The sequence below is a fragment of the Macaca nemestrina genome, chromosome 7 (genome assembly GCF_043159975.1).
Source record: "Macaca nemestrina isolate mMacNem1 chromosome 7, mMacNem.hap1, whole genome shotgun sequence".
NCBI lineage: Eukaryota > Metazoa > Chordata > Mammalia > Primates > Cercopithecidae > Macaca > Macaca nemestrina.
Window position 1 is genome coordinate 156,835,917 of NC_092131.1, and position 245,442 is coordinate 157,081,358.

At 48.1% G+C, this 245,442-nt stretch overlaps 7 protein-coding genes, 3 non-coding genes and 1 pseudogene across 16 annotated transcripts in view; 5 read left to right on the forward strand and 6 right to left on the reverse strand.

Moving 5' to 3' along the window:
• LOC105491044 (solute carrier family 28 member 2) overlaps positions 1–21,246 on the reverse strand; it is a 25,658-nt gene extending 4,412 nt beyond the window's left edge. Inside the window, 14 exon segments of the mRNA XM_071099256.1 lie at positions 331–442; positions 722–820; positions 2,832–2,913; positions 3,531–3,728; positions 3,937–4,105; positions 4,516–4,646; positions 4,729–4,854; positions 5,755–5,883; positions 6,204–6,317; positions 6,947–7,088; positions 7,717–7,900; positions 8,843–8,934; positions 20,010–20,098; positions 20,235–21,246. Of these exon segments, the coding sequence (XP_070955357.1) occupies positions 331–442; positions 722–820; positions 2,832–2,913; positions 3,531–3,728; positions 3,937–4,105; positions 4,516–4,646; positions 4,729–4,854; positions 5,755–5,883; positions 6,204–6,317; positions 6,947–7,088; positions 7,717–7,900; positions 8,843–8,934; positions 20,010–20,098; positions 20,235–20,315 (1,748 nt within the window). The 5' untranslated portion in view covers positions 20,316–21,246.
• Positions 21,247–73,877: 52,631 nt separating this feature from the next.
• Positions 73,878–73,949, reverse strand: TRNAH-GUG (transfer RNA histidin (anticodon GUG)). The gene has a single exon. It is a non-coding gene; the product is annotated as a tRNA-His (tRNA).
• A 667-nt stretch (positions 73,950–74,616) lies between these two features.
• Positions 74,617–74,688, forward strand: TRNAH-GUG (transfer RNA histidin (anticodon GUG)). Its single transcript has one exon. It is a non-coding gene; the product is annotated as a tRNA-His (tRNA).
• A 1,689-nt stretch (positions 74,689–76,377) lies between these two features.
• On the forward strand, positions 76,378–76,449 carry TRNAH-GUG (transfer RNA histidin (anticodon GUG)). The gene has a single exon. It is a non-coding gene; the product is annotated as a tRNA-His (tRNA).
• Positions 76,450–85,633: 9,184 nt separating this feature from the next.
• Positions 85,634–107,181, forward strand: LOC105491054 (Src homology 2 domain containing F). 4 transcript variants are annotated; one of them, XM_011757171.2, is made up of 7 exons: positions 85,634–86,146; positions 95,212–95,353; positions 98,086–98,292; positions 99,811–99,951; positions 101,193–101,364; positions 101,509–101,628; positions 105,372–107,181. In XM_011757171.2, exons 1-7 carry the CDS (start codon positions 85,649–85,651, stop codon positions 105,556–105,558), a joined length of 1,467 nt encoding a protein of 488 aa, XP_011755473.1. In that variant the 5' UTR covers positions 85,634–85,648; the 3' UTR covers positions 105,559–107,181. The 4 variants fall into 4 exon arrangements, with proteins under 4 accessions (XP_011755473.1, XP_011755481.1, XP_070923025.1 ...); XM_011757179.2 differs by lacking the exon at positions 99,811–99,951; XM_071066924.1 differs by lacking the exons at positions 99,811–99,951; positions 101,193–101,364 and having other exon boundaries at positions 105,372–105,541.
• A 711-nt stretch (positions 107,182–107,892) lies between these two features.
• On the reverse strand, positions 107,893–143,877 carry LOC105491060 (dual oxidase 1). 3 transcript variants are annotated; one of them, XM_071066921.1, is made up of 35 exons: positions 143,773–143,860; positions 142,209–142,385; positions 141,835–141,941; positions 139,910–139,993; positions 139,549–139,713; positions 138,564–138,751; positions 138,180–138,381; positions 137,907–138,073; positions 137,438–137,498; positions 137,219–137,315; positions 135,793–135,883; positions 134,653–134,755; positions 134,222–134,394; positions 132,919–133,094; positions 132,582–132,700; positions 131,878–132,015; positions 130,521–130,634; positions 129,612–129,811; positions 128,767–128,952; positions 126,170–126,395; positions 125,830–125,923; positions 125,377–125,552; positions 123,080–123,149; positions 122,529–122,654; positions 121,748–121,926; positions 121,241–121,471; positions 120,295–120,394; positions 119,793–119,842; positions 117,507–117,634; positions 112,455–112,608; positions 111,485–111,717; positions 111,077–111,235; positions 109,778–109,933; positions 109,547–109,675; positions 108,555–108,691 (listed from the first exon to the last, which is right to left on the reverse strand). In XM_071066921.1, the coding sequence occupies exons 3-35, from the start codon at positions 141,890–141,892 to the stop codon at positions 108,569–108,571; spliced, it is 4,656 nt and encodes a 1,551-aa protein (XP_070923022.1). In that variant the 5' UTR covers positions 141,893–141,941; positions 142,209–142,385; positions 143,773–143,860; the 3' UTR covers positions 108,555–108,568. The 3 variants fall into 3 exon arrangements, with proteins under 3 accessions (XP_011755511.2, XP_070923022.1, XP_070923023.1); XM_011757209.2 differs by lacking the exon at positions 142,209–142,385 and having other exon boundaries at positions 107,893–108,691; positions 143,773–143,877; XM_071066922.1 differs by lacking the exons at positions 137,438–137,498; positions 137,907–138,073; positions 138,180–138,381; ... (4 more) ...; positions 142,209–142,385; positions 143,773–143,860 and having other exon boundaries at positions 134,577–134,755; positions 135,760–135,883.
• A 490-nt stretch (positions 143,878–144,367) lies between these two features.
• LOC105491092 (dual oxidase maturation factor 1) lies at positions 144,368–155,456 on the forward strand. The gene is made up of 8 exons (XM_011757253.2): positions 144,368–144,406; positions 144,724–144,828; positions 150,914–151,089; positions 151,713–151,770; positions 152,731–152,865; positions 153,148–153,361; positions 153,633–153,850; positions 154,592–155,456. The coding sequence occupies exons 3-8, from the start codon at positions 150,943–150,945 to the stop codon at positions 154,849–154,851; spliced, it is 1,032 nt and encodes a 343-aa protein (XP_011755555.2). The 5' UTR covers positions 144,368–144,406; positions 144,724–144,828; positions 150,914–150,942; the 3' UTR covers positions 154,852–155,456.
• A 79-nt stretch (positions 155,457–155,535) lies between these two features.
• LOC105491085 (dual oxidase maturation factor 2) lies at positions 155,536–159,645 on the reverse strand. Its single transcript, XM_011757239.2, has 6 exons — positions 159,205–159,645; positions 158,102–158,159; positions 157,696–157,830; positions 157,224–157,437; positions 156,645–156,859; positions 155,536–156,223 (listed from the first exon to the last, which is right to left on the reverse strand). Exons 1-6 carry the CDS (start codon positions 159,349–159,351, stop codon positions 156,030–156,032), a joined length of 963 nt encoding a protein of 320 aa, XP_011755541.2. The 5' UTR covers positions 159,352–159,645; the 3' UTR covers positions 155,536–156,029.
• A 131-nt stretch (positions 159,646–159,776) lies between these two features.
• LOC105491076 (dual oxidase 2) lies at positions 159,777–180,954 on the forward strand. Its single transcript, XM_071066925.1, has 34 exons — positions 159,777–159,986; positions 160,542–160,629; positions 160,900–160,985; positions 161,254–161,418; positions 162,014–162,201; positions 162,401–162,602; positions 162,709–162,875; positions 163,277–163,337; positions 163,466–163,562; positions 164,010–164,100; positions 164,370–164,472; positions 165,039–165,202; positions 165,764–165,939; positions 166,544–166,662; positions 167,038–167,175; positions 167,367–167,480; positions 167,671–167,873; positions 168,165–168,350; positions 169,629–169,854; positions 169,941–170,034; positions 171,990–172,180; positions 172,698–172,767; positions 173,134–173,217; positions 173,746–173,924; positions 174,082–174,312; positions 174,490–174,589; positions 175,618–175,667; positions 175,935–176,062; positions 176,285–176,438; positions 177,618–177,850; positions 178,082–178,240; positions 178,582–178,737; positions 178,983–179,111; positions 179,402–180,954. The coding sequence occupies exons 2-34, from the start codon at positions 160,556–160,558 to the stop codon at positions 179,522–179,524; spliced, it is 4,641 nt and encodes a 1,546-aa protein (XP_070923026.1). The 5' UTR covers positions 159,777–159,986; positions 160,542–160,555; the 3' UTR covers positions 179,525–180,954.
• Positions 180,955–200,093: 19,139 nt separating this feature from the next.
• On the reverse strand, positions 200,094–243,468 carry LOC105491132 (sorbitol dehydrogenase). Of its 2 annotated transcripts, XM_011757298.2 has the most exons (10): positions 243,287–243,405; positions 227,527–227,560; positions 224,941–225,006; positions 224,469–224,633; positions 212,229–212,388; positions 208,074–208,192; positions 205,170–205,235; positions 204,367–204,542; positions 201,315–201,436; positions 200,094–200,392 (listed from the first exon to the last, which is right to left on the reverse strand). In XM_011757298.2, exons 3-10 carry the CDS (start codon positions 224,963–224,965, stop codon positions 200,227–200,229), a joined length of 999 nt encoding a protein of 332 aa, XP_011755600.2. In that variant the 5' UTR covers positions 224,966–225,006; positions 227,527–227,560; positions 243,287–243,405; the 3' UTR covers positions 200,094–200,226. The 2 variants fall into 2 exon arrangements, with proteins under 2 accessions (XP_011755600.2, XP_011755596.2); XM_011757294.3 differs by lacking the exon at positions 224,941–225,006 and having other exon boundaries at positions 243,287–243,468.
• On the reverse strand, positions 215,778–217,879 carry LOC105491128 (14-3-3 protein zeta/delta pseudogene; annotated as a pseudogene).
• Positions 243,469–245,442: the final 1,974 nt, after the last annotated feature.

The window sequence follows — 245,442 nt, forward strand, 5'->3', positions numbered from 1 at the left end:
TGTCTTGAACTCCTGGGCTCAAGTCATCCTCCCGCTTCAGCCTCCCAAAGTGTGGGACTGTGGGTGTGAGCCACCATGCCCAGCCAGTAGAGTAATTTCTTATCAGGGAAACCATTTTTCTTTACTACTTCCCTTGCTGCTCTACTTCTCAGTGGCCCACCGACACAGGTAGACCCTGTCGCTGGAGCATACTAAGCTAATAATGAAGATGCACTCAATAAGAGAAAAGAACACTGATCTAGGCCGTTACCAATACTCACGGCCCTTCTCATACACTCTATTCAACCTCAACAGCATTACCCTGGAGACCTGAGGGCCGTGCGTTCTCACCTCTGAAAGAGCCCTCTGCAGCACATGTAGGTTTCATAGGTTCTATTGGTGAAACTCGTGTTTAGGAAGGACACGCAGTCAGCTTCAGCTCCCCTGGGGACATAAAGGATTCCTGGATAAAGGAGACAGAGATACTGAGAGGAAGATCTGACACATGCTTCTCAAGGCTCTTTATTCTTTTGGTACGAATTGTGGACACTGTTGATTAGGTGCCTTTGCCATATATCTGTGGAATGGATGGGTAAATCAATATTCTGAAAGACATCCTGTCATGATCTAGGGAAGTGATCTCTGCTGCCCCTGTACTCAAGGACAATTCCACCTTCCTCATATTATTCCTCCAATCATCACCCTCATGCAGTGGTATCTCCATCAGAGCTGAGGCACCTACCTGCCATACAGGCACTGATAAGGGATACACAGGCCCCTGTGAAGAGGGCCCTGACCACAACCTTGGACAAGTCACTCTTCCGGTGAGGTGCTATTGATGCTGCAGACAATAAAATAAAATAGCTTCAGCTTTTCCCCATCAGGCTATCAGGTATATCCCCCCACTTAGAAGAACGCAGAGGAACAAAACACAGCCGATGAAGAGCATCCTTATTACCATCCACCTGAGACTGGCCAGTGTTGCCCTAAGAAGTGTGCGTGTACATTAGTCCTGAGGGATCACTAACTTAGACTTTCCTCAGATCAAGGATTGAGTGTCTGACCCTCACTTTAATGGTTCTCTGAACATACCCAAGACATATCTGGATTAAGCAAGGCTCTGGGTTGCTCCAGACAGGTACAAATGCCTGGCGTTCGCCGCTTGAGATATGCACTGTTAAGCCTGGACCAGAATTAGATGGACTATTTTGAGACAGAGGGCTAAGGAAAGCAACACTCACCTAAGACTTAGCCACACAGTGCATATCCCACTACTAGATGGCAATCTCATAATCAGACAGTAATCAGGCATCAAGACTAGAACAATAGAGACAGGTGTTTAACAGAAGCGGAAAAGATAAACTGAAAGGGAATTATTTCACCTTTCAATTAAATCAGCTACCAAATACATGAATTAAATGACTCTACCCCAGAATATAATTGCCTTTAAAAAGGGACACACTGAGCTATATTTCTTATTATAATCCCTTCCTTCCCTCCCTCCCGTCCGTCCTTCCTTCCTTCCTTCCTTCCTTCCTTCCTTCCTTCCTTCCTTCCTTCCTTCCTTCCTTCAGAACTCCCTGTGTCACCCACGCCGGGCTGCAGGGGTGCGATCACAGCTTACTGGAGCCTCGATCTCAGTTCAAGCAATCCTCCCACCTCAGCCTCCCGAGTAGCTAGGACTACAGGCATATGTGCCAATATGCCTGGCTAACTTTTAAATTCCGCGTAGAGACAGAATCTCACCATGTTGCCCCAGGCTGCTCTCAAATTCCTACAGCAAGCAATCCTCCTGCCTTGGCCTTCCAAAGTGTTGGGATTACAGGCATGAGCCACCACATCCAGCCTAAGATCCATTTCTAACTTGGATCTTCCAAACTTCAGATCTGCTAGTCATCCCTGTGCCCCTGCACTCAAGGACAATTCCACTGTCTTCATATTATTCCTCCAGCCATCACCCCCATGCAGCAGTATCTCCAACAGTCTAAATATATCTGCGTCTGCTTCAAAGACCCACTCTTTTAATGTTTGGTACTTGCAGATTTAAATCCAACACTTTACACCACTCTCCCTTACTATCTATCTGCCTTATGTGCCTGCTGCTTTTATTTGTTTTAATTCTTTGTGTTTCCATGAGGACTAGTGAGCAGCCTAATTTCAAAAAGTGTCTTCACTACTGAATAAAATACAAGACCAGGCGCGGTGGCTCACGCCTATTATCCCAACATTTTGGGAGGCCAAGGCAGCAGACCACTTGAGGCCAGGAGTTCAAGAACAGCTTGACCAACATGGTGAAACCCCATCTCTTCTAAAAATACAAAAAAAAAAAAAAAAAAAAAATTGTAGGCATTGTGGCACACACTTGTAATCCCATCTTGGGAGGCTGAGGCACGAGAATCGCTTGAACCCAGGAGGTGGAGGTTGAAATGAGCTGAGATCACACCACTGCACTCCAACTTGGGCAACAGAGTGAGACTCTGTCTCAAATAAATAAATAAATAAATAAATAAATAAATATCTTTATTTATATATGCACTACTCCAGTTTAATGGCAAAATTGAAATAATATCATTATATTTCCTTCCTCATAGAGAAAAGTAAAATAAAATTAGTTTTTGGGGCCTCCAATCCAAACAAAAAAAGTAACTGAAGTTGAGATTATAAAGGGCTCTATACATAGCCAGGTGGGCCTGACTGCCTTAGGTCCAAGTTGACTGCAGCCTAAGAAATGGGTCCATTTCACAATGGCTTCTCTGTCTGATCCCAACTTGTACTGAAGCACCAGGACTGCCCACTGCAGAAGCTGGGATCTGGCTGTCTTACTGGGGAGCTGGGAAAATGGATGAACTCACTCAAGCCTCCAAGCGTGATTCCTATGGAACTAAGATTGGCAAATCCACAGAGTGAAAATGTTGTAATGATTTCAGCTCTCACCTAGGGAAAACAAAAATAAATAAGCAAATAAATTCAGTCCCATGCGTGCGGTCTTATAACCACAAGAGAAGTTCCAACGTACTGACAGCCCCCAATCTTTTCCATGGTTTCCCAAGATTATTCAGAAAATATCTGTTCCCTGAGTTACTATAGGGATAATGACATGGAAACCACCATGGGCCTCATTGCCCAACGCTGTTCTTGTTGAAGGCTATGAATAAGGAGAAGGCCTGGGAATGAGGATTACAAAGGAAAAGGAAAGAGGCAAAGGGAAAGAAAAAGGATATTAATTTGGAGCAATTTAAACTTTTAAATGAAGAAGCGGACCTTAGGCCATCAGAAGATAGTGTCTGCCCTGGACTGCCCCAGCTATAAAGACCCAGCAATTACATTATAGAGAGAAGTTGGGTCAGAGTTGGGGCAGTGGTGGGGGCGGGCAGGGGAAAATAGCATGCAGACTGGTAATAGCTCAGGCGCTGCAAATGAGGCTGCTAGGTATGCTGTTCTGCTCGCTTTGTAGTTAGGTCTGCAACAAACCCGTGTGGCACTTTCTATCTACCCTCAGATAACCATGGTTGAGACCTCACGGTGTTTATGCTTTTTGGATTGTCACTTACAGAAATCCACTGTTTCTCTCCCTCAGTCCACTCCTCCACTCCAGAGAGACGTTTGTTCTTGTATTGAGACAGTTGCTAATAAGCCACAAACTCATTTATGAAGAACTTGATTCCCACCATCTCAGCCACCATTGGACAATCTGTCCACTCTACACCCATCATGAAAACCATGGGCCTTAGGAGATAGGAGCTGATGACCTGAGTGAAAGGGAGATATCCCAGTGAAAGAGGAAGGACTAATAGCAAAGGTCAGGTGCCAAGGACCTTCTCTAGAGCCTTGGCCCAATCTCCTCCACCCTTCTATGCATGATCTCTCTTGGCTTACTGTGAGTCAGAAGGACATGCATGGTTGAAGGGCTACCTAACTACATCCCAGAGGGACAGCCCAACAAATGTAATCCTTTACCTGGAAAGTGAGCCCCTGTATGTCCACCAGTTCTCCCAGCCAGGAGAGGGCAGCATTGATGAAAGCCAACACAGCCAAAAAGGCAACCAGGTTGGCTGCTACATTAGCAGCAAGGCCTATGGCATCTGTGGCTCCGTTGCTAGCAGCTTCCAGGACATTCCTCTCCTTCCTGTGAACATTGGGCAGAGGGCAAGAGTAGGGTGTCTACAGTAGTCTCAGCCCCTTAGAGAAGAGAAATCCCACTGTCCCTATCGTGCGAGAAGAGGGTGCAAGGCCAATGTACGAGGTGACGGGGTTCCTCAGAGACCCTATTAGTGGAAATTACTCTGAAGCAATATCAGATATAATTGTTATGTAATTGCACTGATGACAAGGACAGAGTACTGGCATGCAGAAGCTACTGCCAGGGCGGAGGGTTAAATTAAGAAAACCAGCATGATTAGCAAGCATCAGAGATAGGCAAGAAGGAATATGGAATCACATTATTCCCCCTCAGGGAGACCTGAAGTCTCTGCCACCACAGTGCCACTCTTAACTACAGCTCACTATCTCCCAAAGTATATGCCTCCTTGGACTCACCCACGGGGCAGCTTTACCCCCTCCTTGCTCTTGAACTTGGACTCCTCCACTTCCGGATATGCTAGCTTTGACAAGGCGAGAGCACAAGGGGCGGCCATCACAGAGGCAGAAATCAGGGATGATGCATCAACCTGTGAGGCCAGACTTAGGCATCAGTGTTTCTGTCAAATCCAACTCGAGCTCACCAGGAGTGATCAAGCAGACTATACCTACCCCGAAGGATATGAAGACTCCTAGCACAGTGCCGGAAATGGTGGCAAACCCTCCAGTCATCACCGCATGGATTTCAGAGAGTGTCATGTCCCCAAAGTATGGACGGATGAGCAGTGGTGCCTCTGTCTACAAACAAGGAGAAAACAGTCAGAATCCAAGAAGGAGCAACTCCCCACGCCAGAGTGCCCACCCCAGCCCCAGGGGCTGGACCCTCTAGACACACTTCCGTCCAGTGTGAGCACTGTTCAGTGAGCCACAGCTTCACTTAGTGAGCATGGAGCCCAGCTGTCAGGCCCATCCAGCATCTGCTTTACTTCCTCTGGCACCCAATCATGTCCTGGCTGGCATAGTTCTCACACGTTTCCATACATGCTTGTTTCATCTATTGACATGTTAAAATGTTATAGAAGAGAAATGGTATATTTTCTTTGTATATTCTCAATGTCTAAAACCACACACTTACTAAACTTATGGAATGCAGTGCACTTAATGAGAACATATTAGATGATTAAACAGTACTCATTAAATGAAATACAAATAGATGATCCAAACCCCCTGTTTATGAAATAATCAAAAGAAATAATGTTTGTGAAAATGTTATGAAATTATGAAGGGCCATCTATGTAAGCCATATTCAGCACTGACCTAAGATAATGATATCTATTATTTAACAAGTGCCAACTATGTGCCTAGCACTGTACTAGATGCTAAGGACATTAATATAAATAAGGCAAAGTCCTTACTCTTAGAAGCTTATAGTCTCACATAGGAAACTAGGCTGATTATGAATAATTTCAGCAAAATGTGGAGTGCTATGGTAAAGTATCCAGAAGTACTCTGAGAACATTTCAGAAGCAGCCTAGAGCCTTGGGAGAGAAAGACCTCAGTACTAACTCCCTGTGAATGTACAAGTCATTGTCCCCAACACTGAGCTGGTCAGTAGCACATATGGAGCCCTACTTCATACAGACGAATGTATCAAGCAAGTATTATGGGGAAGAGCCTTGGCATTAGCTATGAGCTTTATTCCTCCACCCCTCCATAGACCGTCATTCCTGCCCATAAAATAGGTATCACCTGAAAAGCAAAGACATCCTTGACCAGTGTATCCCCAAAGACAAAACTGGAGCCGGCCACAGTGTAGTTCAGGAAAATCTGAAGGGAAAAAAAGAAAAAGACAGAGAATAAGAATGAAACCCAAAAGGACACACAGGAAGATGAGACTAGCCCCATGCGTCCTGAGGACCTACTGTTGCTACTGAGGTTGGCCTCCCTTTGACAGCCCAGGGGCAGGCTATGGCCCCATGAGCTCTTTATTCATATTCTTAGCTGTATCCTAATACACTCTCTCCTTTCCCAACCAGATCTCCCACCACATCATTAACAAGATACAGCCTAATCTTCTCATGCTCCCCTCAAATCTCCTTTCTCTAGAGTTCTAAAAGGGAAAAGCCCTCACATTTAATTTCTCATACCTGGCCCTGCTCTCCCAGCCACTGAAATGCACTATATCCAAGATCAGTTCTCATGACCAAGATCCCAAAGACAAACTGAAGACCGAGGCCCCAAAACACTGTCCTCCAGGACACCTAGGATCAATAAGAAAATTATTCCAATGTGAGTTCTGCTTGTCCTTACAAGAGTTTTAAACATGTACTCTCAGTGGAACAAACCTAGAATGTTAACAGTAAGTCTAGGGTCTGATGGTGTAGGGAGCAGGGGCAATGGTGGGGAGAAACAAGGCAGTAATATATAAAAAGCCACATATGTTCATAAGGTTTTTAAAAAATGTTTCTAAAGGTTAGATGACACTTAGACATATATACATATATGCATGCATGCATACAAATAAAAGTTTTATAAATCAATATTTTAACAGTACTATCCACAATGCAAACTGATTTTCTACTGTATTCTATTTTCCTTTACGTCCTTATTTTTTTTTATTTTGTTCTTTAAACACTGACCTAGATTCACAAAATTGGTATCAAGATTCATTAATGGATTACAATCTACAGTTTGAAAATAAGTGGTCTAGGGCCTCTGATAATTTTTTAAACCTCTCTTGGAAACAAAATTATCAAAGAGGCAAATTCTAGGGGTTGTTACAAACTTAGTTCTATGCCCTTATAATTAATGCTTGATGCATGTGCTTTATGATTAGCACTTGGCCCTTGGTCATGTGTTGCTATACCCAACCCAAATACCCAAAACTCACTGCACTGTGGTGTTTGGAGCAGGCAAAGAGGATGAGGATGAACATGCAGATTCCTGCGAAGGAGATCAGCTGCTCTGGCCTTTGGGCTGTGTCTAAAGCCAACCACAGTGTAAGGCCAACCAAGGAGACTCCTGCAAACACCCTGAAGAAGGAATGCCAAGACCATGTCATCAACCCGGTGAATGAAAAACAAATAACTTATATAGAGAGTCTGAAAGTTATTCTCTCACTCCTGGCTGGTGATCAAAGGCCATGTGCATGCTGTGGCTGCTGTAGAATCCAGTTCAGAATATACATAACTGTAAGTTTTCTCTTTAAACTCTAAGGAATTGTAAAAGGCACCAGTGGGTGCAGGAAGTCTGGGAGACTAGAGAGAAAAAAAGCATAAAATGTATCAGGGAACTAAGGGAGACACTGATGAACACCAAATCAATTTGATTGCTTAATGCAGCTGCAAGGCTCTGTGTTCTGATTACTTCACTGAGGAGGAGTATGAGTTTTCTCATTTCTGACACAGGCCCTGATGACAATCAGACTAAAACTCTTTTCTGAGACTAAACTCCTCCTGCCCCCTAGCAAGGTTGAGACCCAAGGCTACAAGAATCTGGACTGAGATCCTGTGCTCAGAGGCCTGTTGCTATTTTTCTCTGCACTTTGGTTCTGAAAAGCATGTGTGTGGGTCTGAGAGACTGCTCAATAACTATCAAAAGAGAAAAAAGGAGGTGGACTGGGATAAGCTGTGAGGCCAGGTATTGAGATTCTTATCTTACCATTTCATCCAAAGCCTCAGGCGGGAGTTTTCAAAGGGCTTCAGACATCTTGTTAATTTTTTGCCCAGGAGCTTTTTCAGAAATGAGTAAACCGGGACAAAGATCACCAAGCAGGTGATGACAAACAAGGCCAGTGCCCTCTGGAAATTCAAGATGCAAGCTTCCAGGAAATAGGCAGCATAGGCTAAAAAGAGAAGACGCAGAGTAATGATCAGCAAGGCAGTGCTTCCAATGGGCAAATGGAACTACAATCATAAATGCCTGGGACTTAAAGCAAGAAAAATCCTCCAGAGACCTTGCCACCCAACCCTACTGTCAGACGGAGCTGCACTTCTTGAGGCCAGGATAGATGTCTAACTGTCCTCTTCTTCAGGATTCCCAAGGACAGTCTGACTTAGTGCGAAGACTGCATATTTTCACCGATCCCTAATGAAATCTCATTCCCTTCTATTTTATCTAATATCCTCTCTCTGTCCCTTGGAGTAGATTTGATCAGTGTTCACCATTAGACTCTTCAAAAGTCAGTCATCTCCCCTTGAAACTTTATTACCCCAGTCACTTTAACCTTGCCTCTGGAACAAACCATGTAAACAAGGCTACCACTAGGAAGTGCAGCCATGTGGACCTCATCCCATGGCTCTCTTACTCATCTCAAAATATAATTTTTGCTCTCACCATCCCAGCTGCCTCTTATTTTGACATCAAAGCCCCATACATGTTTTAAACAGAGCTTTGCTGTCTTTTAAGAATATTTTACATCATTGATCTTACTAGTAAGCCAGCAAATAAGTAAGGTATAATATAAGCTTCTGTCATAAAGGCTGTAAGAATCATGCACTCCACCAAATCAAGGCACTAAAAAAAGGATAAGCCCACATTCTCTGAAATATTTTAAATCTATCAAATAGTACACTTTTGAAAAACAGTTTATTCTCAGATTTTACTTGTTCCTATAAGTGCAATTCAATACATTATGGTTCACCTACAAGTAGTTAAGATCGATACATCAAATAGCTTTTTAGATCAGTTTTTAATCAAAATGCCTTCCACCTGGTAATCACCTTGACACAAGGCAAATTTCTAAAATAACTGTGTTTCTCACTCTCATGAATTCTCAGTGTCTCACCCAAACACAACAGGCCCAACAGGATCTTCTTGAACAAGCTGGCGTGTGTTTTACAGAAACTTCTTGCTTTGCTGAAAGGCCACTGTCTCCTCCTAATAAGAACCCAAAAGTTAAGATACAAGAATTACTCCATCCCATTTCTACTAATTCAGCTCTCAGAATTCAGATTACCTAACACAAGACAGAATTAGCTCTTAGTCAATGAAGAATATTCTTCAGCCAGGAGGAAATTAGGTAGTGTTCTGCAATGCCAAAAAGGGCAAATCAAACCTTGCTGGTGGGCAGCAGGTCAGAATACCCTACTCAGCCTGAACTAGCAATATCCTTGGTAGTCTCCTACCATAGAAGTGGGCACTGCTTATGTCAGGGGTCTATGACTTTCCCATTCTGAAAGGACAGGGCATTGCTAAGCTTCCATATTCATAAGAGGGCCTATTCTTCTTAGAGGCAATTTGGCCATCCCTCCCTAAAAACCAAACAAACTTATGGCCTTGAACATTCAGCCAGATGTGCATTGACAGACAGGAAGGAAAATGCCACCAACCTCAAGAATCGCTCTGGTTGGGCAGGCCCGAGAGAAGAGGCCCAGCAAGTAGGGATATTCAAGTTTGATTTAACAAACATGTATATGGTGCTTTCTCTATGCTGAGCTCTTTCTGAGAACTTAGCAAATACTAACTCATTGACTCCTCCTAAGACCCCGGAGCTGTTACTATTGCATTCCGATTTTACAGATGTGGAAACTGAAAAACAGAGAAGTTAAATAACTTTCCCAAAGTCACAGAGGCTGTAAGGAACAGACACAGAATATACACTCTGGCTTCAGCATCTAAGCTCTTAACCATCATTCTATGCCACGTCTTCCCTAGATGCCAGGCTTGCCTGTCTTTGCCACTCCTAAGTATGCTGAGCATGCTGCAGCCATCTGAGCCAAAAGTTCTAATTTCCAAAATCTTGGAAGCTCCAAAGGTGATCCTAGTAAGAAGGTCCCAGTCTGGCAGTCATGCTGAGGCAGGGCAGCTTAGCCAGGGTTAGGACCAGCCATTAACTCCTAATGCCCTGGGCCTTTGGCCCATAGAGTTCTATGGCTGCCCCTCCCATCTAACACACTCCCCGTTTCTAGTCTTCCTTTTCATTCCTGCCCTCATCACCTCCTGTCCCTGCTGCAGGGAGCCCAACCCTGTGTTAGCTGAGCAGAGTGTGTACTATGAGATACAGGTAAGCTGAGAAAGGAGAAAACAATGCTTATCACCATCTGACTGGATCAACTCAAGATGATTCTTTAGGATCTCCAGAACTCTGCTTTGCTTTGCTTTTCTTCTCTTTAAGAGACAAGGTCTCACTCTGTTGCTCAGGCTGGAGAGAAGTGGCATGGTGTGATCATGGCTCACTGCAACCTTGAACTCCCAGGCTCAGGTGATCCTCCTGCCTCAGCCTCTCGAGTAGCTGGGACTACAGGTGTGCACCACTACACCCAGCTAATTTTCTTTTTTTTAATTTTTGTAAAGATGAGGTCTTGCTGTGTTCCCCGGGCTGGTCTCAAATTGCTGGGCTCAAGTGATCCTCCCTCATTTTTCCATGCTTAATAGAGAAAGTAGTGAGTAAAAGGGGCAGCATACCTGAGGAGCATCATTATCTTTGGAACATCATTTGCAAAGTATATCAAGGAATGAATTTAATTTCAATCCTGGCCTTCCCATGTGTGCCAGATATCTTTGGTGTGCTCCTCCAGTGCCACTCTCCACCCCACTCTGTGCCCTGGGAATTGAACTCATGTAAACTACATCAGTGTACTCCCATGTCCTCTGGCTTATCAAGTTTCGTTCTGCTACTGGGACCTCCACAGAAGATCAGAGCGTATGAAAAGACTGAGGTCAGTGTGTTGAGGAGGCCTTTTTATCTGACTTTCCTGCCAGGTGCTCTTACATCTTATTCCTTCAGGCCTAGGAATAGACACTGCTCACTGCTTCAAGACTTTTGGTTCTTGCACTATCCTTTCTTATGGTGTCACCACACCTCATACATATCTTTGTAATGGTCTCTTTGTAAATAAATTCTCCTACAATTATCTTAAGTATGCCATCTGTTTCCTGTTGGGACCTAAACTGATGTACTAGATAAAGCTGGTTTAAAATTATATGCAGTCGAATGCCAGTTGAGCAAGCCTCCTGCAAAACAAGAGGCAGGCATGGACTAGTCCAAGAGTAGATATAAATCACATGCCTAGAAAAGATTTCTTCCATCACCTCCTGACCACAACTCACTATTTCCTGGGAACTAAAATTCAGGAGTACTGCAGGAAATCAATTAAGAACACTCATTTCTGCAAAACCCATTAACAACCTATTCCTAGAATATCAGGTTGGAACTGAGCCTCGGGTTTAAAAAATAAAAATAAAAAATTGATTGGGTGTGGTGGCTCATGCCTGTAATCCCAGCACTTTGGGAGGTCAAGGCAGGAGTGGGGGGATCACTTGAGGTCAGGAGTTCGAGACCAGCCTGGCCAACATGGCAAAACCTTGTCTCTACTAAAAATACAAGAATTAGCCAGGCGTAGTGGCGGGCACCTGTAATCCCAGCTACTAAGGAGGGTGAGGCAGGATAATCGTTTGAACCCAGGAGGTGGAGGTTTTCTCTACTAAAAATACAGAAAAATGAACTGGGTGTGGTGGCATGAACTTGCAATCCCAGCTACTCGGGAAGCTGAGGCAGAATTGCTTGAGCCCGGGAGACAGAGGTTGCAGTGAGCCAAGATCGCACCACTGCACTCTAGCCTGCCCGACAGAGCGAGACTGTCTCAAAAGAACAACAAAAAAAGAATAATGAAGGTCAGGCGTGGTGGCTCACACCTGTAATCCCAGCACTTTGGGAGGCCAAGGCGGGAAGATCACTTGAGGTCAGGAGTTTGAGACCAGCCTGGCCAACACTGTAAAACGTTGTCTCTACTAAAATCCAAAAATTAGCTGAGTGTGGTGGTGCATGCCTGTGGTCCCAGCTACTCGGAAGATTGAGGCAAGAGAATTGCTTGAACCTGGGAGGCGAAGGTTACAGTTAGTCGAGATTGCACCACTGCACTCCGGCCTGGGTGACAGAGCAAGACTCTGTCTCAAAAAATAAAAATAAAATAATAATGAAAAGAAAGCAGATAAAAATCAGTCTGCATTGAAGGATCAGATTAAAGATGTCCTGAGGAACCAAGAACGGGAGTAAGAGAGGATACAGACAGGCGTCTGAGTGTTTTTCCTGAGAATGGCTAGCCTATAATCAATCATTCACTCTTGCCCTTTCTTCTCCAAAAGTCTCTGGGATTTGACTTCTCTGATCTATCCCTATTCACCCTGCCTTAGCCTAGGCCCTCTTCATCTCTTGCTTGAACAATGGCAAGAGCCTTTTAACTAGCTTTTGCCACCACTCTCCCTACTGCAATCCCCTCATCACATTGCTGTCAGAATTGATTTCTAAGAAACAATATGGTTCCTTTTCCTCTCCTGCTTAAAAATCCCTTTGGCCGCTGGGCGCAGTGGCTCATGCCTATAGTTCCAGCACTTTGGGAGGCTGAGGCGGGCAGATTACCTGAGGTCAGGTGTTCAAGACCAGCTTGGTCAACATGGCAAAACCCCGTCTCTACTAAAAATACAAAAATTAGCCGGGCTTGGTGGCATGCGCCTGTAATCCCAGCTACCCAGGAGGCTGAGGCAGGAGAATCGCTGGAACCTGGGAGGCAGAGGCTACAGTGAGCTGAGATCACACCACTGCACTCCAGCCTGGGTGACAGAGCAAAATAAAAATTAAAAAAAAGAAAAAAATATCCCTTTGTCTCTTGAGTACAAAACCAGACCTGTTAGGACTTTATAGCATGTCCCCAACTAAAACTTCCTGTCTCACAGTCTTACTGCTTGCCTCTTTCCCACTATACAAGCCAGTGTTCTGCCAGTCTGAATATCCTACCCTTCAGGGGACACGTAAGAACCGTTCACACCCCATGCCTGGTATGCACTATTACCTTTCTCCATCTGACAAACTCCTATTCATCCTCCAAGATCCAACTAAATGTCAACTCCTAAGTAAAGCCTTCCTTGATTCCTTCCAGTCAGAATCAGTTGCTCACTTTCTTGTGGTCTTGTGGCATTTTACATCTTTGTTCTAGCACTTACCATATAACATGATATTGTCATTTTTCTGTTTACCTGTCTTTCTTAGGTTGTGAGCATATCAGGGAAAGGTGCATTTCTGTTTTTATCTTTGTATTCTTGGTGCCTAACTTAGTACCTAGAACATACTATTATTGCATTAGGTTGCTAACAAGTGCCCGGTCCATAATAGATGTTCAATAAGTGCTTGCTGGCCAGGCACAGTGGCTCATGCCTGTAATCCCAGCACTTTGGGAGGCCAAGGCAGGTGGATCACGAGGTCAGGAGATCAAGACCATACTGGATAACACGGTGAAACCCCGTCTCTACTAAAAATACAAAAAATAAGTTGGGTGTGGTGGCAGGCACCTGTAGTCCCAGCTACTTGGGAGGCCGAGGCAGGAGAATGGCGTGAGCCCAGGAGGCGGAGCTTGCAGTGAGTCGAGATTGTGCCACTGCACTCCAGCCTGGGTGACAGAGTGAGACTCTGTCTCAAAAAAAAAAAAAAAAAAAATTGGCTGAGTAAAGGAATAGGTAGGTAGATAGATAAATTCACAAAAATGATTTGTCTATATACTTGTGACAGATAGCTAGAAAGTATGAAAGAATATCATTTACAGTGGTAGCAATGTCATTCAGGGTATTAATTTTTTAATTCTTTTTAAAATTGACAAAAATTGGTTCAGTGCAGTGGCTCACACCTGTAATCCTAGCACTTTGGGAGGCCAAGGTGGGAGGATCACTTGAGCCCAGTAGTTTGAGACCAGCATGGGCAATATTGTGAGACCCCATCTCTAAAAAAAAAAAAGAAAATAAAATAAAATTGACAAAAATTGTATATGTTTATGGTATACAACATGGTGCCTTAAAATATGTATACATTGTGGAATGGCTACATCAAGCGAATGAACACATGCATTACCTTACATACCAATTTTTTTTTTTTTTTTTTTTTGAGACAGAGTCTCGCTCTGTCGCCCAGGCTGGAGTGCAGTGGCTGGATCTCAGCTCACTGCAAGCTCCGCCTCCCGAGTTTAGGCCATCTCCTGCTTCAGCCTCCCGAGTAGCTGGGACTACAGGCGCCCACCACCTCGCCCGGCTAGTTTTTTGTATTTTTTTAGTAGAGACGGGGTTTCACCGGGTTAGCCAGGATGGTCTCGATCTCCTGACCTCATGATCCGCCTGTCTCGGCCTCCCAAAGTGCTGGGATTACAGGCTTGAGCCACCGCGCCCGGCCACATACCAATTTTTTTTAATGGCAAGTACTTAAAATGTACTCTTGTTTGTATTTCATCATTTATAAAATGTACTCCTACTTTTATACACTAAGAAAGAAAAATGCTGCCAATTAAAGACTTGAACAGGCACTTCACAAAAGAGAATATTCAGTGGCCAGAAAAAGCTGAAAAGGTGCACAAGTTCCTTAGCCATTAGGGAAATACAAAGCAAAGCTACAATGTGATAATACTACACACACACAATGGAGATAATGAAAAAAGACACGCTCTCATAACACTGCCAGGGGAGTGAAATTTGGTACAAATATGTTTAGCATCTGTTAAAGCTACATAAACCTATACATACCCTATAGCATGGCAATTCCACTCCAAGGTATATACCCAATAGAAAGGTGTATTTTTCTTTACTAAAGACATGCACAAAAATATTCATAGCTGTACCATAATAGCAAAAACATAGAAACTACTAAAATTCTGACCCACAGTAAAATGAGCAGATAAACTGTGATAGATTCTTACAATGAAATACTATACAGCAATTAAAAATGTACAAAGTACAATATATGCAATAATGTGGAAGAATCTCCAAAACACAACGTGAAGCAAAAGAAGCCAAACACAAGAGTATATATATGGTATATTTTCATTTAAAATATAAATTAGACTTCCCATATAAAATCCAAACACATGCAAAATTAATCTATGATGCTAAAAGTCAGGATAATGATTACCCTTAGGGAGGCTGACTGAAAGGAAACATAAATGGTTCTTGGGTACTGATAATGTTTTGGTTCTTCATCTGGGCAATGGTCATATAGGTGTATTCGCTTTGTGAAAATTCATTAAGGCTTATGTTTATTTTTCTGTATGCATGCTATACCTTATTAAAAATTACACTAAAAAGGCAAAAAAACTGTACCAGTTAAACTATGGCATGCAATCAATCTCAAAAAAAATTAATAAAAATAATAAAATAAAATTTGACAAAAAACATGTATATCATATATATTTTTGAGATGGAGTCTCACTGTTGCCCAGGCTGGAGTGCAATGACATGATCTCGGCTCACTGCAACCTCCACCTCCCAGGTTCAGGAAACTCTCCTGCCTCAGCCTCCCGAGTAGCTGGGACAACAGGCGCCCACCACCATGCCCGCTTAATTTTTATATTTTTATATTTTTAGTAGAGACTGGATTTCACCATGTTGGCCAGGCAGGTCTCAAACTTCTGACCTCAAGTGATCCGCCTGCCTCGGTCTCCCGAAATGCTGGGATTACAGGCATAAGCCACCGTGCCCAGCCCCAAGGAATATTTTTTAAAGGTAAACTAAGGCAAATACGTGACCCGTGAAGTTTTAATGTACATTGTAAACAATGACACAGTTCTGAGTGTTAAGTACTCGGAACTATGTCAATGGAACAAAAGATTTAAAAACAGATACAAATTATCACATTAACTTAATGAAGTCAGAGTAACATCAGAATAGAGAAAGAACTCACAATTTAATAACTATTGCTGGAAAAGTGGGTATCAGTATGGAAAAGCATCAGCTTAGAGCTACATGTCAGATTACTCCCTACAAAGAATCCCAGATCATCAGAGTCAATCAAACAAAAGAATAAAAAGAAAAAGAAATAAATACTTAAAAATCAATACAGAAACAAAACAGAATTGAAAAATGTATACATGAAAAAATTACAAATAAAGTCTATTATCTAGATTATATACATAACTTACTAACATGTATTTATTGAATTTTGGATGTTATGGAATTTTAAGTATAAACTATGGGTGAAGCATTGTTCTCGGTGTTACAGGAGACAAAAGGATGAAATAGACATTTATCTTGCCCTCAATGTGTTTACAGGCCAGTATAGGGGATATAATGTACATGTAAGTCTATAACAAAATGTCAAAAGCTTAAAGTGTTATAAGAGAGGTTCAGATAGAATGTTAAAAGTTTGGAGGAAGAAGGGACCTCTTAGGACTGGGGCCAGTGAGACTGAGGTGAGGAGAGGCAGCATCAGGGAAAGTTTCATGGACATGATTGCTCTTTAGTTGAGCCTTAAAAGATGTGTTGTATTTGGGCTCAAAGACGTAAAAGGAAGACAGTATGCTAGGAAGCAACGATGAAATGACATGCATGACATGGAGGCAGGAAATTGAGGATTACATATAAGGAACGGTTGATAGTTGACTTTCACTAGAACATAGGGTGGCATTAGAAAGGGAATTGCAAGAGTTAATGTTGGAAAGTCAATTTGGATATAGATCCTGGTTGGGGGGCAGTGGTTGTGGGGAGAATTGAATACCAGGCTATGGAGTTTGGCTTTGTTCAGGAGCAACTGGGGGGCCACAGAGATTTGTGAATAAGGGAGTTCAGGCATACTTTAGGCAGTTTTGGTAGAAGCTATATAGGACAGGTTGGCAGGAGATGGGGAGAACTGGAAACAAGAAATCTATGTGGGTTCTATTTGAGTTGGTCGGGAGAAAGGAAATGAGGTTCAAAATCCAGAACTTACTTTAGTTGATAAAGAAAAGTAGGCCAGCCACGGTGGTTCATGGTTCATACCTGTTATCCCAGCACTTTGGGAGGCCAAGGTGGGCAGATCCCCTGAGGTCAGGAGTTCAAGACCAGCCTGGCCAACATGGTGAGACACCGTTTCTACTAAAAATACAAAAAAAAGTTAGCTGGGTATGGCAGAATGTACCTGTAATCCCAGCTATGTGGGAGGCTGAGACAGGAGAATCGCTTGAACCCAGGAGGTGGAGGTTGCAGTGATCACACCACTGCACTCCAGCCTATGTGGCAGAGTGAGACTATCTCCAAAAAAAAAAAAAAAGAAAAAGAAAAGAAAATCACACACAGAAATATGGAAAGTAAGGCAAATGGAGGAAAATGTGTAGCTTTACAGAAATTTAAAGAAATGCAAGTGAAGGTCAGGCACATGGCTCATACCTGTAGTCTCAGCACTTTGGGAGGCTGAGACCGGCAGATTGTTTGGGCCCAGGAATTCAAGACCAGCCTGGGTAACAAAGTAAGACCTCATTTCTCAAAAAATAAAAATAAATGCAAGTTAGGAACCTTAAGGCATGATTTTATATCTATGTAATTTTAGTTGACATTGTTTATATGAGAAAATATAAAGTCGATGAGAATTGAAGGGAACGGGACACGTTATATATCAGAGCAGTTTAAGGTGCCAATAACAGTCTGGCAAAAAAAAAACCCAAAAAACAAAGATCTTTTCAGCTAAGTGCTACTATTATTCTTGTTTTACAGGGTGAACACTGAGGCTTAGAGAGGGTAAATAACTTGCCCAAAATCTGGTAAATGGTAGAGTCTGTAGGGGAAGCTGGCCTGCACTGGCTTGAGAGAGGTGATTGCCTTATTTTCAGGAATTGTGCAAGCCATTACTAAAAATTAAAACTATATAAACGTGTAATTAAATTACATTAAAGACAAAGGTAATAAATACTAAAAACTCATAATTTTCTAATTATTTTACTACATTTTTCTGTTATGTGAGCTCAGGAAGTTATTCATGACTGCTGTATGTGTATGGTGGAAATTTTGTATAATGATGTGCTCTGATACATCTCTTCCCAACTCCTTGTTCAATGATATCCCTTTGGTTACTTGAAATCAGCCATGTTGAGAGTTTTTACCTTACAGGCAAATACTGTAAATGAAGTCTTAATTTATTATTTCATCTAGACTAAAGATTAGCAAGCTGTGGTCTGTGGGCCAAGTTTATCTCACCTTCTTTTTAAAAATTAAGTTTTATCAAAACACAGCCATGCTCATTTGTTTAGTATCACCTGTGGCTGCTTTCCTACGAAAATGGTAGAGTTTAGTAATTGCAACAGAGACCACATCAACCACGAAACCCATAATATTTACTACCTTGTCTTTTACAGGAAAAGTTTGCCAACCCCTGGTCTTACTCCTCATTAAGGTGAGCAAAAATATTAACCAACATTCATTGCAAAACTACACTCGGAGAGGCGGTTCTTTTCCTTTTTCTTTTTTTTCGAGACAGGGTCTCACTCTTTCCCCTAGGCTGGAGTACAGTGGCACAATCATGGCTCACTGCAGCCTTAACCTCCTGGGCTCAAGTGATCCTCCCATCTCAGCCTCCTGGAGTAGCTGGGACTACAGGCACACACCACCACGCCCTGCTAATTTTTAAAAATTTTTGTAGAGGTGGGTCTCACTATGTTGCTCAGGCTGGTCTTGAATTCCTGGGCTCAAGTGATCCTCTCACCTCAGCCTCCCAAAGTGCTGGGATTACAGGCATGAGCTACTAGCCCGGTGGAGAGTCAATTCTTAAACATTTACCAGCATACCACTGTTCAAATACAGACCCAAGCAGTGTGACTCACGTGATTAACGACCACACTGCTAAGCAAAATATGAAATATCATGTAAGCATGAAAAACTTACAAAGAGTTTACTGTTAATTCAGTATATATAAAACATAATACAAAAATTTTTAGAAAGAAGCAAATTGTGAAGAAAACAAAAATTGTAAGAAGTCACTGAGGTAGCTTTCAAAAATAAAGAGAAAAAAACAACAAAATAACCTTTTGTTTGGAAGCTGTTCTGAATCATCTCCATATATAGTCCTGTGTTACTTAACAACAGGGATACATTCTGATAAATGCACCATTAGGCAATTTCATAATTATGCGAACATCTTAGAGTGTACTTATGCAAACCTAGATGGTATAGCTTATGACACATCCAGGCTATATGGTGGATCCTATTACTCTTAGGCTGCAAATCTGTTCAGCATGTTTCTGTACTTAATACTGTAGGCAATTGTAGCACAATGGTAAGTATGTGTGTATCTAAACATATCTAAACATAGAAAAGGTACAGTAAAAATACAGTATTATAATTTTATGGGACCACCATTGTGTAATGATATACACCATTGATACACACCATTGTACACCGTTGTACAATGCAGTCCATCATTGACTGAAACATCGTTACGCGGCTCATGGCCGTATTCCCTTTAGAAGCTATCCAATATCCTCTTCTCAGCTTTTAGTGTACGACTTCTGCACTCTTTTATAAAGACCCACTCTTTTCCAGACCATGGAACATTGCTTCCTTCCATATTATCTATTTTACTCAGACAATTTTCTTTGACATTACTTCTGGGACCAGATCCATGAACAAATTCAAAGATTTTTCTCATTCCTCCTTCCTACGCCGCTGTTCACATAGCACTGTGAACACCCCTGTTCACATAGCACTGTGAACACCCCTGTTCACATACCTTCTTCATTCTTGAGACTCCTCTTTGGACTTCTAAGACATTGTCCTTTTTTACTTTCTTTATTATCCTTATAATAGGTCCTTCTGTGTTTTCTCCCCAGGTTTCCCTTCCCCTCCACCATTCCCAAATCTGAGTATTCCAGAAGAGTTACCTTTTTTTAATGATACAGTAAATTAATTTCTAAAGGGATTAAAATGAATATCTACATGTTGTTATGAAAATAAATGTATAACATAAAGCAATCTGCAAAATAGTAAGTATACACTCAAAATCTGTTAGCCATTATTATTACCATTGTTGTTATTTTTGTCTTCAGTCCAATCAACACTGATACTGCTGAACTCCTATTGTTTTTGGCACAGGATTAAGTAACAATTAATTACATAAGGTACATATATATATGTACACATGCTAAGGTGGAGCGGTTGTGATAAGACCACAAGCTGCTCGAAGGGGTAACCCTCCCTAGGCCCTTTCCTAACTGAACAAGATTCCAAAACACCAGTACCTCTGGTGAGTGGAAGGGCCCAGTCCATCCCCCAGGCTGTGACCTTGTGTGTCAGTCCTGTTGCTTCCCTCAGGCTCTACTTCTTTTTCCTACAAGCACAGGGAGTGTTGGAGTCAGTCACGGAGCCCTGCCAGGGATGATGGGGATTGAGAGCAGTCAGACACCCTACAGGAGGCCATGCAGCCGTCCACAGCTCTGCAGAGAGAAACTAAACTGGTGAATTACCATGAGCTCCAGCCCCGGGTTCTCTGTGCCAGTTTCCACTGTGGACAGGGCAATGGACTGTCTTCCACTTGCTTTCTCCATCTCTTGTTCTCCTCAACTGAAAAACAAATTCGGGGTCAAGCCTGAAAGATTGGTCATTCTGTCCTGTGGGGATGGGGAGAATTTTTAGGACCCGTTACCCATGGAAAATGCAAAACTAAAAGTCTTTGAAGGCTTAATTGATTTCTTTAAGAACTCAGAATTGAGAAGATTGGATGTGTCATTTTTATGTAATACATAATGAAAAATAAAATCCTATTTCCTCTTGTGAATAGCTAAAGAAGGGGCAATAAGATAGGAGAAGAGAAATGAAAGGCAGTGGAATTGAAATGAATCAGTGGACAGCCCAGGGCCCCAGGATCTGGGCTCTAAAGGTTCCTACTTGGACCCTCAAAGGAAGAGTCATAGGGTAACTACTCCTTTTAGCCCGGGGGAGGCCCCGCTAAGCTTGCTGAGTAAGAAGGAAACGGGGAGGAAGGCAGTTGGGAAGACTCAGACCCTAAAGTACTGCTGAACAGACAAAGATTAACAAGCCTTCAAATTCCTGACTATGATGCAGCATAAGAATTATGTTTTATGCCCCAGAGAGAACTCCTTATCAGTGAAATTAATGAAACTTACATTTAAAATAATTAGTATGAATGTTAATGATCCCAAGTAAAGTTTTTAAACAAAATAAGCAAACATTTGGGCCTCAGAATAAGCAAATTTAGTATATGGACATTCACAATTAGAATATAAGTTCATTCTGAGATATTTCTTTACTTTGCAGAAAGTTCCCTTCCCCATGGATTTGCTTTTAAAAACGTGATCTCTTCAAGCACGTGAAGTATGATTTCATTAAACACACATAACCAACTTATAGTGTGTAAATTAGGGCCTTCCTGACGAGGCACAGAACTACCTGCATTTAGTTTAAATATGATCTCTTTAAAAATCTGGAAACTAGGCACCTGCCCTCCCCCAACACCTTTGCTTACCCCAGCTTGTGGAATTGATTCCCTCTGGCTCCGCAGTGAACGACTGAAAGAAAAGCTCGGCTGCCAGGAACGAGGGGCAGCTTGGGTGGGGCATGGGGGCTTTGCTGCCATTGGTTAGTTTTATTTCTTAGGCCCTCCTTCGCTGAGCCTGCCCGCACTGTAGAGGAGGACTGCACCTCTCAAGTTAAATATTATATCTTTTTCAGACTGTTTTGCAGGCCTAAGACTTCTGCAGAGGTGGCGCCCGCCCCTAATCCCAGCACTTCAGGAGGCCAAGACTGGCGGATCGCTTGAGCCCGGGAGTTTGAGACCAGCCAGGGCAACATGGCAAAACCCCATCTCTACAACAAATACAAAAATTAACTGGGCATGGTGGCACACGCCTGTGATCCCAGTTACTCGGGAGGTGGAGGTGGAAGGATCCCTTGAGCCTCTGGAGATGGAGTTTGCAGTGAGCTGTGATTGCGCCACTGCACTCCAGCCTGGGTGACAGAGTGAGACGCTGTCTGAAAACAACACAAAACAAAAGAATTCTGCAAGAACTTATAACAGGTGCATCCCTGGGAGCATTATCCACCATGGGACTAGGCACTGGGTAGCCTGTAAAATAAAGTAAGAGCCGTCTCTGTACCCAGAAAATTTACCATCATTTTGTATTGGAAAGACATGCCCTAGAAAACAATAGAAAGCACGACTGTACGTGATTCGATGCCAAATGACTGCTAGGAATTCTTTTATTAATCCATTCAACAAATATTTATTGAGTAACCACTATTAGCCAGCCACCGTTTTCCATGCTGAGGACACAAAAATGAGTGAGACAGGGTCTCTGCCATCAAAAAACGAACAGACCAGTAAGGAAAGACAGATATGTCAAGAAAGGCTTTGCAGGCCGAGCGCGGTGTCTCACGCCTGTAATCCCAGCACACTGGAAGGCCAAGGCGGGCGGATCATTTGAGGTCAGGAGTTTGAGACCAGCCTGGCCAATACGGCGAAACTCCAGTTCTACTAAAAATACAAAAATGATCTGGGCATGGTGGTGCAGGCTTGTAATCTTAGCTACTCAGGAGGCTGAGGCAGGAGAATCATTTGAGCCCAGGAGGCAGAGGTTGCAGTGAGCCATGATCATCCCACTGCACTCCAGCCTGGATGAGCGAGACTCCATCTCAGTCTAAAATAAAAAGAGGAGGAGGAGTAGAGGGTAGAGGGAGAGAAAGAGAGAAAGGCTTTGCAGAGCTGGTAACACTTATTCTGGCCTGGAAAGAAAGGAAGAAAGAAAGAAAGCTTTCTATGACTCCCTCTAGATAAAACTTAGGACCCCTCCCTGCACTCTGATTGTACCATGTTGTTGCTGAACCCTATAGAGCACATACCATCTCCTGCTAGACCGTGATCTCCTCAAGCACAAGCTCTCTGTCTTTTTTTTTTTTCCTTAGACAAGGTCTTGCTCTGTCACCCAGACTAGAATGCAACGGCACTATCATGGCTTATTGCAGCCTCTAACTTCTAGGCTCAGGTGATCCTCCCATCTCAGCCTCTGGAGTAGCTGGGACCACAGGCATGTACCACCGCACCTGGCTAAGTCTTTTTTTAATTTCTGTGGGGATGGGCGTCTCAATATGTTGCCCAGTCTGGTCTCAAACTCCTGGGCTCAAGCCATCCTCCTGCTTCCCAAGTACTGGGATTACTGGTGTGAGCCACTGCTCCTGGCCAGGTTCTCTATCTTGTTCTTCACTGTATCCCCAGGCTCAAGGCCCACCACAGTATTATTAGGCAATCAATAAATATTTGTCAAATATGTGAAAACAACATCACCACCACAGATTCTGGCTTAGATTATTTGGTATGTAGATGCGGATTCCAATCACCAAAATAAGGACACATTTCTATTTCCCCTGTTCTGCGTGTGTATGTGGGTGCACACGTACACACAGTCCCTCACAGAGTAGATGTGTGTTGTATTCTGGGTCTAGAGCAACTCACTTTACCTCTCTGGGCCTCTTCAGTCTTTCCCACCCTGCCTAATCCTATTGAGGAAAGAGAGAGACCCTCTCATATTGTTTTCTATTGTTTTATACTCAGTACCTGTTTTAAGAAAAAACAATGAAATAAAGCCAAAGACAGGCAGCCCAGCGCCAGGCCCGGAACCAGGCCTGGGTCTGCCTGGCCTAAACCCGGTAGTTAAAAATCAACTCATGACTTAGAAACCAACGTTCCTGACATTGTATAGAAGAACATTGTGAAACTCCCTGCCCTGTTCTGTTTCTCTCTGACCACCGGTGCATGCAGCCCCTGTCACATACCCCCTGCTTGCTCAAATCAATCACAGCCCTTTCATATGAAATTGTCAGTGTTGTGAGCCCTTAAAAGGGACAAAAATTGTGCACTCGGGGAGCTTGGATTTTAAGGCAGTAGCTCGCCGATGCTCCCAGCTGAATAAAGCCCTTCCTTCTACAACTCGGTGTCTGAGAGGTTTTGTCTGCGGCTCGTCCTGCTACACTATCTCATAAGATTATCATGAAAATTAAGTAATTTAATACAGAAGAAGGAACTTGGAAAAATATTACATGACTTCGCAATTGTGGAGCACTGTTGTAAGATCTTATATTAATTCAGGAAAATAAGGCACCAGTGTTGAAAGTAAACCTGCTTACAGATATTTTCAAGCTATTGTTCTATATGTCAATATGACTGTGAAGTGTCTCTTGCTCATTCTGTCTTATACATATATCTTATATCTTTTTGTATATTTTTACATACATATATACATGTAAATCTTATATATATGATATACATATAAGATAGTATGTATGCAAAAATATATAAGATTACAAAAGGATATATATCTTATATCTTTTTTTCATTTTTGCCTTATCTGTGTACATACGTATGTATTTATTTTAGAGACAGGATCTCGCTTTGTCATCCAGGCTGGAGTTCAGTGGTGAGATCACAGCTTACTGCAGCCTGAAACTCCTGGGCTCAAGTGGTCCTCCCGCCTCAGCCTCCTGAGAAGCTGGGACTATAGGTGTGTGCCACCATGTCCAGCTAATTTTTAAATTTTTATTTGGTAGACCCAGGATTCTCACTATGTTGCCCAGGGTGGTTTTGAACCCCTGGCCTCAAGTAATCTTCCCACCTTGGCCTCCCAAAGTGTTGGGATACAGGCTCCAGCCACCACGCCCCAACAGTTTTTACCTGAAATAATTGCCACTTCTGGGGCTAAGTCCAAGCATAATGATAGGCACAGATCCTAGTATTCCATTTAGGTGAAACGATGCCGGCGATCACATCTCTGTCTTCTCTCACCCTCTCTCTTCCCTTTTTCTTTCCTTGTAGAAGATGTAAAAACCCATGTCTTCATCTTCTAAGTGCAGGCCGTGGCACTCCTGTCACTTTCCCAAGGGATCCAGATTTCTTTTAAACGCAAATATTGACATAACGCAATTGCCAAGAGGAAGAGATTTAACCTAGCAGGTACCTCCCCTCAATTAACTGAGTTGGGCCCCATTGTTTGTTTTTTGCCTTATCACATATAGTTTGATGGATACACTTTTTTAATTTTTTTTTTTTTTTTTTTTTTTTAGCAGAGATGGAGTCTCACTATGTTTGTTGCCCAGGCTAAAGTTCTTTCTACATGAAAGCATAATTTTTTTTACTTGGATAGGTATTAACCATTAAAACCATCACATTCATAGGAGTGTGTTGCCTAAAATTTGTGTTATAAATACAATTGAAATGTTTTCAAATCTTTATAAGTAATAAAGTTTGCTACTGACTTGGGTCAGAGGCAATGGAAGTTGGAAAAAAAAAAAAAAGAAAGATCATGGCAAAATAGGTTCCCCTCATGGTGCAGGCCTGGGAAAGCTGAGCAGCTATCACTGCAGGAAAGACACAGAGCTCTACCTGGATTGTTCTCATCTATCTCCCCTGCCAAACTGCCTTAGATCACTGGGAGAGGGGAAAAAACTTGCCACCCTCAGGCCACAGGTGAAGATTCATTGCTGAGAGAAGTGAACAGAAAAAAAATTTTCTACCTCTGAAAGAGAGGCAGAAAACTGCCCTGGACAAAGGCCATTAGAGATTTCATATTGCTGACGGAGGGAAGATTGCTGATGATAATGCCCCACCTTCAAGACCCAGGGACACAAGATAATGCCCCACCTTCAAGACCCAGGGACACAATACCTGTGTAAGATTGAGGAGGAGCCTGTAAAACAGAAAGCACTCTCCTCCACACCAGGGTAGCAAGAGTTGAGTAGAAAGTAACAGGCATTTACTTCTGTAAAACGGGCGGGGGAATGCGTGGAGAGGGCCTTCTCTAAGGCATAGGTGCAAAGAAAAGACTTAAAGCTGAAGCTCAAGCAGTTATTGAGAAAAATCTTCATACAAGCCACCAACTCAATTCAACAAATCCAGCTCAACTCCTCACTAGATTGACTCAACCCCAAACACTAAGGATTTAGCTAAAGAAAGCACATGCCTAGCTGATCATGGTAGCTCAAACCTGTAATCGTAGTGCTTTGGGAAACTGAGGCAGGAGTATCACTCGAGGGCAGGAGTTTGAGACCAACCTGGGCAACATAGTGAGACCCTGTTTCTACAAAAAAAAAAAAAAGGGGGTTAACATTCGCCAGGCATGGTGCCACATGCCTGTAGTACTCGCTACTTAGGAGGTTGAAGCAGGAAGATCCTTTGAGCCCAGGAAGTCCAGGCTGCAGTGAGCCAGGATTGCACTACTGAACTCCAGACTGGGTGATAGAGCAAGACCCTGTCTCAAAACAAAACAAAACAAAACAAAACAAAAACACTGATATGATTTGGATCTGTGTCCCCACCCAAATCTCATGTTAAATGTAATCCCCAGGCCAGGCTCAGTGGCTCACACCTGTAATCCCAACACTTTGGGAGGCTGAGGTGGGAGGATCACTTGAGGTCAGAGTTTGAGACCAGTCTGGCCAACATAGCAAAACCCTGTCGCTACTAAAACTACAAAAATTAGCTGGGCATGGTGGCTGAGGCAGGAGAATTGCTTGAACCCAGGAGACGGAGGTTGCAGTGAGCCAAGATCAAGCCACTGAACCCCAGCCTGGGTGACAGAGTGGAACTCTTTCTCAAAAATATATACATAATCCTCAAAGCTAGAGGTGGGGCCTGGGAGGGCGGTGATTGGCTCATGAGGACAGAGTTCTCATGAATGGTTTAGCACCATCTTCCCCTTGTACTGTACGTGAGTGAATTCTCATGAGATCTGGTGTGCGGCACCTCCCACTCTCTCTCTTTCTCCTGGTCTGGCCATGTAGGATGAGCCTGCTTCCCCTTTGCATTCTGCCATGATTGTAAGTTTCCTGAGGCCTCCTTAGAGGCTGAACAGATGGCTAACATGATGCTTCCTGTACAAGCTTCGGAACCATGAGCCAATTAAACCTCTTTTCTTTATAAATTACCCACTCTCAGGTATTTATCCATAGCAACACAAGAACAGACTAACACAAAAGCATATGTCCATTTTCAGGAGTAAAAACCATTCATCCCAGTCTCTACTGTTCCACAGAAGATGTCTGGCCTACAACCAAAATACTTATGACAGAAAAAGAAAAACAAGCAAACAAACAAAAAACCACACTATCAAGAGATAATGCAACGACCAACCAGAGATGGATATAATCCATATGTTACATGGGAAGATTTATTTATTTTTAACTGAAAAAGTAGGTGTTTTTTATTTTTATAAACCGTTAAAGCAACTTCATTTATTTATTTTTATTTATTTATTTTGAGATGGCATCTTGCTCTGTCATCCAGGCTGGAATGCAGTGGCACAGTCTTGGCTCACTGCAACCTCTGCCTCCCAGGTTCAAGCGATTCTCCTGCCTCAGCCTCCTGAGTAGCTGGGATTATAGGCACCCACCACCACACCCAGCTAATTTTTGTATTTTTAGTAGAGATGGGGTTTCACCATGTTGGCCAGGCTAGTCTTGAACTCCTGACCTCAAGGCTGGTCTCGAATACCTGAACACCCACCTTGGCCTCCCAAAGTGCTGGGATTGCAGGTGTGAGCCACCTTGCCCTGCCTGTTAAAGCAACTTTAAAACAAAGCAGATAGTTTTCCTTATCATTTTTAAGTTTAAAGACTCACAAATGCAGTTAATTATACAAAATTAACTACATGATTTTACTAAAAGTATACACTAAAGCCATCATCATAGCTTCCAAATACAGTTGACCCTTGAACAGCACAGTTTTGAATTGTATGGGTCTGCTTACATGCAGATTGTCTTCTGCCTCTGCTGCTCCTCAGATAGCAAGACCAACCCCTCCCCTTCCTTCTCCTCCTCAGCCTGTTCAATGTGAAGACAGTGAGGATGAAGACCTTTAAAATAATCCATTTATTATATGGAGAATTTAAAATAATTAATATTAATATGTTAAAGGCTCTAGTGGAAAAGGAGGAAAATGTGCATAAAGAGATGAGGACTGACAGGGTGCCATGGCTCATGCCTGTAATCCCAATACTTTAGGAGGCCAAGGCAGGCAGATCACTAGAGGTCAAGAGTTTGAGATCAGCCTGGCAACATGGTGAAAGCTTGCCTCTACTAAAAATACACAAAAATTAGCCAGGCATGGTGCCACGTACCTATAGCCAGAGCTACTCAAGAGGCTGAGGCAAGAGAATCACTTGAACCTGGGAGGTGGAGGTTGCAGTGAGCCGGGATTGCACCACTGCACTCCAGCCTGGGCAACAAAGTGAGACTCCATCTCAAAAAAAAAAAAAAAAAAAAGACTGTCAGGAGAGAAGAAAACTATAATAAAGGACCAAATGAAAGTGCTAAAAATAAAAAACATGGTAACAGAGATGAAGAATGGCTCTGACAGTTCATTGGTAGACTCAGTTTAACTAAGAGAATCAGTGAACTTAAAAACAACTGAAGGGGTGGCCTGCCCCTCCACACCTGTGGGTGTTTCTCGTTAGGTGGAACGAGAGACTTGAGAAAAGAAATAAGACACAGAGACAAAGCATAGAGAAAGAAAAGCAGGGGCCCAGGGGACCGGCGCTCAGCTTACAAAGGACCCACGCCGGCACCGGCCTCTGAGTTCCCTTAGTATTTATAGATAATTATCTTTACCATCTTAAAGATAAGGGAGTGGCAGGACAATAGGATCATTTTTAGGGAGGAAATTAGCAGTAAGACATAAGAACAAGGATCTCTGTGACATGAATAAGTTTAAAGGAAAATCCCGTGCCTTGAGATAAACCTTTTAGCAACGTTGTTTCATCCTATCACATGGGGATAAACCTTGGACAATACCTAGCTTTTCTAGGAACAAAGACGCACCCTGCACGCCCAAAATCCATTAAACCTTGAGTTACCACAGCACATGTCTCTTGCAAGGACAAGGTTGGAGGTAGGGTCACAGATTAACAGCATCTCAAATACAGAACAAAATGGAGTCTCTTATGTCTACTTCTTTCTATATAGACACAGTAACAGGCTGATCTCTTTCTTTTCCCCACAACAACTCAAATCCCAGTGTCATGGTGTACATCTATATTCTCAGCTACTTGGGAGGCTGAGGTGGGAGGATTGCTTGAATCTAGGAGTTCTATCTTCCCCTTTTATCTTCTTTCTGGGACTAAAATTAAATGTACACCAGGCCACTTAATGATACTCCATGAATCTCTAATATGGTGTTCTCTCTCTTTTTTTTTTTCAGTCTTTTTTTCTCTGTATCTTTCATTTTGATAGTTTCTATTGCTATGTCTTCAAGTTCACTAATCTTTTCTTCTACAATGTCTAAGCTGCTGTTAATCCTACCCATGTACTTTTCATTTCAGATGTTGTATTTTTCATATCCAGAGGTTCTATTTCTTTCTTTCTTTTTTTTTTTTGTTTTTTGTTTTTTTGTTTTTTTGTTTTTTTGTGATGGAGTCTCACTCTGTCACCCTGGCTAGAATGTAATTGCATGATCTTGGCTTACTGTGACCACTGCCCCCAGATTCAAGTGATGCTGTTGTCTCAGCCTCCCAAGTAGCTGGGATTACAGGTGCACACAACCACACCCAGCTAATTTTTTGTATTTTAGTAGAGACGGGGTTTCACTATGTTGCCCAGGCTGGACTTGAACTCCTGAGCTGAGACAATCCACCCACCTCAGCCTCCCAAAGTGCTAGAATTATAGGCATGAGCCACCATGCCCGGCCCAGAGTTCTATTTCAAATCTCTTTTTATGTCTTTCATTTATCTCTCCATCAAGCTCATTACTTCCTCTACCTTCTTTAACATAATTTAATATGTAAGGGATGTATTAAAATACCTGTTTTAGTCAGGTGTGGTAGCTCATGCCTGTAATCCCAACACTTTGGGAGGCCAAGGAAGGTGGATCATCTGCAGTCAAGAGTTCGAGACCTGTGGGAAAGAGAGTTTCTGGGGTGCCAGTTGAGTTGGTCTTCCCTGTGTGAGATACCCATGGGAAGCCATGGGCAGCCTCTGAGGAGAAAAGTCTCCTTATTGCCTTCATGTCTTTATGCCTCAAAGGCATAACTGCTCAGCAGCATTCCACAGGTTGCTCAGGGAGGTAACACTTCCTTGAAGCAGTGGAGTATAATCAAACATCTTGACTCCTCCTGAAACCCACTCCAACTCGTTTCAGTCCCAATAAATTAAAGATCTTAAGTAGTTTAGACACATGCCTTTGTTCAGGGAAATTCACAGAAACCGCCACTGCTATACATCTTATTGAATGACTCACGAGTTCTCCTTCAGTAATTAATCCTTTTCCTCATCCCTTCCTTCCCCTCCCAGCTGCCCTAAGAACAAAGAGCTTGTAAACCAATAAATTGGGCAGAGCCTGAGAGCTCTGGGCCATGAGCAAGCCTCCGATGCTCCGGTCCCCTGGACCTGCCTTTTAAATGCTTATTCTGTCTCTTTCTAACTCCTTTGTTTCCGCTGGACTCAGGGTACCCCCTGGGTGGTGTGGGGCTGGTTTCCCCAACATCTGGCACCCAACATGGGGCTCCCCATGATCTCTACAAATAATCTGGTGAAGAAACACCAAAGTGTGGAAAGTGGGGGACGACTGATGAAGGATACCTGAGTACGTTTTTACTTCAGGCTCTACGGGTAAGTAGGGCACTCGGAGAATTCCAGGGTAACCTCAGGAAAATATGGGTCATCCTGAAAGTAAGTTTGATCTTTGTTCCATCTTGTAGAAAAGTGTTCTCCTTGGTTCCTGGAATATGGAACCATGAATGTAAAATATTGGGACGAGGTCAGATCAGACTTAAAACGAGCACAACAAGAGGGCCACGATATTCCCTTCTCCGCTTGGTCTGTGTGGTCAGCAATTAAAACAGGACTGGAGCACTTCCACACTGAGGAGGAGGAGGAGGAGGAGGAGGAGGAGGAGTTTCAGGATGACATAGAAAAGTTTAATAATCAAGAGTCTGATGATCAGCAAAGTGAACCATCACAGTCTAGTTTAAAAAGGAGGGAGAAACGGGAAGCTATATATGCTAACCTCCAAAAACTTATGAAGGAAACAGTTCCACCTACTGCAGAAACAGTGCCACCTACTCCACCTTTAGGGGAAGGTCTGGAACAGCCACCCCTGCCTCAGCCTTATGAATTTTTGGAACAGGAGCCTGAGACGCGGCTTGCCACTTCCCATTGTTGCATGCCCCACCATTAACTATGGCAAAGGGAAGCTTCAGGCTTGCCCAACAGCCAATTACAGTGAGGGAATGATCCGACCACCTGTTAATTACAGTAGAGGAATGCTGCAAGCCAGCCCAAATACAAATTATGTCACACGGACAATCCAGGCATCCATTTGCCAGGCACAAGAAATTGGGGATTTGGATGCTTGGCAGTTTCCAGTAATTAGTTTGCCAGCTGAGGAGCCCAGAGAACAATGGCTCAGGCATGCTAGGAGCCATTTCCTTTTAAAATATTAAAAGACTTAAAGCAAACTATAGGACAATATGGGCCAAATTCTCCTTATGTTCATTCCTTGTTACAATCTGTGGCTTATAACTGGTGTTTAATACCTATAGATTGGGAGTCATTAGCCTGATCCACCCTGTCCCCCTCTCAATTTCTCCAATTTAAAACTTGGTGGATGGATGAAGCAACAAATCAGGGACACAGAAATGCTCAAGCTCAACCTCCCGTTAATATCACATCTGATCAATTGCTTGGAATCAGACAGGCATGGGGTACTATAGATCAACAGATGGTAATGGGTGATGAGGCTGTTGATCAGCTCAGAAGTATATGCCTAAGAGCCTGGGGAAAAAATCACGACTCTGGTACTACTTACCCTTCTTTTAACTCAGCTCGACAGGGTCCAAGGGAGCCTTATCCAGATTTTATCACCCGTTTGCAAGACATAGCTCAAAAGGCTATTTCAAGGCCAGGCATGGTGGCTCACGCCTTTAATCCCAGCACTTTGGGAGGCCGAGGCAAGTGGATCACGAGGTCAGGAGATTGAGACCATCCTGGCTAACATGGTGAAACCCATTCTCTACTAAAAATACAAAAAAATTAGCTGGGCATGGTGGTGGACACCTGTAGTCCCAGCTACTCGGGAGGCTGAGGCAGGAGAATGGCATAAACCCAGGAGGCGGAAGTTGCAGTGAGCCAAGATCGTGCCACTGCACTCCAGCCTGCGTGACTGATCAAGACTCTGTCGCAAACAAACAAACAAAAAAAAACAATGGTTATTTCGGATTCTCATGCTAGGAAAGTTCAACTGCTTGCTTTTGAAAATGCTAATACAGGGCCGGGCACGGTGGCTCACGCCTGTAATCCCAGCACTTTGGGAGGCCGAGGCGGGCGGATCACAAGGTCAGGAGATCGAGACCACGGTGAAACCCCGTCTCTACTAAAAATACAAAAAATTAGCCGGGCGCGGTTGTGGGTGCCTGTAGTCCCAGCTACTCGGGAGGCTGAGGCAGGAGAATGGCGTGAACCCGGGAGGCGGAGCTTGCAGTGAGCCGAGATCGCGCCACTGCACTCCAGCCTGGGCTGGGCGACAGAGCGAGACTCCGTCTCAAAAAAAAAAAAGAAAATGCTAATACAGAATGTCAGGCAGCAATTAGACCTATTAAGGGAAAGGCAGATCTAAATGAGGAAAAAACTTTAAGTGAATATATTAAAGCCTGCGATGGCATTAGGGAGCACTTATATAAGGCCATCCTCCTTGCTCAGGCAATGACTGGACTAAGGGTAACAAAAAACACACGAGTGTTCCCTGGATCTTGCTATAATTGTGGACAGATAGGACATACAAAAAGAGAATGTACAAAGAGCCAAAAAAGGCAAAATTCAGTAGGAAAAAGCAGGGAACCAGGTATCTGTCCTAGACGTAAAAAAGGAAAACACTGGGCTAATCAATGTCATTCAAAGTTTGATAACAGCGGACAGCCCTCACTGGGAAACAGACAGAGGGGCCAGCCCCAGGCTCCAATTCAAAATGGGGCATTCCCAATTCAGGATGGGACATCCCTGACTCCAAATGGAGTGTTCCCAGCCAGTCTATTCCTGTACAAATGTACAGCAATTGTCCCCCTCCACAGCTAAAAGCAGGGAAATAGATTTATGCTGTACTGAAGCCTTATCCCTCCTTCCAGTGGAGCCTCCTAGGAAGGTTCCAACGGGAGTTTATGGCCCATTGCCAAATGGCACGGTAGGACGTATACTGGGAAGGTTCAGCTTAAATTTAAAGGGAATTCAAGTACATACTGGAGTAGTGGACTCTGATTGCCAGAGAGAAATTCAAATTGTTATCTCCTCCACTGTTCCCTGGCGTGCTAATCCAGGTGACAGAATAGCTCTACTATTGCTTTTACCACATGTTAAGTTAGGAGAAAGCTCAGAAAAAAGAACAGGAGGATTTGGAAGCACAAATTCAGCAGGCAAGGCTGCCTATTGGGTAAATCAAGTCTCTGACAATAGTCCTATTTGTACAGTCACTATTCAAGGAAAACAATTTGAGGGTCTGGTCAACACAGAAGCAGATGTGTCGATCATAGCTCTTTATCAATGGCCAAAAAACTGGCCTAAACAAAAGGCCCCAGTGGATCTTGTTGGGGTCAGAACTGCTTCAGAAGTTTTCCAGAGTACTTTTATCTTACCTTGTCTTGGTCCAGAAGAACAGAAAGGCACAATACAATCTCTAATTGCATACATTCCTGTTAACTTATGGGGGAGAGATCTGCTTCAGCAATGGGGCACAGAAATTTCAATCCCTTCTCCCTGGTATGGTCAAACTAGTCAAAAAACAATGTCAAACATGGGCTATGTTCCCAGAAAATGTCTAGGAAAACAGGAGATGGGCATCATTGAACCCATACAGGTTACTGTAAAAAATGAGTGCAGTTAAGGATTAGGTTACCATTTTTAGGGGCGGTCACTGATGAGCCTCCAAATTCTATTCCCTCAAAATGGAAGACCCAAAATCCTGCTTGGGTGGAGCAGTGGCTGCTTTCTCAGGAAAAAATGGGGGCCTTACAGGAATTACTCAAAGAGCAATTAAACAAAGGAAACATTGAGCCCACATTTTCTCCATGGAATTCATACCAGTGTTTGTAATAAAGAAAAGAATCCGGTAGATGCCGCATGCTAACCAACTTACGAGCAGTCAATGCAGTCATCCAACCAATGGGGGCCCTGCAGTCAAGGCTTCCATCCTTCACCATGATTCCTAGAGACTGGCCATTAATAATTATAGATTTGAAGGATTGCTTTTTAAATATTCCTCTAGCAGAGTCTGATTTTGAGAAATTTGCTTTTACTATTCCTGCTATGAACAAACAACAAGGAACCAGCAGCCAGATATCATTGGAAAGTTCTGCTGCAGGGTATGTTGAATAGTCCTATTATTTGTCAGACTTTTGTGGGGAAGGCTATTCAACCTGTGAGAGATCAGTTTCCAATTCATATATCATTCATTATATGGATGACATATTGTATGAAGTTGAAAATCAAGACTGACTTATCCAGTGTTATTCATATTTACAGGAGATGGTAGCCAATGCTGGATTGCTCATAGCACCAGAAAAAATTCAAAGGGCCACTCCTTTCCAATATTTGGGAATGCAGGATCAGGAAAGGGAAATTAAACCCCAAAAGGTTCAAATTCGAAAAGACTCTGAAAACTTTAAATGATTTTCAAAAATTATTAGGGGATATCAATTGGATTCGACCTACTTTGGGAATCCCTACCTATGCTATGTCTAATCTGTTCTCTATTTTAAGAGGAGACCCTGCTCTCAATAGTAAACAAGAACTGACTCCTGAGGCTGCCAAAGAATTACAAATGATTAAAGAAAAAATACAACAGGCCCAGCTTAATAGGATAGACTCAAGTTTACCATTACAGTTCATTGTGTTCCCTACTCTCCAATCTGCTACAGGGGTTATAGTTCAGAGTGAGGACTTAGTTGAATGGTCTTTTCTGCCTCATAATACTGTTAGAACACTCACAGTATACTTGGACCAGATTGCAATCTTGATTGGGCAAGCTCGCCTTAGAGTTGTTAAACTTTGTGGCTCAGATCCAGATAAGATTATAGTTCCAATGAATAAAAATCAGATTCGGCAAGCCTTTGTTAATTCAGTCAATTGACAAATAAATTTAGCTGGCTTCATTGAAGTTCTTGACAATCGTTATCCAAAAAACAAAATTTTTCAGGTTTGAAGCTAACAACATGGGTCCTTCCAAAAATTACCCATAGTGCTCCATTGGAAGGAGCAGTGACTGTGTTTACAGATGGCTCTAGCAATGGAAAAGCAGCTTATGTAGGACCTAAAAACAGAATTGCTCAAACTGACTTTCAATCGGCACAGAGGACTGAATTACAGGCAGTTACAGCTGTGTTAGAAGACTTTAAGCAACCTGTAAATATTGTCTCTGATTCAGCTTATGTTGTTCAAGCCACTCAATACATAGAAACTGCACTCATTAAATATGTTGTGGATGAACAACTCTATCAGCTGTTTTCTTCTTTACAAAAGGCAATGTGTGATTGCTGTTTTCCTTTCTATATTGTGCACATTCAAGGACACACTAATCTTCCTGGGCCACTGGTAAGAGCTAACTATCAAGCTGATTTACTAGTTTCCACTGTACTTACTAATGCCCAAGATTTTAACTCCCTAACACATGTTAATGCAGCAGGACTTAAACAAAAATATCAGATTACTTGGAGACAGGCAAAGGACATTGTGCAACATTGCCCTCAGTGCCAGGTACTACAACTGCCACATGAAAGGACTGGTGTTAACTCCATGGGGATTAACCCCCAATATGTTGTGGCCAATGGACATAACCCATGTACCTTCATTCAGGAAACTTTCATAAGTCCATGTTACTATAGATACCTTTTCTCATTTTGTATGGGCAATTTGCGAAACAGGTGAGGCAGCTGCTCATATTAAAAGACATTTACTTTCTTGTTTCACTGCCATGGGCATCCCACAAAAGATTAAAACAGACAATGGCCCAGGCTACTGTAGTAAATCTTTATAAGCTTTCTTCAACAATGGCACATTCAGCACCGTTCTGGAACACCCAATAATTCTCAAGGCCAAGCCATTGTTGAATGGGCTAATCGAACCTTAAAATCTCAATTACAAAAACAAAAGACAGAGAGGGGAACCAGAGAATACTCTACTCCCCATATGCAGCTATGATTGGCTATTACCACTTTAAATTTTTTGATTTTGGCTAGAGATCAGGGTACAACGGCAGCAGAGCAGCATTTGACAGGGCAAAAAAATCCTCATGAAGGAAAACATGTGTAGTGGAAGGACGTCAGAACCAAAACCTGGGAAAAGGGCAAAATCATTACATGGGGTCGAGGGTTTGCTTGTATCTCGCCAGGAGAGAATCAGCTTCCTGTCTGGGCACCCACAAGACATCTCAAGCTGTGCCATGAGCCAGAATCCAAGGAAGAGGAAAAGACCTCGGAACGTCCCTGCACCCCCAGTTCATCAGATGGCTCAGATGAGCATCTCTGTTGAGCAGATGGAAACCAGTAAAACTCGCCAAGCAACTCCACTGACCTGGGGGCAGAGGAAGAGAATAGCTCACATTGCAGAAGAGAACCTGAGGTCTCAGAACAAGCTGCTGACCACCAGTAATCTAATGGTAGCTATGGTGGCAGTAATCTCCTTGGCGGTGAGTCTCTCCATAACTGAGGCAGATCAAAATTATACTTATTGGGCCAACATCCCATTCCCCCACTGATTAGGCCTGTTACATGGTTAGACCCCTCCCCCCCATGGAGGTTTATATTAATGATAGTGTCTGGATGCCTGGACCAACAGATAACCAAGGTCCTACTCATCCAGAGGAGGCAGGAATATTAATGAATGTTTCCATTGGTTATCTCTTTCCTCCCATCTGCCTGGGGCCGGCAACATGATGTTTAAATTATGACAAACAAATTTGGATGGTTTATGTCCCTGCACATAATGCATCAAAAGCCTCTATTCATGCAATCAGTGGGAGAACATTTCAATCTTTGGACACTATTAAATATCTTGAGCACAGCTATGTTATGACACATTGCCAGATTAATAAATTTAAACCTAATAAGAAGCCCTGCCCTAGGCAGGCCACTAAATGGTCTGGAAAGCTAGAGGTGCTAACCTGGGAAGATTGTATTGCAAACAGCACTGCTGTACGGCAAAATAATTCCTATGGAATTGTCATTGATTGTGCCTCTAGGGGACGCTTTGCAGTAAATTGTACTGGACAGTGCGATGATTGTAGAGAGACTCCTTTTGCAAACGACTACCCAGATAATGCACCAAAATTATATAGAAGAATTGAAACAAATTACCCTATTAAGTGGGAGGAGAACAACCCTCCCACTTTTTTGATTGGAACAATCAAAAATGATTGATCCAATTATAAGTCCAGAACATCCAGAATTGTAGAAATTAATGATGACTCAAACCCCAATTTGGATTTGGAAAGGAGAATATAAAACAGAGACCCACAGTAAAAAACTTCAATTTGTTGTAGTCATGACCTCTAATCGGTCAATCCCATTGCAGAGTTGTGTTAAACCTCCTTTTATGTTGGCAGTGGGAAAAATTAATATCCTACCTGACTCTCAAACTGTATCATAACTCAACTGTCATCTTTTTACCTGCATTAATTCTACCTTTAATAAAGATAATAGCGTTTTACTGGTTAGGGCCCTAGAAGGAGTTTGGATACCTGTTTCCCTCAATAGATCTTGGGAGGCCTCTCCCTCCGTAAGTATTATCACTGAAGTACTAAAAGGAATACTTAATAGATCAAAGAGATTCATACTTACTTTAGTAGCTGTGATCATGGGCCTTATAGCTGTCACAGCTGTTGCTGCTGCTGCTGCTGGTGTTGCTTTGCAGTCTTCTATTCAAACTGCGGGCTTTGTGGATAGTTGGCAGAAAAATTCTTCTAAGCTTTGGAATTCCCAAAGCCAAATAGATCAAAAATTGGCAAATCAAATTAATGATCTCCGTCAAACAGTAATTTGGATGGGAGATCAGATTATGAGCTTGGAGCATAGAATTCAAATGCAATGTGATTGGAATACTTCTGATTTTTGTATTACTCATAGCTCTTATAATGCCACTGAACACCATTGGGAGATGATTAGATGTCACCTACAAGTAAAAGAAGATAATTTAACATTAGATATTGCTAAACTGAAAAAACAAGTTTTTGAGGCATCTCAGGCTCATGTCACCATGTTACTGGAGCTGCTGATGGCCTTTCTAATACCAATCCTTTAACGTGGATTACAACCATAGGTGGATCAACAATTGCAAATTTTATTTTGGTTTGTGTCTGTTTGTGCTGTTTGTTTTTAGTCTACAGATGTGGGCAGCACCTTGGGAGAGAAGCCAGACACTGTGAATGAGCCATGATAGCAATGGCGGTTATTAATAAAAAAAAAAAAAAATTAATAAAGACAAAAAAGGGGGACATGTGGGAAAGAGAGTTTCTGGGGTGCCAGTTGAGTTGGTCTCCCCTGTGTGAGACACCCATGGGAAGCCATGGGTGACCTCTGAGGAGAAGTCTCTTTATTGCCTTCATGTCTTTATGCCCCAAGAGTATAACCGCTCAGTGGCATGCCACAGGTTGCTCAGGAAGACAACACTCCCTTGAAGCAGTGGAGTATAATCAAACATCTGGGCTCCTCCTGAAACCCGCCCCCACCTGTTTCAGTCTGGATAAGTTAAAGATCTTAAGTAGTTTAGACACATGCCTTTGTTCAAGGAAATTCACAGAAACCACCACTGCTGCACATCTTACCAAATGACTCATGAGTTCTCCTTCACTGATTAATCCTTTTCCTCATTCCTTCCTCCCCCTCCCATCTGCCCTAAGAACAAAGAGCTTGTAAACTAATAAATTGGGCAGAGCCCGAGAACTCTGGGTTGTGAGCAAGCCTCCGATGCTCTGGTCCCCTGGACCCACATTTTAATTGCTTATTCTGTCTCTTTCTAACTCCTTTGTCTCTGCTGGACTCAGGGTACCTGCTGGGTGGTGTGGGACTGGTTTCCCCAACAGAAACCAGCCTGACCAATATGGTGAAACCCCTGCCTCTACTAAAAATACAAAAATTAGCCGGGCATGGTGGCGGGTGCTTGTAATTCCAGCTACTTGGGAGGCTGAGGCAGGAGGATCGCTTGAACCTGGGAGGCGGAGGTTGCAGCGAGCCGAGATCACACTGCTGCACTCCAGCCTGGGTGACAGAGCAAGACTCCATCTCAAAAAACAAACAAACGAACAACAACAACAACAAAGTGAGACTTCATGTCTAAAAAAAAAGTTTATAAAAACAACAAACCAACCAACTAAAAAGCTAATCACCAACAGCTCAAGTGTACAGTGCTTTCTAGGCCACTTCAAAGCAGGCATAGCAGGTATTAATAAATACTTGTTGGATAATAAATAATAAAACAGAAGGAATAATGCTGTAACCTAAGGATAAGACCTAGGTAGATAGCTTTGAACATCAGGACCTTCCTAGAACTCCTGAGATTGTCCCACATGGGTGACCCCTTCTTTATCTCCAAGTTTAGGTCAGCCCATGTGAATGCAGTGCTACAATGTCATTTAGTGACCTTTGGAGAAAATCCAGAAAATGTATTTAAAATGGAGGAATTACATTTAGAGGAAAGGGAGAGAACCAGTGAGTTGAAAATTCCAACTTTCTTTTCACTGAGCTAATGTTAAGACGATAAATTATCGTGTTATCAGCTAAGGAAGAGAACAGACTTGGAAACTGTCCTGCTTCCAAGAGGATGGTTGAAGAAATCAAAGAATGAAGGAGTTACTTGGACGTCCACCTGCCCCTTCCTTGTTTAGTTCCAACTGGCCTTGGAGTCAGCCAGGGTAAAAAATAGCTGTTATCTAGGGGTATGGAACAGGTTGCCTCTTCAAATCATTTAGATTCTTAGAGTACAATGGACCTTAAGATCTCCCCACTAACCCCAACTGCATTGACTGTGGTAATGCAGGTCATGAAGCTGCAGGAGCTGCCTGGTGGGCATGTCATAATAGGGACCCTCTGCTCTGCTTGTCATGCACTCAGGCTTCAGTGACGATGACAGCCCATCACACACTTCCCACTTCATGGAGACAACACCCAGTCCCTCTCTCCAATCCTAACCTCTCACCCACATTCCTCTCTGCAAAAACCTGAAGGTTATTTCTGCCTGGAGGATCCACTGATATCTCAGAGTCAATTTGTCCTAAACTCAAACCGCTATTATCTTCTCAGAGGCCATCTCAGAGGTCACCTCTGCCCAAATCCCCTTCCTTCTCCTCCAGGCAGAGTAAAGCATTCCTTACACTTCTGTTTCCTACTAACCCTTTCCTTCTCTGGTCTTGTGCTAGAGCTAAGTATTGAGCCTTTGTGCCCTCTCACCAGAGGGGAGGTTCCTTCAGGGGAGGAGCTTGTAAAGGAAAAAAAGCAGCATGGAGTAGAGTGTGACGGGAAGCATTTTCAGACACGTTTCTGCCCGCTGCAGTGGGTCATACCTGTAATCCTTCTAGCACTTTGGGAGGCCAAGGCAGGAGGATCACTTGAGTCCAGGAGTTCAAGACTCAACTGTGTAAGCTGTGCAACGTAGTGAGACCCTGTCTCTACAAAAAATGAAAAATCAGCTGGACATAGTGGCACACACCTGTGGTCCCAGCTTCTACAGAGGCTGAGGTGGAAGGATTGTTTGAGCCTGGGAGGTCGAGGCTGCAGTGAGCTCTGATCATGCCAATAGGCTTCAATCTGGGCAACAGAGTGAGACCCTGTCAAAAAAAAAAAAAAAAAAGACACATTTCTTCAACTTCACAATTTTGGATAGGGGTGGCCTTGAATACCAGGTCATCTGAATTACTGGGGGCAGTTAAAACAGTAGATTTAAAGGGATGGTGGTAACAAGTGTTTTCCAAGGGACCGTTAATTTTATATTAAATATTTATATATAAATAAGGGACCCTTATTTTATATTAATGTCTTATATATCCAAGTATAGTTTATTTTTTTGAAAAGTTTTTCATTTCTCATGGAATTCTGTGCTTTTTGACATTTGCCTGTGAAAAGTAAGATATTTTTCTCTCTAGCTTTGTCTCCCATAGCAGGCTCCTTTCCAAGAGATGACACTGAAGGAAAGGTCTGGAAACAGAGGAGGGAAGTTATAAATAGCCCGCAGCACTGCAGCACTGGTCTTGGCCAATTCCACCATCAGGTGCTGGAGAGCCTGCTTTTTCAGTAAAGCATTTCTAGACACCTCACCGAAAGATCAACTAAATATTATTTATCTAGCCACAGAAAGCAAAGTGAGAGACAATATGGCAAATCCTAAGGAGCTACACGTGCTCTCTCCTGGTATTGGGGATTCTATTTTCTTTCCTGCCCTCTCTTTACTTTTTTGCTGTTATTTATTTCTTTATTAGAGATAGGATCTTGTTCTGTTGCTCAGGCTGGAGTGCAGTGGTGGAACCATAGCTCACTGCAGCCTCAAACTCCCAGGCTCAAGCCATCCTACGTATCCTCCCACCTCAGCCTCCTGATTCACTGGGATTATAGGGACATGCTACCACATCAGCCCTGTCCTTTGCTTTTGTATCATGTTTCTAATTTCTTTCTCTTTCTGATTCTCCTTTTCTCCACCTCCTTCCTTCCCTCTCTCCTCTCTGTCTCTCCCTCACACTACTTCATCTTTTTTTTTTTTTTTCTTTTAGACTGAGTTTTGCTCTTGTTGCCCAGGCTGGAGTGCAATGGTGCCATCGCGACTCACTGCAACCTCTGCCTCCCGGGTTCATGTGATTCTCCTGCCTTAGCCTCCCAAGTAGCTGGGATTACAGGCGCCTGCCACCATGCCCAGCTAATTTTTGTATTTTTAGTAAAGATGAGGTTTCACCATGTTGGCCAGGCTGGTCTCAAACTCCTGACCTCAGGTGATCCACCTGCCTCGGCCTCCCAAAGTTCTGGGATTACAGGCCTGAGCCACCGCACCTGGCTTTCCTTCATCTCTTTTCTACTTACCATCTCTCCTTCTTATACCTTGCAGGGCCCTCCCTGACAAGCTGTGCCACAGGGATCTCTGAGGGAAAGACCGCCTCCAGAAAACCTGTGTGTCCACCTCAGTCCTCTCTGAGCTGAACTGGTGACCCAGACAGCACTAAGGGCAGAGAGCACTGGTCATGTGCTAAGTTCCAGAGCTTCAGTATCAACAACGACCTCCTACAATTATAGCCTTATCAGTCTGTGGAGCTGAATCTTCATTCTCTATTTGCTGAACTTCCTGGGAGCCTTTTGGGTTGGGTTCTGATTAGAAAAGTCTGACGTCCAGTATTCTTTACTGATTTATAGTTGGCTAATTATTTTCCATGGCTAAATGTGAAGTGGATGAAGTCTAAGAAAGCTGATGTTGGTCTCCCACTCCTGATCCTCCCCCTAGACCCTCTCATTCTATCCCATTGGTGAAAGTCTACCCTTGTTTGGAAAAAAAGTTATAAGGAAGGAACCTGCCACCAAACTACTTATTATTAAGCATTTCAGGGTTTAATCCGTCTTGGAGTTTTTGTTTTGTTTTACTTTTACAGAAGGAATGGAAAAACCTGGAGTCAGAGGTTCTGTGGGCAAAGGGACCTAGACACTTTGGGGAAAGTATTTAGCTCCCTTGAGCCTTGATTTTCACTTCTGCAGAAGGAGTTATCATCTCCCTTTTTCAGAAGTCTCCCAGGAAGTTCAGCAAATAGAGAATGAAGATTCAGCTCCACAGACTGGTAAGGCTATAACTGTAGGAGGTTGTGGTAGACACTGAAGCGCTAGAACTGAACACGTGACCAGTGCTCTCTGCCCATAGTGTTGTCTGGGTCACCAGTTCAGCTCAGCAAGGACTGAGGTGGCCTCACAGGTGTTCTGGAGGCGATCTTTCCTCCGAGAGCTCCCTATGGCACAGCTTGTCGGGGAGGGCCCTGCGAGGTATAAGAAGGAGAGACGGTAAGTAGAAAAGATAAAGAATTCTCAGAGGGGCCGGGCACAGTGGCTTAGGCCTGTAATCCTAGCACTTTGGGAGGCTGAGGCAGGTGGATCACTTGAGGTCAGGGGTTCAAGACCAGCCTGGCCAACATGGTGAAACCCCATCTCTATTAAAAGTACAAAAATTAGCAGGATGTGGTGGCAGGTGCCTGTAATCCCAGGTACTCAGGAGGTTGAGGCAGGAAAATCACTTGAACCCGGGAGGCAGAGGTTGCAGTGAGCTGAGATCGCACCATTGCACCCCAGCCTGGGCAACAAGAGCGGCAACTCCGTCTCAAAAAAAAAAAAGAATTCTCGGAAATATTGGGGGTGACAGTGATTTTTCTCATTACACGGAAGATGTGCATTCAAAATGATTTAATGATTTTATTTATGATCATCGTATCTGCCTACAAGATTGGTGGAAACATTAAACTAGAACAAAAATACAGGGAAAAAGCCGCTTGTATCAGGTGATCCAAAAGTATTATTTTAATAATTAGCTAATGGCTGGGCACAGTGGCTCATGCCTGTAATCCCAGCACCTTGGGAGGCTGAGGCAGGCGGATCACTTGAGCTCAGGAGTTCGAGACCAGCCTAAGCAACATGGTGAGACCCTGTCTTTACTGAAAATACAAAAAAATAGCTGGGCATGGTGGCGCATGTCTGTAGTCCCAGCTACTCAGGAGGCTGAGGTAGGAGGATCACTTAAGCCCAGGGGGCAGAGGTTGCAGTAAGCTGAGATCCTGCTACTGCTCTCCAGCTTGGGTGACAGAGCGAGACCCTGTCTCAAAGAAATATATATATATCAAAAAATATGTATGTGTATATTACTAATTAGTTAAAGTGTAAAGACCCTAACATAGATCTTTCACTTCTTATTTTCCCTTAAGCAAGATTGTTCTCTTCTATTTCAGGCACTTTTACATGCATTTTCTCATTTAACTCTGACCACAAACTTTTAAGGAAGGTACCATTACTGTTTTCCAGATAAGGAAACTCAGGCTTAGAGAAATGAAGTAATTTGCTAAAGTCACCAAGTGAGCAGGTGACAGAGCTGGATTTGTGTCCAAAGTCCTTGCTGTTAATCATGACTCTTTAGTACTCCTCCCCTAGCCTCCTGTGCCTTCCCCCTCTTCCTGTTTCTGTACCACCCATCCTTTAAAATTCAACTCAGGACCTTCCTTTTCCTGAAAGCCTCTGGACTCTAGTTCAAACCCCCCGCCCCGCCGCCATGAGCTCACTGTCCTCTTATATTGCCTGAGCTATTCATGTGTCAGTGATATGGCATCTTCTGTATTCCTCTCTAATATTACTGTTTGTCATATTGTTGTCTTTTAATGTAGCCTGGAGGGGGAAAAAAAGTGTGTACAAAGGTGACAGTAGAGGACCAGGCGCAGTGGCTCATGCCTGTAATCCCAGCACTTTGGGAGGCTGAGGCGGGTGGATACCCTGAGGTCAGGAGTTCAAGACCAGCCTGGCCAATATGGTGAAACGTGGTCTCTACTAAAAATACAAAATTAGCTGGGTGTGGCAGCGCACACCTGTAATCCCAGCTACTTGGGAGGCTGAGGCAGGAGAATCACTCGAACCTGGAAGGCGGAAGTTGCAGTGAGTCAAGATGGCGCCATTGCACTCCAGCCTGGGCAACAAGCGCCAAACTCCGTCTCAAAAAAAAAAAAAAAAGTGACAGTAGAATTCCTCATCAAGAATTGTGTTTAGCAAATTATCTTGATTGGTTCTTTGGCTATGAAGCTCCATGATGGCAGAGACCCTAGGATCTAGCACACCAAAAGTGTGTAAAGGTTATTTATTGAAAAGATAAAGAATTATCAGAAATACTGGGAGTGATGGTGATTTTTCTCATACAGAATATGTGAGTTCCAAATGATTTTATTTAAATATTGAAGGATGAGGTATCCCCAGAAGGCAAGGGTACTTTGGTCACATCCAGGTGGATATAAACTCAGTCACATATGTATTCTTATTACTTGATTTATGTTATGTTCCCCAAGCTGTATGGTAACCTCCCTGGAACGGAAACTATGACCAGCTGTTGAAGTGAATCTGTATGGGTTTTTTGCCTCCCATGCATTTCATTCCTTTACATTGACACACCAGATCTTCACACTAGCCTTCTGAAGTAGTGTGGCAAATATTTATGTATTCCTCCATTTTCTTGTCTTTTTCTTTCTTTTTTTTTTTTTTGTTGTTGTTTGTTTTTTTTTGTTTTTGAGACAAAGTCTCGCTCTGTCGCCAGGCTAGAGTGCAGTGGCACAATCTTCGCTTACTGCAACCTCTGCCTCCCGGGTTCAAGTGATTCTCCTGCCTCAGCCTCCCAAGTAGCTGGGACTACAGGCACCTGCCACCGCGCCCAGCTAATTTTTGTATTTTTAGTAGAGACAGGATTTCACCATGTTGGCCAGGATGGTCTTGATCTCTTGACCTCGTGATCCTCCCACCTCGGCCTCCCAAAGTGCTAGTATTACAGGCATCAGCCACCACGCCCAGCTTTCTTTTCTTTTCTTTTTTTTGATACAAGGTCTCATTCCATCGCCCAGGCTGGAATGCAGTGGCACAATCTCAGCTCACTGCAACCTCAACCTCTCTGGATCAAGGGATTCTCCCATCTCAGCCTCTGTGTAGCTGGGAGTACAGGCCTGTGCCACCACACTTGACTAACTTTGTAATGCTTTTGTAGAGGTAGGATCCCACTATGCTGCCCAGGCTGGTCTCAAACTCCTGGGCTCAAGCAATCCTCCTGCCTCAGCCTCCAAAAGTGCTGGGATTACAGACATGAGCCACCATGCCCAGCAATTCTCTCATTTTCAAGATATAGAAATGCAGCCTCAGAGTGGTGAGGTCCTGTTCTCCAGGCTGCAGAGCTAACAATGACCAAGGCAGCCTGGGGCAGTGGAAAGAACCTGGATACACAAGTTCTTCATCATCAAGGTGAAATCTAGCTTTTTCTTGCCCACATCCTCTGTAGCCCCACAGAGGTGTTTGTTTTACCCCAGGGAATCTCACATTTACCACCTAGGGCAAAACCTTTGGACAAACTATCTAACTTTTTTTTTTTTTTTTGAGACAGTCTTGCTCTGCTGCCCAGACTGGAGTGCGGTGGTGCAATCTCGGCTCCCTGCAAGCTCTGCCTCCCGGGTTCACACCATTCTCCTGCCTTAGCCTCCCGAGTAGCTGGGGCTACAGGTGCCCGCCACCACGCCCAGCTAATTTTTTATATTCTTTAGTAGAGACGGGGTTTCACTGTGTTAGCCAAGATGGTCTCGATCTCCTGACCTCGTAATCTGCCCGTCTCGGCTTCCCAAAGTGCTGGGAGCCACCGCACCCGGCCACTATTTGACATTTAAAAGGAAAATGACAATGGCATCTTCACGGAGCTGTGGAACTAAATGAAATTAGGTCATTCATTAAATGAAAGAATCAAATGAAAGCCTTTGACACATTGCCTGTTGCATGTTTAATAAAAGTTCTTTCTGGCAAGGCGAGGTGGCTCAAGCCTGTAATCCCAGCACTTTGGGAGGCCGACGTGGGTGGATCACAAGGTCACAAGTTTGAGACCAGCCTGGCCAACATGGTGAAACCCCGTCTCTACTAAAAATACAAAAATTATCCAGGTGTTGTGGCAGGTGCCTGTAATCCCCCCTACTTGGGAGGCTGAGGCAGGAGAATCACTTGAACCTGGGAGGCAGAGGTTGCAGTGAGCCGAGATCATACCACAGCACTCCAGCCTGGGTGTCCGTCTCAGAAAAATAAATAAATAAATAAATAAATAAATAAATAAATAAATACATGTTCTTTCTCTCTTGTCTCTCCTCCTTCCTGTGGCTCTCCCCTCTTTTTCTTTTCCTAAATTTAGATTCAATGTTTATCCTACCACGCCGTGTTCCTTGTTTCTTTGTACCTTCTAGGCTCCAGATGCAATATCATCTTCTGATCCTTTACCTGGAGGCCAGAGGTAAGCTCAACAGGGTGGGACCAGGGGCTGGCTGGGGTTGGGTTTGGGCTGAGGGAATCAGACAGGAACCCCTAGGCAAAACTTATCCAACCTGTGTCCACAGGCCACCTGCAGCCCAGGACACTTTGAATGCAGCCCAACACAAACTCCTAAATTTTCTTAAAACATTAAGAGATTTTTTTGTGATTTTTTTTTAAGCTCATCAACTGTCGTTAGTGTTAATGTGTTTTATACATGGCCTAAGACAATTCTTCTTGTAATGTGGCCCAGGAAAGCCAAAAGATTAGATACCCCTGCCTGAGGCCATATTTAAGGCATGAGAACAGAGGTCGAAACTGGTGAAGTCAAATCTGTTCTCAGGTCCAAGAGGCCAGAAACAAATGGGCAGCCAGGTCATAGAGTTTCAACACAAATACTAATTGCATATGAAAACATCCACCAACAAAAGGGAATCATGGTTTGGAAAGTTTATTGGTATATTAGCTGCCATAACAAAAGACCATAGACTGAGTGGTTTAAACAACAGAACATTTTTTCTCACAGTTCTGGAGGCTGGAAATCCAAGATCAGGCCGCCACCATGGTTAGGTTCTGGTAAGGGCTTTTAGACAGCGCCTCTTCTCTGTGTCCTCATGTGATGGAGAGGAAGAGTAAGCTCTCTGGTATCTCCTCTTCTTTTTTCATTTTTTAAATAGAAATGGAGTCTTATTATGCTGGCCAGGCTGGTCTCAAACTCCTGGCCTCAAGTGATCCTCTTGCCTCAGCCTCCCAAAGTACCAGGATTACTGGCATGAGCCATGGTGCCCAGCCATGTTGTAAGGTCACAGAATCCCATCATTAACACCTCACCCTGGTGACCTCATCTAAACCTAATTACCCCCCAAAGACCCCCATCTCCAAATACCATCACACTGGGGGTTAGGGCTCCAAAATATGTATTTTGGCAGGATGCAAATATTCAGTACTTAATTCGCAACTACAACACAGCTTTTATTTTACTTTAATCTGTGCAAATTTGACCATCAAGAAAAGATCTTTTTACCATCTTATCCCATTCAGAATGGCTATTATTAAAAGGTCAAAAAATAGCAGAAGCTGGTGAGGTTGTGGAGAAGAAGGAATGCTTATACACTGTTGGTGGGAGTGTAAATTAGTGCAAACATTGTGGAAGACAGTGTGGCGATTCCTCCAAGATCTGAAGACAGAAATACCATTTGGCCCAGCAATCCCATTACTGGGTGTGTAACCAAAGGAATATAAATCATTCTATTATAGACACATGCACGAGGGCGCGGTGGCTCATGCCTGTAATCACAGCACTTTGGGAGGCTGAGGCAGGCGGATCACTTGAAGTCAGGAGATCAAGATCGGCCTGGCCAACATACAAAACTCTGTCTCTACTAAAAATACAAAAATTAACAGGGCATGATGGTGCACACCTGTAAATCCCAGCTACTAGGGAGGCTGAGGCAGGATAATTGCTAGAACCCAGGGGACGGAGGTTGCAGTGAGCCAAGACCGCACCACTGCACTCCAGCCTGGGCGACAGAGTAAAAAACTCTGTCTCACACACATACACAAAAAAGACACCTCATGCCTGTAATCCCAGCACTTTGGGAGGCCGAGGCAGGCGGATCATGAGGTCAGGAGAGATCAAGACCATCCTGGCTAACAGGGTGAAACTCCGTGTCTACTAAAAATACAAAACTAAAATTAGCTGGGCACGGTGGCAGGCACCTGTAGTCCCAGCTACTCGGGAGGCTGAGGCAGGAGAATGGCATGAACCCAGGAGGCAGACCTTGTGGTGAGCCAAGATCATGCCACTGCACTCCAGCCTGGGCAACAGAGCAAGACTCCATCTCAGAAAAAAAAAAAAGACATGTGCACATGTATGTTCATTACAGCACTATTCACAATAGCAAAGACATGGAATCAACCTAAATGCCCATCAATGACACATTAGATAAAGATCAGGTGGTACATATACACCATGTAATACTATGCAGCCGTAAATAAAAGAATAAGATTATGTCCTTTTCAGGGACATGGATGGAGCTGGAGACTGTTCATTATCCTTAACAAACTAAGGCAGAAACAGAAAACTAAATACCACATGCTCTCAATTATAAATGGGAGCTAACTGATGAAAATACATGGATACACAGAGGAGAACAACACACAGTGGGGCCTGTAGGAAGGTGGGAGGAGGGAGAGGATCACGAAAAATAACTAATGTAACAAACCTGCACATGTACTCCTGACCTTAAAATAAAAGTTAAAAAAAGGAAAGCTGGGCAGGTGGCTCAGCCCTATAACCCCAGCATTTTGGGAGGCCTAGGCGGGTGTATTATTTGAGGTCAGGAGTTCAAGACCAGCCTGGCCAACATGATGAAACCCCATCTCTACTAAAAATAAAAATAAAAATAAAATGAACCAGGCATAGTGGTGCACACCTGTAATCCCGGTTACTCAGGAGACTGAGGTACAAGAGTCGCTTGAACCCAGGAGACGGAGGTTGCAGTGAGCTGAGATCACGTCGCTGCACTCCAGCCTGGGTGACAGAGCGAGACCCTGTCTAAAAAAAAGTAAAATAAAAGTTAAAAAAAGGAAAGATTTTTTAGAAACGCAACTTTGTTTCTAAGCAAGTGAAATATATGTATATGTCACACAAAACACAAAATTCACTTGAGACATCAGGCGCAAGGATACTTGACTCATCAGTTTATAGATCCCTGTGTATCCTCCTATGTATTTGATTTAGAAATCGAAACAGAGGCCGGGCGCGGTGGCTCAAGCCTGTAATCCCAGCACTTTGGGAGGCCGAGACGGGCGGATCACGAGGTCAGGAGATCGAGACCATTCTGGCTAACACAGTGAAACCCCGTCTCTACTAAAAATACAAAAACTTAGCCGGGCGAGGTGGCAGGCGCCTGTAGTCCCAGCTACTCGGGAGGCTGAGGCAGGAGAATGGCGTAAACCCGGGAGGCGGAGCTTGCAGTGAGCTGAGATCCGGCCACTGCACTCCAGCCTGGGTGACAGAGCGAGACTCCGTCTCAAAAAAAAAAAAAAAAAAAAAAGAAATCGAAACAGAATATTTAGTCTGGTTTTTAACAAATTTGCAGCAGCAGGTTCTTTGCTGATACCATATTTCTTCGTGTCAAGAGCTGTTTTTTCCTCAAGGGAAATGAACATTATGTCTGTGACAATGATTGTCTTATAAAGAGAAATTAGAAGGAGACCCTTTTCCCAAATGACAAGTCCCAAGTTTGAATTTTTCGTCAAAAGAAGGAGATCTCTTTGTGATTAACAAAACTCACAGGATGATATGGCCCATTTTCCAAGGAAAATTGCTCTTCAGGTCTGTTGCATATAATACGTTATATGTATATCACTTACAATAAGTTATATATTACACAGTAAGTTAATAGGGGTCATTGGAGGCAAATTTGTTGATTATAAGTAGGAAAGCAAGCCTTTTTGCCAAATAACTCTAAAGTTCAAACCAAAAAATTATTAATGTATTCATTAATAATTATATAGTCAAATTAAATGCTAAATACATTTTCTCCATTTAAGGTATTATCTTTTTAAAATTCATCTTCTAACTATCTCTTACTTCTATTTAATTAATTAATTAACATATTTATTTTATAGACGGAGTCTCACTCTGTTGCCCAGACTGGAGTACAGGGGCATGATCGTAGTTTACTGTAGGCTGGAACTCCTGGGCTCAGCTGATTCTCCCACCTCAGCCTCCTGAATAGCTGGGACTCAGGCACGCACTGCCACACTTTGCTAATGTTTTTAATTTTTTGTAGAGATGGGAGGCTCACTATGTTACCCAGGCTGGTTTCAAACTCCCAGCCTCAAGCAATCTTCTTACTTCCGCCTCCCTAAGTGCTGGGATTATAGATGTGAGCCACCACGCCCTACCTCAGTATCCCTTATCTTCAAAAAGGTCTGTAGCACACAGTAGCTCTTAATAAGTGTTAGATATTATTACTACTATTATTATTATTGTCATCTTTTAGGAACACTGTTGGAGATAAGAAAGAAATATTAGATAAAGAATAGCACTCTGGAGGGGAGGGTTGAAGGAGAAAGAGGGTTGAAAAATTACCTATTAGGTACTATGTTCACTATTTGGGCAATAGGTATGCTAGAAGCCCAGTCACCACTAGTGTACAATAAACCCATGTAACAAACATGCACAGGTACCCCCTGAATCTAAAATAAAACTAAATTAATAAAAACTAATAGTACTCTGAGGAGTCATATTTTTGTAAATATGCGCATGGCCAGCTGGATGCTACCTGCCTGAGAGGCCAGCACAGGAACACGGCACCATGGAGCCCAGCCAAGAATGTTGATGTATCAGTGAGATGGCGTCAAGCTCTGTGTCAGAGCACTGAATAGGGTCAGTGGAATTTGACAGAGGTTTACAGGGGAGAGAGAAAATATTCACAGAAACTATGCTCTAACATGATCACCAGAAAACTCAACTATTATTATTATTATTATTATTATTTGAGACAAGGTCTTGCTCTGTCACCCAGGCTGGAGTGCAGTGGTGCAATCATAGCTCACTGCAGCCTCAAACTCCTGGGCTCAAGTGATCCTCCCACCTCAGCCTCCTGAGTAGCTGGGAATACAGGTGCATACCACTATACCCAGGTAATTTTTTTTTTTTTTTTAATAGAGATAGGGTCAGCTGGGAGCGGTGGCTCACACCTGTAATCCCCACACTTTGGGTGGCTGAGGCAGGAGGAAAGCTCAGGAGTTTGGGACCAGCCTGGCCAACATAGCGAAACCCCACCCCTACTAAAAATACAAAAATTAGCCACTGTGGTGGGCACTTGTAGTTCCAGCTACTCAAGAGACTGAAGCAGGAAAACTGTTTGAACCCAGGAGGCAGAGGTTGTAGTGAGCTGAGATCGTGCCACTGCACTCCAGCCTAGGTGACAGAGTGAGATCCCATCTCAAAAAAAAAAAAAAAAAAAAAATTAAATAAATAAACAAATAGAAACAGGGTCTCACTATATTGACCAGGCTGGTCTCGAACTCCTGGCCTCAAGTGGTCCTCCTTGCCTCTATGTCCGAAAGTGCTAGGATTACAGGCATGAGCTACCATGCCTGGCCTCAATTTTTATTAATAATGTCAGTTAACCTTTATTGAGAGTTTACTAGGTGCCAATCTCTGAGCCAAGGGCCTTCCATGCATTATCTCACTGAATCCTCTCAAACCTCTATGAAGTAGTTACTGCTTTTTAAAAACCCTATTTACAAAAATGGGGTCTTAGAGGGGTAAAGCGACCTGCCCAACTGCTGTTGAGTAGAAATCTTCGATGTGAATCCAGACAGTTAGGTATTTTCTCAATTAGGGTCACAACAAAGTAGGTAACTTCTAGACTTGCCCCAGGCACTCCTAAAACCCCAGAGGACACTGATAGAGGCATTGCAACTGCGGGACTGAGTCAATCCCGAGTCACATCTCAAGAGGCTGTTCCAGTTCCGGAAAATGTCTTCCACTAACAGTGCTGCAATGAAGATAAGTGTATTATAAATCGAAGTTCTCCTGAAATAAGTTAAGATAACTCTAATAGCAGGGAAGGGCCGCCAGGCTGGCGCCAGCTTTGAAGTTACCAAATCCGCCCATGATTCAGTCCACAGGCTGAGTTCTCAAGAACCTTTCCAAGTGGCGGGTCTGCTGACTGTGGCATTAAAAACTGGAAGGCGGCCTGTGAGAAGATAGAATGCAATGGTGCAGTCACCTCCTTGCTTCACTCTTTTCCCCTCCACCTCAGCAAGCAGTTCCAACCCAATCCTTTCCACGAGAAATCACTGTCCGGAGTGCACGAGGGAATGGGGCCCAACCTGGTGAAATGGGGGTATGGGGAGGCGGGGCCGTGATAGAGGCAGGCTCGGTCCTGAGGGAGAACAGCACAGATACAGTACAGATGAATAGGAAGCCAGCAGAGAGCGTCTTCAGAGCCAAAGCCCCACCTCTTTTCCCTTGGCTCTCTCCTCCAGTTTTCCTCTCTCCAGCCTGATCAAAACCTATCCTTAAGAAATCTAATTCAAGGCTGGACGCGGTGGCTCACGCCTGTAATCCCAGCACTTTGGGAGGCAGAGACGGGCAAATCACGAGGTCAGGACATCGAGACCATCCTGGCTAACACGATGAAACCCTGTCTCTACTAAAAATACGAAAAATTAGCCGGGCGTGGTGGTGGGCGCCTGTAGTCCCAGCTACTTGGGAGGCTGAGGCAGAAGAATGGCATGAGCCCAGTAGGCGGAGCTTGCAGTGAGCCCAGATCGTACCACTGCACTCCAGCCTGGGCAACAGAGCGAGACTCCATTCCCCTCCTCAAAAAAAAAAAAAAAAGAAAAAAAAGAAATCTAATTCAAGCCTCACCTGGAGCACTAAAAAATTAAAAAATTAGAATTGAATCGGCTGCCTCACTGTAAACTAAAGTCAGAAAGTAGCCCACCTGGGGACCAGAGGTGGTGGCTCAGGCCTGTAATCCCAGTACTTTGGGAGGCCAAAGCAGGCAGATCACCTGAGGTCAGGAGTTCGAGACCAGCCTGGCCAACATGGTGAAATCCCGTCTCTAAAGTTAGCAGGGCATAGTGGTGCACACCTGTAGTCCCAGCTACTCAGGAGGCTGAGACAGGAGAACTGCTTGAACCTGGGAGGCGGAGGTTGCAGCGAGCAGAGATTGTGCCACTGTACTCCAGACTGGGCAACAGAGCAAGACTCCTCCATTTCAAAAAAAAAAACAAACCAGAAAGTAGCCCATGTGGGTCCTGTACTCTGTTAAAAACAACAGTCCCCAACCTTTTTGGCACCAGGGATCAGTTTTGTGGAAGATAATTTTTTCCATGGTTTTGCAATGATTCAAGCACATTGTATTTATTGTGCACTTTATTTCTATTACCACATTGTCATATATAATGAAATAATTATGCAATTCACCATAATGTAGAATCACTGGGAGCCCTGAGCTTGTTTTCCTGCAACTAAACAATCCCATCTGGTGGTGATGGGAGACACTGACAGATCATCAGGCATTAGATTCTCATAAGGAGTGCGCAATCTAGATCCCTCTCATGTGCAGTTCACAGTAGGGTTCATGTTCCTGTGAAAATCTAATGCGGCCGCTAAGCTGACCAGAGGCTCTGCTCAGGTGGTAAAGCAAGCAAAAAGGAGCGACTGTAAATACAGATGTAGCTTCACTCACTCGCCTGCCACTCACCACCTGTTGTGTGTCCAGTTCCTAACCAGTACTGGTCTGTGGCCTGGGGCTTGGGGACCCCTGTGTTAAAGAACTTTTAAGAATCAGTGAGCAAGTGAAGGGAAATAGAGCATCTTGTTCAGGATTGTTTCCTGACTCCTTAAAATGTGTAAAATAAAAAAATTTTGGAGGCCAGCAAGTCATCCCCAGGACTGTAAAAATTGCACCCCCTGTTGGCCCAGGCTGTGGGGTGGTCCATGCCTATAATCCCAGCACTTTGGGAGGCCAAGGCAGGAGGATTGCTTGACCCCAGGAGTTCAAGACCAGCTTGTGCAACATAGGGAGACGCTGCCTCTACCAAAAATTTTAAAAACCGGGCATGGTGGTGCACATCTGTGGTCCCAGCTATGTGGAAGCTGAGGTGAGAGGATCACTTGAGCCTGGGAGTTTGAGGTTGCAGTGATCTGTGATTGTGCCACTGCACTCCAACCTGGGCAACACAGTGAGACCCTGTCTCAAAAAAAAAAAAAAAAATCAGGCCTGTGAGGACTAAGCTCTGATTTTTTATCTTGCCCAAATTCCTACCTAAGGGATCTAGGGAGTCATACCCTACAAACCATAAAATATCATCAGATGGGTTTTATTTGACTTTTCAATCTGACTCTGGCATAACATTATGAAACAAGGAAAAGATATTTAACCCCAAAATATATTTCCTTGCCATACCTTGAAATTGCCCCACAAAGTCTCTTGGGGGAAGAGTCCACATCCTATAGAGAATCCCTTTTCCCCTTTGTTTTCCTTCCTTTCTTTCCAGAGCCAGGAGACAATCAGCTAAGAGCCAGGTGCCCTTTTAGGTCTGACAAGAAACATTTTACAAGGTACTCTCTCTCTCTCTGAAGTCTGCTATCTAACATATTCTTCTGCACAATAAAACTTGGTCTCCACAATTCTTTATCTTAACCTCAACATTCCTTTCCATTGATCCCAGGTCTTCAGATAAACTCAATGAATTATCAACCAGAAAATGTTTAAATTTACCTATTGCCTGGAAGCCACCCCCTTGAGTTGTCAGGCCTTTCTGAACCAAACCACCGTATTCTGAAATGTATCTGACTGATGTCTCATGCCTCCCTAAAATATATAAAACCAACCTGTACCGACCACCTTGGGCACATGTTCTTAGGACCTCCTGAGGGCTGTGTAATGGGCCATGGTCATTCATATTGACTCTTTTCATCAACACCTGCATGGGCCCTAAGCTACAGAATGTGTGATGCTAACACTAAACACTATACCATCTATACCATGTTCCCAGGGGCTCCCTCTCTGCTCCTACCAGTGATTTTTTTATTTTTTTGGAAATGGAGTCTTGCTCTGTCGCCCAGGCTGGAGTGCAGTGGCGCAATCTCGGCTCACTGCAACTTCCACCTTCCAGGTTCAAGCGATTCTCCTGCCTCAGCCTCCTGAGTAGCTGGGATTACAGGCACACACCACCACACCCGGCTAATTTTTGTATTTTTAGTAGAGACAGGGTTTCAACATGTTGGTCAGGATGGTCTCAAACTCCTGACCTCATGATCAGCCCGCCTCAGCCTCCCAAAGTGCTGAGATTACAGGCGTGAGCCACCGTGCCCGGCCCCTAGCAGTGACTTATAAGCCTCACTTATAAACCTCCAACCCAGGTCCCAGAACAGTAGATTAATGGCTCCGCCAGTTGGAACGTATGACGCACCCTTCTGGGCCACAGAGCAAGAGGTCTAGATTAAGCCTTCCCTGCTGCTATGGACTGATATGTGTCCCTTTCCCCCCAAAAATTTATATGTTGAAGTCCTACCCCCATGTGACTTTATTTGGACTAAGAAAGTAATTAATGTTACATGAGGTCATAGGTAGAACCCTACTCAGATAGGATTAGTCTCCTTATAAGAAGAAACACCAGAGAGCTTGCTCACTCTAGCGCCCTCTGCCCTTTGAGGACACTGGGAGAAGGTGACAGAGTCTGCAAGCCAAGACAAGAGCCGTCACCAGAAGGTGAATTGGCTGGCCCCTTTCTCTTGGACTTCCAGCCTCCGAAACTGTGAGAAGACACATGTCTGTTATTTAACTCACCCAGTCAGTAGTAGCTTGCTACGGCAGCCCAAGTGGACTAAGTCGTCTGCCTACTCTCTAATGCCTCAACATTTATATTTGGAGGGTTCAACTGAACGGACACACCGTCTAGGCCCACTCCTACTCACACCAGATTTCTTTCTGTCGTATGTCTTTTATTCTGCACAAATGGACACAACACTGCTTTCTCCCGTATGCCATTGCTCCTTTGCCATGATTTGGATATTATATCACAAATGAGATAGATTCTGTGGCAAGAATACTTGGAAGATCCAGATACACCTTGGGGCCTTGGAAGTAGCAGAGAATCTTCTTTTGTGACCTGTCTTGGCCTCAGGGTCTCATCATAAAGGAGGTTAGCTTGAGGGAGCTCCATTAAAATGATCATGTTATTTTGGGGTGGAAGGATATTTTTTAACAGCCTTCTACAAATTAGCAGGTTAGCTGGCTCCCTCTGAGGAGATTTAGATAAAGAGATTATATTTAATGAGGGGAAAGAAGATTCACAAACCCTGGGTAGGAAAGTTTAGGGACCAGAGTTGACCTCTACCCATAGACTGTGAAGCTGAGATCAACAAACCAGAATGACTGACTTGACAGTTTTTCCTTTTTGTATCTTCCAGAAGATAGAAAACAACAATAAAGTACTTGATGCTGGTACAGCACAAGTCTTGGCAAAGGTTAATAAATGATTGTAAAGCAGTTAAGATAAAACCTTAAATTATTAACGGGTTATCTTGGAATTTAAGGAGCAAGGCCCCAGGAGTATGACACCTGATTAGTGCTGTATGTGTGAGCTGCGGCCAGGGTGGGAGAGTTGCAGAAAGAAGTGGTCACAGGAGGATGCCCTATTAGAAATGGTTGGGCAGAAGAGGATGGGGATGGGGGGGAGTGAGCAGACAAAAGAGGCTGGAGAACTCTGTTCATCAACAACTATGCTTATATCAGTGTCGTGCCTTTGGGTAGCCACAGTGCTGGACATTAATCACAAAGATTACTACCCTTTCCAACTAGTATATAACCAACTGCTTAGGAGAGGGCGCTAGAAAGAGACCACTGGAAACAAAAGGGTCTTTCTTGGAAATTGTTATGAAGTGTTATCGGATTTGTGTTTGGGGTATTGTCCAATCTTAACCTACTGCCTCATTAAAATGTTGAGCCTTTGGAAATGTTTTAGGGTCACCATCTGTTCTGTAGAATTACAAGATGGCTCTGTTGTCTAGTGGCTCCACCTTTATCACCTTGGTGATTTCTAGGAAGGCAGGCCTCCAAATCACACAGCGTAGTCTCAATGGCTTTTTCTTTAGAGCCCACTGAAATTTGCTGGGGTTCCCTTTGCCAAAAATAGCTATTCATATATATCTGAATAATTTATGACTGTGGTTTATATTTAAATAAAGCACTTCAATACATGTTTTTCTTTTCTAAGAGTCATGAAATCTGCCCTGTGGCTTTCTGAGCCACAGGGCAGCAAGCTAAAGGTAATAGAAGATGACACTGGCAATATGTGCAAGGACAGAGATTGCAGAAGCCTCTGTTAAGGAATCAGAAATCCCTACTTCTTTTTGGGCATGTGGGTGTGAGCTGTTGAAGCAGAGATGAGACGCTTGATAGTTAGAGCCAATTTCACCTTCTTGAGCATGGAGCCAAGGCTGGGGCCAGGTTTACAAACACAACACTAAAGTAGGACCTCTTGCCTACGTTGTGGTGCTATGCCATGAAGAATTTTTCGGTGGTCAATTGTTTGTTGTCTCCTGTAACCACACTGTTTAGGGTAACATTACTTATATAACCTTGATTACATGAAATAAAGATTAAGAGAACTATAACATGTTTAGGGATTCATCCAATCCAACCCCTTTATTTTACATATGGGGAAACTGAGGCCCAGAGAAGGATGTGATTTGATGTGCCTGTAGTGGGTTGAATAATGACCCCCTAAAAGAAATGTCCAAGTTCTAATCCCTGGAACCTTAAACATCATCTTATTTGGAAAAAGGGTCTTAGCAGATATGATTAAGCTGAAGGTCTCATGATAGGATTATCCTGGACTTAGGGCAAACTCTACATCCAATGGCAGGTGTCCTTGTAAGAGAAAGGCAGAGGGATATTGAACACAGAGACACAGAAGAGAAAAAAGTGGTGTGAAGATGGAAGTAGAGATGGAATTAGGTAAGCCACAAGGCAAGGAATGCCTGGAGCCACCAGAAGCTGAAAGAGGCAAAAAGGAGGGAACCTTTGGAGGGTGTGAGATTCTCCCAGCACCTTGATATCAGACTTCTAGCTTCCAGAATGATGAGAGAACAAATTTCTTTTGTTTTAAGCTACATGTTTATGGTAATTTGTTACAGCCACCCCAGGAAACTAACACAATGCACAAAAGGTAGAACCAGGCTAGAGCCCAAATCTCTGGACTCCCTCAGTCTTGTGTTTCCCGGCCTCCATTTCACATGCTCTGAGTCCTGACCTTGTCGAAGATGTAAAAGGCATTCACACTCCTTGCTGTTAAGAACACAACTTCTGAAATGAAGGCAATGAAGAACATTGCAGATGCTGCTGTTTCCATGAGTTGATGCTTAGCCCATCCAACAACTACGCTTCCTGAGCTTGGAAGTAATAGATTTGACTGTGGTATTAAGCTTTAGGGAATCAAGCTGAGATCTGGAAGAGAGAAACTGATAAAAGAGAGCCAGAAAGGTTAGGCAGCTGACTGCAACAAAATACACAGAAAGCAGATAACAAAACCTACTTCACAAGGTGTTTATGCAATAAACAAGCATTTATTGAGCAGACACTGTGTGCCAGACATTCATCTAGGCTCCTTGATCTCAGTGGGAATAATGGGATCTCACAGTGGCACAGGCTCATGGCAGTGTATAAATGCCAGACAGTGTGGTTACGGTTATGGAAATGGGACACAAGGCCTGTGTGGTAGTTAGTGGTTTGAGCTGCAGGCATCCTTATCATTGGCTAATTGCTTATGGTCTCCCCAGAATTGAAACAATGAGCATCTACAAAGTCTTAATGGAATAAACAGTCTAGTAAGCAGAAATCTTACTTGAGGCACCACAACAGAGAGTACACTGTGTAACTTTTGTTTCTTTCTCCAGATCCCTTCTCCCTTCTTCTCCATCTTGCTCTGACCTGTGTGGACTGTGTCACTAGGCTGTCTTGCCCTCTGGCTTCTGATTGGGTTTAGCCAATGGGAAGCACTGGCAGGAAGTTAAATGCCTTTCAGTCTATTTCCCCAGCTACCCCAGGGCTTGCTCAACGGACTCATGAATAACGTGGCCATGGTAGCAGGGTTAGAAGTTATGCATGGGCTCTGCCATAGGGATTTCTCACCAAGGCTAATCTGGCTACTCCCACTGGTGATTGCTGAATCTACCAATAGCAAAGCTCAACGATGAGTCCCCAGTATGGCAGCATTTCTCAGCAGCACCAGACAGTCACCTGATGGCAGGTTGATTACATTGCCCCCTAATGGAGGAAGGAGGCAGCAATTCCTCAGTGGACTTAACACTCATCCTAGATATGATGCCTCTTAACACTTCAATGTCCCACATCAAAAAGTAAAGGAAGACTATAGCAACACAGTTCAATCAGAACCATTAATAGTTCACAAAGTTAACAGTGAAGGTGTAAGTCATGCTATAAGGTAAAGAGCTATGAGTAGTTGAAGGGCTGACTGAGGGAATAGGGAATGTGAAATGGATAGGGGAAGAAGGAAATTATCAACACCAACTACTGCCTCATCACCAATTAAGAAATGAGATTTTGGCCAGTCACAGTGGCTCATACCTGTAATTGCAGCACTTTAGGAGGCCAAGGTGGGCGGATCACGAGGTCAGGAGTTCGAGACCACCCTGGCCAACATGGCAAACCCCGTCTCTACTAAAAATACAAAAATCAGCCAGGTGTAGTGGTGGGCACCTGTAATCCCAGCTACTTGGGAGGCTGAGGCAGGAGAATTGCTTGAACCCGGGAGGCAGAGGTTGCAGTGAGCTGAGCTGAGATTGTGCCATTGCATTTCAGTCTGGGTGACAAGAGTAGGAGTCCATCTCAAAAAAATAAAAAATAAAAAGTGAGAGATTTTAATAGCTAAACATATTTTTCCCTGGTTTGTTTTATAGATGTACAACTAATATACAGACTTTCTTCTCCTCTGTCCTCTACTCTTTCATTCAGGGTGAGTTGATGGTAGCTAACCTCATAACTTAGTTTTTAGGTTACAGGATACCAACGGAAGATTGTGACTGAAAAGGAAAAAGAAGGACCATCATAAAGAGAAGACAAATGACTGATAAGACTTTGGGTATCTCCTTCCAAGGAAGATAGTGAGGGCATCTTCATTTGCAAGAGAGATAGTCACAGAACTGAGGTGAAAGCATTATGTTGTCATTCTCATTCTTTGAAAATTAATGTGGGTAAAAGGCTACGTATGGATGCTGAGCACCTGAAGCAGTGAACTGCACCAGACTATCCACTAGCAACGCAGGATCTCTCTTCTGTGATCCCCCAAGAGTTCGGAAGTCTGGAGCATTTCTTAGAATCTTTTGCTACCATTTTCCACGCTAGATGCCATAAATGAGAGGTACTCCTGTGGGATTTGGAGAATGGAAGAGAGGCAGAGTATTATTATTTTCCCCCCGGTAGCAGTGGACAGATATATACACTTCAGCAGATATGGACGAAACTAGGGGCACAGCTATAAATAAGAGAGAGATTTAAAAGTTAATAAGATAATTCTATCAACAGCATTTAAAAACTTGAAGAAAAAGACCAATTTCTAGGAAAATATCTTACTACATCTGGCTCAAGAAGAAATTAGAAGTCCCCAAATCCTGTTACTGTTAATCAAATTGAAGAAGTCATGAAAAAATCTGTCAACAGACTTATGTTTTCACCTGTGAAAAATTGACTGTTATAATAATTCTTTTTATGGAGAATTAGAAAACTGGATAAAATATATGAAACAATGGCTTTCAGACATTGGACAACAGGCAACATGTAACTATGATCTCTGAGAGAAAGAGAACAAATGAGGTGAGCCCTGGGATTGCCCAGTTTACAAAGACAGAGAACACCAGAAATCTGCAGAGGAATCTTTTTGAGTCTTTGGCTGAGAAGTAACCTATGTATGCATCCAGTGAAACATGAGGAAGCCAGGTAAAGGACCACTAGAATGTAGTAAAGTAAACAATTTCTGGAGCTCACACAGGGCTGTGAGTAGTTTGTGTTACTACTGGCGAGAGGATCATGCTTTAGTTAGTAGCCCTGAAAGTTTGAAACTAACCCCAAGTAAATTTTTTTTTTTTTTTTTTTTTGAGCCGGAGTCTCACTCTGTTGCCCAGGTTGGAGTGCAGTGGCATGATCTTGGCTCACTGCAACCTCTGCCTCTGGGTTCAAGCGAGTCTCCTGCCTCAACCTCCCCGGTATCTGGGATTACAGGTGTGCACAACCATGCCAGGCTAATTTTTGTATTTTCAGTAGAGACAGGGTTTCACCATGTTGGCCAGGCTGGTCTCGAACTCCTGACCTAGTGATCCACCTGCCTCAGCCTCCCAAAGTGCTCGGATTACAGGTGTGAGCCACCATGCCCGGCAACCCCAAGCAATTTGAACCACATACCACAATAATGTCAACATTCTAAAGAAATACCACAGTATCAACACCTAATGATGTAAAATTCATGGAGTCTGGCAAACAAGAAAATAATTACCAGATATGTAAAGAGGTAGAAAAATATAACCAATAACCAAAAGGAAAATCAATCAGTATAAATATATCTAAAAACTATAGGAAGATGGAATTAGCAGACAAGAACCTTAAGACCGCTAACATAAATATTATAAATATTCTTAAGAATGTAAAAGGCGGCCAGAGATTACATGCCTGTAATCTCAGCACTTTAGGAGGTCAAGGTGGGAGGATTGCTTGAGCCCAGGAGTTTGAGACCAGTCTGGGCAACATAATGAGACTCCATTTCTACCAAAAAATTTTAAATTAGCTGGGTACAGTGACATGTGCCTGCAGTCCCAGCTACTTGGGAGACTGAGTGGGGAGGATCACTTGAGCCCAGGAGGTTGAGGCTGTAGTGAGCCCTGAACACACCACTACACCCCAGCCTGGGTGACAGAGTGAGCCCTTGTGTCAAAAAGAAAATATATATATATAAAAAAATATATTTTTTTATGTATATAAAATTTTTATGTATATAAATATACATTTTATATATATAGAAGAAAACATAAACATAATAAGGAGAGAAACACAATACAAAAAGATATAAATGGAACTTCTAGAGATTAAAAATATAATATCTGATACAAAAAAATAGACTGGGTGGGATTAACTGTGAACTTGAAGATACAGCAATATAAACTATCCAAAATGCAGCACAGAGAGGAAAAGGAAAATGAATCAAACCTCAACAACTGGCCAGGCACAGCGGCTCATGCCTATAATCCCAGCAATTTGGGAGGCCAAGGTGGGCGGATCGCTTGAACCCAGGAATTTGAGACCAGCCTGGACAATATAGGAGAACTTGTCTCTTATTTTTTTAAAAGAAAAAAAAATTTAAACATAAAAAATAAAACAATAAAAATAAAAACAAATCTTAACAACCTGCAGGACAATAGCAAGCAGTCCAACATACATGTCCATAAGATGGACAGGAAAAATACTTTAACAGGCCCAGTGTGGTGGCTCATACCTGTAATCCCAGCACTATGGGAGGCAGAGGCAGGTGGATCACCTGAGGTCAGGAGTTCAAGACCAGCCTGACCAACACGGAGAAACCCCTTCTCTGCTAAAAATACAAAACTAGCTAGGTGTGGTGGCACATGCCTGTAATTCCAGCTACTTGGGAGGCTGAAGCAGGAGAATCGCTTGAATCTGGGAGGCGGAGGTTGCAGTCAGCCAAGATCATGCCATTGCATTCTGGCCTAAGCAACAAGAGTGAAACTCCGTAACCAAAAAAAAAAAAAAAAAAAAAAGTCATAGGCTTAAATGAAAGTTATCAAACTCAGATGTTTGTTGCCAAGAAGCCTCCACTCCCTGCACAGGGCTGCTCGGGTGTCCTCACATCGTGGCAACTGGCTTTAGTGACCCAACAGAGACAGCAAGAAGAAAGGTGCAATGCCTTGTATGACCTCACTTGGAAAGTGACACACTGTCACATCTGCCATATTCTATTTGTTAGAAAGGTCACTAAATCCAAATTTCTCTGTAATGGGGAGAAATTAAGCTCTATATCTTGAAGAAGATACTTGGAAGAGTATCAAGGAATTTGTGGATATATTTTTAAACCACCATCTGGCCACAAATTATTTGTAATTTTCTACACAATATATATTCACTCCTTTCCTAAGGGTCCCAAAAGTCTCTTCTTATTTCAGTATCCGTTCAAAATCCAGTCACAGCATATAAACCAGGTCCAGAGGCAGACAACGCTTTTCAGGTGTATTTCCTTAAAGACAGCTTCTCTCAATCTGAACGCCTGTGAACTGGAGCTAAATTATCTTCCCCAACATACACAGACACCCACACACACCACACAATGGTGGGATGTGCATACGATAAACACTATAAACACTCCTGTGCAAAAAGGGGAAATATAGGACTGGTCCGTAGTGGTTCTGAGACCCAGCTAGGCAAAGTTTGGAGACTCTTTTATTAGGATTCATTCCTACTCATCCCCATGACTCTTGGTCCCTACCTTGGAGCTCTTGTTTCTGCTAAGCCATCCTTCCTTTTCCATGAGAGATAACTCATGTTTTTCAGCTGTGGAGTTTTCTGTCTGATTACAGCAGGTGGAATTTTGGGAATTCAAAAGTCTCTTCATTCATGTAGTCTTTGTCCCTTTCATTCCAAGCTGTTTCTGCCAATATGGTTCTAAAATGTTGTGGGTCTTCTGTGAATCTTTCTGTGGTTCATTCCATAAGTCTAAGATAGCAGCCAGAAACCTCTCTGCAATAAGGCCTTCTCAATATTGGGCTTCGGCTGAGGTGCAGTGCTCTTCAGCTTTTGAAAAGTGCCACTGTTTAACGGAGAGTATCTAGAAAGCATACCCTTAACATCTTTAGAGGGCCTTTTGTCTTACTGAATGGTACTCTGAGGCTCTACCTTGGATCATTGTGACACAGCATTTTACTTTGTCTTTAGACCATGTTTTCCCAGTAGTGCCCTAGATTTGATCTTTGCTCAGAATTCACTTCTTGGCCAGGCACGGTGGCTCATGCCTATAACCCCAGAGCTTCAGGAGGCCAAGGCAAGAGGATTGCTTCAGTCCAGGAGTTTGAGGCTACAGTGAGTTATGGTCATTCCACTGCACTCCAGCCTGGACCTCAGAGCGACGCCCTGTCTCTAAAAAAACAAAAACAAAAACAAAACCCCAAAAACCGAATCTATCTCTTACATTTAGCCAGTTAGAGAGGCTGAAAATTTTCAAATCCCTCATATTCTGGTTCCTTCATGTCCTTCATGTTGAATAGTTCTTGACTTATCTCTCTCCTCTTGCATTTTACTATGAACGATAAGAAGAAACCAGGAGACGCTTTCAACAGGTTGCCTGGAAATCTTTTCGCTAGATCATGCGGTTCATTTGGTACATTTTTACTTTCTACGTTACCCCAGGTGGCAGTGTTGCTACACTTTTTGCTGCTCTATCGTAATGACCCCTTTCCTCCAATTGACAGCAAGAGTTTCCTCACTTTCCTCCTTTGTGCTCTCACTTACAATCTCCTCAAGGGCCCTGAGGCTTCTTCAAGGTGTTCAGACTTTTCACTAACACTTTCCTCCAAGGCTCCCCAATTCCAAAGCCACTTTCACATTTTAGGTTTTTGTTATGGCAGTGCCCCCACTTCTAGGTAACAAAATCTGTATTAGTTATTTATCACAGTGTAACAAATTACCTGAAAACTTAGCAGCTTTAAAAGACAGACATTGATTATCTCACTCTTTTTTTTTTTTTTTTTTTTTTAGACAAAGTTTTGCTTTGTCACCCAGGCTGGAGTGCAGTGGTGTGATCCCGGCTCACCGCAACCTCTGCCTCCTGGGTTCAAATTATTCTCCTGCCTCAGCCTCCTGAGTAGCTGGGATTACAGGCATGCGCCATGATGCCTTGCTCATTTTTTTTTGTATTTTTAGTAGAAACAGGGTTACACCATGTTGGTCAGGCTTGTCTCGAACTCCTGATCTCAAGTGATCTACCCACCTGGGCCTCCCAAAGTGCTGGGATTACAGGTGTGAGCCACCACGCACGGCCTCTACTTCTTTACAAAAATTTTTTTTTAGAGATGGGGTCTAGCTATGTTGTCCAGGTTGGAGTGCAGTGGCTATTCACAGGCATGATCATAGTGCCCTGTAGCTTCAAACTCCTGGGCTCAGGTGATCCTCCCACTTCAACCTCCCAAGTGGCTGGACTATAGGCTTGTGCCATCAAGCCTGGCTAAGCTCTACTTCTTGAAGGGAGGAGTATCAGAGAATTTGTGAACATATGAACTTGTGAATTACTGTGAGTTTTCTTGGAGCATTTGACCAAAGAGAATTAAAGGAAAAAGAAGTTATTTGCAGCTTTGATTATATGATTAAAAATAATTTATCTAGACTCAGGACAAGGCCAGTCAACCAGAGTAGTCATGACACAGAAACAGTTTGACTTTTTGAATTTATTTATTTTTATTTTTATTTTTATTTTTGAGACGGAGTCTCTCTCTGTTGGCCAGGCTGGAGTGCAATGGTGCAATCTCGGCTCACTGCAACCTCTACCCCCTGGGTTCAAGCGAGTCTCCTGCCTCAGTTTCCTGAGTAGCTGGGATTACAGGTGCTCACCACCACGCCTGGCTAATTTTTGTATTTGTAGTAGAGACAGGGTTTCACCATGTTGGCCAGGCTGGTCTTGAATTCCAGACCTCAAGTGATCCGCCTACCTCGGCCTCCTAAAGTGCTGGGATTACAGGCATGAGACACCGTGGCTAGCCTGACTGAAATTTAGAAGAAAGTTTGGAAATAAAACAAATTCAAGTCAGATTGTTGCAATTTTTGTATGTATCTCTCCCTTTTAACTTAAAATTACATTTGAAATTTGCACATTGTACCATCATGTCAAATGCTCAAAACTAAGAATGATATCAGTATAACATGGATATGTCTCTTTTCATGCTGTTTCGGCTACGCTGACTCTAGAAAACATTATATACTTGATATTAGATCTTCCTCTTTTGATCTGAGAGACCAAAATAGATGCCCCTTTATCAAGTAAGATAGACCCAAAGGTTAAGGGAAGTAACTTATTTATGGGTCCAAGGTTCAAGCTGGCATAGCAAATTGCTAAATTCCTATGGCTAAGGTCCCTAACAATAGGAGCTATGAACTCTGATTTAAAACCCAGATAACAGTCTGATTAGACAGAGGACCAGCCTTACAAATACTCTTTTCTCAGAAGCTATTGCAGACCTTAAGCCAGTTTCAGACAGCTTATAGAGGCTGTGCACAAATTGCCTTTGTGTCCTATAGTTCACCTTTTGATGTGCAGCCAATTCCACCTCATTTTAATGCCAAAACCTTACCCCAAAGTAAACATGGTATGTATGTTACATACATGTTTACTCATTGCACATACACTCAGTTCCCCTCATAAATATGTATAGCTTTCCCCCAAATCTGCTGAATATGTATGACACAAACTCTGTGAAGCATAAAACCCAACCTGTCCTTCCCCTCCTTGAAGAAAGAGCAGGCCGGGTGAGGTGGCTCACACCTGTAATCCCAGCCCTTTGGGAGGCTGAGGTGGGTGGATCGCTGGAGCACAGGAGTTCAAGACCAGACTGGGTAACATGGTGAAATCCTGTCTCTACAAAAAATACAAAAATTAGCTAAGTGTGGTGGTATGTGCCTGTGGTCCCAGCTACTTGGGAGGCTGTGATGGGAGGATGGCTTGAGCCCAGGAATTCAAGGCTGCAGTTAGCTGTGATCACACCACTGCACTCCAGCCTGAGCAACAGAATAAAATACTGTCTCAAAAAAAAAAAAAAAAAAAAAAAAAAAAAGAAGAAGAAGAAGAAGAAAGAGCTCCATTGGCCCAGGTTGGAGACTTTCTCTTCCCAGCTGCAAACTGATATCACCAATATAGCTCTCCTTTCTATTATCTAGCCATCCTAGTGATCTTCTGGATGACACACTCAAGCCTCATATCCATTTTTTTTTTCATCCAACATGTTCATCCCCTGTACCTCCACGCTAAAGATAAAACATCTATGGGTGTGATTTGAGGGAAGAGTCCCTCGTCCATCCCCAGATGAGTATTAAGTCCCTACACTCCAACATCAACTACTAGCCCAAGGAGCAGAAATTCTCTTCTGTCTCTCCTGAATAAAGACTTTTATCAGGATATAATTATCCATTTACACCTAACATTTCTAAAACACAGATATGACTATGTCTCTCTTCTGCTTAAAAATGGGAACTTAAATGCCCCTCTCACCGCAATGCCTGACACAAAGCCTATGGACAGCCTTCAGGAAATTTGTGAATTCCTGATATTTTATCATAGGTGTATTAGTTTGGAGAACAAGGCTATGGCTGTCAATGGATCCCCAAAGCAATGTTATCAGCCTCCAGGAAAGAGGCCTGACTCAATAAGGATAAGAGATTCATCACAATTTGGCTCCACCCTCTCATCCTCCACTCTCTCCTTCATATCTTTGTCGTTTCTTTGTTGATTTGTTTAAGGGGAGATTACAGGCATGTGCCATTGCTCCCAGCTAATTTTTGTATTTTCAGTAGAGATGGGGTTTCGCCATATTGGCCAGGCTAGTCTTGAACTCCTGGCCTCATGTGATCTGCCCTCCCTGACCTCCCTCCCTTCCATATCTAATGTTGTAGCTACAACTTGTCTTTTCCTATGCTATCTGTACATTCATACTTCCTTGCTTTTACTTCTGCCTTTCTCTTTGCCTAGAATACCCTTCCCCTCTCCGCTTTTTTTTTTTTTTTGAGACAGAGTCTCATTCTCTCACCCAGGCTGAAGCACAGTGGAGCTATTTCAGCTCACTACAACCTCTGCCTCCCATCCTCAAGTGATTCTCCTGCCTCAGCCTCCCGAGTAGCTGTAGAATATCCTTTCTCTTTCCCTTTCCAGGAAAAGTACTATGCATGCCTTGGAACTCAGATCACATGTTGTATCCTGGTAGAATCAATGATCTAAGCTCCAATACACTTTATATATACATCTGGCATAGTTCTAATTAGTTCTTCACTCATCTGATTAACCCCGAACTAAAATGATCTCAGAGTAAGAATGGATCTTATTTAATTCATATCTCGAAGGCCTAGCACAGATTGTACTAGGCACTACTGGTTGTTGGGCGGGAGGATAGGTGTCAGCATGGACCATTGCCCAACAGAACAGGAACACATCTCCCTCTGAGCATGCCTCCTCAGACCCTCTACTCACCCAGGACCATTTCTGCTCAGCCTGATTCTTCTGCTCTCTGGGCTCTGTAGTGAGCTTTGTATTTGCAGATTTTACTGGCCAGTAACTCAAAACTAATTCTGGAGACCAACATTGCCAATTTAAAATGTTTCCAAGAAAAGATGTTTTTTAAAACCTATCACTGGCTGGGCGCAGCGCTCACGCCTGTAATCCCAACACTTTGGGAGGCTGAGGCAGGTGGATCACCTGAGGTCAGGAGTTCGAGACTAGCCTGGCCAACAAGGCGAAACCCCATCCCTACTCAAAATACAAAAATGAGCTGGGTGTGGTGGCACATGCCTGTAATCCCAGCTACTCGGGAGGCTGAGGCAGGAGAATTGTTTGAACCTGGGAGGCAGAGGTTGCAGTGAGCCAAGAGCAAGACTCCATCTAAAAAACAAACAAACAATCACCTACTTTCTCCATAGTTTTATAAAAGTCACTTTAATACCTCAAAAATAAGAAGGGCATTGTCTCAACCTAGAGGACAGTCCTTTGAAATAAATGTATTTAGCATTTCAAAAGCTTACCACATTGACCTCATTTTTTCATTCAATGGTGAAAAGTTTGTCCTAGTTTATCAGTTCTAAAATGTTTGGAAGCCATTGATTTAGACTTTTGCTTCTGCAAGGCAGCTCCTGCATTCTTCCTGACTCAGGAATTAGTTTCAGGTCTCTTGACAGCAATGAAGTCCTGCACGATGTCTCCCCACAGTTTCTTTTTGTGGATATGGAGAGAAGTACCTAAAAACAAGAGACCAACTAATGCATATTGAACAGTCTGTGCTAGTCACTTGACTTTGGATGAGGGGCAAATCTCAGTTGACAAACTCAGCTCAAAAATAAACTACTCTGGATAAGAAGTATCTTATACAGCTTTGCAGCTCCCCATGACTTAAGAACTAAAAGATGCTAGTTTATGGGAAGAATGAATGAATGAATGAATGAATGAATGATGAATAAGTGGGTGGATGGATGGATGGATAGATGGATAAGTAGACGGATGAAATTTGAGTCCTAAATATCCAGAGAATCCCTGTGGAACAGGCTGAGTTAAGTTAGAAGTGGTATGTTGCAAATTAAATGAGTCTTTTCCAGCCTCAGCTTTTCACAACTACTTCCTGGGGCATAGCGCCTTCTAGTGGAAATCCAGATGTGCTGCCTCCTCCCTAGACGGCCCTAAACATGGGCCCTTTGATGACCCCCTCCCAGATCACCATCTCCTTACTGTGAAAACCTCAATGACACCCCCATTGATGAGGCTCAGTAGATTTAGGCAGGTCCCTTCTAGTAACCCAAGTACTCACAAGATGAACAATGAAGGATTCCATTAGAGCTTTAGGCTGGAGCAGCACTTCTCAAACTTTCTTATGCAGATGAATCACTTGGAGAGGACTCTGTTAAAAATGAAGACTTTCACTGGGTAATTCTGAGTTGTGGATCAAGATTCTGAATTTTGAACAAGACTTCCAGGACCAGAGCCTGCTGGTCCAGGGGCATATGGCTGCTACTGCAGCTGCTCAACACTGTGCCCCTGTAGGGGCTGGCAGCTCCCAGATATACAAGGTATAACCAGGAAGTATAACCAGGAAGCCATGGGGTTGATGGTTTAAGCAGACAATCTGAAGCTTGTAAATTACTGTTGTCCCTTGTAGGTTTGCCCTTTGAAGTCTACACACTCCTACCAAAAAAAAAATTTGTTTTTCTTTTGCTGGAATGTTACTTATAAAACATTTCTGGCATTGTCATTGACATTTTTGCATCTTAAAAGACTCAGTGGTGACATTTTTCTCTTTGAAGGTGGCTTTAAAAGCAGCCAAAAGTTATTTCAAAATAGAATGTGATTATAAATATTGAGGTGGATGTACTCATATGGCTTATAAATTAGCCCTGAAAATAATCTTCAAATAAGAATTCCAAAAATATTTTGGGCAGCTGTTTGGAGAAAGTGGAATGCCTGATTTGAAACACAATACTCATTTGGATGTTTATGTTCCAGGGTGCTCATTTTTAAGGAGTTGATTTCATTATGTTATATTCCCATCTACTGTATTATTTAAGTAAAACTTCAGTAAGCCTTAGTAAGTGCCAGGCACTATTGCTTTACAAATATTCATTCATTTAATCTTCATAACAATCCTTTTACAAATGAGAAATCATTTTACAATCATTTTACAAATGAGGAAACTGAGGCATGGAGACATGTTGATCCCCCAGGGTCACCCAGTTAGTAAGTGGATGAGTTGGGATTCAAATCTTAAGCAGCCTACTTTCGGGGGCTAGAGGCTTCATTTCTAAGCTATGCTAGCTCCCCCAACAGAGACGAAGTCTCACTATACTGTCTAGTCTGGTCTTGAACTCCTGCGCTCAAGCAATCCTTCCACCTCACCCTCCCAAAGTGCTGGGATGACAGGCGTGAGCCACCGTGCCCAATTTATGCTACCCCTTAATTAGAGTTAGGACTAGTCTAGTACTGTCAACTACTGTACCTCAGGGTCTCTCAGATGGAAGGGAAAAAAAGTCAAAGTGACTTAGAGGTTGGAAACCTGCAGAAATTCACAAATCCAACCAAGATGGGAACAACTGGAGCTGGAACGTGTGAACAGGGTGCTCTTATACTGCCTACCTCTTTCCTGGCACTAAGACCTAGAGAAGAGTTCCAACCTCAAGCTGGAAGTGACAAGAGGAAAGATTACATTCCCAGAATCAGAAATCATAAAACAATTTTAAAAGCAAGAGACCAACAGGAAGGGGGTGCTGACTGATTGCTCAGAGAGAGTGTCCCAGGGCAGCAGGGTCTTGATGAGGTCATTCCAGGCCAGGGCCTCCAGCTCTTGGCTTTGCCAGCCCAGACACTCCATTTTGTCGGTGTACCTAGAGATAAGTGGGCATAAGGGAAATTAATTATGCTAACCAGACTCTTAAGAGTCTAAACCAAAACACCCACAGTTAGGAGAACAGTGCCAATAAGCTTGTTCAAAGCAATGCTTTTTCCTGTAGGGAAGTCATTATCAAAGTCTGTTTTGTAAGGAAAATTGACTGACCTCAAAAGACGATGTTATGAAATGTTGAGAGCCAGATGCGCCCATCTCCTGGACTACTGTGTAGCTGCCAAAAAGGCCATTAGTCCGAAGTGCAGGAGCGCACCCTCCCCTCGTGTCACTCTTCCTGCAACTAGGTCACAATACAACATTTTCAGTTCAGCTTTCTTCAGCATTCCTGACCTCAGATATGGATGGCTAGCAGGTTATCTCAGATGGTGAATTTTTGTGATTTTTGTTTTATTAGTTGACTCTTTTTTTTTTTTTTTTTTGAGACAGGTTCTTATTCTGTTGCCCAGGCTGGAGTTCAGTGGCATGATCATGGCTCACTGCAATCTCCACCTCCCAGGCTCAAGCAATCCTCCCACCTCAGCCTTCTGAGTAGCTGGGACTACAGGTACACACTGCCACACCTGGCTAATTTTTGAATTTTTTGTAGAGACAGGGTCTCACCATGTTGTCAAGGCTGCTCTCAAACTCCAGAGCTCAAGCAATCCTCCCACCTCGGCCTCCCAAATTGCTGGGATTACAGGCATGAACCACCATGCCTAGCCTCTTGGTTGACACTTTTTCCTTGTAGTACTCTTAGAGAGTGGCTACTCCTGACTTTCTCCTCAGTATGTGGGAGCAGCTCATTGCCTACTGAAGCACCTACAGCAGGGCAGTGGGGGCAAGTCTTCAGGGGAAAAGCCTTTCCTGGCATCCCACCTTGACACCTTATTCCAGTTCACAGATTGAAATCTGTCAAGGCAGTTATTTGGTGAGGGGCTGGAGGAATATAAGCCACCACCTTCCTGTTGGCCAGTTCTTTTTTTGTTGTTGACGATGTTGATTTTCTAGACATATAACTCTTGAATCAGTCATCCAAAGCTTGGCAAGTTCTCAGGCTCACCTTTCCCCATTCTGTTTTGCACAGAACACTCTCGTGGTCTGAGCCGTCCTGTTGTGCGTCATTAAACCCACCAAATGTAGGGAACTGGGAGACTGGAGACCTGAGAAGATTACAGCCCCCCAGTAGTGCCTTGCCTTTTTATTATTATTATTATTATTATTATTATTATTATTATTATTGAGACAGGGTCTTGTTCTGTTGCCTAGGCTGGAATGCAGTGGTGTGATCTCAGCTCACTGCAACCTCTGCCTCTTGGGTTCAAGCAAGCCTCCCACCTCAGCCTCCCAGGTAGCTGGGACTACAGGCACGCGCCACCATGCCCTAATTTTTGTATTTTGGGTAGAGACAGGATTTCGCCATGTTGCCCAGGCTGGTCTCGAACTCCTGAGCTCAAGAGATCCACCTGCCTCGGCCTCCCAAAGTGCTAGGATTACAGGCGTGAGGCCAGTGCCTTGCTTTTAAGTGCTGTTCAGTCATTCTTTACTGATTGACTGTGGGTAGAGGGGACGCAACCCCACTGCAATGTCTATCTCTCCCAAGAATGATCTCGGATTTGCCTTGCCACCCTCAGGATAGCTGAGAGGAGCTGGAGAGGCTCGTTCCTCAGTCCCCTCTCATTCCCTCCTTGACAGTGACATAGCTGCCACCAGCTGCCTGAAAGTCAAATCCAAAACTCAGTTCCATTTTGCCTAATGCCAAATGACAGACCTGAATTTGTTGAGTTTGGGTTTTTTAGGTCCACATAAAACAAGCAAAGAAAATGTGCTTAAACTTGAGGTAGATTAGGGGAAAACCCTCCAGGAGAAAACCCCCTTTCACCTAGGAGACTGTGGAGATGGAGGCCACAAACCTCTCATTAGCACCCCTCACAGTGGCTACAGGAACCAGCACCTCTAGTGCAGTCATATTTTTCACTTGTCATGGGATCTGAAGCAAGCATGGTTCAGCGTATGGTCTAATCTGCATTCTTCTAACCCTTAATTAATGCTTGCACATTGTTCCTGTCACCCGTTTGTCCCCAAAGTATTGAGGTTTTAGCTAGTGTGAGGTTTTTTTAGAGGACCCAACATATGATTTGATCATTCACAAGGGTAAAATAAAGAGTACCACACAGAAGCTACACAAAAAGAAAATAATCACATATTGGGGAAGGTGGGGGATGACTGATTCACTAGCAGATGAAAAATTAAAAACAGAAAGGAAAGCCCCAGAGTATCCACGGAACTTTTTGTTCACACTTAATTGTCCATTATAATTTCAGCTCTGGCCTTATGACAAGTGGCAGCTTTTAGAGTTAGCTTCCCAGAAGAACGTGGCTTTCCCAGTCTAAAAAGACGCCCTTGCCGTGCCATTGTTTCCACAATGCCGTGACTCGGATTCGAACCGAGGTTGCTGCGGCCACAACGCAGAGTACTAACCACTATACGATCACGGCGAGCTACCGGGACGCCACGACAAGCAGGTGACCCAGTGTTGCCCTTCTCGTCTAGATGGCGGCCATTCCAGCTCTCCTAAGCTTCCATTATCTACCAGGTTCCTCTGGCACCCACGTTCACCCGCAACAGCAGCCGGGAGCGCTGTGGACTCCCTAGCCCGAAGTCTCCTCTTGGCTGTACACACGGACCGCAGAAGAAGGGACATGAAAGCGCTTTGCAACCAAAGGATTCCTATGAGTCCGGGCCTGCAATGGTGTGAAGCCCCTGGGGAACGCCGGAATGCTGACCCGAAGTCTCTCTGATGCTGACCATGCCCTGGCTATCATGCTAACTGAACGACTTTAGCTGGGACTGGAGCTGTCTCTTAAATTTCACAACAAGGAAAATCAGTTCTGACCCACCACCACAAAACTTCCTTGAGGTGCGGGATAAGAGGAACCCCGAGAGCAGCCTCCACGGTGGAGAAACCGGGGTGTCTGGTCCGCAGGCAAGTGTGGACCAGAATCGGGCGAGCAGAGATTAATGCGCCTGCGTGCCCTCAGATGGCTGCGAGGGTGGAGATAGGCGAGAACAAACAGTGACAAATCAATGACATTGCAAGGGGGCGGGGCTTTCAACAGAGAAGAGTTCAGGCGACAAGTCGAGGCCCCGTGTCCCCAGTAGCTCGCCGTGATCGTATAGTGGTTAGTACTCTGCGTTGTGGCCGCAGCAACCTCGGTTCGAATCCGAGTCACGGCATTGTGAGGACAATGGCACGGCAAGGGGGCTACGTTTTATTGTACCAATCCGTTTTTTAATCCTGAGTTCACAACATTGTGGAAAATGGACCCCGATCTCCTTGTGACATTTGAGAGCTACGTTTACGCTGGCTCTGGCTAAATTGGACTTTGGAAAGATACAGGCTTCTGGGTCCTTTGAGCCTGGGCGCGTTCTTGAAGACAAAGCACAGAGCACTCGCCAGTCTAAAGAGTGTTATAGACCTATGTATAAATTTCCACGGAAGCCCTGGTAGCAGATTCCTAATGATAGGAAAAGGAGGCTTAGCAAAGGAAGTGAGGATCAAAGTAGCTCTTAAAGGCACAATGAGAATTTGTCAGGCAGCCAGGATAAAGGGAGTCTTGAAAAGGAAAAATCTTTTTCTTTCTTTTCTTTTCTTTTTTCTTTTTGGAGATGGAACCTTGCTCTGTCACCCAGGCTGGAGTGCAGTGGCTCGATCTTGGCTCACTGCAACCTCCGCCTCCTGGGTTCAAGCGATTCTCCTGCTTCAGCTTCCCGAGTAGCTGGGACTACAGGCATCCGCCACCATGCCCGGCTAATTTTTTTGTATTTTTAGTAAAGACGGGGTTTCACCAAAAAGGAAAGGTCTTAATTCCTCTTTATAAGTCTTCTGTCTTCTTTGTAAGTCCCCACCCCAACAACGCCCAAAGGCTCTAGCCTGACAGGTAGTAGGCGCTTCTCAAGGACGTGTAGAGTGAATGAGTGCAATTGAGGAATGGGGAACGACCCTGAAGGAGGGCCAAGAGATGAGCTGGAAAAGGCAGACAAAGTTTCTGCCGTCCAGGGGTGAGGGTGAGGAGGGCCGGAGTGAAAATATTTAAATCGTGTTTAGCAAGATCCCTCCAGCGGCTCTGCACAGGGAAGATTGATGGGAGCGGGTGACACTGGAGAGGCAGATGGTCTCTCTGGAATTCGCTTGTTAAATACCAATGGTACGTTCTGAGTTTAGCAAATAGCCAGTGCCTGCTGTGTACTCGGCAGGTTCTAGGCGCCGTGGGGTCGAGAGCACTGGTGGACAATAATTAAAATAGGACTTAGTCCCTGCTGCCGCCCCGGGACACAGCCTAGGTGGGCACCTGGCATAGCGGGGGCATTGAGGAAGGAGGAGTCAGGGCGGTCAGGGAAGTATGAGAGGCTGGAAGGAAGTGGGTGTTGGGAAGATGGCGAGATGCGTTTGTTGATTTTTTTTCTACGTGGAACCCGGTTCTAGGACGTCCACAATCTCCACAGAGGCGGCATTGGGTCACCGCTGGAGGATGCAGGAGGGAGGACCCTTGAGGAGCGCCCCCTGCAGGCCCGGAACCCTCCACGGGTCGCGGCAAGAGTCTCCGGGGCATACGAAATGGGCATTCCCCAAGGCGAGTCTGAGTTCCGCCCAGCCCCATTCCTGGATGCTCACGCGGTCTCCCCTAAACTTCCACTGCGCTCACAGGGAGCCCAGGTCATCATCACCACCGCCCGTGGCTAATGGGCCAAAACAGAGGAAGAAAAGCAACTGGCGGAGTACAACGCGCCTGCGCGTTATCAGACTCAGCGACAGGCTGGAACCCCGCCCCAGAAGTAGGACATTTGATGACGCGCAAACTGGGAAGGCCTACGACTGTTGAAGATGGTAATCAGAAGTGGAATCCTACGGGTCCCCGGTAGCTCGCCGTGATCGTATAGTGGTTAGTACTCTGCGTTGTGGCCGCAGCAACCTCGGTTCGAATCCGAGTCACGGCATTGTGGGAACAATGGCACGGCAAGGGGCTCGGCGTTTTTTCCCACTTGTTTGTAACATTTTATATAAATGATAATTCACTTTCTTGAAACAATGTTTCTCTCGCCTTTGAAAATTGAGCCACTCCGAGGATCGCCACCTACAGAAACTCTCATGTAATCCTCTCATGCAGCTTCAGACCAAGCAGTTACAATCCATTTCTTACCAAATATCGTTCTCGGAATCATTCCACACCAGCAAAACAGCTCCCCCATGACCTTGTGATTTTTTTCTTTTCATGTACCTTTTTTATTGAGTCATTGATTTTTATTTTTATTTATTTATATATTTATTTTTGAGACAGAATCTCTTCTGTTGCCCAGGCTGGAGTGCAGTGGCGCGATCTTGGTTCACTGCAGCCTCCGCCTCCCGGGTTCAAGCGATTATCCTGCCTCAGCCTCCCAAGTAGCTGGGACTACAGGCGTGCACCACCACTCCCGGATAATTTTTGGTTTCTTTGGTTTTTTAATTAAAAAAAAAAAATTGTTTTTGAGACGGAGTCTCTGGGCATTTATTTTTAAATAGGGAATACATGCACAAAAGTCTACTAAAAAGTACAGCTCTTCTTCATTTTTCACCCTATCCACCCATTATTTTCAGTTTCCACTATATCTTTCCACAACAGTCCTTGTATGAACACATATTTATATATGCATATACGTATGTGAATGTATTCCTCCTTGCTTTGTGCATAAAAACAATGTGCTCTCGCTTGCCTGCTCTTTTTTTTTTTTTTTTTTTTTCCCCTGAGGTGATGGAATGTGAACAGAACATGAGGTTTGTATTGGTAGGCAATCTCCCTTTGCTGGGAAGAGTTCACATACCCTGAGGGGTGTGAATCTCTACCTATTTCTGATCCTGTTCCTCTTTTTCCCCGGCCCTGACTCCAGGCTGGGGAGATGGGGAAACAGTTTGTGTTGGTAAGATAGGGGAAAGGTACTCTTTGCTATAACCAATATAAACCTTTGGATGGGAGCCTGGGCTCTGTTAGGAAGCAGCCCTATTTTGATTTCAGGTGGGAAGGGCAGGGAAGCATCTTGAATTTGGAGTAAGATAGAGGAACTTGACTTGGCAGGCCATTTGGAGACTCTCCACTCCCATGTCCCCCTTCTGTTATTATCAGGATCCAACTTTAAGTCACAAACCACTACGGTTAGAAAACTCAAAATTCAAGCTCATTGAAGGACTGGATCTTAACATATGTTTGTGTTCCAAGCACACAGTCTCTCCATAAATATTTGAACAGTGGTTTCTTATGGAGTCCATAATGAGTGAAATGGCCAGGTTTGCTTTTTTTTTTAGAGACAAGGTCTTGCTCTGTCACCCAGGCTGGTGTGCAGTGGAGCAATCTTGGCTTACTGCAGCCTCGAACTGGCCTCAAGCAATTCTTCTACCTCGACCTCCCAAAGAGCTAGGATTATAGGTGAGAGTTGCTGCATTTTAAATTGTGTCCTTTCAACGCAGAATCATGTTATTTTCATATCAAATAGAAATAGTCTGTATTTCCACTAAAAAGAAAAGTGTGTGCTCCTATTTTTCTAGTAATTTGTAGCCCTTTTAGGTCTTTCTTTCTTTTTTTCTTTTACTATCCTTGATAGGGACATAACTGGGAGAAATAGTGCACTTTCCTCTTAACTCTATAGTAAGGAGGGAAGAAAAAAAGAAAGTTGGTAAAAGTAACTGACTTGGGGCTTCAGTGAAATCCTAGGAAGGACGTAGGACAGCCTTTGGAGATGTGGCCTCATCTGAAACCAGTCAGGCTAAGGATTTAGCCTTGAAATATGCACAACTTTAGGAGGTTGAGAGGGGAAACAAGAATGTGGCCTGAGGCTGCTCTGGGCACACTGCCTATGGGGTAGCCCTGTTCTTTAAAGGAGCAGTATATCTGCTGCTGTATTAAATTTATTTAAATTATTTATATTAAATAACCATTTTAGAATTACAGGCCAGGCACGGTGGCTCATGCCTATAATTTTGGTACTTTGGGAGGCCCAGGCAGGAGGATCATTTGAACTCAAGAGTTTGAGAGCAGCCTGGGCAACAGAGTGACACCTCATCTCTGCAAAAAAATCAAAATATTAGCTGGGCATGGTGGTGCATGCCTGTAAGTCCCAGCTACCGGGGCAGCTGAGGTGGGAGGCGTGCTTGAACCCAGGAAGTTGAGGCTGCAGTAAGCCGTGATCACACCACTGCACTCAGCCTGGAAGACAAAGTGACAGCCTGTCTCAAAAATAAAATAAAATTACAAAGTAAAAAGTCAATTTTAAAATACCATTCCCAACTAAAAGGAGTAAGATTTCTTTCAAGAAATGACTGATTGTAAGTCTGCAGCAGGGGAAGTGCAAAGTGATTCTGGAACATCTTGAGTGAGAAAGCACGGAAAAGCTTAAACATTAATGGGACCAAGTAAAACGACACAGGAGGCCGGGTGCTGTGGCTCACGCTTGTAATCCCAGCACTTTGGGAGGCTGAGGAGGGCGAATCACCTGAGGTCGGGAGTTTGAGACCACCCTAGCCAATATGGTGAAACCCCATCTCTACGAAAAATACAAAAATCAGCTGGGTGTGGTGGCAGGCGCCTGTAATCCCAGCTGGTAAGGAGGCTGAGGCAGGAGAATTGCTTGAATTCGGGATGTGTAGGTTGCAGTGAGCCGAGATTGTGCCACTGCACTCCGGCGACAGAGCAAGACTCCCTCTCAAAAAAACAAAACAAAACAGAAGAAGGACACAGGAGCTTCTTGAAAAGGCTCCCAATAGCCAAATTTTGGGTAATTTGGGCATCAAAAAGAATAATAATGTGATAGTAATGGATTATATCATGTTGAATTTAAAAAAATTCACTCCATGGAGATGGAGGTTGGCGGAGAGGTAAGAAAGCTCTCCTTTACAGAAGAACACCAGCTAGGAACAGTCAAGCTGGGAACTGTGTCAGGCAATCCTGCCTATCTTTTTTTTTTTTTTTTTTTTTTTTTTTGAGACAAAGTCTCACTATGCTGCCCAGGCTGGAGTGCAGTGGCACGATCTCGGCTCACTGCAACCTCCACCTCCCAGGCTCAAGCAATCCTCCCACCTCAGCCTCCTGAGTAGCCGTGACTACAGGCTCATACCACCACACCTGGCTAATTTTTTTTTGTTAGAGATGGGGTTTCACCATGTTGCCTAGACTGGTCTCTAATTCCTGAGCTCAAGCTCTTGAACTCCTGATCTCTTGGCTTGCAAATGACCTTTCGCTCCTTTGCTTCTTCTGTCCAAATCCTACCAGCTCAGGGCTACCTCCTGTCCTGCATGAAGCCTGCATAAGGCCGCTCGCCTTGGCCTCCCAAAGTGCTGGGATTATAAGCGTGAGTCACTGCACCTGGCCCCATTTTATTCCTAAATAAGATAGCTACGAAGATTCTAAAAACCAACATACTTTCCTCCAGTTTGCCCACGAGGAATTTCCTTGTGGAACTCAACCATCCCTCTGAGGCTTATTATTGAATATTATATGCATTTGAGACAAATGCATATCTGATTGTTTCCTCTGCCCTATTGTTTCACTAAACCAGACTAAGGCATAGGTGACTATTCCTCTCCTCTCCTCTCACATGTATATTGTGTATTCAGTGAAAGGCTAACCAGAGGCTTAAAAGAACACAACCATTTGTCTCTCATCTACCTGTGAACTGGAAGCCCCCTCCCTGGCTTCCAGTTGTCCCACCTTTCCAGACCAGACCAATGTACATTTTATACACATTGATTGGGCTGTGACCATCTTGGGCACATGTCCTCAGGACCTCCTGAGGCTGTGTCATGGGTGCATCCTTAACCTTGGCAAAATAAACTTTCTAAATTAGTTGAGACCTGTCTCAGATATTTTGAATTCATAGAAGTATAGAATTAGAGAGTCACTATTTTGCAATCCCCAGTGTAATAGCAAATGTAAGTACAGATCATCAATGTTGGGGACAAAACCATGGGATAAAATGTTGCTTGAAGAAAACAGCTAAAAGATCTCAGAATATCATTCCACAGCTTTCTTTAAATTGTAAAGTGGAGAGATCTGGTGGACTCCAGCTTAATCAAGTGATCAAGCCTAGAATCACCAATAAAAGGACAAATGGGCATTATGGGTCTTCTGGTGTAACACACTAAAAAGTCAACAACATCCCCTACGTAGTGCTCCTTTCAGAAATGTGTAACCTGAATCTAACCATGAAGAAACTATGGAAAAGTCTAGAATGTGGGACATCCTACATGACAATTGGCCCAGATATTTCAAAAGGATAAATGTGATGAAAAACAAAACTAGCAACAAAAGAGTAAGGGACCGTTCAAAATTAAAATAGACTGAAGGAACTTAGCAAACAAATGAAATGTGGAACCTTAATTAAACTGGAATCAGGGCTGGACACAGTGGCTCACACCTGTAATTCTAGCACTGTGGGAGGCCGAGGCAGGCAGATCACCAGATCAGAAGTTCAAGACCATCCTGGCTAACACGGTGAAACCCTGTCTCTACTAAAAATACAAAACTAAAATTAGCCGGGCATGGTGGCGGGCGCCTGTAGTCCCAGCTACTCGGGAGGCTGAGGCAGGAGAATGGCGTGAACCCGGGAGGTGGAGCTTGCAGTGAGTCCAGATTGTGCCATTGCACTCCAGCCTGAATGACAGAGCGAGATTATCTCAAAATAATAATAAATAAATAAACAAACAAACAAACATCTGGAATCAGGAAAAAAAAAAACTGTAGAGAGTTTCTCTGAGCCTACTCTGGCTCAGGAGGCTGCCTGAAGGAAAATTTTAAAATGTTTTAAAAACAAACAAACAAACCAAAAACTATAAAAGACACTTTCAGGAAAAATCAAAAAATTTAATAAGATTTGTACGATAAACAATAGTATTACAGAAATATTAAATTTCCTAAATGTGATAATCATCTTGTAGCCTGATAGAATTCCTTATTTTTAGGCAATGCCTGCCGAAGTATGTAAAACCGAAGTGTCATGATATTTGCAACTTGTACCAAGTGGGTAAGAAAATGAAAGAAAAAGGAGAGGAATACGGCAAATATGCCAAAATTTAAAAAGAGATGAATCTAGCTGAAGGGTAAATAGGTTTACACTACACTTACTTTTTTTTTTTTTTTTTTTTTTAATAGAGACAGGATTTCCACCATGTTGCCTAGTCTGGTCTTGAACACCTGAGCTCAAGTGATCCGCCTACCTTGGCCACCCAAAGTGCTGGGATTACAGGCTTCTGCCACTGTGCCCACCCTCCACTATATTTTCTTTGGGTTTTTCTGTAGGGTTTATAGTTTCCCCAAAAATTTTGGAAGAAAACAAGCCTACATGACAAAAATGGGAAAATTATGATATAATGTTAAGTTAAAAAAGATATAAAATTATGTGTATACCACAATTATAGCTATATAAAACTAAGAATAAGAAAGAGAAATTGTCTTTATCCATTTCAACATTGTTAAACCGATGCCATGTGATAGCTCTGCACTTGGTGATGGGAGCACCCATGCTTCCTTACAGAATCCTGATACTATGGCTAACTGCTTAACACGCAAGAATTTGAATTAAAGCTGGGTGCAGTGGCTCACACCTGTAATCCCAGCACTGTCGGAGGCCCAAGCGGCAGGAGTTTGAGACCAGTCAAAGCAACATAGCAAAACCTTTGTTTCTATGGGCATTATGGGTCTTCTGGTGTAACACACTAAAAAGTCAACAACATCCCCTACGTAGTGCTCCTTTCAGAAATGTGTAACCTGAATCTAACCATGAATAAACTATGGAAAATAAAATACAATAAATTAGCCAGGTGTGGTGGTGTGCACCTGTACTTCCAGTGCTTTGGGAGGCCGAGGTGGGAGGATTGCTTGAGGCCAGGAGTTCAAGACCAGTCTGAGCAACGTACTGAGGTCCCATCTTTACAAAAAATTAAAAATTAGTTGGGCGAGGCGGATCACACTCGGGAGGTTGAGGTGGGAGAATCGCTTGAGCCCAGAAGTTCAAGGCTACAGTGAGCTATGATTGTGCCACCGCACTCCAGCCTGGGTAAGAGAGTGAGACCTCATCTCTAAAGGAAAGAAAAGGTAAACAGAATTTGAATCTAGAAAATTCCCCCCAATACTCAGAGGAGCCTTGCTGTGATGGCCTCACCTCTGTATCCTTGGTTCCTTTCAAGCTGCCTGGCCCCATGAGGTGCTAAAACTGCCTGCTTTTAGGAGCTCACACTCTGGTAATGGAGGAAAGTACATTAGCAGATCTTTTAAAACAAGAGTAAGTGTATGGTTTACACAAGTTATTATAATTTTGAAATTATTGTTTAAACCCTACCTTTATGACTCTTTCCTCCTTCCCATCTAATTTTATTCCTACTCTTCCCACCATGAATACTCCCCTTCTTTATGGTGTGCGGGTTCCCACATCTCTGCCTTTGTCCAGCTAATGCTGATCTCCTGTCTTGGAATGACCTTTCACTCCTTTGCTTCATCTGTCCAAATCCTATCCAGCTCAGGTCTACCTCCTGCCTGCATGAAGCCTGCAGACTTGATCGATTTCATTCCTCTGAGCTGTCAAGCAGTTTAACTCATGTCACACCTTCCACTGTGAGCATTTTACAGTTTTCAAACCTTTTTCATATTCATCATCTCCCTTAATCCTCACTCAATGATTATCATGCCCTTTCCAGAGATAATGAAAGCAAGGATCAGTAGCATTGAGTACCTTCCCCAAATACTTGGCTACGGCCCACAACTATTGGATTTCTTATTAGTTACCTATCCATGCCCTCACACCTGGTGACCATGGAAACTCTCTGATATACATTAACTGGACCATTCTTCTATATTTATCATCTCTATGTCCAGCTTTGTTTTGCATCATTAGTCAATTTAACTGCACATTTTAAAAATACGCACGGTATTTTCTCTATTATACTTCATAAAACCAAGTACAACATCAGATTCTCCAGTATCGGCTACAGTCCAGCTACTCAACATGTAGTCTGGGGCCAGCACCATCTGTATCACCTGGGACCGCACCCCAGCTAGACCTAGAGAGTCAGAATCTGTAACTCAACAAGATCCCCAGGAGATTAGTGTCCACTTTAAAGCTTGAGAAGCACTGTCCTAAATACAAGCAGCACTGTCTGACCAGTGGCACAATCATAGCTTATTGCAGCCTTGAACTTCTGGGTTCAAGCAATTCTCCCACCTCAATCTCCCGGGTACCTGGGACTATAAGTGTGAGCCACCTTGCCCAACTAGAATTTGCACAAAACAGGAATTCAGCAAATATTTTGAGACTTGATGCCCTGGGAATCCCAGGACATTCACAGTTTTGCCATTACATCCTTCTTTACACCCCCTGCTTTGAACTACTTTCCTTTGGGGCCTCTTGGCTTTTTGCGCCCTCAAAAGGCAGACATGGCCAGGTGCCCTTAGCTCACACCTGTAATCCCAGCACTTTGGAAGGCCGAGGCGGGTGAATCACTTGTGGCCAGGAGTTCGAGACCAGCCCGGCCAACATGGTGAAACTCCGTCTCTACTAAAAATACAAAAAATTAACCAGGTATGGTGACACACGCTTGTAATCCCAGCTACTAGGGAGGCTGAGGTGGGAGGACTTGAACCCGGGAGGTGGAGGTTGCTGTAAGCTGAGATCGCGCCACTGTACTCCAGCCATGGAGTGAGACTCTGTCTCAAAAAAAAAAAAAAAAAAAAAAAAGAGGCAGACATGAGCCTAGGAGTGCGGAGACACTGAGGCAGTGGGGGAAAAAGAGTGGGGTAAGGTGAGGTGAGGCAGCTACTTTCCCAGCAGAGCCAAAAGCAAATGTTGGTGTTGGCTTCAGGGCTACATTTATGGTGAGGAACTGGCTTTATTTCTTTTATTTCTTTCTTTCTTTTTTCTTTTTCTTTTTTTTTTTTTTTTGAGACGGGAGTCTTACTCTGTCGCCCAGGCTGGAGTGCAGTGGCACGATCTCAGCTCATTGCAACCTCTGCCTCCTAGGTTTGAGCGATTATCCTGCCTCAGCCTCCCGAGTAGCTGGGACTATAGGTGCCCGCCACCACGCCCGGCTAATTTTTTTGTATTTTTAGTAGAGACGGGGTTTCACCGTGTTAGCCAGGATGGTCTCCATCTCCTGATCTCGTGATCCGCCCGCCTCGGCCTCCCAAAGTGTTGGGATTACAGGCGTAAACCACCGCGCCCAGTCGGAAGTGGTTTTATTTCTAAGACAAAAATGCCTAGCACTTGAGCATCCAAGCCTCGAGAGGATAAGGAGTTGGTGATAGACAACACTGGGACTGTTTCTAGACTTGATTTATTGACTTGTCTGTTTCCATTCTGTTACTAATCTGATTGACAATGAAGCCCGGGATGTGGCTGGAAGGGATTTCTGCGTGCGTGCGCATGCTACCGTCAGGGCTGGGTGGGCCCGCTCTGGGCAGGTGCTCCCGTGGGTGGGGGGTGTTTGAGCGAGGGCTGTTTGCGTGTGAGAAGGGCGTGTGTGGAAACGACACGGGAGAAGTGGGCGTCTCTAGGGAGTTGTTTGTATGTGATGTGAGATGTGTTTGCCTGGATTGGGAAGTAACATAGGTTCGGGTATGTGCAGTGCGTAGGGTTGGATGGGAGGAGGTTGTGGGGCTCCCAAGGTAGCACGGGAGGAGGAGGCTTACAGACACATCTTACAGAACAGCCCCTTTTCTTGCCCGCCTAGGTTTTCCTCCTAGATTATAGTTTCCCAGTTGCGAGATCCTGGGAGAGGGAAGAGGAGAGGCGGAAGGCGCCCTAGAGTCAGGAGTCTGGGGGCTCCCCTCTCTGCGTCTCGCACGACATGGGAGCTGGGGAAAAGAACAGATGGGGATGGATGCGCGCCCCACAGGGGATCGCGTAGCGACACGTGAAGGATTCAACCTCAGTTCAGTAGTCGCATCCTCTGCCCCAGGGCTGCCCACTTCACTTCTTGTGTGCCCACACTGGCTGGAAGCCCGCGTCCGCTGTTCTCAGCTACGAGAGGAGGAAGACCCCGTTAGGGAGCGGAGTCCCGCCTCTCCCTTGTTACTGACGCGCCCCGCCCCCTCCCCGCCCGGCGGAGCCCCGCCCCCCTCCCCACCCCCGCCCCCGCCCCCCACCAGCCGCTGCGCTCCCCTCGCTCAGTCTGGCGGGCCCCATGTTACTGAGCGGAGCTCCTCCGGCGGGCTCCCGGCCGGGGCCGCGGGCCCAGGGGAGCGCTGGGGGCGGCCCAGGGGGGTCCCGCCGGGGCGCCGGGGGTGCGGGAGCCGGCCCAGGAGGGGGCGGCAGCGGCGGAGTAGCCAAGTGGCTCCGGGAGCACCTGGGCTTCCGCGGGGGGGGCGGCGGCGGAGGGGGCAGCAAGCCGGCGCCCCCTGAGCCGGATTACCGCCCCCCTGCGCCCTCTCCGGCCGCGCCCCCCGCGCCGCCTCCGGACATCCTGGCCGCCTACAGGCTGCAGCGGGAGCGCGACTTCGAAGACCCCTACTCCGGGGGGTCGTCCGGCTCCGCCGCCCTCGCCACCCCTGCTGCCCCCGGCCCCACGCCGCCCCCGCGCCACGGCTCTCCCCCACACCGCCTTATTCGGGTCGAGACCCCGGGGCCCCCGGCGCCCCCTGCTGATGAGCGGATCTCCGGACCCCCCGCCAGCAGCGACAGGGTGAGTGCCGCGCCGGGCCGGGATGGCGGGGAGGGGAGGCGGTCAGGGGTCTGGAGGTCGCGAGAGGGACAAAGGTGGCCTGACTCGGGCCCCTCGGTGTCTCAGCGACTGGCAGACGCGAGCCCCTGACCCCGGGGCTCCGAGCCTTCACCCACCTTTGTTCAGGTTCTCAGCCGACTCATCTGAGACGGAAGCCCCAAACTCTGCCCCTCTGCCCCATTCCCTGTAATGGCCCCAGGACTGGTGACCCTCCCCCTCCCAGGCTGGCTCTGCACTTCGCAGCCCCCTCCAGCCTGATCCGTGAGCCTTTTTCTAGCGGGAATTGAGGCGCACCTCCCAACCCCCACTGGTTGATGGCCTTTCTGCCCCTCTGGAAGCAGCAGCTCACTGCCCTTTGATCTCTGACCCTTCCCCCAGGGCATAGCCAGCACAAAGCTCTTCCCTCCTGTTGCCTCTTTGCTTCCTCCTCCTCTTCCTCCTCCTATTTCTCCAGCCTAAGCATCCTTGCAGGTGCCGAAGCCCCAGAAAGGAGGTGAAGACGGGTTTCTCCTTGCGGACACAGCACGAACTGGCCTTTGCCCTTTGGGCTGTTGTTCTCAGGAGGCCAAGACAGGCAGCTTACAGTTCTTGCCAAGGGGGGCTTCCTGGGGTCCAGGCCCACTCCTTCCTCCTTCCCTTGTCCTATCAGGTATGAGGATAGTCAGTGCTCAGGACCTGTTGCCCACATGGGGCTAAGCAGCTGAGCCCATTCCTCCTCTCCTCCTGGCCTCCCTCTCCCCCGGGTCCATTCTGAGGGAGGCTGGAGCTTTTCCTGGGTCTGCAGGCACCAGGATAGGGAGGAGAACAGGACATCCACCATGCCTCAGGGCCCTGCCCTGACTCGGGTCGGCCTTATTCCTCCCTGGCAGAGTGAGAGCTGAAAGCCATTCCAGGCCCCTCAATTCTGTGATGATGACTCTGTGGGCTGCCTTGGCTCTGTTGTCCTTCTTCACTCGCCCCGGGAGCTCAGTTCTGGGGCCTACCCGCCGCTCCTCAGCAGAGAACATTTGTATTTGATTGGAGTGCAGAGTTGCTTTCCGAATCTGTTGGCTCCAGGATTGAGGCTTTTTAGCTGAGAGAGCGCCGTTCCGCCACATTTCCTGGATGAGAGGGATCTGTCAGGGCCAGAGCAGAAGCCTCAGGAATGCAAATTCTTTTTCCCCTAGTTTTTGCTATGGGGCATGGCTGCCCATCCCGGGCCAGGATACTTGTTCTGCAGAGGAAGGTTCAAGGGCACTTCTCCCAGGCTGTGCTTGTCTGCTTCTTGTCCCCCGCTATTGTGTGATGTGATGGAGGTGGTGACAGTGAGGCAGAGAGAGGGGTAGGCCCTGTTCTTCCCACTGACCAGTCAGTCTCCTTCTCTCTAACCACTGCCTGTTTGGCACAGGCAACATGGGCCTGAGCTGTCTTTGGCCCTTCTCCTCTCTACAGTGGCTTGGATGACCTAACAGGCTGCCCACCAAGCCATGGGCTCCTCCAGGACACGGACCATGTCTTCTTGTGTCTCCCAAGTGCCTGACACAATGCTTGACATAAAGAAGGATGCATAAATATGTCCTGAATGGTGACTGTCCATTATCAGGGTGGCCTGAGGGTCAGGGACTCCCCTAGCCGCAGCTTCCCTTGCACATTTTCCCAGACACCCCCAAGGAAGGGGCTGCACCCACACAGTTCCATGCAGCAACTCACAGCCTCTTCTTGCCAAGGGCCTCCATGCCTCAGCTTGGGTCAGCCCTGTGATCTGTGTGCTTTTCAGACTTAGGGGCCAAGAGATGTCTGACTCCTTTGTCAGCTACAGGGACAGGAATGAAATCCAGCAGGCTCTCCCAGGAGCTATACAATCTGTGGTTTCTTTAATGGGTGTGATGAGAAAGACCCAGGATGCCATCTGAGTTGGCCCGGGGCAGGGATGCTATATCTCTATGGGCCCTGACCTGGGGCCTCCCACCATTTAGAGAGAGCAGCTCCCCACCCATTTAGGAGCAGAGTTTGGGGTCTGAGTCTTCCCCTAGGAAAAGCTCAGACTGAGTCCCTTACCCTAAACCTAAGAGATGCTGCTCCTGGATGTGAGCTGGCGCATGCCCCTGTGGCCCAGTGGAGCTGGTGTTTATGTACTATGTGGCCACTTTCTCACTGTTTTCTGTTCCTCATTCTCTCAGGCCTCCTGGCTTGCTTTGAGGTCTCCTCCTGACATGAGATGAGGCCTGGGAACAGGGATGTGCTTTGTGCTGGCCTATTCTCTCCTCTGGAACCCAGTGGCTGGGGCTGGGGGAGTCAGAACCCTCTGAGAAGGGATGGGTCATGAGATTTGATGGAATGGGTGGAGGTGTTTCTATGACAAGCCAGAGGGATTGAGCAGAAACCCAGTTAGTATGGGGGCAGGAGAGAACCAGGTCCTGGACAGTAACCTGAGAGGCCCAGGGGGGCTCAGGACCATTAGCCTTCTCTCCACGCGGGGTTCTGGCTGCCAGCCCATCCTGGGACCCACTGCTATAGTTGGCAGGGGTGCAGGGGTGGCCATCTGGGCAGGCCTAGCAGGGCAGGTGTGGGAGCAGCAGGAGCCGCGCCCTGCAACGGGCAGGCAGGGCCTTGCCATCTGGCCAGAGGAAGAGCTTCTTCATGATGCTGGGCCCTTGTCTGGCCCCCAGGCCATGCTCTGGCAGGGGGGCTAGAGAGCTGGGCCTTCCCTTGCTTTGCTCCCTTTTCTCAGACCTTCAGCAGGAAAAACCTGGTGTAATTAGGGAAGGGGATGGATATGGGAACAGGGCTCTGATTGGACGAAGCTCTGAGCTGTCTGTGACCATCTGTGCGGTGTGTCCTTTGCCTCCCTCATGCCAAGATACATGTTTGGGGCTGGGTGGGGAGGTAACATGGACAATAAGACAGTCAGGCACCCTGGATTAAAACCAGGGCTCTTCTTAGCTCATGGAGAGGTTCCTGGGCTTCATGAACCTCCAGAAATTGTGTGCAGATATTTCCTATTTTTCTGGGGAAAGGTATAGCTCTTAGATTCTCATAGGGGTTCACAAGCCCCAAAATGTTAAGAACTTAAAAAAATAGTTGTATCTCACAGATGATATCCACAGGACTTGGATCCTCCAGGCACAGATTTGGAAAGGAGGAAACAGACAGAGGTAGGAAGAGTTAAGTGAGGGATACAGTGAGGGCATCTGAAGTTGAACAAGACATTCCTGCCCTGAGGTTAGGAGGATTGATCGGGGCTGCCAGTCAATGTAGGACCATCCCTTAGCCAGTGTTCATTAAGTGTATGTCATTAGGTGCTGAAAGGGACACAGCACCTGGAAGACCTGGTGCTTGCCTTTTTGGAGTTTGTTTGCTTGTTTGTTTTACTGTTCCTTCTTAGGACTTCCACAGAGTCTGTAGGTCCAATCTGCTTATCTTGCAGATGGAGATAGAGGGAGGAGGAGAGTCTGGGGAAGGAAGGGAGGAGAAGGGAGGAGTCCAGGTGAAGGAACTTTTGTAGACTAGTTAAATCTCTTAAACCTCACAGGCTGGCCATCTGTGCTGCCATTGCTGCTTTGAGGATGGCTGAGGCCTGCAGCTACTGGGGGACTGGATGGCGGGCCTGACCACTCCACCCAGTGCCGTCACCCCACACTGCGGCACCAACTCTGTCTGGAAGACATCTGTGCTTCTTACCTTGGCTAGTGAATGACTCAGTGACAACTCAGCTCTGGCGCTTTGCCTGTTGGGAGCTGGGAACCTGAGGACCATGGATGGGAGCTGCTGGCTAGGCTGAGCAAGCCCTGGCTGGGGCCCAGGGCTTGAAGGGGTACCTGCTGCCCACTCCATTAGCCCTCACCACAGAATCAACATATTATGTGAGAGCAAAAGTGGGGCCCAAACCCTGCATGTGGTGGGCCTGTGGGTGCCCCCAGAGCCTGGTGCCCAGCCTTAGGGCTTCACAACTTGGAGCTTATTTTGTGTCTATCACTGTGGGCCTCCTCCAGAAGGACTCAGAAATTTGGTCTTTTTGTCTTTAATAATATGGTGGCTGACATTTACTAAGCAGTTCCCTTGTGCCTGGTACCATTTTGAAGCAGCTGACATGTGTTAGACCAGTTGATCCTGAAAACAATCCTGTGAGGAAGATTCTACTACTATCCCCAGGTTACAAATGGGGAAACCAGAGCACAGGATGCTGAGTCACACTTGCACAGTTTCTCAGCCAGCAGGTAGTAGAGTGAGCCCAATGCCTGGACCCTCAGCACCTACCACCAAGTGCCTGGCAGAGAGGAGGTATTCACTAAAGAATTGCTAATGAACAAGAGGAAGCAGACTCTTAGGGAAGGAATGAGGGGTGTGTTTTGTACTGAGTTTACCACTTCCTGAATGCTGGGGACCACCACTTGCTCCCCAGTCCTAAGGTGGCACCAGACATACCCAAGGGTCTTATGAGGGTTGGTAGGATCGACTGCATGTCTGTAATGTGTGACTGTTTTATAAACAAGGCATTGTTCTTGTAATTAGAAAAGGGAAAGACATTTGTTTTATGTCAAGGGATTTCTCAGATAAAATAGGAGAAGGACATTGCAATAAGCAGGAACCATGGGTATAAAAAGTTTGATCTCGAGGAAGGTAAGTAATGTACCATTACTTCCCAAACTGTAACGGGTTAATAGATTTTCAGTGACAAAGGGCTTCCATGGTTAAATATTTTTGAGAAATTACAGGATTAAACAAAATTAGACTGATTTCTTTGCTGCAGGACTCCTTAGATTTAAAGTGTATTTTAAATCTACAAATAGAGGAGAGAAGATGCTGCATTTCCCAAATGTTTGGAAAATCTGTAGTAAGACACTACAAGTCAGGAAGTCGGGGTCCCTGTCTTGTCTCTGCTGCTGACAAGCTGCATACCCTGGACAAGCACCTAAACTCTGAGGCCTTAATACCTGAATGTAAAAGATTATCCTCAGAGCTAACATTTGTTCAGCACTGACTCCATGCCAGCCTCTGGGCTAAGAACTTTTACAAATTAATTTTCCTCTTCCCAACCCTATGATATGGGTACTATTACCATCCTTTTTCTACAGATAAAAAGACAGAGGTCTACAGATAAAAAGAGGTTTCCAGACACTCAGTGTAAGCTAAAGAAATAGAGGAGGGGGCAGTGGTAGACTTTGGGGACCTTGCAGAGCAAGGCGCGCATTGTAACGCGTGCCCCTCTTGCTCCTCCTAGATCCACACCCCCCTGGAGCCCCGTGGTGGGGGTCAAGAATGTGTTGCTTGGCCCAGTTGCAGAGTGGAAGAGGAACCAGATGGCGGGCCTGCTAGCTACCACAGGAGAGGCTTGAGCAGGAAGGAGATTCAAAGTATGACAGCTGCTCTGGGAGGGGCACTGCCCAGTTGGAACAGACACAATAGCAGAGTCCTGGAGGCACCCTGCCGGGTGGCAGGAAGGAGAGGGATGGGATCCTCTGGGTAGTAGATACTTTACCTACTAGTTTGGAAATCTTTCAGCATTTCAGCAGCATTCTGGCTATATCAGAGAGTGTGCCTAAATACCAGCCGTGGTTTTAGGTGTCTTCCCCAAAGGTCCTTTGCGGACAATTCCTCCCTTTGGCCTTTGCGCCACAGTCTTTGATTTCTATTCAGATGTAGATCTGCTAAGAGCCTGATCCTGCAGCCATTAGAGGTCAAGGTGAATAGGGATCTGAAAGGTGATGTCACTCCAGAGGATGGAGTCTGGAGAGGACACCTGTTGAGCGTCCCTTAGTATACATTGAGTATCTACTGTGTGCTAGCCCTGAGATTGATGCAGGATACAGTAGTGAGCACGTCAGAGTGGGGCAAAGGGACCATAAACAAAACAACAAATTAGGGTAGGTCAAAGGGGTCGGAAGCCTATAGGGGCAGCTTCCTCCACTGAGCAGTTTATCCTGGGGACCTAGAAGCCACAGGAAAGCAGGCCTGGGTTCTGTCCGGGATCTTCTGTGCCCAGGGTGGGTGCCTGTCCTGCCATCCTTCCCAACTGGCATCTCTGCTGCTGCTCCTGACTCCCAGCCCTGTGGGCGGCTCCTTTGGGCATCCCAGCCCAGGGTGTGGGGCCGGGGCTTCCTGGAGCTGGGTGTGGAGCCAGGAATGGAACAGAGGAGCCATTGAGCTGCCCACAGAGTTGCCACCGGGGCGCCCACGGGCACTGCAGGCTAGAGCTGAGGAGGCCCACGCCAGCCTGGGAGGGGTCGCAGCACTGGGCATGGGCCCAGGACTTGGGTAAGAAGGGTGCTGCCTGCAGGCTTGGTGAGGGAGAGGCTGGAGGGGCTCTATGGAGTGGAGGAGCAGGGGTGGGGGGAATATCGGGGGCTTGGACCAGCTACTTCTGCCGAGCAGTTTCTGATGACACAGCTTCGCTTGGAAAGACTGTCCCCTCATATGACCCCACCCAATCCAGATTTATGCTTCCTCTGCTGAGTGAACAAGGAAAAGTACTTCCTTTGTCCATTCTTCCTGTTTTATGTGAATGGAGTTAACACATATTTATGGAGAGCTTTCAGGAATTTGACAGTAAACATGGTTCCTGCCCTCAGGAAGCTCACAGTCTGCAGGAAGACATGGAACAAAACAAATATTTACCATGCAGTGTGATAATAGCCCAGCACAGAGACACCTAACAGGCCTGGGGGAGTATCGAAAGGCTTGCTAAAGAAATAATCTATAAGAGTTAGCTCTTGAGGAGGAAGGAGAAAGCGATCCAGGCAGAGGGAAAGCCTTTGAAGTAGAAAGAACATGCAGCTTTCTGGTAACAAAGTGATCCAAGGTGAGTAGAGAGAAACTAAAGAGGAAAGTGGAAGCTTTCAAATCTCTTTAACTACAGACTTTTTCCTGAAGCACTGGAGAGACGTCGCAGGGTTTAAGGATAATGTGTTGGTTGATTCAGACACTGTTGAGCGGCTGCCACAAGAGTGTGATGCTGGCTGCCGACCGACAGAATCACTGAAGGTGGGCTGACCACAGAGCCCCCTTGGTCAAAGGGTGGGGCTGTGGGTGCCAGTTGGCCTGGGAGGAAGCAGCTTGGGTGGGTAGGGGTGAGTGGATTTATTTTCTCTACTTCCTGGCGGAAGCAGGACTAGGGGTGAAGGCCTCCAAGGGGAGATAGGTGATAATCAAGGAGAAACATTTGTCTAGTGCCTACTGTATGTCAGGTGCTTACTGGAGTTGGAAAGACAAAAATGACAGAGTTCCAGGTATGGATAGCCCGGTGGTGGTAATGGGATGATCTGAGATGGTGGTTATCCCACAAGCAGGCAGAGATGCAAGGGAGGTGGTAAAGTAGCTGAGGGCATGAATAGAACAAGGTGGGAGCTGAAGAGCCCAGATGAGATGGTAGGAGCCGTTGGGAGGTGCCTCCGAGGGAATAGCGGGGTCGAAGGAACGTGCAGAAGGGGTCTCCGAGGCGGAGAGTCTCCTTTCTTCATCTCTGCCTTGCTAGCGGTCACCATTCCCAGTTCCTCTAACCCAGAGCAGGCCAGTCACCCCACGGCCTCCCAGCCCAGCTGGCTCCTACAGCCCTGATCTGGCTCAGAATCAAAGCCTAGACTGAGATTTAAGCAAAGGCAAGAGTGGCCTCTCCCCATGCCGCAGGCCCTGGAGCCACCTCCTGTCATCGCCTGTCAATCCACTGGTGCAGTGCTCTCGGGGTGCTGGCAGCCTTGGGTGAACTGGGCTCAGTCTCTGCCTCAGCCAGCGCCCCATCAGGAGAAGCCCAAGCCCAGTTTGGAGAAAGGTTCTATTGTCCTCAGCTGCGCCCCGCCCCAAGCACCTTGAGCGCCTCTTCGGAGTGTGTGGTTTGCAGTTCACTCTGCGTTGAATGACAGCAGGCATAGAGGAGTGTCTGTGAGCCACTTGTGTGGGAGAAAGGGGCAGTGTGGGAAGTGAAGGGCCAAAGGGAAGCCTTTCCTGTCCCTGCCCTCCAGGACCCACAGGGACTTCAGCACAACTTCAGGGCTGCCCCAAAGCTGACTCCATCCAGCATTCTCTCTCCCAGGACAGCCAAGATGCCCCCTGGTGGCAGGTTGGCAGCCTTTTGCACAAAGGGCATGGGTTCCAATTCAACTTATGTAGAATGGTCCTGGACATGTTCCCTAACTTCCCTGAGCCTCTGACTCCTTAAAATGGGGACAGTAATACCCACATGACAGGGGTTGTGAGGATCCATCAGCAGAACTGAAAAAGTGAGTACTCAACCTTCCCTTCCTTGATGATGAGCAGCTGTTTATTCGTTCACCACCTGGAAGTGCCCTCGTAAGCATGGACCATGCTAATCTCTGAGTTGTCTGCCTGTTCTTTGCTTGCTCTTTGAACTCTTCCAACACCTTTGTAACTGTTTCTCTGAAGTAATTCCCTTCGTTGAACCACCTGGTGTAGGCTCTGGTCCTGCTTGGACCCTGACTTGAGGCAGGACCTGAGGCCCATTAGCCTCCTTCTGGCCATTTAGCCTAGGAGATGGCCTAGAGGCACAAAATTAGTGGAAAAGATGTAACACTTGGGGCCGGGCATGGTGGCTCATGCCTGTAATCCCAGCACTTTGGGAGGCCGAGGCGGGCGGATCACGAGGTCAAGAGATCGAGACCATCCTGGCCAACATGGTGAAACCCCATCTCTACTAAAAATACAAAAATTAGCTGGGCTCAGTGGCACGCACCTGTAGTCACAGCTACTCGGGAGGCTGAGGCAGAAGAATGGCGTGAACCCAGGAGGTGGAGGTTGCAGTGAGCCGAGATCACGCCACTGCACTCCAGCCTGGCAACAGAGCGAGACTCCGTCTCAAAAAAAAAAAAAAAAAAAAAAAAGATGTACCACTTGGTTGGCAGCCTAGTTGGGAAGGCCTGCAAAGGAAGAGCCAGAGCTTGTCCCCATCCAAGCTCAGAGCCTGTCCTTGAGTACCTGGGGGTCTGGATTGAAGGCAGCCTACTTGGGACTCTTGCTCCCATGGACAGAGTAGCTTGGGAGAAGCAGAGTTGCCTCTCCTCTCCCTGAAGCCCAGTGTCTTCACTCTCCTCCCACAGCTAGCAATCCTAGAAGACTATGCGGACCCGTTTGATGTTCAGGAGACTGGTGAAGGTTCAGCAGGAGCTTCAGGAGCCCCAGAGAAGGTCCCTGAAAATGATGGCTACATGGAGCCCTATGAGGCTCAAAAGATGATGGCCGGTGAGTGACAGGGGCAGGGGAGGTGCTCCCTGAGCCCTGGGCTCTGCAGAACAGGCTTTGTGACTCACAAGTCTAAGGACTGATTCTTTGGTCCCTGGAAAATATGGAGAAAGTCTTTTCCAGGTCCTTGGGGAGGATGGTCACTGCCTTTCAGAGTCATTTTGGAGAAGCAGCTGTGACCTATGAGACCTGAAGTGGTACAGGAGGCCACGCAACTGAAGTGCAGATAGAAGCATTCAAGATAGGAAGGAAAAGATAGTGGCGAGGGCTGGGAGGATCAGTGATCCCAAAAAGAGAACCACTAGCCTTGGGAGGGGGGATGAGTTTGAAACGAAACATCTTCATGGCAGTTGGAGAAAGATGACTGGAAATGTGGTTACAGTGGGTGTCATGAGCCTGGGCAAGTAGTCCAGAGTGAGGCTAGGGAGAAATGAGTAGACGTGTCTTGGGAACAGAGGCTGAGAGAGAGTCCAGGGGAAAGAGATCAAATAGGGGTGATCAGAGAGGACGGGGTGGGTCTGTCCAAGCCACAGCCTTGAGGCAGGGTGAGAGGAAGTTTGTTCAGGGGCAGATGATGTTAGCGCTGGGTGTGCATGGGAACCTAGATGAGAGAGTCCGAGACGGGCAGGGCAGTGCTTCGTAGGCTGGAATGAGGAATCTGGACTTGCTTCAAAACGGGGAGTGGAGCCATAATGAATTCTTGAGCAAGAGAGGAACAGGACGAAAATGTCAGCTTTATTACTGATAAAGTTGATTAGAGAACATTACTTATGTTCACCACAATGGGCTTATGTGTCACCACAATGGGCTTCTTAATACTTCACCACAGAATTAAACTTGCCCACTCAGACTTGGGCAACTCAGTAGGCCTAGTGGGGGAACCCTGCAAAGGAAGAGCCAGAGCTTGTCCCCATCCAAGCTCAGAGCCTGCTCTTCGGTACCTGGGGCTCGGGGTCAAAGACACACAGGAGCAGGCCACTGACTGCATGAACCAGAATGTTCTTTCTCTTCAAGAGCAGGAGAACGTGCATTCACTGACCAATACAATAAACTGCTCTTCCTACTTGGGAGAGGTGGTAAGGGAGGCAGAGAATGGTCAAGAATATCCCCGGAATATTATTCCATGGAGCCCTTGGAAACATGAGCCTGGAGAATGCAGGTTCACCCTAGCAGTAACCTACACACGGAAAGATGAGGGTGAAGGTCACTGGGTATTGGCAAAGAACAGATGGGATTTGAAGAATGAAGGAGGGCCAGGTCCAAGGAGAACAGTGTAGTAGACGGAAATGGAGAAAGTGAGAAGCTTACTACTCCATTTAGGTCAGAGGGTGTGGACCCCAGGAAGCCCCCACGAAGCCCCCATGAATGCCCTGAAATTATATGTGAAAATATAGGAGCACATTTTTCTGGGGAGTAGCTCCATAGCTTTTATCATATTTTCACTGGGGTTAGTGATCCCAGTAAGAGAACTACTAGCTTTGGAGAAGGTGGTCAGTTTGAAACGATGGTATGTCAAAGCAAAAGATCTTTATGGCAATGGACACAAATGACTGGAAATACAGATGCAGCAAGTGCCATGAGGCTGGGCGTATATTTCAAGGAATTAGGATAGGGAGAGATACATAAGACCTGGTCTTGGGGAACAGAGGCCAAGAGAGGATCTAGGGAGAGGCCAGCTGGGGGTGATCAGAAAGAAAGTATTTGCCAGGTCCTTGGTGAGGATGGTCACTGCCTTTCCAATAGTAACTTTGGAGAAGCAGATGTGACTTGTGTGACCTGAAGTGGTACAGGAGGCCACACAACTGAAGGTCAGATATTAGCATTCAAGATAGTCAGGAAGGACAAAATAATGGTGGGGCTGGGTCAGTGATCCCAAAAAGAGAACCAGTTAGCTTTGGAGAAGGTGATGTGTTTGAAACCATGGAATGTCTAAGCGAGAGGTCTTTATGACGATGAATGTAACTTGTCGAAGGGAAAGTTTCAAGGCGGGGGTGGTCCACAGTGTCTGGGCAGCAAAGAATAATTCTGTGATTGTGAAATGATATCATTTGCGGGCCGGGCGCAGTGGCTCATGCCTGTAATCCCAGCACTTTGGGAGGCCAAGGCAGGCAGATCACCTGAGGTCAGGAGTTCAAGACCAGCCTGGCCAACATGGTGAAACCCCCGTCTCTACAAAAATTAGCCAGGCATGATGGTAGGTGCCTGTAATCCCAGCTACTCGGGAGGCTGAGATGGGAGAATCACTTGAACCTGGGAGGCGGAGGTTGTAGTGAGCCGAGATCGTGCCATGGCACTCCAGCCTCGGTGACAGAGCAAGATTCTGTCTCAAAAAAAAAAAAAAAAAGAAAAAGATAAAAAGGAATGATATCATTTGAGACAGAAGGAAACAAATGGAACTTGGCATCAGGGAGGAAGTAGACAACGGGAGGATTGTGCCTCAGTTTCCTAAACTCATAAATTTTACCCAGCCCTCACTGACTGTCGCAGGATCCTTTTCCTGTCTTTTACTCTGGTGCCCACTCGCCCTTGCCTTCATTGGCTCCCTTGCTTTTAGTGACCCGAAGTGTTTTGAGTTTGAGGAACCCAGGATGTGTAGTTGCTGAGCTCCCCTCAGAGCCAGGGCATCTCCTCTGAAGGAGGCCTGGCTTGTTGCTGAGAAGCATTGTAGGAGGAGGGGAGCCAGAAAGCCAAGGCTGAGCCCTCACCTCTCCCTTCCTGCCCTGCCCTGGCAGAGATCCGGGGCTCCAAGGAGACAGCAACTCAGCCCTTGCCTCTGTATGACACACCCTATGAGCCAGAGGAGGATGGGGCCACCCCGGAAGGTGAGGGGGCCCCCTGGCCCCGGGAGTCCCGCCTGCCAGAGGATGATGAGAGGCCCCCCGAGGAGTATGACCAGCCCTGGGAGTGGAAGAAGGAGCGGATTTCCAAAGCCTTTGCAGGTGAGTCCTGTTGGAGAGGGCAGGTCAGCCGGGGCCTCTGAGCAGCTTTCCAGGCTCAAGAGAATGGAAGGAGTGGACCCTAGGAGCCCAGGGAGGCCCAGGATCAGGACTCTAGGGAAATGTAGTTGAGTTCTGTACTGCAGGGGGTGGGGTTGGCAGTGTGGACACAGCGCTGTGTTTAGGGTGAAGGAATGGGTACAGGAGAAGGATGAAGGTATTGCCCTGCATCACCACCTCTTGGAAGCTAAGAGGCTTAGACTACTTCTATCTTTTGGGGACTGGGTATATTTAAAAATAAATTCCAAAACAAACTTATGAAACTCGTGACATGTGTTAAAATACTTACATTTAACAAAAGAAGGCACTTACTTCAAACAATGAAGACAGCTATGGGTGTAACCTGGATTCTAGGGCTCTGCCTCCCAGTGGTAGGCCCTGGCAGACCAGGGGTGTCTGGCCCCAAGGAGATTTCTGAGGAGCAGAGTGAGGCTATGAGAAATCCCTTGATTGCCAGATGAAGATCAGGTTTCTTCTGTTGCAGCCACACCACTGTCCATCCCAAGTCCAAGCCCACCATGGAAAAGTTCATGTTAGCGGTCTGAGGTGGGTGGAGCAAGAGCCCGGAGCAGGGAGAGGGCTTTTGCTCCTGGGTCCTTGATTCAGGGAGAACATAAAGGGCTCAAATGTCATTCGACTTCACTCCTGCCCGCATATGCCCCTCTGCCCTGCTTGGGCAAGGGGCTCATCCTGGAGCTGGACCCAGCCCTCCTCTGCCCTCCCCACCCTGACAGCCAGACTGGAAAACCACAGGATTCTAATATTCTTCCTGTAAAGCACACACCATTGAGGACGGGCCGTTTATCTCCAGAAGTCTCCTTGGAGAATCAATACTGTTTGGATTGCTTAATGGGAAAATCTATGCTCGTCATTAGGAAACCTCGTTAGCAGTCCAGCAGCCAGAGTGGCATCACTCTTCTCAAGATGGGGGGTGGGCATTAAATTTCAATAAAACATCTGCCCCCAAGTCTGAGTAATCCTGACAACCTGAGACGAGGCTGGCTCTTTCTCGCTGCCTGCGAGTTCCCAGGCTGTGGGGAAAAGGAGAAAGGGAGGCAAGGCTGTGGGTGCCAGGAGGCTATGGGAACCCGGAGGTGGTGCTGGGAGGGGCTGGTCACTCCTAGTTCTGCATTTCCTTTGTTCCTGGTATCTGTGGGCCCTGGAGGCTTGTAAGAGGTCAAATGAAGGGGACCCACGAGCTGGCAGAGCAAGACCCTGCATCCTGCTGCTTGCCACCTGCGCTTCCCACCGTCTGACCAGGCCAGCCTGGTGTGGTCAGCGTTGGCTCCGCCCAGTCCTTGAGTCCCTCCCCAAAAGCTGACCTGCCTCTGCCTCTGCCCCTCCCCCTCCTCCTTTCTAGGCTGTCCTGTGTCCTGGCTCTGGGTTTTGGTGTCTCAACCTTTACCTCTTTCTGTCTCTGTCACTGTCTGTCTCTCTTCTCACTTCTGCTGCTGGCTCCAGTTGACATTAAGGTCATCAAAGACCTACCTTGGCCTCCACCTGTGGGACAGCTGGACAGCAGCCCCTCCCTGCCTGATGGGGACAGGGACATCTCCGGTCCAGCCTCACCCCTCCCTGAGCCCAGCCTGGAGGACAGCAGCGGTGGGTCCTGGGGGGCTTCTGGCCAGGGTGACATGTCCTCACCCCTCCAGGCCCTGCGGGTTGGGTTGGAGGAGTTGAGAGGTGGGGCAGGGTTTGGAGACCCCAGGAAGAATCTCATTTGGGAATAAGAAGAAAGAGACAAAATACACATTCCTCCCTTCCCCATAGCTGTGGGATGGTGTCTCCTACAGGGAGGCCCCTTTCTAATGTGTTCCTTACCACGCTACAAAAATCCACCATTTAAAATTCACTTTGACCTTCAGCAATGCAAATACTCCTGAGGTGGGGGTGGGACAGGCACAGGAAGTGTGGAACTCCTTGGCACAAAGGAGCAGATCTGACCCTTGCATCTGGTGGCTGAAAGACAATAAGGGCTTCAAAGGGCTACAGGGAGAGAAGAGCCCAAATGAGGAGAAAGAATGCACTTAATTCTTCCTCTATGTTCAGTTCTGTCCAGAGTGGGCACCCAAGGGTGTGTGTGCAGAGGTATGAGCATCTGGTTGTACATTTGTGCCTGAATATTGTATTTTAAAATATGGGATGAAGGAGGGTGTCTATCCATACGTGCATGTGTGCATGTGTGCCTGTGTGCCTGTGGCCAGGGGACCCATGGGGGCTCAGCCTTTCCTTATGTAGGCTCAGCTATCAGGCTGCCCTGGTCTGGGAGGGCAGAGGTGCTGCCTCTGGGCCTCTGTGGGTTGAGGAAGGGAGCCAGTGGGCAGCAACGTTGGGGGTGGGGGAGGGGCGAGCCGGCTGGTGGCTTTGGGCAGGATTAGCCTGTCAGGATGGCACCAAGGGGAGTCAGATAATTGTTCTCAGATCGATAAGTCATTTCTACAGAATGGCTTGGCAGGGTGATTTGGAGAACGGTAATGAACTCTGAGGAGGAGAAAGAAACAATATTATCAGCGCTGAAGCCACCCTGAGAGGATGGACTGGGGGAAGGCAGTCAGCTGCTCTGGAGGGAGAAGTGTGCATAGTTTCTCGGGTTGCTTCTCTGCCCTCTCCTCCCACAGTGTGGGGACTGCGAGGCCCTGTGGCACAGAAGGCCCACCCCCACCTGGGGATGGATCCAAGATTATGTCCCCAGAGCCAGTCAGGCCCTTGAGCATGGGCTGCCCTCCCAGAACATTCCTTTGATCCTTTCGGGGAAGGAGTAGGGATTGGGCACTGGCTATTTAGTAGGGACCTCTGAGGACCTCTAGGGTCCTTAGAGTCCATGACTGATATGTTCCCCACAGCCCAGTTTGAAGGATCGGAGAAGAGCTGCCTGTCACCTGGCCGGGAGGAGAAGGGGCGGCTACCTCCCCGACTCTCTGCAGGGAACCCCAAGTCAGCCAAGCCCCTAAGCGTGGAGCCCAGCAGCCCCCTGGGGGAGTGGACAGATCCAGCACTGCCTCTGGAAAACCAGGTGTGAGTGTCTGTGTCCAGCTGGGGACTCCCTCTCTGCTCCTCCCCTCCTGGCACTGGCTTCCCTACAGGGGACACCCACAATGGGTGGGCCTGGACGGCGAGGGACCCAGCAGAGATGCCCCCCTTCCTCTCTCTCATCCTTAGCTGGTATCATGGGGCCATCAGCCGAACCGACGCCGAGAACCTGCTCCGGCTGTGCAAAGAGGCCAGCTACCTGGTACGCAACAGTGAGACCAGCAAGAATGACTTCTCCCTGTCTCTCAAGTGAGTGGGGACGGTTGTGGGTGCAGGGACAGCTAGCAGGGTGGAAGGGGACTCCAGTATTCCCCTTATGCCCGCCAAGCTGGGGAGGTCCCCATCCCCCATGAATGATCCCCAGGCACTGGGGGTCCTGAGATGTCTGAGACTCAGCCCCTGCTCTCAGGGAGCTCAGAGTCCATTGGGAGAAATAGTTGATCCTCAGCATGCAGCTCAGAAGGGTTCTGTTCTAGCTGTGTGGCCTGGGCCCCCTTAACCTCTCTAGGCCTCAGTTTCCTTACTAATGAAATGGATGGGGGATGATATAGGGAAGGATTAGGTGAAATAATGTATGAGAAGTGCTTAGCATAGTGCTAAGGGCTCAATAAATCATCACTGTCATTATTAATGGAAGCCCAAGATGTTCTAGAAGCATAGGCAAGGAGATAGGGAGTCTATAGACTCCTGAGGGAGTCTATAGGGTATAGGGTGGCGAGGGGGCGGGAGGGGGGCTGGGTGCTGGAAGGAGGGCAGGGTAGTGGACACAAAGTTATTCCTGTTTACTCTGAGGAAGAGTGTGTGTGTCTGTGTGTGTGTATTTGAGGACGGGGGGTGTCTGAGCTTTTGGATCCTGGAAGAGGTAGGGGAGGCAAGGCCCTCCCTTCCCATCAGGCTTTCCTCCCAGGAGCAGTAGATCAGCCTCCCAGACTCCCTGGTAGCATGGCCAGCCCTGCCCTGGGCAACCAGGAGTTCTGCCTGGTAGACCCTGTACCCCATGTTAGGAAGCCAGTGGGGTGGTATGTTCATTTGCCTCCCACCATCACTAGTAGGACACCTGCACCACTTTCTACCACATTCTGTGGGACCATCAAACAAATCCAATCTATGGAAACTTGGGGCTACTAAACCAGACATATCTGGGGGATAATTATTCAACTTCACTAAAAGATAATAGAAAAAGTGGTGGGCGTGTTGGCTCACACCTGTAATCCCAGCACTTTGGAAGGCCGAGGCTGGTGGATCACCTGAGGTCAGGAGTTTGAGACCAACCTGACCAACATGGTGAAACTCGGTCTCTACTAAAAATACAAAAATTAGCTGGGTGTGGTGGTGCGCACCTGTAATCCCAGCTACTCAGGAGGCTGAGGCAGGAGAATTGCTTGAACCCAGGAGGCAGAGGTTGCAGTGAGCCAATATCGTGCCATTGCACTCCAGCCCAGGCCAACAACAGCAAGAATCTGTCTCAAAAAAAAAAAAAAAAAAAAAAAAAAAAGATAATAGAAAAAGTGCCGGACTATAGTCAGGTAACCTGAGTTCTATTCTTGGATTTGATAAACTAGCTATGTGATCCTAGAGAAATCACTTAATATCGCCAAGCCTCGGTTTCTACCTTTGCCAAAGGTAGAATTGATAGATATCGCTTTTTTTTCCCCAGCTGTCATACTCTAGGAGTCTTTGAATTATAAAATCAAAGAAGCATTTCCCAGAAGAGTTTTTGTCAAAAATTTGATGTATATAACCTCAGAAATGTGTATTGCCTTAAAAATTATAGTTAAAGTTCATGGAGCACACCAAGCAACCTATATGCCATTTCTAAAGCAACTACTCCCCTGCAAGATAGATCTCTTTTTTATAGACAGAAAATAAATTCAAAGAGGCTTGTTACTTGCCCAAGGCCACCAGGTAATAAAGTCCCAAAACCAGGATTTGAACCCAGCTCTGTCTGACTCCACAAACCATGGTATTCCAGGGCTCCACCAGTGCCATATTATTGTTTGGTACAGGCTAAGGTAAGGGGAGATGCCAGGGGTCTGGCTCCCAGAGTGGAGCCCTGCCAGCCTGCCTTAGCCTGGGAAGTAAAATGGCAAGGCAGGCCTGGAGACCTGCTCCCGCCCTGGCTGACCTGGCTCCACATCTGTCTGCCAGAGCCTCGTTTACATATAAATGGCTTCTCTGAAATATGATTATGGTTTCTCTTCTCTCCCTAATGGAAGGGCTTTCACTGGTAATTAAACAACTTCCTCAAAAAGGCTCTACAGCCTGGTCCTGCAGTCCAGCTGGTCCTAACCCCAGTACCCTGAGGGTCTGGCAGGGGCTTTGCTGTGTCCTAATGGACCCTTGGGACTTTGTCCCAGGAGGCGGGAAAGCACAGCCATCCCCTCTGCAGGAGGTTGGTTATCCAGATGGCTGCTGAGCTCTCTGGCCACTTGTCCTTCTTAGGCAGATCTCTTTCGAGAAGATAACAATGTGCAGCTTTTAGGAGAGACAATTCCCCAGGGGGACTAAGGGGGAAGTGGTCAGCCCCAAACTGAGAAGAGGTGAAGGAAAGCAGGGCCCATGCTGCTGCCCACAGCCTTGGGCCTGACAGGGGACACTGCCTCCCCTCTCCACCACCCACAGGGGCCGTTTGCCTCAGGCCCCTGGCTCCTTTTCCCAAGGGCCTGAGCTGTCAGCCTCAGTTATCTCAGACCTACAGATGGCCCCCGCCACCCTGCACCCTGACACGCCCAGCCCTGGGGCCCCAGGCCTTTTCCCAGAAGTCTGCTAGGCTCCTGAGGACTCCATGCCTGGGGAGACAGAGGGATGGAGTTTGGGGCCTCCTTTTCTCCTCCCATCTGTCACCTCCCTTCAGCCTCCCCACTCTGATTTCTCACTTGTGGGCCTGGTGAAATGGGTCTTTGTACCCAGACAGGGGAGGCGAGTGATGAGGATTGCCAGCCTCACCTCTCTGGGGGGTGGACCTCAGGATGGAGGCAGCCCCCTCACTGGTTCTGCTTTCCACACTAATCTCTAAGCCCTGTCCTTGTCCCCAAGTAGGCTGTGGCCAGCAGTATATAACACTTAGGCTTCAGGGCTCCCCAAAACATTCCTTACTCCTTGCCTGTGCTTGCGTTTCAGACCTGAGGCCTCACAGAGCAAGCCTGTGGTGGTTTAGACAAATGTACTTGGGTACTCCCGTGCCCTCTCATGGGCCGAGGGTCCCTGGACATTCAGGAGCTAGCCAGAGCTCTGAGCAGTGGGGTCCTTGTCTTGAGGGCAGAGCCAGGCACTGATGCTGATTTCCTGGTTGTGGCAGGGAGATGGGAGAGGCAGGAGCATGTCCCTGAGCAAGGGAATGAAGTCATTGTAGGCTGAAGGGCCAGATAAATGAGCTAGGGGCTTGGTCGAAGACCCAGAGAGCAAGAGAGTGAAGGGATATCCCCAGGAGGAGGCAGCTGAGCATTCCCAGATTTTGGGGGGTCTTCCAGATCAGCTTCTCCCTTCCCCCTAGTCTTTAGAAGGGAGAGCCCCAACCAAGACTAGCTTAGTTGTCACATCTGTCCACCCTCCTGCCAAGGGTTTATGTGGTTCCACATGAGCCACCAGGAGCCCCTCACAGGTGTCCTACCATACAGCTCACGAAAGGTGAGGTTAAACGCCCTGGCCACAGAGGCTGGAGGGCCAGGGTGCCTGGACCCCAGGGTTGGCCAGCAGGGGTCGGGGGTGGTGTTGGTCACTCAGTTTCCACCTGCACACACCCTGTATACTCCCTGTACACACATTCTTGGCACACCCAGTGGCCTCACCACAAAGCCAATGCCCAGTGCTACCTACTTACACCACCACCACCCCTGCTTTCTGGACTGACCTCCACCTCCCCTAATCACCTCACATTCTCAGCTGGCTTTGGAACCACCACATTTGCTGTAGGGTTGGGGAGGGTTACTGAATGGCTGGATGGGGGGCTGAGGAGAGCCCCCACTCATCAAAGTCTCCTCTCCTCTTCCCAGGAGCAGCCAGGGATTCATGCACATGAAGCTGTCCCGGACCAAGGAACACAAGTATGTGCTGGGCCAGAATAGCCCGCCCTTCAGCAGCGTCCCAGAAATTGTGCACCACTATGCCAGCCGCAAGCTACCCATTAAGGGGGCCGAACACATGTCCCTGCTCTACCCTGTGGCCATCCGGACTCTTTAGATGTGAAGCCAGGGCACTGTGATAGACCTGTACCCAGCCCTGTGCCCATCACCTGGCTGAGGGCTGTGGCGCTTGCCAGGGACATGATCTTTCAAACCTTTCTTCTCCGGGTATTGAGCAGAAGCTGGAGATTCCTTAACTTATTCTAAAGGGAAAGGGCTCCTGGGGCCTTGGAGTAAGGGGTTGGCTGGAGCTGGGGATAGAGGAAACCCTGGAGAGAAAGGATAACCCCTGGAGGAAGGGAGTTCTAGAGCTGCTGGGGTCGTAGGGAGTTTCAGATTGGCAGCTCCGGCTCCTTTCCGACCTTAGGGCAGAGGTGGCGACCTCCACCACCACCATCTTCTCCCCACTGGGTCCCTGCGAGGTGGAGCAGAATTCGGCCCCATGGGGCGCCTGACCATCTCTCTGCCTCCGTCCCCGACTTCCACCCCAGACCGTCGGAAGGCTCCTCCCAGAGTCTGTTGGGGTTTGGGGAAGGCAGGCCCCTGGGAAGCAGCCGGCTTTGGGGGGTGGGGAGATAAGGGGAGGGGCTCGGGCAGAGGGAACTGTGCAGTCCCCAGGCCGCCCCGGCTCCGGGCCAGAGGCAATAAATAAACCCGATCCTGCCGGGCACAGCCGCGCCCGCGCCTCCGGCGCCGTCCCCGGGCTGACGGGGGAGGGAGCGGAGAAGAGAGCGTGGATTCTGCTTATAAATCAGCTCTGGAGCAGACACAGCCCGGCTGTGAAAAGCACTTTCGAAGCATCAAGTTCCTTTCTTTGACGAGATGTCAAAACATCGCCGCCGCCGCCGCCCCCGCCCTGGCTGGGGGCACCCAAGGCCCGCTGGCCGCGCGGCGCCCCCTCCCCGCGGCGCGCGGCTTCCCCGGAGCGCGTCCAACTTCCTGCCAACAGCCATTTGTCTGGGAGGAGGGGAGGCGCGGAGAGACAAAGAGGCAGCGCGCCAGGCCGGGGAGCGGAGCGTCCTGCCACGCTGAAGCCGCGCGCCGGCGGAGGCGGGAAAGCTGGCGGGGCGGGCCGCGGAGGCCGCGCTTGTCTCCATGGCCAAGGAACTGAGGGCCTGCCGCGCCTCCCTCGCCCCCCTGACGGAAGGGTTTGTCCCGGACAGACCCGCGGGCGGGGCCGGCCTGCGAGCCCCTAACCACCGGCCCGCGGCCTAGACCGCACCCCGGCCGGCGCCCACCGCTGGAACCCGCCCAGGCCTGTGGGCCGGCCGGGGAAGGCCCACTGGGCCGCCAGGCGGAGCGGCTCTCAGGCCCGCCCCATCCCGCGGGCAGGCTGGTCAGGACCCCCGGACGTGCTGGGCAGGCACCTTCCGGGGACCACTGCGCCAAAGGGCCGTCCGAGGGCCTCTTCCAGAACCTAAACATGCAACCTCCAAAGTGTGCTGTGAATCACAGTACTTGAGAGTTTCTAAACCAGTGGGTATTTTCTCGAAATTGAGGATATGTGGTATGTAGGCGTTTAAATTGGGCACTCCCTTGCCGGGCGCGGTGGCTCACGCCTGTAATCCCAGCACTTTGGGAGTCCGAGGTTGGTGGTGGATCACCTTAGGTCGGGAGTTCGAGGCCAGCCTGACCAACATGGAGAAACCCAGTCTCTACTAAAAATACAAAATTATCCGGACCTGGTGGTGCATGCTTGTAATCCCAGCTACTCGGGAGGCTGAGGCAGGAGAAATCGCTTGAACTCGGGAGGCAGAGGTTGCGGTGAGCCGAGATCGTGCCGTTGCTCTTGGGCAACAAGAGCAAAACTCTTGTCTCCCAAAAAAAAAAAAAAAAAAAAAAAAAATCCCTCAGAGGGTTGTCCTGTCTTTAAGACGACTAGGAGAGCATCCAGCCATTTTGCAGATGGGAAAACAGGCCAGAGAGGTTGGGTGATGTGTTCATTTGTCTCCTTGCCCTCATCTCACTGCCTGGAAGAGCCATGTAGGCACGGGTGCCCAACTCTCCCTTTGCTCAGAGAAGGGCTGGGAGTCACTGAGGTCCTGGAAAAAGCCAGATTGCTCTGGCTCCCTATAGGCTCCAGCTGAGTCTGCCCCTCCCGCGTTCTCTTCCCCAGCCCACCTCCTCCAGAAGCTTCCACACCCTCTCTGCCCCTCCTGAGCAGGCTCACCAGGCCTCACACCAGTGGCTGACAGACCCTCTGTCAAGAAGGGCACCCCTGGGCTGGGGAAGGGATCTCTAGCTGGGGCGCTTTACCTTGGGCCAGCTCCTTTACTCAGGACACTGGCCAGCTTGAGAGATGTCTGGGTCAGCCTGGTGAGCTGGCTGGGTGAGTGGCTTCCTCTCCCCATGCCCCATCCGGTTCTAGGGCAGAATAAAAAAACCCTGAACACAGAAAAGTGAATTATTTGTAAGGGAGACTACTGGAGCAGGGAGAAGAGGGCTGAGGAGCATTGCATACATAGGTATTGGGCCAGGGTCTGATGAAAGAACGTGCTTAAAACCCTGGGTGAAATCAGTCGTGGTGTTAAACTGTGGTGCTGAGTGAGTTTCCGTAAATGGCTTGCCATGGGTCCAGCCTCTACCTCCTGCAAGGCAATTGCCAGCCCTTCTGACAGTGGGGACCCCAGAAGAGGAGGAGGTCTGGGAGTAGGGAGGGTTCTAAGATGCCAGCATCCATGCTCCCAGTGCATCCTTACACTCACCACCCCAACACACATACAGACCTGCACACACACGGTACTTGTCGGGTCAGTTTGTCTTTTGAGATTTGTTTCTGAAGTTTGGAAACAGAGGTTTTACTTTGCCCCAAACCAGTAGCTCCCCTACTTCTCACTCTAGACCCTAGACATGTCCCCCCTCCCCCACCATTTCTCCAGGCTGAGACACATCCTAGGCCTGGAAGTCCCTGAGCCCATACCTGGTGACTGACCATGGCCACCTGGAACAAGGTTGGGAGGTGAGAAATGAGAGAAGGCTGAGGCAGCCAGAAATAGGAAGAACAGAGGTGAGCTGTGGGCCCAAACCTCTGCTCAACTGGGCAGTGGGCAGAACCCCTGGGCAGGGGCCTAGAAGTTCTCATAATGGTGGGAGAAGTGAGTCCGGTCCTGCCTGTTGATGAGCTGACAAGCCTTTTCCACATTCTTGGTCATGCCAGGGGGGCCACAGCTAAACACCCCGATCTTCCGGACCTGTTGCAGGAGGAATAAGTGAAGGCTAGCTCATTGCTCAGAGGCAGAGGTAGCTCAGTGTTCAGAGGCAGGAATAACTCAATGTTCACAGGAAGGGGTAACTCCCCAGTTCAAGACCAACCTGGGCAACATATCAAGATCCGTCTCTAATTTTTTTTTTTTTTTTTTAATTAGCCGGGCATAGTGGTACACTCCTGTAGTCCCAGCTACTTGGGAGGCTGAGGCAGGAGGATTGCTTGCACCAAGGAATTGGAGGTTACAATGAACTGGTACTGCACCACTGCATTCCAGCCTGGGCAACAGAGCAATACCCATTCTTAAAAAAAAAAAAAAAAAAAAGGAAGCGCTCCTGATGGTTTGCATGGTGAGGGCTGGCTCAGTGTTTATAAGTCTAGTGGAATTTTGCTAGGTGCTAGATCAACATTGCTAATAGGGGTTGGGTTAATCAGTGTTAAAGCTGAAGAACAGCTCAGCGTCTCATGGAGGGCTAGCCCAGTATTTGTGAGTAGTGACTAGCCCAGTGCTCACGGTAAAGGTTCTGTCAGTGTCCAGGGTGAGGACTGACTCAGTATTGGTGAGGGTAGCCCTGAGTTTATGACGAGGACTAGCTCAATGATTGAGCTCTTCCTTCTGGACAATACATCATGGCTTCAGAGATGGCAAGTCCCTATTGCCTGCCTCCTTCCTTAGCACCTAAGAGTGACCCCCACCTATCCTTTCCATTCCGTTACCCCACCAATCTCCCAGGGGATGGGTTCTCATCAGCAGTTTCTTCCTTGATGGGGCAGGTTTGGGAGCTTTGCTCAGACCCCAAATGATAAAGAGGAAGTGAACCTGGATATGGATTGGACTGACCTGGGGGTGGACCTCCTGCAGGGAGTTGAAGAAGGACTCAAAAGGGGGGCGGCCAAAGTGGGTGATGGAACGCAGTCCCGTGAATAGACTCCGGTTCAGAACCTTCTGGAAGTGCCGTTCACAGATGTACTATGGTAGGGAAGGGTGGAACAAAGTTCAGCCACGCACGGCTAGGATCAACTCCTACCTCAGACAGTGGCCCACATACCCTCCTGGTGGGCCCTGACATACCAGCATGGTGGTCCTGAGGTCGAACTTCTCAGCCAGCTGGGTGATGTAGATGTGCACAGACACCAGGTCCTGGTGGTCGTTCTCCTCCACCTCTCGGATGATATCAGCCAGCCACTCAAACTGACGCTGGGTCCGCGTCACCCAGATGAAGTAGATCTGGGGACACATGGCTGGAGCTCAGGACCCAGCTCAGCTCAGCCTCCCTACATCCCAGGGGTGTCCATACCAACAGAACTCTTCTGACCTCAGCCAGCTTGTGCCCTTCCCTAGACAGCCGGGGGAGAGGGAGTGTATGGGCCACAGGGCCAGGCTCTAAGGCCAGAGATGGAGTTGGCCCAGGGCCCAGAGAGGTGGAAGTGAGAGACCCCAGGGCCATGGGAAAGGTCCCTTGGTGATGGGGAGGTGAAGGTCTTTGGGGTGGGAAGCAGCTCTCATGCTCAGCCTGTCCTACAGCTCCCTCCAGTGGTTCCTGCTCAGGCTGCCAGGCACCTAGTGGCTAAAGGGCATTTCACAGAGCAGCTTCAGGGAGACCCAGCAGCTGCCTGGGCAGATGGGAATGGGCTCAAAGAGAGACCAGCGGGTGGAAGCTGCCCTGCAGGGAGCCCTCTGCAGCTTCTGAGAGGGGTAAAGTGGGGTGTGTAGTTAAGAAGCAGAGGGCAGAGGAGAGCAGGGGAGCTGTCACCCTCTGAATGCTGACAGCACATGGGCTGGGCTTCTGCCCTGCGCATTCCAGCGCCCCTGACTCACCTGCCAGGCCCAGAGAAACGAGCAGGGACCTGCCACCAGGTCCAGGCTGGTGTGAAAGGACCCGTGTGAGGACCTGAGGGTTTGTTGCTGGGGCCAACCTGGCCCACCAGCCCTGCCTTGCCACCACTCCTCCTCTTCCTCTTGAGAGCTGAGCCAGTTCCACTTGTGCCCCACCCAACATGCCCTTCCCTCTCCCAGCCCAATAAGGCTGCAAGTGCTGGGATCCTCTGTAAGAAGGAATGGGTTTTTTTACCCCCTCCAACCTTGCCTGGAGGAACTCCCAGAAGCAAATCCTATGTGGAGCACCCCTAACTGAGGGAAGGAGTCTTTGTAAACCAGGCAGGATCCTGGAGGCATCTACAAACCAGTTCTGTCCTTCAGGGTCTAGGGATATTTTGATACCACCCCACCCACCACCAACCCCAGGTTTCAAACCAACTTGTACCTGCCCAGTTCAGGGAAGCCAAGAACAAAGGCAGAGGAGAAAGGCACAGATGGGTACCATGACAAGGAAGAAGGGGCCATGGGTTGGTGGGAAGAGGGGGCACTCACCTTCTTACAGCACACTTGGCAGCTGACAGATGACTTGAAGACCAGGTCTTTGAGGATGGAGGCAAAAGGGGTGACCCCAATGCCCCCTCCCACTAGCACTGACACCTCAAACTTATGCCACTCCTGGTGGCCCTCTCCAAATGGTCCATCAAGGTACAGCTGTAGGGAGGGGCGTGGGTTTGAGTTAAGCTTGGCCACCACCGGAGATTGGAAGCCAGAAATGAGAGAAAGGGAAAGGCAGATACGTATGTGGAGTGAGGGGAAGAGGAGGGTTTGTGGTATTATCTGGAACAACCAGTCTCTAGATGCACAGAGGGGAGGAACAGAGCGGGGAGTCTAGTGCTGGCGGACCAAGGCCTTCAAAGGGGATATGGAAGCATGTGGCACATCTGGCCCTGGGTCTGGTACCTTTGGGTATCTGGCACATCTGTCACCCGTCGGGGCTGAGTAGATCTCCCTGAGGCGAGTGGTCCAGGGCCCTGCCGCCCGGATGTGCAGGCTGAGCGTGTCCTCATGGGGTGCAGAGGTCAGTGTGAAGGGGTGGTACTCGGTGGTCCCCAGAGCCAGGCAAGCGATCCGCACCCACTGCCCTGACTTGTACTCAAAGCCCTGGGGCCGCTGGAACTGCAGGTGGGTCACTCCTGGGGAGGGACGGTGGGTGAGAGGCTGCTGCCCTGAACCCAGCAACAATGTGGCCTCCAGAGAGCTCCCCACCCCAGCCTCAGCTCTGCTTCTGGAATATGACAAGGGAGGCCTCCCCCATCAGAAGCTCACCCTGTGGAGGGCCAGGCAGCACTGGGGCTGAGGGTCAGCTGGGCAAGGGGCAGCCTGGCCTGAGCTTCTCTGCTCTCTGTGATGAGAGAGGCTCAGGTCCTCTGGCAAACAGCTCTTCCTTCTTTCCTTCCTTCCTTCCTTCCTCCCTCCCTCCTTCCCTCCCTTCCTTCCTTCTCTTTTTTTTTTTTCTGGAGTCTTGCATCTTGCTCTGTCGCCAGGCTGGAGTGCAGCAGTGCGATCTCAGCCTCTCGGGTTCAACTGATTCTCCTGCCTCAGCCTCCCAAGTAGCTGGGACTACAGGTGTGCACCACCACACCCAGCTAATTTTTGTATTTTTTTTTTTTTTTTTGTAGTAGAGACAGGGTTTCACTATGTGGGCCAGGATGGTCTCAATCTCTTGACCTCGTGATCCACCTGCCTTGGCCTCCCAAAGTGCTGGGATGACAGGCGTGAGCCACTGCGCCTGGCCCCTACCAGCTCCTTTGTCCCTGCCACCCAAGGCCCCTGCCAGCTCCACTGGGCCCGAACAGAAGACTGTGTGGTCTAGACTCTGCCTCATCAGTTCCCTCAGTGCCACCAAACTGATCTCCTGCCAGGCTAGTACCTGAGGGCAGCAGCTCCGCCTTCACCACGCTGATCTCCACCTTCTTCCGGCTCAGGCTCACCAGCTTGTCACCCCCATAGATGACTGCCGGGACCAGGAAGAAGATGTGGAAACGGGGCAGCTGGATCAGAGCAAAGCTACCATGGATGATGAGCTGGATGGAGGAAAGAGCTCTGCTGAGACCTAGCGACACCCACAGCAGAGTATGGGGCCAGCTCAGGCCTCAGACCCTGCATCCTTCCCCGCTGGCATATCCAGCCCCCACCTCACCATGTACCATGCTCCTTCTAGGTTGCAAAACCTCACCATTCCCAACTCCATCCTCCGTAGCATTCCATGAGGAATGAGAGTGTTTTCTAGCTCCCTGACACCACCTTAGACCAAGTGATGTCACCTGTCACCTGGACTCACGCAGGAGCCTTCCAGTGGAAGGAGGTTTTCCACTGGTCTTGCCTCACTATAATTCCTGTCTCTTCAAGGCAGACAGTGTGACTTTTAAAAGTTCATTTTATCCTGTTCATCCCCAGCTTTAAAAGCTTTGGTGGCCTTCCCATTGCACTACAAGGCCTCGCAAGTACTCTGACTTCTGCCTGCCAGCCATTCTCCCCTCCCTGTTCCTCAAACATGGCAAGTCCTTTCTGCTTCAGGACCTTTGCATCTCCTACCTGGAATGCCCTTCTCCTGGTTCTTCCCATGGCTTGCTCCATCTCATTTTTCAGGTCTCAGTAGAAACATCACCTCCTCAGGCCTCCCCTCAGTCCTCTCTACCACATCTGCCTGTTAACTCTCTTAGTGCATGCATTGTCATCCACAGTACTTTCGTTTTTGTGGAGTCGGGGGGACAGAGTCTCGTTCTGTCACCCAGGCTGGAGTGCAATGGCATGATCTTGGCTCACTGCAACCTCCACCTCCCAGGCTCAAGAGATTCTCCTGCCTCAGCCTCCCGAGTAACTGGGATTATAGGCACCCGCCACCATACCCGGATAATTTTTGTATTTTTAGTAGAGATGGGGTTTCACCATGTTGGCCAGGCTGGTCTCGAACTCCTGACCTCAAATGATCCGTCCACCTCAGCCTCCCAAAGTGCTGGGATTACAGGCGTGAGCCACCGCACCCGGCCAACAGTACTTTTGCTTGCTTATTCATTTACATGTTTACTGTCGTTTTCCCCACTGGACTGAAGGGGTAGGGACTGTTGCCATTATAAGCTCCTAGCAGTTTCTGCCTGGCATATGATAGGCACTCAATAACTGTTGGGGAAAGGCGCTTCCCCAGTTATCCTCTCCTTTTTCAGGATAAGAATACCTAAGTTGTCTCCCTTTTCCATGTAATAGCTGACCAGTATCATCCAGCTCTGGTCCTTTCCCTAATAAGTTTGTCTAACATGGTCAGACACTACTTGGCCACATTGTTCCCACTTGCTTGCTCCTGAGTCTGGCTCAGTCTGACTTCTGCCTCCACCTCTCCTTAGGACCTTCCCACTGAGGGCCCAGCAGCCCCACAAATGGCTAAACTTCAAGGTATCCTTTCAGGCCATGTTGGCTCCTACTCTTGGAAGCCTGAGGCACTAGTGACCACCTCCTTCTCGCCGCTTCTGCGACAATGCTCTACTGGTTCTCCCACTTTGGGCCACTCGCTTTCCATCTCCTCCACTGGCTTCATTCCTTCTGCCACCCCCAGTCATGGGTGTTGCCCAAGCCTGGTTTTGTCACCCTCTGCTCATTTCTATGCTCTGCCATGTGGTGTGGCCTCTCAGCTGAGCCACAGCCCCTCGGTTTCAACTGCCACCACCGCATGATCACCAGCAGCATGTCCTGCCACCATCTAATGCCCTATGGCCATCCACAGCCAGGCCTGTCCCCTCTGTCTCCTGAATATCCTATCACCATTTCCACTTCTGCCTGTGTTCATGCCCTTCCTTTTACCTGGATTGCTCTTCATTTTCCACTCTGCCCTGTCAAAGCTTAGCTTATCTCTCCCAGACTCTTGGCCCAAGTCCAATCTTCTCCTCAAAGTCTTCCCTAGCCAATTTAGCCCAAGTGAAACTCCCTTCAATGAACTCCTATAACTTACTGTTTGGAACACTCCACTCAGCAATTAATCCTTTATCAAGTGTTCATTTTGATCACTTCATGCATATGCCACTTTTTGTCACAGCGAATCCTAAGTTGCTAAGGAAGGGATTAGAGTCTCCCTTCTGTTGCTGGGCCCTACAGAGAGCTAGGACCTACTAGACCCTCAACAGATAGTTTCTTTTTTGTTTTTTAGTTTTTTTTCTCTTTTTTTTTTTTTTTTGAGATGGAGTCTCACTGTCACCCAGGCTGGAGTGCAGTGGTGTGATCTTGGCTCACTGCAATATCCATCTCCCTGGTTCAAGCACCTCCCCTGCCTCAGCCTCCCTAGTAGCTGGGATTACAGGCGCATGCCACCATGCCAGGCTAATTTTTCTATAGAGGGGGTTTCACCATTTTGGCCAAACTGGTCTCCAACTCCTGATCTCAGGCAATCCACCCTCCTCGGCCTCCCAAAGTGCTGGGATTACAGGCATGAGCCATAGCACCCGGCCAACAGATAGCTTTTAAACTGAACTCTGGTTTGCATTCAGGAGTTCCCTTCCCCCAGCTAAGTCTTCCTGGATTCTTGAACCTTTCCCTACAAGACTAACTTAAACCTCTCTGAGCTCTTCTTTGAACTGGCTCTTCCTTCCCCAAGTTCACTGTTTCATTATGGAGCCCACACCCACCCTCAAGGCTTTCTGAGCATCCAAACAGGCTGAGCACAATGGTAGGGTGACGTCATGCTGCACACCCTATTTTGTGCTGGCTTTCCTTTTAAACCACAAAGCTGCTGCAGATTCCTTGTTGGCTGGTGGGATGGGGTGGCGGCTCAGCCAGCTCAGCCTCTGATGTGCTAGCCCTGCCCTCTCCTGCCTGGATCAGAAGCCTGGCCATCCTTCCCCAGGGTCTAGTCTATCCTGGGGTCCTTTACTTGTAATTTCTCTTTCTGCTTGAAGTCAAGTGGTCACACCTGGGACAAGTGGGCACAAAGAGGGTGCTTTTGCCCTGATCTCCCTGAGATGAGATTGTCCCAAACTGCTGGCGAGGACAGCCTAGCATAGAGGCCTCCACCTTTCTTTTTTCCTTTTTTCTTTTTTCCTTTTTTTAAACGGGGTCTCCATCTGTCGCCCAGGCTAGAGTGTAATGGCAAGATCTCGGCTCACTGCAACCTTCGCCTCCTGGGTTCAAGCGATTCATGCCTCAGCCTCCTGAGTAGCTGCGACTATAGGCATGTGCCACCACACTCAGCTACTTTTTGTATTTTTAGTAGAGATGAGGTTTCGCCATGTTGGCCAGGCTGGTCTTGAGTTCCTGGCCTCAGGTGATCCACCCGCCTTGGCATCCCAAAGTGCTGGGATTACAGATGTGAGCCACCACGCCCGGCCACACCCTTCAAGCCCCTGACTTTCCTGCTGGCAGGAAGAGTGGCTTGGAATCCTAGTGATGCCTATACCCCAGGACAAATCAGAAAGGGCTCTGGGTCTTAGGGAGCCCTCCTGGCCACTCTTCTGGATCTCTCATCTGGTTCAAAGTAGCTGCTTTATCACCAGGAACAAGAACATCATTTCCACCCCCAACAGAAGCAGTAGCCGAGAATGCTAGGGCTCCACTCATTAGGAAGTGGAGGAGAGAGGGTAAATTAGTCACAGCTTCCCAAGAAAGAGATGTTTCTTAGGAAATACACATCATCAGTTCTAGGAAGCGTCCTAAGCCAAGGCTAAATAGTCATCTTCAGAACTGTGAAATGCTGAGCCACAGGCAAGATGAAACAGACCCTCCTATCTGTCAGTGAAGACAGAACTGCACCTGAGAGAAGGCAGGTCAGACAGCAGGAGCCAACCTGACCGAGGCCATGGTGCAGTGTCTCTTTGTCTTGGCACAAAGGAGAGCCCTGTGTGCAGTTCTGCTGCAGGGAAGAGCTGGAGCCTTGGGACTTGGTTTAGCTTCTAAGTGAGGCCCTCAGAATACCCTTTGGGGAAATGCCTCTGTTCATGAGGAAGGCAGACAAGCAGAGCCACAACACAGGGACACAGAATCAGCCCGAGAACTAACCAGCTAAGCAGCCAATGAGAAACCCAGGGGAGGGTGAAGGGAACATGAGAAGGGAGACAACAAGGAGAGAGAGAGAGGCAGGAGCCAAGGTTAAGGAGAAGGAAAGGGGATAGGTAGAGTCTTAAAAATCCATTTGATCGGCCTGGTGCGGTGGCTCACACCTGTAATCCCAGAGCTTTGGGAGGCTGAGGCGGGCGGATCACAAGGTCAGGAGGTCAAGACCAGCCTGGCCAACATGGTGAAACCCCGTCTCTATTAGATACAAAAATTAGTTGGGCGTGGTGGTGTGTGCCTGTAGTCCCAGCTACTCGGGAAGCTGAGGCAGGAGAATTGCTTGAACCCGGAAGGCGGAGGTTGCAGTGAGCCGAGATCATGCCATTGCACTCCAGCCTGAGTGACAGGGCGAGACTCTGTCTCAAAAAAAAAAAAAAAATTTTTTTTTTCATTTGATCAACAATCCAACTGAAGTCATTTTGAACAAGCTTATATACTGTACAGGTGTCACTTAGCGGGTGTGACTAATACCCCAAAAAACAGGATCAGAACAAAAGTGGCAGAACCCATTTAAGATAAGTTTCTTCAAAAAGGATGATGCTCTCTTGGGTGCAGGTAGTCCACCCAGGAGCCAAAACCAGCCACCCAAAGTGGGGAAAGACTAGCTGGGCAGAAGTGATGTGGAAGTGTCTACGAGGAATGGAGATGAGTCTGGCAGGGCTGCTACTGCAAAACCTGTCCCAGGGAGCCGACCTTCCAAGTGCTGCATATTGGGGTCATCCTACTGGAGAGCCCTGTACTATCATCTCCACCTTCAAAGAGAGATGTTGAGAAGTGAAGAAGATGCTTCAAATAACTTGAAATAGAACGAATGTCCCAGCCCTCCTTGCTTCCCTGGAAATGTCCTGCCCATACCCTCCTGGCCTGGCTCACAGCCAAAAGCCCTCACCAGGACGTAGAGCAGGATGTAGAGGTGGTGGGTCAGCCAGAAGCCCCGGAAACTGCGGCGGCGGAAGTGGTGGGAGGCGAAGACATACATGATGGCCAGGACCAGGAGCAGCACAACCCCTGTGAGGCCTGCAACGTGAACACAGGATGGAAGGTGGAGGATCAGTGCCTTGAAAGGGGACTGTTCTGGGGCTTCCAAGGTCCCCTTTCCACTCCACTGCCCAAGTTGGGGTAAGAATGTCCCAGCATTCTCCTCTGGTTCTCTCCCCTACACCACTGATCACAGGTACCTTTCATTTCAGCAGACATTATTCACTTTTCATAGCCTTTGTCACCATGATTTTTTTTTTTTTTTTTTTTTGAGATGGAGTCTCACTCTGTCACCCAGGCTGGAGTGCATTGGTGCAATGTTGGCTCACTGCAACCTCTGCCTCCTAGGTTCAAATGATTCTTCTGCCTCAGCCTCCTGAGTAGCTGGGACTACAGGTGTGCACCACCATGCCCAGCTAATTTTTTTTTATTTTTAGTAGAGACAGGGTTTTGCCATGTTGGCCAGGTTCGTCTTGAACTCCTGGCCTCAGGTGATCCACCCACCTTGGCCTCCCAAAGTGCTTGGATTACAGGTGTGAGCCACCACACCCAGCCAATCTTTCACCCATGTCATTATTTGTTTTTTGTCTGTCACTTTCCTGACTCTCAGGTTCTCAAGAACAAGGAACAGGCTAAGCTAGTTTGCCACTGAATCCTAGTGCCTAGTGCAGGGGCCTGGCACACCGTGGGCCCTATATAAAATTGTGCTGGGCCGGGCACGGTGGCTCTAGCCTGTAATCCCAGCACTTTGGGAGGCCGAGACGGGTGGATCACGAGGTCAGGAGATCGAGACCATCCTGGCTAACACGGTGAAACCCTGTCTCTACTAAAAAATACAAAAAAAAAAAAAAAAAACTAGCCGGGCACCCGCCACCTCACCAGTAGTCCCAGCTACTCGGGAGGCTGAGTCAGGAGAATGGCGTAAACCTGGGAGGCGGAGCTTGCCGTGAGCTGAGATCAGGCCACTGCACTCCAGCCCGGGCGACAGAGTGAGACTCCGTCTCAAAAAAAAAATAAAAATAAAAATAAATAAATAAATAAATAAATAAATAAATAAATAAATAAAATTGTGCTGAATGAATGGATGCACAGCGTGTCCACTGTGGGCCCTCTGGGCCAAACAATGGAAATAGCAGGCCCTGCCCTCATCGAGTCGAGGTTTGGTCCTTGTCCCCTGCACCACTCTTCATTGGCTGCCACAGCACACAACATGAGCACTGGCACTGTTAGTGACTGGGCAGGACCACACTGTCCCTGCTCATCACCAGGGTCCCCAAATACAACCCAGAGTTGGTGGGAGGCCCCTCCTCTCCCAGGGGATCCAGGCCATGGGTATACAGGGGGATAATACTGGAGCCAGGGCAAGATAGAGAGGACAGAGAATGGTCCCTCAAGTGATCAAGGAGGAGAGAGGCAGAAGTTAAGAAGATTAGAGCCCTGAAGTATAAAAAAGTAAAGGTTAAGAAGGGATCTAACCAAAGCCTGTAAAGTCCTAAAAGGAGAGGAGAGCATAAACACAGCCTTATCCACTAAATCTCAGTGTGCAGGAATTAGCAAGCACCCTCTGAAGTTCAAAGCAGATCATTTTAGGATTAAAAAAAAAACACCCATGCCGTGTTTCACAGAGAGAAGCCAGTATAGAAATTGTGTTACTTCAAGGAAGGAACAGAGTGAAAACATAAATAGGTTCAGGAGAGTTTGAATAGATTCACAGCTAATAGCTCTAAGATGGGTGATTATAGGGAGTTAGGAATATCCCCCAAGCGCTCTTTTCAAGGCATACTGGGTAGGCACCTCTGTTTGACTTGACAAAGAGCCCGCTCCCTCCCCCATGCAGCTGGGGCACAGTACTCCTCAAAGCTACTGTTATGGTATGTGTGTGTATTGGGGGAAGAGGTAGCCACTCGTATTCCACTGGAACTAGTCCAGAGTAGGAGATATTTCTCCCACTAACCCTACTAGAGGAGGAAATAGCCCAAAGTAGGAGCAGGAATCCAGCCGAGCTCCTGGGAGGAGGACTGGAATGCAAAGTAGCCTAAGTCTCTTGCCACCAAGTAGTGTCGTCAGGCCAGAGGGCAGAGCCTGGGTCACCAGAAGAGCTGAGTGAGTGAACCTGGGCTGCTCTGGGGTGCAGAGAACCCAGAGCCTTGAGCTCACAGTCAGGTCCAGAAATTCATGGATCAAGGAGAGTTCTCACCTGGTACGGTCTGGAAGAACCACCAGTAATACTTCTGGGGGAACTCAGACCTGTGTGGAAGGGACAGCAAAGAGAGACCTTGAGAGGAGATCTCTTTTTTTGTTTTTTGTTTTTTTTTTTTTTTTTGAGGCAGAGTCTTGCTCTGTCACCCAGGTTGGAGTGCAGTGGCATGATTTCGGCTCACTGCAACCTCCACCTCCTGGGTTCAAGCCATTCTCCTACCTCAGCCTCCCCAGTAGCTGGGTTACAGGCACACACCACCACGCCTAGCTAATAAAAGGAGATCTCTGGGTCTTCCAGATGGGACCCTTCAGGGGAGGCACCCCAACTCAGACACCAGTCTCTCCTGCTGACTTAGCATTAGGGGCTCAAGCTGGTCACTCTCTGTCCTGTAACCCAGAAGGTGACACTCTGCTCTGGAGCCAGAGAATTTGTTTCTTTCCACCCAAAAGGAATCCTCCCCATTACACACACACACACACACGCACACACTCACACTTACCCATCATCATGGAAGAGGCCAGGAAAGAGGCAGGAGAGGACGCTGAGGGGGCTGATGGAGAACAGGTACACATTCACCACATGGCCCACACTGTGTAAGACTAAGGAAGAGCAGACCGTGTGGTGAGCTTGGGGCAGCCCAGGGTGGGTGCTCACTCATTCAGCCCAAGGTGGAGGACGCTGGCCAGAGTGGGGGGCCTGAAGAAGCACCTAGGAGTCTCGACCTCTGACCTTTTTTTTTTTTTTAGATGGAGTCTCGCTCTGTCACCCAGGCTGGAGTGCAATGGTGTAATCTCAGCTCACTGCAACCTCTGCCTCCCAGGTTCAAGCGATTCTCCCGCCTCAGCCTCCTGAGTAGCTGGGATTACCGGCATGCGCCACCACACCCAGCTAATTTTTGTATTTTTAGTAGAGATGGGGTTTCACCATGCTGGCCAGGCTGGTCTCGAACTCCTGACCTCAAATGATTTGCCTGCCTCGGCTTCCCAAAGTGCTGGGGTTACAGGCATGAGCCACCATGCTGGCCCGGACTTCTGACCTCTAAACAATCTCCTGGCCCTCCCCAACACGCCAGAGACACACCATGCACACAACCATGTGAGTCTGGAATTCTAGCATTAGAAGTTCCCTCCTTTGCTGTCTCTCATAGAGTCATGCTTTAAAACATAAAAATTGGGAGAAATGACACATTATGCACACTCATTCCGGGGTGTTAGGAACTTGTCAGCTGAGGCTGCTGAGGTGCCCTGGAAAGTGTGGGAAGAGGCACTTGGCAGTGACCAGTGACAGGCTCCCGGGCTTACTTCACACCCTGGCCCAGGCCAACTCCATCCTGATGGAGAAGGACGTTAAAGGTGAGTGCCAGCAGAGAGGGGGTCTCTCAGAGGAGGGGAAGCCAGCGGGGACTGGAGGCCCTGGAGAGCCTCCCCAGGACACCCAGGCCTTGCCTGTGAGGACGATGGCGGTGGAGGCAATGAGGCGATGAAAGTCCACAGCGGCGTCGAAGGGCACGTAGCGGTTGAGGAAGGTTTCTCGCAGGAAGGTGATGAGGTTGCGGCACATGGTGAGCAGGATGTAGGAGAACATGAAGGAGATGCTGGCTGCCGTGCCCCGCGACAGGATGATTCCCACGCGGGTGGTGTCCGTGATGCCCGTGTGGTGTGCGGCAAAGGCGTAGTCTGTGGAGGGGGCCCAGGCAGGCAAGCGAGGGGCAGTGCAGAGGAGAGAGAGCTGGTTAGGGAGGTTATCAGCGGTAGGCCCTGGCCGGCTGCCACTCACAACAGGCCTCCCCTTCACAGTCTTCACTCAAACAGGCTCCACTTACCCCACCCAGGGCTGGCACTTACCGCAGGCCTCGCCCCGGGGCTGTCGGTCACTCACAGTAGGCCCCACCCCCAGGGCGATCACTCATTGCAAGCCTAGGGAAAGGGCTTGTGGTAAGTGAAGTCACTCACAGTAGGCCCTCTCCAGGAAAAGCCCCCCAGCGATGGCGTAGAACACGGCCACGCAGCCGATGTGGCGCCGGTAGTTCTCAATGAAGCGCTTGAACTGTTGCACCGTCTGGTGGAGACGGCTGCGTTGGAACTTCTCTCGGTGCGCCTCAGTGAACAGCAAGGGCTGGAATGACGTTACCCTGGGAGACAGGAAGCCTTAGCCCTTGGCACCTACCATCGGACCCAACGCTAGTGGGGCCCCGCTTCATGGAGGGGAGCCGCCCAGAAGGGAGGGAAGCCGAGTGAGCCTTGTGGAAGTAGGATTTAGACCTCACCGTATCAGGCTATATCACACTGCATAAGCAAGCTGGCAGTGGAGGGATGGCCCGGAGTGGTCATATCTTCCCAGGGGATGCACTCCATCTACCCATGTTCGTTCACACTCAGTCTCTCTCCTTCCAGTCTGTCGCTCCCACCTCCCACCCAGCACCCATATTCAGCCTTTACTAGAGACTCAAAGGACACCTCTTCCATGAAGGCATCTCTGACCTCCCTGGCAGAGGTGAGTGCTTCCTTAAGTTCCAAAGGCCCTCGCTCTTCCCACTATTCGAACAGTCATCAGTGGGACATTGAAATGATCAGTGTAGCAGACTATCTCCTTAGATTGTGATGTTCTTGGGCAAGGACTATTCACCCTGCCTCTACCCACGATGTTTAGCACAGTGCCTGGTACCAAGGAAAGGATGTTTGTAAGCTGAAGGAATGGATGCACTGCCTGGCTTAAGGGGAAGAGCAGACGTACTTCTTGCCAAACCTCCGCCGAATCTCCTGGGGAGGGTCTGTGTCCGTGGGGCACTGCAGTCTCTGAGGTGTCAACTCCGTCTCTATGTCACCGTGGGAACAGTGGGCACTCATTCTGGGAGAGGGACTACGACAAGAATGGTAAGAGATAGGATGCTGGCCATCTCAACCACTCATTCCTCTGCTGTCCTGGTCTGCCGCCAAACCCATTCTGCTGAGGAAGGATCAGAGCTGTCAGCAAGGGGATAGCAGGATTTCCACAGACACCTACAGACAGAATGAGTCAGATCTTGGGGGTCCTCACTAAGGCTGTTGCATATGCCTTTACCCTTCACAAGGGCATCTGGGCCAGGCCGTAACTGAGAGCGGAAATCCAGCAGGCTTTCTGCTTGCTCCGGCACGGGGCTGTGTCTGCCTAGAGAAAGGGGTGCCTTTTTCTAATTTGTTTGAAGGTGCTGCATGGGCTAGCAGTGGCCCTAATCCCAACCATTCAGGGGAGAGAAATGGCAACTCCCCAACTCCCCGCTCCGACATTCCCAGATGGGGGCTCACCAGATCATCTCCTGGCTGATGTAGGAGGCTCGCCGGCAGAGGTCCTTGATGACTTCAGGCACCTCCACCCCTGCAAAGCAGAGCCGGGCTAGGGAGCAGCTCAGGGTCCAGAGCCCAGGAGGGCCTGGCTCAAATGGACAGCACTCCTACCATCCCATGTTCAGACACAGGAGACAGTCCCAGACCGATGGAGGCCCTGCCTTTGGGTGCCCCAACCTCAGCCCTTGTCCCCAGTGGGAGCTGGACCCAGCCATAGGTGGGCAGGGAGAAGGCCTGAAAGAAAGTTGGTCAGGCAGCCTTCCCTAAAGAGTGTCTCTCATCAGTCCCACTTCTGGGACTATGGGGTAGAGTTCAGGAACTGTATATAACCTGCCCTCTGAGCCTGCTCTGCTATCAATATTCGGCTTCAGATCCTCCAGCTTAAAACCTCCAAGAGTTACATGTAGAATCTAGGTGGTAGGTATACGGGAGATCATACTGCAGTTGTTTTACTTTTCTGCGTTTGAAAATGTTCATCATAAACTATGCAGGAGAAAAGCTCTCCCAGGAGTCACCCCATTGTTCCTGTCTAGGCTGAGCACTGAAGGCAGGGCAGGACTAAGCTGCAAAGCCAAGTTCTTACAGGAGGCCTGGGAATCTCTGGGTTTCTTCCAAGTGCTGAACCAAGCCTGAGGATGACCCTGGTCTATAGCTGAGGTCAAAAGAAAGTAAGCTGAACTATATTAAAATTAAATCAGAATGTTTTAAACAAAGTGTTAATGCCTGTACTCTCAAATGTTCCACAAACAGCAAATGTGGTGAAATGGTAACAAATGTGGTGAAATGGTAACAAATGTGGTGAAATGGTAACAAATAGGTGAAAAGTGAAGGAACATCTCTTTTTTTGAGACAGAATCTCTGTTGCCCAGGTTGGAGTGCAGTGGCACAATCTTTGCTCACTGCAACCTCTGCCTCCTGGTTCAAGCGATTCTTGTGCCTCAGCCTCTGAAGTACTTAAGACTACAGGTGTGTGCCACCACACCTGGGTAATTTTTGTATTTTTTTTTTTTTTTATAGAGATGGGGTTTCATCATGTTGGCCAGGCTGGTCTTGAACTCCTGACCTCAAGTGATCCTCCCGCTTTGGCCTCCCAAAGTGCTGGGATTACAGGCGTGAGCTATTGCACCTGGCCCTTTTTTCCTTTTCTTTAGTTTTAAAATCTTTCAAAAAAAAAAAAAAAATCTGGACTCAACAACAATTAAAATAAAACAATACTCAGTGCTAATCTTCCTCAATCCCCAAGCCTGGTCTTACCCTCAATCCCAGGTGTTGGATGTCCCTGGGACTCTGTGGTGTGGGCTCCCTTCCATGTACCTTCCTTGTCCCTGCCCTCAGGCTCAGGTGCCTGCTGCCCTGGCTGCCTGGGAAAGGTAAAAAGCTGCAGAATCAGGAGTGCTGGCTTCCCTCTCTTCCAGCTCTCCTTACTCCCAGGGGGAAGCCCTGACCAGAGGCTCATCTGTGTCTTGTCTAACTTGCCCCTCTTCCCTGTGGAGGCTGCTCAGCCTACCCCTTCTCATAATTCTGGGAGGGGCTTGCTTTGGTCTCAACATGCCCCAGTGAGAGTTCTAAGATGAGAAGATACCATAACAGCTCAGAGCAGGCCACAGACAGACCCTCCTGCCTGCTGCTTGCCCCTTCCTCACTCTAACTCTAGCCCCCACCCACTTGAATCAGACATAGGTGGGGCAGGAAGTAGGGGGAAGGACAACAGAACCGGGTCTTCATGTACTCAGCAAACATTTACTAAGCACTCAGCCAGAAGATATAGCGGCAAAAAAAACCCCAAGAGATACCACCCCACCCCCACAACCAGACACCCCAGCTGAAGGGAGTATGGCCTGGGTAGGGCTGTCACAGGGAGACAGTCTCCCCCTACCCTGGGCACCAGGCACAGGGGGCTTTGGCAGGGAGCCAGGGGAAGCAGAGTTCCAACCACCATTCCCTACCCTATCCTGACCCTGCCCGCCCCACCAGCAGAGCTGCATTATGACTTTCACTGGCCCTAGGCACTTTCACCTTTGTGGGCCCTTTCCTCCATAATAAAAAATAAAAATACTTTCAAATTATATTGTATAATTATGTTGATATAAAGAAAACTACAATCCAGATTGGATCCATTATTATATATCACTACATTCATTTTTTCCCTTCCGATTTTAATGGAAGTTAAAACATTTCTGTGGACTCCTAAAAGTATGTGGGCATTGTGCCTACTATGCCTAACCAATGAGTCAGTGCTGCCTACCAGGCTGCCCCACCTTTGACACAGAGCTGCGTGAAGCGGAGCTCGCTGTTGTGGTCCCGCAGCATGAAGTGAAAATCCTCCCACGTCAGTTCCTCCTTGTCCTGGAATCCCGACTCCCGGAACATGGACTCCACCACCTCAGCCAGCTGGGCCTTGGACAGGCAGTTGTTGGAGATCTCGATGAAGGATCTGGGGTTGGGGGAGAGGAACCATCAGGCTCTGACTGGGGCCTGTGATCCAGACACAGGACATAATGACTCCATCGCACCAAACTGTCTGTGCCCACATGGAGGGGCCCCGACTGGCCACATCCCAAACCCCCTGCTAGTTGGAACAGCCTCTGGTTACATGGGTAAGGAGGAGGCCTCTGCCTTCCTTGGCCCTTCTGCTCTCTCCTTCAGGTCCCACCTCTTTGCCGTGGCGTCCCTGCCCTGGCCCATTCTCCTGGCTGTCCCAGAGAACCAACCTCAGCATCCTGATGAACTCATCCTTGGAAATGAGGCCATTCCCATCAAAGTCGTACATGCGGAACATAAGGCGAGACTTTTCCTCAGGAGAGCCTGGGAGAGGGAGGACTCCATAAGGAGAGCCCCCACCTGCCTGCCTGAACCCCCAGGCTGGCCAGAAGGGGTCTCACACCAGTGTGATGACCCACTGCTGGACACAGTAAGGGTCGCTCTGCTTCCTGACCTCTGCCTGGGCACTCCTGGGCATCTGCCATGGCTGGAGACCTGGTCCCAGGGCTTCTCCACCTCCAACAGATCCAGTCCCTGTCCAGCCTCTCCCATCGTTCCCTCCTCCCTCACCTTTCATGAAGACCACCAGGATATCCAGGAACTCTCGGAAGGACAGGTAGCCATTGCCATCCTTGTCAGCCAGAGAGAACATCGACTCCACAAACATGTCCTGGGGCTTGAGGCCCAGGGACTCGGCAAACTCGGCCCTGCTCAGCTCACAGGTCAGGGCCTCCTGCACCTTCTGGGAGGAGTCCAGGGGTAGGGTCCCTGCGTCGGCCTGGTTGATGTCCAGCACCTGCACTTGGGCAGTAGCAGAGGGAGGGAGAGGAGACAAGGCTTCCTTGACTTGAAGTTCAGCTGAGCCCTGTAGGAGCCACCTTTTGAGGTGTCTGCCCAGGACCCCCTCTGCTAGGCGGCACTATGATGGTGCCTGAAGCCATGTTTGTTCTACAGAACCCTGACTCTCTGCCTTAGCTGACTGGACAGGGAGCTCACTTGGAATTAAGAAGTGTGAGGTCTGTCTTGACCTGAGCACAAGAAAGCTCAGGAAGTGTGGACCACTCTCTTCCTCCAAGTGCTCAGCCACTTAGAGACCAAGTAAGGCAGAGGCAGCCTAGGAGAGCCGTGGCCTCATTGGCTGACAGCTTTCCTTTTCTAGGTCCTCCCTTTGGAATTCCTGAGACATCTCTGTATTCTCAGAGTCAACTGACCCTTTGTCAATGCTAGCTTATTGGGGTTTCTCTTATTTATACATAAAATAGTTTTAACTAAGACAAGGCGTCTGCTGGGTTGAGGAAAAGCTGGGCTTGGAAAAGGGGAATTCTCATTGTGGCCATCCCCAGCCCACCCAGGGGCTGTCCCAGCATGAGAGAACAGACAGTGAGGAAGCAGGCAGGCCACGGGCCACAGTACCTGTCTTTCCTGCCTGTCAAGTGAGGTGCCTACTCCAAGTCTGGTGATGGTTTCATGAGGTAAACCTTATAGCTTCAAACAAGGTGCTGTAGTGGAAAGAGCCTAGGGCTGAAGGCAAGAGACCCGGGTTCATGTCCCTGTCTCTGTCACCTGCTTGGTGCATGACCTCAGGCAAGTCTCTTCGGTTGCCTGGGATTCATTTCCTCATCTGCTCTACTTATCTCACAGGTTTACTGTGAGAATCAACGAAAGTGGTTGTGTTGAAAATGTTCTGAAAGCTGAAATCACTGTGCAGATATGAGACACTGACAGCTACCCGCAGCATATATCAGCACCCTTCATGTCTCGGCACAGGGAGTTCCCATAACCCCAGTGGATCCTCAATGAGTGAAGACGCCCAGTCCTGCCTGGGCTCTGGTAAGAAGTCACCCAGCTGAGGGTCCCTCTGTTCTTGTACATATTCAAGTTCAACTTGTTTGTCCTCAAATGACTTTAAATCATGTTCCCGGTACAGAGTAAATGTCTGTTCAATGGATGCTTCCTTCATGAATCCTCTCCCCAGCCACATGACCCTGCTCTTTCTCCTCAAACATTAATTTTTTTGCTCTTCCATGGAGACCTCTGTTCAGTCCCTCCTGTTCCTTTCCTCTGAGCCAAAACTTCTCCAACTTTAAGTCCTTGCCAAATATAACCTCCATCATGACCTCGCAGCATGCCGAAGGCTCACTGTCTTCTCTGAGCTCCTGGATCGCTGATTTTCTGAATCACTTTTGTAACCTTCATTCTTTGCCAGTTATCTTCCTTTCTGTGCACGTTCTGTCTTCCCAGTGGGATGATAAGCTTCTTCAGTGGGAGAACCATGCTCTGTGTGTGTGTGTGTGTGTGTGTATATATATGTATATATATATTTCTTTTAATTGAGATGGAGTCTCACTCTGTTGCCCAGGCTGGAGTGCGGTAGCGTGATCTCGGCTCACTGCAACCTCTGCCTCCCAGGTTTAAGTGATTCTCCTGCCTCAGCCTTCCTAGTAGCTGGGATTACAGGCACCCACCACCACACCTGGCTAATTTTTGTATTTTTAGTAGAGATGGGGTTTTGCCATGTTGGCCAGGCTGGTCTCAGACCCCGACCTCAAGTGATCCACCTGCCTCGCCTCCCAAAGTGCCAGGATTACAGGTGTGAGCTACCACACCTGACCATATTTATCTTTATCTACCGTAACGTTTCTCCACTCCACTACCCTGCTCCCAGGCTGCCTTTATTTTTGTGCCAGCTGTGGACTCAAGTCTCTGAATTTTTGTCTTGTTTCTCTATATCCTCCCAATCTCTCTCAGAAGCCTGCAAGGTGGACATCAATGCCCCATGGAGGGCTCTGGCAGCTGCACTCCCCCAAGGAGGGGTGAACAATATCCCTCATGGTGCCCACACTGCCCTGGGTCTCTGCAGCCTTTGGGGCAGGCTGAGATGAGCGAGGATGGAAAGTCTGGGCAGCCCTGAGGAGAGCGATAAGCAACAAATGCAGAGAAGCCCATTCCTGGGCATCCCCCCACTGAAGCCTCGTAGCTGGAGGTGGGGTTCAGATGGGGGCGGGGCAACTCCTTATGATAAAGTCTGGTGATTCATCCAAAATTGCAATAAACTTGATTATTAGCTGAGAACTCTGGGCTCTGACTTCCCCTGGACTCACCTCATGGCCTCACACAGGTAAGGATGCCACCACAGCATAAGGATTGATCTGATCCCATGTACACACCTGGGAGAAAAGGTGCCTGAAAAAGGTCTCCAGGAGGTGGCTCCGCTGCTCCCGCGTCACAGCTCCTCTCATCAGCTCCTGCTCCCGCAGCTCCCACTCCTGGGTGCTCAACCCGCTCTCCTTCAGAGCTGCCCGGAGGTTTTCCACCAGCGCCTGCCGCTCTTCCTCCGAGTTAAACAGCAGCACCTAAGGGGGCAGCCCGAGCAAAAGCAACCATTTGCCAAGGCCTCTTGAGGTTAGGCACTTTATGTGGATTATGTCAGAGGGGCCACTGGAGTGACCTTGCAAAAGAGATATTGTATCTCCTTTTACAGAAGAGGAAAGGGGCTCAGTAGGGTTAAGTGACTTGCTCATAGGTGCAGAGTTTGCATTTAAAGGCATGTGTACAAGGACATTCTTCCCTCTGTTCCATACTGGAGAAGGGAGAAGAGGGCAGGGAGGCCAGAGGATGGAGGGGATCATGGGCCAGGCCTCTGATTTAGCTCTCCTCCAAAATCTCTAAAAATTCACTACATCCTGAGATAAGAGGACAGGGAAGAGGGCTTTGCTTCTTCCAAGGACACCCAGCTGGGACCTGACAGGTTGTCCTCAGAAAAGGAGGAGGCAGACTGTGGTTGCAAGAGTTAGGTGGAAACCATGGAGATTATGTCATCCAGCAGGCCCGGAGCAGGATAAATGTGTCCAAGTTTACCTCTCTATCAGGTACTCCACCGGGGAACAAGAAGCCGGACTCCTGCACAGTAACTACCATTTCCTGCCTCCTGGCCCCGTGCTCCTTCCCCTCCCCCTGGCTGCCTCCCTGGCGTTGGCTGTGGACAAGGAGCCAGGTGCCAGCTGAGCAGTACCAGGTCATACTCCTTGGGGATCTTGAGCAGCAGAGTGCGGCGTCCACGATTGCTGGACAGGACAAGGTTGACCTGCTGTGGAGGCTGCAGCTGGATGGTGCGGAGCATGGTGAGCCTGCCGTCTACCACACGGATCTGCCCAGGCTGCAGGTGCACGAGCACGGGCCGGCAGGGCTCCTTGCGGCCTTGCCATTCCAAAGCTGGGGGGAGAGAGACAGGGCTTTGGCAGTTGGGATCCGCCAGAGGTACATTGGGAGGAAGAGGGCCAGCTCAGGGCTGAAATTAGATTGAGGCCTCCACAGTTCATTGTCCCCTTCTGGGGTACTGAGGGTCATTCCCTCCCTGAAAGCCTGGCTGTGCCTGTAGCCACATGAAAAGAATAGTAACTATCATTTCCTGAATGTTTTCTAAGTGCTCAATACTATACCAAGTGCTTTGCATGAACTATTTCATTTCATTATAAACCTGTGAGGTAGGTGCTATTATTATTCCTATCTTATGGATAAGAAAAAAAAAAAAAGGTTTAGAGAGATTCAAAAATCTGCCTAAGGCCCTATAGCCCATAGTGGTGGTGGAACCAAGATTCCAATTCCAGTATGACTCTGGACCTTCATTAATCACTTCTCTGTTGCCTGGACTTCCAGCATGAGATGCTACAAATCAGCAGTTCCCAGGGAATCGTCAGTCATAGTAACCCTGTAAGATCTAGGCAGGGTTCAAAGACTCCTGCACGTGAGGAACTCCGGAGGCTGCAGGACTCCAGGTCCAACTTCTGCTTAATGCCACTGTGGCCTTGCCTACAGTCCTAGAAAAGGGAGGCCTTTTCCTGAGGCTGCTGGGGTGGAGGTGGGTAGCTGTAGTGCTGAGCCATGTCCTCCCTACCACCACCCTGGCCAGCCCTAGGCCTACCTTCCATGCCTCCCACGAGTTTCTCAGACACGATGCTCTGGCGGTCCTGGCCCTGGAGCCTCTTGAAATTTCTCATCCGGAGCCGGGCAACAATCCAGGCACTGAGCAGGCTCACTGGGAGGGCAGAGGCAGTAGGACGCTCAGGGAGAGGTGTGGCTCGGGGGGTTGGAAGCGGCTCCTTTCTCAGCTCCTTTCCTGGCAGTACCACCTATTGTCCCTACCCCCTAGGTCAGCTTGCTCAATTGTTTCAAATTGTGAAGGTCCCTGGGGGAAGCTGCTCTGTATCCCATGAGGAGCTTTGGGTAGCATCTAAGATGCCCACGTTGCCTCCTCATATTCTACCACTCATGTCCCTTACTAGCCAGAGACTAAGTCCAGAGTCTTTGTGTCAGAGCCTAGACTCACCCCACCAGGCTGCTAGTTGACCCACACACAGCCTTGCCAAAGACTAAGCCCCAAGCCTCACTCCAGTGACTAGATCTGCCCCAGCCTTCCCTTCCTCCCTTCCTCCCTTCCTCCCTCCCTTCCTTCCTACCTTCCTTCCTCCCTCCCTCCCTCCCTCCCTTCCTTCTTCCTTTCCTCCCTCCCTCCCTCCCTTCTTCCCTCCCTCCCTCCGTTCCTCCCTCCCTTCCTCTCTCTCTTTCTTTCCCTTCCTTCCTTCTTTCCCTCCCTCCTTTCCTCCTTTCCTCCTTTTCTTTTCTTTTTTTTCTGTTCTTTTCTTTTCTTCACAGAGTTTCCCTCTTGTTGCCCAGGCTGGACTGCAATGGTGCAATCTCAGCTCATTGCAACTGCAATGGTGTGATCTCAGCTCACTGCAACTTCTGCCTCCCGGATTCACTTGATTCTCCTACCTCAGCCTCCCGAGTAGCTGGGATTACAGGCATGCGCCACCATGCCCAGCTAATTTTGTATTTTTAGTAGAGACAGGGTTTCTCCATGTTGATCATGGCTGGTCTCGAACTCCCGACCTCAGGCGATCCGCCTGCCTTGGCCTCTGAAAGTGCTGGGATTACAGGCGTGAGCCACCGCGCCGGGCCTTAGCCCTTTTTCTTAAACAGGGATTTGCCTCTGACAGTCCTCTAGGCCCAGGCCTGCAAAAAGCTGTGGATTACAGATTCCCCCTGGCTCCTGACCAATGCTGGGCCCTGCGGGGAGTCCCAGGAAAACAGGGAGGCAATCCTCCCTGGAGCTGACTTCTCTGTAGGTCACACTTCTCTTGTCCCTTCCTCCTCTAGTGTTTCATTCTCCTACCCAGAGGGACCATGCTCTGCATGGTTTGTTGTCATTAGTGGAACCACCCAAACTGCATCCCCTAGCTTGTATCCCTCACCCCACTCCACTCTGTCCATCATTTTACCCAAAGGGAAGCAGCAGAGGGTCCCGATGGTGACCCCGAAGCCAAATCCACTGCCCTCAAAATAGTCACGAACAATGGAGGGAGCACAGGCTGGCAGGCCTTCAGTGCTGAGCTGTCTTGGCTGCGGACAGGGGTCTCCTGGGGAGGCAGAGGAAGCCAGAGTCCTGGGTGCTGGGCCACAGGTGCTGGCACAGGATCACTGAGGAGGTTAGGGTGGCAGAAAGGGGGTGGGGGCACTCTGGGTAGCTGAGGGGAAGGGGCTTCCTTGGGTAACAAGTGGGGTAAAAAATGAATCCCAACCTCCATCTCTCCCTCACACACACAAGTGTATGTACAAACACACACACACACACACACACAAACTCTTCCCTCACTGCTGTAGAGTTGGGATATCCTCACCGCACAGAGCCCTCCTAATATTATACCCAGCCCCAGCTCCATCTCAGCCGAATGTGAACCTCCTCACCAGCTCTCTCTGAGTCTTGGTTCTGCCCTCACTCAGTACTTTCTGGAGTTGTGCAGAGGGGACCCTACACAGCTGCAGGTGGCGGCCCTGGCACCTGGAGTTCCCAAGGGCAGAACCACAGCTTACTCCCCTCTTGGAGCACAGAGGTTGACGTTCAGCCACACTGAGCCAAGCCCAGAGCTGAAGAGGGACGAGGCTCCAGACCCACCACTCCTCCAGTCACCCCTTGGCCACTCACCTTTATGCCAGACAAAGACACTGGGCTGCAGAGCACCGGGGTCAACGTTGATAACAGCGACCAGCACGTCCCGCAGGGTGGTATTTCGGATTTCTTCAATTTCCTTCTTGGAGAACAGCCTAAGTTGGAGAAAATAGAAGTCACTGGGATGGGAAGGGAATGCAGGCCTCCAGCAACCCCAGACCCAAGGAGCCAGGTGAGAAAAGAGACCCAGAGGTGTTGGGAAGGGGGCGGTGGGCTGGCTTGGAATCAAGGGCGCAGGGGGGCTGTCTAAGGCCAGGGAGAGGGTCTGCGGCCCAGGCTGAGGTAGAGCTTACCTTACCCTAGCAGGCCTTACCCATTCCTGGTGTTCTCAAACCAGTAGCGGTCACCATCCCGCAGCCGCACAAATTGGTCAAGAACGATGGTGCTGAACAGGGGTCCAGGGTCCCGGTGGCTCTCCAGGAGTCCCCCAGGGAGCAGCTCCAGCCAGGACAAGTCCTGCTTGTACAGGTCAGCTGTGGCCTCCAGTACCTGGAACCAAGAAGGGGCAGGAGTAACAGCAAGGACACGGCACCCACCCTCAGGCAAAGAGGTGGTTCGCAGGGATTAGCCCCAGGGATGATAATAATAAATGTCAGTAACAGCAACTCACTCCTCTATAGTGCTTATTATGCCCCAGGCACTGCTCTGAGTGCTTTACATAAGTGAACTCCATTATGGGAACCCTCTCATACATTCAGCTGCCTATTCTAGAAAGTAATAAAACAGCCAGCCAATCCCCATTCATAACTTGTTCTTGAAAAGGTATGAAAGTTGAAGGGACAAAACCAGAAGCGCAAAAGTTGAATGGCAGAATGATGTGTTATAAAAGGTTTCTATTCTTTAGAACTAAATTTTTTTTTAATCAAATGCCTGATTATATATTGCCTTTTAGAGACAGTTTTCAAAAACATATCACCAGCATTACCTGACCTTTACTTTAGTTTTTTTCCCCACAGTGTAAATAGCACTTGACCAGCTTAATTCCACTGAGGCCCATTTGAAGCTAAAGATTTTCTACTCTTGGTATGCCTGGTGATTCCTATCTATATATTGATTTTATAAAGTTTACGAGCCCCCATGCTCATATCACTTCTTTATTGGCCTTTCAAACCTCCACTTTCCAATAATTTTATAAAATGGTAAGGGCAAAATGCAATAGAGTAGGCACACAATTGTAGAAACACTGCTGTGTCAAGATGGTAAGGTGCCCCAGTCTGGTCTCTTGGCTAGCAGGCATGCCACCAGTAACAGCTGACTCCTGAAAGGCAGCTTAAACATCAGTGCAAGAAAGCACAGATTGTTCCTAAGGACCTTCTATACCCACTCAGGAGGGTGGAGAGAACAGTAAATGAGATAGTGCCTATTAAGTGCCTGGCAAACAATAGATGCTCAATACATGCTTGCTGGATCTGAACAATCAGAGTGCAAAGCCAAATCTTGCTGGTCTGGTAATCTTCATCCTGATATGTACTATTGGGAAAAGTGACCTGGGTAAGCCCTGCCCCTCCCACTAGGTGCTTGTCTCTGTGCTCAAGTTTCACTACCTATCTCCCATGACTCAGTCCCACGTGCCTTGTCCCTCCCACCCTACCCTCGGGGTCCTGACCCCTCCTCACAGTGTCATTGCTCCGGAAGAGCACAGGGTTGATGTCCTGCCAGCGGGTAATAGGAGACAAGCCCAGCGCTGCCCTGGCCTTGTTGTAAGAGGGCAGGCCCAGATCCCGGCCCCGCTGCAGGCAGCTGGCCAGGTGGTCTGTGCGGGAAAACTTCAGTGGCCCAGGCCAGAAATCTGGAGACGAGATACCAGACAGTCTGAGGGAGCTCAGGGCCACCACAGCAGTCTCCAGTCCAGGCCCCAGGCTCCAACCAGCCCCAGAAGACTTGAGCCAGAAGGAGCCATGATCAGCATGCCAGAAGCTCTCTCATCAGTGAGTGCAGTGCAGGCTCCCAGCCCCAGGTACCCCCTCATACCTGGCTCTGGAAGTCCAGCTGAGCCTCTTCCCAGAGGCCAGGAGTTCACAACCTGCAGGGACAGCCTCAGACTCACCCCGCACATCTTCAACCACCACGTGGTCCTCTCGCTCTGCGATCTGGGAGGCCATGCCCAGCAGCAGTGCGTCCACATCTTCAGCACTTTGTAGGCTTGGGTGCTTTATAGATTGTGGGTGGGGAGGAGAGGGGTGTGGTTAATGGAGTCAGAGGTTAGATAGCCAGGCTCCCTCCACACCATCATCCTTATCCCTGAGCCCACCCAGTCCTACTGTTTGCTCCCAAACTGGTGGGACATTCCTGCTCTGCAGGTTGATTCCCCACTCAGGGTGAGGGGTGTCCCCATCCAAAGTCAATACTGCCTGACAGAGGTCTATACAAGCACAAGGGATCTTAAAATTTTACTTTGACCTTGGGAGACTTGACAATGTGGTTGGCAAATTCACTAGAAGATCTAGGTCTTAGTCCTGTTACTAACCAGCTGTATGACTTCGGGCAAGTCACAGGCCCTCTCTGAACACAGTTTCCTTCCCTTAATAAAAAGGGACTTTGATGAGGGGGACACTGAGGCCTCTTTCAACTCAGCTCCAGGCTCTGATTCTATGGCTTCTTTTCTCTTCCTCCCTACTCCCTTCCTCTTAGTAAACACTTTATACAAAGTATCTTGCTTTGCTTTAAATTCATGATCAATGCTCTTCATCCATGCTGGCCTGATTTGGACGGATGGGCAATCCCCAATAATCTCTAAGAACCCCTGCTTCCTCCCCACCACCCTCACACATACGCATTCACACACCGCCCGGGATGTGTGTCTAATGGGAAGTTTCCTTGGGGCAAGTGAGACTAGCTGGGGTACTCCAAGGCCTACAGGACAACCAGAGCTGTCGAAGGAGAGGGAAAACATGGGAGGCAGCAACAAAGGCAGAACCATACTTGCACAGGCCCCACTGGCTCTCCCACAGCCCTGAGGTTGGGGTGGTGGCTTGACTTTTGGCCATGTCCAGCTACCTGGTCACCTCAGACTTTGTAGGGGAGATGCCTGAGGTCCTCCAGGCTGCCTCCTTCACCCCAGCCTATCCCAGCTGTCCGCTTCAGCCTTACTGCCTGCTTTCACCATGCACTCACACACACACACACACACACACACACACGCATGCACACACACATATCCACCACTTCTGTGGCCCCCAGCTCAGACCTCACGGCTCCAGTAGCTATTGCAGACCCGGAGAGCTCTGGAGACACTTGAGTTCCGATTGATGACCACCTGGAAGTGGCAGCTGGCATTTCTGAAATGCAAAGAGCAGGGAGATGGTGATTGAGGTAATGGGGTTATACTGTCAGGCATCAGTTCTGGTCTCTGAGGCGGTAGCCAGGGACCCCAGGCCTTTCTGAGGTGGTGTGTGGTTCGGACCTTGGTACGTTCTGGGGGATCTGACTTTTGGAAGGTCCTATCCACAACATCAGACCAAATATCTAAAATGTACTCCCTCATTAACAACATCAGACCAAATATCTAAATGTACTCATAGCTCGCTCACTCTCTCTCTGACTCTCTCTCAATATATGTATATACACACACATGTAAAATACATATATACATACACAATTGTATGTACAACATATGTGTACATATATACCTTTTCAAAGGATTCAAAAATTGTTCTTTTGAAACTACTTGTCTGTGAATAACTCAATTGTCTATGTCTCGTACATCATCAGGCATACCCCAGAGATTATTCCAGAGTAAATCTAATCTATGAATTGTTTTAAATTATAAAGCAACTATAAAAAAATAAATGGACATGCTTTGTTTCATATACACTTATTTAAATATGTATCTTTTTTTTTTGAGACAGAGTTTCACTCTTGTTGTCCAGGTCAGAGTGCAATGGCACGATCTTGGCTCACCACAACCTCCGCCTCCCGAGTTCAAGTGATTTTTCTGCCTCAGCCTCCCGAGTAGCTGGGATTACAGGCATGCACCACCATGCCCAGCTAATGTTGTGTGTGTGTGTGTGTGTGTGTGTGTATATACTTTTTTTTTTTTTTTTTTTTTTTTTTAGTAGAGACGAGGTTTCTGCATGTTGGTCAGGCTGGTCTCTAACTCTCAACCTCAGGTGAACCACCCGCCTCAGCCTCCCAAAGTGCTGGGATTACAGTGTGAGCCACCGCACCCAGCCTGTGTCTTTTTCAAGTTCCCTTTTCATTATTTTGAAGCCAATATTTTCCTTCAGATTGCACACATTTTAGAACCCTCTGCCCCCAAAAGGTTGCAGGCCCTGGGCCCTGTGATTATAGCTAAAAATGTCCCCAGTGTAGTGTCAAGACATGAGGTTTAGACCAGTGGGCTTTGTGACACCCTCTGAACCTTTATTACTCTATATTTAATGGGTGGGGGGAGGGTAATATCTACACCAGCAGCAGGAGAAGGGAAGTAAAAATGCTTAAAAACCACAGTGATGTATCTTTTAAAACAATTGCTTTTCTTCCCCTCTCTATTCATCGTTCCCTTGGGGACACTTCAGACTGATAATCCTGTAGAGAGAGCTCCTGAGGGCGGATTTTCTTCAGTTGACAGCCCCATCCCTCCCAGCACGCAAACCTTTGAGCCCCTCCCTCACCTCATGTAGACGCCAGGGGGCACCATGGTGGAGAGGAACTGCTCAGAGGCCGCCACGAACTCCGAGGAGATGCTGGGGTCCAGAAATGGCCGGTATCCTGGGGAAACAGGAGAAGAGAGGACAGAAGAATTTAGCCCTAAAATCCCCAACGTACTCCCCACCCCACCCCACAAAACACACTCACGAAAGCCCTCCCATCCTCCTTCCCCACTCCCTCACCTGTATACTCCGGGGGTGTTTTCTGCAGGAAGCTGGGCAGCCACTCATACACAGCGATGTTCTGAGGGGCAGAGAGAGGCGAGGGGAGGCTCCAGTTGGATGGGGCGGGGCCTGGAAGGGTCTGAGCCCAAGGACGGCTTCCAGGTGGAGATGAGGACCAGGCAGGGTCAGTCATGGGAGAAGCAACTCAAACAGGAGCGGTGTGAGGCCTCCCTCCTCAAGGAACCAGGGCATTTGGGGGAGCGGGGAAGGGGGATTGGGAGGTGATAAATAATAATCACCAGCCAGATTTCTCCTCTAAACAGCGCTGTGCCTCCCTATCATTTACTGGGGCTTCCCTAGACCTCGGCTGTCTGGGGAGGGGTTTCTGGGTGGAGGTTGTCCACAGATGGGGAGCTCCGTGGGGCAGCGGAGTCTCCCGTGGACTTGCTCGCGGGAGGGGAGACGTCGCGGGGCGCGGACAGCTGACCTGGTAGGTGGCGATGACCCTCTTGCGCGCGTGCTGGAACAGCTCCTCGTCCCCCCAGTCTGGGTGCTGGCGGGCCAGCCTCTGCGCGCACAGGTTGTGATAGCGGAACCAGAGCAGACCCAGCGCCTGCAGGAAGGGCTCCCGGTTCCCTCGCTCCGCCCCGAAGGCTGCATCCGACGTGGGGGCGCAGGGGAAGAGATGAGCGGTAGCGTGATCTGGGGAGCCCACACTCGCAGACCCCCAGCCGGTCCCGTCCCGCCCCGGCGGCCTCACCGTACAGCCCCCTGGGCCCGCTGTGCCCGGTGGCGGGGTCGGGCGCCGCCCACATTAACAGGTGCTTCTGCGAGTCTTGGGGGAAGGCGGGGTCAGGCCCCGACGCCAACTGTCCCCCGGAGAAGCTCCGCAGCGCGTCACTCCAGGAGTGCGAGGAGCCATAGATGGCGCTGCCGTCTAGCCAGCCCGTCACCTGGTTGGTCTGCGGGGCACGAGGCGGGTGAGATGGGGTCGAGGGGCGGCGGCGGGCCAGGAAAGGCCGGGTCCCAGCGGTTGTCCGCGGCTGGGGAGTGGGCGCCCCTCCCCGTCAGGCCCTGCCAGGCCCGCAGCCCTGGCCCCACCTGGCAGGGGTGCGGCCCCTTCCCGCCGCCTTCCCCGCCTCACCAGGTCTCGGGGATTGCTGGGGCTCCGTCCGGTCTCGGGGTCCCAGCGGCTCCTCTGGAAGGGCAGCACCACATCCCCACGCTGGTCTGGGTCGAACACGGGGTCTCCGGGCGGGATGTGGATGTTGAGGAACTCGGCAGGGCAGCCGGGCGTTTCCACGCTCACCAGGTCCGAGAGCAGGTGATAGCCTGTGGGCAATGCAGGAGGGGGTGCTAGGGCCAGCGGAGGGCCACTTTGCCTCCCACCCTAGGCATCCAGCCTCCTTCCCTCCCCTGAAGCTTCAAAAGACTCAGCAGCCCTTATGGGCAAGTCCAAGCCTTGACCTCAGGCACTCCCTCCCAGTCCTTTGTCTCTTCTGCCCCTCTGTGCCTACACCTGCTCCAAGCTGTTGTCCTTGACAGTTTGGCTTTCTCCTTGGTAACTGGGAGGTGCCCTGTGAGTGTGCCTAGGCAAAGGGGCTGGCAGCACCAGCTCCAACATGCTGCAGGAACTAGGCATTCCTGATGGGCCAGCCACCAACCCTCAGTCACTGGGGTCAAGCCACCCTAGCACCCCCACTTTGACTTCTCCTCAGTCCACTCTGCCAGAATCAGAACCCTGCCCTGAGCCTGTCCTAGAAGCCATGGGGCAATGCCTAAGAACAGGGTCCCATGGAGAGTCCCTCCCAGATTATTTTCATGTTTCTATCTCTGCCACCCTCTTACCCCTACCAACAACCCAACATGGAGGGATGTCCCCTTTCCCTAACCCCACCCATCATCTTTCTGCCTGGGGCAGATTTCTGCCTCCCCAACCAGAGTTCACTTCAGCATGGATCCTCCCTCCACCTGCTTCTACCTCTACCATACCCCACTGCCTCCTCCACCTCTCACCCTCATCCCTCAGGCTCTCCGTCACTTCTCTCTCATCCTCTGACCCCTCTTCACATGCAGAGGTGTCCACCCAACCCCACTGGCTTCCTTCCCCCAGAGGTTGAAGTTCTCACCAAAGAAGACGGCCAACACTGTGCGGTTTCGCAGGGAGGCCAGCCCTGCAGGGCCCCTCGAGATGGTGTTGCTAAGGTCTCGGGGATTGGGCAGGTGGGGTTCTCCCAAGGCCTGGTACACACCATCTGCATAGCTGGCTGGGACCAGGCGCTGCAGCCGGGAGCCTGGGGCAGGAGTGGTAAGGATAAGGATGAATCTTCAGGGGGCATTCTAGACCCCCTCTGTCCCAGGCTTCCCTCCATGTCATGGATCCTAAAACCTTGGAAATGGATGGCCTTTGCTGGTACTTGCCAGCTCTTGCCTCGCAGCAGCAGTACCCCCCTGGCCCTGGGGTTCTGTCCCCACTTGGCTCTCACTCACCTTTGCTGCCCCATCTGTGCTCCATGAGGTTGTTGTACCACCCATCAAATCGCTGCACCTCCCACGAAATGGGGTTCTGAGCTCCTGTGTGAGAATGGAGGGAAGGGGCAGCTAGGCAAGTCAGTGCATGAGAGGACAGGCAGGCCTGCTGGATATGGGTGCTGTGAGCCTGGCACTTGGAGCAGCAGAAAGTGGATACTTGGAGTGGATGTGAGAGGTAGGGTACAGAGGGAAAAACCAGGGCAAAGCGTGTCCAAACTCAAGCCAGATCTTTAAGCCGCTCAGTGGGGGAGACATGGCAGGGAGCCAAAAAGTAGTGGCGCAGGGAGCAGTGTGTGCTGACAGATGGCCTCAGAGAGGGAGAGGGGGCTGGAGGAGAGCAGTGGCGGTGGGCAGTAGGATGCAGAGGACTTTACTCCCCTCAAACTTCAGTTCCCTGAGGGGACACAACAGGACAGAATCCATCCCCAGTCCTAAGACACCACACAGAGCAAGAGCTAGCCACACTCCACACCCGAGAAGGACATGCCATTCTGTGACCCATCCCTGGGCAGGGTCAGTGTGGTGAGGGGACTAGTCCTCTCTGGCTGAGCAGAGCCCAGGGCAGGGGTGTGGTGTTGCTACTGCTTTTTTCCCCAGTTTCTTGGGTAGGACCAGGGACTGGACTGGTGATATGGATGACTTTGCCCCTTCTCTGGGGCATCTTGTTCCCCACACAATTCCTCCTCTTGATCCTGTTGTACTCTCCAAAATGAGGGTCCAGGAGGGAGCACTCAGCTGCTGGGCAAAGAACTAAGGAATGAGGGATAGAGGGAAGATCCAGAATGGATCATGGAATCGGGGATGGAGCAGGGATCTTTCTGATCAGTAGATCAGATGGCCGGCCTGTTTCTTTCCCCCAAACTAGGAGTCTATAGGCCTGGGGCTTCCTCTCTGCTCACCTCAGAGAACAGACACACACATTTGCACACTCACTCAGCAGAGAGTTAGGGGGGAACATGACTTAGGGCCTTATGCTCGAGCAAAGAACCCAGCTAAGGGTCCAAGACTTTGGGCAGGGCCACACATGTGATCTCTAAAATAAAATGAGCCTGTGGCACATAAAGGAGCGAGCCTTTGCAGGACAGTACAGGGAAAGTGCCTCTTGGGGATAAGAGGTGAGAGCTGAGGGAGAAAAGTAAAATCCAAAGCCAAGGAAAGAAGAGGGCTGGAAGGAATGTGGAGGTGAGCAGCTCTGGCAAGGGAGAAGTTGTAGGGAAGGTGTCACCATCCTGTTACCTCCAGCCAAGACAGATCCTTCTACAAGTTTTCTCTGCTTTCTGTTTTTGCATCTCCCATCCCCAGTGATCAGAGACTTGATCTTTTAAATTTAACTTGTGGCACTGTAAGCCCACTTCCCTCCACAGAGATCCGGACTACAGAGAGCAGCCTCAGATTCCAGAGAGAAACTGTCCGCTGAAGGCAGCAACATGAAACTCTTGTGGAAGACATTGCTTTTGTCTTTGATCATAATGTTTAAAAATATTGATGACTCCCTTTCAGCTTTGGGTCCAATCTGATCCCAAGATCCTTTATTGTCTTGTGTGTCTAATCAATCTTTTCCTATTTTGAGTCAGAGGCCCTCACTTTATGGAAAACAAGAGAAGACAGAGGAGAGAGAAAGGGCCCCCAAACTGTAAGAATAAAATAGGAAGTGCTGACAGCAGCTGAAGGCTCCCTAACTCTGTGTATTTGGGGATAATTTTCATTCCATTATCCATCCATTTCTTCAACAGCTAGAAATGGGCAACTCTCACTTGTAGGGCACTGTGTCAGCTAGAGACTAAGGATACAGAAGAATATCACACAGATCTTGTCCTTGGGGAGCCCAGAGGATGCTGGGTTCCTCTGCTCCTAACCATGCTTCTCCTCCAATCTGTACTCACCCATAGGGGTCCATGCCCCAACCAGAAGTGTCCATGCTAGAGCCAGGCAGAAGACCATGATGAAAATAATAGGGGCTCAGGGATTAGAATGTCCCAAAATGGAGACCCTAGAAAAAGGACAGAGAATGAGCCCGAGCTACTCAGAAGAATCAGGTCAAGGACTCTGTAGGCCTCTGTGAATCAAGGCCTGGGGCTGGGCCAAGGTCACAGTAGGTAGCAAAGTTCAAGAGACTCACTCTTTCCCAAAATTCTTTAATTCATTCAGCAAATACTTCATGAGCACCACTACAAACCAGCCACTGACATAGACACTGGAGATTAAATGATGAACAAAACAAACAGAAATCCCTGGTACATATCTTCATGGACTTTACCTTCTAAGATTAGTTGGAAAACCCTGCTTTGACCCAGCACTCCACAGAGTGTATTCCTTGTACAGAGCCCTGGTTGGGGATCAGGAGACTAGGCTGAGGTCTCAGTGCTGCTCCCAGTCCACTGTGGGATCTTAGATAAATCACTTCTCCAATCTGATCCTTGGTTTCCTCTTCCAGCTATGGGAGCAAATATGCCTGAACTGTTTACTTCTCAGCGTGGTTACCAGAATCAGATGTGAGAATGAGGTTGAATTCAAAGCACGAAAAGTGACAGGTGTTGTGCAAATGTGATATAGAGAGGGTAGGCGGGAACTTGGCTCCTCTGGTTGGATCCAGAAGGGATGCACTACTAGGTGCTCATGTATTTAGTGCAAGCTTCCTGCTCTCTCTCTCCACCCAGAGTCAACAGGGAAACAGAAGCAGCAGAGGACTCAGGCTGGGACTCCTGAGTGGAGCAAGGAGTACCTAAAGCCAGTGAAGACCTCCTAAAGGCAACCTGGAGATTGGGGATAGGATAGAGGAAGAAAGGAGCTCAGGGAAAGCCTCATCCCCAGCCAAACATCAGGGTTCCTGGATGGATTGTCTAGAGGAGAGAACCCAGGGAATGACCTCATCCCTACTCCATCTCCTGTTAAATGAAAAAACCTAGGCCCTGCCATAACCGGAAAGCTCAGTATCACCTGCTGCATTTCACAGAATCTGTCCAGGTGCTGGCCTTTTAATAGTGAGTGAAGAGCTGGGCTCTGGATGGTTGAAACTGTAAAGCTGGATATACTGAAGTAGCCACAGCGGTCCTTCCCTGATCCCAAGATATCCTTACCCCCCTACCCCGGGGCCCCGCCACCATGTCTTCAGGATCCTGGGCCCCAACGCTAATGTACCACTCAGCCCTTAAGGGCATGAAATGGGCTTTCAGACCAGGCTGTGTGGGGATGAGCTGAAGAAGAAGGTGGACATGCTTAATCACCACTCCTTGTGGGTGGGTTGCCCTTAATGATTTACAAAACGATGGGGCAGTAACTTCTCAACAACCTTGACAGGAAGGCACAACCCCAGGACAGGGCAGTGAAGCCCCAGGCAGAGCCAGCGGCAGAACCAGAGGGAGAACACAGGCCTGCCTGTTCTTGCCCCACATGGCCGCTTTTCCAGCCTGAAGCCCTAGAGTGGTGACCCTGGTGGCCCTGAGGTGGGAGGAAGATGGTTCAAGGCCATCTTGGTCCCAAGGGAGGGCTGAGGGGGAAAGTTTGGATCCTAAAGCCCAAAGCTCCCTCCCTGGTATGTTGTGCTGGTGCCAGGAGAAGAACCCGTAGGCCCAGGCAAACTAGGCCACCCAACATTCCCAGGTCCCAAAGAACCCAGTCTCTCGAAACCTTGATTGGGCAGAGGACAGGCCCTAACAGGGCCCGTTTTAACCTTAAGATAAGATCGGAGGCGCAAGGGGCTAGCATTCCCCTTCCTTCCATAACGTGGAGGAGCGGCGGCTCCCCCACCGACCCTGCCCTTGGAGCTCCCTGCCCTGGAGCGCCCAGGCCCGCGGGCCGGGAAAACCCCAGCCCGATCTGACCTGCGGCCACGGCGTCACCGGAGCCCGGGACTGCAACTTGGCTCCGGTCTGGCTCCCAGCTGGGCCCGCGGAGCCCTCTCTCGTCCGGTGCCTCTCCAACTCTGCGCCGGGACGGGCGGGGCTGGGGGTGAGGAAGCGACGGCGCGGCCCAGCTCAGCCATGGGGCGGGGCTCAGTGAGGCGGGATGGAGGCTGGCGCCGGGGAACCCGCGGAGGTGCTTCCAGGGGACCGCAGCGCGCGAGGTGAGACGGCGAGGGCTTGCGGGGCGCAGGTAGAGACGTTCCGTCGGTGCTGAAGGCCCGGCTAGTGCGGTTGTGTGGGCGGCGAAAAAAGCAAGTCCGCCTTCACAAGTCCCACGCGGCTGGGGAGAGGGTGGGAGGCGGAGAGGGTATGGGGAGGGGAGACGCTCCTCAAATCCTCTCGACACCGTCGGGTCTGGGCTCCAAGTCCGAGACCATCGATCACCTGCCGCCCATAGACCAGGCCAGGCGTCAAAGCAAGTCACCCATCCGACCCAAACCCCTCTAAGAGCCTGGGGTCACGTGTCCCTCCGGGGATCCTCGTGAGATCTCGGGGGTCCCACCGCCCTGCGAGCCGCGCCGGCGCCCCGCCAGACCCGGAACTGCATCTCTAGGTTTGCGCTGGAGCTGCTGGGATTGCTGGGTATGGGTGGGGGGCGCAGAGGAGGTGGGGGATTGGAGGGACTGCTGCGGAGCTGGCAGACCCCGGCACTACGGTCCTGGCGCACCCAGCCCGTTCTGTACTAGGCCGGGAGAGGGAGGCGGCGCCGCAGAGCCTCGGTGCAGTTTGAGAAGTTTGGGAGTGACTTGAAGAGTGACTGGAAGCACCCCAGACCCGGTTTGTCCAGTCACAGCCGGGTCCTTACGTGAGTTAGGAGAGGAGTGGGGGTCGGACAGGAGCCCCCACTGAGAGTAAGGTGTTTGTTCACAGAACGTCGGGACCTGGTTCCCTCTTTACATCCCTGGGGGCGCTTCGTGTGAGGTTCCACGGGAGAAGGCGGGCGAGAGGCGCAGGCGGCCACACACAGAGGCGAAGGTAGGGAACAGTGGTCCGGATGTGGGTGGTGGGGGATGCGGCTGCTTAGCTCTCTGCGGTCCAGGTGATTTTGGAGGGGGTCTTGAAGTGCTTGCTCCCACCCTGGCACCTAGGGCTACACTTCCTGCTTTCATCCAGACAAAGTTCAGATCAAGTGGGAGTTCTTCAAAGAGAGAGTTTGGTAAGAAACTGGGGAGGCAAGGAAAACCTCTTAAGGCCATAAGTGCCGCAAAGATATACATCGAATCATCATCCCAGTTTAACTCGAGTCTGGATAGTTTGGCTTGCATAATTCTGCACCCTTGAATTCCTTAGCCACATTCAATCCACTTTTCAGATCTTGTTCCATTTTTCCACTTAACTCCTACTTTTGTGCAACAACACACATATACATTCATACACAGATACACACATACACACAGACCCTTTCCTTGAAGAGGAAAGTCTAGGACATCAGTTCCTGACAGGGTCCCCATGGCTAACCACAGCTGTAAACGTTTAATGGGGTCTACCCCACTCAGAGAAAAAAGCATCACATTGCAGTAGCAGTGCATTACCAGTCAGAGGTCTTGGCAACTCCAGCCATGTCACCCACTCCCTGCTTGTGGAGAATTAGTGGCCCTTACTCTATGGGTTCCAGCAGATGGGGGAGGTGGGCAGGGGGGAAACTTCAAGAAGAAAGTCCTGTCAGGCTACAAGAGAGGCCACAGGACACTAGCACATAACTTTGAATGATGAAGGCTGGAGGTTGTTCTAGGCTGAGTTTTCTTAAAGATTGTAACTTTATGTTTTACTCACCCCTTATACACACATAGGAACTCCACTTCAACCTGTGGTAGGTAAGGATTGGGTAACTGTGTCTATAATAAGATTGAGCATAATGAAGTCTTCAGTACATAAAGGGAGCCCAGAAAGGGAGGATAGTTCCTCCTCCTCCCTAGGCCAGGTGAGATAGGAGGACCCTAAAGTATGGAAAGCTCCCCCCACCCCATGAGAAAGCATCCCAATTTTGTCACACGGGTCTCTGATGAAGTACACAGCTGTCTATATTACTGAGAATGACAGAGTCTGGGTGGTTTTTGTGTCTGTGTCTCTGTTTATCTAAATTTGTAGGTGTATGTTTGACTATCTTGTGTCTGTTTATTTATAATTTATATCAATGTACACAGTGCATACATCCTAGTCATGGTGGTGAGGTAGGGGAGGAGTGGGTCAAATTAATATTGATATGAGATTTTCTCACATTAAAACTAATTCTACTGTCAGACGTTACTTGACAAGCCAGGAAGAAAGATGTTCCCCAGGGAAACAAGCTTTGTAGGAAAAGCAGGACTGCTGGGTGTGGGGTCTTCTCATTTCACTCCCACCTCTTCATGCATAAGCCCTGTTAGCTTAATAATGAAAACCAAATTAGGGTCGGGGTCATGAAAAATTAACTTTAAATTAGGCAATGCAAATAAAGGAGGACCTAAATTATGAAACTGAACAAGAAGAAATTCAGAAAGGCAAATTTCATTTACCAATGGTCTTTTCGCTTCTGTCATCTTTAATAAATATGACATTTTGTATTTTTTAAAAATAGAGATGGGGTTTCACTGTGGTCTCAATCTCCTGACCTCATGATCCACCCGCCTCAGCCTCCCGAAGTGTTGGGATTACAAGCATGAGCCACCGCTCCCGGCCTAAATATGACATTTTGGAGAACTGGAAATAAGTTAACGTTGTTCTTCTATATTTAAAATACAAAAAGCCTTTTGTTAGTGTTTATTTTAAGCATATGTTAATAGAGATGAAACGTTCTTCTAAATTTTTTTATAACCTCCCTTTAAAATAAATGCAGGAATAATATTTAAACCTGACCAAAATACATTATATTATCTCTTATTCACATATATTAAAAATACTCCTTTTTGAATTCCAGCATATAACACGTGTTCTTGCTGTTAGCCTCACTTTATCTTCCTATCTTATTAGCCAACATATTTTACATTTTATAGGCCTTCCTCCTATGGACTTTTATTTAAAAATATAGTAGCTTCAGTCTAAATGTCATAAATAAAGAATTCTTAGGTCAGTGAACATCTGCTTTAAAATAAATATCACTATCACATATTTTATAAAAGAATTTAATTCATGAATTCTTAGTTACTCATTTCAGCTAAGATTGAGATGTATGTTTCGATTCAATTAAACACGAAAATTTGTGTCTGGGTCTTTATTAGTCTTGGAGACTCTAACTATTGGAAGAGGCTTTCTGAGAATTTTAAGAAATTACTAAAAGTTGACAGAATTAGTCACATCCTTTTGTGCCCAGTCCTTAGCTCTGTATTGGTGATACTCAGTTAATATTGACTTATAAGTATAGGGCAGGGTGATAAGGGAGCATAGCTCCCCCTTGTGTGCAAAATCAGAAGAAGTCACCTATGGGGAGAGGAACTCATATTTATTCATTTGATCCAGAGACTGATTAGTATACTCTACATGCAGGGGATGCAAAGATGGAAAGATTAAATCTCTGCCCTCAAGGAGATTACAGCCTAATTGGGAGACAGATGTTCAGACAATTAGAGTACAATGTAATCATTGTTATCATGAAGGCATGTTCAAAATGCAATCAGAATGTTCCAAGTGGGAACCTCTACGTTGGCCCAGTGGCATCAGAGGAAACTTCACAGAGGAGGTCACACAAGCTGAGACTTGAAGGGTGAAAAGGCATTTGCCAAGAGAGTGAGTGCATTCCAGGCAGAGGAAATAGCATATCCAAAGGTACTGAAGACTTGAAAGAGCATGTCAGATTCAGGGAGAGGCCAGTCATTCATACGGCTATAAATTAGGCTGGGCAAACGATGGAGAGAGTATAGGTGGGACCAGGTTATAAAGCACTTTCTATGGGATAGGAAGAAGATGAGATTTTAGCCAGAGCAGAGAAGTGAAATGATTATATTTGCTTATTAGAAAAAAATGATTCTGGAACCAGGTAAGAGAGGATGAGCCTGGGTTAGGGCAGAGGCAGTACAGAAGGAAATGCATGGATAGTTTCAAGAAATATTTAGGAGGTAAGATGGTTCAGGTGTCTGGCTTATTTGATTGACCAGTGGTGATGTTGCCAAACATACAAAGACAATAGAATAAAAAGCAGGGCAGAGACAATGAATTCCATTTGAGGGGCTGTTAAATTTGAGGCATCAAGGGAACATCCAAGTGAAAATGTCCACAGGGTGATTGGCCCTTTTGAGTTTGGAGCTCAGGTAGGAGGGCTACCTGAAGACATTTGAGAACCATCAGCCATGGGAATGGATGAGATTGCCCAGGGAATCGGGAATACTGCTAAAAGAAGAGAGCCACCACAGATTCCTGGGGAGCATCAACATTTAACAGGGGGGAAAAGGAACTAGTAGAGGAGCCACAAAGAGATGGCCAAAAGCAGGAGGCCCTGGAGAACATGGTGTGATGGAAGTGCAAGGAGGTAAAGTTTGAGGAAAGGGGACATGGTCTGTAGTGTCAAATACCACAGAGAGGTCAAGAAGCATGAAAAGTGAAAACTGCCCCTTGGATTTAACACTTAGTGACCTGATGGAGAAGACAGGGAAGAGGAAAAGTCAAGACTGTGATAGGTTGAAGAGATAAGGCAGTGGAAATGCCAATATACACTGTTTTTTTCAAAAGCCTGGCTGTGACAGGAATAGAGTAAAGTAGGATGGTAGCTGGAGGGGACCAAGAAGATCAAGGGAGAAGGTTCTTTCTCTGTGTGTTCTTAAGGTGGGAAAAATGCCAGTATACCCTTGAGAGAAGGAGCCAGCAGAGAAAAAGAAGCGGGACGCTATGAAGGGAGGGGGGACAACAGATGATAAAGGTGATGGAGAAGGCAGGCATGAATGGCTAGAGCCCAGGAGGATGGATTCGCAGAATAGGAAAGAAGAGAGACGCCTATTCCTCAGGGATGGGAGAGTTGAATAGTTAAGAAAAAGCCAAAAAATTCATGTTAAAACTGACACTCAGGGGTTAAGTTACTTGCCCAAAAGACAGGATTAGAAGTTAAAACTGTCTTTCTGTCTCTTTGACTGACACCATGCTCCTCCCACAGACAGCACAAGAAGGTGGCCAGCTTAGAAGGAGAGAGGAAGGCTGGGAGCTAGAGCATATTAGGAGAATCCCAGCATTAGAACTAAAAGGGACCGGAGATTATGAAATCCATTTACAGATGAAGAAACCAGGGACTCAAGAGGTTGTTGCTTACCTGTCCGATATCACAATATTAGTAAAGAACTGAAACTAGTCCCAGAATGGATTCCAGCAGAGGGTTCTCTTCAAAAAAGATTGGAGAGGCCGGGCACGGTGGTTTATGCCTGTAATCCCAGCACTTTGGGAGGCCGAGGAGGGTGGATTGCTTGAGGTCAGGAGTTCAAGACCAGCCTGACCAACATGGCAAAACCCGTCTCTGCTAAAAAAAAAAACTTAAAAATTAGCTGGGTGTGATGGTGCGCACCTGTAATCCCAGCTACTCAGCTGACTGAGGCATGAAAATTGCTTGATTCTGGGAGGCAGAGGTTGCAGTGAACCAAGATCGTGCCACTGCACTCCAGCCTGGGTGACAGAGCAAGACTCTGTCTCAAACCAACAAACAAAAAACACTATGAAGCTTAAGAACTTAATAAAAAATTTAAATGTACTCCGTTTTTTATTTACTTAAAATAAAAAGAAAGATTGGAGAAAGAGATACATGGAGTAATGAAATGCCCCCTCTTTCCCCACTTGGGAGCTTATTTGTTTCCAGTACCATTCTTAGCACTTGATATACACAATCTCATTTCATGCTCACAATGATGCTTATCAGATAGACATTATTATCTCAAATTTTTAATAAAACTGGGTGTCTGTAGAGGTCAAGTGACTTGCAAGAGGCAGAGGCAGAATTCAAACCTTTTGGAGCTACTTGACTCCCAAGCTCATTCTTTCATTATAACATTTAATAAGACAATGTGTGGTCAGACTACATTATGGAGCCTTCTGGGCAAACTGAAACCCCAGTACAGATCACACTGCAGAAGAAACGAGGAAAACTGGGATCATTGACTCTAAGATGCATTTTTTTTTTCCACATTTTGACATCTCTGAAATTAGGTATATCTCACCAGCAATGGTGGCCATGGTTTAATGGGCAAGACTTTTTTTCCCCTTTATTTGTGCTAAAATAGTAGTGTGTCATGCAATGCATTCTGTCTGAGATTTAACTAAACACATTAAGTTCAGGTACCATTTTCCCAATATCCTGCAGAGGAACAAATAAGAGTCAAACAAGTTCTCAGATCAGGGGACAGGCAGAGAAGACCACAGCTAGGGTTTGAGCTGAAACTTGGCCTGGGAATTTGAATCAAAGAGAAGGGCCAATATTGATGTGTGGAATAGAAGGACATCTGGCCCCAGCACTGCCTGATAGAGGATAGGTGCCCCTTCAGTGCTTATTTAGGTGAACTCAGTGAAGCTCAACTGTTCTGCAGTTACCAGAACAAGAGCCAGGGTGCTTGAGAAAGCTGGACAGACCTCTGTGGGCAGTGCCTGGTCTGGAACTCAGTGATGTGGCTGGATTATATACTCAGCATAGAGCTGCCTGGCCTTTGTTCCTTTGGGGACTGAGGAAGAAAGCCAATCTTTTTGTAATCTGTACTATCTTTCACCTTATGCCTTCACCTGATAGTAAATATAGCTCCTTTTATGTTCTGTGATCTATCTGTGCTAGGGGCCTGAAGGAGAGAGAAGAGAATTTTATTTCTTGAGACAGACCCAGAAGAAACAGAGAAGCCTCAAGGGTGGTGGTAGCACTGATTTATGGAACCTGGGGGTTAGGAGAGGAGAATGGGGCAACAGAGACTGATGGCAAAGACCCTCATTCTGTCACCTAAAAGATGGGGAGATGGATGGCTGAGCGGCAGTGGAACGGCAGTAATAGCAGAGTCTGATGATGCACAAAATGTGAGCTCCAGAGAAGAGAAACCCAGTGTGGCTCATTCTGTGCTGTATCTCCGGCACTAAAAACAGTGTCAGGTGCATTGAGGGCATGCAATAAATATCTGTTGTTGTTGTACAGCATTGCCTCCCCTGCACAACCTCACCAAGATGGCTGCTTTGGGACACACATTCCCCTTCTATGCTGGCCCCAAGCCAACCTTCCCAATGGACACCACTTCAGCCACCATCATCATGATCTTTCTGACTGCACTGGTTACTTTCATCGTCATTCTGCCTGGCATTCGGGGAAAGACGGTGAGAAACCCAGTCCTGGAGACCCCAGCCCAGAGAGACCTCAGCCTCAGGCTGAGGAGTCCAGAGTCTCTGACTACAACCAGACTAAGGAAGGAGACCCCAGTGTGGAGAAAGCATCACCACCATCCCAGGCAGAGAGCCCCCCATTCATTGATTCAACAGTTTTTATTGAGCGCTGGTGCTGCATGGTGGCTCATGCCTGTAATCCCAGCACTTTGGGAGGCTGAGGTGGGAGGATTGCTTGAGCCTAGGAGTTCGAGGCCAGCCTGGGTTTATAGTATAGACCTCATCTCTTAAAAAATAAAAAAATTAGCTGGGCATCGTGGTATGTATCTGTAGTCCCACATACTTGGGAGGCTGAGGTGGGAGGATCACTTGAGTGACTGCAGTGATTTGAGATCGCATCACTGCACTCCAGCCTGGGCAACAGAGTGAGATCCTGTCTCTAATAAATAAATAAATAAATAAATAAATAAGCACTTATTACGTGCCAGACACCCTGATTTCAACTGACCAAGTGATCTCAGCTTTAGAATTCCCACCCCTCCCCCAAGTCTGGAAACAGGAAGGGTAGATGTGGAAGGAGGGCACTCCTTACTTAACCCACCCACCTTGTGACTCAGAGGCTGTTCTGGCTGTTGCGGGTGGTGACCGGCTTATTCATCGGGGCTGCGATCCTGGGTGAGTGCGAAGCGCAACTGACTTGGGCAGCTGCCTCCATCCCTTCAACTCCCTCAGCAGCCTGCCTCTCCTCTCCTTGTTTCCCCACAGCGGTGGGCCCTTGCTTCAAGGTGGCTTCCAGACCCTGCCCATACGCCTCTGTCCCCATGGCCTTATCTCCTCACTCTTACCCTTGCCTGGAGAGGTGTCACCCTGGGAAACAAACTGGATGCATCTCCTCAACCTTCCTAACACTTTTATTCAGGGGGGAAAGGAGGTCAAAATGAATGTCTGTGGGGAGAGGGCCCCAGAGAGGAAGGGAGGAAATGGGAAAGGGTGGTTTGCTTTGGTTTGGTGATTAGGCAAATAGAAGAGATGAAAGTCTCCGTGAGGCCAGGCATGGTGGCTCATGCCTGGAATCCCAGCACTTTGGGAGGCTGAGGCGGGTAGACCACCTGAAGTCAGGAGTTCAAGATCAGCCTGCCAACATGGTGAAACCCCATCTCTACTAAAAATGCAAAAATTAGCTGGGCATGATGGCAGGCACCTGTAATCCCAGCTACTCGGGAGGCTGAGGCAGGAGAATTGCTTGAACCCGGGAGGCAGAGGTTGCAGTGAGCTGAGATCATGCCATTGCACTCCAGCCTGGGAGACAGAGCAAGACTCCGTCTCAAAGAAAGTCTGTGTTGAAGCTATCTGCTTTTGTCTTGCCTGGCATGGTTTAGGTTCATGCTTCCTTCCCAGCTCCCTGAGTGACTCTCCCTAGAGCAGGGAGAAAGGGAGGGAAGAGGTAAACAGAATGTGGCCAAGGGAAATCCCACATATGGTTGGCAGACTTACCATGAGCCAGACCCTGGCTAGTTAACAGGTATCCAATTATGACCAAAACAGACATGGACCCCTTGTAGTTCTCCTTCGGACTCTAACCTAGTAATGCCCAGACCTCTCTGAGTTCCCATATGTCCAACTCCCCAACCACAGCTGTGAATTTCAGTTCTGAGTGGTCTGTAGGCCAGGTCAGCACCAACACATCATACAAGGCCTTCAGTTCTGCGTGGATCAGCGCTGATATTGGGCTGCAGGTCGGGCTGCGTGGAGTCAACATCACACTCACAGGTGAGGGAGGGCTCTTACCTGTGAGGGAGGGGAAGGCTCTGCTGTCTTTGGGATCTATGTTTGGTGTGGTCCAAAGAGCTATAGGTTGCCTGGCACTGGGGCTGGGAGGATGTGTGAGGTGGGAGGTCAGAGGCATGGTAGGAAGGGAAGTTCAGGGCCTTGGAAGCTGCTTTCTCTCAGTTGAGACCACTTCCTGTCCCTCTGCCCAGTGTGAGTGAGTCCCTACCTAGGCCCCACTCTGGCCCTTGGGTTCCTGCTGAGCACAGCTGCCTTGTGCCCCAGGGACCCCCATGCAGCAGCTGAATGAGACCATCAATTACAACGAGGAGTTCACCTGGCGCCTGGGCGAGAACTATGCTGAGGAGTATACAAAGGCTATGGAGAAGGGGCTGCCAGACCCTGTGCTGTACCTAGCGGAGAAGTTCACTCCAAGAAGCCCATGTGGCTTGTACCGCCAGTACCACCTAGCGGGGCACTACGCCTCGGCCATGCTGTGGTGAGGATGGGAAGGGGACGGGGTGGAGGCCCTGGTAGCCTAGATTCAGGAACAGGGTTTCTCCCCATCTCTCCTCCGCTCCCGTGCGTATCTCAGGTGGGGCGGCCTGGCACCAGTCACCACAGTGCTGCCTTGGGAAGTCCGTGGGAAGGAATCCCCACCTCATATCTTTGGGTCACTCTTGGGTCCCTGAGCCTCCACCTGGGCCCGACCAGGTTCACCAGCAGGTAGAAGTACCCGGGCCAGTCCTCACTGGGTCCTGGCTCTCCAGGGTGGCATTCCTCTGCTGGCTGCTGGCCAATGTGATGCTCTCCATGCCTGTGCTGGTATACGGTGGCTACATGCTATTGGCCACGGGCATCTTCCAGCTGTTGGCTCTGCTCTTCTTCTCCATGGCCACATCACTCACCCCGCCATGTCCCCTGCACCTGGGCGCTTCTGTGCTGCATACTCACCATGGGCCTGCCTTCTGGATCACATTGACCACAGGTAAGACCCAGCCCTAAAGACAAGCACTGGAAGGCTCAAGCCCAGGGAGGGAGGGCCTGGGGGCATCATGTTGGTGGAGTTGAGGGTCTGCTCCTGGGGGCCAGGATGGCTTTGCCCTCGTTAAAGCCCTGCCCTCTTGTATCTCTTATCTCCTGCTTTTCTCTCCCCAGTGCCACTTCCCCTCCCTCCTCAGAGATGCCCACTCCCTTATATCTTCTCTGTCTCTGACATCCCCTAACTCTCTTCACTCAGCAGCTTCTAAAATCTTCCAACCCCCTGTCCCCTCTTGCTTCCTCCAAATACCCTTCTCTGGGTCCCCATTCTTATACCCTTTTCTGACCTGCCTTACACAGCCCTAAATCGTCCTGCAGTCTTATCCTCCTCTCCTATCTCACTGTCTCCTCCCTCATGGGCCTCCTCAAGCCTCCTCCTCTGTGCCCTGCCCTTCCCCAGGGTTTTTTTCTCTTCTTTCCCTATATTCAGAGTTCTCTCTCTCCCCCTTTCTCTCTCTCTCTCTCTCCCGGGATATAACAGAAGGAGCACTGGGCTTGGAGTCTGGAAACTCAGGACAACAGAGCTACACCAGCCACATGCCCCTCAGCCAGTCTCCTCTCTGAGCCCAAGTTGTACTGAAGCAGGGGCTGCAGGCTTCCCTTAGAGTTGTTCTGACACTCCCAGGGGAAGATGTCCTCGGGTGCTGTTACTAGCACTAAAGTGGACAACTGTTGCCCTCGTCTCCAGGATTGCTGTGTGTGCTGCTGGGCCTGGCTATGGTGGTGGCCCACAGGATGCAGCCTCACAGGCTGAAGGCTTTCTTCAACCAGAGTGTTGATGAAGACCCCATGCTGGAGTGGAGTCCTGAGGAAGGTGGACTCCTGAGCCCCCGCTATCGGTCCGTGGCCGACAGTCCTGAGCCCCAGGACATTCCCCTATCAGAGGCTTCCTCCACCAAGGCATACTGTAAGGAGGCACACCCCGAAGATCCTGACTGTGCTCTATAACGTTCTTCCCCGTGGAGGCCACCTGGACTTCCAGTCTTGCTCCAAACCTCATTGGAGCCCCATAAAACCAAAAGAACTGCCCTCAGCGTGGCTGGTACCAGACCCCCAGCACCAATCTACAGACGGAATAGAAAAAGAAGGCTCTACATACTGATGTTAAAAAACAAAACGAAAAAGCCCTAAGGGGCTGAAGAGATGCTGGGCCTGTCCATAAAGCCTGTTGCCATGATAAGGCCAAGCAGGGGCTATCTCGTCTCTGCACAGCAGCCCAGCCTTTCCGTGATGCCTTGCCTCTTCAAGATGCTATTCACTGAAACCTAACTTCACCCCCATAACACCGGCAGTGTGGGGGTTACATATGATTCTCCTATGGTTTCCTCTCATCCCTTGGCACCTCTTGTTTTCCTTTTTCCTGGGTTCCTTTTGTTCTTCCTTTACTTCCTCAGCTTGTGTGGCCTCTTGGTACAATGAAAGACAGCACTGGAAAGGAGAGGACACCAAACTTCTCATCCTAGGTCTAACATTAACCAACTATGCCACATTCTCTTTGAGCTTTAGTTCCCAAATTTGCTAAATAAGATTGCAGGACTTGCCAAGAATCTCGGGATTTATATTTCTACGCCTTACTGACACCTGCCTCGGCCCTCAGACACCACCTCATAAGAAGTCAGGTGGGAAGTTAGTGAATCAACTCCAAAACGCTATTCCTTCCCACCCCATTCAGCTGGGCTAGCTGAGTGGCGTCCAGGACGGGGAGTGGGTGACCTGCCTCATCACTGCCACCTAACGTCCACCTGGGGTGGCTCGGAAAGATGCTGTCTCTGGTAGGGTCCCACTGGCCTCACTAGAGGGCACCCCTATTACTCTGGAGTCTCTAGACGCAGAGAATCCGGTTTCACAGCACAGCAGAGAGTGTACTAGGCTGTCTCCAGCCCAGGGAAGCTCCTGAGGGCGTGGGACCCCGGAGCAGAGAAGTCATGAAAATTAGTGGGGAAAAAAAAGTTTTTAAAAAACAAAAGAAAAAAGTTTATTTACAGCTCTCCCCAGGAGACTTTCCCTGGTGCCTGCGGATGTCGGAGGCCTAGCGCCAGCTGAGCGCAGTGCCCTTCCCGGAGCTTTCCTGCTTCCCGGCCTGCCAGGTCCCAGGTCCTGGGGAAGGAGTCCAGATTGGGTCCCCCTCACAGGTTAGTGGTGATGAATTTTAAGTCCGGGAGCGCGGCCTGCTTGTGCAGTGGGTTGCCGAGGATAAAAGGTGAGCCCCCTTTCACCTGGCTGCAGTCCTCCGCGCTTTGGTCCAGAAGGGTGCGAAGAGCGCTGGGCCGTACATAGTGGAGACTCACCACCGCCCCTCCGAGGAAGAGGCACAGGATGCCTGTGGCGGCGGGGACGGAAAGAAAGGAAGGCATGTGGAGTCAGGGCTATGTTGCCTAGGCTGGTCTCGAACTCCTGGCCTCAAGCGACCTTCCTGCCTTGACCTCCCAAAGTGCTGGCATTACAGGCTTGAGCCACCATGCCCGGGCCCTCTTCAATCTTTTGGAGCCTACCCCTTGTATTACCTCCCCGGGCCCTACACACACCTCTAATCTGGATTACATGAAACACGGCAAGACACCCACCCCTTCTAAGACCCCCTCCTTTCATCTGTAAAATGGTCATAACAGTGCCTGTTTCTGTGAACTATTGAGAGGGGCAATTCAGATAATGTGAATTCATTCTGTAAACTGGAAAGTGCACACCGGGTATGAATCCTGTCCCCACCCTTAGCCCCCAGGGCCCATTCCCTCGGTCCTCACCGGTTGCCAGCGTGACCCAGAAGGCGGCTCCGTACTGAGCGGTGAGCACGGCGGAGCCTAGGCGGAGCGGGCAGAGCGGCACGCTGGAGATGGAGGCGAAGGCGAAGATCCCGAAGAGCGCGAAGGCTCCAGTGGTCAGCAGTGCCAGGCCTCCGTAGAGCGGGGCCGGCGTGGAGAGCAGCACGTTGGAGAGGAGCCAGAAGCAGAATGCCACCCTGCCGGGGAGTGGGGGAACCGACCGTGAGCCGGCTTCTCCCAGCCCCTGGAGTTCCCAGAGCCTCGCGCCCCTTTGTCCCTACCCCAGCGCCAAAGCCACGGGCTGGGATGGCAGCGGCGCAGGGGAATTCCCCGGGGGAGAAGCGTGCTCCCGAGGTCCAGGCGGTGGCTGGAGTCTCTCCGGATTCCGATGGTCTGTGCAGACCTCGTGGATCTTCTAACCCCCGAGGCTGTCATGCCCACCCCGAGCGCGTGGGGTCTGGCTGCAGCTGCTCAGTGCCTCCGAGGTCTGCATCCTCCCGCTCACACGGCCCAGCTCCCGGCACACACACACATGCACACAGCCTTCCCTCCAGCGCTCACCACAGCGTGGCCGAGGCGTAGTGTCCCGCCAGGCGGTACTGGTGGTACAGGCCGCAAGGGCTACTCGGTGTGAACTTCTCTGCCAGGTAGAGCACAGGGTTCGGCAGCCCCTTCTCCAGCGCGTTCGCGTACTCCGCGGCGTAATTCTCTCTCAGACGCCAGGTGAACTGCTCGTTGTAGTCAATGGTCTCGTTCAGCTGATGCACTGGGGTCCCTGTGGGGTGTGGCGGGCTCATGGGGCTGCGCGCGGTCGGAGACCTCGCAACTAAGCGGATTCAGACAGGAAAGTGGGAGTGTGGCGCTCTCGGCGGGAGAAATGGGTTCGGTAGTGGTTGGAGAAAACGCAAATCCACGAGGACCACAAGCTATTTGAGCTTGTGGGATGTGACAGGCCCTCCAGCTATCCCTGACACACTCTCCTAACCAGGGGATCTCCCAGCCCCAGGAGTTTATTTAGCCCCAGCCCCCTCACCTGTGAGTGTAATATTAATGCCTTCCAGGCCCACGAGCAGACCCACACGGGCTGTAACGCGCGCTGCGCTGAAGGCTTTGTAGGATGTGTTGGTGTTCACTCTACCCACGAACCATTCTGCACTGAAGTGCACAGCTGTAGGGAAGGGCACACGGTGGGGTGGGGGAAAGAGGGTGGGAAAATGGAATTAGGGGGTGGTGGTGGGAGGTGGGGCATTGTAGAGAAATGGGGACTTAGAGGTCCAATGTAGTTGCATGGTAAGGGCCAAAAAGTGGGCCCTAGAAGGAGCTGGAGAGTGGGAAGAAGGAGCAGAAAACCAACCCCAGTTCCCTATTGTCCCAGGTGCCCTCTGCCCACCTCCTTTGTCACCCTGGTCCTCTCCCCTTGGGCTGCACCACACACTCACCCACGATTTCTGCGCCTATGAACAGACTGAGCAGAACTCTCACCAACCAAAACCAGCGCTGCAGGAATAGGCACCGGGTCAGGCCTGAGCCCTGCCCAACCACAGTCCCCAAGACCACCCTTGACCCCACTTCACCTGGATCTTTAGTTATATTCAGACCTTTGAGACTAATGTTAGGCGAGCTTTTCCTGCAAGTCCTTCTGGGCTACTGGCATTTCTAATGTTTTGTGACCATGCACTTTCACCTCCCTAGCTCCATTTCCCATCTACCCTAACAGTGCCTCCCCCTACTCCCACTTCCTGGCACTCTTCCACCACCTTCACTCCCCCAGCTGTCTGGCGCCTGGTCCTGGTTCTGTCTCCTGGTCCAGTCACTGCTTGGTGAGGCTCAGTGAGTCCAGAAGTGCTAGGCATGCAGGGGTCACCTCCCTCAGAAGAGGGAGGCCACAGGGCCTGGTCTCCAAGTGGAGGAGGTGGGAATGCAGACACTCCTAGGTGCACCAGTCCAGGGAAACCCACACAGATTAAGATGCGGAAAAGCTGGGTCCTACCAGAACTGAAAAATGCACAACCTAGGTTCTGGGAGAGGGGGAAAGTCTAAGACAATGCACCCAGTTGGCTCTAACTTCTAATCCAAGGTGGGAGTCTCAGTCCTTAGGATAGGGCACCCGTACACATGCGTCTCAACCCAGTGCAAAGGGGAACACCACAGTCTGAGCTGCTGGCATCTGTCCTTTTGGCCTGAAGGTCATCACCCACGGGATGAGATGAGAGTGCAGCTTTAGTCCTGGGAGAGGTGGGAGACCCTCCAGTACATGAAGCCTAGCCTCTGCCTCAGAATGACTGGACTGAGCGCCCATTCTCTGCAGCAGTCTTCCCAGTGACCCAGCTGGGGTCCTTCTCCAGGATGTCCTGGATGGGGAGCTGTGCCTGTCCTTGGAAAGGGGTGCTTGCTGCACCAGACTCCTGATTTCGTTCCACCTGAGCCTCAGTTCGACTATTCATGGAGGCTTTTGTACAGTCTTACCTGTTCTGGGTCCCTCAGGAGACAATCTGCCCATGAACCTTCCCCCACTCTACCTGAGCTAGGAGGACACCCTTACCGAGTGGCCACGGATCCCCGGCAGGATGAGCAGGAAGCTTGCTGCTAAAGCCAAAAACACTAGAATAACGATGAGCAGTGGAACGCTGAAGCCTGCGGCATGCCGGGGCTGGGGGTAAAAAGGCAGTACCCCGTTCCACAGGGTCATGCTGCACGCTGGCCGTGAGCTGCACGCAGAGGGGCAGGCAAGCCAGCCAGGTGGGGCTACCTGGACGCGGGAGAGCGCGTCCTTGGCGTCTCTTCGCGTACAAGGCCGGGATCCAGTGGGCTGGTGAAGTCAGTTCTGCGCCTCTCCGCTAAGGAAGCGTGGAGGTGGGCTGCTCTCAACGCTCTGGGGTTGGTACCGAGAGAGTTGTTCTAGTCGGCGAACGAAACTACTTCTCACTGTCTGTAGCCGTTACTTTCCTGGTTCTGCGGGTTCGCCCTGAGTTTGGAAGTCGCGCGGGACCCCTTTTATAGTAGCGTGGGCGGCGTGCCGCAGGGGTGTCCCAGCCCAGCGGCTTGTCAGAGCGGGAAGAGGTTATGCAAATAAGGGCCCCACCTCCACAGCAGGAGGGTGAGCCCTGGGTCCAGATGCTCACACTCGGCGCAGGTCTGTCCTGAGCAGACACCCACACAGTGGCGAGACCAAGGACCCAGAGAGAAAAGCCACAGTGCAGCCGCGGTGGCTGAGGATCGGCGGAGCTGGATGAGTGAGGTTCGTGAAGGCAAGAAGCAGAGCACAGAAGCAAAGATTTTAAGTGGAAAGAAGACATCTGAAGGCAACATCACCCTAAACCACAGGTTAGATCAGCGTTTAGGACCTGACGTTAGCCCTCGCCCATCATGCACGGGCGTTCATTGCAGAAGGGGAGTTTACTGGGGAAGGGGGGATTCATTGTGGAAGGGTGCTGCAGGTCCCTAGCTCCCAACTCAGTAACCTCTTTCCCTTGCCGGACTCCTGGAGGAGAAGCGGAGCCTGAGGGATTGGGGGCGGGGGTCCGGGTGGTGGAGGTGAGACATTAGAGACATTGAGCGCACCCTGGGAGGCTGGACCAGTCCTGCCCTGGACTGACATGCCCCAGAAGACTCCTGCCCACTGGGTTTCTATGGTCGAGGGTTAACTCTGATGGGGTGGCGGATGGGGAAGTGTCAATGCCTCCAGAGCTGCCGATTGTCCTGTAAAGAGTGGCGTTTGGATGCAGGCCCTCGGTGATGCTTCTAACAGCTACTTTTCAGAAGTGGAAACAGCTGGCGCTCCTCCTCCAGTGCTGGCTGTAGGAACAAGAGGGGAGGGATAGAGGACGCCCTAACAGTGGCCTTCCCATACCACCTACCACCCCCACCCTCACCCCGCAGGCTGCAGGGTTGGCATGCTCCGTGCAAGACCAGAGACACTGATGCTCCTAGGAGCTCTTCTGACTGGACCCCTGGATCCAGCGGGCAAGTATCAGGCTCCTCTAGCGGCGGGGTGTTCCCCAGGATCCCCTGGGAGGTGGGGAGGAGAGAGGTGCGGCAAGCGGCTCCCTGAGTGAGACTGGAAGGTCATTTCGCCGCGCAGCTCAGCGGGATGGGAAACTTCTCAGTGCGGCCGGACACTTGGGTCCCGTTAGGGGCGCTCCGTGAGCTGGGGAAGGACTGGCCAAGGCCTTTGTTGCCAGGGAGGGGTAGCTGGGAGCGTAGTGCTGAGGCGGCCCTTCTCTGTGCCCACAGGCAGTCAGGACGCACTCTCACTGCCCTGGGAAGTGCAGCGCTATGACGGCTGGTTTAACAACCTGAGGCATCACGAGCGTGGCGCTGTTGGTGCGTTCTGCGGGCTCGGGTGTGCTGGGGCCGTGGCTCGCGAAGGTCAGGGGCGCGGGAGGCCCTGAGAGGAGAATATGCGGGGAACACGCGCCCAGCAGCTCCGCTGCCGACACAGCGCACTCTTACGCGCTCCTGGGCCCAAGAGACCCTTGCGAGAAGGTTCTGTCAGTGAAGGGGGATGGGGGTTGAGGGAGGCTTAGGGCGAGGTTTGGGTGATCCTTGGGGATGGAGTGCTTAGACAGAGCCCCACTCCCTGCCTCCGCAGGCTGCCGGTTGCAGCGCCGAGTACCAGCCAATTACGCCGACGGTGTGTATCAGGCTCTGCAGGAGCCGCAGCTGCCCAACCCGCGCCGGCTCAGCGATGCAGCCACGAACGGCACAGCTGGGCTGCCGTCGCTCCGCAACCGCACCGTACTGGGGGTCTTCTTTGGTGAGGGCAAAGGGGGAGACCAGTGGGGTTGATCTGGCGCTCTGCTCAGCCTTGGGGAGGGGCCAGATCCCCTCTGCGAGTCCACAGGAGACCCATCCGAGACTCCCAACCACTTCCTCTCTCTCTAAGCAGCACTTCAAGACTGCCTTCATCTCGGAGAGATTTGGGATGTTGTTACAGAGATATTCACTCCCCTTTCTCTTACGCCTTACTCCAAACTAGGGGTGTCACTGGACCCCCATTATGGCTCTTGGGAACTGAGCTCCCCAGCCACCGCTCTCCTCACCATGTGTTTGTAACCATCTTACCTCTCCCTAGCCCAGAGGGAGGAGGACTGACTTGGGGTACTCCTACATAAATTATATCATTTTGATTCTCACAACAGCTTTATGAATTGGATAGGAAGGGAACTCACTATAGTCTCACTTTGCAGATTAGAAAATTGAGGCTCCCTGGGGCTAACCTGCAGAGCTGGTGGTGGAGCTGGCACTGGGACCTCTGTCTTTTGGCACCTGAGGACCCTTGGAGGCCGCCCAGGCCGTGGGGAGAGCGCGATTCGGACGGTTTGTCACCTATTTGCACCCCATGCCCGCAGGCTACCATGTTCTTTCCGACGTGGTGAGCGTGGAAACGCCCGGCTGCCCCGCCGAGTTCCTCAACATCCGCATCCCGCCCGGAGACCTCGTGTTCGACCCCGACCAGCGCGGGGACGTGGTGCTGCCCTTTCAGAGGAGCCGCTGGGACCCCAAGACCGGACGGAGCCCCAGCAACCCCCGAGACCTGGTGAGGAGGGGAAGGCGGCAGGAAGGGGCCGCACCCCAGTCGGTTGGGACCCAGGCTGCGGGCCTGGCAGGGCCTGGCGGGGAGGGGCGCCCACTTCCCAGCCGCGGACAACCGCCAGGCCCCGGCCTTCCCTGGCCTGCCGCCGCCCACCCCCTCCTCGCCCCCTTACACCCCATCTCACCCGCCGCGTGCCCCGCAGACCAACCAGGTGACGGGCTGGCTGGACGGCAGCGCCATCTATGGCTCATCGCACTCCTGGAGCGACGCGCTGCGGAGCTTCTCCGGGGGACAGCTGGCGTCAGGGCCCGACCCCGCCTTCCCCCGAGACTCACAGAAGCCCCTGCCAATGTGGGCGGCGCCCGACCCCGCCACCGGACAGAGCGGGCCCAGGGGGCTGTACGGTGAGGCCGCCAGGGCGGGACGGGACCGGCTGGGGGTCTGCAAGTGTGGGCTCCCCCGATCACGCTACCGCTCATCTCTTCCCCTGCGCCCCCACGTCGGATGCAGCCTTCGGGGCGGAGCGAGGGAACCGGGAGCCCTTCCTGCAGGCGCTGGGTCTGCTCTGGTTCCGCTATCACAACCTGTGCGCGCAGAGGCTGGCCCGCCAGCACCCAGACTGGGGGGACGAGGAGCTGTTCCAGCACGCGCGCAAGAGGGTCATCGCCACCTACCAGGTCAGCCGTCTGCGCCCCGCGACGTCTCCCCTCCCGCGAGCAAGTCCACGGGAGACTCCGCTGCCCCACGGAGCTCCCCATCTGTGGACAACCTCCACCCAGAAACCCCTCCCCAGACAGCCGAGGTCTAGGGAAGCCCCAGTAAATGATAGGGAGGCACGCGCTGTTTAGAGGAGAAATCTGGCTGGTGATTATTATTTATCACCTCCCAACCCCCTGCTCCCCCAAATCTCCTGGTTCCTTGAGGAGGCAGGCCTCACACCGCTCCTGTTTGAGTTGCTTCTCCCATGACTGACCCTGCCTGGTCCTCATCTCCACCTGGAAGCCGTCCTTGGGCTCAGACCCTTCCAGGCCCCGCCCCATCCAACTGGAGCCTCCCCTCGCCTCTCTCTGCCCCTCAGAACATCGCTGTATATGAGTGGCTGCCCAGCTTCCTGCAGAAAACACCCCCGGAGTATACAGGTGAGGGAGTGGGGGGTGGGAGGGGACCTGTGTTGAGAATCCTGAGGGGACAGGAGACAGGTGGGTGTGATGGGAGGATGTGGAGGCAAGGAGCCTATTTCCCTATCATCTCCATCTCCTTCCTGCAGGATACCGTCCTTTCCTAGACCCCAGCATCTCCCCGGAATTTGTGGTGGCCTCTGAGCAGTTCTTCTCTACCATGGTGCCCCCTGGCGTCTACATGAGGTGAGGGAGGGGCTGGCAGAGAGGGGGCATCACACCAAGAAAGGTGCAGAATGAACTGCCTTGGAGGCTGGGGCCTTTCACACTCCTTTGCAGTTTCACTGGAGAATGGGAAGCAAAAATTTGGGGCCCTGAAACAGAACCCTGGGGTAAGATGTGTGGGCTTAGTAGGGAAATCTCCCCAGCTCTCCTAAGGGCTGAAATTTGGTTGCTGGGTGTAGGATTTGTCCAGCAGCTGAGTCATTCCCTTCCCTCCTCTCTCCACCCTACCTGGACTAGGAGCGCACACTATCTTCAGTAAACACACATTGCCAAATGTCTGCCATGTTCAAGGAAGTTCCTGGGCCGCTGCTCAATCCTATGAACCCCCACTGAGTCCCTCAGCCCACTCAATCCCATCCTTGACTCTTCTCTGAATTCCCTCATCACATCCTTTGTTCTCCATTTCAGAAATGCCAGCTGTCATTTCCGGAAGGTCCTGAACAAGGGTTTTCAAAGCTCCCAAGCTCTCAGGGTCTGCAACAACTACTGGATTCGGGAGGTCAGACTGGGGTCAGGGTCACGGGAAGATGGGTCAAGGTCAGTCTTCACACAGGCTGGGAAAAGCAACAATCCCAGTTCTTGGGTGTTGCTACCCCAGGTTCATGGGAGATGAAGGATAGAGGAAATTATCCGGGGACAACAGCTCAAGAGAGGCTGGAACTGGCCAAGGGCTCTTTGTCCTGGGGTACTAAAGTGGCCCAGGCTGAGAGAGACTGAGTTTTGGGTAGGGGCCCTAGAGCCTATCTTGAGTGCATTGTTTACTTCCAGAACCCCAATCTGAACAGTACCCAGGAGGTGAATGAGCTGCTGCTGGGAATGGCCTCCCAGATTTCGGAGCTGGAGGACAGTATAGTGGTTGAAGATCTGAGGGGTGAGCTCAGAGCCAGAAGGGGTGGATGGTAAGGGGCCAGGAAGCCTGAGGATCCTTCTGGGTTCATCAACAGCAGAACTAGGGCACCCACGATGCAGGAACACAGATACAAACAGAGATTTCAAGGAGTCATAAGAAGAAAATGAACTTTGAACTTTTTTTTTTTTTGCTTAATTTACAGTTTTGTGTTGCTTTTATTTTAAATTAACTGTGAGTATTGATGGGGGGGTGGTACCACAATCTCTTTGGTGCTTAGTTAGGTCTCTAAATTTTTTCATTCAGCCCTGTCTTGAAATTAGGGAGGCATAGGACAGGGTATTTACTGCTTGGTGACTAGAACAGTCTTGAGTCTTAGAGGAGGGGTTTTACTGGAAAAACTGGCCCTGATCACATATGGTGACACTGTGTGGTCACCACACAATGGTCAGCATGGGCACAGATCTCATGTGGATCGCTGGGGGTAGCCAGGAAGGAAGAACCATAGTGCTAATAGTTGGATACAAGGCTGCAGGGCAAAAAAGGGTGGAGAGGACAAAGCCCAAAGTCTGGTCTTCTCTCCTCTTCAGATTACTGGCCTGGCCCTGGCAAATTCTCCCGTACAGACTATGTGGCCAGCAGCATCCAGCGTGGCCGAGATATGGGGCTGCCCAGCTATAGCCAGGCCCTGCTGGCCTTTGGGCTGGACATCCCAAGGAACTGGAGTGATCTCAACCCTAATGTGGACCCCCAGGTCAGGAATACTAATGATAATAATGGCAGCTCAAGCTTTCCTATGGCAATACTGTTCCAAACCTTTACATATGTTGACTCATTTAGTCTACATAATAATATCATAAGGTACATATAATCATTTTCCCCATTTTACTGATGACATAGTTGGTAAATGGTAGAGGCAGGACTTAAATTCAGCCATATGATTCCAGAATCTATTCCTAACCACTGCATTTTACCATTCCTGCAGGGTGGCTTCTGGGTTGGGTGCCATTGTCCTGTTGCTGCAGGGTCCCACTCCAAGGGCTGGGTGCCCCTGAAGCTGCTAATCATTGAGGTCAGGCAGGCTGGTGATAGTCACAGGATACAATCCTCGGGCACCTGACCATGGTCTTACCATGGGTAGGGACACACTGATCCTTCCACCAGACTTGTCCTGCCTGAGGGGGCTTGCCTAGGAAGAGGAAATCAGGTCTGAGCAACAAGCCAGGCAGTTGCTGGGGTCCTACGTCCCAGGGATGGGGCAACAGTGGCTGCCCTCCTCAGCAAACATACACTCACCCCTTCTGTGGTGCCCCAGGTGCTGAAGGCCACAGCTGCCCTGTACAACCAGGACCTATCCCAGCTAGAGCTGCTCCCTGGGGGGCTCCTGGAGAGCCATGGGGACCCTGGACCCCTGTTCAGCGCCATTGTCCTCGACCAGTTTGTACGGCTGCGGGATGGTGACCGCTACTGGTTTGAGAACACCAGGAATGGGTAAGGCTTGCCTGGGTCCCCACCTCAGATTCCTCCTCAGCCTGGGCCCTAGACCTTCTGTCTGGCCTTAGACAGCCCTTATGAGCCCTTGATTCCTAGTCAGTCCACCACACCCTTCCTAACCCCTCTGGATCCCTTTTTCTTTTCTTTTCTCTTTCTTTCTTTTTCTTTTTCTTTCTTTCTTTCTTTTTTTTTTTTTTTTTTTTTTTTTTGAGACAGAGTCTAGCTTTGTCACCCAGGCTGGAGTGCAGTTGCGTGATCTTGGCTCAATGCAACATCCACCTCCCAGGTTCAAGTGATTCTCCTGCCTCAGCCTCCCGAGTAGCTGGAATTACAGGCATGCACCAACATGCCCAGCTCCTTTTTTTTTTTTTTTTTTTCAGTAGAGACGGGGTTTCACCATGCTGGTCAGGCTGGTCTCGAACTCCTGACCTCAAGTGATCCACTCCACTCACCTTGGCCTCCCAAAGTGTTGGGATTACAGGCATGAGCCACTGCACCTGGCCCCTCAGGGTCTCTTTTCTCACCTGGCTCCTTGGGTCTGGGGTTGCTGGAGGCCTGCATTCCCTTCCCATCCCAGTGACTTCTACTTCCTCCAACTTAGGCTGTTCTCCAAGAAGGAGATTGAAGAAATCCGAAATACCACCCTGCGGGACGTGCTGGTCGCTGTTATCAATGTTGACCCCAGTGCTCTGCAGCCCAATGTTTTTGTCTGGCATAAAGGTGAGTGCCCTGGGAGAACACAAGTGAGTGACAGTGGCCAGAGAAGGATCAAGATTGAGGGTGCGGTGGAATCACTTGGTGCTGTCCAGGGAGCCAGGCACCTTCTGTGTTGGGCTAGGAGGCCTGCATTTGGCTGGCTCCCACACCAGGGACCTCAACGAGCACACAAGTTGCACCCTACAGTCAACAAGGGGTGGATGGGGTAGATGCCAAGAAACAGGATGTGGATGGGGACTTTGTGAGGGAGACAGTTTCAGGGAGGTGGGCCTGGGGAAGACAGATGATACCTTGATCCTTTATAGGTTAGAGGGGAAAGAGGTCTGGCCATGCAGTGGGATCCTCAGACTTTGAGATCTTCCATGCCCTCTCCCTCAGGTGCACCCTGCCCTCAGCCTAATCAGCTCACAACCAGCGACCTGCCCCAGTGTGCACCCCTGACTGTGCTTGACTTCTTTGAGGGCAGCAGCCCTGGTTTTGCCATCACCATCATTGCTCTCTGCTGCCTTCCCTTAGGTGAGCTCTTAGGCAGCCTCTCTGCAGACTGGCCCTGCCCCTTGTTTCCCGCTGGCCTGAGGGGCTGGCTATTTGGTACCGTTTCAGACCAGGCTCAAGGAACCTCTGGAAGGGAGGGGCCATAGCCGAAGCCACAGTGAAGCTCTAGGCGAGGAGCTCCCTCCTCACTGGCTCCTTCTGATCCCCTTCAGTGAGTCTGCTTCTCTCTGGAGTGGTGGCCTATTTCCGGGGCCGAGAACGCAAGAAACTACAAAAGAAAGGCAAAGAGAGCGTGAAGAAGGAAGCAGCCAAAGATGGAGTGCCAGGTGAGAAGGGGCTGGGCAGAGGAGGGAGAAGGGAGCGGGGAGGGGAGAGACAGGAGTCTGGGAAAAAGAACCAAGTTACAGAGTGAGAGGAAAGCCAGGGCGCCTTTAGGGTCTTCACAGTGGAATTGACCTGAAGGCAGGGACCTGGGGACATCTACTGAACTACTCAGCCCAATCCTCCCTTCCCCAGCGATGGAGTGGCCAGGCCCCAAGGAGAGCAGCAGTCCCATCATCATCCAGCTGCTGCCAGACAGGTGTCTGCAGGTCCTGAACAGGCGTCTCACTGTGCTCCGCGTGGTCCAGCTGCAGCCTCTGCAGCAGGTCAACCTCATCCTGTCCAGCAACCGAGGATGCCGCACCCTGCTGCTCAAGATCCCCAAGGAGTATGACCTGGTATGGCTCGTCCTGCCTCCCCGGCCTGGGCTGCCCTCACACGACTCCATTATCACAAGCGAGGCCACCTCAGCTACAGACCTCACCTATGACAGCTGCTGCTGGGGAGAGGGGCTCCTTTCAGAGGCCCCCAGACTCAACCCGGCCCCCTTCGGTCACACACCCGGCCCCAGCCTGGATGGATGGGAAGGAGCTTTTCTCCCCTCCCCTCAACCCAAGATCCGTTGAGGGGAGGCTGAAGCAGAAGGTCCAGCAAGCTCCCTGCGTCGGTGCCGCCTTCCTCCCACCCAGGTGCTGCTGTTTAGCTCTGAAGAGGAACGGGGCGACTTTGTGCAGCAACTACGGGGCTTCTGTGTGCGCTGGGCTCTGGGCCTCCATGTGGCTGAGATGAGTGAGAAGGAGCTATTGAGGAAGGCTGTGACAAAGCAGCAGCGGGAACGCATCCTGGAGATCTTCTTCAGACACCTTTTTGCTCAGGTGCCAGGATCTGTGCCTTTTGGAGATGGGCCCAGCCCCAGAAATGGAGGAAACTTGGGCTGGATAGAACACCCTGTGGGTGAACTAAGCTTCCACTCTGGCCTGGAGAGAAATAGTCTTGCGTGAATCCTGGCATTGCCACTTTACTTAGCTCTGTGACCTTAGGCAAGTCACATTATCACTGTTCTGTATCTCTGTTTCCTCATCTATAAAACAGTGATGAAAACTGTATCCATCCCACTGCATTGTTGTGAGGATTCGGTGAGATCATCTACATGCGTGGTCCACAGAGGTTGGGCCCTGGACCCAAGGGCATCAGCCTCACCTGGGAACATGTTAGAAAAGCACCTACCCAGTCAGACTGAACCAGGAACTCTGTGGGTGGGGCCTGGCAATCTGTGTTTTAACAAGCTCTCCAGATGATTCGGATACACTCTTATGTTTGAAAAACATTGTTTTATGTACAGTGCTTATTGGCCCAAGTGCTGGGTCAGTTGTAGGCATTTAACAAATGGTTGTGGCCAGGTGCAATGGCTCATGCCTGTAATCCCAGCACTTTGGGAGGCCGACGTGGGCAGATCACCTAAGGTCAGGAGTTTGAGACTAGCCTGGCCAACATGGTCAAACCCCATCTCTACTAAAAATACAAAAATTAGCTGGGCATGGTGGTGGGCACCTGTAATCCCAGCTACTTGGGAGGCTGAGGCAGGAGAATCGCTTGAACCCCGGTGGCAGAGGTTGCAGTGAGCCGAGATCCTGCCGCTGCACTCCAGACTAGGTGACAGAGCAAGACTACATCTCAAACAAACAAACAAACAAAAAACAATAAATGGTTGTCACATGTGACTTTTAAACATTTTGCACAATGGACAAATCATAGGCACATGGCAGCCTTATCTGAATTGGCAAGAGAGCACAGCCCCAGCCCCTTCCTGCCTGTCTACCATCATGTCTCTACACCTTCTGTCCCCAGTGTAGGCTTTCTCACTTTTCATTCCCCTCAACTTTGCACTTCCCCTTCCATACCCCAGCACCATGCTCACTGTATGAAGTTTCCGGTTCTTGGGCCCAGGGAGAAATGGGCAGGCTGCTAGAGATTTGATTCCCCCATCTCTAGGACAACAGAGGCCCCAGTCAGTATATCTAAGGATCAGGAGAACCTTCAGGGTTCAGCCTTTCTGATTTGGACTTTGGGGAGATGTAAAGGGTCACTGAACTGCTTCCAGCATAGGCTTCACCTCCTTCTCTTTCCCTCCCTCTGCTGCTGCCCAAGTGCAGGTGCTGGACATCAACCAGGCCGACGCAGGGACCCTACCCCTGGACTCCTCCCAGAAGGTGCGGGAGGCCCTGACCTGTGAGCTGAGCAGGGCCGAGTTTGCCGAGTCCCTGGGCCTCAAACCCCAGGACATGTTTGTGGAGTCGATGTTCTCTCTGGCTGACAAGGATGGCAATGGCTACCTGTCCTTCCGAGAGTTCCTAGATATCCTGGTGGTCTTCATGAAAGGTAGGGGGCTGGGAGGTGCCAGGCTATCCAAGAATCTAGGGATCTTTCAGCAAGGAGATGACCTGCATCCCTTTTTCTCTTCCCAGGCTCCCCAGAGGATAAGTCCCGTCTAATGTTTACCATGTATGACCTGGATGAGAATGGCTTCCTCTCCAAGGACGAATTCTTCACCATGATGCGGTATGGGGTGTGCCTTTCTAATCCTGAGACTTCCTGGTGTGTTTCAAACAGGAAAACAGGTTGAGTCAGAGGAGGGCTGGCAAAGAAGCTATGTGGTCATCTGTGTTGAGAGGTGGCCTAGACACTACATCCTAAACTCTCAGAGCATCCACCTTTAAATGTTTACGTGACTGGCTTCTGCCTCTAGGAGAGTCTCTGTCTGGACTGTCAACACCAGCCAGAAAAGTCTCCCTGGTTAAAAAACAAAAACGAAAACCCAACACCAATATGGCCAACAACAAAAATCCACGAATCCCTTTTGGGTGCCCTTGGATCTTTGTGAACTCTTTTACAGCATGCCCAACACTGTGCTTTACCCAATGAAACAGTGAATGGATGACCTTGGTCGCTGCTCCAATATTTATCACTATGATAGTCAGGAACAGAAACGTGGAAGGCTTCTCCATATTCCAACCATTCTTTCTTCCTGCATCTTAAGCCATTTCTGGTTTTGTTGTGCTGGTAAAAAAACAGCTTTGTGCTTCTCATTCCTGAAGACAATGAATGCGTCAGTAACACAGCTCGCCTCCATGCCATAAGGGCAGGGCTTGTTCCCTGTTGAATCCAGCTTCTCCACACTGTGATTGGCACAGTGCAGGCATTTCATACATAACTGAGTAAGACAAAATGAAATAAGTGAGCAAATGAATACAAAGTATAGATGTAACAGCCCACATTATTGTAATTTTTCTATCCTGTTAAGCCTTAACATTGCGTTAAGCATTCACCTTAACTGCTACATTCCTCATATAGTCCAGATACCCTGACCGGACAAGGGCTTCTAAAAGGGCAAAGCTATTGCGGTCTGTAGCTCGCTGGGTATGTCATTGCAGGCCCAGCCCCAGGTGAGGCTCAAGGGAATCTAGGAGAGGGTCCCTGCCTCCAAGGGCTGAGTTCCCACCTTCTTTGTTTGTTTGTTTGTTTTGAGACGGAGTCACTCTGTCACCCAGGCTAGAGTGCAGTGCCATGATCTCAGCTCACTGCAACCTCTGCCACCCAGGTTCAAGTGATTCTCCTGCCTCAGCCTCCCAAGTAGCTGGGATTACAGGTGTGAGCCACCAAGTCCAGCCAGTTTTTGTATTTTTAGTACAGATGGGGTTTCACCGTGTTGGCCAGGCTAGTCTCGAACTCCTGACCTCAGGTGATCAGCCCGCCTCAGCCTCCCAAAGTGCTGGGATTACAGGTGTGGGCTGCCGCACCTGGCGAATTCCCACCTTCTTGTCCTGTAACTCAGTGTGTATCTTGCTTACTGTCGGAGGGACGATGTTTTTAATGTGATGGCTGTGCTTGCTGTGTTGTACCGGCCCAGCATGGCACAGCATTGCTGCCGGACCTACACAAACTTGCATAGTGTGTCTGTTTCCGTCCCGAGGCACAAGCTGTGAATAGAGCTTGGCTATTGCAGGTGCCACTGTGGGTGCTATCAGGTTGGGCATGGAGATGTTCCCACCTGTGCCCAGGGTGTTGGCACAAGGAAGCAGTGGCATTGCAGCTAGGTCCCTCCCTGGCACCCTACTGCCTGGTGCCCCCACTGGACTATGAAAGGGGGAGCCCAGGGGTGATGTGGGAGGCATCAACGAAAGAGAGTGGACAGAGAGCCTGCCACGAGAGAGGGCCATGCACACCCTGGACACAACCCTGCACTCAGTGGACTATCTTCCCAGTTGTAGGTGCCCCCTGTTTGAGGGCTGCTTTCTCTAATTGGTCAAGGTCACTTTCAATTCTGTTCTGCCTTTTGAGTCCATGGCCACCCCACCCAGCTTAGTGTCAGCTGCAGGCTGGATGAGTGCCTTCTCAGTGCCATTTTCCGGGTCACTGGTAACCACATTAGATAATCCAGGGCCTGCCCCACCCTGAACCTACCCAAGCCTGACCTTGCTGGGTGACAGGCTGCTGTGTCTCTGGTCCTCCTCCAGGTCTTTCATCGAGATCTCCAACAACTGCCTGTCCAAGGCCCAGCTGGCCGAGGTGGTGGAGTCCATGTTCCGGGAGTCAGGATTCCAGGACAAGGAGGAGCTGACATGGGAGGATTTTCACTTCATGCTGCGGGACCATGACAGCGAGCTCCGCTTCACGCAGCTCTGTGTCAAAGGTGGAGGTGGAGGTGGTGAGTGTGTGAGGAATGGTTGGTGTCAGGGAGGGGGGCATGTCCTCAAAATGAGAGTTCCCGGTGGGCAGGGCCCAGGGCTTATTCTTTTCTGAGTCCTTGGTACCTAGTACAGAACCAAGCACATGTAATTGGGGTGGCACATGTAGGTGTGCAAGTTGTCTACTGCACAAGGATGCCCACTGAGATCAAGGAGCAGGTTGAAATCTATCCTACACACTGCTCAAAGCCACGGGCATTGGTCTAGGATGTATCTGGCCAGAGGAAGAGGCATTGTTTCTTTTACACAAAGGACCTGCAGGGTTGGATCCACCTAAGAGGACATTCCCTTTCTTGCGCAAAGTTGTTACATTGTCTGCCCTGTGCACAGTGAGTGCTTAGTGTGGGGAAGGAGGGAAACAGGACTGGAGTCAGAGATCTGGACATGACTTTCCCAGAAGGGAGGAGGGTACAGTCTCCTATCCTACCCCACTGCCCTTGTGAGGAAGCCAGTCCTGCCTCTTGTTCTCTTCTCTAGGTATTAGAGATATCTTTAAACAAAACATCAGCTGTCGAGTCTCATTCATTACTCGGACACCTGGGGAGCGGTGAGCAGGAATGGGGCTCTGGCAGGCTGGCCTGGCTGAGCCCCCTGCAGAGAAATGAAGGGAGTAGGACTGGCTGATCAGCCTCGGGTAAAATCAGGCATTTGCCCTTTGAAAGTAGCTCTTGGTAGCACAAAAATTCCAGCTGCCTCTCTCACCCTATGCTGCTCGGATGCTTGGCTCTCTCCCTGCCACTCCAGGCCAGAATCATTCTACAAAACAAATCATGAGATCCTATTAATTCATTTTGCACCTTGCCCCCTGCCTGGTCCCAGGAGCCACTCCCTACCTCTACCCCATGCTCTGACCTGGAAGTTCTTCTCCTGGCTGCAAAGACAAGGGGAGAACAGCCCCATTTCTTTTTCTCAGCTCCCACCCCCAGGGACTGGGGCCACCTGCCTCAGGAGCCCCAGAGCTGGGAGGCCCTGGACTGAAGAAGAGGTTTGGCAAAAAGTGAGTGTTTCCCAAATCCCTGGGCCCAAAGAGACATGGAGAGAAGTCTCAGGGTCCCTAGGCCCCATCTACATATCCTTGACATATAAGGGACCATCCTGAGTCTCATTCCATTTTTGTTCCTGACCTGACTGGGGGGTTATAGCGTTGAGTGACTGTTCATCCTCTTCCAACCTCTGCACCCCGTTCTTCAGGCAAGGGTCCTGGCTCAACAGGATGATAGTAAGGGGTCTCTTGGCTTCTGCCTGCTTTGGGCACAGCCTTGAGGCCTGTGCTGGGATCAGGAAGAAAGAAGGATAGAACAGACAGGAGGAGGGGGAGTAGCAGGGAGACAGCGAGTGGGTGGATGGAGCAAAGGTGGAAGTCAAGGGTTGGAGGAGTAAGAAGTCCGCAGATTGCTTTTTTCCCTTCATCTGTTGTGGCCCGTCCTGATGCCTGCCCGATCCCCAGGTCACCTTTCATGGGGTGGCATTAAGGGAAGGCCAGAGGGCCCTTACCACACTGCTGCCCTGCCTCCCCTTGCTATAGGGCAGCGGTGCCCATTCCCCGGCTGTACACGGAGGCGCTGCAAGAGAAGACGCAGCGAGGCCTCCTAGCCCAAAAGCTGCAGCAGTACAAGCGCTTCGTGGAGAACTACCGGAGGCACATCGTGTGTGTCGCAATCTTCTCAGCCATCAGTGTTGGCGTGTTTGCAGATCGTGCTTACTGTAAGAGTTCCAGGCTGTGGGCAGTGGGCAGGGAGCAGGCCCCGACCCTTGGAGAGGAGTGAAAAGCCCTCTGATCCTAAGAGTCTGCATAGGAGAGCCCAGGGCTCAGGACCCTGGCCTCTTGTGCCAAGCTGATCTAACCTCACTCTGGCTCCAGACTATGGCTTTGTCTCGCCACCCTCGGGCATTGCACAGACCACCCTCGTGGGCATCATCCTGTCGCGGGGCACGGCGGCCAGCGTCTCCTTCATGTTCTCCTATATCCTGCTCACCATGTGCCGCAACCTCATCACCTTCCTGCGAGAGACTTTCCTCAACCGCTATGTGCCCTTTGACGCCGCGGTGGACTTCCACCGCTGGATCGCCATGGCTGCTGTTGTCCTGGCTAGTACGTGACTCCCAGGCTTTTTCCTCTTTGCTGCAGCACCCTGGGTTTAGTTGGGGGAAACAGTGGGGAGATGGAACTCCTTATACCTCCATCTCTCCTCCCCATGCCTCCTCTCCCTCGGGATCGGAGGCAGAGTCTGTCCTGGTTGGCATCTCTAACAGGGTCTGTCTCTTTCAGTTTTGCACAGTGCTGGCCACGCAGTCAATGTCTACATCTTCTCAGTCAGCCCCCTCAGCCTGCTGGCCTGCATATTCCCCAACGTCTTTGTGAATGATGGGTCAGTTCTGGGGAAGGTTTCTCCTGGGACTCACAGGGCGGGCCTAAGGGTATAATAGAAAAAGAAATCGGCAGAGCACAGTGGCTCACACTTGTAAGCCCAACAGTTTGGAAGGCTGAGGCAGGAGGATCGCTTGAGGCCAGGAGTTCCAGAGAAGCCTGAACAATAAAGTGAGACTCCATTTGTAGAAAAAGTAAAAAGATTAGTGGGGCATTGTGGTGCACATCTGTAGTCCTGGCTACTTAGGAGGCTGAGGCAGGAGGATTGCTTGAGCCCAGGAGTTTGATGTTGCAGTGAGCCATGATCAGTACCACTGCATTCCAGCCTGGGCAACAGAGCAAGACCCTGTCTTTAAAAAAAAAAAAAGAAAAAGAAAAAGAAAAAAAGAAATCGACAGTCACAGACACTCAGCAAGAAGCTCAGTGCTAAGCTAGTCCCCTGGGGGAAGCTGAAAGGTAAACTTCTTGCCCTCAGGAAGGAAGCTGGCTGTGATTGGCCAGGAAAGGTGTTTGGGAAATGAAGTCAGAGACCCTTTCTCATATATGCCTGACACACAGCTTGCCATCTCTGCCTTCTATCCATTCACTGGGCAGACATTTATGGAGTGTGTCCCATGTGTCCACCCAGATGCCAGAATAGGGGTGTCAAGATACGTGCAGTCATTCAACAACTACTTACCGAGATTTGCTGTGTGCCTTGTGTTGTTCTAAGCCTAGGGATAGAGCAGTGAATGAAACAAAAATCTCTGCCCTATGGAGCTTACAGAATAATGAACCAGGGACTCAGGGAAGCAGGGGTCAACCACAGTAAGAGAGTTCAGGATAACGCAGAAGGAAAAATTGCTGAGTGCAGAGGGTGGAACCGTGGACGGCTGGGTGCCAAGTTCCTTGGAGGGATCCCTGACCATCTGGGTGGAGGCCCCATACCCTCAGCAGTCAGGGCCAGCAGGAAAGGAGTCATGCTGTGGTGTGACAGTGCTGGAGCCCCTCCTGCCCCAGCCAGAGGCTCAAGGTGCCTTTGCCCCCCAGGTCCAAGCTTCCCCAGAAGTTCTATTGGTGGTTCTTCCAGACCGTCCCAGGTAGGAAATGTGGGATCTGGGGGTTCTGTCTGAGGACTTCTGCTTTTGTCTCCATCTCTCTGTGAATACCCACTTGTCTATAGTGGCCATGGGGTCTGTTTCTAGCCTTCAGGACAAGCCCCAGCTCCATTCCCTCCAGGCAGTCTTTTCTGGGGGCCCTGGAGGGATGAGAGAGGAAGGAGGGCAGGATAGGGGAATGTGCCATTGTCTTTTCAGCCCAAGCTGAAGTCCTGAGACTACTCACTGGCCCTGTCCTCCTGCCCCCAGGTATGACAGGGGTGCTTCTGCTCCTGGTCCTGGCCATCATGTATGTCTTTGCCTCCCACCACTTCCGCCGCCGCAGCTTCCGGGGCTTCTGGCTGACCCACCACCTTTACATCCTGCTCTATGCCCTGGTGAGGGACTTCCCTGGGCCAGCCCATGGAGCAGGGAGCTCAGGATGGGACAGGAAGGTGAAGGAGGGAGACTTGGATCCAAGATCTCAGAATGAGACCTTGAGATTTAAGACCCCAGACCTTAGCCCTATCTCCCCGGCACAGGCCTACTGCCTGGGCAAGAGGGGGTGCCGGGAAGGGGCCTGGCTGGGCCTGAGCTGTACTAACTGGCCATGTCTCCAGCTCATCATCCACGGCAGCTATGCTCTGATCCAGCTGCCCACTTTCCACATCTACTTCCTGGTCCCGGCAATCATCTATGGGGGTGACAAGCTGGTGAGCCTGAGCCGGAAGAAGGTGGAGATCAGCGTGGTGAAGGCGGAGCTGCTGCCCTCAGGTACTAGGCCCTGCCTGACATGGGTTGGGAGTAACGGAGGTCAAATCTTCAGACGTGGGGAGACAGCTCACCAGGCCTCCTGACCCCATTACTGCCTCTGACTCTGTGTCCAAAAACAAACAAAAAAAAACCACTCTCGGAGATTCCTGAAGGTTTCCTGATAGAAGTAGACCAGGAAGGGCTGTGCTTAGCTCCCTGGAGACTTGCAGATGGTGAGAAGTGACCCTGAGAAGAGGCGGCTGATGGTGCATACAGAGGGGTTTGAGGATGGGAAAGGCCCCCACACATGTGACCTGGGTACAGGGAAGCGCAGGGCAGGAAGCCACATATGCCTGTCCCGTTCCTTCTCTCAGAGACAGACAGATGCCCAGATTGCCAGCCTGTTGTTGAGAGTCAGCGTTGGCCAAAGTCGGGATTGGTATCATCATAGAGGGTGGCAAAAGATGATTTTCTGTATCCCAGGACTGTCTAACCTTCAGGACTCACATTGTAAAAAAATTAATGTCACTGCAATATTATTTCAATTGAGATTACTTAGGGACAAAGTCTCAGCGTGGAGTTAGTATGCCTTTCTACTCTCCAGCACTTGCTAATCTCCTTTTTTTAACAGAGAGATCAGGCCTGAGACTCAGCTATGGTCAGATAACAAACAGTATCCAGCTAAAATTTGGTAACAAAATATGTTGTTTTCTACATGGAACACATGATACTGGTTTTCCACTTACCTTAGCAATAAAGTTCCCTGCCAAGACAAATTGAATCGGAAAAGGTAGTTGATTTAAAGAAAAGCATTAGATAGATGATAGTACAGGAGGTGTGTAGAAAGGTAACCCTCAAATGGAGGTTTGATAGCCACTGAGATGGTCCTTGGTGAGCCTGAGTCCTTTTACCCAGCAGGCTGGTATTCAAGGCAGTGCTGTGAGGACTGGGCCTTCCATGGGAAGAGGGAGTAGAGAGGAGGAGAGGGGCTGGAAGAGGGGAGCGGAGAAACCCAGCCCTTGCATTACCTGGAAAACAGAGAAGGGGACCCTCCTACTCCCAGCCCCAGGAGCCCCACCTGTTTAGACCATGTGACTACTCCCCAGGCCTCAGGCGTGTGGAGAGGACAGGCGCCTGTCAGTCCTCAGGTACCAGGAGCAGGCCTTCTGATCTGTGCTTTTCCCTGTCTATGACCTCCAGGAGTGACCTACCTGCAATTCCAGAGGCCTCAGGGCTTTGAGTACAAGTCAGGGCAGTGGGTGCGGATCGCTTGCCTGGCTCTGGGGACCACCGAGTACCACCCCTTCACACTGACCTCTGCGCCCCATGAGGACACACTCAGCCTGCACATCCGGGCAGTGGGGCCCTGGACCACTCGCCTCAGGGAGATCTACTCAGGCCCGAGGGGCAATGGCCGTGCTGGATACCCGAAGGTGCCTGTCACCGGGAACCCTGCTTTTGGGCCTCTGGCACTGGCAGAGGATCTCTACCCTTCCCCATCCTGAGACTAGAAGCTCCAGCCATCCCAAAGCCAGCCTGGGAGAGGGCTGGGGTGCCTCAGAAAAGACTAGGATGTTCTGTATCCTCCCTTTGCCTGTGTCTCCGTTTCTGGCCTCAGAGCTGGGGCAGGGCCAGGCTCATTTCATCTCCCCCTCTCTTGGCAGCTGTACCTTGATGGACCATTTGGAGAGGGCCATCAGGAGTGGCATAAATTTGAGGTGTCAGTGTTGGTGGGAGGGGGCATTGGGGTCACCCCCTTTGCCTCCATCCTCAAAGACCTTGTCTTCAAGTCATCCTTGGGCAGCCAAATGCTGTGTAAGAAGGTGAGCATCCCTCCCTCATTCATCAAATGGGGCATAGGTGGCCGAATTGTGTCCCCACATCACAGTGGTGGAGCATGAGAGAAAGTTCCTGGCTCCAGGACTGAGTCTGAAGGGGTCATTCTTACCCAGTGGTTGAGATGCCAAACTTGGAAGGACGGTGGTGGTGTAGCCAGATGGGCCTCTGCTAGGACCTGTCAGTTGGAAGCCTGGGATCAGGCTGGTGGGTCCTGCCACAGCTTCGGTGTCTGCAGGTGGTCTGGGGCTTTCCAGCCTCTCAGGTGAAGGCACCTGGGATGTAGGGAGGCTGAGCTGAGTCCTGAGCTGCAACCATGTGTCCCCAGATCTACTTCATCTGGGTGACACGGACCCAGCGTCAGTTTGAGTGGCTGGCTGACATCATCCGAGAGGTGGAGGAGAACGACCACCAGGACCTGGTGTCTGTGCACATCTACATCACCCAGCTGGCTGAGAAGTTCGACCTCAGGACCACCATGCTGGTATGTCAGGGCCCACCAGGCAGGGCAACTTGGTGGGCAGATGGATTGGCAGCATAAGGCAGGATGGCCTGGGCAGGTGGGTGGATGGCCAGGCTGAGCTGGCAGGAGGCACAGAGCTGGTGGCCCTGATCCTCAGCCTCCAGCTCCCTCCCCTCCCCAGTCTCTGTCTCCTGGGCTATGTGGGCTGGCTCGGGCTGAGTGCTGGCCCTAATTGTCTTTGGTCTGACCTGCCCCTGTGCCCCCAGTACATCTGCGAGCGGCACTTCCAGAAGGTGCTGAACCGGAGTCTGTTCACGGGCCTGCGCTCCATCACCCACTTTGGCCGTCCCCCCTTCGAGCCCTTCTTCAACTCCCTGCAGGAGGTCCACCCACAGGTCAGTCCCACTCCCTCCCACCCTGGGACTCTGGCCTTCCCCTGCCAGGACATCCTGGCCCGGAAGCACCCTGCCGCTCTGTTCTGAGCAGAGAACTCCACCCGCTTGCCTGGCCCTAGGATGGGGTCAGGTCTTAAAGGGGGACTTCCACCCCCTCCACCTTAAGCCTCCTCCTCAAGGCCTGGATTTGAAGCCCTGGTCATTCCAGCCAGGCTCAGGAAGCAGCTTTTTCCAAGGAGAGTGAGCACCTCCAGGCTGCAGGCCCCCCTCTCTCTCCAATCTCCTGACAGGTGCGCAAGATTGGGGTGTTCAGCTGTGGCCCTCCGGGAATGACCAAGAATGTAGAGAAGGCCTGTCAGCTCGTCAACAGGCAGGACCAAGCCCACTTCGTGCACCACTATGAGAATTTCTGAGCCCGTCCTCCCTGGCTGCTGCTGCCAGTACCCTGCCTTCCCTTCTGTGCACCTAACTTGCCCAACCCTATTGGCAATCTCTCCATCAGAATCCACTTTGGGCCTCAGTGGAGGACTGCAGAGCCCCTCCCAATATTGGGAGCAATATTGGCCCAGACAATTATACAGATGAGAAAAGGCAGGAGACTATGTTCTACAGTTGCAGTGCATGATGACCATAAGTCCACCTAGTTATCAACAGCGTTCCTGCAGCCCTCCAGCCTTCCTGCCCTTACCAAGTGCACAATCAGCCAGGATCTCCTAAAGAAGATAAAGACCACTCCCCACCCCAGCTCAAGCCATGGCGGGTGTGGCAAGCAAAGTGGGGAGGGGACAGTCCCTGCTTGTGACAAGTGTGGAGGTGAAGAGGTACAACAGTGCTTGTCTCCAATGGCCCCCACATCTCCACAGAATCGATGCATTGCTTTGCTATTTGCTTGGCCCGACATTTGAGGGAGGAAGAGGCCAGGATACTCTGGCTGAGAATCTCCTCAGAGCCCAGTGCAGAAACCGTGATGCTTAGAACCTGGACAGCTCGACTGCCTCAACTCTGTCTCCAGGTCTTTTCCCTCTGGGTCCAAAAGGAGCAGCCCTACTTCTACCCCTTCCCACCCCCAAAGTGTCAGCAACCTTGAGGAGGGCACCAGGAAACAAAGATGCCTCCCCAACCCTGATATTCCTGATGTCACCAGTGACACCCACTGCCCTGACCCCTGGGCAGGCCCCTCTCTGCATCTACTGAAGTGGTCCCTGGGCTCTGGGGCTGAAGGATTCCAGCCTCTCTGCCAGATATTCAGAACTCGCTCTCAATTCCCCTCTTCCACATGAGTTGGGTGACCAGCTGTCCTAGTTTGCCCAGGACTCTCCCTGTTTTAGCACTGAAAGTCTCTTGCCCCAGGAAACCCCATCAGTCCCAGGCAGATTGGGACAGCTGGTCACCTTATGCAAGAGCCAGTCTGAAACATCCCCTCCATACTCAACTCTTTAACTTTTCTTTTCGTTTTCCATCTGGCTCTTTCCTAAAAAGCTGAGCTGTAAAATATTTTACATCGACATATAATAAGTAATCATGTACATATTTTACCACGACCCAGGTCAAGACATAGAACATTTCAACATTTCCATCACCCCAGAAAGTTCCCTTGTACCCGCTTCCACTTAGTCTCCCCTAGCTTCTAGAAGCAATCACTGACGTGATTTCTACCAAATCCGGTTTTGGTCATACTAAATGTACTCTTTTGAGATTGGCCTCTTTCACTCACCATAATGCTTTTGTAATTCATCCACGCTTTTGTGTGTATCAGCACTTTGTTCCTATTCCATTGTAGAGATGTACTCCAGCTTGTTTATTCTTCTGTTGATGGACATTTGGGTTGTTTCTAATGTTGAATGATTATGAATAAAAATGCTGTCAGTTTTCTTGTACCTATGTTTTGGTGGCCATCATGCACTCATTTTTCTTGAGTATGTATCTATGAGTGGAATTGCCGGGTCATACAGTTCTCCATCCAGTAGGACCTGTGGAGGGAGAGTTTCAGACCAGGTTTGTCTTCTCATTGGCCCCACTCTACCTCTTCAGCCAGGCCAAATGCCTCTGGTTCCCAACCTCCTATGTTGAAGGTATCTCTCTGACAAGGCTGGAAGAGCACCAATCAGAAGTCAAGAGACCTGGATTCTAGCACCCAATTTATCTGTAAATAGCTATGGAGGGAAATCCCTTAACTCCTCTGGGCCTCTTCCTCATTTATTCAAATGTCTGTGAGATTATTGGGGAGTCAACAATATTGACCCAGACAATTATGCAGATGACAAAAGGCAGGAGACTATGTTCTACAGTTGCAGTGCATGATGATTATGAGTCCACCTGTTTATCAACAGAATCATTCCTGCAGCCCTCCAGCCTTCCTGCCCTTACTAGGTGCACAACCAGTCAGTAATCCTGAACTCCAGCCTCTTCAGTCTCAGCCTTAGCTTTACTCCCAAATCTGACCCTGCAGTTCCTCCCTATGTCTTTCTAAAAACTGTGCAAAATATTCATTCTATCTTCATTCACCCATCCTTGCTAGACTTGAGAATGGCATTAACATGGCTATCACGATTATCCATAACACTCTGCTTAGCCTGACTTCCCTGCCATGCTGAGGATCTCCCAAAGACTTTGTCATCACCAAAGATGTATCCCCAGCCAACTCTTGCCCAAACCCCAGGCAATGCCAAGTGTATGTCCAGCTGGATAGAGGGACATACTGCCATTATCTTGAGTCAGTTCAGATGGCACTCAGCCTGTCTAGCCTCAGTCCTGACTCCACACACCAGTCAGGTTGTAGATGTCAGCCCTAAGCATGTATTCATGTGATCTGACTGCTCTAACCCTGCACACATTCCCAGAAAGCCACCAAATGAGAGGGATAAAAGTCAAGGACTTGCAGAGACATTACAAGTGTCTTCAGTCTCAGCACATGCCTGGATGCTAACCTGGTCCTACCCTTCCTGAGGCTTTGTGACCAACTCTTTGAGAAGTGGGCTAGAAGGCAGGATCAGGCAGCTATTGGGTGATCCCTTGGGTTGAGAAAGCGAGGTCATTGCATAAGTATGTGTCAGGGAGGGATTAGACTGAAAAATGTGCAAACAAGGGAGGCTACAAAAATGTCCCAGAGAAAGATGGAAGATGAGTCAGAGGGAATTCATGGAAATGATCATATAAATAGTGCAAAGGAAAGCAAATCTTCCCTGCTCTGGGTTACAGAGATGTTGGTCTCAGGCTTTGGGACAAAGCCCAATCCAAACCCTGCCTCCCAGGAATAGGGATGAAGATGAGAATGAAACAGGATGGACAAGGAATCGGGTGGGATTGGATGGTGATGGGATTGTGGGTGGAGAAGAGGAGGACAAGCAAGAGATTGGATGGAAGGGCTTTGGGGCCTGGGGGAAAAGGAGTGGATGAGGACAGAAGGGGCTAAAGCTGAGTTCTGTAGGAGAAGAATGAAGGTTGGATCTTTGCCTCTTTTTCCAACTTCCCAGCCCCAACTTCTGCCTCAACTGAAAGAGAAGAACATTGCTAAGGTGTGGCATAATTCCTGTCTACTGATTAAGAATTTTTGTTTTGTTTACACATGTACACACACATGCTGTATTTCAGTACATGTTATGACTGAATCATAGTTCATGTACTGTCCTGACGTTAACTTTTTTGCTTAGAAATAGGTCTAAATATATATATGTATATATTTTTGAAGGGGAGAGTATCCATCACCTCAAACATTCATCCTTTGTGTTACAAACAATCCAATTATACTTTTTCAGTTATCTTTAAATGCACAATTAAATTATTTTGTATTATAGTCCCTCTGCTGTGTTAGTAAATACTATGTCTTATTCATTCTTTCTATTTTTGTACCCATTAACCACCCCCACTTCCCCCGACACCCTCGACGCTGGTAACCATTGTTCTATTCTCTATCTCCATGAGTCCAATTGTTTTGATTTTTAGATCCCACAAAGAAGTAAGAACATGCAATATTTGGCTTTCTGTGCTTGGCTTATTTCACTTAACATAACGCTCTTCAGGTCCATCCATATTGTTGTAAATGACAGGATCTCATTCTTTTTTTATGACTGAATAGCTCTCCATTTTTTCTTTATCCACTCATCTGTTTATGGACATTTAGCTTGCTTCCAAATCTTGGCTATTGTGAACAGTGCTGCAATAAACCTGGGAGTGCAGATATGTCTTCATTTATGAAGAAATTTTGAGTAAGAGGAGCCAATCCAGCATAGTACTTAAGAGTGAGGGCTCTTAAGTCAAACTGGGTTTGAGTCCTAGCTGGGTGACCTTGAGAAAACAAAGAAAACTCTCAGGGCCTCAATTTGCTCCTTCATAAAATGGGGATAACGTGAGTACCTGCCTCACAGGGTTTGGGAAGATCTAATGACAGAATTCAATTCAACAAATATGTGTTGAGCATCTGTTATGTCCCAGGCACAGGCACAGCTTCTAGGTAACTGAAATGTTAGTGGAAGGAAACAGACAATGAATAAGATAGAAGGAAGAGGAAGAGGAAGGGAAGAAGGAGGTCACAGGTCACAAGTGCTTTGAAGATAATAAAACTATGACATGACAGTGACACTAAGGGGACCCCTTTAGATAATTAGAGAAGCCCTCTAAGACGATGACAACAAAACGATGACAATTAATGCATACAGAGCTTGCTGTGTGCCCAGTGCTGTCATAAGTACTTGAAATGCATTAACTCACTTAATCCTTAGAATAACCACAATCCCCATTTTACAGATAAGGGATACTGAAGCACGAAGAGCCTTAAACAACTTGCTCAAAGTTATCTAGAATGTAAGCGAGAAGACAGACTAGGTTTTTCTTTTTTTGGAGACAGGGTCTCGCTCTGCCACTTAGGCTGGAGTGCAGTGGTATGATCATAGCTCACTGTAACCTTGAACTCCTGAGCTCAAGCGATCCTCCTGCCTCAGTCTCCCCAGTAGTTGAGACTACAGGCATGCGCTACCATACCTAGTTAATTTTAAAGTTTTTTGTAGAGATGGGCTACTCACTATACTGCCCAGACTAGTCTCGAACTGCTGAGCTCAAGCAGATCTTCCCACTTTGGGAGGAGACTAGATTTGAACCCAGAAAGTTCAACCAGAGATTATGCCCTTAACTACCACTTTATCCTGCCACTTAAAAGCAGGCTGCAAGCGTTCAGGTGAAGTTAATGTATGGAAAGCCCTTAATTGTGCCTGGCACCTAGTAATATTGTTAGGAGTATCACCTATCAGTAAGAGAAGCTGAAGCTCTGAAGGCAGAGCTCCATAGTCTGAGGAGTTTGCGGTTTGTGGGGCTTGAGTAATGGTAAGTGACTTGTTTCTAGTCCAGATTTATCCCCTATCTGATCATCCCTCCTTCTCATTTCCCCAGCTTCCCGCTCACTTTCTTGTGTCCCACTAGGTTCTGGCTCTGTGAAGCCAGGAGGAGGCCTGCTCTAACCCCCAGGGACACACTCCCCAGCCACCCCGATCATGTGGAAGTCAATCCACCCTGACCTTGCATGGCGTGGAAAATTACCAAGTGACCACCTCCCTGTCTTGACCCCAGGGAGCTATAAATTTCCTGGGAAGTGTCTCCCTGATTTCACAGGAATTCTTATCCTCTCTGGACAGTAACCTCAGATGAAATGTAACGTGAAGGCCCCACCTTTTCTAAGAGTGAGAGGCTGGCAGTGATAATTTAGGAAAGGCTGCCCAAAATGCACTGGATGCTGGAATCAGGGGACCTGAGTTTTGTTTCCAGCATTACTGCTCAAATCACCAAGTAATCTGAGGAAAGTCACCTGAGTTTTATGGGCCTCTATTTGTCTTACCAAGAAAATAAAAGAATTAGGCTGACCAGGCACAGTGGCTCACGTCTGTAATCCCAGCACTTTGGGAGGCCAAGGCAGGTGGATTACTTGAGGCCAGGAGTTCGAGATCAGCCTGGTCAACATGGGGAAACCCTGTCTCTACTAAAAATACAAAAATTAGCCAGGTGTGGTGGCAGGTGCCTGTGATCCCAGCTACTCAGGTGGTAGAGGCACAAGAATCTCTTGAACCTGGGAGGTAGAGGTTGCAGTGAGCTGAGATTGCACCACTGCACTCCAGCCTGAGTGACAGAGTGAGACCCTGTCTCAAAAAAAACAAAAACAAAAAACAAACAAAAAAAAGGATTAGGCTAAGACCCCTTCTAGACCTGAAACTTCACTCTTCCCTTCTGCACTCGGTGTCTCAAACGGATAGAAGAAAACAGTTTCCTTGGCCTCTCAACCAAGGTTAAATTGTCTGGGGTAGGAACTAATATTTACAGGTTTACTTTGAGTTGGGTCCCGTAACACATTTACATACATTGCCTCACTTAATCCTCACAATAACTCTCTGGAGAAGGTATTACTGCCTCCATTATATAGATGAGGCATGTGGGACTCAGAGTCCATCACCCACAGGCATTAAGCTAGTAACAGGCAAAATAAGGGTTTGAATCCTATGATATCTCAGCATCTCCGCTCTTTGTATCCTGATGCCTCTAAAGGTATAAGCAACCAAGCATTTTCATAATATATTTTCCATTGTTAATTGTTCTGATGGTATTTATTGAACAACTGCTGTGCACACAGATCATACTAGATCCCACAGGGTCCAGAAGAAAAGCAAAACATACTTCCTGCCCTCCAGGAGCCAAAAACCAATCCAACTCTGGGGAGAAAGTACAGTAACTCATCACACCGGCAAGCACAATGCTTGCTCAATGTTCCTCTTTCCTTCTATCCTGTAAGCCCCGTAGAGGGCAGGACTTCTGCCTATAGTTCACTGTCATTTTTCCCCTGCCTGGTAAAGTGCCAGACAGAGAGCACATTCTCATGGGATAGTTCAGGAATACATTACACTATGTGATAAGCAACTGATTAAATGCTAAGATGAATGGATTCAGAAAGGGAATTCAGAAAAGGTCCTTGCAAGAGGAGGATTTTGAGCTTAACCGTGAAGGATAAAGAAGGTCCAGGTACACATTCATTACTGGGCTGGAGCACTCATCCTGCTGATTGAACTACATTCCTCTTCCACAGCCAGACCCTACAGATGGCATCTTTTGAAGGAAAGGGCATCTTTGGATTCCTCTTACCTTTGGATCTGCCAACACCCAGTGTGACATGGAAACAACACCCACTGTTGTTCTGGAAAACAAGAGCCTCACCTCGTCAGGATTCAGAAGAGGCTGACATCTTCGGAAGGCATAAGCTTTGGGGAATGTGCTGGAGTGGTCCCAGATGGGGAAGGGAGGCATTTAGGGCTGAGTTCTCTGGGGGACAGGAAGTCCATTACCTGGAGTGATTGAAGCAGGGGGTAGGCAAAGGAATAGTAATGAAGATTTCCTCTGTGTCAGACCCAAGCTCTGGTTTCCTAATAGCTCTCTCTTGTAATTCTCTTGGCAACCCGAGGAAGCCATAATTGTCTGGATGTCCAACAATCAGAGAATGATTAAGTAAACTACACAATGAAATGGAATATTATATAACCATGTGCGATGAAAATTATTAGATGAGCAATCTTGTATTCAGGAAGTTTGGCAAAATGTCTCAAGAGTCTTAAAAGGTTTGTTCTACTAATTCCTTTTGTAGGAACCTGTCCTAGGAAAATAACCAGGAATCCAGACAAATATTTACTTTTATAGATGAAAACTCACCAAAATGGTAAGAGTGGGTATTTCTAGGTGATGATATATTTGATTTTATTTTTCTTTTTATACTTTTGTACATTGTTCAAAAATACAAAATATTCATAATAAGAAATAAAAAATACACATGAAAAGTTTGTTTTAAGAGCTGGGTATGGTGACTCACACCTGTAATCCCAGCACTTTGGGAGGCCGATGTGGGAGGACTACTTGGGAAGAGGAGCTTGAGACTAGCCTTGGCAACACAGCGAGACTCTCTCTTTACAAAAAAAATAAAATAATTAGTTAGGTGTGATGGCGTGCACCTGTGGTCCCAGCTACTCAGGAGGCTGAGGTTGGAGGATAGCTTGAAACCAGGAACTTGAGGCTGCAGTGACCTATGATGATGCCAATGCACTGCAGCCTGAGTGAAAAAGTGAGACCTTGTCTTAAAGATTCCAATCCAAACAAAAGTCTTTTTGGAAAAACTATAATTACAAATATTTTAAAAGCACATAAGAATGGATAAGGGTGTCCCAGTGCAGTGGCTCACACCTGTAATCCCAGCACCTTGAAAGGCCAAGGTGGGTGGATCACTTGAGGTCAGGAGTTCAAGACCATCTTGGGCAACATGTTGAAACCCTGTCTCTACTAAAAATACAAAAATTAGCTCGGTGTGGTGGCATGCACCTGCAGTCCCAGCTAGTTGGGATGCTGAGGGGGGAGAATGGCTTGAGCCCAGGAGACGGAGGTTGCAGTGAGCCAAGATCAGGCCAACTGCACTCCAGCCCGGGCGACAGAGTCACACCATGTCTCAAGAAAAAAAAAAAGAAGAAGAAGAAAAAGAAGATTTATCGTTAAGTAGAAATAGTATTTCTATTTCTACTGTATACAGATAAAAGTTATATCTGTATTTTGATTGTGACTATGAAAATGTTTACTTATATGTCATTAAGTAGAAATTGTCCTATTTCTACTGTATACAGATACAAATTGTATCTGTATTTTGATTGTGACTGAAAATATTTACTTATAAATTGTTAACAGTATGTCTAGGGGTGGAGTAGAACTAAGAGTGACTTTTATTTTCCGTGTTACACATCTCTGAGATTTTAAAATAACAAGTATTACTTCTTTCATAATCATGGATTAACAGTAGAGATTTTTAAGATTATGATTACACACGCACGAAGACTGGAGGCAATCGAGAAAAATCCAAAGTTGATGTGTTACAGTGATGGCTGTTGTCACAATCAAACTTTTGTTGCTTTTTAATTATGATGATTGTGTCAAAACAAATTTAAAAGATCAGCGTTTTGCCATCAAAAGGAAAAGAGAAGCCAATGAAGGAAAAAACAATGGGACAAATACTGAAGAACAAATCTCCAACTCAGTATCATTTATTCTGAAAGAAAAAGGGAAAAATATTTTTGCCTACCCCCAAGGAAGCATAGGAGTGATGCTTGATAATTGTGTTAATATCCTTCAGCATAATGGTCCCACTTCTAAGAATCCTATAGAAAAATTTGCACTTATATGGAAAGATTTATGTACAAGGAAATTCATTGATTTATAATAGCAAAATATTGGAAGAAACCTAAACACCCAATAACAGGAGAATGATGAATGATGCATGATGATACATGGTGCATCCATACAACAGATGCTATGTTATGTGCAATGGCTGTTATGTTATATACATCCACTCAATAGGTTGGCATGAAAAGGAATAAATATGGTTTACATTTACTGACATGGAAATATATACGGTAATTCCTTGGTATCCATGGGGGATTGGTTCCAGGACCCCCTAAGGATACCAAAATCTGTAGATACCCTTATATAAAATGGTGTAGTATTTGCATACAACCTACATACATTCTTCCATATATTTTAATCATCTCTAGATTACTTGCAACACCTCATATGACACCAACACATCACTTCATTTGTGTGGATTCAACATAATACTCAGTGCGCAGCAAATCCAAGTTTTTCTTTTTGGAACTTGGTGGAATTTTTTTCTGAATATTTTCAATTCTCAATTGGTTAAACCCATGGTTGCAGAACCCATAGATATGAAGGGCCTACTGTATAACCAAGATATAATCCCATTTTTGTAAAATTAAATTAATGTGTATGTATATGTATGTATGTGTAGTGTGTGTGTGTATATATATTATATATATATGTGTGTGTATATATATAGAGAGAGCATATATGTGTGGGTATAGTGTTTGGGGTATGTCTGCAAGGATATAGTCTAAATTGTTAGCAATGGAGTCCTCTAGGAAAATGGGGTTTGAGGTAAGGTAGGGACTTTTTATTTTTACCTGAGTTAAAACCTCATTATAGAAGACAGCAAATAATTAGCAATGCCAAGAATACCAGCATAGAAAGTCTAAATAGAGCCAAATTAAACAGAGTTGATCATAATGCAAAAAGAAAAATCCCTGATGGGTATAGCAGCTAAACAAAGAGAATACAAGATACAAGGGCAACAGGGTGACCAAGAATATCATGAAGAAAATAGAGAGTCATTGTGGTTGAGGGAATGGCTTTTGGAGCAACCAGCCTGGTGCTCAAATCCTGACATGTCAATTATCTTTATTTGGGTTCCATTACTACTATGAGCCTCAATTTCCTGCCAAATGTGAGGGTAAAATGAGATGATGTTTGTAAAGCGAATGTGAGAGTAAAATGAGATAATGTTTGTAAAGTTCAGACAGCAATATGATCCTCCACATTTCTCTACATATCTACTTCCCAATTCTGAATTCAGAGATGAGATCAAATAAGATAATACAAGTGTGGGTGTAGTATTTGTGAGTGGTTACAGGCGGCTAAGAAAGAGATATTTTAAGAGGCTAGAATAAGATGTCTTTGGACATTATTTCTCAAGCCTTAGAAAAGAGAACAGTTTGGCCGGGCGCGGTGCCTCGTGCCTGTAATCCTAGCACTTTGGGACGCTGAGGCAGGCGGATTGCCTGATCTCAGGAGTTTGAGACCAGTCTGGGCAACACTGTGAAACCCCGTCTCTACTAAAATACAAAAAATTAGCCAGGCGTGGTGGCGCGCACCTGTAGTCCCAGTTATTCGGGAGGCTGAGGAAGGAAAATTGCTTGAACCTGGGAGGCAGAGGTTACAGTGAGCCGAAATCATGCCACTGCACTCCAGTCTGGGTGACAGAACGAGGCTCCATCTCCAAAAAAGAAAAGGAAAGAAAAGAAAAGAGAACAGTTTGAAAGCAAAGTCGCACTTCCTAAAGGAAAATAAATTAGCAACATAATAAACCCAAGTTTATTTTTCCCCTTTGGAAGAATATTTGAAGAAATGGAAGGCTTGAGAGAATTAGCTACACGAGTCCTCAGGTGCAGAGCTAATCATTACGAACTGTGGGGACATGCACACGGAGAAGCGATTGGAAAGACTGGCTGGGACATGTCAAGTGGCATGAGGTCTGATTAAACAGTGTTATCAGATACAATACTGTAAGAACTACCTACGAGGTAAACAGCGAGGTTCAGCAGCTTTTAGACAGGGATATAATACCACAGGGTGAGTAAGGCTGGAGGAGAAAACACTCACATCTACATTTCCTTAAAACAAAGTCAAAAGATAATCTACTTGTTAATAGATATCAATAGCAGGAATGATAAAAATTAGTGTATTAAAACTTCGTGGTTTTTGTTGTTGTTGTTGTTGTTGAGACAGAGTCTAGCTCTGTTGCCCAGGCTGGAGTGCAGTGGCGTGATCTTGATCGCGGCTCACTGCAACCTCTGCCTCCTGGGTTCAAGGGATTCTCCTGCCTCAGCCTCCCAAGTAACTGGGATTACAGGTGCGCACCACCACACCCAGCTAATTTTTGTATTTTTAGTAGAAACGGGGTTTCACCATATTGGCCAGGCTGGTCTTAAGCTCCTGACCTCAAGTGATCCTCCCACCTTGGCCTCCCAAAGTGCTGGGATTATAGGTGTGAGCTACTGCACCCAGCCAAAAAATAGTCTGTTAAAGTTTCTTAAGGTAAAACCAGTTGAAAAACTAGAAAGATAAAATAATGTTTCCTTCTGACCTAATTTAAAAGGACCCAGGAAACAAAGTCCTCTACAGAAATCGCAGGGGGTGATACAGAGGGGAAGAAAGCAAATGAAGGAAGTAATAAAGGTACATCCAAGGCAGGATGGACGTGCAGGCATCATAGTCACAGCCATAAACCAGATGAACTCCTCAGAAAAGTGGAAGGCTTGTAATCTTGATTCAAAAACAAAACTCAGTGACTCAGAGTCCACAAAACATGACTAAAACCAAAAATACAGGCACACAACCTAAAAGGAGGTGCCAAGGACTGCCCTACTGTGGGCAGTTAGTCTGCTGACCATCACATCAAGTAGATGGTTAGTAGAAAGACTGAGCGCTAGTGAAAGGAAGCAGCTGGCTTCTCGGAAGCAGTGTTTTTGGGATCTGTTTTACTGTCCTCCCACGGTCCTTGAGGCCTCATAACAAACCTGCGCGGTCTATGGTATCGCAGATCGCCCTGCCCAGGCTGCCCAGGGGTCCGCTAGGGTTGTAGTGGTGAGTGGGTGCTTCCCTCCCTTCCACTGCTCCTAGGAAATGGCTGTAGTCAAGGGCTTTCTGGAAACGAAAAGGTTGCAGCTGAGCCTGAAAGCCACAGCGAAGTGTGACATTCTTATTAATTTTTCTTAACTTACAAAAATGATACATGAACATGCTTTTTAAAAATTTTTCAAATTATAGAGGAATTTATACAGTAAAAAATGAAAGTCCTCCTGTCCCCAACCACCCCGCTGGGCAAACAACACAAAACCCCAAAGTCTTTTCCTCCAGAGCTAACTGCTATTAATGGTTTGAGGTCCATCAGCCTGGACGTTATTTTCTGCACATATTCAAGTGTATGTATGTAGGAAGTAGGCGGGATCTGGGGCAAATCATTTAATCCCTCTGTACGTCAGTTTTCTCAGCTTTAAAATGGGGACAATGATATTACTCTCATAGGGTCATTTCGAGGGTTATGAGTTAAGATATTTGATATTCTCAGAATAGTGTCTGGCCTATAGTGGGCACCCAGTTCAGCTGTTGTGATTCATTCCTTATTCTTGGTCACAGAAGCTTAGCATTCTGTTGTAGCGATGATAACAATTCTGAGAGGTTTCACCAACTCCTACCTGGATACTCAAGAACATACACAAGGCCGGGTGTGGTGGCTCACGCCTGCAATCCCAGCTACTTGGGAGGCTGAGGCAGGAGGATTGCTTGAACCTGGGAGGAAGAGGTTGCAGTGAGCTGAGATCGTACCACTGCACTCCCGCCTGGGCAACAGAGCAAGACTGCTCTGTCTCAAAAAAAAAAAAAACCAAAAAACATACACACTATTAGCTCTCCTAAAATTAATGGGTTGAGGACCCTGGCCCAGAACTCAGAACTCTGCCTCTGGTCCGGTATTGTTTTCACCACACCACAGGGTCCCCCACAATTCCCCCTTAAAAGCCGAAACTGTCTGGATGGAGCAATGGGTCCTACTCCTTGTCCCTCAGTGAGGTCCAGCTCAGTTGTCTTATTTGGACCCTAGGCTGTCTCTGGTGGGTTTCTGGGGCGGGGGGCTCTAGGCCAGGTGAGCCCTCCTCTTGCTGCAGTCTCTGCACGTGCCCCTCCTGATCCTTGAGGTTTAACTTCCCCTTCCACACAGTGAGTCACTGCGTGTTGAGACTGCCGGCCTGAGGATTCCCAGCTGCTCTGGGTTTAGCTCAGGCTAATGGGCAGGATGGAAATGACTGGGAGCTGGGAGTGAGGTCTGGTTGCTTATCGGGCTACAGACATTTTCAGAGCTACTTTTACATGCCAGGCACTGTGCCAGCCATTTAGGGACACCTCCAAAATGTAAGTATGAGACTTGGTCATGGCTTCTACCCCTAGAAATATTTTTATCCCAAATAACACTGTTACTGGGCCAAAAGATATATCAGGAGTTCAAGACTTTAGTTTCCTGAAATTGCCAGGTCAGGCACAAGGGGAAGGGACTCCTGGATATTGACTAACTTGGGTAGGCCTAGCCAGGAGAAAGACAGCAACGTGTGTTCTGTACTTTCTGTCCATGTGAACAAACCGCCCAGGGCTCCTGGGTCCAGTGGCTCTTCGGGGGCAGGGGGCATTGGGGGAGCAGAGCAGGCCGGTTAGAGGCAGCTCCTACGTCTGACACCTGGTTCCTCTCCTCCTCTCTGCCTGGCCTCCGGGTCTGCTGTCATCTCTCTTTCCCTGGCAGGTTTGTGGAATTGCTGACAATGCTGGGTCAAGGCCAGGCTGAGGCCTTTTCTGCCACCCTGGGAACTCCTCCCATACCTTCAAGCACCTTTGCAGACTCAGGGCTCAGAGCTGAAAAGTCTTGAGGGTCATTCATCCTACTCATTTAACAGGTCAAGAGAGAAAATGTGGTGAGACAAGGGCAGGGGCAGAAGCACTTAATAAGCATAATCAGAGTGCCATTCATCAGGGGAAGAACATCAAGGTTCTTTATTCTGTCCCTACGACAAGCCTGAGGCTTCTTTTATTTTTCCCACTTAAAGGATGAGGAACCTGAAGCTTGAAGGAGTCAAGTGAGTTGCTCAAGGTCATCAGGAAGCAGAGTAGCCTAACGTGTACTCACCGATTTCTTACTATTGGGAGCCCAAGACATCTACACAACCCACTGGTCTCTTCCTGTACAGGTGCCTCTTCCAAATGCAGGTGAGCTGTCCTCCAGTCCGCCACAGGCCCGTGGCCAGATATGGACTGGATGACAGAAACTTCCCCCGCCAGCCACCTTGGCAATGTCTGTCTTCCCTTCAGAAGCCTCGTTCCTTCTGGAACCCCATTCCGGAGGAAGGCAGCATGGCAGGAGCAAGGGCCTTCCTCAGGTCCTAGTTTTGTTGGGCATTCAGCAAGGTGTGGGGATTTAGTGTGTGGTACACGGGAAGGCAAGTTGGGGTTGGCCCAGGAGAGCTCTGGCTGGAGCCTGTCTGTCCCTGTGCTATGCTGAAAGCCCAGCTGCTCCCCAGAACCAGCAGCCCCAGCCCCCAAAGGCCAGAGCTCAGTCACTTTCTTCCGTCTGCCCTGGATGACTAATTCCTTGCCTCCCAGCGTTTTCCGCGTTCACTTCCTCACAGATCACGTATTGGACTCCTTCTGCTTACTGATAACAGTTTCTCCAGAAGTTCCTGAGAGTCACCAAACCTTAATAGTCAGCGCTGGCAGCCCTATCCCATCATCTCACATGATGGGTGACAAGAGATATGATTGCCTTTGGTATTCCTGAAAGCAGATAGTGCGAATATGCAAGAGCACTCAAAAATCTACACAGTATTGTTAAGCTATATAAGCACAGCGTTAAATACACATATGTGCCCACAGAATGAAACAGCAATGTGACGGATGCTTTCAAATCACTCAGAAGGCAAAGTTCCTTAAGGGTTCTACGAGCTGCCAAGTCTCTTGGGGTCTGAGCATCTAAGATCTGCGTATTAACACCTGCTCTGGGTTGAGTTTGTCCCCACCAAAACTCATGTTGAAATTTGGTCCCCAGTGTGGCAGGGTTGGGAGCCAGGGCCTAATGGGAGGTGCTTGGGTCATAAGGACAGATTCCTCCTGAATGGCTTGGTGCCATTCTCAAGGTAAAGAGTTCTCACTCTGGCAAGACTGGATTAATTCTCTCAGGTATGGATTAGATCCACAAGAGTGGGTTGTTACAAAGCCAGGACGTTCCTTGAGTTTGGCCTCTTCACACGTGTCTGCTTCCCCTTTGACTTTTTCTGCAATGTTATGGTGTAGCACAAAAGCCCTTACCAGAAGCCAGGCCATGCCCTTAAACTTTCCAGCCCGCAAAACTGTGAGCTAAATGAAGCCCTTTATTTGTAAATCACTCAGTCCCACATATTCTGTTATAGTAACACAAAATGGACTAAGCCAGTACCCAATCCAAGTCATTTTATGCCACATGGTTTTGCACCTACTTGGAGAGGTCAGAACCAATAAGGAACATTCTACACACAACACCTTACTTCTTCCTGGTGGCTTGTTAAAGTTTGGTGAATGGGCCGGGCGCAGTGGCTCTTGCCTGTAATCCTAGCACTTTGGGAGGCCGAGGCAAGGGGATTGCTTGAGCTCAGGTGACCAGCCAGGGTAACATAGTGAAACCCATTGTCTACTAAAATATAAAAAGCTAGCCAGGCATGGTGGTGTGTTCCTGTAATCCCAGCTACTCAGGAGGCTGAGACAGGAGAATCGCTTGGATCCGGGATGTGGAGCTTGCAGTGAGCCGAGATCGCGCCACTGCACTCCAGCCTGGGCGACAGGACAACATCCTGTCTCCAAAAAAAAAAAAAAAAAAAAGTTTGGTGAATGGCCTTTCTTTAGAGTTGCAGGAACTCCTGCCCTGAACTTCTCAGTGAAACAGATCTCAATTGGTCTTATGCTCCTCCCTCTCACCCATTTTTTCTTTTGCTGTTTCATTGCTGACAGCATTCAACAGTAATATGCCCCATCTTTATGTATCATAAGAAACACTAATTCTAGGTTATTACAAGCAGAAATATTTTTATCCTGAATAACACTGTTACTGGGCCAAAAGATATATCAGGAGTTCAAGACTTTAGTTTCCTGAAATTGCCAGGTCAGGCACAAGGGGAAGGGCTCCTGGCTATTGACTAACTTGGGTAGGCCTAGCCAGGAGAAAGACAGCAACGTGTGTTCTGTACTTTCTGGGAAGATCCCTGAAGCCATCACGGAGGCTCCCCAACTTCCAAGTCACCCATCTGTTGCTGTGGCAGTGGGAATGGATTACTTAAGGTGAGGGCATTTTGCTTGCTGTAGGTGAGCAAGTTTCATGGGTTCTCTGTGTTGCCTCCCTCTGGCTTCTTCCTCCAGTGCCTTCTCCTCGTGTGCCACAGGGGATCAGGGATTCTCACCTCCTGAGGCCCAGTGGGGAAGAGTGAATGTGGCAGCCTCAAGATGAGCTGAAGCTGCCATTTGCCCAGCCTCTTCCATCCCAGCCATGTCAGTGAGCCCAGGTCTGGTGTAACTATTACAGAATACCTGTAGTAGGGAACTCTGGAAGTGTATTGGGCTGAGGTGGGATTTTCCCTCCCCACAGTGCCCTGAGCAATGGAAGTGGTGAGGGGTGAGGGATCCATGCTGCTGAATTCTGGTTGGCATTGCCCCCTTGTGTAAAATGGGGAGTTGGGGTGGGGCAGCCTCTGCTTGGATTTGGTTGTAAGATAAACCTGGAGGAGAAAAAAAAAGTTTGGTGAACGGTGCCCAGTGTCCCCTGGAATTGAGGTGGAGGGGCAGGGCTAGGGAAGGCTTCCAGTATCAGTTCATTGATTTGGTCTCACTGCTTCACAGTGGCTGAGTCACAGCTCCCTATGAATTCTGTGCCAGTCCTTTACAGGAGCTGTTTGGTGTCACGTCCTGGCAGTAGTCCCGGAGCTAAGAGAGACCACCAATTTTACTAATAAGGAAACTGGGGCCTGGGAAGTTGGCAAAATCTGTCCAAGTTTATGGGTCTAGGTCCCTGCTTTCCCAAGGGTGACCTGAAGCCATAGAGCCAGTGGCTTCATGGCCTTATCCTCAGCAGCCCCTGTGAGCTACCCAAGACCCCAGAGTCCTCCCACATCACACAAGGCCTGGGGCACCCCCAGAGATTTTCTTAGACAGTCTTAATGTCAATACCATGTTTTCTTGTCTAACCAGGTTACCTTAAAAATGTGTGTACCCTTAACCCCAGGTATTTTCATTCTAAAATATAACTTCAAGAAATAACATATTAATAACTTCAGGAAATAATAAGTCAGGAGCACAAAAATATGCAACAAGGGTAGTCATTGCAACTTTATTATTAGAGCAAAACTCTGCAAAGTATCCAAACACTCAAAATACTGCAATTTGCTTTATAAATGATAGTCTATCCATACAATGGGATGTGGTGATTTAAAATAATGATGTGTACAATTATTGACATAGAAAGAAATTTAGCCATTTATTTAATGAAAACAAGCACATTTGTAAAACAGTATCTAGAAGACAAAGGATCCAGTTTCTTCAACGTAACAGTGGCATGTAAACCAAAATGTAGGAGGAACTATAATAAAGAGGCTTAAGAAAGAACAAAAAATTTTAAAAAAGGCTTAATATATCAACCACATGCAATATGTTTAAATCCTGATTCCAGAAAAGCAAGTGTAAAAAAGTACAGTTTTGGCTGGGCATGGTGGCTCATGCCTGTAATCTCAGTGCTTTGGGAAACTGAGGCAGGAAGATTGCTTGAGGCCAGGAGTTCAAGAACACGCTGGGCCACAGTGAGACCTTTTTAAATTTTTTTCTCTACAAAAAGTAGCCAGGCATGGTGGCGCATGCCTATAATCCCAGCTACTCCGGAGGCTGAGACAGGAGGATCACTTGAGCCCAGGAGTTTGATATTGCAGCGAGCGCTGATCAAGACCCTGTCTTTGGGGGAAAAAAAAAAAAAAGTAATTTTTTCTGTTTTTTTAGATTAGGGAAAATACAGCATGGGTTGATTGGGTATTAGCTATTATGAAATTATTATTAGTTTTATCGGGTATAGTAATGGGAATTATTTAATAATTGTGATTTTTTTAAAGTTCTCATCTGTTACGAGTAAAATGAAAAAAGTAAAGCACACTCCCTTAATGTTTACAAATGCATGTACATGTTTTATATGTATAGATTCATGGAAAGGGGCTGCAGGAAGCCCAGGAATTCATTCCTACCACCACCACAACCCACTAAGTGCTCAATCAATACTGATTGTCTCAGTGAATCAGTCCCGGAACCAAGCATGTGAATTCCCCACAAGCTCCGTGACCTTAGAAGCTCCAGCAGCCTCTATGTGCTTTGCCACCAGTGCCTGGCACTTGATTCAGGCTTTCAGTCAACACTGAGGACCCCACCCAGTCAGCAACACCAGTGCTAGTGAGTGAAGAGGTGTCAGGGCGGAGAGCTGGGAAGAACCCTTCAGGCAACCTGGAGGGTAGAAAGCAGCAGACTGCTCCACGGACCCTAACCGAGAAAGGGGACATGTTGGCTCCAGCAATTCCCTCTTGCAGGCCACCTCTGGCTACCGCAGATGCTGGTGTGAAGTCACCTCTGCACTCAGGCACTGGTTCTCTGACATCTTCCCCACCCAGTCTCCCTTGTGTAGCACAGTCCCGCCTCCTCCCTCCTGGCTCCTAGTGTGTGTGCAGGAGGCCTGCTGGGGAGTTGGTAGAGCCAGAGATTAGGAGAAGGGGAGGCAAATAGGATTTACGGGATATTTGCCTTTCCTAAGAACTGTCCTCTGCTCATGATGTCAACCTAGGTTCAAGGTACGGAGGCCAAATAACAGGGAAGCAACGCTGACTATTAGCAGCCAGCTGTGACAGAGGCTGGGTGTGGCTACAGGCGGTGGGGCCTGGTCAGGGTCATCTCTGGGTGGCCTCCTCCACACACGGACTTCCACCTAGGGCTCAGGGAGGAGAAGGATGAAGGGACAGCAGTGAAATGGCTTCGCAAGGAGTGCATAGTCTGCAGGAAGTGCCTCCAAGACACCAGCAGACATTCTCTGGTAGAGCCTCTGCCCCTCACTCCCAGCTTCTTTCTCCTCTTAAAGCCCTGGCTGAAGCAGACACAGAGCTCCTTCCCTGGGCACCTGAAAGTGGGCACAGGGTGTGAGGATGTTCCCACCGAGATTGCTGAGTGCATCTTCTCATCAGTAGGAGCTGCTTGGTGGGGGTGGTGCCATGGGGGCATCCTTTGTCCCCTAGGACTGGACCCCTCTGGCCTATGAGAGGCAGCATGTTGTAAACGATTTGATGCCAGGATTCCTGGGTTCTGTCTAATTCTGGGCCATTGACTAACCCACTGTGTGATCTGCCAAGTCCCTTCCACAATCTGAGCCTCAATTTCCACCCTTGTTAGCCGAAGGGTTGTGTTAAGACAATCTTAAGGTCTCCTCTGGCATTTATATCTTCTTTATCTACAAAATGATTGTGTATGTGACTTGTTGTGAGGATTAGAGATAATTCATGTCAATGAAATTATATTTGGTACAGAAAATATGTCACCTTCAAAAATCCTGGGATCCCTTCCTCCGGGAAATGGGTAACGTAAGTCCATTGCCCACTAAACAGCAGCATGAGTCAGATGCCACTAACAATATTTATTACCCAAAGCAATCTGACAGATTCGGGCACAAGGTCATGGCTTTCCCACGTTACAAGAAAATCAGAACCTCTTCAAACTCACCCTCCACCCACAGTCGAAGTAAGGGATTAAAGGCTACAGCTCAAGCTATGTCATGGCTACTATCTCCTCATTCTTGGTGAATAATCTCCAAGTCACAAGTGGGCATGATGCGATTTGGATCCAAATCTTACCAGAAAAAAAAAACCCACCATTAAAATAAGACAAGTTCATAGAAATCATTTCAACAGAAAGATATCAAGAGCCTTTACTGGCAATGAGAAGAGGAAAGATTTTCTGTTTATAATAACCAGAAAGAAATGGAATTGTCTAATAATCATCAGTTGAGTATGAGCCTAGTAGGGGATGCTAATCTTCCGGGCTGGGAAGTCTTGTGAGCTAACCAGACCCTCCTGGTCTCTGGTGAGGTCAACAGGTAGCAGTTTCCTGGTTGCCTAGTAACAAGGGACCGTGTTTAGGGGTGGGGTGGGGTGAGGTATGTTGGGGAGGGGGGCCTTCACTTGGCAAGTGAAATAACACAATTCTCAGGAGTTGAAAAAGAGGCAATCTTCAAATAGTGCTGAGAAGTCCTCTTACTTTTTCCACATTAGGGGAATGCAAGCTGGTTTAACCTCACATGACACTTCCTTTTTTGTTTGTTTTTTTTCATTTGATTGGTTTGAAAATTATCCTGGATCCAGGAAGGTGATGCCTTTTCTTACTCTCCTTTTATCATCAAACCAAACAGCCAATGTGTCTCTAGAGACATTGCATTCTAAACTGAATGTGCTGACAAGCCTTCATCCCAGACCCTGAGTGGCAGGTTTTCATGAAAATCAGCTTCTGGGCCAGTTAAGTCTTCATGAAGTTATCTTTTCATAACTCAGCCCTCATTCCCCTCCGGGTCAGTAGCAGTGGAACCAGGAAACCCACGGGCCAGATTTCCTTACTCAATGAAGGCACTCCAGGAAGAGTTGCCGGCACCTGCCTGCCAAACTCCGCTCTGCTTGCTGGACTTGGCTCAGCATCAACGGGCCACTCTGGCTACAAGTTCCCCCAAACCATCCCAGATTGTATCTTTAAGGCACACCAATTCCTCTGCGTAAGGACTTCTGTTCATGATGAGTTGTATTAATTATTCTTAACATTCAAAAGAGAAAGTTCTGCATGAAAGCCCACCCCTGTCCAGCCATTGTGCCCTGAGATCCCGATACTGTGCGGATGAGGGCAAAGCCAATAAACATCAGGGATTCTGGTCATTGGGATCACACTTGAGCATGATTTTCAACCCCAATCCCTTTTTAAATGTTTCAAAGGCTTCCAGAGCTTTCTCCAGAGGAAATCTATGGGTGACGAGGGGTTTTATGTTCACAGACTTGGACGCAAGCATCGAAATCGCCACTGGCCACCTGTAAAAGAGCACGAGCATTATATTCAACCTTCAAGAGGAAAGAGCCAGGTGCCCAAAACTACCAAGCACTAGATCAGCTTGGCCATATTATTGATAGCACTGCGGTTCGGCAAAGCCAATTTTACAGGCCAACAACCGAGGAAAGGACCTTATGGCTTATGATTCAGGGGTACAGAGCCTATTTCCAATTTCCCCCACCCCTCGCCCACCCCCTCACTCTGCCATGTCTGCCATGGAGCCTAGAATTCCTGTGGCACGAAGGAACAAGGCACATGGTGGAAGCCACTGGGAAAAGGCAGAGAAGCCGTGGGGAGGCAGCCCAGGACAATCCAGTCACACCCACTAACAGCTCAGCTTTCTGGAAAGCTGGTGCCCTGATGAGGGCATGGAGTTGCAGCCTCTAAAGCTAGGAGTAAGGGACACTGCCGCGGAGTGGGGTCCCAGCCAGAAGGTCCCAGCGGGGGAGAGGGTGGAGCTGCGGAACACCGGTGGGGCAAACTAAGACCCTTTCGCTCCCCAGGGTGGGCCCTAGGGCTCAGGAACGGGAGCCACAGGCCTTGATTTCTTCCTTCTGTCCTTTCTCTTCTTCTTCCCTTTAAAGGGAGAAAATGGAGATCTGGCAACTTAAGAAAATGGGGGGGAAAAAGGGGCCTGGCGGGGATAAACAGCAGACACCCAGTAAGAGCATGCTTCAAAATCCCCTCCTTCCTTCCCTCCATTCATTCTTCTGTCCTTCCCATTCTTTAACTGGGAATGAGTGTTCTCTCTTTGGATCCCTGTTATATCACACAGCTATCAGTGTGGCCAGGGAGTGCCTCCCATGAACAAACAGGCAGAGACTCATGGGCCCAGAGGCTGAGTGGGGCCTGCCCTGGTCTTGCTGGAGGCTGGGCATCCTGGCTCACCCACAGCATACTCACGTGTTGCAGTATCGAAACACGCCCTTGATATCCACCTCCCGGACGGCTGCATGCAGTAGGGGTATGGCGGTCATCTCAGAGCCCAGCCCCACAAGCACCAGGGTCCCACCAGAGCAAGTGGCCTGGAAAAGGAGGTACAAACAAGAAAGCTCAGAAGATAAGAAATGCTGACTTCCCACTTGCAATAACGTAGTATCATCACACAAGTATCTTCTGGTTGCATCAGCTGAGCATCTCAAAATTCCAGAGAATGTGATTCTTGTACAGTGCTGAACTGCTCAACCTGCCAACCAAACTTAACAGAGTGGCAGAGTAAACACTGTTTCCTTTAAACCTTCTGAAAAAATACACTTAACCCACGGAGAACCAGGCACAGTGGGAACGTCTTCCAAAGCTTTACAGATTCGGGACCCAATATTGGCTTCAGCCAGCTCCACAGTCTAAGCACCTGTTCCTCCCGCAGAGCGCCCTCCACAGGCAGCGTTTTCATCAGAGCTGGAAGGAACCGCCGGCCCTCTAAGCTCACGGGTGCTGAGAAAACTATAAACACGAGACAGATGAGTCACTTATATTCTGTGGTTAAAAAAGGCTTTATAGGTGCGTGCAGGCTGGCGGTTAGAAATCGTTTTGTTCCAGAGATGTTTTCCTCAACAGTATGAGCCATAATGGGTTTTGTCTTTCCTTGAATGTTTATCTGCCTTATCAGTTGCCCACTTGGAGTGGGCAATTTCACAGGTGGCTGCGAAATTTCTCCTGAAAATTTCCCCAGAACTCCCTGTGAGTGCCGTGCTTGTTCCAGAGCTTTCTGGGGATCACTGTGCTCAGTGTGGTGAGAGACAGAACAATGGACAATTCAGTCATGCTGGCTGTTCATTATAGTCAGCAGCAAGCATTTATTGGGACCATTCTAGGTGCTAAACAGTGGAACTAGAGAAAGGCACACGCCACAGCCTCCACTTCTGAGATGAAGGATACACCATGGAGAGAGGCCTGCAGTGCCGTGAGCAAGAGGTGAACTCAGGGTGTGAGTGGTGTGGGAGTGACTCCCGGGGCTGCCACTTCAGAGCTGTGGCACCCTGGACGTGCCCTCTCAGCCCATTTTCTAGGGAAACTACTTCCTCATCAGCACTTCCTCTCTACCTGGTGATGAGGAGGAACACCAATTGGCCATCCCAAGCTGCCAAGATGCCAGCAGTTTGCTGACCCCTGGTCAAGGAATGCTGGAACCACCTGGACACTGTCCTGTAGGTATGGCATCTGCACCAAGGATATGACATCAATTCTACCCCAAGGCATCTGCCGCGTCTCATCACAAACACTATCCAGTCAGAACCTGGCAGGACCACGATGCTCAGATATGTCCGTATTTGGTGCAGCCGCCTAGCCTGCTCATTGGCGGGGTGGCCTATAGCATTCTACAGCACCTGTCATGCATGACAGTCCCACTCCCTACGTCAAGAGAGACACTGCTGCAGGTCCGGTGAGGCCCATGGATCACATTCACCTCCATGCTGCCTCAGGTAGCCTGGCAACCAGGCCACCACCATCAACAGCTGGAAATGCCAACTGTTCCAAATGCTCTAAGGACCAGGCACAAGAGGAAGGAGGGACACGTCCTTGAAGTCGCCCAGCTTATACTGCCTCTCTGTGGGGTGGAGGTCACTGACCTGCTAACAACTTGAAGACGGTAGACACGACTTACTCATGTCTTAGCCCTCAAAGTGCCCAGCACAAAGCCTGGCACACGGCAGGTACCCAAGACATACCATGGGTAGATCAGTCACACACAGACCCATTGTTCCTCTCTGAGTTTCAGCGTCTTTTTGCCCCTTCCCCCATGGCGACCACTGCCTGTGACAGTGAAGCAGAGGGCTGGCCGACTCCAGCTGAAACTCAGGACAGTGCCGAGGTGGCACCCGCTCCTCCCTCTCCCCCACTGCTTCCTCAGCTCCTAAGGCCACAGGCAACTTAGTAGAAGGAGGTCTAGGCAGCTCTGCTACTCAGCTTGGTGAGTCAGCCTTCCCTAGAATGTCTCGTGTGATGCGAAGTGCCCTCGTGCATGAATCAGCTGGACTCGGAAGGAAGAAGCCCACGCTACCGTGGAGAAGCAGTCTGGGAGGCGGGGACGGGAGTCCCCTGTGGTGACAGCTGCCTGCGACCCTCCCCAGCCCTGGCCCTGTCCCCCTACCCTAGCATCGTTGTTTGTCCCCTCCTTCCCTTTCTCTCCTAAGCAGCAGGGCAACTCAGGCACTGGGGCCTGGCAGGCCTAGGCCTGGGCGTGACTCGGCTTGCCTCAAACCACAAATCCCTCAACATAAAATGGTAACTGATTTTCAGTTATTGTGTAGATTAGGCATCATGTTTATAAAGTACAGCAGAGAAGCTGGCATGCAGTAGGGCTTGGAACCTGGAAGTTATTCTCTTTCCCCTCTTTTCCTCGTACTTTGATCTGTCAATGCCACTCCCTCCCACCACCTCCAACTTCCTGCCAACTTCCCATAAGTGGTTGGTGGGTCCCTGAGGGGCGAGTCAGGCATTGGCAGCTTATCTGTTCCTAAGTCTTGGAGACAAAACAAGCAGTAGACACCTGTGAACCTGGAAAATAACCTCGCCTTCATGACTAACTGAATGTCACTTTATATCAATGACTAAAAGATTGCAGTTTTCCTCAATAAAATAAGACGGGGATTTCCCACATACAATTAAGGCATCATTCCCTGTTTTTCTTCTTAATCTTTTTACCAAAACTACTGCACTTTTATGATCACGGATATGATCATGAAGCCAACCCCATCCTCAAAGTGTGTGTCCGTAACATTTTTCAAGGCCCATGTATAGCTGTTATCTTGTGTGAACCTCAGATGGCCCAATGAGGATGTAAGGCAAGTTCAAGTACAATCTCCACACTGGAGATAAGAAAACAGAGATAACAAAAGAGGAATCAATCTGGCTTGGGGCTCACACAGCAAGCTGGTAAAGAAGCTTCACTCCCTACTTCTATCTCCTTCACTCCCCTATGCTGATTCCCCAAAGCTGCCCTCAGCTCACTCACGTAGATGCCCGCCTGGATGGAGGCCTCTGCCCCCGTGCACTCGATAGTGACTTCCGGCTTGCACCCCAGCAGACCTTCTACTTTACCGGCGATTTCCTGAGGACTTTCCTTGGAGATCTGGAGGACTAAATCAGCCCCAATCTCCTTGGCTTTGGACAACCGGGGAGCAGACAGGTCTGAAGGTAAAAAAAAAAAAAAAAAAAAAAATTATTTCAAACAGAGAAATCTGATGACTCATTAGGAAGAAAAGAAAATGGAGGTGTAAGATCTGATGGCAAGAAAGCTCTGGTGCAATGGGTGGTGCTGTTGAGCCCAACGCATCCTCTTCACACCAAGCTTGTCCAACCCGCAGCCTGCATGCAGCTCCGGATGGCTTTGAGTATGGCCCAATGCAAATCTGTAAACTCTCTTAAAATAGTATGAGATTAAAATAAAATTTTTTTAAAGTTCATCAGCTATCGTTAGTATTAGTATATTTTATGTGTGGCCCACGACAATTCTTCCAGTGTGGCCCAAGGAAGTCAAAAGATTGGACACCCCTGCTCTATACCCTCATACACTCCCATGTCCACCACACAGCTACACAAACACACCCACACACACACACACTCTCACACAAACTCTCTCTAATAGCTTCTCCTAACACAAAACACACTCGCACACTCTTCTATATCTCCACAATCCATATGACACTACACACTCACCCCCTCCACACCGTCACAGATAACCTCTCCTCACACATACACATACAGTAGGCCCAGCTGTTTCCCCATCAAGGAGACTGAAAGAGAACAAAGCCTTACCAGTCACCACTACTTGAGCTGCTCCCATTGCCTTGGCCACGAGCAAAGAGACCACCCCGATTGGCCCTAAACAAAGCAGAAGACGGAAGATGTTTGTGAAATATTAAACATCTGCTCTCCCACTTGTCCAGGCCATGGACAGGAACCGTATCTTTTGTGTGTCTCTAGCATCTACCCCAGTGCCTGGCATGATAAGACCTTACTGGCTGTTTGTTGAATGCAGAAGTGAATGAATCCATGAAGAATTATTCTCTACATAAAACACGCTCCTAGTGCCGGGTTCTATTTAATCCTCTCAAACCTCAGAGCTAAAAACTTCCCACTTACTCCTGGGCACTAGTGGAGACAATCTCAAAGAACCACAGGATTCAAGGAAACACAAAGTTATTCAGAATATAAGAACTCTTGGAAGGTCTGGACTTGTTCTCCTGTTCTTTCTTTGCCCCGACCTTCGTGAGAACCCATCACACCTCCCCTAGAGAGAGACATATTCTTTTTAGGTGTCCTCTGAGGACCACCTGGAGAGGGTCCTTAAGTGAGCTGGCTCCCTGGGTTGGCCCAGGTGCCCAGATAGCCCCAGGATACTCAGGTATGCAAGGATTTTCCTGAGATACCTGCTTCCCCATAGAATCTGCAAGCTAAGTGACACTGTGGTTTTAATATAAAAATCAGACCCACAGAATGAAAGCAATGCAGAATATCTTTGGGGATTTACTTTTTGTACACACCCCCTGAGAACAATTTTGTGAACTCCCTCAGAAAACAAAACACTGAAAAATAATACCTGAAATGTCCAACAAAGCAAGATTAAAAAACTACACCGCTATTAAAAATTATGCCATAACTCTTTATCTATGGACACGGAAAAATGTTCACAGTAGATTGAATTTTTTTTTTTTTTTTTGGAGACAGTGTTTTGCTCTGTCGCCCAGGCTGGAGTGCAGTGGCGCAATCTCAGCTCACTGCAACCTCCGCCTCCCGGGTTCAAGCGATTCTCTCACCTCAGCCTCCTGAGTAGTGGAGATTACAGGCACCTGCCACCATGCCTGGCTAATTTTTGTATTTAGTAGAGACGAGGTTTCACCATGTTGACCAGGCTGGTCTCACCCTGACCTCAGGTGATCCGCCTGCCTCAGCCTCCCAAAGTGCTAGGATTACAGGCGTGAGCCACCGTGCCCAGTCTGATTTTTTAAAAAGAGTAGGTGAAGGAAGAGTATTTAGCATGGTCTCAGAAAAAAGCTAACGAACTAAAAGATTCTACACCCAAATATTAATAGTGGGTCTCTTGGGCTAATCGGTGACGGGCTTGCAGGTGAATTTCTATGTGTGTGTGTTGGGAACAAGGCATGCATGTATGTGGTATGTGTGACTTATTTTCCTTTTCTATGGTAAAAAGGTACCGGATCCATGCAGATTTTTATAAGAATCTGTCACCTGAGTCCTGCAGTCTGCTAGCCCATTGTGGCAAGTCTATTCTATATCCATCACCCCTCTTAGGAAACCCTGTGATCACTTATTTGGCCTGCCAAAGAAAATCACAAACAAGTATGAGGAACCCCAGATCACACCCACAAGGAGTGTGAGCGTGCTGTCTGGGTCACCAGCAGTTAGAAGCCTAGAATGATTCGGTCTGAGGCTGCTCGGGCCTGTTCCAGATGGCTGGAAACAGGGGATGAGGGGAGGCAGCTAGCTACAACCCTACTGCAGGCAGAGTGCTGGCTCCCAGTGGTGTGGGAGCAAACCACTGCTCACTCCTCCCACTGGCTGGTAGCGGGGTCTGCCTTATTCATAGATGGGACTAGGCCATCACTTTGCTGGTATAATTAGAAAGTTCCAAGAGTTGCCCTTCCCTTTACTATCAAAAATATTTCTCTAAGGTGGAGGTTGCAGTGAGCCAAGATTGCACTGCTGTACTCTAATCTGGGCAACAGAGTGAGACTCTGTCTCAAGAAAAAAAAATTTCCCTAGTTTCCCATCAAGGGTTCAAAAATAATCACCAGATTAATTCCTTTTTTTTTTTTTTTTTTTTTTTTTTTTTTTTTTTTTGTGAGACTGAGTCTCGCTCTATTGCCTAGGCTGGAGTGCAGTGGCACGATCTTGGCTCACTGCAACCTCTGCTTTCCAGGTTCAAGTGATTCTCCTGTCTCAGCTTCCCAAGTAGCTGGGACTACATGGTGTGCACCATCATGCCCGGCTAATTCTTGTGTTTTTAGTAAAGATGAGGTTTCATCATTTTGGCCAGGCTGGTCTTGAACTTTTGGCCTCAAGTGATCCACCTGCCTCAGCCTTCGAAAGTGCTGGGGTTATAGGCATGAGCTACTGCGCCTGGCCCAGATTCATTCTTTTTGTTTGTTTTGATATGGGGTCTTGTTTTTTTTGAGACAGGGTCTTCTGTCACCCAGACTGGAGTTCAGGGGCACAATCATGGCTCACTGCACCCTTGACCTCGAAGGTTCAAGTGATCCTCCCACCTCAGCCTTCTGAGTTGCTGGGACTACAGGCACACACTACCACACTGGCTAATTTTTGCATTTTTTTGTAGAGATGGGGTTTCACCATGTTGCCCAGACTGGTCTCGAACTCCTGGGCTCAAGTAATCCACCCGCTTTGGTCTCCCAAAGTGCTGGGACTATAGGCGGGAGCCACCGTGCCCAGCCAATTCATTCTTTAAATGAACGAAAGGGCTATGTTGCCTAGGACATATAACTCTAGTTAATATCATGTCTGCAGATACTCGTTTGTTTAGCAAAGTGCTAGTCACTGAGGGAACGGGACACTGCAATCCTCCCTTACCCAGAAGGATTCTAGAACAAATCTCAAGCCTTGGAGGGGGAATGAGATGGGCGGAGAGGTCCCCGCATTCCCAGTCAATGAACCCGCAACAGGGTAGCTTCTGTTTCTTACCAGCTCCACACACAAGGACCCTGTGTCCCAGGGCGACTCCACCTCTCCTGCAGGCATGGATCCCCACAGAAAGTGGCTCAATCAGGGCGCCTTCCTCAAAGGTGACATTGTCAGGAAGCCTGAAGAATCATTCGACACACAGAGATCCTCTGAGTTAACGACAATGCTAACAATAGTATTATACATGCCCAACGTTACTGTAATAACAACCATAGCTAACATTCATCCAGCATTTATTTATGTGCACAGCAATGTGCTAAGCAATTTATATACATTAACTCATGTAAAGCCCTGGAATAGTTCTGTGGTAGGTACTATCATTCCCATTTTACAGATGAGGAAACAGGCTTGGTGGGTTAAATGACTGCCCCAGTGGTTCAAAGCTAGTAAGGGGCCCAAAGGGTTCAAATTAGAAGCCAGATATGTTCTGATCCCAGAACCTATGCCACAGCATCCCCATCTGAAGAAGGCAACATGGTTTTCTTTGGAGAAATCAATTCAGTGAAATAAACACATTACATTTTCTTTAATGTGCTATCCAAGGTAAGGCACGGTGGTTATCATTAATAAATGAAAAGTTTACTTAACAAGGAGTTAACATGGCCACGTTCCAGCATCTCATCTGCTTCTCAAATTTACGGTCTTTTTAGTTTCACTTTAGCAAACAATCCTGATTATCACCAGTTTTGCAGAACAGTGATTTAGCAATGGGCATCACTCTGATAGCCACCCCCCATATTATACATTCCAGAGGAACCACATCTGAGGACAGAAGCTGCCCGGCTCACCCAGGGCCAATTAAGAGGAAAAAAGGGCCTGTTCCACATAGCTGATTAAATGCTGTGTCACCTTCACTCTGGGTTCTAGGTTTTCACTTCCACTGGCATCTTGACCCTCTCAATAATACTGCTGATGATGACAGCAAGTATTTGCATAAAGCTTTACAGATTAGGAAGCATGCTCATCTATTACCTCATTTAATCCTCATGATAACCATGTTAGGCAGGTAGGGCAGGCTTTTTAAAAAAATCTTTATTTTACTGAAGAGGAAACTGAAACTCACTGACATTAAGAGAATTGCCAAGGTTATGAAGCTAGGGAATGGAAGGCCAGACTTAACCAAGGTGTCCTGATTCCACATCCTCTGCCTGTCCCATATCAGCTGCCTCCTGGTATGAGCAGCTGTGTAGCTAATATTAATATCCAATTTCTGCTAGTTCCTCACTGCCCAGGATTTACCCAGCACCCCAAATCTCCACACACAGGAACATGAAAACCCTCGAGTTCCAGAAAGAAATAAATGTGGCAGCCAAACCATGTGCTCATCCCCAGGATCCTCTCAACACTGTCCCCAATCTTCAACAGAATAACTCAGAGTCCTCCTATCACTGTCCCTGATCCTTGACAGAACTACTCACCAGGCCTTTGGAGGCCCAGCTGCTGCCCACCACCCCCTTATCCCTTCCCCTCGGCTTCTTCCCCATCACTTTCCCTACTCCAATCCACTCTCCTGCTCTGACTGCGGTCACACTCCTTCTACTCCCCCTAGAAGCATCCCTTCTATATAATGGGAAAAAGTTTAAAATGAAATTGTGAAGGTTCCTAAACTCTCTCAGGGACTCCGCAGGCTCCCAGATACGCCTGCCCTTCCACATCTGGGCTTCCTGAAGAACTCATAAGGGCTCTATGCAGAGGGTGGACTGCATGGAAGCTACATCGAGGAGAGATGGGATTGGGGAAGGTGATGAGGGAAGACTGTTATCAGGAAGAATACTCTACTGATTAAGCAGACGCTGCCTCATCCGCCTGCACCCAACACAGCCAACCGTGTTGGAAAGCTATCTGGTGTGGAGGCAGAAGCATGCACAAGGAGTCCTGGAGGCCAGCCCCGCTGCCACTGACCTTGGGAAAACCACTGACTCCACCCTCTCCAATCTTGTCCAGTGGGGGTTGATGGAGAACAAGGATGAGAAGACTCTAAACTTCCTCCTAGCACCAACCTTTCATGACTTTGTAAACACCAGAGAGTGATGAGGCAACTTGGTAGTTTTTACAATGGGGTTCAGGGAACAGGCCAAATTGGGTAATGGATGATTAAGAAGCCAAGGAGGAAGCAGGAAAATAGAAAGAAAATAGGTAGGTACACAAATAAAGAGGCTGTGGTAGTATGGGAATCCTAAAAAGACATCAGAGAGGAGGGCTTGGGTAGGGAAGAATTGGGGACACAGGCAGAAAGCACCCTGGGAGGAGAAGAAAGGCAGGGGCTGTATGACTCCCCAGAGACCTTCCTCAGCACCCCCACTGCCACTGCCAACCAGAGCCCCATCATTCCCTATAAACCACCAGCGCAAGGCTCTCTTTCATGTCTACTCCTGCACCTCCATCCCCAGATCACTAGGCCATGAGTATGGCATAGCTTGGCACCATTTACTGAGCACCTACTATGGGCCAGACCTCATGCTGGAGACTTGACATGCCTTTCTCATTGGATCTCATCAGTAATTCTGTGAGGGAGGTACCATTACTATCTCTATTTCACAGGCAAGGATATCGAGGTTACAAAATTTAAGTGACTTGCCCAAGGTCACACAGTTGTAATTGGCAGAGACCAGTGGGCTTCACCACTATGCTCTTCTGCCTTCCATGAAACTTTTGTTTGGTGTCTTGACTTGGAAAGGGCCCCAGAAAGATGGGTTCATTCAGGAACCACTTGCTGAAAGGTGGACTCTGCACAGGTAACCTGCTTACTTCTAGAGCAGGTTCAGGTGTTGACTTAAACCCATCACAAGGTCTCTGGCCTGTGACTCCTCTCAAGGCTCCCAGTAGGCTCCCAGACTGTTCCTGTGACTGGCACCTGGCCTCCATCGGACAAGCCCCATCCTGGCTGAAAACCACCACTGGGGCCAGGCTGGGGTGGCAGGAGAACGCAACTGAGTTGGGTCAGGGGGAAAGCGGCACTTTGGCACCTTAGAGCTCCATGGCTGGGGCCATGGGGGGCCATGAAGAAAGGCAAGCACTTTGCTTCCTCCAGACTCAACTTCACAATTTCAGGGGTGAGAATTGGAGTAGGGTAGGGGAGTGGGCACAGGGCAGGAGCTTGAGACTCACAGAGACCCCAGTTTGACTCTTGGTTCTGCTGCGTGCCCAAGTCAATAAGCTTCCTTCTGCCTTGGTTAACCCAACAGCGGTGCCCATCTCACCATTATTCTTGTGGAGATTAAATAAATTAAAGCATGCAAAGCACTTACTAGCACAAGGGCAGGCACATAGTAATAATAATTATGACTCTCCATGCATCACCTTATTTAATATTTTGGTGATTAAATGAAACTGAAGCAGAGAAAAGTTAAATCATTTCTCCAAATTCACTTGCTAGGAGGGAGTAGATCCAGGATCCCAGAGCTCAAGCCCTGGCAGCACACCACGGCACCTCAGGAAATGTCAGCTGTTGCTGTCATGGTGTGTTATTGTTGTTGTCGAGGTCTTTGTTGTTGTTGTTTTGGTTTTTTTTTTAGACAGAGTCTTGCTCTGTCGCCCAGACTGGAGTGCAGTGGCGCAATCTCAGCTCACTGCAACCTCCACCTCCCGGGTTCACACCATTCTCCTGCCTCAGCCTCCCAAGTAGCTGGGACTACAGGCGCCCGCCACCATGCCCGGCTAATTTTTTGTATTTTTTTTTGGTAGAGACGGGGTTTCACCATGTTAGCCAGGATGGTCTCGATCTCCTGATCTCGCGATCCGCCTGCCTCAGCCTCCCAAAGTGCTGGGATTACAGGCGTGAGCCACCGCGCCCAGCCGAGGTCATCGTTGTTATGAACTTTCTGGTGGTTGCAGTGGAAAGTAATAACAGAGGATGAACCACAGGAATTCTCTCCAGGCTGTCTGCAGAGGGTGAGTGATTTTCAGCAGTATTTTTCTATTGTTGCTGTAAGTAAGGGAAACAAACTAAAAGACTAAAACCAAGCACTGTGAGTCAGTCTTATTCCTAGGGAGGCTACCCTCTCTCAACGCCACCAAGAAGAGTAGCCTGCCCAAGTGATGCCGCATGTTTGGAATTCTGAGCTGAAAAGAATAAAGAAATAACCACAGGAAACAGCACCAAGCTAATGAAGGGAAAGAGGTCCCAGGTGACCCAGTGGGACTGTGGACACTCACTTGTAACAAAAGGCTGCATTGTGCTTGTAGAACCGGCAGAGGTTTCCGTCATCGGGGGGTGTGGCACAGAAGAAGATGGAAGGTGACAGATTGTATCGGCCAGACTTGCAAAATTCATCATTTTCTCGGGGAACACCAGGCTCGATGGCAACACGATCACCTGGAGAGGAAAACAAAGATGGCACCCTGCCCGAAGGTGAGAGCAGTCTGCCCCCTCTTTGGTCTGGTTCTTTGTTTTCCAACCTTTGAAAACAGCAGAAGCAGAGATGTCATGAAGGCTTGCATGCTCATGGGCAGACGCCAGATGTGAAAATCTAGCTTAATGAGCCCCCTCCTCCCTGGGGACCCGGAGTGTCCTAGGCAGGTAAGGAAACTTGGGATGAAGCACAGACTCACTCTGGCGGAAAAGGACTGCCCCCTCCTCCACAGTTCAGTGTGGCCTGCCCTTTTTCCAACTCCTGCAATAAGCCAAGCCACCCCTCTACCTCCACAGCCACTTCCCAGCTAAAGCAAGCCAAGTATAGTTCCCGTCTCACACTGCTGCAAAAGCGGTAGCTCATACATGGAGTTTGCAGGCATTTTTTCTTCATCTGTCTGGAAAATAGGGAGCAAAGCCTTTACAAAGACAAGAGCTGTAATTATAGCATGTTTTATGTCCAGTCTGGTCATTTTTAGACAATAACTAGGAGTCAACTGATTCCTGGTAGTAGAACCGCAACGGCCAATGACCTGCAGAGGCCTCATACAGCAGAGAGTAATAGTTGAGGCTTCTGAACAGCCAGTTCTGTTATACTTCTATTCTATGCCCCACCATACCTGCTTGGAAACCCAGCCTGAGAACTGCTCTCTAATTGTTTTTTTTTTTCTATCTTTTTATTATGAAGAATTTCAAACACACAGCAAAATTCAAAGAATTGCATAGCGAACACCTGGATAGCCTCCTCCTACATTCTTCGAGGAACATCTAGCTATGTTCACTTTATCACATATCTATCCATCTACCCCTCCGTCTCATCTCTGTCTCTCCTTCCATCAATCCATCTTCTTTTCCGATTCATTTCAAAGCAGGCTGCAGACATCACCCTTAAATGCTTCAGCCTGCATATCATTAACTAGAGTTCAGTATTTGTTCATGGTTCTTTTTTAAAGTTATCACCTAGGAATGCAAACCCCTTTTAAGATACAGAACACTACCACTACCTCAGAAATCTTATTCCTCTGTGTCCCTTCCCTGTCAATCCCCACCCCCATCCCCAGAGGATGTTTTGATTTTTTTTTTGTTTTGATTATTTTTTTGTACCAGAGTAGTATTGCCTGTTCTGGCACATCACAAAAATGGGATCATACAGTAGATACTCTTTTGAATCTTGCTTTTTTCAGTTAGCATAATGCTTTTCAGATTGATCTATGTTGTTGTGGTATTAACTGTCTGGACAGGTGCGGTGGCTCATGCCTATAATCTCATAATCACAGTACTTGGGAGGTCAAGGCAGGAGGATCACTTGAACCCAGGAGTTCAAGACCAACCTGGGCAACATAGAAAGACTTCATCTTTACAAAAAAAATGTTTTTTAATTAGCTGAGCATGGTGATGTGTGCCTGTGGTCCCAGCTACTTGGGAGGCTGAGGCGGGAGAATCACTTGAGCCCAGGAAGTTGAGGCTGCAGAGAGACGTGATCACACCACTGCATTCCCACCTGGGTGATAGAGCAACACTGCCTCAAAAACAAATGACAGTTTGTTCCTTTTCATGGCTGAATAGTGTTCCAATGTAAGAGTATACTGTAGTCAGTATCACCATTCTCTTATTGATGGAAAAAACCTGGTTGTTTCCAGTTTTCCTGTTGTTGGTTTTTTGGTTTCTCTGTGTGTGTATGTTTCTTTGGTTTTTTGTTTGTTTTTTGAGACAGAATCTCACTCTGTCATCCAGGTTGGAGTACAGCGGTGCAATCACTACTCACTGTAGCCTCGACCTCCCCAAGTTCAGGTGATCCTCCTGCCTCAGCCTCCCAAGTGAGGGAGGAGAAAGAAAAAAAGCAGGCAGACAGTTAGGGCAGGTCCTCGGTGAAATTCTTTCAAACAAAAGAACAGTCTGGAAAAAAATCAAGCTGCAGGCACATAGAGAGCAGCTTGGAAAAATCAAGCTACAGGCACAGATAAGGAAGTGAGGCCCAACATAGAAACGCCTTGGTTCTCTGTGTAATCAGGGGACTCCCAGGAAAAAGCTTCCTCCCTTTTTTGGGCATGTACACAGTGGGCTCCGTGAGAACTTGCATGGGGTGGGATGGGGGCTTGCCTAAAACATGCCCGTAGTTGCTCAGGCAAGAGAAGCTGCACCCTGTGCTTGCCTAAGACATGCTCACAGCTGCACAAATAAGGGAAGATACACAGGTAGCCACACAGATAAGGTAAGTTACACAGCACCTGCACAGATAAGGGAAGTTTCTTATAAAAACCTTCGTATTTAACTGTAAAACAACAACCGTGTTTCAGGTCGATCCCCTGCTCTGCTTCTGAGAGCTTTCCTCTTTCACTTATTCAACTTTCACTGCAACCTCACCCTTGGTGTCCATGCTCCTTAATTTTCTTGGTCATGAGACAAAGAACTCTGGATAACACCTTAGACAAGGAGACTGCTAAAATGACCCTAGACTGCTTCACCCATAGGGGGTCATCTGGGATATGTCGGAAGGGTGAGTAGGAGCAACCCTCTAATATTTTACTTTCTGTGGTTTCTTATCCACAGTTTTTTTTTTTTTCCTCTCAAAATCAAACAAATACCAGGCCTCTGTTGGTCAGTTAAGAGTGGTTAGTGCAGCCACCAGATCTGTAAGACTCAGAGGACAGGCTTGCTGGAGAGGACTCTGTCAATCCCCCATCGCCCTCGGGTGTTGGGAATGTCAGCTGAGTTCCAATCCAGTTTCCATTCATGGAAGACCTAGCCATCGCATGGGGTTGGAAGGAGGTCCTGGGACAACTGAAGGTTTCTGGCTGAGGCTACACCTCAGTGTTATCTGAAGGCTCCTGAACTAACTCCAGTCCCTGACAGCCCATCATGGTGTTGGTGCCAGGACTTCCAGTCTTTCCTATCGCATTTTCTTCCATTCTCTCCTTTGTGGCTATCATGTCTCCTATCCCTTCTTTGTATGCTATGCTGAAGGTATTTTTACAACCTGGGAATATAATTTTGTTGGATAGAGTCAGCCAGTGCCTTAGTAACCAGGAATGTAACTCAAATTGCTGTTTTTGTGATTTCCTAGAAACAGGGAGAATTCAAGATTTTAGCCTAAATTTTCACCTAGTAAGGACCTTTTTGTCGCCCAGTGATAGGTATTCATGGCACTGTATGGGAGGATATTTCACCCTCAGTGAATACCCGCCTCTCCATTTGGGTTTTTTTTTCCTCCATGTAAAAACCCAGTACTGTCCAATGAATCTTCTTTCCTTGCTTCCTTCCTTCCTGCCTGCCTGCCTTCCTTCCTTCCCTCCTTCCTTCCTTCCTTCCTTCCTTCCTTCCTTCCTTCCTTCCTTCCTTCCTTCCTTCCTTCCTTCCTTCCTTCCTTCCTTTCTCTCCTTTATTTCCTTCCTTTCTCTTTCTTTCTTTCTTTTCTTTTCTTTTTCTTTTTTTTTTTTTTGATGGAGTCTTGCTCTGTCGCCCAGGCTGGAGTGCGGTGGCACAATCTGGGCTCACTGCAAGCTCCGCCTCCCATGCCATTCTCCTGCCTCAGCCTCCCAAGTAGCTGGAACTACAGGTACCTGCCACCACACCTGGCTAATTTTTGTATTTTTAGTAGAGACAGGGTTTTACCATGTTGACCAGGATGGTCTCCATCTCCTGACCTCGTGATCTGCCCACCTCGGCCTCCCAAAGTGCTGAGATTACAGGCATGAGCCAATGCACCCAGCCAAATCTTTTTTTCTATTCATAAAAATTTTCTTCCACTTAGATTAATTTAATACACATGTTCTTAATAATTATGCTTGGATTGTTCATAAAAATTTCATAAGACATTAAACGAAGCTAGCCATTATCTCAAGTTGTTTCTCTGTTAACTATTTTACAGCACATGCATGTTAGGCAAGTATCAAAAAAAAAAAAAATCACAAAAGCAAAAAACCTAAAAATCACAAAAGCAAAAAACCTAAAAAAAGGTTAAATACATGGGTTTTTGTTTTACTGCTGTGCTTGATATACATAAGTAATGAATATCAGCCAATTCAGTTTTACTGCATCTTTACTTTTACATTTGTTCTTTGGTTGCCTAAAACACTTAAGTACAAATACAATGAGCATAGCAAAAATAATGAAAGCTAACAGCAGGTAACTGTACAAATAATGGAACGTGAACCATTTCTGCCCTTACCCAGAGTAAGATGGGTTACGATTGTCTACAGGAAAACTTCTGCAGCTGTAGTCAAAGGTGTGCACATTGAGATTGAGTATTCTACAGATATACCTGGTTTAACATGTGGGATCCATGGGATAACTGTTTCTATCACAGCCTTGCAAGTGCTCCAAACCTTAAAGTACCCACAATTACTACACCTGTGACTGGAACCAATGATCCCTTTAATTCTCCACTAGGACAAACCAATATGTAGGCAGTTTTCTTTGCTTAGATATGGAAGCAGTTTTAACACTGGCCCTTGTGAAGCCGCAATGTACCAAAAGTACTGTGTCAAACATTTATAAGTTGTATAAAAATTCCACATCCCCATATTGGCCACCTCAAGATGAAAACAGGTAAATCCCTAAATGTTAACTGGTTCTACTCCCCTACCATTAAACATAAGAACCACATGGGAAATACAGAAATTCAAATAGAAGTAACATAAACCTGTCATAAATCGTAAACAAAAACTATTTGCGGGACAGCGCAGATGACAAATGGTCTACTGTGTAAATTTTAGGAGTCAGACAAAAGTTGGAAGGCTGGTTAATTTTCCCCTCCTTCTCCTGCTTCAGCTTTGTCTCCTTGGGTATCTGATGTCCACAACGTCAAGTTGTCTCTCAGTAAATGCATTATTAGCGTGCTGTCTTTGTATGACTCTTCACTTAATGTATCAAGTTCAGCAATGGCTTCATCAAAAGCTGTCTTTGCAAGACAGCAGGCTTTCTCTGGGGAGTTGAGAATCTCATAATAGAACACAGAGAAGTTAAGGGCCAGATCCAGTCTGATAGGATGTGTTGGTTGCATTTCCTTTTTGCTGGTTTCAAAGGCTTCTTGGTATGCTTGTTGTGACAGATCCATAATCCCTTACTTGTCATCATCAGCGGCAACCTCAGTCAAGTAACGGTAGTAATCTCCTTTCATTTTCAAATGGAAGACTTTGCTCTCTGCTTGTGAAGCATTGGGGATCAAGAACTTTTCCAAAAGAGATAGTATCTCTTAGCTCTGTCTCAATTTTCTCTCTGTATTCTCGAGCCATCTGCTGTTTTTTCTCAGCACCTTCTGTCTTTTGTTCAATATTTGAGACGACCGTCCAAGATGACCTGCAGGTTCCTACAACATTTTTATAAGCAACTGAGAGAAGATTCCTCTCCTCACTGGATAATTCAGCTCTTTGCTCAGTTACAGACTTCATGCAGGCTGCCATGTCATCATATCGCTCAGCCTGCTCGGCCAGCTTGGCCTTCTGAACCAGCTCATTTTAATCTATGACTGGATGTTCAGTGTCTGGAGTGGGTGGTGGTGGTGGACGGACAGGGGCTCAGCAGTCTCTGGGTGGCGAGGGCAGCAGTGGCAAGGCTGAGACTCTGTCTGCCCAATGAATTTGAACAGTTCCTCTATGCGACAATTTTCTTCTGCTAGGAGGTAGACTATCAAACCCGAAAACCTCTCCTTCTAACCTCTGCCTGGAAAAAATTTAGAATCAGGGTTTTTACCTAACGTTTCAGTCCCTACCATGCCACCTAGTGAAATGAGATTTTTCTCTGTGGAGGTCATTATTGGCCTTTTGTCCAAGGCCTCTAGTTCCCCAATTTCTCTCCCTCCTACATCCCTCTATTAGGGACCAGGCTCCATGCCCCATCTGCAAACAGCAAAATTCCACCTTCAGCAGTCAAGAAGAAGCCACCCTTGAGAGACAACTGTTAGCCTCAGTGCTGCCCCCATCACAGGGAGAACAGCCATTCAATCCTTATGTTTGAGGCACCTGTTCTGCATCCAGCTACATTGGAATCTCTGGCTAACAGACAATCGCTTCTTCAAATATCAGGCTTTCCTGCTAGAAGGATCTACAGACCACTTAAAAACCTGTCCCTGCCTAAACCCAGCCACTTTCCTCCCAGAGGAAATTAGAGACTACTGAAAATAGATTTACGTGCAATGTATGTAAGGAAAGTAAAGTGTGTTTTGGTAAGATTATAAGAAGGCATGGAAATGTAAATTTTGCCTAGAAATAAAGGATTGTTTTGAATTAGGTGAAGATAAAGCTGAAGGTTTGAGCGAGTTGTGGAAGGATTATAAAAATAATCTTGCAGCAGAGCGCGGTGGCTCACGCTTGTAATCCCAGCACTTTGGAAGGTCGAGGTGGGTGGATCACCAGGTCAGGAGATCGAGGCCATCTGGCTAACACGGTGAAACCCTATCTCTACTAAAAATACAAAAAAATTAGGCGGGTGTGGTGGTGGGCGCCTGTAGTCCCAGCTACCGGGAGGCTGAGGCAGGAGAATGGCGTGAACCCAGGAGGCGGAGCTTGCAATGAGCCAAGATAGCGCCACTGCACTCCAGCCTGGGCGACAGAGTGAGACTCCACCTCAAAAAAAAAAAAAATCTTGCAAAGGAAATTCTGTATGTGAATATATTGACTAAATTCAAAAGGATATTCTATGTTTTTTATGTAAATTGAGCATTGAAATAAAAGCACAACAAGGCTTTCTTAAGGCACTGATCTGCTTTTTAACAACAATTTGTAGAGGGTTATAAAAGCTTTACGAGAATCTCACCTCATGATCAAACTGGGTAAGATTTGATAGAATTATCTCTTAGGTTTCATTAAAAAAAAAAGGGTTTGACATTAATAGTAGACACCCTTGGTGTCCACGCTTGTTAATTTTCCTGGTCATGAGACAAAGAACTCTGGATAACATGTCAGACAATGAGATTACTATATTGACCCTAGACTGCTTTACAAGTAACTGGGTGCATGCCACCATGCCTGGGTGATTTTGTTTTTGTTTTTGCAGAGACAGGGTTTTTCCATGTTGCCCAGGTTGGTCTCAAACTCCTGGGCTCAAGCAATCCTCCGGCCTTGGCCTCCCAAAGTGCTGGGATTACAGGTGTAAGCCACCACGTCCATCTCTAGTTGTTTTTCATGACTATCTTGCCTCCTCATCAAGGATGGGAATGCCTCAGGATTAGTCAGTCTTCTGCTCCATATTTATTTTTCCATAGTGTCTAGTGTTGTGCTAGACAAATTTTTATTGCTAAACATAGAATTTGTGAATTGGGAGAAAACAAACCATGGGACACAAACGTCATTTATATCTAGAAGGGCATTACTTATTGGGAAAAAATTCCCTGGAATGTGACAAGTAAAAGCTGTTGGTTAAAGACAGTAGCACTTTTCTGTTGTAAAGAAAGGGAGAGAGGTAGGAATAATTGAGGACAAATAGTTATCCTGAGGTTTTGGGATGGTTTAGATGGTTTATCTTCAGGCAGGTACCCAGCCCTATGTAGGGGAACTCCAAATACGCTGTCAATATAGCAATGGCCTCCAAGTTTGCAGAAAACAGAAAGCAGACTTACAGGGGATTTTAATATCACAGGTATTGCTACACATCAAAGTTACAATTGGATTTAAACTCCATCTGAATTTGGGGAGTGACCCATACCAGCGAATCAGAGACAAGACTGGAAACCCTGGCGGACCCTCCTGTCTGAGCCCAGGACAAGCTGGAGACCAACACGGCTGAACGCCAGTGAGGCAGGAAGCCATGTGGCAGGACCCCAGGAAAGGACCCACAGGCCTTATCCTGCCTCAGTACCTGGTTATTCGGGAAAAGTCGGACGGACAGACTCCACTGGGAAGAGGTGCTTACACCTACCACACAGAATAGAGTTTACTAATAATGGTGGGATCCAGTCCTGCCATTTACCAGATGCCCATTGTGTGCCAGGTACCAGGAAAGGCACATCACAAAATCTCCCTTCCCTCACCATAAACCAACAAGATGGTGTTATCTCTGCTTTAGCGATGAGGAAACAGAAGCTCAGGTGCTCACACAGTGATAAGCTGTGGAGACTTGACTGTTCGCTCACCTCTATATGAGTGCTCGGGCCCTCCGGAGCCTGAAGAGGATGTTAGAACCTTGTGAGGCCTACTGAGGCCATGGAAGGTCTGGCCTTTATTCAGCAGGGACACGGTAAGTTATTTTTCCTAAGTCTTTTTGTGTTGAAAGTACTCACAGAACAGTGTAGAGTCCTGGTACATAGTTAGTGCTCATTAAAATAAGTGGTGAAGGCTGGGCTGAAGGTAGTGCGTCATCTTAATTGATTGTTCACAGTCAGTTACAGATAATACTCCTTGTTCTACTCTTTCCTCGCTTCTCACTACTGCACTTGACTAGTCTAGTCTTAAAAAACATAGGAATGCTTCCATGCCTTAGAGTTATTGACTCATATGTATGTTTATCTATTTGTTTGTTTATTTATTTATTTGAGACAGAGTCTTGCTCTGTCGCCCAAGCTGGAGTGCAGTGGCATGATCTCAGCTCACTGAAACCTCCACTTCCCGAGTTCACAAAATTCTCCTGCCCCAGCCTCCTGAATAGCTGGGATTACAGATGCACACCACCACGTCTGGCTAATTTTTGTATTTTTAGTAGAGATGGGGTTTCACCATGTTGGCCAGGCTGATCTTGAACTCCTGACCTCAAGTGATCCGCCCACATCGGCCTCCCAAAGTGCTAGGATTATAGGCATGCGCTACTGCGCCCGGCTGACTTATATGTTTAAATTCTGTAAATGAACATTAGGAAATACTTGATGAGTTGTGGTCTTCTTTCTAGATTTGTTGATTAGAATTTTAAGTCAAGGTTAACATATGAAAGACTTTAAATCCAAATTTTGTATCCTAAGAAAAGAAAAGGACCCACAGAAATCCTTATGAGCACCAAAATCTGTCTATATTTTGCTGGCACGGTGGTTTATGCCTATGTGATCCCAGCACTCTGGAAGGCCAAGGAGGGCTGATCACCTGAGGTCAGGAGTTTGAGACCAGCTTGGCAAACATAGTGAAACCCAGTCTCTATTAAAAATACAAAAATTAGCCAGGCGTGGTGGTGTGTGCCTGTAATCCTGGCTACTCAGGAGGCTGAGGCACAAGAATCACTTGACCCTGGGAGGCAGAGGTTGCAGTGAGCCGAGATGGTGCCACTATACTCCAGCCTGGATGATAGACTGAGACTTCGTCTCAAAAAAAATAAAATGTCTGTATTTGTCTCTTCCTTCTATCTCCTCTGACTCCCTCTACTTTCTTTCCTGTACAGTTAACTTTCTGCAAGTTATGCCTATGCCATTAAGGATGAATTCTTCCACCTAGCCTTCAAGATCCTCTATAATCAGGTGGAGTTTTCATACTATTCAGTTTTACCTTCTAATTATGATTATATTATGATAACATGACATTTCACAGTTTTACAGTGCTTTATTTTATTTTATTTTTTGAGACAGGGTTTTGCTTTGTCACCCAAGTTGGAGTGCAGTGGTGCAATCATGGCTCACTGCAAACTCAACCTCCTGGGGTTAAGTGATCCTTCTGTCTCAGCCACCCGAGTAGCTGGAACTACAAGTGCGCACGACCACACCCAGCTAATTTTATTTTTCACAGAGACAGAGTCAACCTCTGTTGCTCATGCTGGTCTCAAACTCCTGAGCTCAAGCAATCCTTCTGCCTCGGCCTCCCAAAGTGCTGAGATCACAGGTGTAAGCCACCATGCCCAGCCAAATGCTTTTTAAAGAGGGACTTTTATAAAGATTACACATGTTTATCATCTCCAATAACTCCCCAACACAAAACCTCTGCCCTGAGCAGCACAGACTTATCCGCACTCAGATGTGTTACTCTCGCATCTGTAATTTGATTGTGCACTTCCTCTTTTTTTTTTTGAGATGGATTCTCGCTCTGTCTCTCACCAAGGCTGGAAAGCCGGCATGCAGTGGCACGATCTCAGCTCACTGCAACCTCCACCTCCTGGGTTCAGGCAATTCTCCTGGCTCAGCCTCCCGAGGAGCTGGGACTACAGGTGCGTGCCACCACATCCAGCTAATTTTTCTATTTTTAGACAGAGTTTCACCATATCGGCCAGGCTGGTCTCAAACCCCTCACCTCAAGAGATCTGCCCACCGCAGCTTCCCAAAGTGCTGGGACTACAGGCATGAGCCACCGCACCCAGCCTGTTCGCTTCCTCTTAACTAGAATATTAGCTCTGACCTCTTCAAGAACTCAAATATAAAAACTTTCTCAAGTATGAAGATGCTGGGTAGCCCAGTGGTTCCGAGAACTTGCTCTAGAGTCCAAAAGACCAGGATGGGCATCCCAGCTCTGAGACAAACTAGTGAATGACCCTGGGCAATAATCAGGCTTCAATTTCTTCTTCAACTAATGAAGATAATAATGCCTATCTCATAGAGTTGTTTCAAGAATGAAATAAATAGCCCAGGCGCAGTGGCTCAGACCCATAATTACAGCAAGTTACCCAAATTACTGCCAAGGTGGGCAGATCACTTGAGGTCAGGAGTTCAAGACCAGCCTGGCCAACATGGTGAAGCCCCATCTCTACCAAAAATACAAAAATTAGCCAGGCGTGGTGGTGCATGTCTAATCCCAGCTACTCAGGAGGCTGAGGCATGGGAATCACTTGAACCAGGAGGTGGAGGTTGCAGCAAGGTGAGATTGCACCACTGCACTCCAGCCTGGGTGACAGAGTAAGACTCCGTCTCAAAAAAAAAAAAAAAAAAAAAAAGAAAGAAAGAATTGTACATCTAAGTGTTTAACACGGAGACTAATGTAGCAAATCAATAAATATTAGCTACCTTCTTATTAATGTTACTACTGTTAAATGTCTAGGTCAAAGACCTATCTCCTCCATGAACTCTTTAACCACCTTTGCCCACAGTAAATGCCCTTTGAACTCCTAAAGCCTGTTCTTTCCCACACCTAATTGTATCCTATGGGCTTGCTGTCTAATTGCTGGTATTTATGTAGGGCCCGACATCTAGTGTTTCCACATCCATCTAAGCATCCAGGTATCATATCTGCTCATTTTTCTATATCCCTCAAGGCTCGTGGCATAAGACTGAGCTCATTGTAGAAAACTGACTAAACCCTTGTTATAATTTACATTTAGAGAAACCCACCCTTTGTTATAATTTATAGTCAGAGACTTTGTCCCACAGGTGAGAACCAATCACCAGTGGCTATTGGAAGCTATAAACATTCCACTATGAAATAACCTCATAACACCACAGGAGCTTTCTTGACTTCCACTAATGATGAATGATTTAACATCCCTAAATAAGACACATGCCTGACTTCTTCACAGCTGGCCAATCCCTCTGCATGTGGCTGGGCTCAGAGAGCTTTATAACTAACACAGGATGGTGCCTCCTGTCAACCTCCACCTTCCCCCAAATAATGTGACCTTATTTCCTGGCTGCACAGCAGCCTCACTGGTAAAGGAAGGTTAAAGCCAACAGCTAACTATGCCAAGACAACTTGGATTTAATTCATGGTATCAGGGAACAACACAGGCTGCCACAGCTGAGAATTCCTCCCTCTGGGAAGATGAATTAAGTAAATCTAGGAAGAATAATGGTGGTTTCCCAGCCATCTAATAAAAATCAAACATCATATCCAAGGCCCTGGTTCACAGCACCTAAAGGTGGTTTGGGTTCCTATGCCTCAAATGTTTTCTCCAGCCCTTTACCTGGCTTATTTCTTACTTGGCTCCAGATGTTGGATTAATTGTCCCTTCCTCAAATGAACCAAGGGTCTGGATAAAAGACACGAGTCACAACCTGCATTCTCCTCTACCACCCTTAACACATGGTGACTAAGTAACTATCTCTCTGCTCCAGGTCCCTCTTTTCTTGTGTAAGGTAAGATCCATGTGAGTATGGACCAAAACTCTCTTGTTCCCTGCTGTATCCAGAGCTTAACAGAGGGTCTGGCCCAAAGAAAGCATGCACATATGTTTATGTTGAATGAACACATAAGTCAAAGGACCTTGCTGACCTGGTTTTAGGTGCTTTACCAATGATCCCACTTTTTCGACCGTTCCTGAAGCTTCATGTCCCAGCACCATGGGCTTTTTCACGATAAAATTCCCAATTCGACCCTCCTCCCAGTAGTGGACATCTGAGCCACAGATTCCAACAGAATGCATCCTCAGCAACACCTCTGATAAAAGAAAGGAAGAAAAAAAACAGTGAGAGAAGGAACAACCCCTATCACTCTGAGGTGCCCTAGTGATTTCCCTCTGCCCAGGGGAGAGGGCTGGGTTACCAGGCCAGGCACACTATTTAGGCCATAGAGGAAAACAAGCTACATAGCAACCCTGATTAAGTCTCGCAAGGCAAACAAGCTTCCACATGTGATGGCTAATTTTATGTGTCCACTTGGCTAGGGTATAATGCCTGGTTGTTTGAAGATACATGTTGGGCATGGTTAGCTTTTAAACCAATAGACTTTGAGTAAAGTAGATTACCCTCCATAATGTAGGTGAGCCTCATCCGATCAGTTTGAAGGTCTTAAAAGCAAAGACTGAGGTTTCCTGAAGGAGAAGGAACTCTTCTCAAGACTGCAACATCAACTCTTACCTGAATTTCCAGCCTGCCCTTTGTACACACACACACATATATACACACACATATATCTTAGTGGTTTTGTTTTTCTGGACAACACTGACCAATACACTGGATAGAAAAGATATTATTAGTAGCATGAAATGTACCAACCACTTAAGAGAACAAACTATTTTCCAAAAGAAAACTTTCTAGATAATTAATATGCTATGCATGATTCTTACCTGTTTATGAGAACAAGTCTGGTAGAATCTCAGCTTGGCAACATTTTGTGAACTATTGAGTTCTTCATGCCTATTGTTTTCTTTCCTTTTTTTTTCTTTTTCTTTTTCTTTTTTTTTTTTTTTTTGAGACAGAGTCTCCCTCTGTTGCCCAGACTGGAGTGCAATGGCAGGATCTCGTCTCACCGCAATCTCTGCCTCCCGGGTTCAAGCAATTCTGCTGCCTCAGCCTCCCAAGTAGCTGAGATTACAGGTATATGCCACCATATCCAGCTAATTTTTGTATTTTTAGTAGAGACAGGGTCTCGCCATGTTGGCCAGGCTGGTCTCGAACTCATGACCTCAGGTGATCCACCTGTCTCAGCCTCCCAAAGTGCTGGGATTACAGGCATGAGCCACCGCGCCTGGCCAGTTTTCTAAGTTCAAAATAATGATGGTACTGTGCCCCTTTGGTGAAATAAGTACCAATAAATACCATCATCTCTGACTGAGATGATGGTTATGAATACCTCCCTGAAAAAAAACACTCTGCCTTAGAAAGACAAAGAGACCCGAATCTCTGCTATGCAGTGCACTTGCCACAGACTACTGGGGTGGCTCTTCAGAAGTTTCTTCCTCCTTAGTTTTAGTGAAGAGAGTAAGAAATGGCAGGGTGAATTCTCAGATCAAAGGCAGGGAAAAGTCATTTGAGTTAGGAAAATCATCTCAGAATTTCCTCTCTTGAAGTAGCAACTGGTAGCGAGAGATTAGATTTGACTTTGCTAGAACACTCGCTAAAATGCACTCTTTTCCCTTCCGATGCAAGTGTAGCAAGAGACAAGAGTGTGAGCAGAATGCTGCTTCAGGGAGAAAAGCCGTACCAGGAGCCAAGCTTGTACTCTGGGTCCAAGACAGCCCTCGTTCGGCCACTTCTGGAATCAACAGTCAACTTTTCAGGACACAGTGAGGTAACTCTTTCACTTCTCTGAGCATGGATCTTGGTGAAAATCCTTGAACCCTGACTATACAATACTTGCTCAGCACCCATAGAATGGCTATATTCTGTCTAGTCTGTATTCTCACCACTTACAAGTGGATAACACAAGTGACCTTTCAGAAGCAAAGCTCTGGATCCACCAGGAAAGCTGCCTTCGATCTGATGTTCACCCAGAAGCTGCGGTTCCGGTGTGAGGTAGGACAAAGTGGGAAAGGACACCCCCAACTTCTCAAGGGTAGAAAGGGGACGTGACTGTCTAGGTGTGAGAAGGGGAGGGTGAGTATCTACAGACACTCTGCCCACTGCCCCCAACTTCTCAAGGGTAGAAAGGGGATGTGACTGTCTAGGTGTGAGAGGGGGAGAGTGAGTATCTACAGACACTCTGCCCACTGCCCCCAGCCTCACTTCAGGGTCCTGCATGATTATGACAAAGTGGGATTCCAGGGATGGGAGGGATTAGACAACTGTCAGCAGGGATCTGAGCCAACAGAAAAAAAGAGATGGAAATGTTCACAGCACCCGCCATGTGCAGACAGTGGGCTGGACTCTATCCTCACCACAGCACTCAGTTTGTAAATGAGAAACCCACGGCTGGGAAGTTACAGATGCCACCTTGGGCGTCAGCATGTCAGCTGAGCCCCACAGGCTTAGCAAGTGAGAGGCCTGGAAGGAGCGGAGTAAAGGTGTTGGAAACCCTGGCCCCATGTGCTCACTCACTTTCTGTGCTTGGTTGATTAGAGCAGAGGACAGGGCCCCATGCAGCCCCTCCCACCCCCACTGGACAGAAGGTCCTGGGCTGCCGCACACTTTGGTGACTGGCCTTCCTGGGGAGTGGGGAAAGCCGGCATGATGCTCCCTTTGCTAATGAAAAGATGAAGTTCTGTAGACTCACTCCTTTTCAAAGTTTGGGTTAGGGTTAGGACACTTGGCCACTCCAACAGCAGCTTCTGGTAGATAGGGTACACTGTCATTAGGTCAAAAGAGGAACAATTCTGTCATTGGTCCATATACTTCACATCAAAAACTCTTTGGGATGAGTCAGCAGTCTGGTACGGTAATTTTTCCGATTCTGTCACTATTCTTTTTATTTCATGTGGCAGCCAAGATAAACCTCCCACCAGGTCATGCTGCGGACAGTAGACTCCGCTCTCAGCCTAACAAAAGCATAGGTTTTTAATGGACGCAAAAGTAATAAACAGTAGGAAAAGAGAGGAAAGGGAACAATATACATGTGATTCCAAAGGAAACAACAGGAAATAATAAAATATAAGTTATGTTTCCCAAGAACTTACCATTTGGGCCTGGTTCAGGGATGGGATAGTTCTCCTAAAACAAACAAAATTGAAAAAATCATTTAACATGTATAATAACTTTACCTTATGAACATTTTCCATTACAAACTAGAGTTTCATCATTAGTTTATTTCTTCTTAGAATTAACACAAGCTCAGACCACACTGCTCCTGGGTGCATGCCTGAGGGGATACGCTAAATGGCACGCTGCACACACCTGCCTAGCCCTTCTTCACTTGTCTACATAACACAGTGACCGACCCAACAACGGCATGGCCAGCACACTCACAAAGCATACAGAGGACCACACTTGTCACTAGTGACATGTCACAGGATGAGATAAAGTGCTGATGCTGGGTTCCCTCCCTGGGAAACAGCCTACAAAGCGAAGGCACAATCCTAGCCGAGGAAGAGCTGACTAATTGCTGACCTCATCCCACCCACTGGTGCAACTTCGCCAGGACTAAGGAAAAAGCACACTCCACGTAACTCTAGGCAGAAGGGATCTTTGGGTCTCTAGATCTGCCATCCATGTCAGATCCCGCCTTCCTGGAGAAACATGTTCTTAGATACAGATTGGTTTGGTCTGACGAACTCCCCAGGGAAAGGATGCAGGCGTTTCCCACAGTTGAACGTGAGGGTGTTCCCCCCCTCTAGACAGGTAGGAGAAAGTGTCTGTGCTGCCAACCTCTTTCCTTCCCATCAGCACAGAGACTGATACCTGGTCCTCTTTCCCTAAAATTCCCATGTGGCATTTTAGGGGCCCCTTGGGAACACATAAGACCTGGATTTTGGCCCCTCTCACAGGTTCAAAAGCAATCTGAGCTATTCTGGTGTTCACAGCTAGTAGTAATAGCAGTAGCAGCAGTAGTAGTAGTAGTGTTGATTTACTAAGCCTTCTTTCCTCATTGCCAACGGGCTAGGAAAGTTCTAGTGACAAGGAAGGACACTAAGTGGCCAAATCCAAGTGTTCATTTTATTATTTTAAGGTAATCAAGAAAAGAGGGTGCAGTGGCTCATGCCTGTAATCCCAACACTTTGGGAGGCTGATGCGGGCGGATCACTTGAGATCAGGAGTTTGAGACCAGCCTGGCCAACATGGTGACACCCATCTCTATCAAAAAGATAAAAATTAGCTGGGCGTGGTGGCACATGCCTGTAGTCTCAGCTACTCAGGAGGCTGAGGCAGGAGAATTGCTTGAACCCAGGAGATGGAGATGGCAGTGAGCCAAGATTGTGCCACTGCACTCCAGCCTGGGTGACAGGGCGAGATTCCGTCTCAAAAACAAGAAAAAGAGAGAGAGAGAGAGATGGAAACGTTCACAGCACCTGCCATGTGCCAGGCAGTGGGCTGGACTCTATCCTCGCCATAGCACTTAGTTTGTTCATGAGAAACCCGGAGCTGGGAAGTTAAATAACTTGGTCAAGGTCATGCTACCAGAGAGTGGATGAAGCCTGCTTCCACTGTGGAATACGTCTTTTCTCCTTCAGGGGTGGTGCAAAGAGCTGCCAAACAAGTGATGAGAATGTCAGAGCTGGGCCCCATGAAGCAAGCTCTGGGACGAGGCACTGTTCCAAACTTACCTCCCCCAAAAGCGCTTATCTAGCTGCTTTTACAGGCAGCCCCACTGCATGAAACCACACCACGGGCACCAGACACACGCTGCTCAGCACCAGCACTGCGCTTAGTGGTCCGGGGCTTTTGTTTTTCCTAACAAGATCATAAACGCCTTGAAGTCAAAGACCATGCCTTCCGTCTCTTTAGCACCAGGCACAGTGCTTGGCCCCAAACTCAAGTGTTTGTGCTTGTTAAATAACCACTATCCAAAATAGTGTTTCCAAGGAAGGTCAGAGGTTTTCACTCATCTCAAGTTACCAGCCCTTTCTGTTGAAGAGGCTCAGTGCTAATCTGAACCTCTTCTCCAGGGAAACAAAGCTCAAAGCTTTAATGCTATTGCTGCCTAGCTGACATTGCTCAATGGCTTCTTTGTGTCAGGTACTGTGTGCTTTACAGGCATTACCTCACTTAATACTCGCAAAAAAACTACATGGTACATCCTACTATTTCCCTTTTCCATGTGATGAGACTGAGGAACCCGCCCATGGTAACACTAAGGTAGCAAATGGTGGAGCTGCATCCAAAGCAGCCTGATGGGGGCAAAAAGGCTTAAGGGAGTTTTTAAATCTCTTAATAATTTAGACTGGCTACATTGGAAGGAAGGAAGGAAGGAAGGAAGGAAGGAAGGAAGGAAGGAAGGAAGGAAGGAAGGAAGGAGGGAGGGAGGGAGGGAGGGAGGGAGGGAGGGAGGGAGGGAGGGAGGGTGGGAGGGAAGAAAGGAAGGAACGAGGGAAGGAAGGGAGGGAGGGAGGGAAGAAGGAAGGAAGGAAGCGAGGGAGGGAAGATGAGAGGAAAGGAGGTAATCAGTCTAGAAATAGCCACCTCAAGATAGCTGATTGTTACCAAAATATTCCTCAAAGTCGTTGCTGGTGCCACATCAGACATCAGGGACCACTGTGCAAAGTGATGCTTCTGTTATACCACTTGAATTTTTTTGCCACTTTAAGTTCTGGGATACATGTGCTGAACCTGCAGGTTTGTTACATCAGTATACACGTGCCATGCTGCTTTGCTGCACCTATCAACCCGTCATCTAGGTTTGAAGCCCCACATGCATTAGGTATTTGTCCTGATGCCCTCCCCTTGCCCCCAACCCCCCGACAGGCCCCGGTGTGTGATGTTCCCCTCCCTGTGTGGATGTGATCTCAATCTTCAACTCCCACTTATGAGTGAGAACATGTGGTATTTGGTTTTCTGTTCCTGCATTAGTTTGCTGAGAATGATGGCTTCCAGCTTCATCCATGTCCCTGCAAAAGACATGATCTCATTCATTTTTTGGCTGCATTATACTGCGTGAAATCTTAAACTGTAGGTTAAATTGAAACTAAAGACTAAGGCCTTTATTTCAAACATGGCAGAGCACCCCACCCTCCCTGCTAAAGGCACTAGTAGGCAAATTCACAGACATTGAAAGACAGTTCCACAGCATACAATTCATAGCCTTGCCTAAAGCCAGGCCAGGCCTGAACGCCCCATTTGGAGGTGGAGAGGTGGTAAGACTAAAGCTTAGAACAACAGTCAGGCACACCAAGTAGGCCCTGGGTCACTAGAGAGAACACGACTGTAAATATTTGTTCAAGTTAACGGAGCTGAACAACTGTGCTCCTACCACACCGCAAAGCTGCAGTGACTCTCCCAGACACTAGAGGGTGCTGTGCCCACAGCCTGTGCTGTGCCTATAGCAGAACACACTTGATGGAGAAGTTAAAATAAATTCCTCTCCCCGCACACCAACTTTCTTCTTCCATTCTTTTTCTTGCTGATTCTAATTACCCTTACAACTCAGGCTTGTCTCCTGCCCCCTGTCTCTGTAGGAGACATGCTACCTGAGCACAAAACTATTTTAACATCAGCCCGTAGGTTTGTAAATATTGCCCCCTAAGCACACTGTGGAGACTACAATGTTTCAGAAAGTAATTACAGCATGGTTACTCAAAACCTTGCTCTTCATGTTTCCCTGGCATGATGTTGACCACAATCCTCTGTTTGCTTAATCTCTTTCTTTCTCTCAGATACTCTTCCAATTATCCTATTTCTCATCTACCAAAGTTCCTTAGGTTCTCTGAGATCCCGAACTTTCACTTTTATCTCCACAGCTCCTTTTCTTCTCATTCCCAAAGGTTTTGTCACCTCAATCATATTCAAGGTTTCCTAAACAGAATTTCTTTTTCTTTTCTTTTTTCTTTGTTTTTTTCTTTTTTATTTTTAGTAACTTATCAGCAGTCCCTGATGTCAGATGTCACTGCACTCAGAGTGCAGTGGCACAATCTCAGCTCACTGCAGCCTCGACCTCCTGAACTCAAAGTGATCCTCCCATCCTCCCGCCTCAGCCTCCCAAGTAGCTGGGATTACATGTGCGTGCCATGCTGCACGACTAATTTTTTAAAATTTTTCGTAGAGATGGGGTTTTACCATGTTGGCCAGGCAGGTCTCAAACTCCTGGCCTCAAGTGATCCGCCTGCCTCTGCCTCCCAAAGTGCTGGGATTACAGGTGTGAGCCACCGTGCCTGGCCGAATTTCTTATCTTTTAATGAGTGACTGTACAAGGGGGTAAAAAGGAATTGAGTAACTCTTCTTTACTATAGTTGTGTCTGTTTTCCAGCATAGTTCACTTCAAGTCAGAAATACATATCTGAATCACATATATACTCTCCCTTCTACCCCCTTCAGCTCCTCCCGCTGCCCCACCAGCCCACTCCTGAAGCAACTCATGGAAATACTTCAGGAAGTACCCTCTGTGGGGACATAGGATCATCTCAGGTACCTCTCACATACTAAATGTTATCTTGCTTTTCCTAAATATACATTTTACATTAGCCTAAATATACATTTCCTAGCTATGTTGTCACTGGTGCCATTTCCTCTACTTCCACCTGCATAACTGAGTTGATTCCCTTAACCTATCTTGCTTGGGTTGCAGCAATGGCTTCAACACAAGGAGAAATGGAAGGAAGATGCCTTTTCCCTCCTCCAGCCAACCTGAGTGGCACAGTGAACTCAGACTCTAGAACTGCCTGTCTACATGCAGCCCAGGCTTCCCCCACCAGCTGCATGACCTCAGGGTAAGTTATGTAACCCGTGTGCCCCAATTTCCTCCTTCATATGATAATCATGAAAGGGAATGCCGGCTTAGTAAATATGTTCGCTGTTATTACAAAACAAGTAAAATCAAAGTTCTTTTTCCATAATTAGCTCATGCTATGGTTGAACCAACCCTGGTCAATCTTGTCCTTCTGATAAGAGTAAAGCACGTTAAATAGAAATTTCAGGAGGCCACTGTTTTGCTCCTGCACTGGGCCCCAAGAGAACAGAATAAAAACCCAGAATGGAGCCACTCATACTAAAGTTCCACGTCATCAAAGCAAAATTGAGTTGTTATATGATCTTCAGAGAAATCAGGAGAGATAACAGCCAAATATCCCAAACAGGCCAGTTTCAGTCAGCATGATAATAAAGTTCCCTCTACTTTAATCCTTACCAAAAAAAATGAAAAATTATGACCCGAAGAAACCTCATCTTAACCAATCAGTTTTTTTTTGTTGTTGTTCTATTTCCCTGTTCCCACCTTACAAAGAAAATAACTGAAATGACCAATCTGCTTTTTCTTGTGTTTCTGCTTTCTTTAGCTCTTTTCTGTTTGTAAAACCACCTCCTCTGTTTACCTCACTGGAGCACACGCTATTTTATGGAATGAAGTGTTGCCCAATTCTAGAATTGCAAATAAAGCCAAATAAAATCTTTTAAATTAAATTGTAGTAATTTTATCTTTTGACAAGTATTTTAAATTGTTTTGTGGAAAAGTTGTGTTCTGCATCCTGGATTCAACCAAACCTCAGGTCAAAAATATTCAAAAAATAAAAAATAGCAATACAACCCTAAAAAATAATGCAAATGAAAAATAATCTATAACAATGATTTACAGAGCATTGACATTGTGTCAGGTGTTATAGGTAATCTGGGGGGATTTAGAGCAGATGGGAGGATGCACGGAGGTTATATGCGAATACTACACCATTTCATCATGTACAAGGGACTTGAGAATGCTTGGATTTTGGCATCCGCAAAGGGTTCCCGGAGCCAATCCTTCCCCTACTCCAGGATACCAAGGACAACTGTATTCTCATGGTTTTCATATCAACATTAAGAAAATCTGACCACTCTTTACAAGGCTGGAATCTGGAAGAAAGTGAAGGGATTCTAGCAGTTTTTAGGCTTGACTCTGCCAGTTGTGGAAAGAGTGCAACATGCTCCCACTGTCTTAGGGTGGGGGATGGCTGGCAGTGTGTGGGGAAGGTGCTGGTCTCATCCCAGATGCACAGCAGTCACCTGCTCCCTGCTGCCAAGCTTCCTGTGGCCTGTGGAGGGCTGCCCTGCACACCTGCAGAGCGCAAGAGACCCTGTTTTTCTTCCTTTCCCCTTCCATTCTCCCTTTCTCTTGAGTGCCTGAAAGGTGTTTTGAGGGTGGGAGGAAAATTCAAAGGTTTCCCAATTGGCTATTCTGTCATGACAGGCTTTGTTCTAGCCGCGTTGGTCCTGGCAAACTTGAGGTCAAAATAGGAGGTAGAATGTCTTCCCAAGGTCCAATGAGCTGGTCTGCAGCCCGGGCTCTCCTGGCTCCATTCAACTTTGTTCTGCTGATAACAATCTTGCTGAAATGCAAATTCGTATCAAGTCGCCATGACCCTGGAGACTCCTAAACCCCTCACGTGGTGGCCACCACGCCCCCATCTTACCTGCAACCACACCACATTCACCCTTGCCCATTGCCTAATCCCTCTCCCTCTTCCAGATCCCACAGGAGGTGAGAAGTGAGGCATCTGGGATGACTTCTAAATTCCTACGAGAATTAGGAGACACTTAGGTTTGGACATGCTGGGACTAAGGTGTCTTGGGACATCCAGGTGGGGCTATTGATATATAATAATGTTTTGTGATTCAAAATGTCTCAAAATGGAGTCTTTTTTTTCTTCTAGTTATTGTTTTATGAAAACATATTGTGGTACAATACATAACATAAAATTTACCATCTTAAATCCTTTTAAGTGTATAATTTAATATTGTTGTCTATATTCACATTGTTATACAACAGACCTCTAGAATTTTACATCTTGTAAACCTGAAACTGAATACCTATTAAGTAACAACTGCCCATTTTACCCCCTCAGGAGCCCTTAACAAACACCATTCTACTTTCTGTGAGTTTGGCTACTTATTTCATACAAGTGGAATCATATACTATTTGTCACTTTGTCACTGGTTTTTTATTAACATAATGTTCTCAAGGTTTATTTTTAACCTTGAGAATGGTTTAATCTGAGATGATAACACCTGCTGTGGCCAGGCAACCCCAAAACTTGACAAGAAAGTGAAGCCAAGGCCAGGTGGGATGGCTCACACCTGTAATCCCAGCACTTTGGGAGGCCAAGGCAGGTGGATTGCTTAAGCTCAGAAGTTCCAGACCAGCTTGGGCAACATGGTGAAACCCTGTTTCCAAAATTAATTTTAAAAAATAAAATAAGAAAGTGAAGCTAAAAGGTGGCTAAGACATGAAATTGGACATTCCTGTGTAGGGTATAAAAACAGTAAAGAAAGTGACCATGGCCGAGAGCCTGTAGAAGCTCTGCCCATGAGAACTCTGAGGCCTCCTCCTCATGAGCAGAGGCTGCCATAAATTCTGCAGGGAGAAGAACAGCCACAACACTCCTCCCACTTTATTGTTTCGAGGGAAATCCTAATCGGTTAATCGGTCAGCGTGCTGGTCTCTGGAGCTACCTGCCATGGCTCGTTTCCTCTGGTTTTGTTTGTTTGTTTGTTTTTTAAAGAGATGCATTCTCATTCTATAGCCCAGGCTGGCACATTAATAGCTCACCACAATCTCGAACTCCTGGGCTCAAACGATCCTCCCACTTCAGCCTGCTGAGTAGCTGTGACTACAGGAGTGTGCTATCACACCCGGCTACTTTTTAAATTTTTTGTAGAGATGAGGTCTTGCCCAGGCTGGTCTGAAACTCCTGGCCTCAAGTGATCCTCCCACCTCAGCTTCCCAAAGTGCTGAGATTACAGGTGTGAACCACCATGCCCGCCCCGACCTCCCCTATCACTGCCTGTGTGTGTTGAATATATTTGCATGATTGTTGGTATGTGAAAGCCTCGCATTTAATTGACCATTGAGTTCTTGTGAAACCTCTGGGCTCCTGGTTGGAGTCAGCACAAGTAGGCTGGAACCTGACATGACAGCTGTCCAATAGGCAGTTGCTTACTGGGACTGGTGCTCAGGCATCACCTCCTGCAAGAAGCCTGGAGAGGTGACTCCTTTCTCTCCTTTGCACTTCTCCAGCATCTAGCATTGAATCCACACAGGATAATTAAGGACCATTTAATTTTCATCAGGGATAAATAGATTAAAATTTCCTCCCAATTCAAAGTGTATGAATATAACCATACATGATCTTATTAAATGGTTCTCTCTATGGAGCAAAAATTCTAAGTCTTTGAGCTTTTGTCAGATGCTAGTCTGTTAGTGATCTTGATAAGTGCTCACTGTGTTCAGGTCTATGTTATTGAATATTTGCATGTTTTTTAAAATTGTTGAGTTGAATATTACTTTGCAAAATTTGAATATATTTTCCCTGGTAATTAATGTTCTTAATGTAAACCTGATTTGGGGAAAACTGCCAGCCTTAACAGCCACACTAAAAGACTTCTAAGTTAGATGCCAATATTGTATCTACGTGTACATATTTCTCCTTCTTCTTAATTTCTGCCATGCATTTTTATAGAGAAATTTCCCCTACATCCATAATTCTAGTATCTCCCCTTAGAATAGGGCTGCTTTTACGGAATGTTAAAATCCTATTTGTGATATTGCTTGCTTCTTCTCCTGCTTTTCATAGCGAAAGGAGGTGGCCAAATGCCTAGGCAGATAGGAGTGGGCATTCCTAGTGACATTCCACCTCCAAGTGGAAGACAGTTTAAAGCCTGAAAGCCAAGCTACAAGTTAAATCCTGGGACTGGATCAAGAACTTGTCTTCCTGTTTGAACACTTTCCTCTGATTGATCCCCACCCTTCACCTATTTTACATATACCTAATCTTTCCTAAGTGGTTTTCTACACTGTTTTGCCCACCTTTGAGTGGTGTCTTCACTTTAACATTTTTTGCATACTCACAAACCAGTCAACACACACTTCCCATCCTGTGCCTGTAAAGATCCCAGACTCAGTTGGTAGAGGGAGAGATGGCCTGACTTCGGGGAAGAGACAACCTGACTTCTGGGAAGACAACCTGCCCTTCCCATCCCTTCTCCAGTTCCCCTCTCTGCTGAAAGCCATTTTCATCGCTCAGTAAAATTCTCCACCTTCACCATCCTTCAATCATCTGGGTGACCTCATTCTTCTTGGACACTGGACAAGAGCTCAGGGCCCACCAAGTGCAGGTACCCAGAAAAGGCTGTCACACTGGCCCTTTGCCCCTCACCAGTGGCATGCCCTGTGCAGTGAGGCAAGGGACCAACTGAGCTGCTAACATGCCACCACCTGCAGATGGTGGAACTAAACGAGCACAGTAACAGCCCCTCTGGGGCTTCGGGGTCATGGACACCCTTACCTGGGTGCTGCCACATTCCCCTCGAGGAGCTTGCTCCTGTGTCAGTGCCTGGAGCAGCTGGCTGGCTGGATCCTGCACTTGCTCATTCATGTGCTCCCTCCCACAAGGGGTTGAGCACAGTAGGCCCAGTAGATAAGGCACCCCTTCCATAAGTCCAGCGAAGGGGCCAAGAAAAAGCTGCATCACTTTGAGAGGAAAATGCTACCTTTGTGCCTTGCGGTCTTTCACAGACAAAGGCACTGCCTTTCCAGAGCTGTTGGCGGAGGTGGGAGTGTTTGCTGGAATTAATCTCCTGTTTTGAATTTGAAATGGTGTGTCCAGTTTGGGTTTTGTTTTGTTGTCGTTAAAACATAAAATTAAGATAAAAGCAAGAAAGATGCTTCTTTGGGCTACTTGCTGCTACCCAGTTTCTCTTTTTCTGGAGGAGTTTTAGATTCTCTTTTCACTCTTGAGTGTCTCTGACTGGTAAGGGTTAAGCAGCCTGCATCTCGTCACTATCAGGGTAATCTGGTTTAATCCAGCTGCTCCTTCATGACTATCAGCCCCTTTAATCTGATCACATAGAAGCAGCTAGCTCAGAGAAACAGACATGATGCCCAGGACCATCTGAGCTGCCCATGTTCATGCCCTCTCATTATACAATCCGCTTTTTACCCCAAAATCTTAACAGTAAATTATAGACGGTAAGGAGGGGACATTTTGAATGTGCTGTATTAGATATAGATTTATCTTATTTTTAAAAATACATAAAAGTATTTGAAAATGCTTAGGTCAAGGCCGGGCACGGTGGTTCACACCTGTAATCTCAGCACTTTGGGAGGCCGAGGCAGGTGGATCACAGGGTTAAGAGATTGAGACCATCCTGGCTAATACTGTGAAACCCCGTCTCTACTAAAAATACAAAAAAATAGCTGGGCGCAGTGGCAGGAGCCTGTAGTCCCAGTTACTTGGGAGGCTGAGGCAGGAGAATGGTGGGAAACCGGGAGGCAGAGCTTGCAGTGAGCTGAGATCGGGCCCTGCACTCCAGCCTGGGCAACAGAGCAAGACTCCATCTCAAAAAACAAAACAAAACAAAACAAAAATGCTTAGGTCAAAGCAATTCTTTTGACCTAAGGTATAATACATTGCCTCAATGGACAAAAACTCAAGAAATACCTTCATGGATCTCCGAGTAATGTTTAAACTTGATGCCAATGTACTATTTTTTTCTGCCTTTTATAGTTAAACAACATTCACCCATCATTCTAAAATTATTATTTTTTCCTTTAATTTGTTGCCTCCTCCTATAGCTGATCATAACGAGAATCTGACCACGTCCCCTCCACGGTGCTCAGTTTCCTGGAAGTGGAGGCTGTTCTGTTGCTGTACTCCCCCCTGCTCAGCAGCTCCTGCCTGAAGTCTGGAAGAGCCGGCTTTCAGGAAGAAGGGAGATGAAGTGCACTCAGAGGGTGACTGATGAACTGATTTGTAATGCAATGTACAGAACTTGAGAGGAGCATTTAGAAATGTTTATAGAATTTTTTTGTTTGTTTTTGTTTTGAGATAGAGTCTTGTTCTGTCACCCAGGCTGGAGTGCAGTGGCATGATCTTGGCTCACTGCAGCCTCCGCCTCCCCGTTCAAGGGATCTCGTGCCTCAGCCTCCTGAGTAGCTGGGATTACAGGCGTGCACCACCGCACCCAGTTAATTTTTGTATTTTAGTAGAGATAGGATTTTGCCACGTTGGCCAGGCTGCTCAAACTCCTGGCCTCAAGTGATCTGCCCGCCTTGGCCTCCCAAAGTGCTGGGGTTACAGGTGTGAGCCACCGTGCCTGGTTGTTTATAGCATTTTGACATGACGCAGCATTCAAATATATTGATGCAAACATATCAGTCCATGGCCGCCTGGAAAAAATAAAATTGGTCCTTCATTGTGGAGTTTGTAAAGCCCTGTATTAAAGTACCCAGCACATGCCTGGAACGCAGTAGGCAGTCAACATATTAATTCCCTTCATTTCCCTACCATTCGAGTGAACCCTACATTACAAAAACAAGCTGCCCACCACCCCCACCACCAAACATAGCTTCTGTGGGGGAAAAGCTAATTTGACTGTTTTATATTCTAACTTCATGAACCAGGAATTCATTTCCTAATTAAAAGCTTCTGGGTTTCTATAGACTGATCAAAGGGGCATACAGTAAACTGGAAAACACAGAGGAAAACAAGAGTGTTGCCTGGGCCCACATTATAATAACTTGGTTAGGAAAACTGTCCATGTGTTTGAAGGCCCTGGTCTCCGTCCAACTCTTTTTAAGCTGATAGGGTTTAAATGTCCGTTCTCAGGGTCTCTGGCTTCCTGCTCATCTCCACAGTGAGCACGTACCACTAACAGTGTGCTGGATGCTGTGCTAGGCCTTTCACACGCACGACTGGTCCCACTGAATCCTCATACAACCAAACAGAACACTACTATTACCCCCATTTCACTGGGAAGTTGAAGTGGAAAATAATTTGTTGAGTCATACAACTAGCAGCAGTAGAATGGGGACTAAACCCCACTCTGGCTCCCCAGCCTGGTTTGGGAACTTCGCACTATTTGCATTTAGAGAGAACCCCAGCAAGCTGACACTGTTTGCTTCCTTATACATCAACTTGGTCATCAGTCCCTTTTGCTCCCTCCAACTCCCAAACTTTCTCTATTTAAAATGAGGGGAAAAAGCGAAAGTCCTTAAGTCTCAGGTTGTTGTTTCATTTTGTTCTCCTCATTATAAAAGAAAACCACCGGTCTTAGTGTGTGTCTGACTTACCACCCAATTTATAAATACTCCTTGCTGTGGTCAAGGTGATCATTAAACTAATTAGTAGGCGAGGAGTTTAATTTTTTGTTCCCTGCAGCCATACATCAAGAAAGAAGAGAATGGTGCCTTCTGCTTAGGCAGTAGGGATGCTGTGCAGTACGTTTCCTTCCTGCCAGTTAAGGGACAAGTCAAGTGGACCAGGTCACACTCCCCCACAGGACCACTGCCCTGGACGCTGGCTGGCTCCTGGCCTTACCTCAAGCAGGAAGGCGGCACTGGGAAGGGTTGAGCCGTTGCTTCCTGCTTCAGAACACTTTGGAACCCTGCTTCAGATTTTAGGAACGATTTATACACATTTTGGAAAGCAAATAATGATGTAATTTAAATGATACACTTTTCCCTTGAAAATGTATACATTTTTTGAAAAGATTTTAGGAATGAGAGTTTCCCCAAACAACTCCCTTCAAAGGAGTTCCTGAGGCACTGAACCATTTTATCAGCAGGCCCTGCCCTCGGTATACCTAAACCGGCCACAGTTTTTTGAGCTTCAGTTCCCCAACCAGCCAGAAATGGAAGCGTTTTTGATCTGTGGCTGCGTGGTCTTACATCAAAAGAAGAAAACAGTCAAATTCTCCCCACTTCCCCTTATCTTTTTTGTAATTTATATCCAACCAAGGTTCCCCCTCCCCACCCAAATGCAACCACTGACAATTTATTAAGCCCAGGAAATCCTGGGTTTCATTTTGGTCCTCTTGCAGAGAGGAAAATGGCTGGTTCCCCTCAAAGCTTCCCCAGGATTGTTCCTCCTAGTCGCTATCTCTGGTTCACTACTGGCCCCAAACCCAAGCCACCGAGCCTATCTGTCTTAAGGAAAAGGTGGAGGAGCAGTGATACCACACTGGGGTCAGGGGTGGGCCCTGTGGAGGTGCTGGTGGAAGACCATGCCTGAGAAGGAGTGGCGAGGGCCCAGAAGGTTTGTGTGGAGCTGCAGGTGCACCTGAGGCAGCATAGTCCTTGCTGGTGGGTCTCCTCTGCTGACAACTCTTTCTGCCCTTTCCCCTCCAGTGTCGGGGCTCTCTCCAGGGTAATGGCCTCCTCTTCTTTCCTTCTCATTCTACATGGTTCACTCAGCCTAGGCAAGCTCAGCCATACACAATTCCCCATAGGGCACTATTTGGGACAGGACAACTCTCTGTTGTCCAGGACAGTGCTATGAACTGAATAAAGTCTGCAGTAGTGCTCCTCAGTCATTGTGACAACCAAACCTCCCTGACACATTTCCAAATGCCCCCTGGGTGGGGGTGGGTGGTGCAGTGCTGCTCAGTAGAGGAGCAAAGGACTCCTGAGTTTACATTTCCACACCAGATAGCATCCCTGCACTCCAGACCCCGCACCCAAGGAAATTTCTCAAAGGCACCTTGTGTCCTGTCCTAGAGACATCTTTATTTTTATTTTTTAATTTTTTTATTTGTTATTTTATTATTATTATTTTTTAGACAGAGTTTTGCTGTCATCCAGGCTGGAGTACAGTGGTGCGATCTCAGTTCATTGCATCTCTGACTCCCAGACTCAAGCAATTCTCAGCTTCGCAAGTAGCTGGGATTACAGGCATGCAGTACCACACCCAGCTAATTTTTGAATTTATAGTAGAGACAGAGTTTCACCAAGTTGGCCAGGTTGGTCTCAAACTCCTGACCTCAAGTGATCTGCCTACATTGGCCTCTCAAAGTGCTGGGATTACAGGCATGAGCCACCACACCTGGCCTCCAGAGACATCTGAAACTCAAATTTTCAAACCTGATCTCATCATTTTAATCTACTCTGACTAGTAAATGACCCTACCACTTCCCATTCTCAAACTGAGCCTACGTGTTTTCCTAAATCCTCCTCTGAACTCTTTTATCCAGTTAGTGTACCAGCACACAACCACAGGTGAAATTCTCTAGCCCATCATATTTTCTAGATCCTTTAGGTTACAGCCACCCCAACCTAGCCCCTAATCCAGTCAGAGAGTGGCTTCTAATGCACAGCTGATGAGATCAAGGTTAGTTCCCTGCTGCTGTAATCTTCAAAGCTTTGTCTACAAAACCATAATAGAGGTAGTCTGCCTGAGCAGTGGGAGACCATGAGTTTGAGTTAAGGTGGAGGAGAACTTAACTGTGGTTCTGCACCTTAGGTGCATGACTTTTAAGCAGGCTCTGAGCAGATAGAGGGCCAAGGGCCCCTCCCTGTGGGGTCTTTTCTCTCTGAGGCCTCCATCCAAGCCCTCAGGCTCTTTCATAATTGTTGACTTTGTCTCTCTGCCTCCCTCAGTAAACTTGGGAGCAGGGGCTGTGTCCTCCTGTCTGGGCCCTGAGCCCAGTGCCTGGCACATGGCAGGCATCCTTTCATGAGTGAATGTTTGTGGAATGAAGTACTGAGTTGGAAATCACTCTGCAAACTGTGTAGAGCTGGACCACTTTCCCTTACTCATACCACCATCTGGCATTTGCAACAATAAACACTTACAGCCTCACTTTAATTCAGGACCTTGGGTGGAGGCTCGAAAGAGTGGAATGAACACTGGACTGGGAAGTCTGAACATCTGAGTCTGTTAACTAACACAACTTATCACCTCGGCTATGGCACTTTCTCCAACTGAGGAGATGGAGTGTCAGCTGGGACAAGGGTTCTACAGAGGGGCTTAGAGCGGCTTAAAGAGAGTCCTTGAACAATCTGAAATTGTTGCCAAACTCAGTCTGTTTGCATTCTGTTGAGGGGACATCACAGATTCTTAAATAGTCAAGAACTGCTAATCTGGATGAGCTTCTGAATTACTGCAGTTTACATACTGACGCATGGACTTTGAGGGAAAGGAGGTACAAGGGAGCAGCAGAGATGGCTGGCACTCGTCCCACACAGCCACTGCCATCACAGGCCCATCTGAGAGGGACTTTGTCAAGGCAGCCTTGGCATGACCAGGGTGCTGACTCAGCCACTCCCTAAACTTTATTTAGTGCCACAAGCCAGGGAGCAAAAGGCAGGGTCTCAGGCAGAGAACACACATACAGAATGCTCCTAAAGGGACAGAGGCACGGGATTAGAAAGGAAAACTGCTGGAAAGTGAACCAGATAGGGACTTAGGGAGAGAAGGAGCCTTACAGACAAGGGGGCTATCAAGATCCAGAAGTCTGGCACAGGCAAGGGGAACACCAGGGGTTCTGGAGATGGAGGCCTAGACTGGAAGGAAAGGAGAAGGAGCTGGCACTTCCTGAGCACGTACTAAGTGCTGAGTACTCTTGTGATCATAATAATCCTGCAAGGGAGGTTTATCAGTCCCAAGCAAGGGGAGTTAAATAGAACTTCCGCTGTTTTTAAGTGTCCTCTGACCCCCCTTTCTGCTCTGCACTGTCTGTCCAGATAATTCAGACAGCCTTAGCATTTTCTTTTAAAAGGTCAATGACAAGAGGCTGGACTGTAAATCTGCAGCTGGCAAAGGAGAGAGAAAGATTCATTCAAACAGTTTGCAACCATCCTGGGCACCGGCCACGTGCCAGCCACGGGGCTAGGTTCAGGGAGGCACAGGACTAGATCCCTGCCCTTTGCAACAGCCACTACCCGCCGCCCCCACACCCGGAGGGGAACCAGCTGGGATCTGGGCAGCCAGGGCGCTTAAGGTGCGGGGCCGGCGCAGGGCTGGAAGTGGGAAGCCAGGACTGCGGCTGGGCTCAGAGGAGAGTGAGGTAGGGTCGGTAGGCTTCCCACCCTCCTTCCCGGCTTACCAGGCGCAAGTCCCCCGGTCCGTGCACCACCAGGGAAAGGTTCTTCGGCTTGGCCGCCGCCGCCATGGAACTCTTTTGGCTCTTGGGTGCGGCCTGGAAGGCGCGGGACGTTTGGTCGCTCTGGTGGCGCTGCCCAGCCGAGGGTCCAGGGCACAGGGTGGAAGGCGGGGCCTGGAAGAAGCGGCGCACGCAGGGGCGGGGCTAGGCTTCCTCCTTTGTGACAGCCCGGGCGGTGCTAGCGTGGAGGGGCGGGGCTTCCTGGCCTTCTCCGGGCCGGAGGCGGGGCGGGGCTTCGCGAGGGGGCTGGGGGCGCGAAGCCTGGGCGCTGGCTCCGTCTGTAGCACGCTGTTTGTTTGTTTGTTTGTGGCCGAGGCTGGAGTGCAGTGGTGCGATCACTGCAAGCTCCGCCTCCCGAGTTCACGCCATTCTCCTGCCTCAGCCTCCCGAGTAGCTGGGACTACAGGCGCCCACCACCGCGTATCTCTGTTTAGTAGAGACGGGATTTCACCGTGTTAGCCAGGATGGTCTCGATCTCCTGACCTCATGATCCGCCCGCCTCGACCTCCCAGAGTGCTGGGATTACAGGCGTGAGCCACCGCGCCAGCCCTGAAGCGCGCTGTTTTTGCCGCCTCACATCCAAGCGCGCACAGCTGCCCTGAAAACCGCCTGCGGAGGCAGTAGGCACAAGACCAGGGCTCTCAAATGTTATCTGCAGAAGAATGGGGGTGGGAAATGTGAGGAGCTGTTGATAATGCAGATTCTCAAGACCAGCACCGAGATTCTGATCCAGTAGGTCTAGGTCTGAGGTGCAGCCCGAGGGTCCATATTCCTAGCAACAAGAACGCTGAGGCTGTGGGTGGAGCTCAGTGTGCACTCTGGGAGACAGGCGCTACCATGACGCAGCATCCGTTTCGGCCCTGTTTCTCCGGCCCCCAGCAAAGGGCCTGGCACAACTAGGAGTGAATGAATTCGTGCGTTATTCCATGGGCCTGGTGCATAAGTATAAAAAAGACATGAGGCCAGGCGCACTGGCTCACGCCTGTAATCCCAGCACTTTGGGAGGCTGAGAGGGGTAGATCACCTGAGGTCAGGAGTTCAAGACCAGCCTAATATGATGAAACCCCATCTCTGCTAAAAATACAAAAATTAGCTGGGCGTGGTGGCATGTGCCTTAATCTCAGCTACTTGGGAGGCTGAGACAAGAGAATAGCTTGAATCTGGGAAGCAGAGGTTGCAGTGAGCTGAGATTGCGTCATTGAACACCAGCCTGGGCAACAAGAGTGAAAATCCGTCTTTAAAAAAAAAAAAAAAAAAAGCCATGAAATGGAATTTGTGGACCTCTTTCTCTCAACTGGTTCTGCTGCTTCTATTCAAAGCAGAGTTTCTGCCCAAACTCTTCCTTCAAGCCTCTCAGCCCTCTGAGAAACAGTGAGGTTTTACTCTCTGAGGAGAGAGCCGCTTCTAGCGAGGCCTAAGTCTATAAGGCCCCTCCCTCCTTTGAGGACAGTGCTCAGGATTTCATTCCCTTAGAGTCCCCCCTCCCCCATATGTAATTGCTGAATTGATTCACCTTGCCTGCTGCCTAGACAAAACTAATTTACCAAGACAGGGGAACTGCAATAGAGGAAGAGTTCATGCAGAACCAGCTATGCAGGAGACTGGAGTTTTATTATTGCTCAAATCAGGCTGCCCAAGCATTCGAACATACGGGGACTCAGAGTGTTTAAGGATAGTTTGATGGGTGGGGAAAGGCCAGTGAGTCAGGAGTGCTGATTGTTTGGGTCACAGATGAAATCACAGGGGATCTAAGCTGTCTTCTTGGACTGAGTCAGTTCCTGGGTGGGGATCACAAGATCAGATGAGCGAGTTTATCAATCTGGTTGGTGCTACTTCTTGAGGGACCAGTGCCAGTATAGGCTGTATTTGTTCCTTGCCGAGGGCCCTGGTTCCTCTGGGATTAGGCCTAGACATTTGACTTGTTGTAAGCAGAGCTGGGCTTCTGGTTTAGACGCCTTGCATGCTTGATTAGCTAGAAAGTTCAAGAGATCTAGAGTAGCCTGCTGGCATGAGGCTGCCAAACTGGGAGACAAAAGTAAATCATCCAGATTCTGTTCCAAGATGGCCAAATAGGAACAGCTCTGGTCTGCAGCTCCCAG

Coding starts and splice junctions, on each gene's coding strand:
- LOC105491054 (XM_011757171.2), top strand. CDS start 85,649: ATGTTACTGAGCGGAGCTCCTCCGGCGGGCTCCCGGCCGGGGCCGCGG. Junction 95,354..98,085: donor GGCTCAAAAGATGATGGCCG/GTGAGTGACAGG, acceptor CTGCCCTGGCAG/AGATCCGGGGCTCCAAGGAG. Junction 101,365..101,508: donor CTGCCTCTGGAAAACCAGGT/GTGAGTGTCTGT, acceptor TCTCATCCTTAG/CTGGTATCATGGGGCCATCA.
- LOC105491060 (XM_011757209.2), bottom strand. CDS start 141,892: ATGGTCTTCTGCCTGGCTCTAGCATGGACACTTCTGGTTGGGGCATGG. Junction 135,884..137,218: donor CCCCCTGGCGTCTACATGAG/GTGAGGGAGGGG, acceptor TTTGCATTTCAG/AAATGCCAGCTGCCACTTCC. Junction 121,472..121,747: donor TTTCCTGGAGAGGGCCTACT/GTGAGTGACTTC, acceptor CCCCCTCCACAG/ACTACGCCTTTGCCGCACAC.
- LOC105491092 (XM_011757253.2), top strand. CDS start 150,943: ATGGCTGCTTTGGGACACACATTCCCCTTCTATGCTGGCCCCAAGCCA. Junction 151,771..152,730: donor CATCGGGGCTGCGATCCTGG/GTGAGTGCGAAG, acceptor CCCCAACCACAG/CTGTGAATTTCAGTTCTGAG. Junction 152,866..153,147: donor AGTCAACATCACACTCACAG/GTGAGGGAGGGC, acceptor CTTGTGCCCCAG/GGACCCCCATGCAGCAGCTG.
- LOC105491085 (XM_011757239.2), bottom strand. CDS start 159,351: ATGACCCTGTGGAACGGGGTACTGCCTTTTTACCCCCAGCCCCGGCAT. Junction 158,160..159,204: donor CGGGGATCCGTGGCCACTCG/GTAAGGGTGTCC, acceptor CTATTCCTGCAG/CGCTGGTTTTGGTTGGTGAG. Junction 156,224..156,644: donor CTGGGTCACGCTGGCAACCG/GTGAGGACCGAG, acceptor CCGCCGCCACAG/GCATCCTGTGCCTCTTCCTC.
- LOC105491076 (XM_071066925.1), top strand. CDS start 160,556: ATGCTCCGTGCAAGACCAGAGACACTGATGCTCCTAGGAGCTCTTCTG. Junction 167,874..168,164: donor TCCCCAAGGAGTATGACCTG/GTATGGCTCGTC, acceptor CCTCCCACCCAG/GTGCTGCTGTTTAGCTCTGA. Junction 168,351..169,628: donor TCAGACACCTTTTTGCTCAG/GTGCCAGGATCT, acceptor GCCCAAGTGCAG/GTGCTGGACATCAACCAGGC.
- LOC105491132 (XM_011757294.3), bottom strand. CDS start 243,352: ATGGCGGCGGCGGCCAAGCCGAAGAACCTTTCCCTGGTGGTGCACGGA. Junction 227,561..243,286: donor GACCGGGGGACTTGCGCCTG/GTAAGCCGGGAA, acceptor TGTTTGTTTTAG/GAGAACTATCCCATCCCTGA. Junction 200,393..201,314: donor GTGTTTCGATACTGCAACAC/GTGAGTATGCTG, acceptor GCTCTTTTACAG/GTGGCCAGTGGCGATTTCGA.